General features: G+C 43.1%; 2 protein-coding genes and 1 pseudogene across 3 annotated transcripts; all 3 read left to right on the top strand.

Annotated features, from left to right (window-relative positions):
• Positions 1–2241: 2241 nt before the first annotated feature.
• On the top strand, positions 2242–204499 carry NSMCE2 (NSE2 SUMO ligase component of SMC5/6 complex). 2 transcript variants are annotated; one of them, XM_087825486.1, is made up of 7 exons: positions 2242–2324; positions 7510–7679; positions 42484–42590; positions 69735–69888; positions 196152–196252; positions 196674–196780; positions 204217–204499. In XM_087825486.1, exons 2-7 carry the CDS (start codon positions 7523–7525, stop codon positions 204332–204334), a joined length of 744 nt encoding a protein of 247 aa, XP_087681612.1. In that variant the 5' UTR covers positions 2242–2324; positions 7510–7522; the 3' UTR covers positions 204335–204499. The 2 variants fall into 2 exon arrangements, with proteins under 2 accessions (XP_087681612.1, XP_087681613.1); XM_087825487.1 differs by lacking the exons at positions 196152–196252; positions 196674–196780; positions 204217–204499 and adding an exon at positions 107090–109723.
• Positions 204500–243285: 38786 nt separating this feature from the next.
• TRIB1 (tribbles pseudokinase 1) lies at positions 243286–251495 on the top strand. The gene is made up of 3 exons (XM_087825488.1): positions 243286–244464; positions 246449–246741; positions 249108–251495. Exons 1-3 carry the CDS (start codon positions 244105–244107, stop codon positions 249571–249573), a joined length of 1119 nt encoding a protein of 372 aa, XP_087681614.1. The 5' UTR covers positions 243286–244104; the 3' UTR covers positions 249574–251495.
• Positions 251496–252881: 1386 nt separating this feature from the next.
• LOC107539486 (claudin domain-containing protein 1 pseudogene) lies at positions 252882–255089 on the top strand (annotated as a pseudogene).
• The last annotated feature ends 33269 nt before the right edge of the window (positions 255090–288358 follow it).

Below are 288358 nucleotides of genomic sequence, written 5' to 3' on the forward strand. Positions count from 1 at the left end.
AATAAGTGCAAAGGCCCCAGGGTGGGAATATGCTAGATGAATTTAAGGAATAGCAAATTGGCTGAGGAGACTACTGCAGAGTGAGCAAGGGATAGAAGCAGAGATCAGGGGAGGTAGGTGAGGTTGGGTGAGACAGTGCCTGAGAAGACACTACAGATGTCTAGAACACTCTCTCATGAGGGCATCCTATAATACATATGAAGGTACAAATTATTAACAAGTTCTTTCAGTTTTCTCTGGGCTACTTGCTTGTTAAGCCACTGGTATGGTCTGGCTTAGAAAGTGAGAAATAAAAAGGGGAAAAGTAATGGACAATGGGCAAAAAGTCACCTACTGAGGTTCTCTGAGGACCCCCCAACCAACCCAGGTCTCAAAAGCATGAAACTCTAGGCTTGATTAAGAGGAGGTCAAACTACAATTAACAAGTTTAACTACCAGACTTTGGATACTAAGATAGGAGGGATAATGGGGACACGAAGAAAACAGCATTGCCTGCTTTCTTTTATCCCCCCAAAGATGGACAGGTACACTCAGCACCTGTATGCACAAGGTCAGGTTGGCTTAGACCTGGGATGTCACTTAAGACTTCTGCGTGTGCATCTCTTATTTTAATCCATAAATACTTACCCAAGAGTTACACTGTAGGCAGCATTCAAAATATTATTTGGCTAGAGTATTTGGCAAGTACCCATTATTGGCTAAAAAACTGGCCCTAAAGAACAGAATTTAAGGACCATCATTAAAGATGTCTAACCATGCTGCAGTGATCTCAGAGATAGGTGGCTTCATAGAAAGTGTCAGTTGAGCTTAAAAAAATCGCTGATGTGCAAATAAACATTGTCGCAGAAGCTATATTAAATCTCCCATTTGGTTCTATTGGTGCTAGGAATGAAGAAAATTCCAATTACAGTTGCATTACTCTTTGACATGAAATAAAACTGGAGACCCCACTCAATTTCCTGTCTTTTACAAGGCACCCTGGAAAGTGGTTGTTATTTTATCTTTAAGAATTTGGTATGAAAGTGTGTTTTTCAGTTTGGAAAGTGATCTTAGGCAAAAAGACAACCTGCTTTCAAGAATGCAGCATGACATCATCCTACATGACATCAGCCCAATGAGTACAGGACTGAACTCTGAAGGATATTAAATTGTCTTGGGACAAACCACCCTTGACCCTACTCAGAGGACAAGAAAAGACAAGTCTATTTTTATCCTGCCCTAACACCTCAGTTCCATAGACAGGGAAGTACTGGTCTCCGCCAGTCCACTATCAGGAAAAAATATGATGGTGTCGATCAAGATAAAAGCGAGGGGTATCTCTCCAGGAAAGTTCTGAATAAGCCTGATCACTCTACTCTGATTCCTAAACCCTGGAAAGGACAGGAGAAGGTAACCGGGCAGGTGTTCCTCCCTGTGGGCAGAGGCAGTAAAACCTCCGCCTCCCTCCCACCACCCTCACGCCCGTCACTTATCACGGGGGGGCTCCGTGCACTGGGAATAAGATCCAGTTCCATTATGGGCTCTGCGAGGTCGTTTTGGTTTTGTTTTTTACTGTAAGACCACCCACAAATAAGACTCCTCAGAACATTTTTTTTCGAAATGCAAAGGACTTTGGCACCAGCAGGTCGCAAGGGCGGGAACTGAGGTGCGGAGAGGAACAATGACTCGCCGGAACTCCCGGCCCGTGGCAGAGCGGAATTCACACGTGGGTCCGCGGGCTGCAGAAACGCTCACCGAGCGCTGTTTCCTCGGGACGTCCCCACGGCACTGCTCCTGGAAACGGGCCAAGCGGCGGAGCATCCCGCCCCACGGCCAGGGCGGCGTGGAAAACGACCCCACCTACACCGAGATGACGGGCCTGGGCTGCAGCCCCCGCCCGGGACGCCCCTCCTCCTCCACGCCAGGCTCCCCGTCCCGACGCCGCCCCGCGCCACAGCTGTCCCCACGGCCAGCGCGGCCGGGCGGGGAAGCGGCCGTGAAGGAGGCGCGCGCACCCGCCGGACCTACCTGTCACCCAGGCGGCGCCAGGGCGCAGAGCCGGGCGGCCGGTCGCGCGTGGGGCCGGCCCCGGGGTCCCCCGCCCTGCCTCTCCGCTGGGGTCCTTTCAGCCCTCAGCCCAGGCCCGGGAGCTGGCGGGACCCCGGCTTCCGCCCCTGGCGCCCAGGCGGTCACGTGACCCAAGGGGCGGAGAGTGGGGCGGGGCGTCATGTGACCGCTGGCGGACGACGGTTGATGACGTCGAAGCCCGCGCTCGGTTGAGGAAGGAGTAGGGGTCCCAGTGTAGGAAGTCGGGGTGCAGCCGCCCGGAGCTGGGTCGCCTGCAGGTAAGGCAGACGCGGGGGTGGCGCTAGCGCGGGGCGGGCGGGGCCGCCTCCCCCCGGGCCCCCGGGGCTCCCGAGCTGGGCCGGTCGGCCTGGGCTGCGGTCCTGCCGCCTCTCACCCCGCGGCCGGGGGCTGCGGCGGTTCGCCTCCGTCCCCGAGACCCCAGCCCGCCGCCCCTCTGCCCTGAGTGTGTGGGGAAAAGATCAGCGTTCTTGACCCAGGCGTGTCTGGCTCGAACGCCTTTGCACCGGGGCCGTGGGCAGGTCGTTTAGGTAACTCTGGGCCTCGGGTTCTTTCCTCTCGCGCAAATGTTTGTGAGGATTAGCGATGCTGGGAACGGAGCGCCGCGGCACCAGCTTAGGGGTCCTAGAAACGTGGCGCCTGCTGTAACTGTCTCCAGGTCTTTATCGATCGCCTGTTTTGTGTGAGCTGTTTTATAAGCTGCAGAATATTTGAGAGTGCTCGTTTAAGTTGCTCCCAGGGTGGAGGAGTGCAGGACGTGCGAGCAAACAGTTGTGATGGGTTTTACTGAGTTTTATTGAGTGTGTGTGTGTGTGTGTGTGAGAGAGAGAGAGAGAGAGAGAGAAGAGAGAGGAGAGAGAGATAGGGACAGGGACAGTGGTCACAGGGAGGGGAACAAGCAGTTGCTTGTATGGATAAGGGAAGGCTTCAAAACGGAAGGCATGTCCTTGCATCTTGAGATATATATATATATTTATATGTATATCTGGTTAACCTTATACAGGTCCCTATGGGTTTAAAGGAGGTCAGCACACTGTTTATAAGTTGTTGTTTTGTGTCCACCACTGAGCTATACAGAAACATGAGAGGAGGAAACAGTAGAAAGTTTGTTTTCTAATCCTCACCAGAGGATATGTTTTTATTTATTTATTTATTTGAGAGGAAGGGAAGGAGGAAGAAACATTGATGTGAGAGAGAAACAATGATTGGTTGCCTCCCGTACTCCCAAGGGGATTGAATCTGAAATCTAGGTATGTGCCCTGACTGGGAATCGAACCACAACCATTTGGGGACTATGCACCAACCAACCCTGCCGCTCGGCCAGGGCAAGAAGTATTTTTACAGTAGTTAATAATTGGTCCTGCCTACAGAGAATCTTACAGTCCTGCTGGGGTCTGAATGTTTATGTCCTCTCCCCCATTCATATGTTGAAATCCTAATGCAAGGGTGATGTTATTAGGTAGGGCCTTTGGGAGGTGCTTAGGTCAGGAGGGTGGGGCTCACGGGTGGACTTGATGCCTTTATAAAGGAGGCTTCAGAGAGCTCCCCTGTTCCTTCTACAATGACAAAGAGGTAGAAGGCATGGGCTTTGAGCCAGGAAGAGGGCCTTCACCAGAACTTGACCATGCTGACACCTTGATCTTAGACTTCCAGTCTGAGGAACTGTGAGAAATAAATTTCTGTTGTTTATAAGCTACCCAGTCTGATGTTTTGTTATAGCAGCTGGAATGGCCTAAGACAAGGCCTGTTAGGGGAGGCAAACTAACATGCTGGGGAAAAACTCAGGAAATGCATGACCTTACTTAAACTTTCTTGGAGACCAAAAAGATTGTTACCTGGGCAAGGCTCCAAGAGGAGGTTGATTTAAACCAGGGTTTCTCAACTACTGCACTGTTGACACTGGGGCCAGATAATCCTTTGTTTTGGGGTCTGTGCTGTGACTTATGTACTTAGCTGTACTTCATGGGAGGAATCAAAAAGTGTTTCTACTTCATTTTTCTGCTCCATCTGAATATTTTCCTTTTAAATACTCCAGAATTACAGAAGAACATTTTCCCTAGCTCTCTGCAAGTGTAAAGTTTTATTGGAGTAATGTGAATTTTGCATTCACATAAAAGAACATCTACCATGGGGTAGACACTTTCCATTTATCCTGAATTGTATTAATTCTTATGTACATTGTTTCTTAGTCCTGGGGGCTGCTATTTTAAAATATCATAAACTGGTGACTTAAAAAACAGAAAATTATTTCCCACAGCTTTTGGAGACAAGGTACTGGTATGGTTGAATACTGGTGAGGGCTCTCTTTCCGGCTTATAGCCAGCCTCCTTCCCCCTTCTTGCTGTGTCCTTACGTGTGTGTGTGTGTGTGTGTGTGTATGTGTGTTGGTGGGCTGAGAGAATGAGAATGCACCCGTGTGTCTCTTCCTCTTCTAATAAGGACACTAATCTTATCATGAAGGTTCTACCCTCCTGACCTTATCTAAACCTGATTATCTCCCAAAGGCCTCATCTCCAAATACCATCACATTGTATGCTAGGGCCTCAACATATGAAACTTGGGGAGACACAATTATCTCAGTATTCTCCATACGTGTTTGATCCTAAGAATCATCTAAGGGGCTTCATAAAATTATAGTTTCCTCAGTGTGTCCACTAGAGACTCTGATTTAATGGGTTTGAGATAGTATCCATAAATTTTAATTTTAGTATGTATTCCAACTGATTCTTAAGATCAGAGAAGTTTGAGAAAATTGCAGAATTTAATTCATCTGTAATAATGCTATGAGATAGATGTTATTATCTGCTTTTTACCTCAGACTGCAGGTACAGAAGATAAGCGAATTAACCAGGGCTGTGCAGTTTTAAGTGACATCAACAGGATGGAATTTCCAGGCCTCTGTGTCCAGTGTCCATTCTCTTAAGCACTACTTGGTATTATCCCTCACAGTATTACAATGATGACATTGATGGTAATATCTGGTCTCCTTTTAAAAGATTTCTTTGCTGGGGATTATTCTGAGTGATTTATTATTTATATACATATTAACTCATTCAGTCTTTGCAGTAATCCTTCAGGTAGGGACTGGATCATCCCTATTGTACGGAAAGGAAGAGTGAAGCATTGAGAGGTTAAATAATTTGCCTAATGCTACTTTAGTAAAATCAGACTTTGAACTCCAGCAGTCTGGCTCCTGAGGCTAAATGCTTAACCCCTACTCTGTATTGCCTCTATATTCTACTCCATAATGCAGCTAATGTTTATTTTAATATGAACATGTTTCATGTTATCAGTAAGTAAAATTGATATTCCAGGAAGATATGCGCCGCTTATACTATGGCTTTACCCCCAGATTCACATATGCAGTACACTTTGATAATTGTGTCCTAGAACTGTGCTGTCCAATGCAGTGGCCACTAGACACATGTGGCTGTTTAAAGTTAAATTGATGAAAATTAAACAAAATTAAAAACTCTGTTCCTCAATCACGCTAACCACATTTCAGGTAACCACATGTACCTACTGGCTACCATATTGGACAGTGCAGATTCTGGGATATTTTGTCATGGCTGAAAGTTCTATTGGACAGCACTGCTTTAGAAAATGTAGACCTACACAAGAATCAACACTGACTAGGAACACTTGAAGCATATCATTTTATCCCTGCAGGGTTATATTTTTTGAGTAACAGTTGATGTTATAACAGGCAAACCCCCAAATCTAAGAGGCTTTGCACAATTGAAGTTTTTGTTTCTTTCATGCATTGAGCCTGATTAGTGGGCAGTTTTCCTCCAAACAATGATGTGGGATCCTAGGCTTCTTCCATGTAGTGATTCTCCATCTTCAGTATATAGCTTCTAAGGTCACTGCTTTCCTGTTTCAAGCTAGAAAAATGTGAAGGAGAATGGAGAAAGTACGTGGTTTTTATGGACTGGGCCTGCAAATGGCTCATATATCATTGCCTTGAATTCAGTCATATGACCACACCTAACTGTAAGGAAGACTGTATGACCAGGTTGAAGAGGAAATGGGTTTGGTGGACACCAAGTATGACTCTTATTATCTCATATATGATGATACATGCTGCCTTGATTGCCATGGACAGACTTATTTCCCATGAATTACAGATGTACTTTTTTTTTTTTAATGGAGAAAGAGAACCCTGAAACTCACTTATTATTAAATTTATTGGTGTGACATGGTTAATAAAATTATATAGGTTTCAAGTGTACGCTTTTATAATATATCATCTGTATATTGTATTGTGTGTTCACCACCCCAAGTCATCGTCTGTTACCATTTATTTGCCCTCTTCTACCCCCCACCCCCATTTCCTTCTGGTACCTATCATACTGTTGTCTATGTCTGAGTTTTTGTTTGTCTTATTTGTTCATTTGTTGCTTTCAGTTTTATATGCCACATGTGAATGAAATCATATGGTTCTTGACTTTTTCTGTCTGACCTCGCTTAGCATGATGTTTACAAGTTTCGTCCATGTTGTCGCAAATGGCAGTATTTCATCTTTTCTTACGGCTGGGTAGTATTCCATTGTATATATGTACCACATCTTCTTTATCCAGTTATGGACTGAGGGACTCTTTGGTTTTTCCCTGTCTTGGCCACTGAGTAATGCTGCAATAGGGGTACATATGTCTTTACAAATAAATGCTTTCTGGGTTATATAGTGACTCTATTCTTAATTTTTTGAGGAATCTCCATACTGTTTTCCATAGTGGCTGTATCAATTTATATTCCCACCAGCAGTGAATGAGTGTTTCTGTTTTCCCACAACCTCTCTGACACTTGCTATTTCTTGTCTTGTTGATAATAGCCATTCTAATAGGTGTGAGATGATATCTCATTGTGGTTTTGATTTGCATTTCTCTAATAGGTAGTGAAGTTGAGGATGTTTTCATATATCGGCCATTTGTATGATTGTCAAGATGCTCATAGCCAAATCTGTTTTACAATATAATACTGTGTAGAATCTTAAAGAATCCTAAAGCCTACATGATTGCATTCTAATTTTCTCATATAGTTGGTTTTCCCTTTAATCTGGTTTTTGGTTCTGATTTTTATGAACTTATGTTTTCCTATCTTATTGCATGTGTTTGTATTTATATTGTAGAAGCTGTCTCAACGTGTTTCTTGTAATAAAGTGAGATTGTAAATAACTTTCAGAAAATGCAAATATTCAAAAATCATCATTGGTTATTCATACTCATATTTTCTCTCTCTTTTGGTGTAAAATATTAACACCTCAGAAAGTTCTAGAAAATGACATAACAGGAACCTTTGTTTCATGATTTGAATTTTAGCATCTTGCCCTATGTACTTCAGGTCTTGATTTTTAAGATAAAAAAGATAAAGCTATTTTTCTTTATAAATTTTATAAATTCTTTATAAAAACTCTTAAATTTTGTTTCATTGTGTTTGAAAACTTAGGTAATAATTCAAGATGCCTGGGCGTTCCAGTTCAAATTCAGGTTCAACTGGTTTTATATCCTTCAGCGGTGTGGAATCTGCTCTCTCCTCTTTAAAAAATTTCCAAAACTGCATCAACACTGGAATGGACACAGCTTCTAGTGTTGCTTTGGATCTTGTGGAAACTCAGAGTAAGTAATAATTAAAATGTATTTCTTTTGTGTCTACTTTTGAGGTAACTTGTGTGGAGGCATTACTCTAGGGATGCCAGATACTGATCACCTTGTGTGTATCCTTGGGACAGTCATTTCATCCCTCTCGGCATCTGTTTTTTTCATCTTGTTCTACACAGCAATATACTGAGGGTGAAATGAGACTGACTCATTCATGTGTGTTCAAACAGTTATGTGCCATTAGAAACTGCACTAGAAATTTATGAGCTAAAACATGAAGGTTCCTGACCTCAAGGAACATACAATCAAAAGTATGTGGCATTTTTGAGCTTTACAGTATACAAATTCATTTGATAAATTTGTTTTCCAGTAATTTAACTATATTTTGTTCATGCTGATCACCTTATAGACTGGATAAGCTTTACAAAGGAGACAAGTTCAGCTTTGATGGACTTGACCAAAATTTTTGGATCAGAATATCTAGAAAGATGTTATTTGCTTTCTTTGGGTTAGGGTTGCTTTGTCTTATATATGGAGGCAAGGGAGTAACATTATCTTTTTGTAATTTCTTTTTAATAGTACTGGTTTTTGTACTTTCTATTGTGAAATGCCTTTGTATGATTTTCTTTGTTTATTCTGTCTGGTGTTCTTTGAGCTTTATGGATTTGTGGGCTTACATTCTGATCAAATTTGGGAAAATTTCTGCTACTGTTTTTTCAAATACCTTTTCTGTTCCCTCCTCCCCCCTCTCCTTCTGGGACTCTTAATTACATTTTTATTACATTGCTTGATTATGCCCCATAAATCACTGAGGCTCAGTTGATTTTTTTCCCCTCAATACTTTTTCTCTCTGACTTTAATTTGAATAGTTTCTATTACTATGTCTTCAAGTTCACTACTCTTGTTTTCTGCAGTGTCTAATGTGCTATTAACTCTATTCAGTGAATTTTGAATTTCAGAGGATGGATTTTTTAGCTATAGAGACATAAGAAAGAATTAAATGGAATCTTATTTCTGTCTTGCACTTCTCTCATGTTCATTTTTTCTATATTCTTGAATATGTGGAGCATATTTATATAGCTGTTTTAATATATTTGTGTGCTAATTCTGTCATCTCTATCTATTGCTGCTGCTTAATATGGTCACTGTATGTATTATGTTGTTGAGTATTTCTATTTTGTTGTCTTCCTTTAAAGAGTTTTGATGTTTGTTTTGCTAGGCAGTTATTTGTGGATTGGGCTGATCCTTTCCAGGCTTGTTGTTTAACTTTGTTAGGGTAGGTCTAGTGTAGATTTACTTTAGGGCTAATCTATGCTGTTACAAAGCTTGGACTTTCTGGAGTTCCTCTTGATTGTCCAGAGGGTTCTGTGAGAGCTCTACTCTGATGGGTGGAATCTGAATGTCTTTTTAAAAAAAAGTTTTTATTTTTAGTTTTATTTTATTGATTTTAGAGAGAGAGGAAAGGAGAAGGAGAGAGAGAAAGAGAAACATTGATATGAGAGAGAAACGTCCATCGGTTGCCTCCAGTGTACACACCCCAACCAGGACTGAACCAGCAACCTGGACATGTGCCCTGACCAGGAATGTCTTCCAGTGCTGTGTGAATTCTGGGAATTGTTCACTTTCAGCTCCCAGCACTGTTCCTCAGCAGCTTAGGCTTTAGTCTGAGGCCCAAGGGATCCCCCAGCAGATTCCTAGTGCCTTTCTCTGCATATCTACCTTCCAGGGCTCTGTCTTGCAACTGCTGCCTTAGCCTTCCTGAACACCCACCAGTCTCTGGCTCCTCAGTCCTTCAAGACTTCTTTGCTCTCCTTGGCTTCTTCCTCCCTGATGTAGAGAGGAGGGCACTCACAGGACTTATCTTACTTGTTTTGCAGGAATCATAGTTCTGCTTCACCTGTTGTCCCACTGCCTGAAAGCATTTGTTTATATATTTTGTCCAGCTTTTTAGTTGTTCATGGCTGCAGGGCTAGTTCCATACTAGTTACTCATTCATGGCTGGCTGCAGAAATCACTCATCATCTTTAGTGGGTGGCCTCTAAAGGTCTTAACTCTGCCCAGCCTGATTTGTAGTCTATTTTTGGATATTTGGCTTTGGTAGGTAGCTTTGGATAAAAGTCATAATAAAATCTTAAATCACAGGAGGGAAGAGCTGGAACTAAACTGCCTGTTGGATAGTATCTGTTTATTTTCAGGATTTGCTTTGAAGGCTTCTGAGTATTTTTACTACAAAGTTCCTTGTTTTTAAAAAGTATATTTTGGTGCAAAATACAACATACTCTATGTAATTTAAAAAGAACTGTAAGCATTGTTTTATGAAAGGTTCATGCTCTAAAGTAGGAGTCAGCAAAGTTTTTCTGTAAGGGATTAGATAGCCAATATTTTCAGCTTTGTGGGCTGTGTGGTTTCTGTTGCAGCTCTTACAGTTATTATGAAAATAGTTTTGACTCTGTGGACCTCATGAAAGGTTCTCAGGGACCACAGTTTGAGAACCACTGGTTACAAAAGTGAATTGGACTGCTATGAGCAGGCAGTAGATGACATGAGAAATTCCCTATGGAGAGAATGCCTATGATGACCCCCCCACTGGAGTAATTGAGCAAGAGCTTATTAGAAGAGTAAGTTTAATGTGACACCAGACTGATGTGTTGTCCAAGGACCCAGAGAGTAGAAAAACCCCTAGTATTTAAGGGCATTTGAAGATAATTTAGCTGGTAACAGTAGATGAAAGATTTGTAGGAAACGGAGCCAATATTACCACTCAGTGCAAGGACTTAGAGTCATCCAGCCTTAGTTCTGTAGCTTGCTCAAAGGTTAGGTGATCTCTCTGAACTTGGAATTCCTTATCTGTGAGATAGGGATAAAAATCCCGATTTCATAAGATTGTTGGGATTAAATAAGATAATATATGCTCTTAGCGTAGTGTTTCTTCAGTAGCTATCACAAATGATAACCAGCAAGTCCTACAGTTAAGGTCAGAACTTAGAAAAAGAGCCTGTGGTGTGGAGAGGGAACAAAGTAAAGGAGTTTGGAAGTCTGTTTAAGGCTTTAGGATTCAGCTTAGCTAAATCAGTATTCATCAAACATGTTAGCCAAAACTACAGAGATTAATAAAGGTTTTTTTCAAGTTGTTTACAGTCTGCCTGAGAAGAAAGATGCGTATGTGTTCAGTCATTAAGTGACCATTGAGTGCCTAAAAGGTGATGCTTTGCCAGGGAGTTAGGACTGTATCAATAGAGGAGGAATGTAGTAAAATCCAGTTTTAGAAAGATGACCCTCATGGCAATTCTGAGGAAAAAGAAAAATAAGTTTAACTGAGAGATTACAGTTGAGATGAAGAGGACCTGATTTGTGTGCTTTGTATCTTGTATCCACACTGTCATGTAGGCAGACAGTGCTGGGCTGTGCATACAGAATGCCTGGTTCTCATGCCAGCTCCACACTTACTGTTCTTGGGACCGTGGGCAAGTTCTATAACCTCTGTTTGTCTTAGATTTCTCATTTGTAAAAGGCATTGCTGTGGGTATGAAATGAGATAATACAAATTATGTAGAGCAGTACTTGATGCTTAAGTGCTCAGTAAATGTGTAGTCATTTGGTTTGTATTTGCGTTGACTTTTTGTTGGACAGCAGCGAATGGATCAGGAGAAATTAAATTGCAGAAGAATAGAAGGGAAAGTTCATGAACTACCTTCAAAGCAGAATATTCCCTTTTCCTTTTAACCTTATAAGGTTAGGCACACTTGACCTGTTGAGTTGTCCAATTTCATCTCAAAGTAGAAGGAATGAGCTTTGCGAAAATAGGTGGCAGTGATCACTCAGGTATCATTTTCTCACTTTGCACTGCAGTTCTCTTGCCATCATAATATTGAATTATTGGTGAAGGGGATTGTTGCTCCCAGGAACTTGAGGAGTGTGGATGGGTTCTATTTTGTGTCCTGTTGGTTGCATATTCCTATACCAGGTGATTGTTCCTATCCATTTTTCTAGCTTATTTGAAATGGTCCTTCTCCTGTGTTTTGTCACCACATATGATATCTAGGCAATTGGACTCTTATAGCCACCATGCCTATTAGTCTTTCTTTAAAATTGTTGATTTTCTAGTAATACCTTCCTTTTTTTTTTAATCCTCACCTGGGGATATTTTTTCCATTGCTTTTCAGAGAGAGAGGGAAGGAGGGGGAAGGAGGGGGGGAAGGGAGGGAAGGGAAGGAAACATCTATGTGAGAGAGACATGTTGATTGGTTTCCTCTTGCTTGTGCCTCCCCCTGGGACTAGGGATAGAGCCTACAACCAAGGCATGTGCCCTTGGCCAGAATTGAACCTAGGACCCTTCAGTCTGCAGGCTGACGTTGAGCCAGACTGGCTAGGCTAGTAATCGCTTCTTTATTGGAATTAATTGAGAAATGAAATTTGTTACATTAGGAGATTTTTCAGATAACTGAAGCTTATTTTCAGAGTTTTAAATTTATTATGTACTTCTTTAAAAAAAAAATTAATAGTGCATTTATTAAACCTGGGGACAGTGAAACAGGGAAGGGCCTAGGGTACAAGAAGCAAGAGTAGAGAGACTAGATGGGGCTGCTTTTCTCCCTAGAAATGTTATGGGAAAGAAGTGAGCCAAAGTGGGGCTGCTCTCAGCTCACTGGAGAGTAAAAGGAAAGGGGCCCTGGAGACAGTCAGAGGTTGAGCCCCAGACGAGCTGCTACTGCCCATTGCTCCCTGGTTGCAAGTCTCCTGGCCTCCCTTAGAGTTTAGGAGATGTACGCCTGTGGAGGAAGGAGAGGAGGAAGGGAAAGGCATGGGCTTGCTCCCTGGAGGGAGAGTGAGCTCTTTTCTGCTTTCTTAAACAGAATGTACTGACCTAATTTACCAGAATTGTTATTAACATCATCCTTAAGCAATTGAATTTTTGTAATCTTTTGAGTTTAGTTACACGAATTTGAGGAATGGCCCTTCCCTAAAATGTTAATGTCCCTCAGGGTTGTGTCCTTTCTTTTTGTGCCTCTCTGCCAGGGCCTGTCCATGGATGGACTTCAGAGGTTCACTTAATGCTCTTCTGCGGAAGCTGTTATGCATGAGGATTGAAATTTTTTATCAGATTCTTGCTAAATATTTGTGAGAAGAGGATACATCTTAAATTGCTCAAGGGTCCAGTAGATAACGAGCCTTCTTGGAGGCTTCTCCATTTTTTCTCTCTATATTGCTTTTCTATGGCTTTGTGGAGCCACAGGGCAAAAAGGTATTATGGCCAGACAGGTAATCAGATGTTTGCTGAACTGTGCCAAGGTATGGTGATGATGATGGTGGTCATAATGGTAAAGTTAACCATAGCTGAATTTGTTCATCACTTCCACTGTGTGTAGGCACTGTGCCTTTTTACATATGGTATCTCATTTGGTCCTAACAGGAATCCTGTGTTGGTTATCCCCACTGCATACATGAGCAAACTGAGGCTTGGTGAAATTGAGTACTTCCTAAGGTCCCAGAGTTAATAAGGGGAAGAGTTGAACATAAATGGTGTGACTCCATAGTTTCTGCCCCTCACTCTTACACTTTATTGAAAATTGTTTGTGTTCATCTAGTGGCATTTGCAGCAGTCAGATAACATTGAAGTAACATTTAGCTCAGAAAGTTTTAGTTATTTTGTTGAAGGTAACGTCTGATTTTTCTTTTCCGTTCTGTCCCCTCTTCTCCCCTCCCCGGGTTTCCTTTTCTCTTCTTTTCTTTCCTGAACACCAAAATGAAGTTGCATGTTTTTCAGAAGCAGGCTATCAGCTTCTGTCTTTTCTGCTAGTGAAGTTCTCAACTTCCCTTGGACATTCTTGCCCTCTGAATCCAAAGAGTGCCCTCTCTCAGCTTCAGCCTCTTCTGTTTGTGTGTGTGTGTGTTATGTTTTAGAGATTTGTTACTGATTTTTAGAGAGAGAGGAAGGGAGAGGGAGAAAGAGACAAACATCCATGTGAGAGCCAAACATCAATCAGTTGCCTCCTGTACACCCCCTACCAAGGATCCAGCCCACAACCTGGGCTTGTGCCCTGACTGGTAATCCAACCACAACCTTTTGATGCAGGGGATGATGCCCAGCCAACTGAGCCACACTGGCCAGGGGAGCCTCTTCTGTTTTTTTATTTTTATTTTTATGGAAAATATTACAGATATCCCCCTTTTTTCCCCATTGCCCCCCCACCTCCTCCCAGGACTTTACCATGCTGTTGTCTGTGTCCACGGGTTATGCATATATGCATATAAATTAGAGGCAGAGTTGAATCTGGTCATGGAGGGAAGAAGTCAGGACCTTTAGGGACCACTGTACTCACCCTACTCTGTTTCTCATTGGCAGGAAGAAAATAATGACTGATAGGTTTTCTCTTTCATCCCACCAATTGCAGTTCTGTTGGATGGAAATGATACAGTGAATTGATTGGAATGCTAGTCTGTTCTTTCATATCCAGAATTTGTATTCTGGCTCAGAACCATCACTTTTTAAACCTGATTCCTTTGTGCTCATTTTAGTCTCCACCCAGGCAAGAAACAGTTTTCACTTTGTGGTAGTTACTTCAGAGTTAATGATGAATAAAGAACAGCCATCAAGTTGAAAATTACATTTGTGGCCCTCATGAATAACTGAACTTTCAAATTTGCAAATGTTAGGCCCTTAGTTGGGTGAATAGTTCTGATTCTGGGTGGTTAGTGGATAATATTCTAGTTTTACTCCTGACATAAAATTATGATTACCCATATCACCCATCACTTTATTTTATGAAAAAGGAGTAATCATCTCACCTAAACCTTTTATGTTGAAATTGTTTTGAAAATTGCTTAATGATTTGACAGGCCAGCATATTACCAGCCTGACTGATTTAAGGCTTATTTTCTTAGGAAGAGCCACATTCTGGATTTTCATTACGTTGTAATATATTTCTCTATCTTGAATGTTGTTTCTCGTAGCCAGGGCTATAGTTAACGGGGAAGGTTTCTTTTTTGGCTTTGCTCCTGTTCTTTATTCCATCATTATGTTATTGACTAGAAGCAGGATTAGAAGTTGGTGATTATAGTGGTGGTGGTGGTAACAGTGACACTAACAATAACAATAACCATAAGGAACTAATGTTCACATTTCTTGTATAGCTTTTATAACTGGAACCAATCATAAAAGCAAAATATTATTGTAATGTAAATAAATTAAGGCAATTGAAACTACATAATTATGGTACTTGTAGTGCTAAAAGTATAGAGGCATTGCCTATAGAATATCAAAAATCCAGCTCTCTAGGAAAACTCAGTTATTTTGCTGATGTCACTGTGTTTTCCAGTGACTACCCTACTATTTCTCCTCTACCGCTTGTACCTCTGACACTTCTAGGCAGTTCTCCTCTAAGACCTAAATAGAAAAGAAACAATTTTGCAAGGCTTCATCAGACCTGCTTTTCTCTTGATTCCTTCATAATATGGTTGCACGTACAGTGCACTGTTTGGTGGTGTCTGTTATCATTAGGGTAAGATGACTCTTAGTATAAAAAATCACCAATAATTCTACCTCCTTAGCTTTTCCTGTGTTTTCAGGTGAGTTCCCCTCCCTCTTAAGATACAGCAACATGCCATTCCTGATATCCTGATGCCAGTTAGGCCTTTTCTTTGTTTCATGGGGCTTTTTGCACTTATATCTTATTTTGTTTTGTCAGTGTGTCTGGTCTTCCCTTTGAACTGGGTTTGCTCAGGACAAAGACCTTAGGGAACTCATCTCATATTTCAGAGGCTGGGACTCTTGCTGTTCATCGGTGTTGAAGGTATATAAATGTATTAATAAGTGGCTTTTAAGACTATTCCCTAAGTACAGATATTTGGGCCCAGAATGTAGGGGGGAAAGTTGCTTTCCAAAATTAGAAATTGGGCACTTTTGTTAATTTATGACCTGATTTTATTATAAGACTGTGCACTTAATATTTTTGTAAGGACTGATTAACTCAGTGGTGCATTAGAATCTCTTATAGGGCTTGTTAAAACACTGGCCCGACCACTAGAATTTCAGTAGGTCTTGGATGAGCTCAAGAATTTCATATCTAACAAATCCCCAGGTGATACTGATGCTGTTGCTGGTCCAGGGACCACACTAGAGAACCCTGGTCTAATCATTTATTGTTTCCACTGTGACAGGAAACATACGCCACTAGGTGGCACTAGAACACTTTTTATGAGGTTGTCGTCAGCCCTCTTGACGGTTTGTTGATTGCAGGGTTCAGGATGTGTCAGAAGTATAATCACTAAACTATTGGAATTTAGTAACTTGGGGCCTGAATTATCCCATATAGCTTAAAAATAAAAATGGCAAAAATGTGGACTATACCTCTTCTTTCCGCTGCTTTATTTTCACTTATCAGTTGCCTTTACCAGAGAGAGATATAGGCCTTGTCAAAAAATGGGACTATACATCTCATATTTATTATTCTAAGTTATTAGATCCTGATTTTGTTGTTGATTACATTTCAAAACCACTTTAAAAAGATTTACACCTACTGTTCACATAAATATCATGTCATTTTGCCCTTCTACCAGTGGGCCAGTGGTGCCTGGGACAGTTCTGAGATGAATTTCCTTTCCTATTGGCTTCTTTAGTCAGAAAGTTGAGTAGTTTTCTTTATAAGAGCTCTAGAGAGGAAAGTTTGGGTTGCTGTTTACCTCACCTCACCTCATCTCACCTTATGCTTCCAGGCAGTCTCTTTCCATAAATTTCCAACCATTCCAACACCCCCAGCTTGTCTTTCTTCCACTGACTGTCCCAACCTGAAAGTTGGCATGACCTGTCCACATGATGGAATGTGTGCAAATAATTGCTTCCTCTGCTTTCCTGTTAGCTAAGCTCTCCCATTCACATTGGGGTGTCACTTTTTGAAATAGTAACTGAGTCATATTTTAGGTTTTAAAACAGGAGATGAATAGTATCTGAATACTGCCTGGGTTTTTCTAATTCCCGAGAATGATCTTTGTGTGATTCTACTTTTTTATTTAATCTTTGGAGTAGAGGAATGGGTTAGGTTTCAGTGACCTAATAGAGCATGAAAATGACTGCTGCAGAAAATACTGAATTAGAGTCCCTCAGTCAGATTTTAAAATTAGACAAGCACGTTATCATATATCTTTGGTCACTGGAAAGACTTAAGACTAGGCTAATGCTAGGCAAAGATGTCAACTCATGGCAAATATAGAGCAGACTCAAGGATCATCTTTGAAACATCAGGTTCCTTTTTAAAAGACTAAAATTTTGTCTTGTTATTAAGCAGAAAGGAACTTTTATTAGATTGGTGATCAGAAGTTGAAACCAATGTGATTATTATGGAGAGATTATTTTATTATCCAGACCTATTTCTCCCTCTTCTGTACTTAGACCTGAAATTATATATTTTTGTTCTGAAGTATTATTTGTATAGAGCAGCACTGCCCAATAATCATATGGTGTGAGCCAGGTGTGTAATTTAAAATTTTCTATTAGCCTTATTACAAAGGGTGAGAAGAAGGAGACAAAATTAAAGTATTTTTCAACATGTAATCAATATAAAAATTATTAATGAGCTATTTTTACTTTTTGTTTTGCACTAAGTTCAACATCTTACAGTTCATCTGCATCTGGACCAGCTACATTTCATATGACTGCCACATGTGGCAAATGGCTGTTGTTACAGCAGCAAGAACAGAGGATATTTCATTTTCCAATGACTGTCATAGGAGAATGAGAAATTATAAGGGTAGTTAATTCAGTTAGTTTTGCAGCTTTTTAGCAGTTTGGGTGAGTATTCAAATCAAACCAGTTGTTAAAACAAGATAATACTATCGGTTTTTTTTGCACTTGTCACTTCTCTGCCACTGGTGTGCTTGCTATTTTAGGTTTTTCCCAAAATTGTTTAACCAGCTTAAAATTACTTATTCCTGGGGATCTTATGAATATTTGCTTCTGTTTGAAATGTCATAGGCTGTTTGAATCCACACCTACAGAACTTCATATTTTGTAGCTGATGTGGTAAATTAGTTTCTTATGGTATTGGGCAAGCCAGAGAGGTTCAGCCTCTTCAGCAGCCAGATATACTCTAGTTGCAGTAAACAATTAGGTCTGTCAGCAGTTGACCTTGGAAATGTTCTAATTTGCTGTCCCTGGGCGCTGCTTCAGGCACTGCTTTCTCGGTGGGTGGGAGTTATGAACCCAGTTTGGAGAAGCTTTAGAGGCACTTGGGGCAAGCTCCAAACAGATGTGCTTCTTGCTTCATTTTTGCATGTGACCAAGTTGCAAGAGGCATGTTCCTCGCATGTATTTCTTTGAATTCCTTGTAGAATCAGGCACTTCTGCTCAAATGAGAGGAAACTTCATTTACCTTTAGGTCTACCCTTCCCCTTCCTTACAGCACCGTCTGCCATAATGATGGTTGATTAAAAATAATTTCATGACTGTTTCATTCTATTTCTTAAATTTATTGCAAGAGAACCTAGAAGACCCTTTTATGGTTTTGTCTTTATTACTACTGTCGTAGTGTCAGATCCAGAAGAAGCTAGCTGAGTAAGTGACGGAGAAGGAAATGTTAACTGGAAAAGTTATACACAGTGAGAAGTTAAAGGCAATACTCAGTAGACAGAGAGGAGAAGAGGGTATGTGTAAAATTTAGTTACTCTCTCTAAACTGGTGGTGGCAGCAGTGGTAGCTTTTACTCCAAGGCAAAGGTTTAGGCTTCGTTTTCTTTGGGGCAGTGCTTGGGCAAGGTAATTTTCTCTCTTCTATACACCACTGGTTCAAAACATTTATTTGAGTTTGTTTGGTTTTCACTATTCTTAGGTAATTGCTAATACTTTATATTGATCAATCACTAATATTTACTGGTCCATGCCCTCAAAAAGCTAATAGTTTAGTTAGCTGATAAGATAAATATATTCAAATATAAGGAGAGCTACATTGTAGTAAAGGATGTGTTTCAAATGAAGAGATTATGGGTCTATCTCATTCATGACTTTTTACATTATGACCTAATAGCCAGACTTTCTATCCGGCTGGCACACATCTTTTGTAGACGTGTTTACTAGGCAACCTAACAATGGCAAACATACAGTGCTTTTTGTGTGTTTACCTGCCATGTTCTAAATACCTCATGGGTATTAATTCATTTAACCCTACAACAATGCTGTAAGGGTAGGTAAGTAACATAATTAATTGCTGTTTTACATGTGGGTACACTGAGCCTTTCTCAGCCTATGTCCTTATAAGTGTGACTTTTCCCTTCTTGTTTGCAGTAAGCTCTGAGATCACCTCTTACCCACCCGGTTTTGACTACATCTGTGCTTGTCGTAGAGACAGCCCTTTTGCCGAGCTCTATTATCATTGTACCTGAAGATGAGAGTTCCTCAGGAAAAAAAAAGGAGAGCCCATCCTATGCTAATACTCATTATTGACTTATAAGGTTCCCTTGCTGGGCTTAAAACAAAAGACCAACTTGGAAGGACTTTATTTAAAAATCTTGGTTACCTTGAGTTGTTTCTACTATATACATAGATCATCCTTGTTTGATCATGTCTCTGGCCATGACCAAAGCATCTGGCATTTACTCTCTGAAAAATAGTAGCTATTAATTTCTATACCCATTTTAAACCATTGAGCAGAGTTTACAAGAATGTTCATGATGTCACCTGCTACATTCCTTCTTCCGCTCTGTGTACTCATTAGACTGGGTCGAGTTCCACCGTGTGCTCTCTGAAGCCTCCTTGCCTTTGCTCACATGACTTCTCCCTACAACCTCTTGGAGAGGGCACTTACTCATCTTTCCAGGCGAAGCTTAAGTATTATGTCTTTCTACAGACTTTTTTCTTCCACCCAGACCAAATGGCTCTCTTTAGTTCCTCTGTGCTGGCTCTGCATTCATTCATCAAAATAATAGAGCACTTCTTTGCATTTAATTGTTTGTAAGTGTCTACTCCCACCACTAGATATGAGTTTGAAAAGGCCAGTTAATATCCTGTTACCAAACCAAGTTCTGTCTCTGTCACAACTCCAACACTGCCATAAACAATACATGAACGAATGGGTCTGATTTGACCAGTAGTGGGCTGTACTTTGCTGACTCCTGGTCTAGGTAACAGTCATTCTGTGATAGGCTCTCTTCATATGTATAAAGCTGAGGATGGGTTAAATTTTATAACATCAAAATATAAAGTGATACCTGGGAAGGGATTATAGAGACAATAACAGAAATGTCCTTATAACAGATACATATTCAAGATACAAGACTATTATCAAATGTATGATTTGTGAATACTTTTTCCTGTTTTGTGCATTGTCTTTTTATTTTCTTGATAGTGTTGTTTGAGCATAGAAATTTTTAATTTTGATGAAGTCCAATTATCTATTTTTCTTTTGTTGTTTGTGCTTTTGGTATCATTTCTAAGAATCCACTGCCAAATCTAAGGTTATGAAAAGTTAATCCTATTTTTTCTAAGTGTTTAGAGTTATAACTCTTACATTTAGATCTATTTTGAGGTAATTTTTGTGTATGTTTGAATTTAGGGCCAAATTTCACTTCTTTGCATGTGGCTATCCAGTTGTCCTAGCACTATTCTTTCCCCACTGAATGACCGAGTCTTGGTACTTTGTTGAAAGTAAGTTGGCCACACATGTTTATTTTTGGACTCTCAATTCTATTTCACTGATGGAGTTTTGTATGCCTGTCCTTGTGCCTGTACCACACTGTCTTGTTGCTGTTGTTTTGAAGCAAATTTTGAAATTGGGAAGTATGGTCCTCCAATTTTGTTGTTCTTTTTCAAGGTTGTTTTGGTTGTTCGGTGTCCCTTGTAATTCTCTGTGAATTTTAGAATGAGTTATCCATTTCTACTAAGAAGCCAACTGGGATTCTGATGGGATTGCATGAATCTTGTAGATTAATTTGGAGAGTATTAACCATCTTAACAATACTCAGGCTTCCATTTCCATGTCGGGTTATTTTTACATTTACTTAGATCTTCTAAAATTTCTTTCAGTGATGTTTTCAGAATATCAGTTTTATACTTTTATTGTTACTTTATTCCAAAACATTTTACTTTTTGATGTTGTTATATGTGGGATTGTTTTCTTAATTTCATTTTCAGATTATTCATTGCAAGTGTATAAAAATATAATTGATTTTTATGTTGACCTTATAGCCTGCAACTTTGCTGAACTTGCTTATTTTACACATATCTATCTCTCTATATATATATTTATATATCTTGGGATATATGTGTGTGTGTGTGTGTGTGTATAGTATTCCGTAGAGTATTCTATATACAAGAGCATGTCATCTACGAATAGAGATAGTTTTATTTTTTTCTTTCCAATCTGGTTGTTTTTTGTTTATTTTTCTTGCCTAATTGCCTTGACTAGAACCTGGAGTACAATGTTGAATAGAAGTGGTGAGAACTGACATTCTTATCTTGTTCCTGATCTCCGGGCAAAAGCATCCAGTCTTTCATCATTAAGTCCTGTATAAAGTTAGCTGCAGAACTCCCTCCGGCAGTGTCCTTCCAGCACCCTCTATTGAGAAAGCTTAACATGCTCACTGTAAGAGGAGATGCTTAAAGCAATTCCATTCATTACCCCAGAGTGTGTATTAAAAGATAAATTTCAGCCAGAGGCAATAAATTGATTAAGTGGCACAGCACACAAATAAGCAAGTGGAATAAAAAAGCCTTAAAGGTATGTGATAGAAATCTGTGTTCAGGAAACAACTGGGGTTCATAAGCACTTCTAGCTAAGGGCCTTTAGGAGAAATTATATACAGGAGGTGATGACCAAGAGATGGGTAGGTATTCCCTGGGAGAGGTTACTTCTGAGGGAAGCAAAGGTGAGAAAAGGTTTGAAGGTGGAGGTGTCAGGTTCTGTGAAGAGTCTAAGGTTTTACTCTACACATTAGCTACCAGTTTAGCCACTGTAACAGTTTTCCAAAGCTTTGTTCATGGGTGCTGGCAGAAGACAGGAGACTTCTGGATCAGAGACGAAGGTCTTTATTACTTGTTGCACATCAAACAGTGTGGGTATCATGTTCCCATAGGTTTGCCTTTCTGCGCCCACCCCAAGTCCTTATGGGAGTGATACAGAAAGGCCCAGAGAGATTCACAGTGGGTTTGTGTCACAGCCGAGGAACCTTAAGCTTAAGGAACCAGATTTCTGTAATGTACAGTAAACCTGCCCGACTTTTGCCTTCTGCTTTGAGGGGTGGGGGCGGACACTGTAACAGTCTTCCAAAGCTTTGTTCATTATACAAAGTCCTTGAAAAGATAGTCTGCAACAAAAGGGCCCTTCATGCCCCTGCTTGCAAAATGTGCAGAGATGTGTGAGACCTATTAAGAATTGTTTCTCAACACCTGGCAGATTCAGAGAACTGCAAGTAGTTCAGATTGAAGATTAACTGCAGTTTGGGCCTTTCTCAGATTTTTGCCACGATGTGTTACAGCTTCAGCACTTACATCAGGAAGATGTAATATGTCTCTTAATGTAGGGAGGTCATGGTTGCTGCTGGGTTCTTTTCTCTTCTCCCTTTTTGCCGAATAGGGCAGCACAGTACTTGGTTGGCTAAGCAGAATTACTTAGAACTTTAAGAAGTTCCTGAGTCAAGTAACCTGGGCTCAAACTCAGCTCTGCCAGTTAATAGCATTGTGGCTTTAAGTAGGCTTGTTCTTTTCATCTGTAAAATAGGGGTAGTATTGTAAGATAGCAACTAATACCTAATGAGTATTTAACTGTGTGCTCACAAACACCTCCCTTATTCCCACTTTATTTAGGGTTGATATGAGAATTAAATAATGTATATAAAATGCTCCCCACTGTGCTTGGCACATTGCACTAACATTATTTTGTTTTTGTTAATAATTATATTTGGGCCCTTTGCAGGTGAGAGAGATGGATCCCTTGGAGTTCTTGGCTCAAAATTAGTATTGCACAGAATTAATACTGTACCAATTTAATATTGTACAGATAGCCATGAGTTAACAGACAAGTTCTACTACCTCCTAGCTGTGCGAGTTTGAACCAATTAACTTCACTTCTTTGTGGTTCCTTTTTCTTGAATGTAAAATGTGGACAATATCTCTTTGTCATGGTTGTTCCTAGTTTGAAGCACTTATGCTTTGATATGCAGTATTTACTTCTCGTTGACTGGTCAGACTGAAAACACTTGCTTTACTTATATAAATTGGTGGGAAAACAACTTAAAGTATAGACCTTTATGTTGGGATGGAGAATGGCACCGAGATGTGTGTTGACTGTCAAGTATGTTTGTATGGGCGGATGGAGGATGGGCATTATCTTCTTAATAGGGGGAAAAAAAATATATTTATGATAAGGTTTAAACATAGAAATGTGTTCTGGTTTCAGAAAAATTAGTATGGGATTTAATGTCAAGCAAAAAGGATCATCACTCCTGTGGGACAGACTAAAATAGACATTTAAACCAGTTAACAAAGAAAGGTTATGTAATGTGTTATGCAGAAGATGTAGTTTTTGTGAGTGCTCTATTCTCTTGAAATGAAACCTTCCAGAGTTCTTAGGTAGTTTTGGAGTTTGTTGAATTTGAAGGAATTGCCCTGTATCTGCCTTATCTTTGTTTTCTCAATGCTAAGTTTATGAGTTCATTTGGATCTTGGCTGGAACTTAATAATATTGAAATGGGATAGTGTCATTATCTGCAACTTGTTTCTCATTTTATAATTTTCAGAGTGCACCGTGCACCTGCATTTAGGTACTTAATAATTTGGAAGCAAAATCAAACAGTGTTGCTCTAATGAATCCTAATAAATTCATATACAAAATCCCTGTAATATTCAGAAACATTAGACGTAGATGGATGTCAGAGATGACCATGCCAGGTTTCGGATACTCAGCTGTGAGACAGCTTCTTTCCTTTCCTCTTTTATTTTTTGGTTAACTGATTATATGTTCCAGTCATTTATTTTTCATTCTTGTATTTAATAAATATTTGCATATTTCACCCCAATAATACCGTTTTTGCTTCTCATATCACTTTGGGCCATATCACCAATGGGGGAACCTCTCAAAATATAAGCAAAATCTTTTGCATAATCTGCCCCTCACATTTTATATAGTTATAGCCTGAGTAGCGCAGATAACTGCCATGTGACCAGGGGTTTTAATATCTTTTTGTTCTTTATTTAATGGTTTTGGTTGGCCTTGGTTGAGGACCATGGGAATAGATTTCTCTGAAGGGGAAAGTGTACTTGCCAAAGTATTATTTTATTTGTTAGAGTTTAATAGGTGACTGATTTAACTTCTCATTTTCATTAAGAACACATTTTAAATCTAGATCTGGAAAAGAAGTGAGGTTTAAAAATAGGACAGGTAGTCATATTTATTAGAGGTATTGAGTATTTCTCATGTGCCGCAGTAACTACTGTCCAGCAATGGGCCCCAGCAAATCTTCCCTTCCCTGTGCTTGCAGTCTCTCCTCACCAAGAAATGGAGCTTATTAGGATAATTTTTTACCCCAACTTAGCTATTGCAATAGCAATAGGTGAAATTGGTACCAGGAGTGGGGCTGGAACCCACATTGGTATGTGTCCATATAGCTATGAAACAAACTACCTTAAAACTTAATATTTTAAAACCACAGACTTTATTTTTGTCCTAATGTCTCATGACTCACTGCATTGACTGACCTGGGCTGGGAGGTTCTTTAACTCTACATGATGTCAGTTAAGATGACAGCCATCTCGGGGCTTGACTGGGTGAGAACTTATAAGATGATTCCCTTGCATGGCTGGCAGTGGGTGCTGACTGTTGACTGGGTGTAGCTGGAATTATTTACCAGAGCCTTAGCATTCCCTTTCATATGGCCTCTCTATGCGGTTTGGGTTTCTCCCAGCATGGTAGCTATTCCAAGAGGAAGGAAGCAGAAGCTGCCAGACCTGTTAAGACCTGGACTCAGAAGTTACAGAACATCACTTTCACTGTGTCCAGTTATTCAAAGCAGTCACAAGACCTGCCTCGATTTGTGGGTAAAGAAAATAAGCTCCACTTCTCAACAAGAGGGTAACATTCATGTAAGAACCGAAAGAACTGATGGTGTACATGTTCAGAAACCATTTACTAACTGTGGTAGATTTTGGAACTAAAGCAGTGACTAAAATAGACATGGCCATTGAGCCCTGAGTAGAGGCAGGAGAGAACTAGAAAGGGCCAGAATAGGGGTGGGAGCCTCTTGTAAGTCAAATGAAAGAGTTTGGACTTTATCTTTAGGGCAGTGAGAAGCTATTAAAAGTGTTTAAAAGAGGAATAAGAATAATTTGTATTTTGCTTTAATTCTCTGGCTATAATGTGGGAAATGGTTTTGCAGGAGTGACCCTGGAGGTAGGCCAACCAGTTAGGAGGCTGTTGCAATAATCCCCAAGTATTAGATAATAGTGACTTGGACTCAGAAGGTGGTATGGGGTTGGCGAGAAGTAGACAGATTCCTAAGAGACAAAGGAGGAATAATTGATGAAACTTGATGATTTATTAAATGCGCGAATTAGGGAAAGGCAGACATCAACAGTGATAACTCAGATTTCCAACTTGATCATCCACGTTATGGTCCCATATTCTAACATGGTGTGTTACTGTGCTATTCCCATGGTAATTAGCACAAAGTTAATGGCTTAAAACAACACAGGTTTATTCTCTTATGGAGCTTGAGGTTAGAAATCTGAAATAGGTTGCACTGAGATCAAATCAAGGTGTCCGTAGGGCCGTGTTTCTTTCCCGAGACTCTAGGGGAGAGCCTTTTCCTTGCCTTTTCCAAAGCTGGCAATGGCTAGTTGAGTGAGACGTTATTATCCTGGTCACTCTGACAGTGGCTCTCCTGCTTTTCTTTCACTAACGTGGACCCTTGTAATTGATTATTACAGCTGCACCCAGATAATCCAGGATAATTCATCTCCCCATCTCAGGGCCATCTGATTAGCAACCTTATTTCCACCTGCAACCTTAATTCCCTCTGTAGGGTAACATACTCACAGGTTCTGGGATTAGTATATGGACATCTTTGCGGGGGGCATTATTTCTCCTACCACAGATGGGAACCTAAGGACTGGGATACATTTGGGGGCGGGGTGAATTTAATTTTTTTTCGTGTCTCCAAGTGGGATGACCAGTATGCAGTTGGTCTTTGAGCTCAGGACAAAGGTATAGATTTGGAAATAGCCTGTACATGGGACTGGAAACCATGGAATGAATATTATTTCTTAGGGAGATTATGTGGATTTCTCAAGGCCTGGGTCAGCGTCCTGAGGGGTTGGGTAAAGATGCAGACAGAAGAGATTGAGAAGGAGCTATTGGAGGGTTGGAGGAAATGTAGAAGAATTTGGTTTCAAGGAGGTTGGGAATCACCTTTGTAGATGATTGTATCTTTGACCTGAAAGGATCCTGAAACTTCTTTTTAAACCTTCTTCTGTTACAGATCAGGAAACTGAGGACTAGAGACATGAAGTGACTTGTCTAAGACTGTATAACTAATTAATAAATGTGCTTCTTGATTCCTTCTTCCTTTTATTTGCCAACCTGAGCCCATTTAATCTTTTCATTTTTAAGGTGGTATTGAGGAAAGATTTCGGCTGTGTGTGTGTGTGTGTTTCATTGTCTTTCTGAACTCTGAGAGGGAAAGTTGCTAGAATGATGTTGTCTAACTAGTGCCTTAGTTACATACAAGTCAAGTTCTTTATACCAAATAACAGAGTTAAGATTTATTTTTGTGTGTGTATTTTTCTAAGTACAGTGTCACTTACTTCCTTTTGCAGTCTCTTTCACTTCATTTTGTGTGTATGCTCTCCTTTTTTCAAAGTAAACATTTTATTTCAGAATAATTTTAGATCAATAAAAAGTTGCAGATAGTTTCCATATACCCCCATTTGTCAAAACTAGGTAACAACATTGATACATTACTATTGACTAAACTAAATAGTAAACTCCAGACTTTATTTGGATTTCACTAATGTGAAACATTGTCCAGGATCCAGTCCAGGGCACCACATTGCATTTAGTCATCATCTCCTTGGTTGCTTCATAGTCTGTTTTTATTATTTTAATTAAAAAAAAAAAATCTGACTTTAACCGTTTTGAGGAGTCCTGCTTAGGTATTCTATAGAATGTCCCTCAATTTGGGTTTGTCATGGTTAGATTGGGGTTTTGTTATTTTTGGAAAGAGGATTATAAAGGTCAGGTGCCCTTCTCATCACATCATACCAGGGAGTGCATGACATCAACATGACTTACTGGTGTTGTTGACCTTGATCACCTGGCCCCATCTGTGTTTGTTTGGTTTCTTTACCAAAAAAGTTCCTCCCTCCCTCCCTCCCTCCCTCCCTCCCTCCCTCCCTCCCTCCCTCCCTTCCCTATATCTTTATTTATTTCAGAAAGAGGAAAGGAGAGAGTGAGGTAGAAACATCAATAATAGTCATTGATCGGCTGCCTCCTGCACACCCCCTGCTGGGAATTGAGCCCACAACCCCGGGCATGTGCCCTGACTGCGAATCAAACCACCATGTCCTGGATCCTAGGTCAATGCTCAACTGCTGAGCCCCCCGGGCTGGGCAGGGTGCTTTTCTTTTTCCCCCTCTACATACTGTTTTTTAGAAGCAAGTTACTAACTCCACCCACACTCAAGAGGAAAGAATTAAGCTCCATCTTCTGGAGGGATACACATCTACATACATTGTTTTGAGTTCTCCTTTAAAGAATTGTATTTTCCATGCCCCAGCCCCAGAATTAGCTATTTCTCTAAAGAGCTCTTGTCCCTTATTTTGGAAAATGGGGTTTAGAAATTAAGATCTGAGTTCTGGGTGTGCTTGTCGCTACCAGAATCTCACTGCTTCTAGGCACTTTCAGCATACAGTGTTGGGACAGACATATATATACACCTACCTGTCCTTTTTTTTATCTGTCCATCTATATCTGTAGTGAGGTAGACGTGTTTATACTGATGTCTTCAACTCCAATCTAGTAGTACCATATGGTCAAATTCAATCATCCCTAGTTTATCTGTAACTCCCTCTCCAACATTAAGAAACCGGGTCTCCACTATCCATCGTCCATTTATTTATTTGTTTGACCTCAGTATACATGTAAAGCTCTCTCAGAATTTTTTTGTTTCTCTTTTTTTCAGAATTATTAACTCATACCCCCATAACAAACAGCAGCATCAGCTAGCATACAGTGTTTATGTGTACTGTTCTTTTTGTCTTCAGTCCTACAGTTTTGAGTCGAAAAAACAGTTCAAGGTTAAGTCAGTTCCTTTTTCCCTCTACTCCCTTCAGTGAGGTTCTGTGAAACATTTGTAGTGCAGTTAAATTCCTTTGTCGTCATCCTTACGTTCTATCCCAGGACCCCTGATCCCTGATCATCACTTTGTTGTTTTTCTTGTTGTTTTGTGTATATTAAAAGTTTTGTGAGTTAAGTTTATGTGGGTTTTGACACACTACAATCTCTTTTTGCAAATATATACTATACTGAAGACAGACTGGGATGTTTGCTGGCAGCAGAGTCGGAAGTATTATTCTGAGACCAAGACTGTGAATGAGGCCATGAGGTCAGGTTTATAGGTCAGCAGTCAGGGTTAATGACTTCTGTGTCCAGAGGTCAGGAATATCAGGAACTTTCAGTAGTCCTGGGTTTGGAGGTGTTGGGGTTTAGAGAATTAGGCAAATCTCAAATATAAGGTAAAGAGTTGGGTTATATCATTGCACCAGGACATAGATATTGGAACTTAAAGTGATGACAAATGGAGTTTACATGAAAGGACTATATTAGGTGTACGTGGTGCACAGCCAACAGGAGCAACACTGCAGTAGCTACAGTGAGTTCTGAAATGAAACAGAGGCCTGGCAATTGTAAGTATTTAAAGGGAGGGATTCTGTCTCTTTCAAACCCCTACAGAAATGTTTCTCAGGCTGCAACCCTCATCAGGTGAAACATCCATGATGCTTTTTAAAAAACTGCAGAGTTGGAGCTTCTGGAAGCAGAGCCCAGCAATCTGCATTTGAAACAGACATTCCAAATAATTCTGATACATCCTGAAGTTGGAGAACCCCTGTCCCTAGAGTGAATGGTGAGGCGTCTTGCACAAAGTAGGGTTAGTTTACCCCATGTGTTTACTAATTTGAATTGCAGATAAGTTCTGAAGCCTTCTGATGAGAGAGCGGACTTTGGAAGTAATAGTAAAAAAAAACAATCTGATGCTTATTGAAGGTTTAAAAAGTTTAAGAAACTTGCCCAAGATCACAAAAAGTTCTTAAGTGGGAGATCCAGAACTCAAACCCAGGCAGTTGCCCCCAGAGTCCGTGGTGGTCACAACATTGTGAAAGCTTTGCGGGGCTTATGCCATGCATCCCCATAGTTTCATAGATAAATTCAGCAGTCAAGAAAGAGTAAGAAAGAGACTGTTAAAACCACACTGTCATTTTGGTGCTTAAGCAGCTAAAAGTTTACATGTGTTTATATGTTGTTGTATTCAGCTTTCTAGGAAGCAGTGTTATAGTGACATTCTCGAACCCTAAGAAGAAGCACATGTCTTAAAACAATTTAAAAATTGTTAAAAATAGACACAGTATGAGAAAATGATTTGGCAACATCATGGTAAAAGTACAGTACCATAGAGCATAACAGTACAATCACAGATTTATAGACTCTTAGACCTGAAATGGACTTTACAGGTCAGTTGCCTCAACTCCCTCTTACAAATGAGGGACTTAAGCCTCAGAAAGATTGTTACTAACTCAAGGTCTCTGAGCAAATTACTGACAGCCCTGGATGTCCTGATTCAGTATAATATTTCCACTTTCATTCTGCTTCTATCTTAAGTATCTTTATGAAACAATTAAAAATTTATAACTAGAGTTATTTTTAAAATCCATTCCATTTAGATGAGCCTATTTAAAAATTCCACAGATGTTCTCTGGAGAATGAAAATTTGTATCTGAGATTAGAAGCAAATCTAAGTAAATTTGGAAGGAATGTTGGGTGCAATTGCAAAAATAAATGTGGGTAAATGGCTTAGGATATTGAAGTAGAAAGTTGGTTTTCAAACAAAGGCTTTCGTAGAGTGCATTATTTACAGGCCCTACACTCAGTGGGTAGTTTAGGCTTAGCAAAAGGCCTAAAATAATTCAATAAGTACAGAAATAGGGAGACAGCTAGTTGAGTTCCAGATTTGTTGAAAATGTGGATTTGAAGTAACAGGTCCTTTTTGTCTTAAAATACTTTGAATCTAGAAAAAAATATCAGAGAAAAGGCAATTTGTGCTTTTAACTTGAAAGCATACATTAGAACAGTGGATCTCATTTTTTACCAGGCTTCAGAATTACCTGTTGGACTTGTTCAAATGCATATTGCTGGTCCCCACCCAGAGTTTCAGAATGAATTATCTGGAGTAGGGCCTGAGAGTTTGCATTTCTAACAAGTTCCCAGGAGATGCTGACACTGATGGTTCGGTGACCACACTTTGAGAAACATTGAATTGGAGAAAACAAATTATAATAAAAGACAGTCATACTCTTGTGAGGTCATTTTAGACTAAAAACGCTAGTTTCTTTGATATCTGTTACATAAAATATTTCTGTTAACTCACATTTCCATATTTTACTAGTAAAACTGTAATGATAACACAGAGAGATATATTTGAAGTCCCTTTTGAATCATTTTGATAAGCCTGGTAAAAATTATATTAGCTGTGATTAAGTTATATAGTAAACTGTACTTTTTTAGTAATACTATAGTTGTCTGAAAAGTAGGAATCTTTGTGTGGAATACATTAAGGTAACTCTCTAGTCCACAGCTTCGTCAGCACTCCATACAGGCAGTCTTTTTTTTTTTTAATCCTTACCTGAGGATATTTTTTCCATTGCTTTTCAGAGAGAGTGGAAGGGGCAGAGAGAGAAGCACCAATGTGAGAGAAACACATCGATTGGTTGCCTCCTGCAGACACCCTGACTCAGGCCAGGGTTTGAGCCTGCAACCGTGGTACATGCCCCTAGTAGGAATTGAACCCGGGACCTCAGCCCACCGGCCAACACTCTACCCACTGAACAAAACTGGCTAGGGCAACAGTCTTCTTAATTTTAGCCATTTTAATAAATATGCAGTGGCATCTTACAGTGTTTTAATTGCATTTCCTAATGATCTATAATCTTGAATACCTTTTCATATGTTTATTTGACACTCACCAGTTTGGTGAAGTGTTTATCCAAATCTTGTTCCCCTTTGTTATTGGGCTATTTTTTTAAACTTTTATTGACTTTTGAGAGATCTTTATATATTCTGAATATAGCTCTTTATTTGCTATGTGATTTGTGTTTTCACCCAATCTGTGCTCTTAACAGATTATTTTTAAGAGGCAGAAGTTTTTAATTTTGATGACATCCAGTTAATCTTATGGATGTGCTTTTGGTGTTATATCTAAAAAGCCTTTGCTTAACCTAAGTTCCTTATAATTTTCTCTAGAGGCTTTATAGTTTTAGGTTTTACATTTATGCCTGTGATTTGAGTCTTCCCTCAGTAGCTCATTAGCTGTATGACCTTGGTTCAAAGTAGTTGACCTCTCTGAGCCTTTTTCCTCCCTCAAATGGGGATAGTGATAGTGTCTTTTCCGCAGAGTTATTGTAAGGATTAAATTGATACACGTAAATTGCTTAGCATAGTGTCTGGCACATAGTAAGTGCTCAATAAATGTTAGTTATTATTTAACTAATTGAAAGAAAACTAAGAGAGGCAAGGTTGTCAAACTTATGGATCACAGGAAATAGGGGAAACTAGCTGATAATTGGAAATACTGATATTCAGAAAGACCTTCACCTCCTGAATGAAATGGAATGCCAGATTTCAGGAATGTAGACATCTAACAGTCTTATGTTTTGAATTTTAGATTGGCAAACTCTGTGGTACTTACATAGGAAAGGAGAGGTCTGGTTTAATAGCCTTTTCTATTGAATTTTTTTTATTGACAGGGTCAACCCATGATTTCAGTGGTATACATGTGATAGTATTATCATGGTCTTCATTGGTCAACCCTATGGCTGTAATTCTTGTTTTTTATTCTGGAGTCCATCTTGAAGGCAGGTCAGCCAAGGAATTTGATGATATTATTTATCCTGGTGAAGCAAAGACTCTCAGGGTAGGAGATATTTAATAGTCACCTTCAGATCTTTGAAGGACTGTGATCTGGAAGAGTTGACTCTGGGCCAGCAGGTAGCTTTTCTGTGGCTCTGGAGTTGAGGACCAAGGTTCTTCTGATATTGAGGCATGACTTCAGTGGAATCATTTAACCTCCTGAGCTTCAATTTTTTGAACTATATGAAACAGAGAGTAAAATCACTCTGTGTACAGGTTATTAGGTGTAAAGAAGTTGATGTGTATGAAAGAGCCATTCAGCTTGATTGTTGTCCTTGCCTGGAGCTGGTCTAGGAAGGTGCTAAGTCAATGCTCTTTTTGGAAGGAATCAAATAACTAGCTGTTCAGCAGTGGAACAAGCTTTCGCATCACACCATGAGTCAAACAAAGGCCAGAGAGTCATACTACGACTTTCTTTTTAATTTTTTTTTTTCTTTATTGATTTCAGAGAAAGGAAGGGAAAGGGAGAGAGAGAGAGAGAGAGAGAGAGAGAGAGGAGAGAAACGTCAGTGCTAAGAGAGTCATTGATGGATTGCCTCCTGCACGCCCCCCGCTGGGGATTGAGCCTGTAACCAGGGCATGTGCCCTGACCGGGAATCGAACCCCGATTGCCTGGATTGTAGGTGGATGCTCAGCTGCTGAGCCACGTTGGCAGGGGCATACTAGGACTTTTTAGAAATTTTTACATGAAGTAGAAATTTGTAAAAGCTCTTTGAGAGAAGGTACAGTATTTACCTTGTTTACTGCCCTCTTTAGGACTCCCAAGCACAGTGGGCTGTGCTTGGTGAATACGTGTTATATGAGTGAATGGAAGATCGTTCTCTAACCTTCATACTCCATTCTTTATTTAGCATTACTGTTTTCTTGTTAATATGTTCACATTGTTTTCTCAGATATATTTGTTTGTCTTTTATGTTTTGTTTTAGAATGGACATTTTGACACTAAACTTTCTATTCAGGTGCACTTACTGAAGACTAGGGCACATAATTTTTAATGTGAGGCATTCTGAGAATAGTTTGACCATTTTATATTTCTTATTTCTGCTACTTCTTTAAGTATTTTAATTTCGGTAGTCCTTTTAAAAAGAAGATGCCTTATACGTAGAATGTCTCCATGAGATTACATTCCCAGGACCCTCATAACAATGGTTGCCTCTGAGGAGGAAGTTAGGAGATTGGAGATGCATATTGTTGAACTGTTTGGATTTTTCAACCATATGCTTAACCAGTTTCTTAGCCATGTGCTTTATTAATTTTAAAAAAGCAGGTGAGATGACTCTATAATTCGATACTAGCTTAAGTGAAATAGAAGGTTTGTATTGGGGAATATTGCCAAGTACACTTAAATAGCAAAAGAGGCTCCATTTATTGAGTCTACTGTGTTGGGTGCTTTACTTACGTTTTGATTTAATTTTCTTAATAATCACATGAGGTTTAAGTCTCAGTTCTTTTGATCTTTGCTGCCACAAATTCATGCTGACACTTGGGGTGTTGAACCAGAAATCAAAGCCAGGTTCTGTTCCTTAAGCCTCCTCTTGGGCTGTTAAGCCTCATACTGTAGCTAGAACTTGGGCACAGCTAATAACTTGAAGACCTGAGAGAAATGGCAGTCGTGGAAATTATGTTGGCTGGGAAATGCTGTTGTGAATTTTGCTTGCTGCCTTGAATTCACTACTTCTTTTCAGTCTGCCAGGGATTAGATAGGAAGAAATAGGCAAGAATAGTATAGAAAAAGAATTGCTGTCAAATAAAAGACATTCTTGACCTAAAAGATTAAGGGACCTTTTAACAGGTAGCCAAAGGCCTCTGTGGACATGTTTTGAAATGATGGATGCACATAACCTAGGGTTCATAGTGCTTTTGATAACTGGCAGAGATTAGATTATATCCAGAGATTGATTTCTATGATTTCATGACTTCAACTCTTCTCAGAATTTACTTCAAGCAACACTTTGAGTATAACTTTACCATGGTAGTTTCTTGACTATTAACTACATGCTTTAAGGAAATACCTGCCTGTATAATGAAAAATGGTCTCCATTACTCTGAGAACTGTTTAAGTCAGTCAGTCAGTCTTTTTCACTTTCTCTTTCTTAAAATAAGTTAATGTTTAGGAGAATTCCTTTAGCTAGAGAAGCAATTATTCATTCTTCCATGACTTTTGTGTCAAATGTATTTTTTTTATTTCTGGGTAACAGATCAGACACTATAGCACGTGCCTTCCACGCTAACTTTAAGTCACACATGAGGTCATTCCAAACTCCACCATTTATTAACAGTGTGACCTGGGGCAAATGATTTAGCCTCTTTGAGCATCAGTTTTCTTATCTCGAAATTATGTTTAATGATACCTAATTCACATTGTTGTAACAAAGGCTAGGATGAGTATGTTCAAAGTGCCTGGCACGTAGTCAGTGCTCAGTGAAGATTTAATCTATGTCTCTCTCTTCAGTTCATGCCCAGTATTTTCATTTAAGGCACCCTCTGTGGAGAGGTGTGAGGGCATTTGTTTAGCCTCTACCCCAGTCTGGTGAACATCTGGCACACACTCATCTTCCAAGACACGGTGCAGATTTACCCTCTCCTGTTAAGCCTTTCCTGCCTTCTGTGGGCAGTGTTAGCCACTCCTTCTTGCTTCAAAGCATTTTTACCCTCTGCCTATAATGTATTAAGTGCTCAATAAAGATTTGATAGATGAATGAGTTTCTGGACATTAGTGTGTGTGGCGGGGGGAGTTGTTTACAAAACTTCTCCTTGAGCATTGCAGTCCTGTGAGTTCAGCTCAGTGCTCTTAGCTCAAGTTAGTAAAAATAGCTGAGAGTAAAGGAAATGATGTTCACTTGATACTTTTCAGTTCTAAGGGCAAAATGCTTTTAGCATTAAGATTAATTACATTTGCAGACTAGTTATCCATTCTGTAATAATTTTAATGACAGATAATATTTCGTTAGTACTTGCTGTGTGCCAGGCCCTGTGCCGATCGTTTTACCTACATTTTCTCATTTAGTCCTCATATCAGTTATGAGTTAGATACTGTTATTGTACCCATTATGTAGGAGAGGAAACTGAGATTAATAAAGTGACTTTCTAAAGACTACAGAGCTAGCAAGTAGCGTGGCCTAGATTTGAATTAATCTGACTCTAGAGCTAGCTTTTTGAGTTACTATGTTATACAACTTCCCTTTCTTGTATTATTATAAGCAGATTGTATAGGTGGGTAAAGATGATTATAAAGATCAATATTTCTTGAAGATTTTCCTCATATTTGCTGTTTATAAAAGGATCACTTGCTTATTAGTTTGTGCCATACACTGTTATACTCCACTATTATTTCTGGTGGGAAGCAGTTATAAAATGTAGATTCAGTTTTAATTTTACCACACTAATATCTGTGTAGAGGAATAATTATGACTAAAGTACAGTGTACTGAGAAGTAACCAAGTTTCTATTAAATATTGCTCAAGCAGTGAGTAAGTCATTAAACTCGACTCCTGATGACTAATGATTGCTTAATACTAGGCTGCCAGGAAAAACACACATAGCCACTCATAGTGGTAGGTATATGTGGAAATCTATGCTGCTAGAGTTAGTTGGAGCTCTCTTTTTCAGAGAAAGTGTTGGTTTGTGGAAGGAGGGAAAGATGGTATGGTTTATGCTGCTGTTTATTTGAGTTTCTCCAATAAGAAGACATTTCTTGCTTACAAAATTTAGAAGAATCAGGTTTTAATTTGAAGAGATTAGGAAATACTTATTCTTTGTGTCAGAAAATAAAATCTCTCTACTATATGCATGTCCCATCCACTGTAGGAAATTTATCATACTATCAGGTAATTCCCTGCCTCCTTGCCTTCCGCTTTTCCTCCACAGAATGATATGCACTTTATGGCAATGAGTGTTTATCAGCTCTTCTGACTCTATGATTCATGTTGAATTAGAGTCAGCAACCTCATGAGAACACTAAATGGCTGCTTTGTCTTAGTATGGTATTTCACTAATAAAGTGCACAGAGTTGAATTTAATCAACTATATATAATTGGTATTGTTCCTGTTTAGATATGCTTGTACATGACTTTGTAGAATAAAAGAATACACCTGATTCTGCAAGTTTTATTTGTTTGGGACAAAATTTCAGGAAACATCTTGACCACGGGCAAAACTGTGCAGTTGAATCAGGGGTAAAAAGTTGGAAAAGATACGTTACGTAGGTAAAATGTGTTTTCAGGGTGGGCCTCCCTAACACACATGCACATGTGTCCTGGTTGTAAAGGTAAAGAAGTTTTATGATTTTATAAAGCATGAAGCATTTGGTTCTATTCTGGAGATTAGGGAGGATTCTGGGAAAGGACCTGTGGCTGAGACCATAGGGAACAGTAGAACAAAGCAGAAAGACGTCTGGTAGTTTAGAGAGCTGGCATAGAAGCGTATATGGGCAGGCTCGCGGAAAGAGGAAGGAAGTGTCCTTTTCACTCTCTTTCACTGAAGGCACTTCTGAAGACCTTGGGGATGATAGGGAATGGACTTGGCTCTGGTACCTGTTTCAGCTGTGCTTCCTTGGGCCTCAGGGAAGAGTTGGTTTCTCTGTAGTGCATACCTTAGGCTGCAGCTACAGGACAGCTGTGGCTGCGGGGGGCCTCATTTGGAATAGTTGATCATAAAGCTACACCTCTTAGCTGCATCACTTGCCTTTCCTTGCGGGACTGGTCCCTGGTATAGAACTCACGCTTGATTGTTCTGGTGACCATGCCCACCTGAACTTGGGGAAGCCAAGATAACTGTTCTGCTCCCCCATTTTTAACCTGTGGCCTAGAAAAGGCCATTATATTGAACAAGTAAGATGTGAATAGACCCTGACAACCTTGGAACTCACCCTGTATTAACTCATGTGTCCATGCTCTGCTACATAAGAATTACCATATTGCTACAGCCTTAGTACCTATATCTTACAGTCAGAGGACCTGGAATTTGTCTGCATCTGTAAAAATAGCTAGTTTGTCTCCTCCCTTCCTTTCCTCTCACAGACCAATCTCTTTTCCCTCATTTTGTGCCAGTCTTCCAAGACAACCAGCATTAATTGTTACCACTTTGCTTTCATACTTGTTCCTGCCTCAAGTCATCATCTTACTCTCACAGAATTCTTATGAATTTTGTTTTCAGTTGAATTTGATTGCAACACTAAATCACCCACTTCTGCTTAATGTCTCCTGATCATGTAATTTGAATGCCTGTTCAACACTTCAAAAGGAGAGAGTTAGTAGTAGTTACAATATTGCTCTTAGTGCATTTTGACATTGAGTAACAGATGACGTGTCTAATGAATAGCGTGGCTGCTTAGATTGCATAATTATAGGTTTGTTTGACTTAGGAAAATTATATGCAGACCAGCTTCACCCATTCAGATACTTTTTATATTATATAACTATTAGAGTACTTCAGTCTAAAAAGAAATCTTCCTTTAGTGATTATCATTTCTAGGGTTTGCCACTGAACAGGGAAAAAAAAAAAAAAAAAGAAACAGAAATCATCTTTTAAGAGTGGATTTAATGCTGTGACCCTTCCTGGTCTAAATAACACTTTTAAAGTTCTTCGGGTATTTTTAGCAGTTCATAGTGTTTGGGGTAGTGCTGACCAGGATCACTGGGTACAAACACACAGACCTGTAGGAGGGCAGCCCTGGTACTAGTATTAACAGAAACAGTTATAATTTCATAATGTAAATCAAGGTTTATCTGTGCCCTCTGGACTTTATTTGCTGGGGCAGGAGCAGAGGGATATATTTCAGCTAGTTACTGTACTAACTTCTTAACAGTTTCATAATTAGGTACCAGATGAGTTACACAGGTCTCAGTTACCAAGCTCTCCCCATTAGCCTTGCACATATATTTATTGTCTTATAAATGAATGTTCAAGTATGTCACTTAGGTTCTTATGGTTAACACAAGCAAAGGTTGACTGGAATTAATGCATGCTTATAGAATGGCACATCCAAGAAATAGGAAAATCCCTAGACTCTCCAGACCCTGCTTGGCTGAGGAAGGCAGCCAGCCAAAGGCTTGACAGAAGTGGTTTTGAATTGGGCTCCACTCCGTGTATCCAGGACTCCCCTTCCTCTTGAACATTTCCCTCCTGCTGCCCCTCATTTGCTGTCTGGTAATCAGTCCATGGCTGCTGCCTCCATCTCTGTTGCTGCCATGCTCTTAGCCTAGTACAGGTTTGGCTTCTTAGCAGCTAGAGCTGGCTTAGTTATTCTCCTAGCAGTCAGTGGGTGACTTGGTTGCTTTCACAGCACCTCTAGTTAGCCTTGCTGATGTGGCAGGTCACTCTCTTCACCAGTCTTAAAACTTACAGTTCAATATATATGCACCCCTGTGTTCATTGCAGCGTTATTTACAATGGCCAATATTTGGAAGCAGCCCAAGTGCCCATCAGTAGATGAGTGGGTAAAAAAGCTGTGGGACATTTACACCATGGAATACTATGCAGCTGTAAAAAAGAAGGAAATATTACCTTTTGGACAGCATGAAGGGACCTGGAAAGTACCGTGGTAAGTGGAAAAAGCCAGGCAGAGAAAGACAAGTACCATATGATTTCACTTATATGTGGAATCTAATGAAAATAAACTAACAAACAAAATAGAAACAGACTCATAGTACAGAGGACAGACTGACAGCTGTCAGAGGGGAAGGGGGTTTGGGGGCTGGGTGAAAAAGGTGAAGGAATTAAGCAAAAAAGAAAAAGGAAAAAAAACTCTCAAAAACACAGACAGCAGTGTGGTGATTACTGGAGGGAAAGGTATCAGAGGGTAAAGGGGGAGTAAATGATGGGGCGGTGAGCACACAGTATAATATACAGATGATGGATGTATTACAGAATTGTACATGTGAAATATAATTTTATTAACCAATGTCACTCCAATAAATTCATTAAAAAACACACAACAACTCCCCAGAACTTAACTACTCTTAGCCTACCACTGGCTGGAAGCCTTACCGATAACCTAAACAGTGGATTAACACATATCTTATATGTTACATGTATTACATACTGTATTACAATAAAGTAAGCTAGAGAAAAGAAAATACAGCTGCAGTAATCATTAAAAAAAATCTGCGTATAAGTGGATGTGTGCAGTTCAAACCCATGTTGTTCAGTGATGAACTGTAATCTCCTAAAAAGGGAAAATTATTATTACTTTTTTTTTTTTTATCAGTTTCCTCTTCTTAAGGAATTTGGAAAAGCTTTTCCAGGACCAGGTCTGATAGCATTCTAGTGGCATTACCTGGTGTCATACTTGGAAGGGATCACCAGGGAGCTAAAATGAAGCTCAAGGCCCTGACTTTCTCCCCCCGAGGGTTTGTTCCCTGGATATTCATGGAGGAGTCAGAGGTGCTTGTCCTTGTGTATAATATAAGCACCTTTTAGCATGTGGCAGGTGTACAGACTTTGCAGGAAGGAAGCCTGAGCTGGAGTCCTGCTCTGCCTTGGGCAAATCACTTCAGCTGCTCAGTGCTTCAGTTTCTCATATATAAAGTGGAGATAAACTACCTGTCTCTTAATGTTGATCTGAGGTTTAGTGTAAATCTGGTGTGCTCAGTATAGTCTTGGCACATAATAAAGTGTTTACTAATTGTTAGCTACAGCTACTGTTATTATACCTTTTTCATCGTTGTCATTACTTTCTGTGCTTTATCATCTGCACCAATTTTCTCTAATGCCAGGCTTGCAGAGGTGTGGTGATGAAGTACTTTCCTCTCTGGGACTGTCATTCTGTGAATTGTAACATCTTTTGTGGGATTCTCCTCTTCCCTGCTCCCTTCCCTTGCTGCTCCCCCCCCCCCCCCCCCCCCACTTTCCTGGTGCCAACCTCTTTCCTGTGGAAAAATCTCAATAAAAATATAATAGGCAAATGAATCTATATCACGTCTTCTTTATATATTAATTCAGTTGAATGGCTAAGGGCAGGACAATTTATAGTTGGTGAAATTTTAATTTCCAAATTTATTAAATAATGGCCTTATAAGAATATTGAAAGAAGAGGTGCTGTAATTCTTTGGTGGATCCCAAGAGCACTAAGGCATCATACTTGCCTGTAAATGGATTAAAATCTCTTTGGAGAAATTAGGTGAATGTGTATAAAAAGACAATATTGTTTATGGTTAGAAGTGCTAAAGTATTAAATATAGTTGTGATAAATTAACTGAGATCCTTCTAGGCTGACATAGTTTAAAAGCAGTTAGGGCTTGAGCTCTCCCCTTGAAGGATATGTAGTGTAGAATTGGATTGGTTTGGATTTTTAGGAAGGGCTTTCCCTGTAAGAGAGAGATTTTCGATAGTAGGATTATAGACTTTGGAATAAAGGAGCAGGGAACCTCTGGCTGTTCCACACCCACCCCATCCCCCAGCCACTGTTTATTTATCGCTTTTTGCCTTCCTGAATTTTTGAATTATTTGGGGATTTATTTGGCCTGTTGGCCTTTTTAATGCAATACTGTGCTCTTCTTTTCCTACTTTAATTCTTTAATAGAAAAAGACACCAGTTCTCTGTCTTCCCTAGTTAGAGTTTCTGAAACAGGAACCCAAATAACATTTTTAAAAAGAGGTTGTTATTGCAATAATAAGAGAAATAAAGGTTAACAAGATGACTAAAAAGAATCACAAAAATAATTTTAAAATATCGGCTGTAGGTTGCCGCTTGATATGGACGTTCTCATGGCCTCTCTTGCAGATACCATTATGGGATCTCTGCTAGCTCTTCAGTCTCTGTTCTCCACAGCAGACCAAGACACTGGCTTTAGCCTGAAGTTATCTGACTGGGCATCACTTCCAGGTGTGGTGTGATTCTCAGTTATTTTTAGGACTAGCTTCCTGATCTCCTCTGGTGTTTTCCCTTTGTTGCCTCAGGCTCCACCATTCATCAGGTAGGTTCTTCAACTTGTCCCAACATTCTTGGGCCCTGGAGCTTTAGCTGAGCTGCCTGTAAGCCACAGTTGGCCTCCAGAGAGTCTTCCCTTGGGCGTCCTGCTGTGAAACATTGACTCAGCCACTGCTCACTTTCTCCTTTACAGGGAAGGTCTCCTTGGCCTTGTGTTTGAAATTGCTCTCTGATTCAAATTTTACTATTATCCATGGGACCTGGATAATGAGAACCATGATCCTATTTTATTTTGTAAAACTTTTTATAGTATTTTTCATGTCAAAGGCACATTTCTAAGTGCTCTCAAAAATTAACCCATAATCCCAGTGTGCGGTTGTCAACATTTTACCAAAATCTAGGTATTTTAAGTCAAGAGGTATTCTCTCAGAAGCAGGTTAACTCAGGAGATAGTTTATGGAATGTGTTTATAATTTACTATTGTAAAATTAAAGACTAATCGTAAAGTCTAGGAAAATCATTTTTAAAAGCCAAATGTAAGTGGATTTTACGTTATTTCACGACTTCGGGATGATCTGTGATATTGTTCTTCAGAGCAGACAAGAAATACCAACATTTGAAGAGTCTGAGTATCTGCATTTCCAAATGTGATTTAAGTCAGCTTTATTTCCCTTTCATTCAGCTTTTTAAATGTTAAACTTTTTATTATCCTGTGTTCTCTCTTTTCCTTTGTGTTTAGACCTTAAGAAACAGTTTTAAAACACTTTTAAGAAATTTATCCCACTTTCCAATCTGATGGTCACTTTTTAGTCTCATATTCCTTGAGGGTATTTTAAATTTTTAAACATAATAGGCGTAGTTGTTTCATATTCTGACTGAGACAATCCCAACATCTGACACATTTGTGGATCTGTTTCTGCTGATTCTTACTCTTGGTGGATTGTTTCCTTGTGTTTTTTAGGGTAAGGTACCCCCGACTCCCTGTAATCTGTTCATTATCCTTAACAATTATTTGTTGGGATTATTTGAGGCCCAGGATGAGTGTCTTCTCCAGAGGGGAGTACCTGTGGGTACTCTCACTCTGAGACACCCCTCACCAAGATCGTAAGTTCTTAGGTTCCCGCGGAACCCAGGCTGCAAATCCAGTTTTTCAGAAACAGGTGGTTTTCTCTCCCTCTTTCTTCTGTTCTGGTCAGTGGCCAAGGCCAACCTCCCAGGGTGGAATTACTTCTGGTTCATCTTTATTCTGAGGAAGGGAACCCAGCTGACTATGTAACTTTGTTTGTTGCTCCGCTTTTCTTTTTCATTTTTTCCTAGATTTTGCACTGGTTGTTTCTTACTAACTTGTGACTCTTTTACTTTTAAGATTTCTTTCTTTCCCCAATTGTTTTAGTTGTCCTCAGTAGGAGCATTGGTCTACATAAGCCAAGCTACTGTTACTCAAAGTGAAAAATCTTCCTTATTTGATCTTTAGCAGTCCTGTGAGGCTCATGTGCAGGTAGATGATGGGGTGCTTTAGGGGATGAGGGAGAAGTGTAGTGATTGATTTAAGATCATACAAGGAAGTGGCAGAGCCTGGAACTCCTGAGTCTAATCCCACCTTTCTGCCTTTGAGCCTTTTTCTGCTGGGAATGTTCTTAGAAATTTGAATGAAGTACACATATGTTGAAGTTTTAAAAAACATGTAATACCTTTACAAAATCATTTAGAGCATTGACTGATACACATTATATTGGTGCAACTTTTTCCAGATATGGCATTTTAAATGGGAAATAATAATTGCTTTTTCTTTCTTTCAGCTGAAGTGAGTAGTGAATACAGTATGGATAAGGCGATGGTTGAATTTGCTATGATGGATCGGGAACTAAATCATTATGTAAAGGCTGTTCAGTCAACGATAAATCATGTAAGTTTATACCACACACCTATAAATGTTATAATTATTTGCAACTCTGACCTAGAAATAAAAACACAAAATCAAATCTCTAATCTCTAATATTTCCTTATTCTTACTGTAGCAGCCGTTAATTTCCTCTTAATCAGGAAGTTCATAGAATAGGAATTTTAAATATTTTCCCAGTCAGGCTACCTAGGTTTCATTAGGACATTACACCTATTTTAGATTTTCCTGCATCTTTTGGTCTCAAACTTTTTAGTGTAAGCCTCCTTAGAATGTGAGAAGATTTTTATCAAATGCTAAAAGTTCCAGAGAACTTGTTTTCATTTTTTCTATTTGCTTAAGTATACAGCTTAGACCAGGTGAGTTACTCTTTCTCCAGCTCTAACTAATACGCAGCTGTTGCCAAATTTGTAGAATCAGATAATATGGAAGAGTTTCAGAACAAGTTTTAAAATAAAGAAGCTTGGCATTTTGGTTTTTCCAGAAGCCACACTTATCTTTGTTGACTTCAGCTGTCACAGGAACAACAGATAGGCAGTTAAGGTGGGAACATAGCAACCTCCTTTCAGCAGTACCGGGTTGAGTAAGAAATGAGCAATACGATTGCAGTAATGTTTCTGAGAAGCCTTTTGTCCTCTGAGAAGTGGAAACTCCCCTTTGAACTTATTTCATATACCTGTGTAATAGGATGTCCTGTACTTCTGGTTTCTTTATTTGCCTTTTCTAACTTATATCTATGGGAAAATTCCAAAAATCAAATATTTTACAAGATTGGCTACTAGTCAGTGGAAGATAAATTTTTAATATGGTTTAATACTTAAGCTATGCTTAAATGAGCATTACATAGTTGTATGAAGTTACAAAAACTTTTTTAAAAATTATTTTCTGGTTTAAATTTTGTTGTTGTTAGTATTTGATTAGTATTTATTAAGTGTATTATTTGTGATTAACTTAAGATTATCGCTTATATCCAAGTAATAAACTCATTCAGCTTATAAAATTCTGATGTTTCTAGGCATGGTGGCTGTTAGTCCTGATACTGTGAATATTTCTTTCATAGGAAAATATGGAAATGACATCCTGTTGGGGTATTTGAAACTGGATGACAAAGCACTTAGACCAGAGGTTTTCAATTCTAGCTGACCCCTACAACTTGTGTCTACTCCAAAGAGTAGATTTCATTGGTTTGGTGCAGGATTGGGGGACAGTATTTTTAAAAGCTCATTCTAATATGTATCCAGGGTTGAAAACTGCTGACCTCAAAGAACAAGGCTGACTTTATAAAATAAAGTGTGTTTACTACTGAAGGTCAGAGTTAGCCCTATTATGTAGATCAATCCCACTTTGACCCTTGTATTCTTTGGAGGTTATTTGATAGGCTTTTCTGTCTTTAACTTGGAAGTTATGCAAATGTAACAGCACAGTGTACATTAGAGATAAGAAAACCAGATTTGTGAAGTTAAAGAACTTAATATGGATTCTTTTCCTGTTAAACTCTAGGATGCACACATACTTAAGGTATTTTTTACATAAAGAATTGAACTCTTTCCCCTTCAAAAAACTGAGCCACTCATAAAAAACAAAAGTCAAAGACAAAGAAGCTCTCACCCTCACCTTACCCTCACACATTCAGTAGTTAATAGCCTTTCTTTTATCCCATGGCCTCATCCTGTTACCCCCACTCTGTTAAACAGGAAAGATTATGCTTTGAGGTTTATCCCACTTTTGGATGCTAACCTCACTCACACTAGACTATTGAGCAACTGGATATAGTGATTCTTGTGCTTGTCAGGAAGGTCCCTGGTTTTTCATTAGAAGAGAAAACATATTTATTGTTCTTTTCTGGTGCAAAATTGTGCTCTCTATATAAGCTTGACACAAGACCAAGAATAGTAGACCATAATTTTAGAAGGTTTCTAAGACCTGAAACCATATGAGGACATGATCAGTATTTTGAGGGAAATATTTTACACCTTTTAATATACTATGTAGTCTTTATATATTTGAAGTTATGGGCATCACTGTCTTGTTGCTTGTTTAGGGGAGATATAAAAAATAAACAGTAGCTTGAGAGGGACCAGAATGCTATAGCTCTCAGAAATAGCAATAACCCTCTGGATCAGAAACCCTTCCAACCCTAGTTCTTCCATTTTCTAAGTTATGATCCTGGGTCAAGAAACAAAACCTTTGGAACTTCATGTTCTTCATCTGTAAAATCCTTGGTCTGCCTATTTCACAAGATTATTGTGTGAGTCAGATTAAAGTACTGTGTGTGTATCAAACACTTTGACATTCATAAAATTGGATAGAGATATAAGATATTATGTTACTGCAAACCCAGGTTTCCAAATATGTTACTTAGGAAGATGGAACAAAGTCTTTCTTAAAAACAAGTACTTTGCTCGCTTTATTTCAAGGCTTTAAAACTTTTATTGTCTTTGACCTGTCCTAGCCTAGAATTCCATAATCATAGGATTAGATATAAGCTAGTTACAGTCTGAGGTGTTCAAGAAATTGTTTTAAATTCAGTTACTCAGAAGGAATACAGATAATAGGAACCTATATGAATCCCTATTTAACTTCTGCTGTGTCGTAGACTTTTAAAGAGCTGCAGCACTCCCATTACTATGTCATTTGCCCAGATTCTGATCTATCCTGTGGTCTTACTGTTTATGAATTTTCATATAGTCATGGTACATTAAAAAAAATCATCAAAGAGCTTTAGAGCTTATTATTTAAATAAATGTCTGTCCTACTCTCACCTACACAGAATTCTGGAGGTTATGTACCTCTGAAGAGGTTTTAGAAGTTTACTTTGGAACTTTAGAGGTGTCAGTCAGTTTACCAACAATCCCTGGGAAACCCCTTTCAGCAAAAGCTCCCAGATTGCCTTTCTTTGGCCTTTGAGAAAAGAGCTGCTGTATACTCTCCAATGCTTGAAGAGTTTATTTGGAATCAGTATTCATTTCAGTACTCTGAAATTAAAAAACAAAATAAAACAGCAGAAAACAGGACTTTGTCTCAGGTAGTTTGTAGAGAAAGAATTTTGCAGTGAGCACTAAAAAGGTCCCATGCCCTGGCTGGTTTTGTTCAGTGGGTAGAGCATCGGCCCAAGGATTGAAGGGTCTCTGGTTCAGTTCCCGGTCAAGGGCGCAGACCTCAGTTCCAGTTGGAGCACGTGCAGGAGGCAACCAATTAGTGTGTCTCTTTCATATTGATGTTTCTCACTTTCTCTCTGTCTCCCCCTCCCTTTTACTCTCTCTCAAAAAAATCAATGGAAAAAATATCCTTTAGTGAGGATTAACAACAACAAAAGCCCCAGATATGGTATAAGCCATTTATAAAAACTTTCAAGATAAATAGGTTCTGTGCCTGCCACAGTTCTTTAAAATGTTCATTTTGAACTGCAGAGAGTTCTATAAGAATTCTTCGGCCACTTTCAGTCATGAGACCACATGTGATGGAAGTGTTTTGAAAGCTGTAAAATGGCTCACAGATCGACTATGGTTCAGTTACTTCCTTTCTTGCTGTCCCTGCCAGGGAAAAGCTTTTTTCAATTTCATGTTGAGAACAAAATGAAGTTCTGAACATCAGACTTGATGACCTAATGTTCCTTTACTTCATTTCTAAGCTTTTATTATTTGGGTATACGGAATGGGCAGCATTGGTTGGCTCTTTGTTCTCAAACGGTCATAGAATAAATATTTACTTAACACCGCTGTGTGCCAGGTCCTTCTAGGTCCGGAACATAGGAGGTCACTCAGCAAAGCCCACGTGACCCTGACCCTTCAGGATGTCCCAAGTCTAGAGAGGGAGACAGACGTTCAACACAGAGAATATAGACATCACTTAATGACTTTCGTGGCATGTGCTCAAGGAGAGTTAATAACTAAGGGGCCCAGCGGGGTGGCTCAGTTGGTTGAACATCACCCTGGGCACCAGAAGGTGGCAGGTTCAGTTCCCAGTCAGGGCACATGCTCTGGTTGCAGGTTCCAGCCCTAGTCAGGGCCATACGGGAAGCAACCAATCGATGTTTCACATCGATGTTTCTCTCTGTGTCTCTCATTCTAAAATATCAATAAAAACATATCCTCAGGGGAGGATTAAAAAAGATCTCAAAAGAATATTCAGCTTTTACCTGTATATTATTCTTTTAGTATGTTCTGTTTCAGCATGTTGATGTGTTAGAAGATTCAGAGCATTTGTATTTTTCTTCACTTTCCTCTCTTACTCTCTTTGGTGCTACATGCATATTATAGATTATGTAAGATTTGAAAGCATTGAAATTGGGTTGTTGCCACATATTTGTTTTTTGTTTTTTTTGTAGTCAGTGTTTGATAACAGTTCCCACCAAAAGCCTGGGGAGGGACAGTATTTTTCTTCTTAACCTAACAGGAGCAATTAAGGGCTAAATTGGTCTACTTGTGTTGTTTCTTACAAATCTGTTCATGAATATGCCCCGTGTGCTGTGGTTTTTACATGATAAGCTAACCTGAACATTTAATCTGGTTGAGAGCTAGAAGAGTGGAAATGTACCTCGTGTGAGCTGTTGAAACCAACGCAATCTTAGATATAATAAAAGAACGAGATGGGTCAAAGGTGTAGCTTACCTCAGTCTTGCCATTATGCAACCCATTTAGAATGTTTTTGACAAGTCACTTCCCTGTGCCTCCTCCCCTCACCCTCCATGAACTGGTAAGCTTTACCTTTTGTAAATCTTCCTTTAAAGTGGCCTTAGCATCCACTATTTGAGTGTCAACTCTTATGTATCTTGCAAGTTGTGAGTTACCGTTTTACTTAAACCAGATTTAGGGAGTATTTCTCACTTAGAAAGCCAATAATTTATAGTATCTGAAGAAAGTTCCAGGCCAGACAGTGTTGTTTATTGGATATGACCATTTACCGACTGAATGTGAAATGCAGTCACATCTTGGATCATTTGACAAAAGGGGAAGAAAAGGAAATTAGCGAGGGGGTTATAAAATTTGGGGACAGAGATTCCCGAGCATCAGAGAAATTACTGTTGTCATCAGAATAGCAAGAAGGTTAGAGACGACAGTGGAATTAGTGAAAATCTCTTGGAACCAGATTGGAAGGTACTGAAGATTACCCTCTTTTCTACTCCCTGTCACACACACTTGACACTGCACAGGAGTGTGCTGTCTCTTAACGCCTTTCTTGTCAAAGATTTCCAAGTGCCCTATATATAAGCCTTTTCATCTGTAGGAATATTGTCCACATGTGGAAATTAACTAGGAAAAAAAAGGTGACTTTAGGTATTCATTCTTCAGCCATTTGGCCCCAGGATATGTCTGCTTTGGTTATTACTGGTAATTAATTTCTATTCCAGTGCTTTAGAACTCCCTCTGTAGTTATTTCCAAATTAAGGTTGTGTTTGGTAGCATTTTGTCTAATATGCAAGAGAGTTAGGTCTGGATATAGTATTTCACTGAGTTGCCTTTATAAGAAAGAATCTAGATATATATCTCTCTCTTAGGTTACCAGGTAATGTAGCTGCTAATAGTGAATGTACTGGTTTATGCTAGATTGAGGTTGATCTTTATGGGTAATGTATAGAAATCCATCTTTATGTTTTGTAGGTATTGTTAGATTTTATTCAGAATTCTAAAACCTTTACACTCAACTGGACCTTAATGTGCATCTAGTGCAGCATCTTCAAAACTTGGCTCCATAAGACTAGTTAATCAGGATGTGAATAACTATATGAGGAAAAAAGGATTTTGTAGTCAAATAAGTTTGAGGAATGCTTGATTGAAAGAATCTCCCTCAAGACTCTGAAGCCTTCAGCATGCGTTTATGCATTGCGATTCTCCAAAGGAGAATTAGTAATTTCCTAAACTTGTATCACTGGAAAACCTCTCTCTTTAGGGGAAGGACTGATACTCTACAGAACCCGCTTTGGTCAGTGTCTCAACGCCCTCTCTCCCTTATCTTACAGAGGAAGCTGAGAGATGGGCCCAGCAGTTTGTGTGGGGTTTTCAAGGCATCTAGGGAAGCGGGGGGTGCATCAAACGCCCTTCCTGAAATGGCCTCGGAGGTGTCTCTGTGTAGAAGATCTAGAAAGGGCCAGGCCTTTGAAAAGATTGTTCATTATTTCAGCGGTGAAGAAGAGGAAGGGAAGGTTTTTAAAAACATACGGTCATCCCTTGGCTGTGAGAGCCTCCGTTTGAAGCAAACAGGACCCCTGTGTAGAGTGTTCATTCAGGAGAGCGGAGAAAATACTTTTGAGGAAAGGAAGAGAGGGGTTGCAGAAGAGGCAGAGGGGGACACAGCAGCAATGTGGGCAGGAAAAGTGTACAGACCGCTCCAGTTAGGCACTGGGGTGCCTATGTTATTAAGCACCGTGGCCTCTGTGGCACTAGGCAATCCTGGCAGCTGATTACTCGAATTATTTAAGTGATGTGAGAGTTCTTTAATACAGCAAACTCCTCCTTATTTCTGACATTGAACATAGTTCATATATAGCGTCAAACCCTTATTTTAGGGAGTCACTTTAGCTTCCTTCCATGCCACACTTTTCATCATAATAAGTATTAAAGACCTTGAGATTTAGGCCTTTCCCCATCATCTGGCAGTAGAAAGGAGATGAGGAAATTGAATGGGGAAATGGATCACCAAATGTTAAGGTTCACTGTAAAATGATGCATTTTCAAAGTGTGGAGGTGAAAGTCTTTGCTGGTTTGTTAATCTCATGATTAAGTTGTTCAGTTAGAGCCAATAGTATGCTTAGTCTAGTGAAGACACAGAAGTCTCTTGACATGTGTACACAAAATAGCCGCAAAATGATAGTAACAGTGATGAAATAGATTGACAGAGAGAATAGAAATGTGCTGAAGAAATTCAGAATAAGGAAAACAGCCTTTGTTTAAATTCCGACTTTTCTGCACTTGAACTCTGAGCCTCAGTTTCTTCTTAAAGTGGAGGTCATAGTATGGGTCACAGAGTTCTGGTAACAATGGAAGGTGATAGCATGAAAGCCCCTAAAAAAAAGCCAGAGAATTCTGTTAAGGAGAAGTCATTTTCTATGATCAAATTTAAATAGTATCTGAAAGGGAATTTTGAGTTAAAATTTGGAGAGTAGAGTAGGCAGCAGGAAATAATTGGAAAAGGCCAGAGACTGTTGGTTGGGAGGTTGAAGGAGGTGCCTCTTTCCTTAAAAGGAGTCTTCATAATGAGGGCAGGAGTTGTTGGTGGGAACTTAGTGCTAAGTTTTGAGCAAAATCTGGGGCCCAGGCCAGTGCAGACGCCACTGAGCAGCATGGTATTTGGCCAATTGGATTTGAAGTCCCCTGATCAGTTAGGACTACTTAAGTCTGTTGTGTTGAGAAAGAGATTATGCCCTTTAACATGGGCTAGTTAATGATGATAAGGGGAAAGGGGTGGGCAGAGGGGTCATACTAGAGATAAGAATCAGACAACTAAGTAAAAATGGGTAATTCTGGAGTAACTTTTGCTATTTTCTTAGATAAAGTAAACAAAAATTACTTTAAAAATGTGATTACAATAGTTCAGTAAGTAGTATAATTAATTATACACTCGTTCACAGACAGAAATATTTCTTGAACGACATTTCCATCTTTAAGTAATTTTTGTTTATTAGTAGCACCCAGTTGAAAAACATTAGGAGAGAAAAATGCCCTGGCTTGATTCCTCTGATGTATCATATGCAAGTTGTCGGCTGTATTTTAAAGATGTAGTCTCTGTTAGTAGTTGACAAGTGAAACAATGGAAAGAATATGAATGGGAATATCAGTGGGTTTTACTGTTTCAAGCCCTGTGTGAGTGTGCGATTGTACTGGTAGGAAAAGCTCTTTCATTCTGAAGTGGAGCCAGTGCCCAGGGAGCCGTCATTGAGAGAATGGAGCAGATTTCTTTTTACTCTGTTTCTCTCAAAGCATCAGGCTTCTTGTAAATAGTGACACTTTATCTTTCCTTGTTCTGTGTCATGGCCAACCTGATATTTTAACCACTGGAGTTTTTAAAATTTCATTTCTCTCTCTCTCAGCTTCTCCCCCCGCCCCTACCCCCCAAGGGAAATGTATATCATATAATAAAGCATTTTTAAAAATAGTGAAAATCCTTATGTTCATTTCTCATGGCCTAGAGTAATGCAATTTGTTAGGAACAGTTTTTAATTTAATTATTTCTTCTATCCCTTATTTCATCTTCAAATAATCATTTAATTATCTTCTAATAGAGAGTGATATTTAGAAAGACCAAGTCAGTGTTACTTAAAATTGGAAACAATAACCAGAAATAGTTTGATACGATTACATCACATGATTGATTTCCAGACATCCTGACTTGCCTGCCTTTTACCTTCCTGAGGTCTCACATACTTCATTGCCTGCCTTCCAGTTGCCTCACCTATTTGTGCTTCTTGGAATGTTATTGGTACCAAGGAAACCCTCTCTATACCCATCAGGTTACTCTCTATCACCCAGAGGTTTATTTTCACCCCCAACATGAAACAGAAGCCAAAAATGCCACATGAAATACTAAATAGGAACTCTAAATGGACTAAATCCTGGGTGTGCTCAGAGCATTCCTCTTGCAAAAATCAGATATTAAATTTGATGTGTAAGGTTACACCGTGTCTTTAAAAGTCTCAACACAAACATTATGTGCTTATTTTTTTTAGAAGAAATTCTTAAGACATGACTTAAAGCACCTATAAATAATATAGATGCAATTAGAATATGTTCTACCACCTTTTCTATAATAGTAATGGAATTGGTCTGCCAGATTATGGAACTGAAGTGCTTTGCCTTTGTGATATGAAGTGTGTATGATCCCATTAGAGTTGTAAATTGGTGTCAACGTTCAATTTAATTACTGAGTTTTCTTCTACACCTGTCTACTGAATGGCTCTGTGACCTTAAGCAAGTTTGCAAAATGAACTTAGTTATATCTGCCCCTATCTCTCTCAGGGTGATTTCTTGATTAAAAGATGAGATAATGTATGTGAAAGCACTTGTGAGGTAAAAGTGCTATATAAAGGCAAGGTCTGAGTGTTCTGTCCTGTTAACTTTTAACTTCTTTCTCTTGCCACAAAAAACTCTTCGGTACCACCTAAACTGGGGAAAATGGTAATAGATGACCTGTGTCTTGTTTCCTTGCATTTGTTCTCCCATCCTACACCTTAAACTAGCAGGAAAAATGTGCAAGTTTTACATTCACTTTTTGTCTTTAATTTAGTCATCTTTTTGGTGTTTATTTCTGTCTCCCACCCACCTCCCAAGAGTTTTGCATAGATCTCTTGTAACCGTTCAACAAGTGACTAATGTAGATTGGGCTTGCTTAGTCCCTGAGTCATTTTATTATGAAACACTTAAAGTTGAACATCTATATATAACAATGAGGAAATAATTTAAAACAGTTTATACTTTCTGATCTGAAGGTTTTAGTGACTAACTCATCAGGTGACAATGAAGAAGGAAATTAATGAAAATTCACAAAGCCAGACAAAATTAGTTTAAAAATTAAGTATAAATAAATCACTTCCTTCTATCCCTTTTCCAAGCCTTTGTTGTTTGACTGATAAGAATGTTGGTCTGGGAAATAAAGATCTGGCTTCTGATCCTTGTCCTGCCAGGCTTTGACCTTGGGCAAGTCACTTCACTTTTATACTTCAACTTCCTCATTTCTGAAATGAGTAATAATAGTATTTGTTCTACATACTTCACTGGGCAATTGTAGATAAAATGAAATTATAAATAGGAATGTGACCAAAAAGAAAAAAGTGAAAGATGGTTATATAGTTATTTTATCCTGACAGTCCTCACCTGACATCTCATATCTGAATGGCCATAGGACCAAAGAGTGAAAGCAGCCCAGCCCGGCGTGGCTCAGCAGGTGAGCATTGACCTAGGATCCGGGAGATCGAGGTTCCATTCCCAGTCAGGGCACGTGCCCAATTGCACGCTCAATCCCCAGGCGATCCCCAGGCTGGGGCTTGCAGGAGGCAGCCGATCAATGATGATTGTCTCATCATTGATGTTTCAACTGTCTGTCTCCCTCTCCCTTCCTCTCTGAAATCAATAAAGATATTTAAAAAAAAAAAAAGAGTGAAAGCAACTTCCTGAATCTGCCGAAGAGGATCGGAAGGGAGTCTCTGTGAGCTCATGGACCTGGAAAGAGAAAAGATGTATTCCCAGTGTTTGGAATTCTGAATGGAATTGTAGGGTACAATTTCCCATAGAAATGATGCTCAGTGGCTAGGTTTCCAGGCTAAATTTAAAAATATATTTTAAGAATGATTTAACTGTAAATAATTCATTGTAATCCAATTTCTATAAAACTCTAGCAAAGCCCATGTGTAGTGGTCAGTTTGGTGTTTAGAATGTTCTAGAGGAGTTAGCCTTGATCTGGGCGATAGTGAATTCACTTCTACTGGCTTCCCCAGTGAGCTGATACTTGTCTAGGGTCATTAATCATTTGATTAAACCAGACTTGGAAATGTCATCAGTGTCTACTCCAGTCCCCTGGCCCTTTAAGAACCTGAAACCAACTTCCTTTGTGCCAGGTGAGGTGGAAAGAGCCCTCTTTGGATTCCTGACCTCTTTAATGACCACAGTAACCTTCCAAGTTAGGTAAGGTAGATGTGGAGGACTCTGAGCCTTGGGAAAATGCAGGGACATGCTTAGTCAAGAAGCTTTTTAACATGTAATTCAAGGCTCTTTTCATGACACCTCCATGCCTCAGGACAGACGTAGTTTGTTGAGTCTCTTTTCAGTTGGGAGTAAGAATACTTTCGTCTAGTTTCAGTTGTAAGGTATGCTTTTGATCTTTTACATAGCTTACTGTAACTTTCCCAAAGGTGAAGGTTTGGGACATTGAGTCTAAATGAGAAGTGACTCCTCACACTGATGTGACGTGCATGAGGGAGGGATTCTGTTAGTATTACAGAACTACTTGAGGAAATGCATGTTGTCAAATGGAACTGTTACGTTAGGAGGAGGAAACACTGTAGAGGGGCCAGTATCATTGGCCCTTTGAGAACTTTCTGCTTGTAGTATGTTTTAAAAGTGGCAGTGGTGTGGAACATGAAGGAGTGTTTTTTTTTTCTAGTTTTAATGCAATGCTTTGTGTATATTTGTTAAAATATTTAGTCTTTTCTGTCATAATAGTAACCCTAGCTAACATTTCTCTGGTGCTTGGCCTGTGCTAGGCAGTATTCTAAGTTGAATAACTTTGTCATCTTTCCAGGTTAGCTTTTCAGGGAACATGTAAAGAATATTTCACTGGAGTAGTAGACTACTGCAATTGGAATCAGAAGACCTGGCCTAACTGTGTGACATTGGACTAGTGACTTGTCCTCCTAAAATCTTCAGTTTTCGTGTCTACAAAAAGAGGAGGACACTGTGGCAAGGAGCAAATGAGATGATGTAGGCAAGTACTGCATGACCTTGCAGGAAGTGAGGCTTTATATAATGGGCATTGAGAAAATATGAATTGCCTCTTTTAATCTCCATGCACCAGGTGGTTTGGAAATTAAATCGGAGAACAGAATATGAAAGCTGGTTTTAAACAGTTTTAAAATATCATCCCAACTTAAGATGGTATTTTCCATTGACTGCTGCCTTCTTTAGCACTTCAGAGTAAAATGTATGGGGGAGCTGAGGGATCTAGGTTATGGCTAGAAGATCAGGCTACCAAGTCTGGAAATGTCTTGAATACACAATAGCTGGCTTAATGATATAATATTACAGTGCCTTATGAAATAGTATTAGCTATGCTTTCAGACTTGGTGGCCACCTCAGGGCTCTGTCACCTATTCAGTGTTTGGTTCAAGGAAGTTATTTAATCTCTCCGGGTAACGAGAATCAAGTTATCGAAATTATTCTAAAAGGTGCTCTATAAACTGTGAAGTACCTAACCAGTCTTTGTTTTGTTTATTGTTGTAATTTTCCTGTGGCACATTAGAATTTTGATTAGGTTAGTAGTGGATAGGATTCATTTTCATTTAGTCAGGAACTCTTTCTCAGAGGGAACGAATTGGAAGGTGAAAAGCAATTTGATAGCTTTAGACATGAGAAGTAATTTCAAATATGAGGAAGCCATATTAATTATAGAGAAGGCAACATTAGAAAATTTGATAGGCTGCTAGGCAAGAGTAAATAGAGCAGGTGGGGATAAGAAGTGTTAATAAACTGCTGGAGTATTAGTAATTCCATAGTCTTGATTGTGTTGAGTGAGACGTGATAACTGAGGGAAAGATCTAGCCTCATATCCTTGGCTTCTGTGTCATAGATGTGTGGTATGGTATAAGCATAAGGGATTTGGCTTATTGTTTACCAGAACCCTCAGGGCATCTGTGAGAGTTAGAAATTAACTTACGGATATAGAGAAACATGTAGTATCCCCAGAGTAGATATTTTGCTTATATTTTTTCAGTTTCTTTGGTCATATGAAATAGGTTTTCTGTTTGGTTACAACAGAAATGGTGAATTTGTTCTTTTGGTTATTAGGATGCCGTAGTTCATGGAGGGTGTGACTGGAGGACTCAGGGAAGATGTGGAACATGGGAAAGCAGCTCCTACAGCCCTCATCCCAGCTACCTTGTAGTGGCCGGGCGCTTCCCAGTGGCCCCAGGTGCAGAAGCCTTGTCTTCCTGGACCAGAATGCTTCGAAAGGAAGGGCTCCAGGAAACTCAGCACTGCGCGTGCTCCCCTCAGGCCTTCTGCTTTCTTCAGGCTAGGTAGCACCAGCTATGGATAGCCCTCCTCCACACACACTCACATCTCACACAAAGACTGGAAGGAACACTTCTTTCATTGCTTAGATTCTGAAGCAGGATGCCTTTTTACCACCAGATAAGCTTCAGTATCACCAACCACTGCTAAATTGTGTGGAAAGAAGTTTATCTAAAAGAGTGTAAGAAAATTGAGATCCTCCTAAGTGAAGACTTTTCTGGGACCCTTGACTTTGATGGATGTAACAGAATAAGCAGGTAGGGAAGGGATTATAATACAGGCTTTGTGTATTGAAAGTTGCATTGAAAGAATTGCAAAGCCAATCATAAAGCAAAGAGGCTAGGGAAGTTATGTTAGGATGGGAATAGTTTAGGTTAAATAGGTGAAATTCTTCTATGTAAAACCCATGTTTCTTACATTAGAAAGCAAGCATTGGAGACAGTTTTCCCAGTTCCACCTGACCCCATGTCTTTGAGGAGGTGAGAGCAAGAAAGAGTGGAACCTTAATTCATAGGAAAGTATATGCCATCTGGGAAACTTCTATGTGACTGTCATGTTGCCAGTATCAGAACTAACCTGCAAGTCAATTTGGTTGTCCAGAGGTCTCCTTAATCAGATAGTTAGAATATTTCATTTGATAAACATTACTTGGCCTATTGTTTCAAAAACTGTTGGAAGGACTTTTGAAATCACTAAGTGATAGATTAATTTCTACAGAACATTTATTCATTTATTTGTGGGCTGCTCATGAGTTGAAGCTGCCCTTTTTTAGAATGTGACTACTGTGTCACTAACTTGTGATGACTGTGGTAAATGTCCGCCGAGTTCTTGGTGTAAATACTAAGGTATACATAAAAGGTCCCTTTGGCAGGCTCTTGGGAATTTGTGCATTATAAAATTATAAACTGCACTTAGGAGGGAGGAAGGGGACATTGGGAGAGAGGTGAAAGAAAAGGAAAAGGATTCTAGTTGTTCTCTCCCAGTTGCCCTTTTTCAGACTGCAGTTTTCCTTTACGGTGCCAAGCGGTTCATGCTGTCAACCCCTGTTCTCCTGTTACCCGGACCTGCCTGTCTGGCATACATAAGATAAGTGGTAATAAAAATAGAGCATTGTTTCTGTCTTAACGTGTGCTAGGTACTTTATGCGCTTCACTGTGTAGCCTCATGACAGCCAGGTGCGGAGGTAGTAGGACATTCTTGTGTAGAAGAGGAAACTGAGGCTGACTGCCCGAGGTGACACACCTCGTAACCCAGAGGGTAGTGTTCACTCGTGCTCTTCTTTGATGTCGCTGCTAATAGCTCCCTTCCCGCTAAATTGTGTCCCTAGGCTTTCATGATTACACCCATCTGTGTTTTCTCCTGGCCTCTGGCCACTTCTGCATAGCCTCCTTGGTGGACCCCCCTTCATCTTGGCGTTCCTACCTGTCCTTTGGTTCTTTTCTCACACTGCACTCTTCCTGAGAGGTGACATCTATGCTTATAATTTGACTTACTGTCTTTATGTTGCTCAGTCCCAAATCCTTACTTCCATTCCAGATCAGTTGTCTGTGTGACATCTCTACCCGAGTGTGCTCTTTAAATTCAACACGTCCCAGAGAGAAGTTTTTGCTCCGATTTTCATCTGGGATCCTATTGCTTTGTAAGTGGCTTTACCATCTACCCAGTTTCCCACATCAGAAACGTGGTTATCACCCTTACTACTCCTGGCTCCTCATGCATCATTCCATCACCCAGTGTTACTGATTCTCAAGTCCGTTTACCTCCTTCACCTGCACTTTCACAGTCTCAGATCTCCTATGGAAAGTTTGCTGCCTGCAAATATGTTTTGCCCTCTGCTAATACGCTTTCTCCCTAGTTGTAGTTCAAGAGACCTTTCTAAATTGAAAATTTGATTATTTTGCTCCCTTTTCACAACTTTGCCCTGTGGTAAGGAATAATTACTCTCAGGAATAATTAATTTTAAACTTCCCCTGCTAGACTCTATAGTCTTTACCCCTCTTTCATGCTAGTTCTCGGAATGCTCTCTTGCCTCTGACTGTAGCACAAGTTATTCCTTCTACTGGGAGTGCCCTTCTTTCACTTTCAAATAGCTAACTCTTTCATACCCTTCACACACTTAGAATAGCCTCTTTTTTAATAGCCCTCCCTGACATCACCAAGTCTGTCTTCCAAGTGTATTACTCCACGTGCTCTTATAATACCATATGCTTAATCATTTTTCTTAGTATTTGTACTTAGAACCATATCTTCTCTCCAAGTCTCAGATATATAACTGTCTTCTTTTCATTTCCACTTTATTTCATTCCCTAGGCCTTTCACATTTAACCTTCCCAAACTCAACTCTGCATTTTTTTCCTCCAAAACCAGCTGTTTCTCCCACTTTCCGACCTCAGAAAATGGTAACTGCACCATTTCATTTAGTCAGCGTTGTCCTGAGTTCCTTAATTGTTTCACAGCCCATATCCAGTCCATCAGTAGACTGGTTTCTTGCTTTTGCCCTTTCTTCCCTAAATCTATTCTCATCCTATTACCAATGATCCTTTAAAAAAGAAAATCAGATCTCCTCACTCCTCTGCTCTAACCCTCCCCCTCTCTCTTAGAGTAGAGGCCAAAGGCCACACATGGCCTCCATGGTCTGCCCCACCATCATCCATCTTTACTTCTGACCTCATCTCCTTTCACTCCCCTGCCCTTTAAGTTTTCTTCAGGCGTCATCTTTTTATTGAAGCCTTCCCTGGCTGTCCATCATAGAAGAGCTCACCTACCCCCACCCTGTTTTATTGTTATCCACAGCACTTATTCCTATCTGGCTAATTATATATTTTCTTACTGTTCTTCTAAGCTACAGTATAAGTTCCATGAGGGCAGGGACTTGGTCTGTTTTGTGTCCTTCTGTTTTCCCAGCTCCTAGAGCTGTGCATTACCTCTAGCAGGCACTCAGTAAACATTTGGTGACTTGTAAGTAGCCTTTAAGACATGGACTTACTCGTTTAACAGACCTGCCAATGCAAGTCCCAGCTCCAACACTGATGAGCATTTTGACTACTTGCAGTTAGACCACTTCTTAGTATCAATTTCCTAATCTGTAATATAGGGATGTGTTAGTTCTTACTTACTAGGTTGTTTGTTTAGGGAAGATTAAATAAAATAATCCATGTGAAATGCTTAGTTCAGTAACTTGCCTATAATAAACTAAACTGTACATTGAGAGCAGCTCTTTCTCTTGATACTGCTGCTATTGCTTATCAAACTCCATTTAATTGCTTTTTCCTTGTCTGTCTTCTCCACCAGATGTTTTAATTCAGCTATATCTTAAACTTGCTGTTGTAATAATAATGATAATGTGGTTGCCAGAGGTGAGGGGAGAGGTGAGGTTGGGGAGGAATTGGGTGAAGGTGGTCAAAGGTACAAACTTCTAGATGTAAGATAAATAAGTTCTGATGATATAATGTAAAATAATAATGAAAACAATACTAGTGATAATAATAGCGGCAGTTACCATCTGAGTGCTCACTGAATGCCAGGAAGTGTTCTGAAAGTCAATCCTTTCTTATAGAACTTTCTACAGTAAAGGCAGTGTTCTGGATCTGCACTGTAGGAAGGTAGCCACTGGCTACAGGTGGCATTTGAGCACTTGAAATGTGACAGTGTGACTGAGGAACTGAATCTTTGATTTTATTTAATTTTAATTAATTTAAATTTAAATAACCACATGTGGTTAGTAGCTACTGTATTTGGATTTCAAAGCTCTAAATTCTTTAAATGCTCTAATTTAATATTCATGACAGCCCTGTGATTTGGTTCGAGTTACAGATGAAGAAATGAAATTTCTGAGATGTTAAGTGACTTGCCCAAGATGACACTAACTGCAGCTCTCTCTCCACAAAAGGAGCAAAGATGAACATCCTCTCAGTTCCTGTTTCCAAGTTTAAGATATTGGGGCCATGCTCATTACTTTTGTTACTGTTTCATAATGGCACTTTGTAATGAGCCACCAACTCACTTTTTAAAAAAATGTTTTTTACTGATTTTTGAGTGAGAGGAAGAGAGAGGGAGAGGGAGAGAGAGGAACATTGATATGAGGAACATCAATTGGCTGCCTCCTGCACAGCCCTTACTGGGGACTGAGCCCACAACCCGAGCATGGGCCCTGATCGGGCATCGAACCAGTAACCTTTTGGTGCATGGGACAGCACTCAGCCAACTGAGCCACACTGGCCAGGGCACCAACTCACTTTTTATAAAATATTAGGAGAAAGGGAAAGGGAGAAATTAGTTAGAAATGTAAGTATGTACATGTCAAACCAAGGAAGAAATAAGGGTGGACCCTGAACACATAGTTGGTATTTTTAACTCCCTTTCTCCACTACCCATTTCATGTTCTCTCTGCTCTCAGCCAAACTCTGAGCTGATGTAGGTTTTTATTTGACTATAACACCTGGGCTTCTATTCCTAAGTTATCTGTATTCTTGATGGTCCTGTCTGTATGGAGTTGTTTCTGACTTTCATTATCTTTTACCAGTAGACACGGCAAAAACAAGGAGTTGTCCCTGGTTCAAGACACACTCTGTAGCAGCAGTCCTGTTTACCCTTGATAATGAAGATTCATTGTCCCAACCAGTTCTGTAACTTCACTTTTTGTCTGACTATTGAGTGTCATATGGAGCTCAAAATTACTAGGTTGCAGTTTAAGCTTTCAAATCAGTGGAGGCATTGTTGAGTTGAGTCCCTTAGTGAAATCATTCTCTCTTGAGTGCTGAGACTGTTAAACTGGCAGAACTAGAGTTGCAGCCATGGGGAAAATGCAAGTTGGTCATTAGGTATGATGAGGGAGAAGAGAAGATGTGTAGTTAAATCTCCTTTTATCCCTTGGTTTCTAGGCCCATGTGTTCTCACTGTGAGAGAAACAATGTCATGTATTACTCAGTTACAAGCATCCTATGGGGACATCACTCTAACCTCATGAGGTATTGTTGTCCAGGTAGCCCTGGAACTGAATCTTCAGTAGATGACTTAGCATTCTGAAAGATTCTTTCTGGATTATGGAGTACTTGGTAAGACAGTAAATCCCACTAGCATCAACCCATTGCTGTACTTTCTTCACTGCACAATCTTGAGTGAGATTCCATAATGATAAATAAAGCATTTAGTAATTCTGTGGATGACAGGAAGGGCAATTTCAAATTCAGAATAAGTGTCTTTTCATCTAAGAACTAACAAAAGACCACTAAAGTTTGAGAATATATGCCTGAAATCAAGTATGCTTTCATAAAATTAAGATAGAGTATGAAAGTTCATTCTGAGGTGTTATTTGGAAAGCACATATAAAACAAAATGAAGTTGAAAGGGAGTTTGAATGAGTTTGAAACCATCTGTCACTGACTCAGTATGACTTTGGGCAAGACGCTTAACTGCTGTGAGCTGCCCATTCCTCACATCTGTAAAATTGGGATAATGGTTCTTGTGTACATCAGGCTTTGAACCACTCAGATGAAAGGTGCTGTGCAAGTGCACAGTGTTTGTTAATAACAACAGTAATCAGCCTCGTCCCACCCTCCCTGCAGCATGACCTGTCTTTAAATTGAACATGCTTAGATTGCCTATGAAAATGTCCTCAATATTTATGTTGTGACATGTTCTCCTAGCATCTGATGCATTTTCTTCCCAGCACTCATCACGGGTGGTAGTGTATTTTTTGACTATTTGAATAATATTTGTTTCCTCCACCCGATCCCAAACCCCATGAGAACAAGGGCCCGGTTAGTCTGTTTACATTACATCTCCATTGCCTAGCACAGTGCCTGCGGGTGGTAGGCATTTGGTAAATATTTATTAAATGGATGAATAAATAAATAATGCACATGTCTATAAATTCTGCCAAAACAGAATAAAGAAAAAACTAGGGGCACAATCAACACTTTGTCACTCCCCGCCCCCTTCCCGGCCCCCAGTATGGGAATCTTAATGCTGTATTCTGTGTAAATAGGTGACTCTTATTTGTCACAATCTTATAGTAGGGATGGTGCTGTGAGAAACTTATTAATTTTCAACAGCAAAAATGTTTAGTAACAGATGCACATAGATGGCAGATTGCCTCATTCAACTGCCATCTGTTAGACAACGGCCTGTGCTACAGGATTAGTCCATTAGGACTAAACCAGTAACACTCTCACACATGTTTAAGTTTTTTCATTTTCAACATTTTTCTGAAAGGCTTGAAGGAGGAAAGGTGTTTCCATGTCTGGTGGCCACTGCTCACTAATGGTGTATTACAACACCTTGGCAAACTATGAAGTCCATGGGATGTGTAATAATGCTCAACAAGGAAGTATTCTCTCTTAAGTGTTTTTTCAGAAGTCAAACTAAATAATGGCACTGGGAAACTCACTCAGCTATAAAGAATTGGGTCCAGAGAGTTCAGTGCAGGTTGTGCAATGGACAACAGAAACTGGCATGAGATGAAGGGTATATATAATTCAGGCTGGTCATCATTAGTGTGTGATTTTTTAAATTTTTTTTTTTTTAAAACAGGGCAAAGGCAGTATAGTAAACACCATAGAAAATGAATTGTGTCTCCATATGTACATGCAGTTAGGTACTAGCCACTGAAAGCATAATGATTCTTAGCCCAGGCATGCCTTTCATAAAAACTTTACCAAGACTTTTTGCTATACAAAGGTGGAGACGGTGTTGGCCTATATAAATTTACCCTGTGCCTCACCAGTTGGGTTGGTGGTGTGTCATAAGCCTGGGCCAGCTTCCATAAATGTCTCAGTGCTCAGGATAATGCCTGGTACCCAACTGGAACTCAGTAAATATTTGTTGAATAAATGTTCTAGGACCAACTGAGGCCATTTCTTCTGGATTCCCAGCATGAAAGCTGGTCCCATAGCCTTAGATCAAACTGATTATGACTTAGAACTTGAAATACTTAGTGTACTGAGCAGAACACAAAGCAAATGGCTTATCAGTATTATGTACCCATAATAAGCTTCTAAAGGCTGCATGATTTCTCAAGTGTAAATTATTAGGTATATATTATTTTGGGAGCCGAACGTCTAACAGTGGCTCTTTTGGAGAGAGCAAATCATCTGAGTCTCGGTTCAGTTACAAGAATGACTGATTTTATACTAGATTCTCACATGTTTCAAAAGTGTGTGAATGACTCAGCCCATTAATATCTTTAGCTTCTGTGATCTCCCCTCCCAGTGAGATGGTGGCTATAAGGCAATAAGGATAATTGGAAGAGATCTTGACTTTGCCCTATGGCAGTAAAATGACACACTTTGAGTAATTGCATATGTATACAATCTTGTTTAAAAAGAAATAAGGTATATTGTAATCATATAAATATTTAAAATTTTAGGTTAAAGCATGTTGAAAATATGTAGTTCCACTATGGGTAGGGACTGAGTTCTGCCTTTTGTTTCTACTATTATCTTTTTTTCCTAAAAACAACCAGTCTTTGTTCATAGGGACGGAGCCACCAGAGGCCTGATTGAGTTCTTAACAGTCAGCTCATCGATTACATTCCCCTTGCTGACATAAGAAAAATATTGCAATCACAGGAGAGTTGGGTTCCAATTAAATGTAGCTAAACATTTACAAGTGATTTGGGCCTGAAAATAAGCAGTTGGAGAATTCATGGAACTTTTGGGGTTTTGTGTGTTTTTTCCAATCACTTCTCCATCTTTCTGAAACAGTTCATTAAACAAAGACCTGGAGCCCTAGCCAGTTTGTCTCAGTGGTTAGAGTGTGGCCCGAGGACTGAAGGGGCCCGGGTTCGATTCCGGCCAAGGGCATGTACCTCCTTCGCAGGCTGTCACCATCCCTGGTTGGGGGGGGGTGCAGGAGGCAACCAATCAATGTGTCTCTCTAACATCAATGTTTCTCTCTCTTTCTTTCCAACTCTCTCTGAAAGCAATGGAAAGAATATCCTTGGGTAAGTGTTAAATAAATAAATAATAAACAGAGACCTGGATATTTCAGAGTCAGCACTTTGTACATACCTCTTCTCTTGCTGAAGTCCCTTGTGATTGACACTGAGTCCAATGGATACATCTCATTCCTTATTTAGCTTGACTTCTCTGTAGCATTTGACAGATCGTGACATTTGCCCTAGACTTTTGGACACTTTATTTTGTTTGTCTTTTTCACTCTTGTACTTTTTCTTTTTAGACCCTTCTAGCTGCTTTCTAAATATTGTATTCTTCAGAGTTCTATTTTTTTTAGTTTCTGTGTTTTGTCACCTTGGTAGTACCACTTATTTCCACAGTTTCCATAAAAATCCAAACTAATCCCCTCTACATGGATGTTTCCATGCCGTCTGCTGTGCTGCAGACCTGTATATCCAAGCACCCTGGAGATACATAAAATGATAACAACAATAACAGCTACTCATTATTGAATATTCTCTGTACACGGCAGTGCCTCCCTACTCCATTTCATCTCTTCCTCTCAGCAACACTGTGAGGTGAATACTGTTACTATTTTCTCTTTACAAGTGAAGAAACTAAGGATAGATGCATCAGTAACTTTTCTAAGGTCATTCAGTTAGTAGCAGTGTCTTATTTTTAATCTTAAGTCTAGTGCCCAAGTTTTTGATCATAAATACTTTGGAATAAATGTCAAAATGGAATCCTCTACTTTTCCCCTCTCTCTCCCACACCCATCTTTTCCCATTACTCTCTGGCTTGCTCGAAAGGACCACATTTCATCCCTAAAGTAGAAAGAAGTCTGGGACTTGCACTAGACGCCCCCTCCCCCACCCCCGAAATATTGTGGACGGCAAGAGTACTTTTATTTTTATGTCCAAAACATGTTGTTTGCATTAAGCAGAGGTTTCACATTCATGGCCTGTAGGCTGTGAATTGTTTGGACTATACATTGTTTTAAAAACCAGAAAATATCTCACAACAATCTGGATTTCTAGCTTTTCTTTACAAACAGGGCTTTCTCTCTCACCAGGCAGCAGTCACCCAGAGCTGTGTGGCAGCATACTCTCACCTGGGATTTGTACCGTCCGGTCAACACAGCCCTCACCACTTCCTGTTGTCCTACACTTTTGGGGGGTTTCTCCTTGTGTACCCAGCTCTGGAAGCACTTACAATGCCAGGGAAAGACTGTTGTGCTTTCCCAGTGGGTCACTTTCTTTCTTCTCTAGTTTTTGTCCTAGTATTTGAATGATTTTCTCAACTGAAAACGATTATCTGCTTTCTCTTAGTGTTATGGATTTGTTTCCCCATTGGCGGCTCCTTCTTCACAGTCCAAAAACATGCTAAAGGCTCTGTGCAAAAGTTGGAAGGAAAAGAATACCATTTTCTTAATATTTCTTTGTGCCAGAGTTAAACACAAACATGATTTAATTGAGTCCTCACAGCATTGAAGTGGGCATTCCTGATGAAGAGGTGAGAGAAATCCAAGGTCGAGAAGGACCGTCCTAAGATCCGTGCATGGAGTCAACTGAGATCCGTCTGATCTCGAGGTCCATGTTCTTTCTCCACCACGTCAGCTTCACTTTAAGCTACTGTTACCCTCTATGCAAATAAACAGATCCCTTTAGCTCTCTCTTGGCCATGATCAACTTCCTGTATCTCTTCTTCCGTTGCCACCAAAATGCACTCATTTGTTCACACAGAACTCCCTTTATCTTTTCCTCATCTCAGTGCAGCATAATTGGGCCTCCCAGTGATTCACTTGTTCATCAGCACCATTTGAGCACCTCCTGTTTCCAGGCAGCGGAGTAGACGCCCTGGAATAAGCCTGGCCTGAGAGCAGCTTCACAGCTTGTAGGCTGAGACAGATCAATCGTTTCAGTGCACTGTACCAAGTGCCTGGTATTTAGATCCAGTGGTCTCTCTTTAGACTTTATCTTACTTGAACTCTCTTGTATCATTTTTCCCCAAGAGCAAGCATCACTGTTAAGGAAATTTTCTTTTCCCTTCTTCTGTGGTATTCCTCACTCTTGGCTTTCTTCTTTGCTTGTTGTAGAGTTCCTTTCACATCTCTCTTATTTTTCTTCCCATGTTCTCATTTTAAATGTCTTTCCAGCCACCTACGAGATTTCTCCACTTAGGTGTTAAACAGACATTCAGGACTGCCCCCTTCTTTCCCAATAAAATGTTATTTAGCTAGTTGCCTTTATTAAATATTGACTATCTTAGGGTCATTATCTTCCTCTCACAAAAGGCCTGGTCTTCCTCTCACAAAAAGACTCAGGCATTCTGCTTCAAAAATCACATTTATAATTTGACCAAGTTGCTAGCGCCTCTGGCGTTAGTTGTCGTGCAGCATTAACTTCATTCTCTGTCTGTAGGCATCTTATATACTTTAACAGTGATTTTTTAGAAGTTCTCATGGTATTATTACTTTACTCAATAAAATCATTTAGTGTCTTTTCTGCTGCCTATCAGATCAGGTTCACTTGCATAGCCTGGCTCCCAGAGCTATTCACCATCTGCTCCCGATCAACTTTCCTCACCTTCTTTCCTGTTCAGCTGCGGTGCTTAGCACAGAGAGGACACTCACTGAATACTGGATGGGTGAGTGGTGCATAAAAACTCAACTTTTTCTCTCCCAAGGGTAGTATGAAATCCCTCTTATGTAAGTATGATGTCTGCTAAGTTTACTTCTCAGTAGTTCCCATCATTTTTAAATTATAATGGTCTAAAAATTAATAATCTGTAAGCTGTTTTAAGAACTCTGTTTTAAAAATTCATTAACCCAGTGTATGTGTTGAATTGTCTTCCCCCGAAATTCTTATGTTAAAGTCCTAATCCCCAGTACCTCAGATAGGGTTTTTTAAAGAGTAATTAAGTTTAAATAACGCCATTGGAATGAGCCCTAATCCCATATGACTGGTATCCTTATACGAGGGGGAGATTTGAACAGAGACATGCACAGAAGGACGACCATGTGACAGCGTAAGAGGACAGCCCTCTTCAGGCCAAAGGGAAAGGCCTCAGAAGGAACCAGCCTGCTGTCACCTTGGTCTCAGACAGTTAGCCTCCAAACCTGTGAGAAAATTATTTCTGTTGTTAAAGCCACCCAGTCGGTGGCTTGCTAACAGCCTTAGCAGACTAATACACCCAGTGCTTTTAATTCACTGAGGTGTTAACATCCTGTGTTTAGGGGTTTTATCCTTAGGAAAGTGATGGACTGGGATCTAATAGATCCTCTCCTTCCATCTCAGAATTCTTGGAGGTATTTTAAATTTGTCCTAGGCAGAGGGCCATCCTTCCTTTTTTCAGACTAGATAACACTTATGATCGGCTACCAGTGAATGGCTTTTTCATTGCCCTTTTGGGATTATGTATCTATTTCTCTTGAAGATACAAACAAAGCAAGAAACCATTAAAAATATAGTTAATCACATTTATTGCATTGATTTAAACAGATAATGAATTTGATATTTTCCAGGCTCTTGTTTTAATAGCTAGAGTACAGTAAGTTCTCTTTGCAGTGGGTAGCTCTGCCAACTGTAGCGTTAGATTTCCAGAGAAGATATTTGCTGCTGTGAATTTATGTGCTGCACAGCAGATCTCTTGAGGCTCTGGCTGTGGGGCAAAAAGTACTCTGAATCACTAAATTTGGTTTACTCAGGTTTTCCTAGTCGTATTTCAGATTAGCTTGTAGTCAGCCTCAAAATGCCTTTCCCTCCATCTCCTCCCCATCTTCTGTCCAACTCCTCAGCAGTGGTTGTAGTTGAAGTAGGAAAATTAAGTATGTTGAGTGAGTTAGAGACTATATTAGAAAAGAACATTTACATTTACATTTACATCTGCTCAAACCAGATCTCCCCAGATTAAATAATCATTTGACTCATTAAAAGACCTGGAAAAGGTTGATCTGTATGCTTACCTGGAATATTATCATTAACATCTCAGGTGGATGTGAGTCGATTTTATTTTATAAATCCGGAAAAAGAGACTATAATTCCTTTCTAAGAGCTCATAGCTTATTTTCTATACCTACTGTGGACACTTCATGCTATAATCTTGAACTTGTTTCATCTTGTTCTGTCTAGTGTAAGGGTAGACAGCTAATCACCATGTATAACATCTCCTATTCTTAAGACATAAGGCACTATTAAATTGCTTTTCTACCTTCTCTTTTCCAAACTGAGCTTTATTGGTTCTTTAGCCTTACAGGACTTACTTAACATTTTAAATTACGTATAAGACTTGTCATTAAAGCCACTCCATTTTTTTTACAACTCTGTTTGCTGGTGGGTCCAGCACTGGTTGAGTTTCATCAGTGCAATGAGAACACAATCAGTTCCTTCACTTCATACTATAAATATAAATTTAGGCATTTTGGTTTTATGCTTAATTTTATTTTTTTAGCTAATTAAAATGCATAACAATTAAGCAAAAGAAAATTATATCAATATGGAGAATTTCTTATATCTATCTTATAGTCTTAGCATTGCCTCTAATTGGATGATAGTAGGTAAGTCATTTAACTTTTTTCTATGTCATTCTATTTGTTTATGAAATTGGAGAAGGTAGAAGTCAAGACTAGATGATCTCTAAGTTGTCTTCCAGCTCAGAAATTGTGTTTTATACCTACTGATAACTATTAACAGTTGATAAGTTGTGGATTTTAGTGGATAAGTTTATTTGGAGCAAATCAGATTAATTCCTTTGAAATATATTGAGTACATATATATTGAGTACTACCTACTGTGTGCTGGCAACACAGTGATAAATCAGACATCTTTCAAAGAGTTTACATTTTATTAGGGAAAAGAAACATAAAAATAAGTGCAATTGAATATTACTGGGGCTGTGGAAGAAATCTGCCTAGTGCATATCAGGGCACATGGGAGAGTTTGGTGAATTTTGCTTGGTGGCGGGAGCATCAGGAAAAGGCCGGTGATTCAAGGGGTCCCCAGTATGATGGCCTGAAGAAGAGCCACTGCAGAGAAGTGGGCGGGCAGCAGCCTGATGGGAGCGGGCCAGGCCTGAGGGGGAGGAAGTAGAAGCAGTGGGTACATTGATTTTTTTTTTTTTTCAAGGAGCTGGACATAGAAAATGATGGGAGTGGGCAGGGATTAAAGACGTTGTTTTAAAATATGGATGTAAAGAGCCAGTTTAAGGTTTGGGTGGAAAGCTCTTACAGAGAGGGACATTTTGTTCTGAAGGAGAGGAAGAAGATGGAATCCAGAATGAACTTAAGAACAAGGTTGGGGATCGATAGAGGGCACACAGATGAATAGATATGTGATAAATCATAGCACAGCATTAATTGTGCATCTAGGAAGTAGATGAATGGTAAAATACAGTTCTTTCAAGTTTTCACATGTTTGAGAAATTTATAAAAATATTGGGAGGAAAAATAAGCACATAGATTGAGAGTTCAGCATGAACAGAACGGGGGGCACTTATTCCTGTTGCGGCAGCAGGTGGTGAGGTTCAAGGCGAAGGCCTCGACTTCTCCTGTGAAGTCAGAACCCCTCTCAGCTGCTGAGGCCGAGGGTCAGAGAGGAGCGGGGAGGGCGGAGGGCACCGGGCGGACCTGGGCTGGCGCGCTCCTGGTAAAGTGGAAGACGCGGCCTTGGGCTGGTGCCATTTCTCTCCAGTAGTTGGCAGAGATGGCGAGTTAGCAGGCACAATGGAGCACTGTCAGCCACAGGAAAAGAGGAAATATGTGCTGGCTGCCTTGGCTCAGCGGTCAGAGCACTGGCCTGAGCACTGAAGGGTCTCAGGGTTCATCCCAGTCAGGGTCGCGGACCGCCGTTGCGGGCTTGATCTCGCCCCGGCTGGGGCACGTGCGGGAGGCAGCCAGTCTATGTGCCTCTCACATCGCTGTTCCCCCCCTTCCCCTCTCTCTCTCTCTCCACTCTCAGAAAAACAATGGAAAAATATCCTTGGGGGAGGATTAAAGAAAAAGATGAAATACTGCCGTTTGCAACAACATGGATGGATCTCGAGAGTATGATGCTAAGCAAAATAGGAAAGGGGCAGAGCCATGTGATTTCACTCATGGGGGACGCAAAACATAAAGCGGCAAATGAACAAACAAAAATAAACAAAAACTCGGCGGGTGGGGTAGGTTGAAGAGGGTAAAGGGGTCACATATATGACTATGAAAGGAGACGGAACTTTGGGTGTTGAGGACGAAATGCAATGTGCAGATGATGTATTATCGAGCTGTGCACTCGAAACACACATCATCTTACTAATTAACATCAATGCCGCCCCAATAAATTTTACAAAAGAGGAAGAAAGCAGTGGGCAGGTGGGATGAATGATTCCCTCCCTTGTTTCCCGCGGTCTGTTCTGGTACAAGTCCCAGCCACTTTGGTTCTCTGTTTGGGGGATTCTGTTTCCTACCTCATTATATTTTTATTTGAATGAAGTGAGATTAAAGTAATATTACATACTATGTTATTGTTAACATTTAACTAAGATAATTTTATTGTCTTTGTCAGGTAAAAGAAGAACGTCCAGAAAATATACCAGATCTAAAATTATTAGTGGAGAAGAAATTTTTGGCTTTACAGAATAAGAATTCTGATGCAGACTTTCAAAATAATGAAAAATTTGTGCAGTTTAAACAACAGCTGAAAGAACTAAAGAAGCAATGTAAGTCAGTGTGCTTTGCTTTGCTTTGGCTTTTTGAAATTAGGGAACTGACTTGATGAACAGTCCCAGAAAGCTTATTTAATGAAGTTTGCTTATCTGCTTGGCTTGATCTTTCTAAATAGCTTTTTATTGTTGCTGCGATTATGTGTTTTGTCTAACTTTTGGTTCAAATCAGCCTGTCCGTTTCTGAAAGCCAACAGTTTCCACAAAGTGCTAAGGAAATTCCCCACCAGCTACAGAAATTTACACTGTGTTGTCCCCCTGCTGGGGAGGGGAATTGGGTGAAAAAAAATAAAACTGAAAATTATTTTATTAAAATAACAAGGGTGTTTTTCACATTTTAAACTGCTGTGCCAAGCTTTAGGATAACTAGACTTTGATTCTAGGTTTGTTGCTTTCAAGAAGCAGAAACAATGTTTACTGAGACTTTGTTTTCCTTCTCAAATATGGACCAACTACCCTCGACCCTTTTCTCTGTTGTGGTATAAGTGTCAAGTGATTCGAAATGTGTTGCCTTCCTAACCAACTTTATTGTGCTCAGGCTTTTTAATTAATATAATTTTGATTTTAAAATGAGAATGGGGAAAATGATTTATTATATTAAAAAAATGTGTAGACAGTATTTACCAGAAATAGCACATCTTTTCTACACAGTGAAGTATACATATCCTTGTTTTCTTTTTTCCATGTAATTCCCATACCAGTTTTATGTAATTTAATTGTTTGCACCTTAACATCGATTGTCTTGTTTCTTTTCGGCTTGTATTTTTTATTTTATCGCTTCAAGAGTTGAATAGTGAAGCAAGTCACTTTTAAACCGTGCTTCACATCTCCTTCATTTGCATGCACATGAGCAAGGGGAATGTTGCGATATGACATACACAGTTATTTATGACTGTTTGTACTGAGTATAGGGATTCATATTTTGAAGTAGGCTTTCTTTTAAAATGAGCATTTTCTTTAAATTGATGCTGAGATATCAAAAAATAACTGAGGAAGCTGCTTTACTTTTGTCTATTTTACAAATTAAGTTTCACAATTTGGAATGTTTTGCAATCATGGTTAGACTTTTGCTTTTACTGTAGATTTAGACAGTAAGCATTTCCCCCACATTTTAAGTCTATTTTCTGTTCTTCATTGAACATCACAGCTACCAAAATCTTTCTAATATAATTTGCACTGTTGCCCCAAATGGGTAGTAATCCCCAAACAGGTAATAATTTGCTAGTGGCTTTCTGATCTTAAGGATGCTAGTGAATTTCAGTTTGAGTGTTGTTCAAAATAGCCAAATGTGTTTTATTTTACTAGTTGGAGCCCAAATCACAGATTATGGCAGATTTAGTATCTGATCATAATTCCGGATTTTTTAGATATTTTATAATACAGATTGAAGGATAAATATCTAAAAATATACATTTCTTTCTTTTTCGGTATTTACAAAGTTATTATCCCATAAGAGAAAACTAAAGATTTTTAGAGTCATTTACTCTCATAGGGAAACGCTTTCTAGTTAATATTTAATTCAACAAAATGATAAATGTTGGAAATCGTAGTTATTGTTTAATCCTCTCTAAAATTGGGGGGGAGGGGGCAAGATTCCCCAGGCCAGCAGTACACATCATTTGTATAGACAGTTAAACCTTATGACAAAGTCAATTTATATGGAAAGAAATGCTTCCTTATATAAGGTTTCCCTATATATGGTAACACTGAAAATAAGACAACTTTCCCTTTTATTTCTCCTAAGTATTCTTTTAAAAAGTTTTAAAATCTCATATAACCCTCTCTTTAAGATGTGTATCCCTTAGTTGCAAAATACAATTGACAGTGCATTATTATTGGCACTGCCAATTAAACATGCACCAGTTCTAGTGGATTTTCTTTTTTTAGATTTCATGCTGCTATGAGGATGCTGATTAGCATCAGGCTCCCACAATTTTTGTGGAACCAAGTCAAAGGGACTCTGATTTATAAAGGAGTCGGTGAAATCTGTTTTGAGGTGTGTTCTCATGGAGGCAAGGAATTACAATAATTTCTTAAGATTTGAAAATACAAGCCAAGGAGAGTTCCTTGCATCAAGTTGCCTGTTTTGGCAAAGTAAAGACTGAAGCGTTTTTGTGGGTGGCACATTTCTGAAGGGTTCTTTCATGAAGATAACTACCATGTCTTCACTAACTTCATTATGGAAGAACATAAATTGCATGGGATTAAATTTTATCAAATCAGGATCTAATCAAAGAAATGCCAGGAAGCTTTTAGCGGGGGAGAAGTCAAGATGGAGACTGAAATCAGGTGGTCTGTCTGTTGGGTGGACCTGGGGAAGTGCTGGCAGGAATGAGTCAACCAGCTATAGTCAGCAGTTAGTTCTCAAACTGTCTGCTCTCAAGATCCCTTTATGTTCTTAAAATTACTGAGGGCCCCATACAGCTTTGGTTTATATGGGTTATAGCTATTGACACTTATCATATTAGAAATCAAAACTGAGGAATTTAAAAAACAGTAATCCATTTTTAAAATTGATAATTAACCCATTACATGTTAACATAAGTGGCATTACGAGCATCTGAAATATAGTAATATATTTTCTAAACATAAATGAATTACTGAGAAGAGTGACATTGTTTTACTTTTTTGCAAATCTCAGTTTCTGGCTTAATAGGAGGCAGGTGGATCCTCATATTTGCTTCTATATTTAACCTCCTATAATGCATAATATGAAGAAAATCGGGCCTCACATACAGGGAGTTGGACTTGTTGACAGGATTCTGCAGACCACCAGAAATTCTCACTTTGAAAACCAGAGTTAGGCCAGGGCTCAGTAAACTATGGCCTGTGAGCCAAATCTAGCCTGCCTCCTGTTTTTCTATGGCCTGCAAGCTAAGAATGGCTTTGATAACTTTTAATTGGTGGGGGGAAAATGAAAAGAAGAGCTATTTGTTGTGATATGTGAAAAGGATATAAAATTCAGATTTTAGTGTCCTTAAGTGAAGTTTTATTGGAATACAGACACCTTTATTTACGTATCATCTTTTGGCACCTTACACTGCAATGGCAGAGCTGAGTGATGCGTCAGAGACCATCTGACCCACAAAGCTTCCCCTTTCAGAAGAAAGTTACTTATCGCTGGTCTAAACCATAATTAGAAACAAGGGCAGTTTTTTGTTGTGGGTGTTTTGTGTGTGTTTTTTTTTAACTTAAGATTTTTCCATACATGCCATACATTTGTCTCAGGTACGTTCAGAATACTTAGAGTGCCTACTGTATATGAATCATTGCAGTTGATATTCTGCGACAAATCAAAGGCAGAGTTCCGTACTTGGAGAAGACAATATATAAACACGTGAAATAATGTGAGAATCATTAATAACCAATTATCAAATCAAAAGCAAAGAAAGGATCTCAGAAACAAGTGTAATACAATGTGGGACCTAAATGAAGAGAGTCAGGGTAGGAAATCAGGTTTTATCTGGGTGGCTCATATTGCCGGTCAGTTGATAGGGGCTGCCTGGAGCTGTATGTTCAAGAAGATTCTGAGGGTGGGTTCAGGCCCAGCAGGAAAGAGTGTGGGAAGGATTACAGTGTGAAGAAGGCAGTATAGATACCTAGTATTTACTATCCCTAGAATACAAACAGAGTAGATATACTATACTCATTTGAAGGTATGATTACTCTAAAGGTAATATCCTTCAGTAGCACACAGCATTTTTTTAGTAGTTACTTATGTCTTATGGATATTACCAAGCATTAGATTCAGCTTCTTTGGACAAGTCATTTTACCCCTGGGTACCAAGTGCCCTGTATATTAGAGATATTATGTCTGCCCTAATTACTTCTCAGTGTTATTATCAAGATCTAATGAGATAGTGGATCTTTGCAACCTCTAAAGGCTTACTTTAGATTTAAGTTATTACTGAGAAAGAGCTAGAACAACATAGTGGAAAGAATATGAGCTTAGCAGCGAGAAGACCTTGGTTTGAGTCATTTATTATATAGCCTGGTCTTCCTGTCGATGTCACCCATTTTTCTTAGTTCTGATTCTTTGAGTCATACAGATCAAGATTGACTGAAGATAATTTATATACTTCTAGACAAGATGACTATGGTGGTGGTGGTGGTGGTAATAACTGAGTTAGGGAACAATTTCACAGAAAAGAATTCCATTTTCCTAAATGACAATCATGTTCCTACTAACCCAAGTTGTGAAATAAACAGTATGATTTGGTTTAAGGCAGACATAACCAGACTGTTTTGGATGAAATTATTTTAATTTATCTAAACAGTATGTTCAGTCAATGTTCTCTCTTCCTTGCCTTTTTTACTTAGACTGTCTCCATTATCGCAACTTAAGATTTCCTGCAATTTTAACATCAGGAGAACTTAATTAGAATGTGTTGACACCTCTGTATAGGCACTTTCTCAAGTCATCAAGCAATCTTTCTGGTGTCCTTTATTTATTTTTCTATTATATGATTAGCAGGCATCAGAAGTTTTTTTTGTTTGTTTTTTAAATATATCTTTATTGATTTCAGAGAGAGAAAAGGAGAGGGAGAGAGAGAGATAGAAACATCAGTGATGAGAGAGGCATTGATTGGCCGCCTCCTGCACACCCCCGACTGGGGATCAAGCCCGCAACCCAGGCATGTGCCCTGACCGGGAATTGAACTTCGATCGCCTGGATCCTAGGTCAATGCTCAGCCGCTGAGCCAAGCCCGGTTGGGCGGCATCAGAAGTTTTAGTGCATGTCAGCAAGGCAGAAGTCGAGGGCATTAGACAAGAATTGTTACTTAGAAACCTTCAAAATATAAGGGCTTTGCATTGTGGTCAAAATAGTATTGACTATGAATCAGAGATCTTTAGTATTGAAATAACCTTATATAAAACATAATTTTGTTGGTACTTTTAAATGTTAAGAGTAAAGGAAAGCATATCTTTTTTAATGTAAATTTGCTAATTTGAAGATGTTCACAGATTTAACAGTATACATGTTTAGGTCATATGTGAGAAATGCAGAAAATAAGATATGGAGATATTTGAATCCATGAGTGAAACTTAGAAATCTATTTCAGTGACAATAACATTTGTAGTTGATTTTATATATATATATGAGTTTACACTATAATCTTACAATTATATGGATTCACAGATTAACCGAGTACCTTCCTCTTTAAGCATGCTGTCTAGATCTCAAAACTGATCAAATACGGCGTGGCCATTCACTTCCCTCAAGGATCCCATTAAAGAGGGAGTTCCTTGGGAACATTTGAAATACCTTCACTTTGCTGTTCCTAGTGGGTTGCTTTCCCTTTCCTTCAGCATGTATTCAAAACCACAGTGTACTTCCTCAGTGTCAGGGGCTTTTATGTTTTCCTTACTGCTGTATTCCATGAACTTCAGCGTGAGGTCTAGACACACAGTATCTGTAGCCCAGGTCTTTGGTGGTCACAAGAATTTTCAGAGGACCTTCAGAAACTTGAGATCTTATGCCCTGTCTAAAGGAGACACCGTCACCTGTGCCAGTCTGTTGTTGCTATGCGTGAGGGTGGACCTGGTGTGGCCAGATCTTCAGGTTCTTTTTGAAACCCCAGAAATCTAGCTGATTGATTAGTAGATTTTTAAAACACTGTACAAACAAAACAATCAGTTTGTGACCCTTGATTTAACCTTCTCATAATTCAGTACTTTGTTGTGCACTTAACGAGGGACATTAGCATTAATTTGGCCAATTAACAGTAGATTACCATTTCTTCAGAGAGAGGAATGGTTTTGCTTTCAAGATACTTCAAAGTAAGGCCATAGTGTGCATTTTACGTCATTTGGGAATGTAGAGTGGAAGCCTAGTGGGTTCTGTGGAAAAGCAGATGGAGGTTTTGTGGTGAGGAGACAGGTATGGGAGCCGCTCACCCAGATGCTGATGGACAGTGGGGCAGATTATAGAGAAGATTTGCACCTTTGCAGATTGGGAAGGTGCGTGTGAGTTTTGAAACCTGGAAGAAAAGAGATGAGGGAAGATGTTTGGCTCTGCCTAGAGATACGTTGAGTGCATTTAAACTGGGCAGGTGTTGACCACCCTGATCGCATCCTGATACATCTTCACACCTCTGAATACCTTTGTCCTAAGATACTGTTGTCAATCCAAACACTGTATTGCTGGCTGGCAGTTAACCAACACCCAAGACCCTTTAAGGCAGGAATAAGTTCTTCTTCATCTCTTTGTTCCTTTTGTTCCTCACATAATCAGAGCTCAGGTAATGTTTACAGAACAGAATTATTAACTAGAAAAAAAGGGTCAGAACTTGGTTAAGGCAGCCTGATCCTAAAGCTGCTTTTCCCTTCAGTAATGTATCATCAGTACAGAAGAGGAAGAAAACTAGCATTTATTATAGGGTTGTGATCTAAAATCAGCAACAAAAGTCAACAACTTATTTTGTCTTTGAAAATCCTTTAAATTGCTTGAAAAAGTGCACACACATGATTTTGTGTATATAAGCCTTTACAGTGATATGTTGGTGCAGGTGTATAGTGTATATAGCAACATACACTTTTTAATAACATAGTAGCATCATGCTCAGGAATTGACTATGGCTCACTTTAAATGTGACTGCTTAGAACATTTAACCAAATTTATGAAAAATTAAGCTCTCTGACTCTCCTGTATCCAGCTTTATCATCTCTGTGATCCTCAGTTGGTCTTCATTTGATTCCTTGATATTGATGAAGCCATCACCATTTACTTGCTGGAGGACCGTTCATTATTGGGAAGTGCTAAAAATCATAAATTTCACAATAGAGATTGACCTTTTCAGGCTGGATTGCATCCCTGGCCTGAGGACTTGTGCTCATTGAGTGAAATTCTGTCGTATGCAAATTTCTTATTCTTTGTGTATTTGCTTCTGTCCCCCTTCCTCTTCCCTGAGTTAGTATCTGTCTGACTCTTTTCTGTGTCTTTTTCTTCCCTTCTGCTTTCTTTGTGTTTCTTACCCCATACAGTTTCTCTTTCCTGAATGTCTTTATTTACATCAGTTAAGTTAAGTGGTACTATTTCCTTAATGATGAAGCTGCTTCAAAGAAGTTCAGTGGTATTTCCAAGGTTTTGAAGCTAGGAAGCAGTGGAACAGAAGGCAGGAAGCCAGAGACAGAGGGGCATCTGGGAGAGTTGTGACTACCCTCCTCCTTCTGTCTTATGAAGTCTTTAGTTTCCAGAAATGTTTACATTTTAAAGCAGATTGGGGCACCAAATAAATAATTGAATAAGTGAAGAAAAAAGATTAATGCAAATTAGATTGACTCCGTCATGTTGGAATTTTAGTCAAGTCCTTAAGCTATCAGACAGTTCTTCCATGGTGAGCAGCTAGCTTTTCTGCATGCCCTTTATAATGAGCAATGAGGATATCCGTCTCCTTAGCCTTCGCCTTAGGTTTGCCCTAGTCCTTTTGGAAAGCAGTAATAATGAAAGTAATAGCCAGGCTTTGTATGGTGCCTAGTCCATATGGTACTTAATGACAGCTTGGTGAATTAATAAGTAACTACAGGCAGTGTTTGTTTGAGTGTACATCATACTTAAGAAAATACCCATGCACAGGGTTTAGAACTTGAATTCTTTATGTATGTTATCGTTGATTTCTCACAACCCTACAAGATAACTATACCCATTTTATAGACTAGAAAATATGCAAAGAGAAGTAATATAACTTCCCTAAGACTCAAAGCTCACATTGTTTCCCCTGTATAGTACCCCAACTCTTGAAAACACCTCCATGTGGTCTTCTTTTCTCTCAATTCAAGTATTTCTTTCATCTCTTGAAAAATTGGTTTGTCATAGGACTTCTTGAGTAGAGAACAGTTTGTTTGGGTCTCCCATAGTCTGCACTGATGTACTCTGATGAAGGTGAGAGAATCTCTTGCTTGGTCCCTTCCTTCAGAAGTCAGGGAGTAGGAATCATATCAGACATTATGTAGTAGTTTATTACTGTGTGCTTCATCTTGCCTTCAAAATAGCCCCTAGAAAAAACATGTAGTTGTCTTGTTTTATAGATAAAGGTAAGTGGTTTGCTCAAGATCACAAAATAATTTGAGAGTGACTTAAAACTGGGTCCTTCTTTTCCAAATCCCATGGTTTTGGCAAGGTAGTACCTAAGAATGACACTTCCGGTGTGAATAGTTGCTGTGTTATGCCCGAGACGAGTAGGCTATTTATTGCACTACAAGCTTATAACAAATTTCATGAAATTTATTTCAAGCATAACAACAAAAATCCTATACACATACATCATCTCTCTTAATCTTCGTGACATCCACATGCAGGAGAGGAATGCATGAAAAATACAGGTTCTGTTTTTAGCAGACTGAATCTTGGAGGTGACATATTTACCCTGTGTCTCATAGTCAGGAGATCACAAGGATAACAGATCCGTTCCCGAGGAAAGAGGAAGCTTTAGAATGAGAGATGGCTATAATTAAAGTTATTAGGACAGAAAGGTTCAGTTATCAAGGAAGAAATGAGTCAGCAGCAAGTTTAAACACAAACTGTGATCTATGGATGTTTCATGGTGGCTTATTTTGAGAGAGTGTGATGCCATCCGTGCTAAAAAGCAACCTGAACCTAGAATAGGAAGACCGAATCATAAGTGTCCTGGGGACTATGTATATCATACGTGAGAAAATAAGTATCTTGTCAAGTTGTTAATTTCTGAGCTTGAAAGGATTTAAGTTTCATAATTGTTAGATATATAGTATAGTACCCCAACTCTTGGGGTACTATACTATATATAATGGATGCCCCTTTATAATTGATACCTCCCCCCATTTCCAGCCCCTGGCAACCAGTGTTTTGGTTTTTTCTCCATAGCTGTAACTTTTCCAGAATGTTGCATACATATAATCATACAGTATGTAGACTTTTAAGTGGCTTCTTTCACCGAACAGAACACATTTGAGATTTATCCATAGTGTTGCTAATATCATCGGCTTGTTGCATTGTGTTGCTGAATAGTATCTCATCCTATGGAAGTGCCTTTATATTTACCTAGTCAACAGTTGAGGACATTTCAGTTGTTTCCAGCTTGGGACCATGATGAATAAAGCTGTTATAAACAGTCATATGCAGGTTTTTATGTGAATATAAGTTTTAATTTCTCTTGCATAAATATCCAGGCATAGGATTGCTGGCTTGCATGGTAAGTATGTGTTTAACTTATAAGAAACTGACCAACTGTTTTCCAAAGTGTATTCCCATCAGCAGTGTATGAGAGGGGTAGATGCTGTGCACACCAGCATTTGGGTATTTTGGTTTTGTTTTTCATTTTAGCCGTTCTAATAAGTATGCAATGGCATCTCATTGTGGATTTAATTTAAGTTTTCCTGATAACCAGTGATGTTGAACATGAAGTTCCTTTTTTATATTTAAAATTTTCATATAATGTCATGTTTTCCTATTTGTGTATCTCCTGCATTTATTATTTAATTCATTCAAGAAACATTTAGATGATCTGCAGCATTGGTTCTCAAAGTGTCGTTCCCATGCCAGCAGCAGCAGCATAACCTGGAAACTTGTTGAAAATGGCAGATTTTCATGTGGCACCCCAGACCTACTGATTCTGAAACTGTGGGGGTCAAACTAAATTTTAACAAGCCGTCCAGCTGATTGTCCTGCATCAGAGTTTGAGAACTATAGGTTTACAGTTGTGGCACTCACCCATCACCGGATATCAATCAGTATCAATCATGAACCTTAAACAAAATCAGAGTTCCGTCCTCAGCTCCAGAGATTCAGATTTAGTTGGTGTCTGGTGGGGCTCTGGGCATTTTTTAAGTTCCTCGGGTCATGCTTATATACAGTCAAGGTTGAAAATAATCTACTAAAGGTCGTTTAGCTCGGCATTCTAGAGGATACAAATCTGACTTCTAATTCCAGATCTCATACAGTTGATTATCTCAAAGGGAACATTCATTCATACATAGCATAGTTATAGGCACTCATAAGTTACTCAGTAATTACCTAAAGAATTAAGCTGTACTTGGTATCCTGCATTTCAATACAGGGTGGGGCAAAAGTAGGTTTACAGTTGTTTGTATGGAAAATAATACAATAATTAATAATACACGAATAAACTGTCTTTTGTGTGCTTACAACTGTAAACCTACTTTTGCCCCACTCTGTATAAATTAACACTATTCTTCTATGTCTGATTACCTCTCTTTTATACTTCATGTTGTACTTAGCATTCATTCATTCATTCAACAAGGTGTATTATAGAGTATGCTGGGAATACAGGTGTGAACAAAATAGACAAGTCCCTGTGCTCATGGAGTTTATGTTTTGACCTTTGGCACCCAGTTAGCATCTGCTTATTTTGCCTCACTTGGGTGGAAATATGGTACATTTCTAATAACTCTAAAACAAGTGTCTGTTCATGTGTATAATTGGTAGCCTTAACGATTATCATATTTGTATGTTTGTTATACTCAAGTACTGTCCTTCAGAGTTATTCGCCTTGTGTTTGTTAAAATTTATATTAGTTGTGAAATCTTATTTTCTTGACAGCTTTGTAAACTCATTTATTTAATCTCCTTAGACATGCTGATAACAGTGTTAAGGATGGAGACTGTCCAGGCCATGGAAAGATCCTGGAATTTGGAATCAGGAAATATAAGTTCAGATTCTGGCTCAACCACATAATAGTTTGTGTTTTTTGTTTGTTTGTTTATTAAATCAGTGGAATTTTACTTTTCTGTAAAGTATTTGTAAAATTAATAATAATAATTAATAACTAATCCACAGAGTTGTGTGAGGATTAAATCAGCTAATTAGAAATGAAAAGTGAAAGTGTTTTATAAACTGTAGTATGCTTCCCAAATATTAGTTACCTAATCTTTTCTGCTTCTTAAAGGCATTTCCTTTGATCATTTTTACATCAAGGAATATATATGCTACAAGTTATTAGCAGTTGGCATAAATTCTTTACTGCGAGGAAACCAGCCCAGAGTGTTTTAGTTATTTCGTTAAAGTGTTACAAGGTTTCAGTGAAGGACAGAATACTGCCACTGTCAGGTGGGTAAGAAATGTTCTGTCACGGGCAAGGGTGTGAACTAATGTTGATAAGGTAACAGCTCATTTTTCAGTTCAGTATTGGTTTTGGCAACCTTTTTGTGATAGGGAAGCGGAGAGTAGAGTGTCAAGAACAATACTATTCACATAGTGAACCGTTCTGTGTCTGGTGAAATGTATTTATCATGAGCAAATATAATATCAGATGTAATGGAGCTGCAGCTGTCACTGTGTGCTCTATGGGCCTTCAGTATGTTAGGAATTCTCTTATAAGTGTACACTGGGTTTAATTGGAAAGAATCGGCTCTGCTGTTTGAGCCCAGTTATTTAAGTTAGCGTTTTTTCCTAATTGGCTGATGACTTATTTAAAATAATATTTTTGTAATGAACAGGCACCTCCTATATGCAGAGCACTGTGCTAGGCACAAGGAACATAGACAAGTAGTTAATGTCTTGGGAGTGAGAGAAAGAGAAAACTGGTCACGCGAGATTGATTGCAAGCTCTTAGAACTTGATGTGCAAAATTTGGGGAAGAAATGAGAGTATGGGTGGTGAAAGGTATTGAGTAGCATTTTCTAAGATTAATGGTCAGTTTATTAACAAATAATAAAATAATGAAGTTTTCAGAGTCGGATAAATTAATCAGTTTTCTTTACTATGGGATATCTTTGTCTTCATTATATATATGCATGTGGTTGGAATGTCAGTTCTGTAAGAGCAGGTACTTGTCTGCCTTGATACCCTCTGCAGTGCCTTGAACAGCAGCTGGCATGGAACCAGTCTTCATATGTATTTGGGGAATGAATGAAAGACCACAACAGAGGATTAAAACCTAGCTCATGGAACTTCGTTTCCCCCGTGGCAGGTTCTTTGACACACCTCCGCCCTGGGAATGAGAGGATGGGGTAAGGCATTTTTGTCCCTTCTCAGCCAGGTCGCTTGGGCAGACGTGGGCATCAGCTGTGCTCTGAGTAGCAATGTGGTTGCCACTTGGCTGGAGGTGTTCCCGGACTTTAGTAACCTTCCTTGCCCAGTTTGACCATTGAGTGCTTACTGATGGAAAGTACTTCCTTCTGCTTTCCCTAGGGGGACTCTATTCTTTGATTTCATTTCAGTTGTATAAAGCAAGGAATTTACAAGTCAGACTCCAGAACTTTTAATTCCTGGCCCCAGCCATCAGCCTTAACAACCTCCATCTCCTGTTATGTGGTAGCTTTGATCCCCACCCAAGCTATTAAGTTGACAATGCTTCTCTACATTTGATACGGTTTTAGAGTCAAGAAAATATAGTAGTAGCTTATTTAGGTATATTTTCCCTCTGCATCAGAGCTTTATTTTACATTTGTCAAAAGCAAAAACACTATTCCTAAAAGAGATGAGTAAGAGTTTTCAGCCAGTTAACAAGGTGTGCTATCTAGTCCCCATTCCTAAAAGCCTCTACCAGTCCCTTCCAGGTTTCTTTCTGCTACTGCTGCTCTGTTTGCGATTTTACCCTCAGCCTCCTGCCTGCTTCCTGCTCCAGACTGGCCTCCCACCAGTTTCTGCCAGAGCAATTGAGCATCCTGAAGTGCAGGTCTAGTTCATGCTTGTCCCTCATGTGGCCTTTCGGAGGCTCTCCAGCCCTCCTGGAGTAAAGCCATTCCAGCACTGCACTTCTTTTTCACTTCCTCTCCACTCTCCTCTCTAGCCCTTTCATCTAGACACTTGCAGGTCCCTGAAACTATTGTGTTGCTTTTCACTTTCGGACTTCCACTTGCTGACCTCTTCATGGAATATTCTGCTTACCCCTCCCCCTCTTCACTTGGTTAGACAAGTTCATCCTTCTGCCTTAGCACGGATATCACTGGCTTTGGGGAGTCTTCCCCAAGGTAGAGCAAGTGCACATCGATAATGTGGGGCCTTTAAAGAAGTCTACATTTGGAGAGGCACATCTAATAGCATGTGAGATGCTTCGGCGGCAGCAAAGGAGGAATTTGAGGCAACATTTATGGTACCTTTGAAATAAGCTCATTATTTTCTTTAAATAGTGTGCAAAGTGGAAACCAATACTGACATATCCAATTTATAATCTGATTTTGAACATGTATTAATACTGTCCTTTAAAATAAAATATTCTGTGTCTAATGCTTTTGGTGACAGTGTATGCCAGCACAGACATACTGTCTCAAATATTATTAACTTTCTCATCTTGACTCACTCATTTGACTCAACTACAGGTTCCCCTATGGCCCCACCTCTAAAAATAGAAAGTATATTATTATGTTTTCAGAATTCCAAGCTTTGAGGAGTGGTGAGCTATTCTTTGTTTTTGCTGTGATGTCCATTGTCCTGCAGCTGAATTCTGATAATTGCATAGGCTGGAGACTGGAGGTCATTATTGAGAAAGGAGATGAAGTGGCCCTGAAACAGTAGAGGGTTGGAAGAAGCATGTTAGAATTATAGATTATAAATACCAACCTTATAGTTAGTAAAATGCCCAACTGTACCTGAGGATCAAGCTTAAGCTTTGATAGTACAATGATTTAAGATATCTGTAATCAATTGTATATTACAGATACAGAATGTGTGCCATGACACTAGAAACTTGTAAAAATTATTTATCAAAAAAATTAAATGTTTAGAAATTGCTTTATCACATAATGTTAAAATTTAAAGCTGTGCCAGTATTGCCTATGTATCTGATCACCGTTATTGAGTAAGGAAATATTGTAAGCATGAACAGAAGTAGAAAAAGACACAGGACATGAGGACCAGTGAGTGATCCAGTTAGGTTGTAAGTACATGGCAGATAAGATTACAAGGGGAAGTTGGGACTGATTTGTGGATTTATATGTTGCCTTGAATAGGACGGGTTAATTAGTAAGTTATGGGAGCATTAGGTTTTTCATTAGGTGAGCCATCTGATTAGATTTGAACTCTAAGAAGATAAACCTGGTTGTGGGATATATGGTAAATTGGGATGGAAAGAGGTCTTGTTATTATAGTGGTTTGATCAGGTACTGGTGATACCCTGAATTCCGATGGGGGGACTGGAAGAGAGAATGCATGCAAGCAGTGTCGTGGAGGCTGAGTCTGTGGGACTCGGCAGCCATTTAAAACAGTGGGAGAATAAGGAGTTGAAGGTGGCTCTGAGGCTTCTGGCCGAGTAAAGGGGAAGGTGGTACCATTAGAAGTAGTAAGGTGCCTCGTGGAGGAGCTGCTCTGTGGGTGGGGAGGGTGACTTTTATGGCAGGTGTATTGGATTTAAGGGCCTGGGTTTTGGCCTAGATCTTCAATAAATGGTTGGAAATGAGGAAAGTTTTGGTGTGAGGCCGTGGCTAAAGGGAGGGAGGCTCTTCACATGCCCCCAGGTGGTTGCTGGAGCTGTGGTTGGAGATGACCTTGCAAGGGGAAGAGTGGGGGAGACTTCAGGAGAGGAAGAAGAGGAGGAGCACAAGGACAGCTCGGGAGCCAGGAGGACCAAGGGGCCTCTGGGCCAACAACATGAAAGGGAGTGTCTGTTCTAGTGTTTTCTCCTTATAGTAAATCAAAGACGGTACTTAACTGTTTAAGTGGCATTTTCAATACGTTGTGAATCCCATTATCTAGTTTCTCTCATTGCCTTTCCTGTGAAAACAGTGATGCTTGACTTATATTGTCTAATTTGAATGTTACCATGTGGTGAATTTTTATAGAATTCTTTGAGAGAAGTTTTTCTACTACGTCAGTTATTTTCAGTGATGGAAATTATGAGAATTTATAATCGCTTTTATTATTTTATTTCTTTTAATGGCTGGAATGTGTGTTTGTTTCAAGGAGAATGGGTCACAAGGCTATTGTAAATTGAAAATGATATAACACATGAAAGTATTGTTCAAAGTCCTGTACAGATAAATGTAAGGGGCATAATTATTCTGAGATTGGCACTTCTTTTAGGGTCACTAGTAGGTTATAGATTAGTTCTAGAGCCACCCTTCTTGGGGTCAGGGATGCACACAATTTTGATTCCTAAACTGAAAATTATGCATATTTTTCATATTTCAAAATCCATTACTAAATTCCATAATCTAATGAGATTTCAGGAGGTAGAATTGGCCATTGTTTTATTTTGGGGTTGTTTCTACTCCTTATTAGTAGAATTGGTTTAGGAGTTTGCTTCACCCTTTACTTGGACTCTCCCAGATGTGGATATTTAAAGCAGTGAAGAATGGAAGTCATACCCGACTTCAAGCAAGAAACATTGTGTAGGTAAAAAACCTCTCATGAAGCATAAGGCGATAGCGATGAGGCATAGTCATTTGTTAGATAATAGGTATTTAAAAAATCAAAAAGCTAGCAATTATTTAGAAATTGTGCTTTAATCATAGAATTTTAAGATTATTTAAAATAAATATTACACATTTAGCAATGATTTTCATTGGCTGTCACGTTCAAAACTGCTGTGGAATAGAAATTAGTATCATTACACCATGTAGTGCTCTGTTTTAAATTTAAGTGGTGATGAGTTTCCTGGTCTCCCAGTTAGCTTTTGTGGTGGAACAAACCACCCAGAACTTTAGTGACTTGAAACAACCACCGTTCATTTGGCTCATGCTTCTTTGTGTTGGCCATTGGATTGGGTTTAGCCGGGTGACGCTGGTCCAGCTAGGCTCGCTCACACATTTGCTGTCACACCCTAATTGGCTTGGGGCGTCTTGGTCTAGGGCACCCTCAGCTGGGACATTTTTTTCCCAATCCATGTGGCCCAGTTAAGGTTTATTCACATAATGGCAGAAGGGAGATAAAAACTTCAAGAACAGGAGCACAAGATGATGTCTTGAGGTCTCAGCTTGGAAATTACACATTGTAACTTTTGCCAGACTTTATCAGTCAAAGCCGTGACAAAGCAGCCCAGGTTCATGGGTGGGAAAATAGACTCTGCCTCGTGGTGACTCTGCCTCTTAGAAAGCCTCGTGGCCAGGTTTTTAGTCTACCACATGATCATTTTTCAGCTACTGAGACAGCACTGGCTGGGTATGCGTGTGATTAACTCTCTCGTTATGCAGCCCCCAAAAGCATGGGGTATTTGAAGCAATCTTACTTTTTTGCGTCATCCATTTGATCAGAGACGTGTTTATTCAAATAACCAGAGCAACTGAAGAGATAATTTAACATAAGTGAAACTAAACTGCATCTGGATTACCTATACAGTATTTGCTGAATACCGTTGAGTGGCTGTTCTGTGCATGGCACTGGGCTAGGTGTTCAGGAATAGGGAAAAAAAGAAGTATGGTATATTCTTTTCTCTCAAGAAGTTTACATTTTTATAGGATGAGCAAAACTTTTAAATAACTGTAATTCAAAGCCGAATAATAAGTGCCAGGAGAGAATAGAAACTGTGTGCTACTGAATGAGAAAAAGAACAGGAGGAGACAAATGCTCAACTGCCAGGATATGTGATTTGTATAATTAAACCTGACAAAAGAGAGAGGCCTTTGAAACCAGAGGGTGATGGCTTCATAGAGAAAATGAGTTTTGAATAAGACTTTGAAGAAGTGGTAGAATTTGAGTAAGTGGAGAGGTGAGAATCCTACTGAAATTAGGAGTGAGTTGTGTTTTCCCAAGGAGGTAATGATTTAATTAAAGAGAGAGCCCTTTAAAGTGGCGAGTATTAAAGAACATGAGATAATACTGTAGAAAGACTGTAGAAAACATAATGCATGATGCTGGCAGGATGTCTGGCAAATTTCTTCTGCTCCAGTGGTACCAAGGCCTAATTTTCTTTCATCAGATATTTGTGTACTTTGGTTGGAAGATTGGCATCGAGAATATTTGTTTTACTTTTATAAGGGAAGTGCACATTTCATTTTCACTGAGTAGTACTCTTTTTAGTCATGTATTGATATTTTAAAATAAAAACAGAAATATTGTATGTCTCTGCTGACAAGGAAATCCAAAATTAACAAAAGTAAGGAAACCCCCATTGCGTAATGTCAACTGGTACTTTCTAAAGTATATCTGGATCTATTTAAAAGCTGAGCTAATAGAAAGATACTGGGGAATTTCCTTTCCCAAATTTGACAGGTAAATTTGCTTTTCAAACTTTTTGTTCTAGTTTGTCCTGTTTTAACAATTTAAACTGTTTTGAGAAAGACAAGGACTGATTAAAATTAATTTTATTTAGTGGTAATTGAATAGCACAATATTTTAACACATACTAGCTGCCAAAAGTGCTCAACATAACTGTATAATTAAAAATAGAATATAAGAATCATGGTTTTTATTTTAGTAAATCCAAGACAGTATTTCACTGTTTAAATGGCATTTACAATACATTGTGAACCCCATTATCTGGTTTATCTCATTGCCTTTCCTATGAAAACAGTGACCCTTGACTTATATTGTCTAATTTGAATGTTACCATGTGGTGACTTTTTTAATCCTCACCCGAGGATATGTTTTTTATTGATTTGAGAGAGAGATAGAAGGGGGCGGGGGAACATGGATGTGAAAGAGAATTACTGATCGGTGGCCTCGCTGCACCCTGACCAGGGATCACACCTGCAGCCTGGGGGTGTGCCCTGACCGGGAAAAGAACCCACTACCTTGGCATATTGGGACGGTGGTCTGACCAGTTGAGCTACCCCACCAGGGCTCTTTCAGTTATTTTAATAGCTGGAATGTGTGTTTGTTTCTAAGAGAATGGATCACAAAGCTATTGTAAATTGAAAGTGATATAACACATGAAAGTATTTTGTAGAGTGTTATACAGATAAACGTAAGGAGCATAATTATTCTGAGATTGGCCCTTATTCTTTTAGGGTCACTAGTAGGTCATGTATTAGTTTTAGACCCCTTTTTGGATTCAAGTCTGGATCCAGCCCTTATTAGCTGGGTAACTACCGATTTTAAGTTTTAAAATAAAAATAAAAGTCTCTGTGCCTCAGTTTCTCCATCTGTTAAAATGGTAGATAATAGTATACCTATTTTATAGGGCTGTTGTGAAGGCTTAATGAATTAATATATGAAAGTTACTTAGAACAGTGTCTTGGCACTCAGTAAATGTTATATACGTGTTAGGTTGTCATCACCACTGGCATTCTCATCACATCATGTAGAATGGATAGATAATCACTCTTAGATATTTGCTAGTCAGGCTTTTCTCTGTGGAATCCCTCTCCCGCTCCCCTAGTCTTGCATTTTCCTCAGATAGTGAGCTTGTTGAGAATGAGGACCGGGTCTCACTGGTGTTTATGCCCTCAGCGTCTAGCACAGTTCCCGGCTCACAAGAGACGTTTGGTAAGTGAATGGGTTACATTATATATTCGTACACAGGACTTACTAAGAGAGAAGTCCTATCAGAGAAATGTGGAAAGGGCGTAGCATTCAGTGTCTGCACGTTAGTCTCCCTTCTAATCCACCTTGTCTTTGCCGACAAGGCTTCCCCTTGTTCCTTTCCTCCTCACCAGTCTGCCCCCCAGGACTCCTCAGCCTTCCTTAGCTGCTCCCCCAGGCGGATTTTACTCAGATGCTTTCTGTGGGAAACCTTTGTTAACCCCTCCTGCTCAAGATAGTCTCTTCCTTTCTATAGCATAGATAGGTAGATAGACACATAGATACATAGACAGATCTTTTTGATTAGATGATATATCCACATAGTATAAAATTCATGAAGTACAAAAAACTATGTGGTGAAAAGTAAGGTCTTTGCCTCCCTGGAGGCAGTTACTGCTGCCAATTTCTTATATATTAGAAATGATCTGTGTGTGTGTATACATGTGTATGTGTGTCTTGATGTCACTGTTCTACTTTGCTTTTTCACTTAATGTATTTTGGATATTCTTTTATATCAGTACACATAGGGCTTCCTCATTCTTTTTAATGCTACAGAGTAGCTCATAATTTTTAACCAGTCCCCCAATGATGGGGATAATTATTCTTTGACTGTTATTGACATTGCTGCAATAAATATACTTACACATGGAAAATTCCACACAAGTAGGTCTATATTAGTAAGGTAAGTGATGGTGAAATTGCTGAGTCAAAGCGTATTTGAGTTTTTAGATGTACTGTGGCGGACAGATTGCCCTCCATAAAGATTATATTCACTTAAATTCCCATCAGGAAGGTATAAGAGAGCTCGTTTCCTACATACTGGCCAACTCAAGTGTTATTAAACTTTTTGGCCTTTGCCACTTACATGTCTCAGACAAGCTGCTCTTACTCTGTTTCATATTGTTTGTTACTCTTTAGAATATTTCCATCTCCCTTACACTGTCAGCTCTTTGCAGTTTTGGATAATCTCATATTTTCATTGACTTTATATTCCTTAACTTTAAAGAAGAGTTCTAGTTTCTGATGTTCTACCCTTGGCCTGTGCTTGTCAGACCACGCATCCCAAGTTTTGATGTGAAACAGTCATTCAGTTATGCGTTGTTGTGTTGCTCCCCCATCAGTGACTTACATGTCTTAGTGCTCTGTGAATGTTTATGGAATGATTGTCCTAAGTGAGCAGAATCAGTCTCTATATGTAATTTTAAAGAAGGGAGGATTGTCACTTTCTAAATATTTTATACTAGTTTCTGCCTTTGTGTTAAACATTTTAATTAACATTATTGATATCTGTTACTTTATATATGAATCATTCTCACAGCCCAAACTCGGCCTGTTTGCTACTGACTTTTACATTATCAGAGATGCTAACACAAATTCACTTGAAGATGCCAGTAAGATTCTATGACTTGTTTCCTAGTAGCCCTAGATAAAGCATTTCTGGGTCTACTCTGTAGAGCTGGCTCAGTTAGATGGGTGAGCAAACGCCAGCCTGTGTTCTAGTCACCAAGGCACGCACCCTGTGTGCCTTCTTCAACTCCTTCTGCTAACTCAGGTGCTCAGGGCGGGCAGGCAGAGGCTTTGTTCCATTTACCTCCTGTCATAGACTCAATGTGAAGGACATCTGCTAATCTGTTTAAAAATATCTTAAAATCAATGTGCATAATATTTTCTGATCTAAAAATTGCACTTGGCAATAAATGATAACAGTTGATCATAGTTCAGTTTCCTTTTCTAAAATGAGAATAGAAAAGAAAAACTTTATTTGGCTTTGAAAAAATAGACCCCCTTTATAAAAAAGAAATCTTGAACATTTGTATTCTTTCTTCTTTTTAAGCTTTTATTCTCTGCCCTACGATTTTGCCCTGGAGGACACTGAAAGCAAAGTGAATCTGGCCATACGAAAATGACTTTTTAGCCTTCACAGGGTTATCTGCATCTTAACAGAGCATATGAAACTAGCCATGTTATTAATTGCATTCTCACTTGGCCATAGGGTTATCTATTCTGAAATGTGACTTGAATGTCGTATCATTCATTGGCCTACACTTCTCTCTAGTATTTTAATAAATAAACATGCTTTGGGGGTGATTTAACTCAAATTTAGTGTCATAAATAGTAGAGTCTACGTAAGGCACTGATGCTCCCGCCCACCCCCAAAATCAGTTCTTGCATTTTACATTTAGGACACTGTGTGAACTTAGAATTAAGGCGGGAGGTTAGAAGAGAGAATAAAACTCTGCTCCTAAGAGCCTTTTGTAGACTCATTACACATTGACTAATGAACTTTTTTATCTCTAGTTTTAAGAAATGTTTTTGAATATTATAATTTTGTGCCAATATAAGTCCTCCAAGCTCTCTTCATTTGTAATTACTATCAGGCTGGGCTGGGTCTTACAGCAAGATAAATACAAGGTTGGTAGACAGAATTAGGGAACTGTATCAAGGTTTAGAGTACCAAGGTTCAGTAATAGGCCACTCTCTTCCAGCCTGAGTATACACAAACAGTGAGGTCAAGACAAGTCATAGGTCAAAGCAAGGTAGACAGATGGGATCCCATGCTGTGGGAACAAGAGAATCCAGAATCCAGGCTTCTAGGATTAGAACATCCATGAACATTAAAGAGATGAGGTCAGAATTGGCAGGAGAGGAAGCTGAGTAGCGGGGCTCAGGTCCAGATATAATGTCATGTATCTGCCATGATGATATAGAGAATGGTTTCACTGCCCTAAAAAAACATCATGCTTTAACAATTCATCCCTCACCATCTTTTCCTCTGTTTAGATTTTAATGTTCCTTCTGTGAAGATTTACTGTTTATGCCCACCCCTCTAATCTGAAACTTTCAGGTCAATATGAGTAGGATCCCTGAGCTATGAAGTAGAGTTAGTGAAATAGGAATCAAGGGAGTCAGAAAGCAAGAAATTCTGATAAATTATTTATAGTCCCTTAGGCTTTCAGAGTCTGAAAGTTGCCTATATAATAAACATACAGATAACAAATGCATGGCTTTTAGAATGCATGGGTCTCAAATAAGATGTTTGGTGTGTATACAGTTACATATTCCACCCATTCATTCCACAAAGATTTATTAAGCACCTACTATATATGCCAAGTCCTGTCTAGATTCTTTCCATTAAATTAAAGATTCCACTCAAGCAACTTAAAGACTATTTTAGGAGTTCTCACCTTTTGCACCTCCATGGTACCTCTTTCACAGTTGTTCCCCAGAGCCATGTGTTGTGAAGATGCCTATTCTGTAATTACACTTGTGGTGGGCTTTCCCAGGGCCCTGGGAATAGCTTTTGGACCTCCACTATAATTTTCAGGGAGTCCTGACGGTCTAGGGATCTTGAGAGGAGAACTGGTCAGTTCTTTTATTCAGATCATTCCACTGGGCTGGTCCTGGTGACTGTTGGTGTGCCAGTCCTACATGTGGCTGTTTCCCAGTCTTGCCTTGCTCAGATTACCATTTCTTGATCTTCTCCAGTTGCTTGCTGACCTGGCCTTTTCCACTCTACTTCCTTTGTGCCAGTGACCATTTAAATGTAAAAAACACATTGTACTCGGATAGAACATGAAGAGAAGGCTCTGGTCCTTCCGTCCTTCGGGAGGCTGTGTTCCTTAAAGCACCTTTGACTATTCTTCCCCATGGTGGAGCATATGCCTCTCAATATTTCCTTTGCTCATACTTATACGTGTTTTCCGTAACGTCAGTATGTACATTATTGGCAAAACCTAATTTTTTCGATAAAAGTTAATTATCAATAGAAGTTCTAAGATTTTGCATATCCTCTGAGGTGCATGCATCCTACTTGGAAAACCTCTCCTGGGATATTTAGCTTTAATATTTTTTGCTGAGCAAAATACTTAACCACTGTATATAACTATAGCATAGATTCTATAGATAATGTTGATGATTTTAACAGCTATAAACAGACAGGTGGATTTTAATTACAAAAAAGTCCTACAATCTATTTTAAATTCATTGTGCTACTCAGGTATGCATCTGCAGTAGGAATAGCATATTCTGAAAAATGGAGATGATTTTTCAGATCAGTCTGATTCTAGCTGTTTATCTCCCCCTCATAACCAACATTTTCAAACATCTCCTGAGTGTTCACATTACTGTATTACCAGACTGACCATTCACTGTTTATGATACTGTAGAAGAATTCCATTTGGTATCTGTATTCCACATTTGCTACCAGTTTTGCAAGCTAATTTTTACGCTTTTTAGTTCCCTGTGGCTGCACTGTCAGAGAAATGTGAGTGGCTATGACTCTTAATACAGAGCCACATAAAATCCTGAACAACAACCTACTAGAGCCACTTTAATGGTACAGATTTTTAAATGAATCATTTGTAGTATACACTCTACATATTTGCTATTTGGGTCTGGAGGGGCAGATAGAAGGAGATGGAAGAATGGCCAAAATTGCATTTAGTGTTTCCAGTGTTCCAAAGCCTGGATATAAATGAAAGATGAGCATTTCTATTTAATTTATCTGGCTGTCTTCCTGTGCCTAATGGCTACATATATACCATAAACACCAGGAAGAAGCAACCATGGAAACACTTGTTTTCTTGTTGGGCTAAATTTACTCTGGGTTGAATATTAACACAGTGCCTGGCAGTACTTTAAAAGCAAAAATAGCTTAAGCGTGACTCACTCTGAGTCATTTACTGCTAGTGCTGCTATCCTGCCTAGAGCTTGACATTGAACAAGTTGGCAGCCTGTATTGCTACATTTTTTCTAGGAACTCTGAACATATTTCATTCTTGTGAATTCGCTTGTGCAATGATATTAAATAGAGTAATATGTTTATTTTGTTTCAAAGTCAAATGAATTTGAGAATGGTGAAACCGAAGTATTTTTCTTGGGCTTTCTGGAAAGGCTAGATTCTCAGAATTCTCCTGTGGTTCAAAGACTTACTTTATTTTAGAAAGAATTAATAAAATGTCACAGAGATTTTATTTTAGAGGCTTGGGCTTTTCTGATAGAAAACATCACATGGCCTGAAAATCATTGTCAAAATGAGCCTAGTAATACTACCAAGTGGGATTCATTAATTTCCTGACATAACCTGGACCAGGCCATTCAGAAAGCTTTTTCTTCTTCTTTTTTTAATACAACATACAATAATGCCTGCCTTATACTTAAGTTGGCTGTATGACTTACAAACTCTCTCTTGTTAGTAAAGGTTATATAATGAGAAGTTCATTGGTTTTGAGAGGCAGACCAACCCACCCACAGGATTTCTTATTGGCCCTTTCACTGTACGTACTGCGTGCCTTTCCCTGAGTAACCCATGTGGCTGCGGAGGGAGTGAGTAGCCCGCTGGCTGGCTGTAGGAAAAACCTCGGAAGGATCAGTTGATCTCATCTGGGCTGGGGTCAGAAATGGCTGAGAGTCTAAAACTGTATATATGAGGGTGGTTTTCCCTTGATGTTGCAATCTTTATTTAACATGTTTTTGTGTTTAGTTTTTGGAGTTGCCTAACAATATAATTTCAATTGAGGCTTAGTTTCAGCTCTTTTATTATAAACTGTCTGGAACACAATTTTTTAAAAAAATTACTTAAAGGAGCTATCATTTTGCCTTAAGAGTTCAATGATTTGTATAAAAAGAGTTTTCCTATGACAGCCTAAAACCAAAATGAGCCTAATCCAGTGCTTGATATTATTTTGAAATTGTTTTACCATAAAATTCTTACACTAGAAGATTTAACTCTGGCAGAGAATTTCAACATAGTTGCATAAATTGTGTTTCATATTACGACTTGTTCTCTACTTGACTTCATTGAAATTAATAAAAGGACTCTTTCAGAAGGATCTGGTGAGTTAGCATCATTATTTTAAAAAAAAAAAAAGTAAAGAACTTACTCATAATGTATCCTGTGTTGCTAAGTTTTCAAAGTTAGCTATCTCAACCACACCCAAAGCCCTTTCAGAAGACTGAAATCCACTTACTCATGTACTCTGGTTCAGAATTTTCTTCCCAATAAAGTAAAAAGTAAAAGAGCTGAGATTGATAGGAATTTTTCCTGAGATACATGATGATTTCAGGAAGAACTAACATTTGGAAGTTGACTTGTGGCCAAATCTTGAATGGAATATGTGGTTCTTTATTCTGTGGTTAAAGAGATCCTTTAAACTTGGGCTTTCTGACTTGGGCCCTGTGGGTGCTTAAGAACATCTCCAAGGTACTTTTTATATCCCAAAGGCTACTATCACCCTGCCCCAGATCAAGAGGAGAGAATGTCAGTCCTACTATGGCATTCCCTGTCATACGGTCCCTTACTGCTACATTTTGGAGGCATATGAATGAGTTATTTGTATGGCCTAAAAATTAACTCAAGATTTAGTTAACCACCCCTTTTTAGGTTATAAACCGAGGGGCTGGTCTAGATGAGTCTCAGTGTAGCCCAGTACTGTAGCCAGTGTGTTGTTATTTCGGTTACATAGCTATGTCTTGTCCATAGAAATGTATTAAGATGACATAGAGTCTTCATGCAGGGCCTAGAGTAAAATAGGCACTCAGTGAAAGCTCACGGAATCTGCATTTATTTATAGGACAGTTATTACAACTGCTCACCTTATTTGGTTTGCAAAGCTTTGTTCTTTTTCTTTCAGTTTTCCTTTCAAACATTTATTGAGGTCTTATTATATGCCTGAAACTGAGATGTTTGAGACAAAGGATTAATAAGCCTTCAAGAAGTATGTTCTTAACTTGGAGAGGCAGATGTGCAGATTATTAAATACATTAATCATATGATTTTTAAAAAAGTCTAGGTACAGGGATGTCATGATCTTGCAGTAGTAAATTTTCTTTAAGCAGTAACTGCTGTTGACCTTCTCTGAGCACTTAGTGTGTTCCAGTCCTGCTCCAGGTGTGGGAAGGTAGATGGTGGGACCACCCCTTTTCACAGAGGAGGATATTGAGGCTCACGGTGGTTGAGCAATTCGCCCAACTTCATGTTCATGATTCAGACCCAGGAAATATGGCTGCGGAATCCATGCCCCTAACCATTGCACAAACTGCCTCTCGTTGACTGGCTTTGTTGAGGAACCAGAAAGAACTCTTAGAAGTAGGAGGAAATGGAGACACAGTGACAATGTGATCTCTTTTGTGGGACATTTGATTTTTTTAAAAATGAGTGATTGTTTTTGAGTACCTTTGCTAAAATCCGTGTTGCTAAATCAAATTGTCTTCTTCAGTGGGCTGGTTCTGAGGGTGATTTACCACACCTCCGGCACATCTTTCTCAGGCTTCCTGCGCTGATCCCTAAAAGGAGTGAGCCTGAGAACTCAGGTTTCTCACACATGACCTCAAAGACTAAAATTGGCTCTTAGACCAGTGTGGGGCTCTGCCATTCGGAGAGGCCCGGTGAGCGGGTTGGTGCTGGACACGACTTAGCTCACAGTAGAGCTTGCCTTCCATTGAAGGCAGGTGCCTTCTTTCATCTTGTGGCTTCTTTAAGCTCTCTAACAGCCTCTTTCTGTCCTTTCCATTCACCTCAAACCCAACAATTCTTTTTTTACAGTCAACACTACTACAGTTATTCCGAGCACTGCAGCTCTTGTTTGTTTCTTGGCTTCACCAAGTTTGTGAGAGCTCCAAGTGGAAGAAGTGAAAATGATCATAAGCTCACCCTGTTCCCATATCCTGTAGTTTGCCAGGAGTTCCCCCCCCCCCAAAAAAAAAAGAGCAGGGGCTAAAAGTACAGTGAGCGAATAAGCTTCCAGGAGGTCCCCATTAGTTCATTTGGTTCATATCGTGCTTTGGGGTACGTTTATTTAGCAAGGTACTTCCTATTTATTTCTTGATATATTTTACAAGACTGTTTTCTGTTAACATGGGAGCAAATTTTACTGTTTGCTGAACAAAGTCTGCAAGGACATTTCAGTTTTCACTTTAGGCAGCACAGCTTTTGGCAATTCTCATACTGTTTGGTGAGGTAGAAAATAACACACTTTAGGAAGTGAATGCATTTCCTGGTATACTATTAGCGTTGTCTTATTTTTCAAGTAATGATTCAAAAGGTGAATTAATAAGCTTGTTACAGTTGAATTGAAGTGTATCATGGAGTCTCTGAAGTTGCTCTCACTTTGCACCCACGGATCTAACTCTTAACAATTATTTACACTTTTGATTCAATACAGCCATTGTATTTATTTGTGAAAAAGAATGCATAGAATTTTCTTCATGGAAACCAGAAGCAAGCAGTTAGCCTTGAGCTTTTCTTGGCATATTAAACCGGCATATTGGGATGCACTGTGGAAATAAATGCATTCCCACCCTGAGGACATTATGACTTTTGACTTAATATTCTCGTGGCTCCGTCTTTGTGTGGACTTTCTTTTAAACATGTCTAGTCCTGACGTTTTAAAATAACATTTTATAAATCCACCAGAGAGAAGGTGACCATACAATTATCAGATGGTAAGTTCTAATCATGGGACATTCGCGTGGGTAGTTTGTAATTGAAGACAGTGCATCCTTTGTAATTGAAGATAGTGCAGATGAGGACACGGGGTGGCCGGAACAGAGCAGAGGCTACCAGCTGCTCCCTCTGCTCTGTGCCCCTTGCGTGCATCTGCAGCCGGGATCTGCTCCAGATCTCATCCCTGAGGCTGGGGCCTGGTGGTGGCAGTGACAAGCCGGCTGCACCTTGCAGGCCACTGTAGATACTTCGTTCCTCGGTTTTCACTTTCCAACTCCTGAGGAAGGAATGCCACTTGTCGCAGAGCTAGCGGGAGCAACTCTTGCGAATAAAAATGTGGTTTTGGAAATGAAGAAGTTGGGAGGGGTAGAAAAGAGGGAGAATCAGGGGACTAAGCACAAATGGGGGGCAAAATTTGGGGAGGAAGACAAAGGAGAGGAAAAGACAGCTTTCCCTGTCCCCCTGGCTCCTCCCTGTTTGGCAATCTGGTCATTTCTGCTTTCTCCCGTAGCTTCCCCTTTTCTCTGCCCCCTCCATGGCACTGCCCTTCAAAACTTGTTCTCGCCTCCTTCCCTCACCTTTCTGTGTCGGCCCACACTCTCTCGCCTCCATGACTTTCCTTTCGTGGCCCCATCCCACTAGATTGTGATTAATGTTAAAAAGTAGGAAATCTTTTACTGGGCTATTAAAGCTTTTTTAGTGTTGACAACTATGATTAAATTTTAATTAGAATTTATAGTCAACCTTTTTTAATTAACTTTTTTAGCTATACAAATGTCTATATTATAGAAAATTCAGATAATATAAATGACAAAAAATAAAAACCACCTGTAATTCTCTCTCTCAGAGATAACCACAGATTAACAACTTATGTATTTTCTTAGTCTTTTCTCCTATTAAATGTATACTTGCAAAATTGGGACCACCTTTGTGTACTATTTTATTTAGTATCATGTGACTCATTAAGTATCTGAAAACATGGTTTTAAATTGATGCCTAATGTTCCACTTTACGTATGTACCATGTTTTCCCCTTGTGAATCACTACTCTCCCTTAATACTCACTGGTAGTCTGTCAGTGGATAAGAATTGATATTATAAACTTTAAAGATCAGTTTAATAGATTAAAAATAATATTTTCTGTGCACTCAATCGGAAGTATCAAAATGCACCATTTTTAGTTCATCTCTATGTATGACAAAGACTAAATAATGGTATATTTTTCAGGTAAAAGCTGTTTTCTAAAAATTACTTCATACATTGAGACAAGCGGTTGGTGTTTTGTTCTGGTAAAAATTTACTCCTTTTGAAAATGTTTTGATACACTTATTTATTTATTCAATCAGCAGACATTTATTAAACCCCTTCCAGTGCAAGGTGTTAATTGCTGAGAATAAAAATAAGAAAAGCATGCTTTTTGCCTTCAAGAAGCTTATAATTCATGCAGGTAACATATGTAATTTTATATTCAGTATAAGTATAGTAATATTATAACACAAAGAAATAAAGCAATACTAAGTAAAGCTACAAGCAGTGTGCAGTGAGATCACAAAGGAACAGTAGTTAGTGCTGATCAGTGGAGAAAGGGAAGACTTCCTGGAAGAGTTGACACTTGAGCTGGGCCTTGAGGCATGGGTAGACTTTCACTTGGAAAAGGCAGTAAAGGGCATGTGAGGCTGAGGATATAGTATAATCAGAACCACAGCAGGTTGAGAGTGCATGCCACATTTGAGGAAAGCAAATGTCCCAGAGGGGCTGGTGTGGAATGTGCCAGGATCATGGTGGAGCAGATGTAAGGGGAGGGAGGCAGAGGACATTTAGCAGAGCAAAAAGGGGTCGAAAAATTGATAATCAGTTCGTGTGTGCCTGGCTCTGCACTAAGTTCCTTCTCATGTGTAATCTTATTTGATTTACATAACAGTTTTGTGAGCTATTAATACTACCACTCAGAGGTGGAAATAAAAGCCCAGAAAGCCTAAGTAATTTCCCCCAAAGTCACAAAGCTTGTAAAACTTAAGCCCAGGCCTGAAGTTCATGCCTTTTCCCCACTACTTTCCTAGGTTTAGCTAAGAGTATAGAAAGCCCTGAAAACTACTTTAAGGTGTTTGGATAATTTTGTAGGTAGTGCTGCTATTTGGTAAGTGATATCTGATTGGTGAAGGTATTTCTAGTGGCAGAGTGAAGGATGAGTTGTAAAAAGACACTGCCAGAAGCGAGATGAGATGGACAACTACCACAGAACCCCAAGGCAGACTTGGAGAATCTGCGCTGCTGCACTGCACATGGAGAGGAAAAGCGGGGGAAGAGACTTTGAGGGAATTTAAGTGCTTGGTAGACTGATGATCTGAAGACACTGAAGAAGCCTAGATTAGGTTAGTAGTCTTAACTTTTAAAGAAAAAATCGCACACCCTTAATAGTTAAATACTTTCGAGCGTGTATTTAGTACAAAAGTTTTAATATTCTAACCTCCTTTCCAGTGGATTTTCTTGTGCATGCCCTTTTTAGGGATCACTGGAATTAAGAGTGGGTCTTCGGGGAGACTGGCAAGAGGAAAGGGTAGAAGCAAATTAGAGTTTGGCTTTGGACATGACTGATTTCTAGATGCTTAAAGGAGTGCAGTGATTTGAAGATGCTTCATACAAAGTTGCAACTGAGTGTTCAAGATTATAGAAGGAAAGTGATGCCAGGTTTATGTTCTCCTGGAATTCATCTTTAGCCTCAAAATAGAGTCCAGTGGTTTTTTCCCCCCCAGTTCTACTTTCTGTATGAGAATAATTGTGGATTAAAAAGGAGTCTGTTTTATATTATTTTTAGCTACATATCTTTCGTTGATTGTTTTAGTGTTTTATCATTGGCTTTTCAACTAAATATTTACAGATTTTTGGAAATGTTATCCTTGGTGGTCTAAATTAAAGAGTGAGTATGCTTAAAATAGATCTCTTGTGTAGTCTAAAACAGGAAGATCTTTTTGAAGACCTTGTGGATTGTAGTTCCTTGACCTATTCAGACTTGTTTAGAATATTCAAAGGTATCAAGCCTAAACCTGCCTTCCAGACAAAGAGATTCATCCAAAGAGCAGACTGTCTTTATAAATGGCTTATGCTTTTCAGTAACTTTCTCAAAAGTATAATTCTCATTTCCTTCTGGCCAATCCTTTGTTACTGAATTAATACCTAGAAAGCCTAGCCCAGAAAACTTTCCATTTACTGAGACCCTACAATTATATGATTAAAGGCACAAGTACTAGTTGGTGTTTGGGGGTTGATTTAGTTTGGTTTGATTTTAATTAAGATTGCTATTTTTTCAACCTTCAGCCACAAAATCTTTTATCATTGACATTCAGAGCATGGTTCCCTCTGGGAAAGTAAGGATGAGAAACAGCTGTACTTCCTCCAAACCTCGGGAATTCCAATTAACTTTCTTCCTTTTGTCTATTTTCTATTCAGTGTCTATATCAGTACCCTTTTTTTTTTTTTTTTTTAACCCTCACCTGAGGATATTTTTCCATTGCTTTCAGAGAGGAACATCGATGTGAGAGAGACACACACTGATTGGTTGCCTCCCGAATGCACCCTGACTAGGGCTGGGATCAAGCCTGTAACTGAGGTACGTGCCCTTAGCCAGAACTGAACCCAGGACCCTTTAGTCCGAAGGCCGACGCTCTAACCACTGTGGAGACTGGCCAGGGCATATCAGTATCCTTGATGAATATTTGTTGAATACCCAGTGAATAACAGTACTATTGTAAGCTGATCACATGCTGATGTGGGAAAGCGCTGATACATTTTTATTGCTTAATGGATAAAAGACACAGAATTTGCCAGACTAGATCAGGTTTATAAAATGAGTCTTTGGTGCAATTGGGCAAAATGGATTCTCAAAACAAGTACCTGAAAATGGAAACCTTTCTGTTGAGGGAAATGGCAAAGCAAAATCCAGTAGGTGGGTTTCCCTGATCTTTCCCCTGTCTTCCTTAGACAGCAGGGGGCAGCAATATGAGGTATCAGTACTTGTGGAGTCGTTGGCTTTTGCCAGCTCCTTCCCTCACTGAGTCTGTACATAGCGGGCACAGCTGCCCTGGACAGACAGCAGATTGTTGAGGCAAAGGATTCAGGCACTGAAGAAAGTCCTAATGTGGGTTGGCAGTCGATAAAAAGTACAGTATCTAATTTTACCTCTAACACATTATCCTGTTCTGCTTTTTAAGCCTTTACTCTAAAGGACAAATATTTAGGACTGTGAATCATAGAATAAACCTTATAGTCTCAGGATGTTTATAGTTGTTTTACAGGTAGTAGCAGGATGATCCAATAGACAGGAAGTGCTGTGCCGCATAATGCGGATTTAGTACATGCGAATGAATGAATGAATGAATGAATGAATGCTGACATCCCTTCAAGAAAACAACTTGTTTTCATAGCTTATCAGTGAGTTCACAGTCTATTGCTGTTTTGTGTTTGGACAGCATGCAACAGCACAGCTATTGCAAGAGCAGAGTGATTAGAGCATCATAAGACCTTTGTTCCAGTTCTGCCACTTTAATACTGAAAAGTACTCAGACACTAGCCTCTTTAACGCCTTTCTTATTCCCTGGAACAGAGTTTTTGTTTCCTTTTGTAAACTCTATATCATCAGAACTCTGACCATACCCATCACAGCACTTCTGTGTAATGGAGGTGGCATCCCACTAGTGAGTAATGAAGTCATTGTAAAAGGTGACCAGTATTTTATTAAACAGGAAAAGATCACTGAATGGTGTAGATTGGAAATGCCACAGTGTGCATCCTGCATAGGAAGATGATTGTTTTATAACTTTTGTTTTACTTAAACATACTTTCGTATATATTGGGTGGGAATCTAAAATATATTTCATGGCTAAATTTTTTTTAAAAAAACACTTCATTGTAGCATGAATCACTTCATCATGTAATTATCAGTTTATTAATCTGCTCCCTCTACTAGACTCACACCTCTTGAAAGAAGGAATTGCATTTGTCTCCTAATTCCTAATACCTAGTCAGAACTGACTGACTCATACTAGGTATTCAGTAAATGTATGTGGAATGAGTGAATGAATGAATGAAAGTCACTCTCTGTGGACTTCATATTTCTTTTCCATAAATCAGAATGTTACAGTATTTCACAGTGTTATTGTGAAGATCAGCTGAGCTACTAGATATGAAAGTGCTCTGTATAAACACTATGTTCTTAACAAGGCTTATTGTCTGGCATGATTTTTTTTGTTGTTGTTGGGCACATAAACCTCAGGAACTCTTGAAATCATAGCTCAGTGTTCTAAAAATGACGTGTTTATTGCAGTACTATTAATAGTACTGAGAGGCCCCTTTTTAGGTATTGAGTTAGGAGACAATCCTGAAAAATTAGGTATGTGCCTTTTTAAACTTTATTATGGAACATTTCAACGCACAAAGTAGGCACAGTAGAAGCTGACCTTCTGTGTACTTATCCCCCCTTCAGCGAACAGCAGGTCCCAGCCAGGTTTGTTTCACCTGCATCTTCTCCTGCCTCCCCCTTCCCTGTTACCGGGAAGGTCTGTTTCCTTCTCCTCTTCCTCTTCCTCTCCCTCCCTCTCCACCTTCCCCTCTTTGTTTTTACCTTTGTAAGTATGTATAAATATTCTTAACATTCTTTTAAAATAGAAGCGTAAGTAAAAAGCAATGTAGGTTGGTAGTTTAGACTCAAGCTCCGTTGCAGTGTTGCGTGACTGCGTTCGGAGTTGTGCTTTCACAGAAACTAGCAGGTAACCAAGACGCTGTACTTCCCAAGATTTCATACGATGGTGACCAACTGCATTGCAAAACAGTGGTCACTTTCCGGGCTGTCGCTAGTTCTGGAGTCTCAGTTACACAATTGCCACTCTTTGTCATCTTCTGCAGGGATGTGCCCTTACAGAAAAGTAAGAAGTCTAAAGCATGATAGGTCACTTTTAAGGTTTTTGAATTTTTATTTTCTATTATGTAATATCCCTCAAGCTTTTGACCTCTAGCTAGACAACAGGGTATCCAACTGAGACTTTTGTAATGCTGTAAAGTCTGCTTTAGGACTACAGGATTATAACATGTAACTCAGAAGTCAGAATCCACTTAGGAGAAAAGAAATTTTAAAACAGTGTAAATGAGAATCATTTGTGTGATTAATTCTTGTTGATCTCTCTTGGTTTTCACAATTTTATGTTTTGGGCCTTAATAGGATACAAACAGTTTTTAAAAAAATCTGTCAGGCATTTTATTTATGTAGAATTTTTCTTTCATAAAGTCAAATGTGGAGTTTGTTTTGATTTCTAACAAATTATTGCTAAGTTTTGCCCACTGCAACCATTAAATAGTAACATTGCATGTTCCACTTGTTTTAAGGTTTTTATGCATTCCTGAAAATAGTTTTCTATAATAAAATGAATATAAATACACTTTTGTTTTAAAATATTTTAAGCCATATTTGCACTAATACAAGGAGATTGCCCCATACCCAAATGGGGAGGGTTGTGAGTCAGGAGTAAGAGATGGAGGAGGTGAAACGCACATGGTCAGAGTGTCATGACTCCCGAAAACATGGATCACAGATGTAGTTCAATTTCTAGATGTCAGGACCATCCACAAGCACCCCTGCGGGAACCTAGAGATCTTCATCTTTCCCTCATTCATTCCCTACACCTAATAAATAGATCTTTATTGATCATTTATTTAGAAAAACCTCTTGGTTTTAGCTTTTCCATTCCCATGATCAGGTTATCACTTCTGATCTTTATCAACATACCTCTGGACTATAATTGCAGTTGAGAAGAAATGGACTAATGCGTTTTGACCATGGCATTTTCAGTAAAATTAATCCCTACAACAATCCTGAGAGGTAGGAAGTTATCTACATTTTTCAGATGGTCAAAACTGGTCAAGCTCTTTCAAGTATGTTATATTGCTAAGAAAATCTCCTTGCTCTGAGCCTTTCTTCCCCTGCAATGCATTTTATACGAGAATACCAACATAATCTCCCTAAAATGTAATTGTAATATAATAACTTACTTAATAAAGCCTATAATTATTGATCTGGCACTTTACAAATATCTGGGGGTTTTTTTCATGTTTGAGTGCATTCTGCACAAACTACTCCATGAATTTAATACTATCTCATATTACGACCTTGCACGGTAACCTGGAATGGCTTCTGTTTCCCATCAAACCAATCATAAGCTCTTAATATTGATGACATTCCACATTTTATGCTGTGGCTCTGTTTTGTCCATTTAATCATATCTCTCAACGTCAACTATTGTTAACTTCAGCCAGATGAATTCCTTATGGGCCTTTTCAGGTACCATCCTCACTTCCTCCCTGACATCAGTTCAAAACTAAGCACTCACCCACACCCTTTCCCCACACCTGTTCTCTTACTGAAACTCTTCCAGTCCTGCACTGCCCATTTCAAGTCCTACCTTTTCTAAGAGGCCTTCCCCAGTAATTTCTGTCTTCCTGTCTATATTTTCTTCTTGATTTCCTTTTTCAGGTATGTTTACCCTTGAATATAATGTAAAGTTTCCCTCTGACTGTAACAGTAGTATATGCTTCATGTAAAAATATTACATAGGATATTTGAAAGTGAAAAGATAACTCTGGCTTGCCAATCCTAGTCTGTAGAAGAACCCAATGTTATGTATCTTTAGAGTTTTATTTCTGTGCATAAACAGGAATGTTCGTGGGCACATATATACGGACATACCTATTTACAGACATGGAAGATAAATGTAGATACATGTTTTATACACAGATACCATCCTACCACTTCTTTTTCACTTGATAATATATCTTGGAAATTTTTTCATGTCAGTGATGAATATAAGGGATTTCATTTAAACATCTCTCTTTATTGCCTCAAGTGGTTTCATGTCAAATTATTTCATGCACATACATCTTATCTTCCTTCACAAAAAGAAAATGGAAACTCTTCAAGGGCAGGAGTCCTTAGGTATTCATTCTCTTTTCTATTCCTTTACTCTACTCTTCTGCACTTACTGCATATTTCACATATTTCATATTTGTGCTATGGGAAATCAAAGATGTTTGCCTCTCCTACCCCTAGGGAGTTAGGATCTAGTGGATAAGAATCTAATTTTATACACATAACTGTAAGAGAAGGAAGAAATTGAGAAGTAACATAGATTTCTGTTACTGGAAATATGGCCAATTAGATTATCTGAACAAAGTCCTCTTACTGAAAATAATTGAAACTATTGAATATGTATAAGAAGAAATCTTCAGAGCAACAAAGCACTGAAAAGATAAGGAATTAAAGGCCAAACTCTAGGAAAAGTGAGAGTTCAGAGAGGCTTAGAGATCCAAAGCTATTTTTGCCTTGAGGGTGTCTACCCATCAGGGAAAATTTGAACTTTGTCTCAGAGGTAGTGAAACTCTATAGAAAACTAGGGAGTTATTAACATAAAATTCAGAATTATGGTTTTGGAGGTGGTGGGTTTCTATCTCTGGGGTACTCAGAATTTTCTGTTTATTGACCTAGAGGTTGCTATCTAGGATAATCTATTTTCTAAACTGAGTATATTTATTTTGTGCATTTTTCTATATACATGTTATAATTTACAACAAAGAATTAAAACTAAAAGAACAAGTTATGAGACACTATATATAGTATCATCCCACATGTGTGTGTATGTTATATGCGTGCATGTGTATGTATGTATTGTGAATAGGATATGTAATATATAAATTTTACATGTTGATGTAATAAATATATAAATTCATGTTTATATATAAGTATGTGTGTGTTAGGGAATGCAGAACTGTGTGTGTGTGTTTCATATACAGAGGGAAAAGGTCTGGAAGAGTATTCACAAACTACTGAGGGCAACATTAAGAGGCAGGAGAGGGATGGGAAAGTAGCAAGGAAGGAATTTATTTTGTGCTTCATACTGAACACTGTTGTTCAGTTTTTTAAAGATGAGCATTTTGATTTAGTTATTTTTTTAAAATCTGATTTTCAGAAAGATATGGCTTCTGTCTTGGCCCTGAGGTATAAAAGCACTCTACCATGCTCTGTACCACTTGGCACTGTACCTTTCTAAAAAAACGTGCCTTGTTCCTTTGCTAGATTATAAACTCTTTAAGGGAACAAGACAGTGTCATGTGAATCTTTATATTTCTTGTACCTAGTAAATCCTGGTACACAGTAGAGGGTCTGTAAAAGCTAGAGAAAAAGGAATGAATTAATGTACCTTAAGAAGAACCTAGGCCTGTAGGCATCCAGTAGATATGTTTCCTTAGACGCTCTTGTTATATTTGGGGGGAATTATTTTGTACCCGGCACAGCAGTGGGCATAAAGTTGGCACAGTGAATACAAGTCGATTTGAATTTGACCAACACTTTGTGGAACCTGTAGGCAGATGTGGAGTCTACCATGCAGTACCCCTCTGGATCCCAGAAAACAGGAAAACAAAAATACTCTCAGAAATTAACACCTCACAGATTAAGTCCAAGAGAGGCAATGTGATCTTAGGAGACTTGAAGACTCCTTGGGCAGTAAGACTTGACTGTAACTAATTGAGGGTATTGACATCTTAAAAACCCACACACACAAAATCTCCATAAGAGCATTTGCTCTGCCTCCAAAGCAGAGAAAAAGAAAAGCTATTGTAATTGTAATGATGCCTTACTAAGCACTGTCTGACCAATAGCACCTGCCAGGCTGAGACTGCCTGGCAGGTGGGTAACCCCCTAGCAGAGAGCCCTCTGCACTGGAAGCCTGCGCAACTGACTCCACTACTCAGCCGGCTTGTGCACCCCGTTCCCCTCTGGCAATTTGCCTTCCCATGGAGCTAATTCACTCGGGCTGATACAGATGTTCAGTGTGCCCAATTCTTCTGTTATTCACTGTAAATAATAAAGTCGCTTTCTTTCTTTCTTTAATACATCAGTGTCTTGTGAGTTTTGTTAGCATGAGTCTGCACTCCTGGGTCCAGTCAATGAGGTCGGGTGTCACTCTGCAAGGCTCATCAAGGTGAATGCTACCTTGTGGGCATCTGTTGGAGTGGACTGCCGCATTTTCCAGGTGATGCCCATCTGTGTCATCATGCTCCATGTGTCCTTTCGATTCCACACTTCACGAGAATTCCTCTCAGAAGTAGTGTTAAGAACATTTTAATAATGTGCACGTTTCGGTAGAGAGCACCAAATAACATTATATCAGTGACATTAGAGCCTCTTCCTCTGGTGAGTATTATGTTTGGATTTGCAAATTTCACACCTGTGTGGATAAATGGAAAGTAAACTATAGATACCTCATTACAAGGACCTCCAAAAACTCATTTCCTGTGTGGCTTCATTCTGCCTCTCATCTCATTGTCAGCACTGACCCTGGCCTCATGCTCAGTCACTTCCTAACCTGGCCTCTCTTGCAGCAGGGAGACCTAAAGAAGATGGAGGCATCGACAGGATTAAGATCAAGGATGCAAGTAGCGCAGGCCATGAACGAGGTTATAGATTTTTTTCTTCCATTCTCATCTTCCTTTCCTCAAAACAGCTCCACTTGCATTGGAAAGGGTTTCAGGTCCTACACGCTGCTATGGAAAAAATAAAGCCCATGCTCTCAGTGACGTGTTCACCTCATCTGTGACTGTAACAGGACTTACACAAGAAATCATAAACAACAATTTGTTGCCAAAAAGTGTATTAGAATAGATAACAGGGCAAAAGCCAATACAACTCTTAAGTGAATCCTGGAATTTTTAAAAAATTAACTGTTGCATCGAGTAAGTAGGCTATTCGGTGGGACTTGTAATCAGCAGTTTTTCCCCTTTCTCTTCTGTTCCTCCCCTTTCACTGCGACTTCCAGGCAGAATAACCGATACTCAGTTTCACCGTAAACTTATCAGGAATTTACACAGAGCAATCCTCAGTCGTCACTATGGTTTAAAAGAATATATCTTTTATTGATAGGTTAGGGCCTCTCCAAAATTTCAGTTAGGATAGGTAAATATAAAATCTTCAAAAGACTTATATTTTTTACAGACTTGGTTCCTAAAAACTATTGTTTGAACAGTCACACTTTTGTTCATGTATACAACTAGAGTTCTGCAACAAAATAAGACACTCGGATTATCAGTATGTATAATGAATTGGTGAGGTTTCTATCCCTGTACATCACTACAGACACTCTTCTATATTGATGTTCAGTGACATGGGGCCGAATTGCTATGCAGGTGGTTATGGACCATTCTTGATTATTTAGATGCTAGTTAACCAGTCAATGAATTCTTTAGGCCTTTTAACCAAATTCACCATCCTTTGACTTTCATTTTCCTTGGATGAAGGGTGATGTTAAGGAGGACAGGGTCCAGTTTTCATCCCTGTGTGAGCAAGGCTCGTTTCACAGCCAGAGACGCCTTGGATGTAAGATCAGTAGCTACACTGTTGCCTCTGCAGGGGTGGAAGGTAGGCCGGGTAGCGTCAAAACGCTCGAAATCAAGGCTTTTCCACTTCGGAAGCACTAGTCCTTGCTTAGTGGATTAGTAACAGCCTCTTATGATACAAAAGTTAGCATGTCCTAAAGCAAACCAGGTAGTGTAGTATGTTATGTGCTGATATGAGGAATTACCAAAAGGGAATGCTCATATTCACTTCATTCATTAAATGTTTGATTGGTGGGGAAAGGATAAGCATGGTCATTTTATAAAACATACCCACAGCTCCCAAACTACCTGTGTTTTCAGAACTTCATGCATCTTCTCATATTACATGATACACTGTCAAGATTCCTGCAAATAGGGAGGCCCATAAACTGTACTCTGAATACAGACAGAGGAGAGGGAGCCAGAGAAAGACGGTCACCTGAGAAGCAGCGAGTGCTTGACGGCTCCTCTCCCTGCCCCTCCTTCCTCACAGGCCCGGGCCATGGCCTTCCTTTTGCTTTTTCTCCTTCTGTTGAAGGTCAGAGTCTAGACAGGGGTTCACTGGACAGAACTAAAAAGACAACTAGATTGGTAGAACAGGACTATCCTGAGCTTGGGCGCATGGTGGCAAGTTGAAGTTTACAACTTCCAGAATTGTGCAGAGATCTTCAGACACTGGCGTCCTTCGTGATGAAGCCAGCCTTTCATGTCCTGGCTGCATGAGGGCCCCATGTAAAACGACAGTTCCTTTTCTGTCTCAGTTCTGGCTTCCTAAATTCTTTTTCTGGCATCATCTGTTTTTCTTCAGTCTTCCTACAGCCCTCTAATTCCTCTGATTCTTGTCCCTTTTCAATAAAAAGTTTACCATAAGGGTTGATGTCATTAAATCAATCCCTGTGTGTGTCTCTGTGTTGTATGTATGTATCTACCTTTTGTTTTTCTTAGTGTGTAATATGCTTTAGAATATTCCTTTCTAACCAAATAAGCTCCAACAGTAATATTTCTTAAACTTTTAGTATTGTCACTCTTTAGACAGTCTTAAAATTACCCTCAAAAATGTATATACACATAAAACACTGGTTTCGATTTCATGGTGTTCATGCACTCTTAGTACCTATTTATGGATCCCAACTGGGTTCAGAATTCCTGTCCCGTGATGGAATTCCAAAGTTATGTACTTTCACAGTCACTGGTGATATTTGAAAATGTATTTATTCACCAGATACTCATTGAATTCCTACTGTGTGCCAGGAACTGCAGGGCACTGAGATACAGTGGAAAGGACACTGGCCCACCCATCAAAATTTACAGTGTAGTTGAGGAGACAGACCAGTTTACAGACAGTTACAGTACAGAATAGATGTGATGGTAGGAGAAGTACAGGAAACTTTGGAGAGCACATGAGATGAGTGTTTAATTCCGCTTTGGGGCATCAAGGAATTGTCCCTAGAGTGACACCTGACTTGTACTCCCAAGTAGAGGGAATGCTGTGTACAAAGTTAAGAGAATTTTAGACTGTGTGTTATGCTGAGAAATTTGGATTTGATTTTAAAGGGCCTTAAGTTGAGAGACAAAAAGACTGATCTGTGACTGAAAAAGATAACTGAATGTAGCTTGGAGAATGTCTTGGGGGAAGCAGGACTGGAGTCCGGGAGACTTTGGTAGTAAGCCTGGGGACAGAGTGATTTTACCTAAAGTAACCAACAGTGCATGAAAAGAAGAGGGCGAGTTGAAAGGATGTGTATTGGATTGACTGAATTCATGTCCTCAACAAGTATTTGCTGTGCTGCTACATGTCAGACACTGTGAGATATAGTGGTAACCTGGGAGACACTATCTTTGTCCTCAAGTCTAATGATGAGGACTTCCAGGCTTTTGGAGGGACAGCTCAGTGGACTATGGTGCTGGCCACTGGAGGTGAAATAGACATGTCGAAGACCAAAGGCCCGGGCAGAGAAGTGTTTCTTCAAGCTATAAGTACCCCTCCTGAGATTTCAAGATATCCTTGTAGCTGAATCTAATGAGAGATGTCACTGATGGGGGAGCGTTCCTATGCAAACAGTATTCAGGGAGGGGCTGGAGCTAGGAAGTGCGTGCGACTGCCCCGGGAGAGCATGTAGCATGAGGAGAGGAGGGCTGAGCACTGGACATCACGAAACCATGGAGACAGAAGAGGGACCTGACGGGAAAGGCAGAAACGTGTAGAGAAAGTAAAGCAGGTTCCAAGGGGGAGCCAGTGGAACAGACGGGAGGGGTACAGTGTGCAGCTGCAGTCGGCCTCAGGGTGTATTGGAGGGCCCTCTGGTTCAAGATGATAACCTGGGCTTATGTTATATCAAACTTCACACGCTCACCACCACCTTAGCTAAAGGGAGCTGTGAATCTTCACGTCAAAAAACAATGAAGACATTTTATGCCACGTGAATTATATCTCAATAATGCTGTTGTTAAAGAGAATGATGATGATGAAAAATTCACTCTTAAACTTATTCTAACAAATTGTCATTTCCAAGTGAATAAGCTGTAAGCACCCAGGTGGGTTGGGGTGGGGTGGGGTGGGGGAGCAGTGTACACAAGAGGGTACATTTGTATCCAGTCACTTAGCACTCTGTGGGAAAAGCAAGGGCTCGTCCCATGGACCTGAGAGAAGGAAGGGTCGCACTCAGACTTCACGGCCAGATGAGGCATCTTTTCTTGAAAGGGCAACAGAAACGTCATCTTTGACACTGAATGACAAAATACCCCGCTCTATGCCTGCCCTAAAGGTAAAAATAGGCACAAAGAAGTCCTAGACCAAACAAGTAATTAGTAAGAGTCAAGAACATGGTAAGGGGAAGAGCTGGTTGTTAGTATTAGCAGTAAGCCATATGCTGATGATAAATGGCTTCTCAAAAGAATAGTGTGACAGACATGGTAATGGGGATCTGTGATCATTAAGTATCTCACCAGTTTGGCAGAAGGAAGATGGAAGAGTCCAAAATTCTGGTTTATTAGCAGCGTCAAGAAAGAAAGGCAGGATACAGAAAGGGCAAAGTTAAGCAATGCTAGTGTAGGAATAGGATGAATAACTCCCCAGTCAATTGGCTAAGAGTGGGGGGGGGGGGCATTTTGAATGTATAATAAGCGGAATACTGTATAGCTTAAAATTAAAACAACATATTTAATGCCATACAGTGACTACCCTGTTCTGTTAAAAGACAAGGATTCAAATGGATTTTTTTAATCAACCATAATATGATCCAGAGGCACACCTTTTAAAAAAAGAATATATGACTGTAGATGCAAAGGGAATTCTTTAAAAATATATATTTCAAGCCTAATATTTTAACTCTGTGACAATAAAGTCAATCTGTAAAATCAGTGACCGAAACTCAATTTTAAAAAATAACCAAAATTGACTCAAAATGACTAACACTGTGAATGACATTGACAAAAATAGAATTGAAAGATTTTTTTCTTCCCCCAAAGTGCAAATTCTAGACATACTCATTGTTAATTCTTGTCAAATCTTAAACAGATATTTCCTGTGCTATCTAATCTATTTTAATCATGAAAAAATATGGAAAACCTCCCAGTTTATTTTATGAAGCTAGGATGACTATGGCAAAATTCTGTTTTTTTCTTTTTCTTAAAAGTTGTGAACACTTTCACTTAAAACTACATATGTGAAATTTTAAGTCAAATACTAGTAATGAAACCTGATAGCATATTGAAAGAATCTTAAGTATGATCAGTTCATATTTGTTTCAATAATGTAGCATTTGTTTATCATTGGAAAACCAATATATGGTAATCACACTGAGAGATAAAAAAAGGGAAGCCATTTATTCCTATGAGCCAAGCATCACTCTGGTGATCCAGTGGTGAACCAAAGCAACCAAGCCCCTTTGTGATACTTCAGTTCCAATGGGAGAACATTAGGAAATAGACGGCTAGTGTGATACGCACATACAAGATTTTGTTGTGTGATAGATTTCCAAGTCATTGGGGACCGTTGGTTTATTCAAGAAGTACTTTTTGAACCATTGGTTAATGTTTTAATGACCCTTAAATCCAAAACTTACACATTAAAATACATCCCAGATGAATTAAAGATTTTATTTTTTAAAATTGAAACTGAATATGAGAAGCGGTAATCGGGGAATACTTATTACCTCATGTTCTGTTAGACCTTTTCAGTCATGTCAGAAGGAGAAGTTCGTGGAAAGATTTGAGCTAAAGAGTAATGTCACTCTGTTTCTGAGATAATACGGGCGAAAGCAAGTGCTTCAAACTTGCACACAATCCACAAAGCATAACATGTTTGGAAGATGTATTAGAAGTTACAAAGAACTGAAACTTCAAGGGAGAAAACCCAACATCATTAATACATAAAATTTTGCAGCCAAAGTCCAGCTGTGCTGTTAAGACTCATGGACATTTTTCCAGTTGTTCCTGCAACCTAGATATTGTTTTGATGCTCACCTGACTCATGTAGTACTTAACACAGTCATCTGAAGTGGGTACATATAGTATTTTACTGGTAAAGATACAGAGAACAGAACAGTCTCAGTAGTTTGCCTGAGGGCACCCAGCTAATAATTGGCAGAGCCAAGATCAAACCCAGTCTGATACCCAAGTCCCCTCTCCTAAGCATTATGCTGTACCGAACATGGCCCCGAATTTTCTGACTAGTACCAAAGTTCTCAAGAAGCAGGCTCCTGATGATGAATTCAGAGAGGGGAAATTTTTTACTTAATTTGTCTGAAGAATAAATTTGGATGATAGCTTCTCAACTCACAGCTGGAAAATCCACTTGTTGTTGGTGAGGACTCCTTTTCACACCTACATTCGATCATTGCCAGAAGATCTTCCTTGGGAGTGTCTGGAACTCAGGTTTCGTTCAGTTGCCAAAATAACTACTTCCCGAAAATCACTTTGAGCAAAATAGTTCCCTGTTTACTCCAAAACAAATGAGTGGGCTTTGAGTGCCACTCATGTCATCAGCCTACATTTACAAAGCCGGGTTTTCTCCACTTGTGGCGGAGGGCAAAGCAGTTAGATCAGTACGGCCCCACTAAGTTCTTTCCCCTCCGTGCGGGCTAGAAGGCAAAAGAGCCATCGAGCCAGAATACTCAGAGCTGATGTTGATCAGAGTTTTGAAGCAAAAAAATTTCCCCAAATCTGCCATTGTTTTAATATTTTAAGTTCATAATATTTATTTTTTATTTCAAGCATTAAAGGCAGGCTTGAGATTTTTAAAGTTTATTTCAAGGTGGCATGGACTTTTAAAAACATTGAGCAACACTGTTTTCTATATTTGCTTATTGGTCTGGAAAGATAAAGATGCTCACAATGTGTGTTTTTAAAAAACAAAAACAAAAAAAAACCACATCCTTCATCCTCTTGGATTTTTCTAGCCCTCTAATTTTTTTTAAATCTGGAAAGGACTGAGATGCTGTTACAGTCTGATGATACTATTGAATTTCTATCTATTTATCGTTCTGTTTTAAAAAATGAGTTTGATGCATCTCTACTAACATAGCTATTGCAATATTTACAACCTAAAAGCCTGTTATTTCCATATTGTAAGCAAACATTTATTAGTGAAAAATAATCTACTTTTATTTGTTTTACTTTTATTCTCATGAATTCAGGTTTGTCTGAAGTTATAGCTATGATTTCTTCTGATTCTCATTTATTTTGTCATGTCTTTTCCAACCATTTCTTAGTTTTTATATTTTGAATAATTCTGAATCCTGATCTTTAAATAGTGAGGTTTATGTTGACGGTTGATAACAATGTTACAAGATTAATATTAGCCTACATGTAGTAAATATTTATGTGTACGTATATTATAATAAAACAGCATGCACAGTGTGATCCATTTTTTATAAAATAGATTTAAATCTATGATGCACCATAGAGAAAACTATCTGAAAGGATACATACACAGCTGTTAGTAGTGGTTGCTTACCTTTCATGGTGGGACTTCCATTGACTTAAATTTTTTTTTTATGTGTATACTCAAAGTTTTTTATAGTAAAAATGTATTAGTCCCATAGTGAAACAGTTTAAATAATTATAAAGGGACTAAGATAGTCAGATATAGGACAAAGTCAACAAATGTCAGTAGCAATCTTATTTATATACCAGCCATCCCCATGGACGGTGGGGGGGAGATAAGCAAACAGTTCCATTCTAAATAATAACATGACACAAAATGCCTGGAAGGGAACTTAAGAAATGTGTAGATCTTTTCCAAAAGCAAACACATTTTTCTGAGGTACTTGAAACAGTGAAATATTATGTCACTACCTCAATAGGCAGACTGATTTTTTTTACATGGGAGAGTTGAATATGTTTAAATACTAATACAAAAAAGAGGAAAGTTAACATTTTCACGCAATGGAAGGAATGATATTTCTTCAAGTAGAATCAGTAGCATTTGGTGCCTGAGTAGATAATGGAGCTTGTATAAGAGCCAGGAGATAGTAATATTTCCAAATTTCCAACTTAAGGTCCGGGCAGAAGAGGATCTCCTTAACTAATAATAGCAATATTTAGCAACTATTGCTTGAGGGCCTATTCTGAATTACACAGTGTGAAAATTACTTTCATAAGTTAGCTGATTTGATCTTTCTACCATCTGAAAATTATCTTTATTAATCCCACTTTTTAGATAAAGAAACAGGCCTTTTTTTATAGCAAGAGAGAGAGGAAGGGAGAGAGAAATACCGATTTGTTGTTCCACTTATTTATGCATTCATTGGTTGATTCTTGTATGTGCCCTGACCTGGGATCGAACCCCCAACCTTGGTGTGTCAAGACGATTCTCTAATCAACTGAGCTACCCAGCCAGGGCAAGAAACTGAGGCTTTTTAAGCAATGTTAAATGAGTTGCCCAGTTCTGGCAGACAGTGTCAGAGCTGAGATTTGAACTTGCACCCGTAATCTAAAGACTTTTTCCCTACAGTAGACTGCACTACACTGCCACCACAAGACACCACCCCAAAGGGGAAGCAGGCTTGGGGTTAGGGCAGTGAGTCTGCCTTTTTAACAGAATTTAAGAGACTGATACAATATCAATTTAGAGGTAAACTGTATGGTCAGGAGTCTGGGGAAAGAGCTAAAAACATCCTTGGGGATGCCATCAGGAAATGCTTGTAGCCTTGGAAATAGATGAGATTGTTGGGAGTGGGAGGGTAAGAAATCAGCAAAAAGAGGAGGAACTAATTCCGAGAACACCAACCTTTAGGCAGCAAGTAAAGAGAAACTAATGTGTGGGGCCTGGAAGAGGGTGGTAAATAGAAGAAAGAGGAGCGGTACACAGGCACTGTAAAATAAGCCTGCACTATGTTTCATCAGTTTAAGACAGACATTTTCTCATTTTAGTATCTCTAAAATTGGCATGTGTCTTTTTATCAATGAAGTCTTTTAATGGGCAGCTTCTTTTTTGCTTAGTAATTGTAACTGAAGGAGTATTTTTAATCTGGTAGTTAATGGCTTGAAAAAAATCTGTTGTTTGTATTTACCCATTTCTAAGTTATGTTCTAATGAAAGCATACGTTTTGCTTTATCGTCTGTTTAGCTGTGCATAGATTAGACTGAGTGGACAGCCGCATGTCGAGTGGGCAGTTCAGAAGTTCAGAGCTCAAGTTCTGGAGCAAAGCAGGGCCACTCAAAGCATTGCTGCCCACCAGCTGTGCTCCTTGGGCGAATCTCTTTACCCCCTTAAACCTAGCTTTTCTTACCTATAAAATGAGGATTAAACGAAATAATAGTACATAGAAAGTACTTAACATTGTGCCTGGAAAATGGTAAACTTGCAGCTGTTGTTATTGTTTTCTGTATTGCCTTCTCAGATTAGAAAGAAATAACTGTCCTTCTCCCAATCCAGGGTATCGCCATGTCTAAGTAAAGCTAAGTGACATCTAAATTTGGGGAATATGTAGGGAGCTTGTTTACGCTCTGTGAGCTCCATGTTACCTTGTCTTGAAAAATGTTAACTTGTGTTATCTGATGGAGAATTTGAATTAGCAGGTGTACACAGATTCTGAATTTTTTTGTGCCCAGCCCAAAGCCTTGCTTATAGTAGATACATAGTGAAGTACTGCTTAATAACCATTAACCCCTAGGGGCAGGCCTTTTTTTGGCTCTACACAAAAGAGATGCAGTCTTTGTGGATGAGTGTTTGGGGAATTCCTGCAATATGTCTCAGATAGATCAAATTGGGGTTTTCGTTGTGTTTTTTGTTTTTTTACTTTCCACTTTTATCTCTGATATCAGTTCCAGGGGATTTTGTAGTTTCTCAAATGCTGTGCTCGGTAAGAAGTAGTAATGGCATAAACATTGGGTAGGGAGTGCCGATTGTGTCATAAATACACCTCTTAGTTTTTCTTATAAAACCAGTATCTCTTATGGAATTGCCAGATTAGTATTGAGCCTTCCCTCCAGAAAGTTTATGAGGAAGTCATATAGGCTGTCTGATTTACAAGGTAATTACATATAGGAAATTACATTTTCTAAATGTTACGCCACACAGAAAAAATTCTCAGAAAAACAATCCATTCCTTTGAGGAAAACTGATTTTATTTTCTTGGTAGAAGGCTACCGTGTAGTCAGTTGATTGTCAGTACCCAATGATTGTTTTGTAGTCATAATCATAATTTCTCCTACAAGATTCTGTAGTGTTTTGGAAGCTCCTCAGAAGCCCTAGAAGAGATTAAGTATTTTCAGATCTAAAGTGTGTGTTTCTAAAGCTATAATTAGGTATCTCTGCAAATTAGCAAACTTATTATTTCTTTTATTTAGTCAAAATTCACCTTTTAGAGTTAGGCATTTATTTGATCCTAATTGATGTCAAATTCTTTCATTTCGTTTTCTTTTACTTTAATAATTACCTTTAATAATTCAAATACCTCTGTTGTTCAGAATTGTGTCTCAGTCATGTTTAAAGATGTCTGATAACTAAGGTCTACGCATTCTTTCCTCTTCTATTAAATGACTAGATGCTGCCAGTGCATAGTCTTTAGTCATCATTGTGCCTCAAAACATTTTACCAGGACATGTAGTGCATCATCAGATTGTTGAATTACCATGGTAGCTGTAAATGGGACTCCATTTGCAAAAGTAAATAGTGTCCCCCTTTAAAAGAAAGAAAATTAGCAGTACTCATCACTCACATTCTGAAGTTTAGTTAGCTCTGACTTGCTAAAAGAAACTGAGCAGATAAATAGCATATTCTTCCCACGTGTAGCAAATTCTGAGTCATTGTAATTTTTTATATAACTGACCCATATAGATTCTTTGCTATATCCTTTTATCTATATATCTCAGGGTTTTTGTTTGTTTGTTTTACGGGTTTTGTTTTGTTTTTTGTAAAATAAAGGATTTTAATACGATTATCTCATAAATCCCTCCCATTTCTAAAATGCTATAAGACATTAAGTCTGATTGTCTTTGAGCCTTAATCCTCTTGCCAGTTGATGTGGCGGAGTTGTCTGGAACCTCCTTGGAGCAAGTGACTGATAGACACTGTGAAGGCTGTGTAGGCAGTTTGGTGCAGAAGTGGATTCATTTATTCAGCAGACACATGCCATGTTCATGAGTCCAAAAAGAGCTCATAGTTCAGTAGAGAAGTGTGATGGTTTTATAACATGGCCCCCCAAATTCTTTGACACTCCTCCCATCGAAGGTGGGGCTCCTCCTCCTCCCCTTGAATGTGGGTTCTGTGCCTTCCTGACAATAGACTGGCAGAAGTCTATTCAGTTTCTGGGCCCAGACCTTCAGAAACTAGCAGTTTCCACTTCCTGTCTCTTGGGGACACTCACTCTTAGAACCCAGCTACCATGCTGTGAAGAAGCCTAAACTGGCCGGGGAAAGACCTCAGTGGAGAGGAACCATCAGCCAGCACCCACTTGTCAGCTCCCTGGCTGAGCCATGTTGGAAGCAGCTTCTCCAGCTCTGGGAGGGCCTCCCAGCCGACACTGTGCTGTGTGGAGCAGAGACATGCCATTCTCACCGAGCCCTGCCCAAATTGCAGATTCATGAGCAAATAAGTGACTGTTGTGCTAAGCCACTACATTTTGTTGCCAAAACAAGAAGGTAGACACATAAACAAGCCATTTTGAAGCAATGTCAAAGTACGATGACAGTGATATGTAGAGGGCATCACAGCCACACAGGAGAGACACCTAATCCTTCAGTGTCAAGGAAGACTTCCTCAATGAGATGACAAGGGGACTGAGTCTTGAGTGAGTAAGGGTTAGCCAGGTGTGGGGAGGGAGAAGAGGGTGTTCTGGGCAGGAGGAACAACAGTGATCAGAAGTAAAGGCAGGCTAGAGAATGTTACTCCAGCTTACAGACTAGAGAGTGTGAATCTCGGTACTTGTCATGCTAGCTGTTGGGAAGTGGCTGATGCTACACTACAGTTTGGGAGCTGAAACTAGGTTGGGTTATATAACCCAACCTCCCTTTTATAGATGAAGCAACTGAGGCAGCAGCCTGGTGAAGCGCCTGAGTGGTCCAGGAACCTACTCTGAGGTGGAGATTAGGGAGCAGAAGTTTGTGAGGCATGCTCTTGGGATCAGCACCTGTGGGAGGGAAGGAAAGAGGGCAGGACTGGGCAGAGGGAGAAGTGCAGCTGTGAAGATACAGTCCCAACAGAAGCTTCAGCCAGGCCCTTATACGTCATTGACCAGCCATTGGATGCTGGTCATCCCAGGGAGTGCCAAGATCTTAGGCTCTGTTTAGCTAAAGCAGTATCCAAAGAGGGCTGAGAGCGGAGGGCTTTCTGCCTTCAACACCCCCAGCCATTTCATTCCTGAGGACCATCTGGAAGATACCTTATAGTGTCCACCATGGACTTTGGAGTTATTTAGACATGGGTTTAAATCCTGGCTCTGCCACTTCCTGGCCGCTCAGTAAGTTATGTCAGGGAGAGTCTGGATAAGGCTTCTTTAACCCTCAGAATTCTCTACTATAAATAGGAAAAGTAATGTGGAAGCTAAGCCTTTAGTTTTCTTATTTGTGAAAACTAAAGGCTTCACAAATAAGGAGGAGTAATGGTGCCATCCTTTTGGGAAGATTGTTAGGGGATCCAGTGAGATCATAAAGTTCCCAAAGTACCTACTTTTAAAAAATTAGTTATTATTATATGTCAAGTGCCTAATTCAGTGCCACATACATAATATTTGCCACAAAAGTTCCTCAATAAATATTTCATTAAAAAATGTTCAGTGACTTTCGAGAGGCCAAAGTCAGTGTCAAAGCCAGAGCTGGAACGCATCGTGCTTACACTACTCTTGGGTTTGGGTTTCAGATCAAGGAATATGGGAGATGTGTCTACGGTGAGTCAGTGTGGTGGAAGGGAGTGGGTTCCTGAACGTGACTTCCCTCAGGAGAGTCTGATCCCTTAGGCTAAGTCACTGGTGTCAGCCCAATGTGAAAATGTTTTTCAGAAGAGACTCAAGAAGATAAAATTAAAGACGGAGTCATCTGAGTAGCAGGACTCCACCAAAACAGCACTGTGGCAAAAGGACGGGTACAAGTTACTTTGATTCATTGGGGATGTATACATGTGTGTATACGTACATGTGTATATCCCCAATGTTGTATGTAAAATAAATAACAAATATATTAATTATTGTATTGTTTTCCATGCTAACAGCTGTAAACCTACTTTGCCCACCACTGTATTTACATATATATACACACATCTTCACCAGATCAGATTGTTTCCCCAGCAGACCTAGGTTCTAGTCCTGCTGGCCCCTCACTTAGTGCATGTTGAACCAGGGCTAACTCACGCTCTCTCTGGCCTTGAGTTTCCTCCCCAGAATGCCGATTTGGACCTAGGTGCATTCCTTCATGTCCTATCAGAGCTTGAGTCTTTCGTTCCCAGTGTACCCTACAGCACAGAGTTAAGACAGAACCTGTCTTATGTCCTACAGATAAATGCTCTTATTCACATCGACCAAGGAGTGCGATGTGTTGAATGAAGCCTGCGTAGGAAAGCGTTCGGAGCTCTTGCTAAAAAACCCGGACATTTACCTTTCAGTGAAGCAGAGAAAAATCACTGTTTTGTGAGTCAACCAGCGTACTCCTCAGTCATCACCGAGTCATGTCCTTACCTGCTGTTTTTGTGGAATCATCCAAATTTGTTGTTTGACATTTATTGACAATCACGGTTGTGCTGGACACGGTGCGGGTAATCTTATGCGAGCCGCACCCCAGCTTCACTAACCGGGGGAGACGATGGAAGGGGCAAGGTCACGAGGCTGGAAAGCGACACTTCTTGTTTTCTATCAGAAAACACCAAGGTGCTCAAATTTAGTCTCCACCCAGTGTCTTAAAGCCTTTATTGTTTATAGAAGCATCGTTGTTGTTTTCTGGTGTGTTTTTTTTATTTGGCTTTTTTGCTGTTCTTATGTAATTGGGTTTATGACTTGAGTAGCTTTTGAAATTTCAGCAACTTAAACTCATCAGAGATTCATCTCACTTAAAGCATTTTAATATAACTCTTCTATTAATGTCTTGAATTCTGGGAATTTAATCAGTATACTTACACTTTTAAATTTCTTCTTGCCTGAACCATTATACATTTTCACAGAACAAATATTTAATCCTTATAATTTTGTAACCAAGGGATTTAAAGATTAACTTTGAAAACAGGTCAGGGAAAGACATCTACTTTGATTTACAGCTAATCGGGCAAGGGAGTAAGAAAAGCAATGTAGAAGCTTTTGAAAAGCATTTGTGAAGTTGGTTTTATGTAATTTTCTGACAGCTGCTATCTTTAAAACTGAAGTATGAGTCAAGGCTTCCTTCAGTTTTGCCGCTCCTTCCCTCCATTCATTATTATTCACCCATTCATTGTTCATCCATCCATTCACCAAATATTGCTCCGGACACTGGGGTAACAGAGATGAGTAAGACAGCCAGAGCTTACTGTGTGCCAGTCCTGTGCCAGGAACTTAGAAGCTTGGGAACTCGATGCCCACAGCTCCGCAGTCTGCCGTCACAGGCTGGGCATTGCAGAGGGTGCAGTATTTTTCCTGCACTCACAAGTAAGCTGTGCGGCTTTAGGTGAGACCTGTTCTGTGTCCATTTCCTCATCCCTGAAATGGTGTTGCTCACCCTGTTTACTAATAGCATTGATGAAAGAATCAAATGAAATAGTGGTTTTGAAAGAGCTTTGAAAAGCAGCAGGCATTACACAAAGACAAGTAGTAATCTTGTGACTGGTGAGTGATTTTGACCATTTCGTTGCCTCTGTGGAAACGGTTGAGAAGGAGAGCATCTGTGTTGTTCCCTTGAGCTGGATCTGTACGTTTAGGATGGCCAGTCAGCCTTTCCATTTCTTCCACATGTCCACGGGCAGAGACTTCATAATGAGGTAGCCGGGGCAATGATATCTACAGCTGGCAATACTTATTTAGAAATATTATTCAATCCATATGCTGCATTAAATCAACAAGTATTAAGTGCCCAGACTAAGTGAGCAGCGAGTGGGATAAGGGCTGAGATGACATCTGTCTTCAAGAAGCCCAGACTTTGATTTGAAAATTCGGAGTGACCAAATAAAAGTCCATTATCTTAATTGAAGTTCACAAAGAGTCTGGACAGAGGTGTCCATTTGTCTCTGTAATGTTTCTAGGAGCCCTCTCTCTTTGACATTGGAATACCCATTTATTCCTACTGGATCATAGAACAGATCAGCTTATGAAGAAACTAAAAAATTACTTTTAGCTTCTGCTAGTTTTAGGTCTACCATGCTGGTGCTCTAGAGTGAAATAAGAGGTCTGATCTTTCCTAGAGCAAACCCAGTCCTGGACCAATTCAAGAATCCCTCTAAAATATCAGCTCCAGCCTAAAGAGATTTTTGTGTTTTACTCACTGCTCTCTCCTCAGTGCCTAAGATCCAACACTCGTTGAAAGCGTTTTGAATTAATGAAAGTCTCAGCGAACCGTATAGGGTCTTCTGATACTTTCATACTCCCAGACAGATGGCTTCTTGAAAACGACAGTTCTACTTTATTGGTCTCCGGATTCCAAGTGTCTGGTACATAATTGGTGTTCTGGATGTTTGTCAAATGAACACATGGACAAGCACATCCAAGACTATGATGGGTGGCCCAAGATCAGGACCTCCTGATCTCTCCCCAGAGTAAGCTCTAAAAGCAAGAGAATGACTTACTCCAGGAAGTCTGAGTCATAGCCCAAAGTGGCCTACTACAAATGTGAAATTTCACTGAAGCTTCTTTTCTAATCTTAGCATTTCTGTTTATTTTATATTTTCTCCTCCATCCATGTTCCTTTCAAAAAATACAGGGTAGGTAACATTGATACTCCAAGAAGAAACCTCCTGTATATTCTCTGCTGAGTCCCATTAGAGTTTGTTGCACCCAATGGCACTTGTCCATGCAGCATGGCCCAGGACAGGGCAGGCTGTTCTCGAAGCCACTTCAGAGTCACACAAGAGACCAAAAGGCCCAGAAAGGATTGGCACAGGGTAGGAGAGAGAAGTTGAACAACTAGCCTGACTTACTTTCTGGAGTTTTTATCATGTCATCTTTCAGCCTTATTGCCTCTTCCAATTCTTCCTAAAATAATAATACTAAAAATGTTCTTATCTCTTTTAATACCTCGACATGCGCGTCTGTCTCATTGGATCTTCACAACAATTCTGGGAAGGGGATGTTTCTTTGTTTTCAATGTTACTATTGACACAAATGAGAAATCGCAGACAAGGAGCAGGGCTGGGACTGGGCTGAAACAAGTGAGGCACTTGCCTCGGGCGCAGCATTTAAGAGAATGCCAAAAAAACTCGGGAATCAAGGTAAATACTACTTTATGCAATACTTTTAAAAATTGAAATTTATGCAGAATCTGACAGAATCAGGATTAAGGAAGGTGAGGCGATTGAGCTGAGTTGTTCCAGGCAGGGTCATGATTTTTTTTTTTTTTTTTGGCATTAATTTTTATTTTTAGAACATTGCATTAAAATATTCATTATCTTGATCAGTGAGTTTCTTTGTACCCTCTTAAATTTTGCCCCTGAGGCCAGTGCCTCACTCGCCTCATCCTAATTCCAGCCCCGCCTTAGAGGTTAAGTGCTCCGTCGTAAGGCTTGTTACCTATCAGAGCTTGCATTTGAACCAAGGCTTTCTGACTTCATATCATATTCTCTCTCTGGCATACCACACAGCCACTTCAAATGCCCAAGCTTCTTTGTCTCTGATCATCCATTGATCTTTGTTGTTATTTGAATTTCCTTAAGCCCCATTATTTGAGACTATCTTTCATACTCCCTGATGACCTTCCCATGTATTTCTTTTTGTAAATGTGTATTATGCACCCTCTACTGTTTTAAATTATTTGATTTCTAAGCATTTCTGGATGAATCTTGTCTCAAAGGCACACCACAAAATTACTGCCTTGCTTCAAACTAAATTCTCTAACTCAAATTAAGACCAAATGAATATAGCTAACTGCATGAGCTGGGGCAGAGGAGGTCTATTTTTTAAGCACCGTCACATTGTAGAATGCAATAGTGATTAGAATAGCAACGAGGGAGTCAGCAGCATTTCTTTTTTTAAAATCTAACAATATGTAGCTTGTTTTTTTAATTAACTGCATGTCTTACAAAGTCAAAATTCCTACAGATGCTCTTCAGTGACATTTCTTGAATAATAAAAATAGTCTGCGGAAACCAGGAAAGATACCACCATCCATGTTCCTCTTCTATGGGAGGACTACATGGAGGTGAGGATTTTGTTTTTATAAAGTGCTTTTCAATTGGTCCCGCTGTGTGGTTGGGAAGAACAGAAAACTGTCCCATGATCACTTTCCTTACACTTGGCCTTCTTGAGTAATTTACAGGCATCCTTGAGAATTTCAGGGTGAACAACAACAAAAAGAAAGTACTGGGAACTTGAGATTACAAATAGAAGGTAAAATAAAGGAAAGCAGTAGTAGACTTTCGTTTTTCTTTGCAGTTAAGTCTTAGTCGAGGTAAATGGAGTTGAGGACAAGGAGCTAGGCCTTGGAATTATACTCCAGTGTTATTAAGGAAGCCGAGGAGAGATGGTAGGAGTTACTGTGTCCCTGGGAGGGCAGAAACTCTGATCTATAACAAAGGCATTGAACTTTTGGTTTAAGCACATAGAGAGGAAAAGGGCCCCTTTCCTAAGCCTGTGCTCTTGTATTGCTTTACTTCAGTGAGTATAATTATGTATAGGGGCTTTCATTCATATGGTATTTTTATGGCAGTTTATGAGAAGTGAAACTTGAAGGTCAGGACTAAGCTGCCGAGGGAGTTGACTGCTAGGTTAAGAAATGAGTACTTTATTATCTTATAGGTGATACCGGACTGGAGAAGACTTTTGAGTGGGGGAGGGCCTAACCAAACTAATATTTTTTAAAGTTTTTTTATGCAAAAAAAAAAAGTGTATACTCAAAACAAGTTTATATATTAAAAAAGCTTAATCTGGTGACATTATGAAGGAAAGAAGAAGCTGGTCATAGGAGAGGACTAATTTGTGTGTTAAAACAGTATTTTGAACAGTGTTTTGGTTGGTTAAATTAGAAATGCAAGGAAAGGGTGGCCGTGAGTTATGTGGGAGAGGAAATGGGCCTTCGTCCCTGGGACTCCTATTGGTTGTTAGGAAAAAGAGGTTTAAAAAAGGACCCCAAGGTTTCATCATGAGTGCCCTAGGCAGTGATCGATTCAATACAAAAAAGCTAAAAGAACTGTTTGAGGAGTACGGAAAAGTGGTCTGCTGAAGTTCACGCATTTTCTTGGAGGCCCTGGTGTGATGAGCCTTTGAAATGTCCCCTTAGGCTGCTGAGGATGCAGATCTGGGACCGGGAGAAAGATCGATGCTAAAATGAATGATTTAGAAGTTGCATATCCAGGGGGAATGTTGAAGGTTTAGGAGGAGCAACACAGAAGACTGAGATGGACCCGCGTCCGTTGGCTAGAAAGGGGGGGAACGTCGGAGGAGGCATGGTCCGAGATGGAGGGGTGCAGGTCCCATAGAAGTGTAGGAGCCAGGGGAGGAAGTAATTTCAGGAAGAGCGGTGCGGCCAACAGCGCCAGAGCCTGCTCATCAGAACTGATGAGCAATCACAGGAGTTGTCTTGAGCTTAGAAAACAAAAATTGAGATCCAAGAGGCGGAAGAGTGTCAAAAAGTAGGAAACTAAAGTACGAGGTGATTCTATTGGATGCCCATTCTGTGAGCTTTAAATGAAGCTAACTTGATCAATTATGCTTTTCCTGGATGACTTGTAGACATTTAAATCTCTCGTGTTTTATCAATTTCAAAGACTTTTTAAATTGGCAGATATTGGGGGAGAGATCATGTCTTACTTTTAATGTATTTTTAAGTTCCATAATTCTCTTTTTTATTTCCATAAAATATGAACTTCTTGTACATGGCTGCCTTTGCTCATTCCCCAAAATAAATGAACACATGTGTGCCTCTTTTAATTTGTGTAAGAGAAGTTGGTTTGTACATGGCCAATTAGGTTTTATGTGTCAAATGGCATTCAGAGCAAAGAAGTAAAATGCTAGTTTTCTTTCACTTTTTCTGTTATAGCTATGGAGCCCACAAAACCACATCGCTTTACAATGACCTGCCTCTGTCTTCCACTCACTGCTTGGTTAATTTATTTTCTGTCCCTATCATGACTTTGAGGAAGAGAAGTTTTTTACAGCGGAGGTTATGATAGATGTGTACATTCCACGATCACAGCTTTCTACAAACTTATTAAGACTCTTGTTTTATGCTTCGAGTGTTTGCTTCTTGGCAATAGTTCATGGAATCTGACTAAATCTAAAAATGTAAAAGGCAAACTTGAATTGTTGAATGTATTGCAAAGGATAATTTGGTTCACTTGAGTCTAAATAACAAGACATCCTGTATCAGTCATCATCATCTGTAGCTAAAAACATCCATCAAATTAATTTCCCAAGAGCCTTTACCAAGCAGAGACTGTAGCAAAATAAGTTAACGTAACTGGTTAACATGTCCTCGGGAAGCCTTTGTTCATTTATTCATTCATTCATTTAACATTTATTGAATACATACATATTTTCTGACAGGCTGAAGTCAGAATCAGTCACTGCCTCTAGTGTTCTTCAAGACTAGTATCTTTACAAGTAATGAGAATTTCAACACAGTGTAGTAGATGTTGTAGTATCAGTAAGCTGAGGGAGCTGTAAGGAGAGAGAGTGACTAGAGTATGGTAAGGAGAGAGGGAAAAAGAATTGGAGGCAGTAGATAGAAGACAGTTTATGCAACTCCTTGTCACTTGCTAAAGAATGTGACTTTTGTCCTGACAGCGTGACATGTATTGAATTGTTCTAAACAGAACCAAGTCATGATCACAACATTACGTTCCATTCTGGATAGGGTGACAGATATTTAAGGGGGGTGGGAAAACTGGAGGCAGGACGACTGTTATAAGATTATGGTAGTAATTGTGGTGAGGAGGGTCTTTTTTAAGGTACTATCAAGATGGGTGTGGAGGGGAGGAATTGAATTTGAGAGATAGTTGGGATGTAGCAGTAATGGGTTGAGTGGAAGAGATGGGAGGGAGTAAGAGACAGGTAGAGCCAAGGACAAGTTTGCAGCTTAAATGCCCTGGCCATGGGGGACAAAAACAAGAGGTGTCAGCTTCTGCCTATCTCGACCAGGAGAGAGATTACAGCAGCTGAGTCATCCAAGGCTGATTCAGTCCCTGACGAATCCTACCTGTTCATCTTTGAAACCAAGGATGAAATGGCTTTTGGCCTCTTAAAACCTTTGGAACAGTGCTGAATAGGTATGAATCAGGTTTCATAGGTAGGAAGCCCTGGGTTTCTACAGCAGACCTGGAGGGTGCACGCTTGCTTTTATTGCAGTAGGGTACCCTGTTGATAATGGCTTTCGGTCTTGCTTTTTAATAACTCGTAATCATATGTGTGTTTCACTCTGATAATGACTATTATACTTAGCACTTTGTATCTTCAAAGAACTCAACGACATTAAATAATTAATCTGCATAATATCCCTGTGAGTTAGTAGGTGGAAGTTATTGCCCCATTTTCCAGATGGGAAAACCCAGAGAGATACTCAGTGACCTACCCAAAGCCATAAAGCTTCGCAGTGACAGAAGTGACTTTTGAATATGCAGTTTCTTTTATCTTATCACACCCAAACAAGTTGACGGTCAGTCTTACCTCATTAGACCATGTTTGCCATCTGGCGTATTCAAAAATCTCAGCATTTTTGCCTAGAAAAGGGCAAGCAGGATACAGGGAAGAGTGAAAATGACCAAATGAGAGTGATAGTGTCCCTGCATATGGAGGGACTGGGAATAGTAATATAACCAGGTCTCGACTCCAGTACATCCAGAGAAAGGGACCATTTTCCAGTGGCCCTGTGACATGCTTTCAGCTAACGGACCAGTCAGGCGTCGTGTCAGGGCATTTCGTGTGGCATAACACTACACAGCAGCAAGCAGAGTTGTTATAGAAATTGTCTTTTTTACAGTTCTTATAAGGCTATGTGTTGAGGAAAGAGAACTGACATGGAGCTAGCAGACCTGAGTTGAAGTCTCTCCCAGGAGGAGCCCAATGACATTGGCGGGTCCATATCCTCTAGCAGTGTGGGAAGGACTGGATGTGATGTATGTCAAGTGCCCAGCATGGGATGTAACAATCATTGCTTTATAAACGGTTGCTGTTACTTTTATTCTCATTCAAAGACAGGATGTCATGCTGGAAGGGCCCTTTGCTTGTTTTTTCTCTTTTTTCAGTTGAATTCATTCATTCTCTTTTTTCAGGTAAATTCATTTTGTGAGGAATTACAGCCTATTAAAAGAAGCTGGTGAAACATTTTGATACTGAGTCAACCAGATACAGTATCACCCCCTTATTCACTGACAAATACTAGGAGGTAATTTCAGTAGAGCAGTCATCAGTGTGGGCCTTCCAAAACATTATAGTCATGTTACAGTAAACTTTTTATATTTGTTGCGTCACAAAGATTTATTGAAGTGATAAAAGTTATTATGGAAAACAGTGTGCAGTAACCATGGTAACAGTTATTTGATCTCACAGTAATTAGCTAAGCATTTAGTTGCACAATACTTTCACAATGCCTTCCTGGTAAGTTCATTAAACAAAATTAGCTTTTGTTTGAACTGCCTTCCTACAGCGTCCTGAATTTGATTTTAGTTCAAACAAATTGGAAAGTGTATTTTAAAACTACCTTTCCAGCAGGACAGTTTATGGACATATTTGAGGTTGCGAATGGTTTTTATTTAATTCTTTTTTTATGCCACAATATGATTGTGATTCATCAGGTTGTCCTCTGAAGTGTGTCTTTCAGTTCTGTAGAGTGGGCTAAGACGTGAAGGGTAAACTGGAGATCAGTTTCGTAATTCTGGCCCCATTCCTGGCTTAGAATGCAGACTGGGGCCAACTGGTACCCTTCCCGTGACCTGGGTTCTGTACCTGTGAAGTTGGGTTGCTGTATTATATGTTTAGAATCCTGAGATCTCATGAATGTGGTCATTTCGTGATCATCTCCATGTCTCATGATGGGACCTGGCACTAGCTAGGTGCCCAGGTTTTCTGCAGCACCCGTACCAGGCGCCTCTTCCCTGTTCAGCATAACTCATGCTGTGCTCAGGTACCTCTCCTTTTGCAAGGTGGAATGTCTTGCTGATGATTCACCTCAATGATGATGTCATTCTCAGAGGACTTCCAGAGCTTTTGAGACAAGGGCCTCTCAAACTGTTTAAGAAAGGCATATTTGCTCTACACCCCACTTCCTGCTCACCTCCATAATACAGGTGAAGCTCAACCCATACTGTGTGGCCGATTGGAGGTCCCAAGTGCAAAGGAACGCTTTGTGCCTTCAGGATTTCAAAGCAGAAAAACTTATTGACTAAAAATGAAGGGGCTCCAAAGTAAATTAGCAGAACAGGATTTTTGAGAATTCAGTGAAAGTTCCTTGTGTTAATCTTATTTTAAATACTTGTCTACTTAATGATTGGAAGTTTAGTTTATTCAATTTTTTAAAGGCTTTTAAAAACTAGTTGCTTTCAGAGTTGTGTGTCAAGCTTTTCTTTTCAGTTAGGCAGCTATTTTAGAGCCATAATATTTTCATCTCCTTGCATCTCATCATTTGCATTTTCTCTTTGCTGCCAGGCCCAAGCCATACTGGATATTTACCCTTGAATTCCTCAGATTTTGTATTCCTTTTCTCTAGACCTACAAAATTTTCTGTGTATGGATCTGCAGTTATTCAGGAAAGCAGGAGGAGAAGTACTAGTTTTTGTTTTTAAGTACGATCCAGTATTTTTAATCATTCCCACAATTCTGTGAGGCAAATATTAACATGTATTTTTTACCAAGAGAAACTAAGGTTCAGAAAGATTAGGCAGCGTAAGAAACTAATAATGGAAAAAGGTGGAATTTGAACACAGGGTTCTGTGCCTTCAAAATTCAACCTCTTTCATTTTTCCAATTCATTGGCCTCGTTTTGGTGACTCAGCCCAAAATGAAGTCTGAGCTAAGCCACTTCATTAGCGCAGTTGCCACCACCCTAAATGCCTTTGATCTCTGGGCGCCTGCTGCGCTTCAGCCAGCCCGAGGTCTGCCTCCCCCTCCGGGTCTTCTGTTCTGCTCTAGTGCTCTAGGTCTCTGTTGAAGAAATGACACAGATTCTTCCAGACATGCTTTTCACAAAGGCAGGCTGCTCAACTTCATTTAGACAAAGATTGCCAGATCCCTTATTCATGCCTCCCCCCAGCCCCTCCAGTGCCCAAGGCCGGCACTGACAGACAGCCATGAGTTCATTCTCAGTGCAGCCTTCCAGAAAGCCATCCCCAGTGGTGAGAGTGGAGGTAGTAGGAGAAACCTATTTGCCACTGGGTTCTGGCCCTAACTTGCTGTTGCTGTGCAGTTTTCCCACTCATCTGCGTTACTACAGGAGCAGAGTTAAGAGTAACTCCCTAAAACCCTCTTTCCGAAAACCTGGACAGCTGTTTTCTGCACACACCTTTTCTTTGCTTTTGCTCACATGAATTCTTCTACTTGGCTTCCTTCCCCCATCACACTCTGGAGGGATCACCTCATTCTGTGTGTTCCGTGAAGGCAAACCCGTGCTATTGTTCTTTATCGCACATGCAGTGCCCAGTTGGGTGTCTGACCCAAGGTGGAAGCTCAGTGAACATTCCAATAAAGAAGGAAGGAAGGAGGGGAAGAGGGACTTAGCACAGGTGTTGTACTGCACATACATCTTTTTGTTTCTTCCTAATAACCCAGTGAGGTCAGTGTTGTTTTTCGTATTATAGGCAAGCAAATGGGAGCTCAGAGACGTTGCTCTGTTGGTAAATGGCAGAACAGACCTGTCTCTCACAGACTTGCTCAAACGCCATCTCTTCTAGAAAGACTTTTATTGTCCCTTCAGCCATGACCATGGCACCACACAGCATGGGGCTCCATTCACGTAGACGACAGTGTGAATCACACACACACACACACCCTAACCCCAGTATACAGTTTGGTAGCTCTGGTGACAGCTCTGTGGTCTTTCTTACAACAGTCTTCACACTCTGCCTCACATCCTATATTAAGTCCTATTTCCCCTACTAGGTTATGAATTCCTTGAGGGAAGGGGAAAGTGCTTTCTTTATCTGTGTCCCCTGTTGGACACACACAGTGGGTGTTGAATGGTCAGATATCCTGTCTGCTGTTCTGCTGAGCCTGAACTCAGTGACATGGGTTCTGTCAGCCATCGTCTCCCTCCCCTAGGTTTCCTTCCTGCTGTGCTCACCCCAGGTCTTTTCTGCCAGTTCGTGAGGAAAGCAGCATCTTCTCAAATCGCCTCTCTAGCTATTACAGCCAAAGCCATCGTAGTGTTCATCAGGCACTAGGGGCCCAATGACTAAGTCATATTGTGCTTTTCAAGAACCTCAAAAATGTTGATCTGAAAAGAAAAATTATTGGCTATGATACACAAAGAAGTTCAGGATCAAAAATAAGTGTTAAGCAAACAGATCTAAAACCAAGTATTTTGTCATCTCCATTAAGTGTTAAATTTAGCAATGATTACTGAGAGATCATAGCAAAGTACAAATTAAATGAGTAACTAGTAGCCAAATAAATTCAAAAACAAAAATACAAAAATGCTTTCAAAAATGTTGTGGCCATAAAATTATTTTTATCATTGGTTATGAATACAGCTTTTAATATGTTTGATATGATGTTGGGGAGGGGTACTCCAAAAAAGAAACATACTTGAGTTCTTAAAAATAAATTTCCTGGGCTCCCAATGCTGTGCACATAGCCCAAGAAACATCAGCTTGGATTTTAATTGATTGTAATTAAATGATGGTGCTCTTTGTTATGGAGGAAAGGAAGCATAGATATATGTAGGTATCTTTTTAAAAATTTAATTTAATTTATAAAAAGAGTTAAGGGAATTCTCCCCATTTATGCAGAATGAGTGCCACATTCCTGCCAATATTAAGCAATCTTTGGGGCCTTCGGGGGTACCAGTAAGGGCCACCTAAACTCTCTGTCCTGGCCCTTCTTTCAGGTTTACTTGCCACCCTGTCTGGTTACTTCCAAGGGTAGGAGGTTGAGGGGGCAACATGGAAGCCCTGAGGGCAGAGTGCTCGAGCAGATGAAGCAGAGGGATGCCCCGCCAGGAATGGGAGCACGCACACTGTTTGCTTTTGCCAGGCTCGCTGGAACTGACCTTTCCACTTGCCCTTCACATTCGGGTGACCCGAAGTGCTGAACCATTGTTTTAGGTACTGATTATGCAGTGGCCACGTGGACTGTATGGTCAAGTTATTTCCTCAACCGTGAGTATTGAGTAATTACCAGGTAGATTTTTGGTATGCTTTTGCTTCAGTCAGAAGAGTTTTTCCCTTTTTTTTTTTTTTTTGGATGTTCTTTTGTTTTTCATTCTATAATATAAATTGCAGTCCCTGAAGCTGATATTCACTTTAACCTGTTCAAAAATTGCTGTTGACCTTCATAGCTTTCACTAGCTATATGTAATGTTGGGATGCCATTTCTATTGAAGGTTCATACCTAATCTTGTCTCCCTACTAACCACCTAGGAAGTTCAACTTGAAATGATGGGATTGGAATGGAGGCACACTCAGCTGGAGGGCAGAACCGTAGCCAGAGGTGGAACTGTAAAGCATATTAAATCCATTGTGTGCTTGTAGAGGGATTAAAATGTATCAACTCGAACAACCATGAAGGGAATTTTGGATTTTTTTTAATAAGTAGGTTCATGTGATCTCCTATCTCTAAAAGTTTAAAACTGCCAGTTAAATACATAGGTATTTTTCAAAAGAGATCATCAAAAAGGACATTCCACTCTTATTACAAAGCTATTTTCGGGGTAAATATTTTGATAGATGTGGTTCAGTGCACCTGGGAGCTGAGAGAGACATGGGAGCCCGAGGCAGTCAGCACAGATGGAACATGAGATACGTCAGGGGTTGTTTTCCTTCCCCATATATATCACAAATGGTTGATCGTGGCAGCCGGGACATTAACATTTTCTCTGCCACTGTCGGAAGAGCAACGTCCATGGGAAACCGGTCTTGTTATTTCAGGATGATACTGACCACACTTAAGACCTCTCTCACAGATCAGTTTGTGGTGGAGTATGTTTCAATACAAGCATTGCGCTAAGTGAGAGTACTAATTAATCACATCAGCAGACGGGAGTAAGTAAAGTCTGCTAGAACTTGTTTACTGCATGTTTAGGGTTAGGGCATTTACAGGTCATAAGGCATCTTTTTGATGCATTAAGCTGAGAACATTGCTGCTTTAATTCTTCTTCTTGTTTTGAAACTAAGAATTGAAACACTAAGCAGACTTAAATTGTAACTTATAAATTATTAAAATAATCAAGTACATCACCCGACTTTGTTGTTAGGAAATAAGCATGCACAGTTAAAATGTCAGCTTCTTTGCATGCTTGCCTGTCTTCTCGGTAGGTAGACTACATTTTAAAATTTTAACACTGTTTTTCATCCTTAAAAAGTTTGTCCTTCTGAAGGTGGCATTGTTTATTAGCAGAGAAATGACATAGTAAACCCAGTACAGTCTTTTACACTATCTATAAATTAGCAAGAAATGGCTTGACCTCTATCGCAATGAGTATATGTTTTGTCATTTGTTTTCCTGCTGGAGTATAGGTTCCTTGCAGGTAGGAACCATCTTTATGTCTTCATCTAGTTGCAGTTGAAGGACTTTTTGCTAAGAAAGCAACAGTTTTCTTTAACACCCCAAAAGCTGTCAGCAAACAAATGGTAAAGATGATATTTTTTGAAGAACCCATCAAGATGTCTTTATTAACAACCCAAGCAGGAACACAGGTGATGGGACCCAGTTAAAGAGTTATACTCCTTGCGGCCACCTGTGCTGGAAGTTGGTTCATTGTAAACTTAGTCTTGTGTTTCTCCTAGAGAAAAATAGGCCCAAATATTTCCTCAGAGACAGCCTGCAGAAATTCATCAACTGAATTTGGTTTTCCCAGACTCTTCCAAACTGATGATATGTCCTTTTAAAACCATTTACTTAAAATGTTCTATGATTGCAACATCTGCTAAGCCTATTATGTTCTTTCATTAAACAGTTTTATTGTTCTGTGTGCAAACTGCTTATTTGAAGCAGTAAAGCTGAGTTGACGGCAGACTTTCTAACAAGCAGGAATTTTTTTAACAGTGAAAGAAACTGCGTATTCCCTATCATCATAAACAGCATTAAAACAAAGTAAATCGTGCTTAGAAATGATCCTATTAACCTCATTTTAAATAAGTCTCTATTTGAAGTCTAGCTGAAATAATATAAAGTGATACCAAACGGGTAATTCTAGCAATGTATTTGGTCCCTTCTATGTTTTTTAGTTTTTTGTCTGGGATCCAGACAGAAAAAAAAGCATTTAAATGTGTACAGATTCTTTATTTCAGAAAGTTCAATAGCAATTCACTGACTAATTAAAGAAATATTTTTATTACATTATAAAATCCAAAATTTAGTAAGGGAAATCTCGTTTTATCCTGCTGTGGTTCATCTGGAACTATATTTGGATTGAATAGACCTATTTAATTGAGTAATTTAAGACTCTCTCAAATGCTTATTTGCCTCCCGGGCTGCTGCCCCTCAAACCTCCCGTCTTCCTGAACAGAAGCACAGCTGCAGAGACCACAGGATTTTTCAGGAAGAAAGCCTTGCCCACCTACCCAGAAGGGGTCGATGAATGCAAATGTCAACTTTTGCCTACAACTCTCAGGACAGTTATAAGCAGATTAAAATGGCTTTACAAAAGATTCAGAGTTTTTGCCAGCGACAGCCTTTCTTCCATAAAACGTGTGTGAGATAGAGCAGCTATTTGCCCAAAGTGCACAGAGCACTGCAAAACAGCAGCCTGGGTCATTTGACCTGGAGCCAGTGAAAGGTCACTCGCCCAGTGGTTCATCTTTATAGTAGTGCTTTAATGCTGGAGACATTCTAGTTTCAGAGACAGCAAAGTTGAGAGGGAGCTGTTGGTTTATCTTCTCATCTGAGGCAAAAATGGAAGGAAGCTCAGTGACTGAATGACTAAAATGTCAGTGTGCTGTAGCAAGGCTGGCAGAGGACGCTGTTGGGTTTGTTAAAACTGATTCGAGAATCTCAGAAGGCTCTGAGGCTCTTCCAGATCTTCCTGCACTCTCTCTCCAACTCATAGTTCGCCAATTCACCATCCTGTAGGGGCCAAAGAGGAAAAAATAGGTAAAACTGGTTCTGTTGAAATTGGTGATCTAGAGAGCAGGTGCCCTGTTTAGTATCATATCTTCTAGTTTTTCTTAGAGAAATTGGAAGTTTGGATTTTTTAATGAAATGTCTTAATTTTGAAATACTGGCTATTGATTGAAAATTTAAAAGCCACGTGGAGCTGAGCAAAACCTGTCTGCATGCCCCATGTGGTTGGTGGGGCATGTATTTACCTTGGCTCCACTAACTCCCTTGATTTCCCCTTTGATTTCAGGCTTTTGTCTCCTAATGTTAAAGTACAGACATAACCCTGAGAAAGTCAGTACTTCAGTCTACATCAATGAAGACTCAGTCGTTTCCACTGACTTCCGTTCAGCACAGAATTACTATGCGTTGTCTACGTATAATTCGCTGTGCTGGGCCCGGGGCTGACGCTGTGCAGCCTGTGCCCTCAGTGTTTACATTGGCTGTGTGAGAGCAGGGTGCCCTTACACCAGCAGCCTTTGTTGCACACGGCTAGAAGCTCCAGGGTAGAGCCATGTTAGGCAGCCCTGGACGACTCTTCTTGAAAATACTGTCACCTAAATTGTGGATGGAAACTGTGATGAGAGCAGCTTTGCGCTATAAGAAGGCCGTCTAGCATAATTGTTTTCTAGCAAGTCTAAAAGCAAACTGCCTGAATTTGAATCTTGATTGTGCTTAATAGATATCTGACCTTGGGCATATTAGGTAACCTCTCTGGCCTCACTTTCCACATCTGTAAATGGGAATAGTAATATCTACATCATTGAGTTATAATGGTGATGAAATAAGATAACCTCCTATGTAGAGCTGTTGGCAGAATGCCTGACACAGTAAACACATGTAATTATTAACCACCACTGCTACTGTTGTTTTTAAGAAAGCACTGAACTTAGAATCAAGAGAACTATGTTTAGGCACCATCTTGCCTCTCTTACTAGTTGTGCCCAACTGGAAATTTCTTAGCTCCAGTTTATCAGTAAAATAAGATAATATGAATATGAAAAGTACTGCTCAATGGTGGGGGCGGCTGTCAATATAACAGCATAGGGAGGGGCCATGGCCCTCGAGACACAGCACAATCAACATGTAGACCCAGTTTTGGGTTTTGCTATAATTTTATGATTATACCAATTTTGCCTATCTCTCAGTTTTGACTCAGGCTCCCTGATCCATAGCACACCATTGGAATATTATTGGCTTTAGGATAACTAAAATAAAAATTCAGAGTGTAAAAATTTTACTTTTGGATACTCCCACTTTGTTAAAAAATACCCCATAAACGTGAGATATTTCCTTGACTCTCACAACTCCGTTAGTTGACTTGCATTCAAAGAATTCCATACTGGCTAAGACTTAGAGTGACAAGCAGATGCAAAGCCAAGGCTGTTGTTTACTTCAGGGCATGAGAGAGTCTAGCAGAGTGGCCTGGGATCTTGAGACCAGCTAGTCCATTAGTCCTTGTTTCAGGACTAAGGAAGCAGGACTGGAGAGAGTTCATCTTTATGTAGGACTGTTGAACAGAGATCTCTGCACCATCCCAAGATACTTGGATTCAGTTGTTTTTAGGATTCTTAGCTGTCTCTCTGACTTCTCTCATTTTTGAAGGCCTGTCATTCAGGTTTGCTTTGGTTAACTTTAAATCTCTGGGGGGAAATGACATAGTGGGTATGGAAGCACTTACAGAGCTTCTGCACCATGTCATTGCTACTTGAATCTGAATCTAGACGACTTTCTCCATCACTTTATTCTGTGATAATATTAGAATAACTACTGACAACAACGAAAGTCCATGGAGAACTTATGTTTTATGAAAAAAATAACTTTGTATATCCAAATGTAAGTAGACTAATCAAAACAGTGAAAACCCTGTTCCCATCTTGGAACTTGTGGAAAGGGAGCCTAATTTGTAGATATTCTTTATATAGCTAATGCGCTAATTGACTCAGACAACACCTGTGTAATTTATTTTTAAAAACATTACTAAAATCTTCCTCTCAGTAAGATTCTAGGAAAGAATAGCAACAGCTGTCCCCACATCTGCTTGAATGATGCAGTGTGAAAAGAGTTCTAAATACAGCTGGATTTGAGTCAGAAGTACTTCTATGCTGTACTACAGAGTGTCAGTGGGACTGGATCTGAGGCGCTTATCATTAAATAACCTAAAACTAAAATGGCATGGTTTGCTTTGTAAAGCAACAAATGTTTACCTTAGGCAGTCTTTGTTAGCAAACTTGAAATATAGCTGGTCCATTACCACTTGTCAGATGGAGAGAAAGATTATATCAGAGTGCAGAGGAGTAAATATAAGTCACATCAGCATAAGAAGGTGGCTTTGTACAAGAAGCCTTCATCACATTTAGTAGCTCAGAGATGCCTTGTCTCCATTCTTCTGTTTTGAATTTCATATCACCTGAGTTAGTAGCTCCTAACATCCACCCTCCTTCCCTGTTTTTTCTCTCCTTCACTTTCTTCCTTCAACAGATATTCTTTAAGTAACCACTCTGTGCCAGGTACTTCATACCCTGAGGATCCAGAGAAAAATGGATAGTTTTTACTCTTACAGAGTTTTAAAGTTTAAGTGACATAATATGTTTTTTAAAATATGTTTTTATTGACTTTAGAGAGGAAGTAAGAGGGAGAGAGAGGAACATCGATGAAAGAGAACCATCAATAAGTTGCCCCTTACACATCCCCTACTGGGGAACGTGCCTGCATCCTGGGCATGTGCCTGACTGGGAATGAAACCGGTGACCTCTCGGTGCATAGGATGATGCTCTACCAACTGAGCCACATCAGTCAGGCTAGATTTTATACTTTAAACATACATGTTTAGATAACACTGCACCTGTAAAGCTCTTAATGTCAATAAATAACAGCTATGTGGAAAAACGATACAAGGTTCTGTGAAGCCTGGAACAGAAGACCCGATATAATAGCTACCTTTATTGAGCACTTACAGTATGCCAGGAATTTCACACACATACACACGGACTTACATAAATGTGGTATTCAAACATAACAACATTCTAAGGGTAGATGTTATTATCCCAATTTACAAATGAGGAAACTGAAGCTTGGTGGCGTTGGATTGTTGAAGGGGTTGTGGTTAACAAGTGCCTAAGTCAGGATTTGAACTCGGGTTTGTCTTGACTAAAACACCCTTAACCATTAGGATGTGCATTAGAGTCTTATTTGTACAGTCTCCATTGCTGCACGTTGTCCCCCCGCCGCCCCCCGGTGCCTGTGGTAACTAATTTGTACTTGTCTTTCAACACCCAACCTTCTGGTTCCTTCTCAGGCTCCTAAGCCCACGAGAAAACCCAAAGGAATTAATCATCAGTGAAAGCTGAAGGTCTTTGTTTTAATACTTACTTTTCTTTGTATTGATATGTCTTTACAATGGTAACAACAGCAACAAAAACTAATCAAGGACCAATCTTTTCCAGATTTGTCCAATTTTCAGACTTCAAACAACATTTTTGTATGTGCATCATGCAGCATATATTTGCATTGAGCATTCTGTTTTACAGAGCACTTTCATGCCTGTGAACTTGCTTAAGCCTCGCCGTCTGGCCTATAGTTTTATAGAGGAAGAAACTGAGGCCAAGAGCAAAGTAATTGCCCAAAGCCAATAGTTAATTTCAAGCAAAGCTGAGGCTCAAACTCAGATCTGACTCCTTTGCAGCCTAAGAAAATCACTTTGTGTCGTGACTGCAGTGCCCTGGACTGGGGGCATTTTCACTGCTTATCCCAGAACTGCAGGGGATGCTGAATGAGGGAGTGCGCTTTTTCTAATCTCACTACCTATGTGCCTCCTGTAGGGTTTTATCGAGCATGTAAAAAACCTTCAGGTAAGAACTAGAATTTGTCTTGCACTCTCTGGTGTTGTTCCAAGCCCCGTGTCAATGTTCCGTGCCTGGCACTACTGCTTTGCACAGGTGCCTGACCTGGAAACATATATTGCTTGACAATTAAAAGCTAAAATGTGTTCAGATAGAGTACATAATTAGGACAGCTTTCTCCACCAAGATCTTTCTCTTCAGTTATGTCTTCTTCACTGTATCATTAGTCTCTATCTCTATGGCTTTCCTCTCAGCCTAGAAATCCACTCATGTCTTTCTGTCTTTCCCTTTCAAATGATTGATGGATCTCCCTCTCTCTCTCTCTCTCTCTCTCTCTCTCTCTCTCTCTCTCACACACACACAGAGAGAGAGAGAGAGAGAGAGAGAGAGAGAGAGATTGAGATTGAGATTGTCCGGCATCTAGCAGATGTCCCTTCTCTCGCTTCCCCTTCCTAAGCAGCCTTCTTAAAAGAGTGGTCTGAGTACCCGGGGACACTTCCTCTCTCCCATTCTCTCCTCCCCCAGGGCAGCCTCATCTCTTCCAACACTCCAACAGCACCTCTCCGGAAAATGTCTCCAGCAATCTGCACATCTCAAAATTTTGCAGTTCCTATCTTACTGGGTCTCTGCTTCACTTAAAATTTTTGCCTATTGCCCTCGCCAGTGTGGCTCAGTTGGTTGAGCACCATCTTGTGCACCAAAAGGTCACCAGTTTGATTCCCGATCAGGGCACATGCACAGGTTTCAGACTCTCCCTGATCGGGATGCGTGTGGGAGGCAGATCGACATTTCTCTCACATGGATGTTTCTCTCTCTCTCTCTCTCTCTCTCCCTCCTTCTCCCTTCCTCTCTCTCTAAAAAAAATAATAAAAACATTTAAAAATATTTTTGCCTACTTTATTCTCCCAGAAACCCATTGCTCCCTCCTTCATCTCCTCTGTGAGCTTCTTGACCCTCTACCCACACTATAATATTTTTTAGGATTCTGCGTCTGGCCAGTTGCCCTCCCTTATACTGACTTTTCCTGTGTCATTTCAGTTATTACCGTGGCTTCAGCTCCCACCCCCACTTTATGCTGCTGAGTGAGATCCCTAGACGTAATCTTGTTCTTAATACTCCCCTTTCCACTTGGACGTGGCAGTGCTGCAGCTTCAGCGTGACCCTTTTCTTCCCAAATCAGCTGTTCCTCCTGTATTCCCTGCCACAATGGATCTTCCTCTCAAACCAAAACCTGCAGTCAAAATAGACCAGCTCCCTCCTTCCCTCCCAATAATCACATCTCAATTGTTTTGCCTCCTAGATATTTCTCAGGTTTGTTCTCTCCCCATGCCCTGGTCCTTTTTCCTGGCAATGCCTTTTTAAAAATTTGTTTTTATTTTTCAATTGCAGTTGACGTTCAATATTATATGAGTTTCAGGTGTACAGCATAGTGGTTAGACATGTATGGAACTTACAAAATTGATCCCCCCAGTAAGTCGAGTCCCCCCTGGCACCATACATAGTTATTACAATATTATACTACGTGATTGTCTTTATTTATGTTCTCCCCTGTGTCTGAAATGCTTACTGTTGTTAAGCTGGCTAGTGTGTTCTTACTCATTCTTGAGGACTCGTTTCAGGCTTTTTTGCCCCTTCTGTGCTGTCTTTACTTAGATACCGTGCCTCTGTCTTCCCCACTAGGCTGAGCTTCTTGACAAGTGCTATTCCCCAGTCTTACTCATCTTTGTGGTCCCAGGACCTACAGCAGTCCCTACAACTTACTAAATCCTCAGTAAATATTGTTTGAACTGAATCAAACTTCCTTTCTCCAGAGTAATCAGAACACATGAAAAGCACTGGAAACCATAGCTCTGGAGGAAAATGTAATCAGTTACCCGAAGCATCTTGTTCATGCATCATTACAGGACTCCTGGGGGCTGGCACGTAGACCCTCTTCTCCCTCACGTCTCCACCTTGTACGTGAGCATCACGTGCTCCCATCTCTTAGCAAACCTGTCCCTGCCCCTGCTCTGACGCTGCCTGACTCCTCTTATTCTCTTGGATTCACCTCAAAGGCCTGGCTCAGGATGGAGTAGACGCCGCTCCTCCATGCTGGTATCTCCGGCATGGCACCTATCGGAGGGCATATGGTTTCCTGTTTCCTCATCTTTCTTTCCCAGTAAACTGTGAGCTCATTTAGGACAGAGCTTCCTCCCCTTGCATTCACAGTGCCTGGCATATCTCTGATGAATGATGAAAAGAATGCACTTTAAAAGTAGCAAATGTTTGTGGGTGTGCTGATACTGAAATCTCTAGAGCATACACCCCCTAAAACCATGTATTTTAGGTGTGTTCAGATTCTGGTGTCTCCAGTTAACAGTTGTTAATCAGGCTAGCTGATCAACTGCTGAGCTGAAATCAAAGCATTCATTATCAAAGCCTTTTTGTATATGAGCACAAATACACCATTGATGTTTATAAGAAGAATTATTTTCTCCCCTGAATGTTAACTAGCCACAAATGCTGGTATACACATGTGATAGTGTTTTTCACAGGAGTTTAAAGAATGTTGGGCTTTGATGTTCTGCCCTTGAATGGGAATGGGTCTGTATTATAAAATCACCAGAAAGTGGGAAACCTCTCGGCGAGCACCTGAGAAGCATTGTTAGAATTCCTAAGTATTGAAATCCAACAGAGGCATTATTTATAACATAAGAAAACAGCGACATTTTTTTGGGAAGTAACCCATATATCTTATGCTATAAAAATGAATGAGATTAAATAGAATCTATTAATATTTCATGTTAATATTAGAAATCTCTCAGTTATGAGATGGTTGAAAGCAGAAGAAACTTCACATAAGATAAGTTTAGCAAGAACAACAATGAATAGCTAAAAGAAGTAGGGGTGTCTCATGGAATAAGGGACTAGAACCAGAATGGGAAGTGGGCTCCTTGTCTTTCTCAGCCCATAAGCTCTCTCCTCTCCCCTCCTTTCTATGACTTGCTGCTGTTCTCCCTCTAGACGAACTTTCTCAGCATCCCTGGCCACCGGGCAGAAGACTGTGGCCGATTAGTGCCCTAGGTTATATGTCCTCTTTCAGCTCAACTGGAGACCTCAGGCCGAATTAGACTCTCTCGGTTCCAATTCCACCCTCTCAGAAGAGAGAAGTTGGTTGAGTTAGCATAGGCCAAAAGTCTACTGTAACCTAAGCAACTGTGGCCAAGGGGACCGAGCCATGTGATACAAATATGGTTACTTTGGCACCCATATGAATGCAAAAGAGGCAGTGTTCGGGCAGATGGGCTATCATGAGGTAAATAGGTAGCCCCTACTACCACCAAAAACCAAGGAAGCATGAAGGGAGAAGTATAACATAGCACTCATCCCATATACATATATTACTTATAGGCTTTTTCCTGTTCCCTCCACAAACTATGCACTTTAAGGACAGGTACCATGTCCTAATTTATGTTTAATTCTCTTGTTCCTGGAGCAGTGCCTGATAATAGGCATTCAGTGAATATTTACTAGGTGAACAGAAACAGATATGAGCCCTGCCTTCATGGGAATTACAGTCTGGTAATGAAATCAGGCCATAAAATAGCAAATAAAAACTATAATTGTAGTGAGCACTAAAACCATTAAAGAAAAAGGAGAGAGAAAGGAGGAGCTACCAAGCAAGAATAGAAACTTGCAGAAGGTTGTTGACGGTGTGAAAACCCAAGGTAGCTATACTAACTTGGCTTATTCATCCCAAGAGGCTAGCGACAGTAATCATAAAAGATTCCATTTATGTTTCATTGTGTTTGTGACCAAAAAAAAAAAAATGTGGTTACATTAAACACATGGGCTACTAAAAGATTGCTAGAAGGAGCTATATTAAAATTATAAATAAATGTAATCAATTATAAATAAATGTAATCATTGTTTGCTGATAGCTGTTAATTTTTACCTGACAGTTTTAAATTGGTAAACTCCTTAGAGCTTGAGGTAATTATAAAAGAGTTCTCTGAGATGGTGAATGATTAATTAAGTGCACAATAAGAGAGATACTTTGGCCAGCTCTGCATAGAGATCTGCATTAAGATTTCAAGTAACACAATGCAAAGGACATGACCTCTCAAGAGACATCCAGCAGGATCAGATGATACACCTGGATGTGTTTTGTTGGTATGGTTGAAAGATTGTATCCAGTGATCATGATGATGGTAAAAGAGACTAAAGCAGAAGGGATCTGTGAAATGTGTTTTATTAGTATACATGTTGCCAATATCTAACAGAGAAAGAACTATTCTGGAAGCAAACTTGATCTGCCAAACAATAATTAACAAAGCTTTACCTAGCTGTATTAATTAGAGTAACAGGTCCTTCTATATAAACAACTCCAAAACCCCAGTGGCTTATTACTATGTCTTTTTCCCTTTGTAGAGTTCAGTGCAGATTGGGGGTCTAGGGGCAGTCTGCTTCAGAAAGTTATTCAAGCATCCAGGCTCCTTCCATCTTGTGGCTCCCTCCTCCTGAGTCCTTGCCATTCAAGCTGGTCCATGGGGAAAGAGAGGTTGGGCCAGGTCTGGCCCAGGAAGTGCACATCACTTCCACTCACATTTTGTTGGCCAGGACTGAGTCACATGTACCACACCTACCTACAGGAAGATTGGAAAAATGGATAGTTAGGGACCCAGGAGGAAGTAGAGAATGTTGATATTGGTGAATATTCTCAGTGTCTGCCACCCTAGCAATATGTATATTGGAGAAACTGTGGAAAGGAAAGTAATGCAAAACAGCCCTTTGTATCATCAAAAAGATTTTGTTAAGAAAATTTGAAATTGTTTCAAACAAGTTATTTTTAACCAAAAACAAACAAAAACACTTCCTTAAGTCTAGAGTAGCATTTCCCAACCAGGATTTAGGGAAGAGTGTAATTCCATAGTTTTACTTTGACCTGTCCCAGCTGGCCTGGTTTATATATGATACCGTATGTTCCTCTCTATGATAACAGTAGCTATGCCTGAGTTCTGTTTCAGGGATTCTGCAGATTTGAATTCTCCTGCAGTAGTAGCTCACACTGTTGAGCACTTGTTATATTCCAGGCGCCAGAATTATATTCCAGGCTCCTTTCTAGGTACTCTGTATCTTCACAGAAATCCCGCAGCACGTATTATATTATTCTTGTTTTGCAAATGGTGAAACTGAGGTATAGAATGTCAGATAACGTGCACCAACATTAAACAGCTAGTTTAAGTGGCAGAGCTCAAATTTAAAGCCAAGCTGACTAGCTACAAAGCTCATCCTCTTGAACATCAAACTACAGCGTAGGAGAAAGCAAAACAAACACCCACAATAGACCACCTGGAAATTTCCTGACATTAAATATCAGTGAGGCGGACTATTGCCCCACCTAGTACTCTCAGGGCTCCTGTCTATTAATTCACTTTAGCAGTGACCCCTCTCCAGCACGTTTCAGATTTTATCGAGGGAGATGCAAACGAAGCCATTGAAGAGCATGAATCTTATTGTTATAACCAGGACTGATTAATATTTGAGGGACTTACATTTAAGATGCCCCAGATGGAGTTTGGTAAAGAGCTATAGGGTTGCCGATCAGCTTTCCTCAAACAAGGCAAAATATTCTTGGTTTGATTTTTATTTATGCACCCCAATCGGTTGTTTTTTGAAAGATATTTGAATTCAATTCAAGAAATGATAACTGAGCAGCTACTATGTGAAAAGTTCCATGATGATTAATGCAGGGACTACAGACAGGAGAAAAACTTAATCCTCAGGGTACTGATTAGAAGTAGCAGGATTACTTTAAACATGAGTGAAGTCGCTAAAAATTTTGAAAGCCATTCTTTAGGTCCTGATCTCTTAGCTGATAGGTTGTGAGAGGATGGCCTTGGAATCCTTAAAGAAGCAATTCTTGCTGTAGTTGGTTGATCATATTTCCTTCTATCTGATGTGCTAATACGCCTTTTCATAGCAGCTTTATTGAGATACAATTCACAATTGACCCTAAATTTAAACTGCACAATGCAGTGATTTTTAGTATATTCCCAGAGTTGTGTAACCATCACCACAATCAATTTTAGAACATTTAAAAAAAAGAAACCCTGTATCCATTAGTATTCACTTTCCATTTTCCTCCAAGCCCCCCCAGCTGTAGGCAACCACTAATCTACTTTCTGTCTCTATAGATTTGCCTGTTCTGGACATTTCTTATAAATATGCATATGTGGCCTTTTGTGACTGGCTTCTTTCACTTAGCATCATGCTTTCAAGGTTCATCCATGTTGTGCAAGAACTTCATTCTTCTTAGTGCCAAGTAGCGTTCCATGGTGTGGCTGTACCACATTGTATTTATCCATTCATCAGGAGATGGTCATTTGAGTTGTGTCTGTCTCTTGGCTGTTAAGAGTAATGCTGCTGTCAACATTCGTGTACAAGTGGACATGTGCTTTACTTTCATTGCTGTGGTGTGTGTCTGGGAGCGCAGTTGCTGTGTCATATGGTAACTCTGTGTTTATCCTTTTTAGGAACTGCCAGGCTGTTTCCCAAAGCGACTGCGCCATTTTACATTCCCAGCAGCAGTGTGTGAGGGTTCCAATCTCTGCACGTCCTCGCCGACACTTGTTGTTATCTGTCTCTGATTGTAGCATCTTAGTGGGTGTGAAGTGGTGTCTCATTGTTTTAATATGCGTTTCCCTGATGGATTGATATTGTGATATTTATTTTACCAACCTACGTCAAAAGCTTCAATCTGATACTTTCTTATGTGCATAATGGAAACTGTCTTACATTATGGGATTATTTTCTAAAACAAAACCAGAGTTCTGTTCAAGACAAACGTCATTTTGGGGTTAGAGTTTACCTGACAGAATACAAAGAAAAAAGAGTTAAGATTATGCACTCATCTGGGAAATTTGTTTTGCAGTATGATTTCATTGACCATATTCCGAGGCCTTTATCTAAGGTACTCAAGCATGATTATGTGACATTTACCGGATAATCCAGACAGCACTTTGATTAAACCCACAGTGTGATGTCATCCAGTAAACACTTGAAAGTGGAGATGCGTCTCTGCTAGTTTTATCAGTCAAGATTAGCAGTGGCTCACAGCACAGTGAACTTTCTCTCCTCTGATCCATCAGTCTGTGTGTCTCATTGTGAGCCAATAATCTGCTACCTGAAACTACTTAAAATAGGTTGACTTTCTTGAGTGTCGTGTGGCTGTGATGACATCGGGTTTGGCTGTAGAAGAAGGGAAAGCACCTTTTTATGACTTTGGTTTGCCTCCATATCCCTGGTTTCCACAGAAGCACTGTGATTGTTAGCCTTTTGCTTATATACCTAGACTTGAGTTCCTCCCCCTTGTACCTTCCACCTCTTCACTTTGTGGGAGCTCCTCGTGTGGTTATCTTTGTGTGTCTGTCAAAGAACGAAAGAGAAGTGCCACAGTTTCACCGTCTTGATTTCACCAGCTAGCAGATATGTAAAAAGAGGCTCCACAAAAGCCATTTGGTGAGAAAACCAAAAAATAATTAAAAGTTGGTCAGAGTTCAGAGGATGCTTCCTTCAGAGAAGGCCTCAGTATTTCTCAGAAAGCACCCAATAAAAGAGACACTAAGGGTAGACTAATCATCCTCTCGGACCCACAGAGAGAAGACCTCCCAGGCCTAGATTGTCCTTAGGCTCTGCACTCCTGTCTGCAGTTAGCACGTCCCTGAGATGGTCTGGGAGGGACAAACAAGGGAAAGAGAAAGGACTAAGAGTGGATAATTAATCCCTTCATAATATATCATATATGTTCTGCCTTATTTGCTCCTTGACTTTTAATATGCATTAATGTAGCATAGTTGGCAGGGGTGGGGGAGGTGGCAATCAGCTAGGTTTATGGGCAGAGCTTGAATATTGTCTCCCCAAAGTAAAGGGAAGCAATAACTATATACATTTAAGGAGCTGGGTTTGTCTGTTTGTTTGTTTAGCTCTAGTAAATTCTATTTTGAGCCTTCTATTAACTAAAATATTATTTTGGCTAAGACATAAGCTTATCGTGGCCCAATGAAAATTGTTGCCTCGAACATCCTAAACTACTGTGTAACCCTGACCCGTGTGCCTTTAGAACTATCGAAGAACTAAACACTATTTATTAAAGTATTAGTAGGAATTGTAGTTTAGATTAAGAACTAAATGCTATTTATCAAAGTATTAGTAGGAATTGTAGTTTAGATTCTTAGTTTTGCAAATGATTAGCCGTTGCGTAATAATAAAAATAACAATAACTAGTGCTCATCAAGCATTGACTGTGTGCTGGGTGTTGTAGTAACAGCTTTGCATTGTAGTCTCATTTCATTCTTTTCAGGGCCCTCTGAAGTAGTTACTGTTCTGTGTTGTCCCCGTTTTACAACGTGAGTTTTAATGACATTTAATTCTTGCCTTATTCAGAGATTTCCAACAAACAACTTCCCCATGTACATGGCATTTTAATGAACACCATAGCCCCCCCCTTCCCTGTACCACAGCACATTCTAGAAATGGAGGAGAGTGAAAGAGAATATGTATGAATGAATAAATGAATGAGTGAATGAGCGAATGAATAAGTGAATGAGTGAGTGAATGAGTGAGTGAATGAGCGAATGAATGAAGGAGAGAGCATACCTTGAATACAAGGCAAATTGATGAGTTTTCTTGTGGTGGAGTTTTCTTGTTTTCGGGGGTGGGGGTGTCATGGTAGCTTCTAGCAGAGCTTTTAGGACCTCCTTTCCCCCTTCAAATTTTTGCACATGACATGAGGGAAAGACTGCTGAAGAGAAGCCAACTTGAGGATGGTTATTCTGTTGGAAAATGGCCAAGATGTATCTTTCCTGGAACAAAAATAGATCAGCGATTTTACTTTTTTTCTCTTAAGAAGTTAGAATAAAAAAAGAACATTACTTATGCCAGTTTTCCCTCAGAAAACTAAGGACCTCTGATTACTTTTCTCACATAGAAAATACAGAGTACATTTACAAATTCAGAAAGTATTTGCTTTCTTGTTGTAAACATAGTTATTCATAATCAATTAAATTCTGTTACATTACTATAATCACTTCACGGGGCCATTTACTATAAGAGATCCTAAAATCAAGGAATTAACTAACATCTCACATTCACTCACACCTGAACGCACCCATTTTTAACAGCCTTTATTTCATACCTTTCATGCTTTTTAGTCAAGGTAAGTGTTTGAGTATGATGTAACTAAAGTTACATTCCTATAAAAAGGCTGGCAAAAAGCAGCCCTTTAAGCTAATAATCTTCTCCAGTGGAATCACAGATAAACCCTGGAGCTTATCTCACGCAGTCCTCCCCTCCCCCACAGGGTAGCAGTTCTCATCCGCCCTATGCTGTCTCCACTGGTAGTCACCTTTGATTGAGGCACCTCCTGGGACAAGCAGCTCATTCCGTTTCCAGGCAGTTCTAAGTGGTGGGGATGATTTCCTGTGTTGAGCCAAATTCTGTGCTCTTTGATGCCTGCTTCTCAGTACTAACTATTCCTTCCGGAATGAAACACAGTGAAAACTGGAGTGGGCTATCTTCATGAACTTGCATTTGTTACTTACAATATGCAGAGCAATTATGAAATGTTTCAGAGGATTGGTCTTTGTGCTTCATAACCTTAACCCTGGAAAAGAAGCATGGGCTCTGGAGTCAGAAGTGAAAAGAGTGCTGCCTGTGTGCCACCCACTGGAGCAAGCGCTTCATGGAAGTTAACTCGTTCATCCTGACCACAGCCCTCTGAAGCGTGTGCTCCATTTTACAGATGAGAAGCCTGAGACACAGAGTTAAGAAATGTGCTCAAAATCACCTGGCAGTAAGGGTCAGAGCCAGTATTCGAAATCAGGCAGTCTGGCCGCAGAGACCCTCCTCTCAATCCTTCAGCGATGTTGTCAGCCAGCGCTTCAAATCCCCTGAGTGTACCCTATTAGACGAGACAGGAATTTCCTTAAACTGCCTTCCCCTTAGTTTCCTCATCTGTAGGAATGGACCAGGTTGTTATAAGAATTAAGTGGAATGCCACTCAACATGACCAGTGCTGCTTAATATCTCTGGGTTTAGTTTGGGGGTTTTTTTCCCTGTCTTTTTTTAGTTTGTTTTTTTTAATTTAGGCCCCACCTGGAACTTCTGATTCATTTAAATACTTTGTGGTATGTGGTTTGTTGTCACCGATTTGAGACTCATGTCAACATTGCTTCAGAATAAGCAGGATGTGTGTGTTTTTAATTAATAAGCTTGATACCTTCGGAATGCAGCACAACTTCAGCCAGCATTGATGGGATTAGTTTTGGGTGATATTGAAGAGTCTCACTTCAGAATTTCATAGGGATTGTTCCTCAGATACTTAAAATGTACTTCCTTGCCCTGTTGACTGCTGAAATATTCATCTGGATGCATACTCAAGGCCCCACAGCTTATACATAGCCCGATGCTAGTAAAAAGGAATGTGGTGTTCTTTTTTCCTGCACTTGATGGCTCCTTTGCAGTGACCCAATAAACTACTCTGAAAGTGAGCCCTAGAAAATATTATTAGCATCACCTACAAACATTTTGTATTTAAAATCTGAACATAGTAGAACTCAAGAGCTTATAAATATACTGGTTGATACAGGCTTCTCGTCAGCAAATGTGTTGGCTGAAGCGAGAGGAAATAATTATTTATTTTTGTGCTTCCTTTTGAAGAGAGAAAAGACCCCTAAGGAAAATGTAAATAACTCCTTGAATGCATTTATGTAATGAGAATTGGGGGTAATTAATTTCATCGAGACCAGCTGGAGAACTTTTGAGCGGATGGCAAGAGCATGCCGTGTGTTTGAAGACTGTTCCCCCGACCACATAATTGTGGTTTTCTTAAACTGGAACTGGGTCACGTCAAGGGCTGTGCCATTTGGATCTCAGTCTGAGCCAGATCAAAGGTGACAAGGCAGATTTGGAGATCTCTGAGGTTGTGTATCTTAGCAGGGCAGTACTGTTCCGTTCAACAGTCATTTATGGAATACCTCTGTTTGTGAGGCACTGAGGGTGCGAGCATGTGACCTGTCCCTACACTCCAGTGTGGGAGGACAGGTGGTTTCAGTGCAGATCAGCAAGCGTCATGGTGGAGTGCAGGGTGCTTAGCCTGGGGGAGGGAGGCAGGAGGCCGAGGACAGATTGGTCTGAGGCTGCAGTGGGGACTCATGTGAGTCTTAAAGGATAGATTGGCACTAGAGGGTGTAGGAGCAATGGAAGGACTTTCCAGCTGACCTCTGTATCCTCGAGCAGCTCCAGACAGTACCCAGTCCCACCCACTGACTTCAAATCTTGTCATTATTTGACTGTTGAAGAAAAAATTTCTTTTTCTCAGTGATTGGCTGGTTCTGGAAGTATAAGTTGTAAAAAAACAAAGCAAACATTTGGGCCTTTCTGTCCCTTACTCATTTGGCCTGACCTGCTCCATCATAACCTGAGCAGGCTCAACTAAGGAGTATGCTAGAACCCCAGCAGCTAGGGCTGGTGGCAAGGAGGCACCAAGGAAAATCACCTGCCCATATGGCTGGCATTCAAAGTATTGTAAAATCAGCAAGAGTCAGGCAGTAAATAGTATTCAAAATAGTCATCAGCGCTGAAGGCAACAGGGGCAGTGGCACATGGCATTAGTCTACATCACTACAACAGTTTTGTGACCTTCAGCAAATGACTTAACCTCTCAGAGCTCGGTTTTCCCTAAAATAAGCACTAATAATCATACCTCACTACACGGGGTGAAGGGTAGGCTGAGGAGTCAATGAACTAATTCATGGAAGCACTAGGAATAGTTTCTTGTTAGCTGGTAGGGGACAGAATTCCAGCTCTCTCAGGAGGAGACCCAGACATATCAAGACCTTTGCAGTTAGTGAGGTATTTAGTCCAGAGTGCCAATTCTCCACAGATATTATTAGTTTACTGTAGAAGCCAATTTATTCATTCTTCATTCATTCAATACAGACTTTTTGGATGCCTCTTTTGGTCCAGGCACTGTTCTCAGCACAAGGAAAAAAATTAGAGGAATCAGACCATGCAGGGACCTGGAGCCTGAGTAGGCCTAGCACGCGGGGGGAATGACAGGATGTCCATGTGGAATGAGAGGGGAAGAGAAGCGGGAAATGAGATCAGAGAGGCAGTGAGGACCTCAGAGCCGTTGTAAAGACTCTGACTTTGACTTTGAGGTCAATATGGGGCAAGAACTGAGAGAGTTATTCTAACAAGTGCTACTGATTATGGAGCTTATAGCATATAGCAGGCACTGTGCTAGATGCTTCACCCTCATTGTTTGATTTCATCAGAGAGAAATGTGATGCAAGGCAGATGACATTGTCCCAGAGAGGAAACTGAGACAAGAGGGTTAGGAGCTTGCCTGGGGCAGGAGTCCAGTCGGGGTCTGTGTGACTTCCTGATGTTACACCGGAATTTAGTGAGTGTGTAGGAATGTGCTTCCCACCAGATTTGTTGTAGCAAGACTATGTTAGATTCCGACATCTTCTGTTTGTCCAACAGACACTTTAAATGAGCTCACTCTTTCCACATGTAGACCCCACTGTTACTGAGTGCTTTTTAAGGGCAGGGTAGAATCAAGGCCCAAAATACCAAAGGTTCAGTTTCCTGTTCCTGACCACACTAGACCAGAAAATGAGGCAGCTTTCAGAGCAGCTGTCTCCACCCGTGAACCCGCACTTCAGCTTTGACTCAGAGCAGCCTGTGGGAACTGTCAGACTCCTTACTTTGCAAGATGTTGCTCTCAACTGAATGGATACCTGCAAAGTCAGGTTGAGTGTGCAACACCCAGCTACAGTGCAGAACATGAGGGCAGACAAGTCTTGTTGACCATAGATAATTGTTTTTGCAGGACCAAATGAGGACCTTTCCAATAATCCTCTTAATTCATACTCAACTAATTTGAAACTTGCGATGACTATTGAAGGCACTGAACTATAAGATAAAGAAGAGAGGGTGCTAATTTTTTTCCCACAAGTATATAAGTTAGCTGCCTCTTACATGCACAGTACAATGCTGGGTGCTAAGAATGCAAAGATAAGGGTCTCTGTCCCCTGTAGCTGTTTGGGAGGACCAGGTAATTTGCAGCTACTCCTAGTGCACTCTAAGTGTTCTTTTACCCATCTATTCCAATTACTATGCACAAATTCAACTGTACATACTGAGCAAAAACAGAGAGAAGGAAACTACAGTTAAACAGTATAGGTGATACATGTCAGCTCCTTCATCTTGTGTCAGCCAAAGACACAGCATCTTTTCCAGGCCCAGAGGGAACATTAGCAGTGTTCAACCTTTCTAAGAAATTGTGAGGTCGGCTTTGATTTATATGAGATCTTCATTTTGTGCCTTAACTTTTAGAGTTTATTTCTGTAGATAAGGTGGGAATTCATTGTTCTGAGAGATGTACAGGCTGGAGTCAGACCTGATGTGAATGGACAAATTATTTGACTTCTATTACTGGGTGCTGATTATTAACCTATTTTTTTCATCTATAAGACAAGGATAATTATATTTATTTCATTGGCATTGGTGTGATGATTAAGTGAAAAATATCTAGAAAGATTCTGACAAGTTATTAACATAAGTGATAGTTCCCACCCCATTTCTTAAAAATGTAGATGTGGACTTTGGGAGCCAATGAAAGTTTTTAGGCATAGGAGTGACCTGATCGATGTAGGTGTTAACAAAGATGGCTTGGTGTCACTGTGATGTATGGGGCTTCATTAGAGAGACCTGAAGCCAGGAGACAAACTAGCAAATGGGAAAGTGTTTTAGATTAGCCAACGGCCTGAATGAGGGCAGGAACAGTGGAAATGGAGAGGAAGGAGCCGGGTTTCAGAGTTTGAAGAGTAGAATTGACAGACCTGGAGACTGGATTTAGAGGGAATGGAAGGAACATCAGAAGTAAAAAATGGCTTTGAGTTTTCCAGGTGAAGAGTTTGGATACATGTGGATTGAATGAACTGGTATGGAGACTAATAAAAGGTACTGTTTTACTGCACCCTGAGATTGTGTACCTGGCACTTGAGCTGAGGAATTTAATAGATTATGTGATTTCGTCTCCATGACAACTCTGTGGAGTAAGTAATATCATGGCCATCTTACAGTTGTAGAAATCTAAACTCAGAGAAGCCCGATATTATACAACTAGTCGGTGTCTCCTGAGGATCTGAACTTGCATTTGTCCGACACCAAAGTCTCACGTTAACTACGCCAATAAGCGAGCCCTGACCCTGGAGAAGGGGAAATGGAGTCAGGTTGGGAAGGTGAAGATAGGTCTCAGTTCTGGAAACATTCACTTGAGTTGCTCATGTAAGGCAGAGGTATCTTGAGGCCAGCTGGGCAGTCAGACCTGTAGCTCCAGGGAGGGGTTGAGGGGAGATATAAAAATTTGGGCTTTGTTGACTTATGGTTGCTGTGGGGGAGTAAATGAGATCACTCAGCAAGGGATGTGGAGTTAAAGAAACGGACTCCGAGTACATGGAAGCTAGAACGGGATGTCCGCCTGGTTTCAGAGTTTAACAGCACACACCTATATGGCATGTGATTTTTCTGACCAAAGTAGAGCATTGTACTCTGGTATATAAATTTGCATGGCATTTATTTTTCATTGGTAGGTCTTGAGTGCTCACTGTGTCAGTCATTGTTAGAAGTTGGTTCCTGCCTCCATAGAGCTTATGGTCTAGTGGAGAGCCACAAATAAAAAGGTAACTAAACAGCAATCACAATCCATCATCTACACCACAGGCTTTAGTATCATTATCGGTGCTGCTTTAGGGGCCTATCTAAGATTAGCTCCAAAGCCGGGCTCAGGAGTTAAGATCACAGGTCATAATAGGAAATAAGGTTATATTTTAAAAAACAACTGCTGGGCCTAAAAATAACCATAGATTATATCTTTAGAGAAATGCTTGAGAATGATCACGAGAAAAATTGAGTTAATATATACTAAAATTAACTTGGTTACAGTTTATGCAGGAAGTTGCAGTTTTGAAGTGTGTAAGGCAAAAATTATACTAAAGATTACTTCTGCAAGTTCTTTGGAAAGCTGAGGCACTGTCTCTAAGTTAGTCCCACACGGACTCTTTGTTTCTCAAGTGTTGTAACTTTTGTAACTTTTTTTTCAGTTGAACAGCAGATGAAGTAGTTGGCTTGCCTCGAGGAGCCATGTTACACATTTAACAAAAGAACACTTATCTTTAAATCACAAACTTACACTTCACACAAGACCTGCACAGTAAGGGAAGGGAGGTGTGCACGGGGCTGGGACCACTGGGGAGGTGCTATTTCCACCACCCACCCCATTCATTCCTCCCCCCAATGAATATGCTTGACTATGTGTGTGTGTGTGCGCACAGCTCCACTGTACAAATAGTAGAGTCAAATGTGCATATTGAAATTTCTTAGGTTTTTTTCCTGTATACATAATTGCTCTGAGACCTACATAAAAGGTGCAAGTAGTAAATTTCTTTCCATTAGGACAGAAAATTCCCAAGCTTTGGTGTTATACAGTAAGTAGCCCAGTGTCTAATTAGGCTCTTACCTTGATTCCAGTCTTCATTTTGAGAGGTTATCTAGCTAAATGGTGACGAACATAGCACTGGAGCCAGACTGCCCAGGTGTGAATTTCTGTTCCACCCATCACTAACTGCATGACAAAATACTTAACCTTTTAGGTGAAATACTTAAGTTTCCACATCTGTAAAATGTGGATAATGGTACTACCTACATCCGTGGGGTTGTGTGAGGAATAAATAAGTTAATAAAGCACTTAGAACCACACCTGGCAAATATGTAACAAGCAATCTATAAAGATTAGGTTTTAGTGCCATTACCATATTATGCCAGTGCATTAAATGACATGTTGTGTTTTTTTTAAATATATCTGTATTGATTTCAGAGAGAGGAAAGGAGGGGGAGAGAGAGATAGAAACATCAATGATGAGAGAGTCATTGATCAGCTGCAGCCCGCAACCTGGGCATGTGCCCTGACTGGGAATCGAACCCTGATCGCCTGGATCCTAGGTCGATACTCAACTGCTGAGCCATGCCCGGCTGGGCAGATTAAACGACATGTTAAGATGGTAGCCAGGCCAGTGAGGACACATTTCCCCCAACACATTATAACTCAGTCACAGGTCAGCTCTCCTTTCATTTAGCGTGGAGGGAAGAGTCCCAAATTTGTCCCCTCTTTCTCTTTTAACATGAGGATCATTGGTCCCTGGTAGAACCAGGGTTGTCAATTTCAAGCTGCATAGCCAGAGACAAGGAGCTTTCTCTTCTTTAAAATAGAAAACCCCTTCTTTCCAAACACATGTGCAGTGGCTATGTTTAGCACTCTTCCACGAGCAGTGTGGAAAGAGCTGAAAGCCTGGGGTACTGCACGATGCCTTGCTCATGACGAGGAAGGTAGGCAGCCAGCCAGCTGGCCGTTGTGTGGTCTCCGTTCTGTACGTGTTGTCAGATCAGCAGGGGATTATGGTTCTTTTCTCTCCGGCTGAACTTTCCATCAGCCCCTTTGAGCTGCTAACTGGAAGATGCTGGTTGACACATCTCTTGGGCTCCTGTGTCTCTAGCAGCAGCAAAGAACAGTCTGGTGGTATGAGCCCCAGTTTGGAGTCGGTTGCTCAGACCTCGTATTGTGAGGCCACGGAATGTGTCCCTCACTGAACACCATCCCTAACTTGCCCTACAGGTTTGATACGCCCTCCTTCCAGTGGGAAGCTGCAAAGTTGGAAACTAGACATTGCTAGTAGAATAAACTCATCAATTTCTTGGGCTTATTTCTAAAACTCCATACAGTAGAGTTATAAAGGGCCTTTTGACCAAGCAACGGTATAATTTACGCCCTGGAGGATGTGTTGATCTTGTTTCCTGTTAACTGCGTAAGGGTTAAAAACCATTACTGTGGTCACGTAGGTCAGAACCAGAGTCCGTGAGCTGGATCCAGCCCACAGATGTATTTGGTTTGGCCCACATAGCAGGACATGCATATATCAGTTGCAACATACAAAAATTGAGAGATTTCACATAACACTCTGCATTTCCAACTTCTTATTTTAAAATGTCAAATCTGACAACACGGGGTCCTTCCTCTCTCCCACGTGGAATGGTCTGCCTGAGCCGGGGAGTAGCACCCTCCACTTTGCCCTGGTCCCCACCTGGTGCTCCCTCCCTCGCCCCACAGTCATCAGAGACCAGAGTTTATAATTGTCGTAGAGCCTGGTGCCATGAGGCTTTTTTTAATATGATCCCAAATGAAAAGTGAAAATTCTTCTCATTACTCCCCATGACCTAAATGTAACGGGATGCTAAATACTAAGTCTCAAGCCTTTGCTTTCTGCTTTAAGATGAAAAATCCCAAGTAAAATATTCAAAATATCACACAGTTGAAAATTCTCCTTCCCTGATGTGTTCCCTGAGTGAGAGAACAGCCTCTTTTTTTTGACCTCTTTCATGGTGGCATTTAATGCTGTTCTGGTTGCTACCAGTAATACAGGCTAAACAACAACCCAAAGTTGCACCCTCTGGCCTTATCCTTAGTCATCTGATTTTGGCTGCTGAGACAGTTTGAGGTTATAGGCTATATCTGGGGAAGGGAGCATGGAGACCTAGAGGGGAAATAATGTTTCACTTCTACCAAGCTGAAAACTGAGTCATGGGCCTACATAATACAAAGGTGATTTGTGCAGAAGTATTTCTAAATTACTTCCATTTGGAACGCCATTTGCTTCTTTCTCTCTTTTGAGCTGCATGGCCAGCCCCCTTCCCCAAGTTTTTGCAGCCCCCACCCCCCTGTCAGGCAAGCATGACCTGCCCCAGCTCAAATTCTTCTTCCTTTGTACCATTTCTTTATTCTGTGGGTAGAAGGAGTGTATTTCTGGAACTACCTGCCAGCCCTCTGAGGGCATTTTGAGCATGACACCATGAGGCCAGGCCAGTAGTCCATGAAAGAATTGTGTCATGAGAGTAAAAGGAGAGTTATTACTGTCGTAGAAGTTTAATAAGTTTGCAAAAATTCATTAAACACTTCAGGGGCTTTGCATAAAAAGTCGTGAGTATTAGTGATTCATTCCATTGTCATCTTTGTTTCAGCTTACCATAGAGATGTTTATTAGTTTGTTCAAATTCCCACGACTCCGATTTCACATCAGGTCGCAGACTCCTTCATCAAAACGTTTTTCGTAGCTTCAGTAGGTCTGAAATTTCAGAGTGTTGAGCAAGGCCTGCACTGAGCTAGGACATGATCTAATAAGATTGGACTCTCAAAACAAGAAGCACCAGTCTGTGGTTACAGGTTTTTGAGAAGGAAATGTTAAACTGCTGTGAGAACCTCAGAAAGATAATAACACATTTTAGGTTGGAAGCCGGTTTCTTGTTCTTTTTTACCGTGACAGGTGGGACATTGAGGCAGAGACAGTGGAGTGGAACAAGATGTGCTTAAACAAGCACAATAGATGGTATCTATCTATTGGGAAATGCTAATAGTTTGTGTAATTAGTAGGATGAGACATCAGAAATGCTGAAAATGTTTTGCTAGGACCCCAAAGGGCGCTCGGGAGACTGGCTCCAAGATGCTCAAGTAGAGAAGATACATCTCAGTTAATGCAGACTGGAGTCCAGCAGAAGTGAGTTCCATTCCCAGCCCTCCAACCGTGAGATGGGGGCAAGTTATTTAACTTTCCTGCCTCCTCAATGTCCCTATCCCTAAAATGGGAATTGGAGCATGATAGACTCCATGGGGATGGAGAGACTTCACGGAGAATGTTTGGAGCAGTACCTCGCGTATGAGCAATAGAAGTTGCCACTAGGTTAAGTGAAAATTCATTAGCACTTTATTTTAGCTATTTTATGTAGTTTTTAAAATAAAGACCGATATCATAGTTTTGTTGGTGTTAATCCTCACCCAAGGATTTTTTTTCCATTGATTTTTTTTTTTAGAGAGACTGGAAGAGAGGGGGACAGCGAGAGTGAGGGGAGGGAGGGAGGGAGGGAGGGAGGGAGGGAGGGAGGGAGGGAGGGAGGGAGGGAGGGAGGGAGGGAGGGAGGGAGGGAGATTGGTTGCCTCCATTGGCAAGACTAGGCCAGACTAGGGCTGGGGATCAAGCCTGCAACCAAAGTACATGCCTTTGACCGGACTCGAACCCGAGACCCTTCAGTCTGCGGGCCAACGCTCTAACCACTGAGCCAAACCAGCAAGGGCTGATATCATAGTTTTTATCTTTAAGTTTTCCTCAGTGTTCCGTATACCTCCCAGTATCTCATTCATTCTCCAGTAATCTTTTACTCTTTTAGCCAATCTAATGAGTAATGTAATGACTAGGTTAGCCAACCTCATGAGTAAATGCTTAAGGCCCATCTGAGCAGAGGTTTAGACTGACCCTGGGGCTGAGTCACTGAGATCTGTTTCATGCTCTGGAGCTCTTTTTTGTTGTTTCCTGTTCATTTACTAAAGATCATAAATTTTTCATCATCCTTTCTGCTGAATTACAATGTAACGATTAACAAGATATGTTTATGAAATGCCTTGTGTGTTTGTAATCACTCATAATAAAGCATTAATAAAGCATATAGTGGATTGATGGATTTATGTAGAATACAAGGGGAAAACCCAGTGCTCATGGTGATGTCATTTTTAATATGTTACATAATTACTACCACTGAAACCTAACTGATTTTACCAGATTAATTGGGGGTCAAAGTTACAACCTGGTAGTTACTACCTTCAAACTGCCTTCCTTTTGTAACTGGGAGAGGGTAGGATTTTGTTCTGGGGAGCAGACTGTGGCATTTGCCCTTGCTGCCCCCTGCAGAGAACTTTGATCTATGCGCCCACAGCCAGAGGCAGAAGCAGATCACGCCTTTCCTCTACCAAGTAATAGACACCACGAAGAAAAGTGCTCTCCTCAATTCTGGATGGAATTAGACACCAGATAAGAACTCCCTTCAGTGCAGTTCTTTTCTTCATTTAAAACCCAGAATCTTTGTCCAAGCTTGGGGGGGGGGGGGTGATGGGGGGGTGCACAGATTGTTTGATGTTTCATTTTTCCCACACAACCTCCAAATAAGTAAATCTTATTTTCACCTTGGACTCTCAGAACCATAGACAATAAAAGCAGTTCATGGCTCCAACATAGTTTATGATGTCACTGGGAATTCTTGATAAAATCGTCAGCATGAGTATGCTATTCAATTAATAAACCATGCTTTATTCGTGGTATATTGTGCAATATGTCAGCATTTCCCCTTTCTTTCCTGTAAACTGTAACTTTTCTGGTGATTAGCATTTAAAATCTTTTCCTGATTAAGGAATTGTCAGCTGAAATCATCAGGGATTTCCCCTTAGCTGTTTTGAAAGAAATCTGAAGAACTTAATGTGTTGCTTGGAAATTAAGAAACTTGGAATAATTTTTGTGACTCTAAATCATGAAATAGAATCAAGAGATGGTTGTTTTCCTTGAAAATAAGATAATAATAGAGCCAGAGAAGGAACAATAAGATCTTTAGAAATTATAAAGCCTTTAAAACATTTAATAAGCTTTAATGTCTCTGACCCATGCTTTTCAAAAGATGTACTTGTTACAGTGTAGGGGCCAAACTGAAATATAAACATTAAAATAAAAGTTCAGATGCTTGGAAAATGGTTTCTTAATTTAATTTCCTGATTTCCTTGGAGTTAACAGAAACCTTTTTTGTTTTAAGACCTTGTTAGAAAGCCTTTGAAGTATCAATCATGCATCCATAGTGCCACCAGAACATGGAGGACACACTGGGGTAGTAAAAGCATACTGACCACCAAAGGCTAGAGACCTGTTGTAGGTGCAAGGGTTATGTAATGAGCTCTCTGCCCAGTGGTGGGTGGGCTGGGGGGAGCAGGAGACAGCTGGCTGGTGTGATACAGGGTAGGGGGGGCCTGTTTAAGAAGAGTGGTCAGAGAAAGCCTCTGAGAGGAAGTGGCATTTGAGCTGAATCAGAAGGGACCTGTAGGGATAGAGCACAGGGAGAACTCAACAAGTAGAAAGGAAAGAAAACAGCCTGTACAAAGGGCTGGGGCTGGAATAAATTGTTATTCAAGATCCAGGAGAGGGCAGATGAAGCTGGAGTATAAGGCAAGGGTGATGGAAGAAGACCTGAAAGGTAGGAAGTCCATTATAGAGAGCAAAAGATTTAGCATTTAGCTTCATTTTATGCAGTCTTCCTTCTACTGTCTTTCAGAATCATCCCAATTCTAAAAATGCCATGTGAAAAACACTTTCAAGGAATAGTAAGGGCCTGTATGTCAAGTCTGAAACAGCTGCAAAGTCCAAATTTGTATTCAATGGCAGATAGGCTGTACTGGTAACGGTAAAGAGCAGGATCTCATGACCTGCAAGCTACACGTCTCTTGTCAACTTCCAGTTAAACTAAGGAGACTGACACACATCCTTAAAACTGGTTAACTTGTGACTGCTCCTCTCCATCCAGCCTCAGCCCCAGCCCCAGCATATGTGTTACATGTGCCCCATTGTTCCTCAATGTCCCATGTTCCTCCGTGGACAAGTGTGACTGCTCTGCCTGGTAACAAAGAAAGGAAATAAAGCCCCACCACTTTACTTTCCTCCTCTGGACAGGTAAGAGAACTTGGTTTTTCAGGACAAGATGAGAAAGCAACAGAGCCAGAATGATAGAGGCTCATTCTACCAGCTGTTACAAGACAGTGGCAGAAAGCTACCGATGCTGTCTTCCTCTTATCTCCCAGCCCACCAGGACTTTCTGCACGGCGCCGTGTGGCCAGTTTCAGGCTCTAGAGCATTTCCAGAATGGTCACTTAGAATCATGGAAAGTGAAAACAATTGGCACAAGGTATTCAAAGACTGATACTCAAATAGCGTAGCAAACATGCGGAGATTTGAGTTGGATGGATGCCGGAGATGATTTGTTGAAAATAATTTAGCAACTAGAGGCAAAGTCTTTATTTCCTCAGCGGATATTAAGCCAGCTCGCCAATTCCTCACTGCCATTGAAAGCCTGTACAGATCCTGTAAAGGAATGTACTTTTCTAGCTTTGCAGTTTCCTTTCAAGGAGCCTTGCGTTTTAAACACTTGGTCTCTCCCTGAAAATCACCAAGTTCAGTTGGTGGTTGTCTGCCAGGCATCTTTGTTATTCCTCTGCAAGTGGGGCTGGCATCCTGACAGTAGCTATTTTTCTCAGGATTAAGCGCTGTACAGCAAGTCGATAAGTTCTTGGAATTGCAGTGAAATGATATAAAACAAAACCAACATTACCATGGGCTAATTGGTAGAACCAAGAGTTAAGTTCCTGTGGCATCTTATCAATGTTCTAATGAAATAGGTGTTATCCAAGAACCACCAACATAGCGACCTACAAGCTTTCATTCAAGCTGTTGAGTTCATTCGTGTGCGCTGTGCCTGAGCAGTGTGCCAGAGCTGGTGATACCACGATTAAGTACGCTGCTAGGTAGGGTCTGCATGGGGAAATGGGTGGAGTGTGAAGGGTACTGTACTAGCAGAGGTGTAAAGCAAGGGAATGTAAAGAGTAGAGTGAGAGCAGCTGATTCAAGAGAGAGAGGTGGGCTTCAGGGAGGGCTCAAAGGAGTGAGAGACTCATTGCAGAGGCCAAGGGAAGAAGATGCTTCGGCACAGAGTCACATGAGCCGAGGCGCACAGAAGACCAACCTTGCATAGCATGCTCCTTCATCGCTGACTTCTCTTGTGTGACTTGGCCTTTTTTCTGTTTCCTTTTCATGTGTGTTTTGGGAACAGATGGAAGGACAGTTAACAGGGATAGAGAGGTAGGGACAATTGCAGTAGGAGAGTAGGGACAGGGACTGTGGGGCTCCATGTAGCAAAGCAGTATTACATGAGCTTTTGAGTCAGAAAGACCTGGCCAGTTCCTTTACCTCAGAGCGCCAGTTTCCACATCAACAATGTGGGAGAGCGTGTGTCTGGGCTGCTCTGAGGGTAAGATGAGGTCCACGGTAGCATAGTCAAGGGCCAGGCTATGAGAGTCAGACCTGTGTTCAAATCACACTGCCTGCTTACGTTACCTACATAGTTTTTGCGTGACCCTGAATCTCAGTTTTCTCACCTATAAAATAGGAATAACTATCTCCCTCATGTTTATGAAGATTCAGTTAGCTTATTCCTGAAAAGTGCTTATTAGGACATTGCTGAGTACATGATATGCAGCAAAGATTAGCTCACCTCCATCATCACCTATCATAGACCCTCGCTGAAGGTTCAGTTCCTTGAGCCTAAGGAAATGCGATCGTTTGCCAAACAAACAAAATTGAGACAGAACCTTAGATACAGAGAACATTTTAACGGTTGCCAGAGGGGAAGGGATTGGGGACTGGGTGAAAAAGGTGAAGGGATTGACAAATACAAATTGGCAGTTAAAAATAGTCATGGGGATGTAAAGTACAGCATAGGGAATATAGTCAAAAATATTGCAATAACTGTGTATGGGACCAGGTGGGCACTGGAACACTGTGTAAAGTATATGATTATTGCCCAGCCGGGCGTGGCTCAGCGGTTGAGCGTCGACCTAGGATCTAAGCGATCAGGGTTCGATTCCCGGTCAGGGCACATGCCCAGGTTGTGGGCTCGATCAATGACTCTCTCATCATTGATGTTTCTGTCTCTCTCTCCCTCTCCTTTCCTCTCTCTGAAATCAATAAAGATATTTAAAAAAATTTTTTTTAAAAGTATATGATTATCTAATCACTATGCTGTATACCTGAAACTAATACAAAACAATATTGACTGTAAACTGTAATTGAAAAATAAAGTTTAAAGTTCTTTTTTAAAAAAAAGAAATATGAAGGTTTGCAATTTTAAGTCCTTTGGTAATTTATTCACTGTAACTGTGCTAAGCGAAAGCCTCACCATTTTAGCAGTTTATCATGAAGACATCTTCCATTCAGGCCTCACTGCATTTATTTTCTTTTGTTGGGCAGTAGCCTTATTCTTGTCAAATACCAGATGGTGACAAGTGCCATTCCTGGGCAAGCAAATGAATGAATAGCATACCTTCCTCTTAAAATCAGTTCACCTAATTTGAGTGTAAACATCAGAACAACTCAGTTTAACTATATATATATATATATATATATATATATATATATGCTCAGATTTGTGGAAAGCATTGGCCAAGGCCCTGCTCTCAAATGACTGTCTTGTTGGAAAAATAAAACCTACAGAAAACAATTAGGCAACATTATAAAGTATATAACAAGGTACAAAGTCTATTCTAAGTATGTTTATGACACTAACAGTAAGTACATGGGTCATCCAGGGGAGGGAGAAGTTGCTGGAGTTGTCAGGGGTGGGTCCAGGCTTTAGGAACTATCTTACAGCCAACCAGCATGATGTCTTAGAATAATCATAGCTTTGGGTTTCATATCATCCCTCCACCTTCCCAGCAAACCCTAAAGATGAGTCCATCCTGGGAAAGATGACACATTGATTTAAAGCCAATGGTTCCCTTTTTCTACCTCTCCTCTCCTCCATGCTTTGAAATTCTTCATTACCAAGCTGTATTTACAAATAATTTATATCTTCCATGTTTTATTAATCAAAGATAGTTGCCCTTCAGAGATCTTGATGAACATAACTTACATGAACTTAGTGTAGCAACCCTGTTAATCTAATTTCAGTTTAGAGAAAAAAAGAAGAAACTAAACTCTCACTTATTAATTATAAATTTAGGATATAAACTTAGGATATCATGCATATATTTGCATCCAGAAAATATGCAAAATCCAAAATCCACACAGGAAAGCATTGATAACTTGGACTAAATAAAATTTTAAAAAATTAGATTAATTATGGCTCAAAACACCCTGAGGAAAGTAAAAAAAAAAAACCATTTAACTGAGGAGGGAAATTGTAATTCACATGATAGAGGCTTAATTTCCTGCACAAATTAGAGCAAAGCAATAGGAAAATGACCGATGAATTTTCTAAAAATTCAAAGGACATAAATAAGCAGATCCAGAAAAAAAAAATACCAATTACCAGTAAGCATATAAGATGTTTACTCTTACAAAAGAAATGAAAATAAAATAACTTTTTTACCTATCAAAGTGGTAAAGATGTACACGTTTGGTAATACTCAGTGTTGTAGAAAATATGGGGAAATAGGCATTCTCAAAAATGTTAGTAGGAGTATTGATAGGTAAAGCCTTATTTAGAGGGTGATTTGGCAAAATCATTTGTGTTTAAAATGCATATACCCTTTAACAGTGACACCATAAGTGATTTATTCAACAGATAGATCCACACACTTAACCAAAGGTATGTATGCAGTAATGTTTATTGCAGTATCTATCATATCAGCTAGAAAATAGAAGCAAGACTTCAGCTTCTGATCAAGGTGAAGTAACATGGACCACATTTAAACTCCACTTGAAACTCTTTAAACGAAGGAAAAAATGACAAAATATATGAAACAGTAGCACTTAGGACATTAAACACCACCTATTGGAGGGTACTGATCTTTGAGGAGAGAAAACAAAATGAGCCACATGATTACTTCAGCTTACTGCCTAGAGAAAGTCTCCAGGACACTGTACAGGGAGCTAGAACGTAGGCAGATCCCTGTGGTCTACCTGATTGGAGATGTAGTTAGGAGTCTGGGGAAGCCAAAATGGCTAGACTAGAAGAGGAGCTACACAGAGAGAAATCTAGAGAGCTGAGGAGGTCTCCCTTGAGTACTGAGTTGAATACAGATGAGCACATGCATCTGAGGAAATGCCCCAAGGCCAAGAAAGAACAATCTAAAGGATTAGAGAGAACAGTGCCTGGAACTCACAGAGGATGGGAATAGTGTCGCTTCTCAATACCCAGAAAGGAAAAAATTTCATAATGCAGAGGCATTAAAGTCTTGTCTCAATAATGAGGAAAAATTAACCATAGATTAAATCAACACGACTCTGGTCACCCTGAACAAATCTTAAAAGCAAGACCCAAAAGGATCAAACTGTTTCCAATTAATTTTAACTGCATCCCAGAACAAAACTCAAGAATGTTTATAAGAAAACAAAAATAAACATTACTCCACAATGCCTCACATCCAATAAAAAATTACTAGGCAAGTAGCAGGAAAATATAACCCATGATGGGGGGGAGGGTCAATCTATTGAACTGACTCTGAAATGCTGAAATGACACAGATATAAAAATAAGTAAACGAGCATTAAAACAATTGTTATGACTGCATTCCATATGTTCAGAAAGCTAGAGGTAAGATTGCCCATGTTAAGTAGACATGGAGGATACACACGCACTCACACACACACGAATTAAACTTCTAGAGATGAAATCTACAATGGCTGAGATTTTTTTTTTTAATCTGGATGGTGTCGATAATAGACATTGCATAAGAAGAGATTAGTGAATTGGATGGCACAGCATTAAAAACTCCCTGAAATAAAACACAAAGAAAAGACTTTTTAAAAATGAACAAGGCACCAGTGAATTATGGGACAGTTTCAAAGGGTTAAATATATGTCATTGAAGTTCCCAAAGGAGATGAGAAAAAGGGAGAGACTGAAAAAATATTGAGAAATAATGAGTGAAATTTTTCCAAATTTAATGAAAACTATAAACCCACAGATCCAAATTCAACAAATCTAAGCACAAGAAACATATTGTAATCAAATTGCTTAAAACAAGTGATAAAGAGAAAAATTTTAAAGCAACCAATGGGGAAAAGACATGTTACATACAAAGTAACAAATACAAAAATGGCAGTACATTTCTCATAAATGATGAAGACAGTGGAGCAAAAATTTTGAAATATTGCAAGGAAAAAATTATCAATTTAGAATTCTTTACTCAGAAGAAATATCTTTTTAAAAAAAGATGAGATAAAGACTTTTCAAGACATAGAAAATGTGAAAGAATTTATCGCCAGCAAACCTGAATTATAAGAAATGTTAAAGAAAATTCTTCAAGGAGAAAGAAAATAATACCAAATGTAAAGCTGGATCTACAAGAAGTAAAGAGTACTATAAATGATAACTGTATAGGTATATATGAAGACTTTTTCTTTGTTATTTTAACCTTTTTAGATAATCATGAACTTTTTAAAGCAGAAAGAATAACTTTATATCATGTGTAGAAGTAAAATATATGACAATAGCACAGAGGCTGGGAGAGGAGAAATGGAAGTATATTGTTTGAAGTCTCATAATACACGTGAAGTAGTATAATATCACTTAAAAGTAAACTGTGGTAAGTTAAAGATACATTCTATAATCTAAAGAAATCACTGAAATACCACCACAAATTATTGTACCTAATAAGCAGATAATGTGGAATCAAAAGAAACAATCTAAAAGTTACCAGTCCAAAAAGTAAAAGAGGGAAAAATGGAATAAAGAACAGTTGGAACAAAGAGAAAACAAATATCAAGGTGGTAGATTTGAACCCAGCCATGTCAGTACTCATTAAATGTAAATAATCTAAGCACAGGAGCTAAAAGACAGAGATTATCAGACTGGCTATAAGAGCAAGGTCCAACTATATACTGCCTATAAGAAACCCACTTTAAATATAAAGACATAAATAGACTAAAAGTGAATGGAAGCCCATACACTAATCAAAAGAAAACTGAAGTGACTGTTTATCAGACAAAGTAGATTTCAGAGCAAAGAATATTACTAGGGATAAAGAAGGTCATTACATAATGATAAAAGGATTAATTCATCCAGAGGACATACATTGATAACACCTAATAACAAAGCTTCAAAATTTATGAAACAAAAACTGATGGAACTGCAAGGAAAAATAGATACCCACAGTTACAGTCAGAGATTTCAACAAGCACTCAGAAAATCAGTAGGGATATAGAACACTTGAACAGCACCATCATCCAACTTCACCTAATTGACATTTACAGAACTTTCAACTTAATGAAGCAGGATATGGTTTTTCTTTTCAAGTGCATATGCTGCATTTACTAAAAGAGATCACATTCTGTGCAATAAAATATGTCTCAATAAATTTAAAAGGATTTAAGTCATATAAAGTAGAATTAAATTAGAAATCAATGAAGGAAAGGTATCTGGAAATTTTCCAAATATTTGGAAACTGAATACATACTCTAAGTAACCTGTGGTCATAGAGAAACCAAAATGGAAATTAAAAAGTATTTTGAATTAAATGAAAATGAAAATAACATATCAAAATATATAAAGTACAGCCAAATCAATAAAGAGAAATGTATTTAAGCACTTGCCCATACTAGAAAAGAAGGAAGATCTCAAAGCAGCTGTCTCAGATTCCAGGCTAAGGACTGTAAAAAAAAAAAAGAGCAAATGAAATTTACAGTGCACATATGAAAGGAAAAATAAAGACCAGAGTGGAAACTAATAAAATAGAGATCAGAGAATCAGTAGAAAACCTGAAACTAAAAGCAGATTGTTTGAGAAGATCAGTATAATTGATAAAACTCTAGCCAGACCAATGAGGAAAAAAACAAATGATTATACATATAGGTACTAGTATCTGGAATGAGAGAGATTACATCAGCACTGTTACTACACATATTAAAAGTACAATCAAAATTATGAACAACTTCATGCCAAGTAATCCAACAACATAGATATGAAATGGGCAAATTTCTTTAAAGCCTCAAACTGCCAAAGCTAACTTAAAGAAGAACTAGATAACCTAAATAGTGCTATATCTATTAAAGAAATTGAATTATAGTTTAAAAAAACAAATACATTTCCATAAAGAAAAGTCCCGTATGGCTTCATGATGAATTCTACCACATATTTAAGGAAGAAATAATGCCAGTTCTACACAAACTCTAACAGAAAATTGATGAGAAAGTACTACTGAACACATTCTATGAAGCCAGTATTACCCCAATACCAAAGCCAGACAAAACCACAAACCAATATTCCTCATAAACATAGATAAAAAAATTTTAAACAAATTTTTAGTAAATGGAATCCAAATATATATTAAAAAGATAATACATTATGACCAAATGGGGTTTATTTTAGGAATGCAAGGTTGGTTTAATATTTGAAAATTGATCAGTGTAATTCACTATATTAACAGATCAAAAAGAGACCATGTGATCATTTCAATAGATGCAGAAAAAGCATTTGACAAAGTCCAATATTGATTCTTGATAAAAACTCTCAGCAAACTAAGAATAGAAGGGATCTTCTTAAGCATAATGGGCGTCTATGAAAACCCTATAGCTAATATACTTCATGATAAAAACTGAAAGCTTATTCTTTAATGAAACAAGCAAGAATGTCTGCTCTTACCATGTCTATTTGGCATTGTACTGGGGATTCTAACAAGTTCAGTAAGGCAAGAAAAAGTGTTTAAAGCATCCAGATTGGAGATACATATTTAAAAAAAAAAAAAATTGCTACAAGAAATGTCTGAAATTTTACTGCCTATATTTTCTTCTAGGCTTTTTATGGTTTTGCAACTTACATTTAAGTCTTTAATCCATTTTGAGTTTATTCTTGTGTATGGTGTAAAAAGGTGGTCTAGTTTCTTTTTTTTTTTTTTTTTTTTGTATATCCAATTTTCCCAGCACCACTTATTAAATAGACAATCTTTACCCATTGTATGTTCTTGCCTCCTTTGTCAAATATTAATTGACCATAAAGGCATGGGTTTATTTCTGGGCTCTCTATTCTGTTCCATTCGTCTGTATGTCTGTGTTTATGCCAGTATCATGCTGTTTTGATTACTACGGCTTTGTAGTGTGGTTTGATATAAGATAGTGTGATATCCGACTCTGTTCTTCTTTCTCAAGAAGAGGCTATTCAGGGTCTTTAGTGTTTCCATATAAACTTTTGGAATATTTGTTCTAATTCTGTGAAACATTGTTATTTTAGTAGCAATATTTTTTCTGATATATCTCCTCTGGCACGGGAAACAAAAGAAATAATAGTAATAATCAAATGGGACTACATAAAACTAAAAAGCTTTTGCACGGCAAAGGAAACCATCAACAAAATGAAATGGGAGAACATATTTGTCAAGGATACATCTGATAAGGGGTTAATTTCCAAAATTTATATAAAGAACTTATACAACTCAACACCAAAAAAACAAGCAATCCATTTTAAAAATGGACAAAGGACCTGAATAGGCACTTCTCCAAAGAGGACATATAGATGGCCAATAGATATATGAAAAGATGCTCAACATCACTAATTATCAGAGAAATGCAAATTAAAACCACAGTGATATATCACCTCAGGCCTGTCAGTATCTATCATCAATAAATGAACAAACAGCAGGTGTTGGCAGGAATGTGGAGAAAAGGGAACCCTCATGCACCTTTGGTGGGAATGCAGACTGGTGTAGCCATTGTGGAAAACAGTATCAAGTTTCCTCAAAAAATTAAAAATGCTACTGCCTTATGACCAAGCAATTTCACTTCTGGGAGTATATCCGAAGAACCCCAAAACTAACTGGAGATATATGCACCCCTATGTTCATTGCGGCATTATTTACAATAGCCAAATTTGGAAGCGGCCCAAGTGTCTGTTAGTAGATGAGTGGGTAAAAAAGCTTTGGGACACTTACATAATAGAACACTTCTTGGCTATAAAAAAGAAGGAAATCTTACCTTTTGGAACAGCATGGATGGCCCTGAAGTGAAGTAAGCTAGTCAGAGAAAGACAAGTACCTTATGATTTCACTTATATGTGGAGTCTAATGAACAAAATAAACTAACAAACAAAATAGAAACCGACTGATAGATACAGAGAAGAGACTGACAGCTCTCAGAGGAGAGGGGGTTGGGGATCTGGGTGAAAAAGGTGAAGGGATTAAGCAAAAAAAAAAGCAGGCGCAGACAATGAATGGTGATTGCCAAAGGGGAAGGGGGTAGGGGAGGTTGGAGGAGGACATAGGGGGATAAATGGTGGCGGAAAAAGGCTTGACTTTGGGTGGTGAGCAGACGATGCAGTATACAGATGATGTTTTACAGAGTCGTATACTTGAAACCTGTATGATTTTATTAACCAGCGTCACACTAATAAATTCAGTTTTATAAAAAGCCTCCAGATTGGAAAGAAAGTAGTAAAACCCTTTACTTGAAGTTGGCATGGTCATCTGTACAGAAGACCCATTGGAATCTACAGAAAGAAATACTATAACTAAAAATTGAGTTGAGCAAATTTGCAGGATACAAGATCAGTTTTTAAAAAGCCATATATTTCCATATACTAACAAACCATCATAAATAGAAAATTATTAAATGCCATTTATAATATCAGAACATATTAAATACCTTTGGATATATCTGACAACAGATAGGCAAGAACTGTAATTTGCTGCTGAGAGAAATCAAAGAAGACCTAAATAAATGGAGAGATACATCATGTTACTGAGTTGGAAGACTCAGTATACTTAAGATGTCATTTCTCACCAGACTGATATGTTGATTCAAGCAACCCCAGTAAAAACCCCAACAGATGTTTTTTGTTGACATTGATAAGCTTATTCTGAAATTCATGTGGAAATGCAAAGGACCTAAAGCAGCCAAAATAACTTTCAAAAGAAGTCCAAAGTTAGAGAAGTTATTCTACCTGACTGCAAGACTTATAAAGCCATAGTAATGAAGATAGTGTAGTAAGACAGACACAATTTAACAGATTGCTGGAAGAGAACAGGGTTCAGAAATGGACCCCCACATCGACACCAGTTGATTTTCCACAAATTCGAAAAGATAGCTCTGTGGCTTTCCACAAACATGCAAAAACAGTTCAGCCCTTTTCAACAAATGGTCTTGCAGCAGTTAGCTGTCCATGTGTTAAAAATAAATTTGATGCATACTGCACTTCACATATGAAAATTAACTCAAAATGGTCATAGATCTAAATGAAAAACCTAAAACCATGGAAGTCCTAGAAGAAAACATAGGAGAAACAGTGATCATGGTTTAGGCAAAGATTTCTTAAACACAACACAAAGAAACAGTCTCCTTTTTTAAATCGTAAGTTAACGTCCTCAAAATTAAGAACTGTTCTTTAAAAGAAATTAGCAGAATGAGTAGATGAGTGACAGACTGGGAAATGTTACTTGTACATCACAAATCTAGTAAAGGACTTGTATCCAGAATGCAAAAAGGGCTCTCAAACTCAATTTTTAAAAATCCAATAAAAATGGAAAAAAGATTTTGAAAAGATATTGAAATGGACAAAAAGTATTCAAGTGAACAGACACTTTAAAAAAAATATGTGGGCGACGAAAAAGCACATGTAAAGATACTCAGTGTCTTTAGTCACTGGGGAAATGCAGATTAAAATCATAATGAGATACCACTACACATCTATAAGAGCGCTAAAATTTAAAAAAATAAAGGGATGTGGAGTATCTCATTCTCTTAGATAGCTGGTGGGAATGTAAAATGATACATCAGAAAGCAACTTATCAGTTTCTTTAGAAGTTAAATGTATACCTACCATACAACCCAGTCACCCCATTCCTAGGAGTTATACAGAAAGCACTGGAAGCATATGTCCATACAAAGATTTCTAACAGCTTTATTTATAATTGTTCAAAACTGGAAACAACCCACATGTCAGTCAGTTGCTGAACGGACACATGTTCTATGGCATATCCATGCAATGGAATGCTCCTCAGCAAAAAGGCAGAAACAGACTTCATACATGCAGCAAGGAGCTAAACAAAAAAAGCACATACTATATGATTCTTCATATAAACTTTTTTACAATGCAAATTGACCTAACGTCGCAGAAAAGAGATCAGTTATTGCCTGCAGGCGGTGGGGGTAAGTGGGAAGGTATGGAAGGAAGGGGCTACTCAGGGCTCAAGGAAACCTTTGGGAAAATTGATATGTTCACTATCCTGATCGTGGTGGTTTCACGGATGCATACATGTCAAACATCCAGTTGTACACTTTACATTTTAATTCATTGTATGTATTGCAATTATACCTCAGTAAAGAAGGGGGACAGGAAGCTACTTGAATGTTTATTATTAGGGAATTAATGAAGTGAATTCTGAATGCTGGTAAAATAATATTAAACAGCTATTTTTTAAAATGAAGTCAACCTATATGTGTGAATACGAAATGATACCCCTAAATATTATAGAGTTAAAAGGCAAAGGTGCAAAACATATGATTCCTTTTTGAGTGAAAATAGGCATATGTGTGTATATATGTGTCTCTTTATATAAAGTATGTATATACAGATACATACATTTGGGGGGGGTGATTTCTTGAAGCATGCACAAAAGCTTAACCATGCTTATTTCTGAGGATTGGGATTGTGGGTTTGTGGACAAGGGAGGGAGGCTTGTACTTCTCATTTTATTCACTTGTGTTGAAACTTTTAACCATATGTGTGCACAGTTCTCTTATAAGTTTGAAAAGAAAACTTGGTTTAAAAAGATAGAAAGAAAAGGAAAGACAAAAACAAAAACTGAGAATTGTCGATTGAACTATAATTGCCAATTGAATAATTACCAATTGAAAAATATAAGTAATATATAGTCCATTGGTTTTTATTTTTTTTGAATTGTTATAGAATGCCAACCTTTAGAGGAGACTTTAAAGATTATTCTGGCTTAAGAAACTGATTTTATGGGTTTGTCCCAAATAACTAAAATATTTTGTGCCTCATTTCTTGATCACATTGAATTTAGAGAGCATTATTTTTCAAAAGCCCTTTTAAATTGAGCTAAAGAAAATTAACTTTTAGTAGTGAGAGCTACAGCCTTGTTGCAAGAGGACAAATACAGATCTAAGGAGGTGAGAGGTATTTTCCATGCAAGTATCAGACACAGTGTAAGGAAATAAAATGTGTTGAAAGTAAGAGTTCTTTGGGAATATTGTAGACTCGAGCATTTGACCTGAAAGACCTCATTTCTCCAATGTGGTATATTGTTGAATGATTTAAGGCAAAACCATATTGAGTAATCAGTTGTCATAAGGATATCATGAATGCGTTTACAAAGATTCTCCTGCCTCTAACTGGGTCTGACTAGATTGATGAATAGGTAACCTGGGACTCCCTCTGACTCTTTTGAGATTAGTGTGGATTAAAGAGCTCCTCCTCAAAAAAAGATTGCCGTATTCTAGAACTATCGTAATTATGGGCGAGGTTTTCCCTGCACAAGGAAATACATTTTTTAAAGCTGTTTGCTTTAGTGAGACTAACTTTTGAGGAAATAGCACAGGCCAGTTTTCCAAGTTGGATAGTCACTGTTAAGAGGCAGACACCACCCAAAGACTGACCCTTTTCTATGGATGCTTCTGATTTTTTTTTTCTTTTAAGTTTTATCACATTGAAATTGTCAGAATCATGTCCACAAATAGCATTTTCTAAACCCGATTGTAGGAACCTTTATGATACACCTGTCTGTAGAGGAGATTCCTAAATTATTTACAAGACATGCATTAGTGCAAGGTAAGGTGGAGCTAAGTATAAGAATTATGTTCCCCATTGAAAGGTCAGTTTGGATGCCCTTTGCATTAGCTTCTAGTGAAAATAAATGTGTATAAAAGCACTAGGAGAGCTATGAGCGTGTAAATGACTGAGCACTTTGAGGGCCGGACTGGGTTTTGTGACAGGTACAAGGAGTGTTTCAGTACATGTTTTCACTGGAGAAAATCTGGACACTGAGCCCACTGGTTTGGGAACTTGGTTTGCTGCAAAGCCAGAGGTGGTGGTGAGTAGTTCTCTCGTGAGAGCCCAACTCAGGGATGTTCAAATTGTGGTCTTGAGGATCCTCCGTGTGATTCAGAGGCTGGTGCACAAAATCTGAACCTCACTGTTTGGTTTCTGACATGATTCAGTGATAGCATAGCCTTCCTGGGTGCTTCATCAGAAGTAGTGTCAGCCTTTCCATTAATTCCAGCAGGCTGGGTTTCCATTTTCTGGTGTTTTTCTTTTTAGTGGCAGGGAGTTACAATTTTAAAATGTTATAGTCAAAAATAGTATCCCGGGTCATCTAGTCCCAACCATCTCATAGATGAGGAAATGTCTGGTTACTGCGTCATTGGGACCCAAAGTCAGGTCTCCTGACCCCAGCTCAGTGCCTTCTCTACTACACATCATGCCCATGCCCACAGTCCTCAGACCTAAGAAATGCGAAGGGCGTTGTCCAAACTCACCCAAGATGGAGCTGTGAGCTGTGAATTTAGATCCAGAGAAAACCACTCTTGAGTCGTGTCGCAACATCAAGGAAGGCTTCAGATCTCAGTACCGTCCCACGGGAAGCCAAGTCGGAAGTGTAAGCAAGCCCAGCCTGACCTCAGTCCGCAGCAGCGCATCCTTTCTTGGTAGTCATCTCAGGAAGACAATAATTAAGACCTCGGCAGTGTTTAAACACCTGGTTCAGCCGGCTGCTGTGCCCCAGGTCCATTCAGTCTGGGGAACAGTGGCCATTCCCCACCTTGGGCACCCTCGGCCGTGAGTGGGCTGGCTACGGCAGCCTGGCTCTTCCTTCAGAGCTGCCACAACACCTTTGAGTTGCTGTTGTGTTTTGATAGCTTTGTGTTTCTTTTTAGCTACAAGAACACTTCCTTTTGAACAAATAGCGTGCTTTGTCTATATTTGGAGTTTGGTGTAGGTTGATTTCTGCTTGGGACCCACACCTGCCTTTGCTTATAGACAGCCTCAGCACCAGGTCATCTCATTTTGCAGCAACACACCTGTCTGACTGTTCCAATACCCTGGACAAACTGGGTTCCTGGGGGCCCTTCTTTATCTTGTGGCCCCATCACAGTATAGAGTGGAAACAAGGGTGACCCTGGGACCAGACATACTAGCAGTGGGACATTGGGTGAATTTACCTCTCTGTACCTCGGTTTCCTTGTCTGTAAAATGGGAATGATGTTTGTAACCTGCAGAGTTGTGGTGAGACACCTTGCAGGTTGGGTTAATCCACAGAGTGCTCGCTTAGCATGGGCCCTGGAACACGGTGCCTACTCAGTAAAATGGTGGAGGTGGTGGTGGTGGTGATGGTGGGGATATTAACAGTAAGAGTGGCGGTTGTCCCCACTTCTCTCCAGGCCCCTCCAGCAGAACCAGTACTATGAGAACTGTTGACTTTTGGGCCAGCAAGGTTGGGAGTTAGAGCCGATCGTTGGTGAACTGCAGGGGGAGGGATAACAACGTAGGAAGCTCGGGGGATGGGTATCTAAGTGTTCGGAGCGCGTGTCTTTCAGAGGGATGGAAATAAAGCTGCTCTCTCACTAGAGGGAAACAGAACTAGCTTTTGACCCACCATGAAGAAGTGTGGAGACCTACTCCGCTGCCCTTTGGATCATCTCACACCTCAGGGAGAAGCCAGTCCCAGAGGATCACAGATCCTGCTCTGAAGGTTTGAGGATTCATGGGCCAGATAATCTAACACCTGAAGGAGTCTACATTTAATCCTAAGTCTAACAACATTCCTTTCTTAACCCCTGGATGTATACTTGGTGCTAAAGAAAACAGAAATTAAGTGTAGCCCTTAGAGGTTCACATCCCAATGAAAAGGGACAGTGGAGAACCTCAGGGTCTCGGATGTAGATGAGCGGTGGTCATCTTGACATTGGTTCTAATGAAGGCGAGGCCCTGAGCGCTCACCTCTCTCTAGGTGCCATCTGGAAGGTGCAGGGTTTGGACCAGATGGCCACAGACCTCTTTCAGTTTTAATGTAATCCTGAGTCCACTAAAAGAGAAACCCAGGCCTCATTCCCTTTATGCCCTAGGTTTTTGTATTTGCCTACAGACACTGGGGGAGAGGTGGTAAAATGTCACATATTAAGCATGAAGGTGTCTCATAATTTTGAGAGCCATTCGACTTCTATGACTGTTTCCTCACCTTTAAAATGCTTATCAGGACCCAGGGCCCTCCCTCATAGGGCGTCTATGAACATTAGATAATAAAAAGATTGTAAAATGCTGTGTAAATGTCAAGTGCCATGTGATGGGAAAGAGCAGCCTCGAAGAGGGCAGGAAAGCCCAGCCTGCGAGAGACAAAAATGCTCCTGGCCCTTCTTCCTGAAGCTTAAAAATCACTCATTTCCTTTACTTTGTAACAGAAACAGCCAAGTTCTTTCTATACACTTTTCCATTACTGCTTTATGATAGCAAGTTTGGGGGGCTCTCTTCTAAATCTGACCATGTCCTAACAAGGTTCTCCACCATTTCAGAACCCAAATCCCCTCGCAAGGAATTTAATACAAGCTTACTGTATTTCCGATTCTCATCAACAGTCAAGTTGCAGAGTAAAGCATGGTCTACGTCTCGCAACCACAAATTTATTTGCAGGGGTAAAACTGGGAGTGTTTGGAGAACAAGAGGGAGGAGTCTGGTTTGTAGGGTGCCTCTTGTAAGCCTCAGTCAGTGACAGCCTTTGCAAGGGCAAACAATATTTCTTTAGTTCATGTATTTGGCACCTTTCCCTCAGGAGATCAAAGCTGCTCTGTGGACTTAATCTACTTAATTCTCACAACCTTCTTGCCATGTCAGTAGCACTATCATCCTCAGTCTGCTGATATGGAACCTGCCGCCAGATATGAAAAGTAGCTCTCCAAGGGCACAGGCACAAGCAAACTAGCATGAAGAAAGAGAGTGGGACTCCAGCTTTCTAAATTGCATTCATCACCCTCTTCCCATTTGTCCAGATCCCCCTAAAGTAAAACGAATGTGAGAATTCTGTACCTACTTCTGTCTCTGATTCACAGATCCTTGGAAAGTTGCTGGATTTGCTGCTCCTTCCCCTTCAGTGTTAGGTAGTCTAGAACATTTGACCTTAGGTGCATTAGCCCTTCAGGTCATATTTGAAGTATTGAGTAATTTATGGAGTCATATATCTGTGTTCAGCTTGCTCTGTGAACTTCAGTTTTCAATAAAATGTGATAATAGTGCTTGCATCAGACTGTGTCCGTGGAATGGAGCAATGTGTGTAACATGCTTGCATAGCGCCTGGCTCCCACAGCCAGCCCTCGGTAGATAAAAGCGCACAGGTGACAGAGCCGGTGGTTCTTAGGTTAGCTCTTCCCTTGTCCATAGACTTGCACTGAATCTTTAGGCTTTAGTCAAGCAAGCCCAGAAACATTGCAGGCTCTCTTTTTTTTTTTTTATAACTTTTTATAATTTTTATTTTTGTTTAAAGTATTACAGATGTCCCTTTTTCTCCCCAATGACCCATTCCCCCCCGTTCCTTCCCCCTCCCCAGTCACTCTCCCCACCATTGTCCATGTCCTTGGGTTGTGCGTATATGCACATAAATTCTTTGGTTACTCTCTCCCCCTCCACCCCCCCACCCCCCTCCATCCCTCTGACCTTTGGTCAGTCTCAACTATGCTTCCATGTCATTGAATCTATTCTGCTCGTCAATTTATTAAGTTCTTTAGATTCCACGTATAAGTGAGATCATGTGATACTGTTGGTGGGAATGCAGACTGGTGCAGCCACTATGGAAAACAGTATGGAGGTTCCTCAAAAAATTAAAAATGGAGCTGCCGTTTGACCCAGTGATTCCGCTCCTAGGAATGTATCCTAAGAATCCTGAAACATTCATCAGAAAGGATTTATGCACCCCTGTGTTCATAGCAGCACAGTTTACAATAGCAAAGATCTGGAAACAGCCCAAGTGCCCATCAGTAGATGAGTGGATTAAAAAGCTGTGGGACATTTACACCGTGGAATACTACGCAGCTGTAAAAAAGAAGAAGCTCGTACCCTTTGGGACAGTATGGATGGTCCTGGAGAATATTATGCTAAGTGAAATAAGCCAGGCAGCAAAAGAAAAATATCACAGGCTCTCTTTTAAAAGAAGTGTCGCCTGTTGCTGCAGTGAGCCTGCTGCCTGCTGCCTTCCTCCTCGACGTTCCATGTTGGCTGCAAGAAGCTTGCCCGGGGAAGAGTTCCTGCACTTTAGCTTGGATTTCTGTCAAAACAAGGTTACCTCTTTACTTGCCCTGTGAGTCTTATGAACCAACATTAGGTTTCAGCATTTTTCTGGGTTCTCATAAAAGTGGTAAGCTACCATGCAATCTGCTTGGAAATGGTCCACCAGTTTGGGTTCTCAGAGAGGGGGTGGAAGATGACCTAATGGGTTTTGGAACTTGGAAAAGTTGTCTGAATGGAACACTAAACTGGGACTCCAATGTCATAAGCCTTTATTGCTGCCAGCGACCTTTGCTCCCATGCGGGGGACACGTACAGAAATAAAGTGTCCTAGGCCCCACTCCAGACCTGCGTAATGAGAACCTCCTAGAGTGGACCTGGGAATCTAGATTTATTTCTAACCTTGTTTTCCTCGTAGTTCTGATATCCAGCCAGGCTTGGCAACCATTGCCTAACACCATTTTCCAGCGGTAGATAAGGCCTGGGAAGGGCCTCCTCCAAGATCACACACTCGGTTGGTGGCAGAGGCAGCCTGAAGCTCAGATCTCCGTCCCAGTCAGTGCAGGGTTCTTCCCACTACCCACACCCCCCCGCCCTTGGGCCCACTGGTGACTCTGGAGAAGCCTGCGAAGCCCTCTGTGTCTGTGCCTCCTCACCTGTGTTACAGAGATAAAAACTCCTGACCCTGAAGAGCCACTGTGAGGTTAAATTAAATTAGTTGGAGGGTGTGCAGTTCACCTTGTCTGTTCCTTAGACAACTGAAAGGCTGCTAAATTAAGCCATTTTGCAGAGAGGTCTGAGTCATCTGGTGGCAGCTGTCTGTGCTTCACCCAAGGCTTTGATCACTGTCATCTAAACACATGCACGGAGTCCAATCTGTGGCGCAGCACTGTAGGCTGTGCTAAGTGAGTTACCCAGAGAATGGCCTCTGCCCTTGAATAGCCGCTGAAGCTAAGGGATTTCAAGGTTATTCACAGAGCAACAGAACAGCACTGATAGGCAGAGAAGACAAGGGCCCCAGTATATTGACCTCAGAGAATCTAGCCTTCCAACCCAGACGGAGCTTGGAGACATCCAGTCTGCATCCCTGGCCTAGAGAAGTGAAGGGCGTTAGCCCAGGCCACATAACAAGCTGGACCAGAGCTCTCCTCCTGCCTCCCCAGGCTGGAGCAGAACTGGGTTTCTCAAGGGTCAGAATGCAACAGTGTCCATTCTGTTTAATCAGGAAAAGCTTTCGCTGGGAGTTGGCATTTCAAGGACATCTTGAGGTAAGGCCTCTAGAGCTCAGGATATGGCATAGGGATGCTGGGCAGAGTGTGTTTGAGAAGGATTTTTTTTATAAAAAGGTTATGAAGTATCTTGAAACAACCTAGAAAGAAGTCTTGAAGCAGTGGATGAGGTTCTTGGGGATTTTTTGTCCCACAGGAGGAAGTCAAGATAGGGCCCTGAGTTTTCAGCCAAACCCTCAAAATTGCTGCCAGTTAGAGGAGTGGAACGGGGTGTGATGGAGTGGTTGGGTGGTGGGATGCAGCTCTGGAGGTTTAAGAAAAGTCTTTTCCCCCATTTCGCGACAGCTATCATATGCCAAGCCCAGAGTTTAGCATTTGACCTTAAATGCCTGTATCCTCAGAGCAGTCCTACCAGGCAGGTGTTTTCCCATTTACAGAAGAGAAAATCCTCAGAAAGAGTGGATAACTTGCTCAGGGGGGCTGAGAGAGGCAGTATTTAAGCCCATGTTATCTCCTTTAATGAGGCATCTCCGAGACTGTTGAGAGGAAACTTATAGTAGATAGCCAGGAGGTAACTAATAATTCCATTTTTGTCAATAAACAAAGAAAGGAGCAAAATGGGGGATATTTCACAGGATGGGGGGGGACAATACAAGCTCCTGCAGTACTCTGAATTATGCTGAAAGTCAAGTGGAAAATGACAAGAAGTCGCTTACTTGGCAAATCATTGACATGGTGACGTAACCCAAGGGGAGAAGAGGAAGGATCACAGAAGCAAGATAAGCATATTTCGTACATAATAAAGGTACTGATGATTTAGGGTGTTTAACATCGAGAACTAGGTATTGCTCAACCAAAGGGGAAAGTGCAAAGTGGATAGGTAGTTTCATGTGTCATCTGAACAGATAATATAGTGGCATTGTTTGAGATAGGCCCACAGAAAACATCATTTATGGCCTTGTGTACATATGGCATTAACCAAGGCACTAGAGCAAGAAAGTGAATAGACAGGACTAGGAAAGTGACAGACTAGGAGAGGCCATGTTTCATCACACGGCACCTTGTAACAGGGAGAGAAGAGCGGAGCCCTACTACCAGTAGGAATGGCTATTGAAGTGGTTTTGAAGAAAATATGAAAGACAGAGTTGAAGCAAAAGGCAGAAGTAAACACATCTCCAGTATCCTCGAGGCCAAGGGAAGGGGAAAGAAAGAGAACTGTTGAGTGCTTTATTATGTGCTGAGTACATTAAATAATCAGTCACTTAATTTAATTAAATTAGGTATTCTGTTAAATACTCATTCCTGCCAGTTAAATGTTGCCCATTTTACAGATGAGGAAACTAAGGCTTTGAGAGGTGGTGACTTGCCTGAGGTCAGACAACTAGGGGGGCAGGATTCCCCTAGGCCTGACTCTACCCCTGGGTCCTCCTGCACTGCCACACTGCCTCCTCAGAGTTGGGCAGGGGCAAGGCGGAGTCTGGTTATGTGCAGTCAGAAGCTCTGAAAGTATGGTGGGGATCAGAATGGATTGGGAGAAGTGGTGAGGATGCCGGGGGTCTTGCTGAGTGAAACTGATGCAGAGTAGAAGTGGGAGAAGTTGACCACAGGGAAATTCACATGGTTGGGTTCACAGTTCTGTTTTCCATGTGTGACATTTTACTGTCTGGAACATAGATGATTAAATACTAGCTGCACCCAACTCACTCTTTGGGGAAATGTGAGTTCCTTGTTTGCAGATTCTTTGCAAGGCATGTTTTAGTCTTCATGGAAATGGGTTGGGCTTCCAGGTTGGTGCATCTTCAAATAATAGTTCCAAGAAATACACTGGCTCCAGTATGCGTTTTTTTAATATTTTTAAACTGATGGTCCTGTTGGCAACATAGACCTTCGTACCAGCAAGACCTCTTGGAAGCTGTGGGAATCCTTCCTTCCAATTTACACCATGATTTGTCCATCTCCGTTCAATAATGTCCCCAGGTCTGATCTTCTTGCCCTTTTCCACGACCGATGGGCTACTTGATGTTTGTGAAATTATGAGTTTGTATGAACTAATTGGTAGAAGTCTTTGAAAAAATAATTATGACTTGGGAAAATAGGGTCAGTATATATGAGATGTTTGTCATCTTGAAGCATGAAAAGAATGAGCAAAGGTTTTGTTTTAAAAGTAGGTTAAGTGTCCCAGCCACAGTAAGAAGTCTGCTGCTTCTGGGAAAACATATTCAGCTACTGATTTAATTCCTGTACGGTTGCTGACTTGCAGCCCTACTCCCCTTCTAACTATATGACAGGTCTAAACATAATCCTTTTTTGTAGTCCATTGACTTTTGTAAAATAATGCTGTGATTATAAGGTTTCCCAAATGCAATTTTCAAAGTGTTGGTAATAAGCACATTGCATCTACCTGCTCTGCTTGGGTAACCATCTCTATTGCTCAATTTATGCTTAATATTGGTCACAGTGAAACATGTTTTCATCACTTGAAATTCAAATTTTATTTGCTAAGTTACTAATGGCCATTTATTTCTGTAACATAAACTAGAATGTTATGCAAGTTTGGCTTGCAAATAGGTTGACTTTTGGAGGCAACAGTTTACTTTGAGATCAGTATGAGGAGTCACTTGAGTTGACTCTCTAAATAGTCATAAAAACCTTCTTTGTTTGTTTTTAACACAGTCTGATTCCTCTCAGGGTAAAATTTTGATGTGATTGTAAGGATAAAGGATTTAAAACTGGAATGGGTTTTTGAGACTGTAGAATCTACCCCACTTCGCAGTCGCATCCCTTTTATTCAGGTTGGAGAAAGAACAAGGTCAAGAACAATAGCAGCTATGTGGCCTGTAACATGGTGACAGAGCCGGGAACTCTGTCATTCCAGTGCACTTTCCACCAAAATACTATTTTCTTGTCATTAGCAAATAGTTGACTTGAAGGCATTGTGTTTTTATACCCTCGATATTGGTTGGGGGGGAGGGACCTTTTATATAAAAGCTCTTGAAAATATTTCTCATACAGTCAGATCAACAGGACACAAAAGTGTCTTCCAGCCAGATTTCTCCAAGTCCCCTTTGCTTGAATTTTCTTCTAACCTTTCTTTTGAAAACACATGGTCCTTTTGCATTTAGGAATAACCAGTCATCTTATTTGTTCTGACAGCAGTGTGCAAACATCTCTTGCATCAAAAGTCCCAAGTGGCGTTAAAAACCAGTGGTCCTTTTCTGAATTTCATTATCAGTGGCAACAAACATTTCATCAGAACCTTGGAAGCAATGCAGAGAGGAAAAGAAAAATCGAGTTAGCAATTATATAGTTAATATTGTACAAGATGAAAGCCTGCATTATAAAACCCTGAGCATAGTAAACTCTGCTTTTGAATCTGCCTGCAGGCTCTCTATCCTTTGAAAGCTCAGTGCCTGTTGTCAGTAGCAGGATTTTAAGTGAAACTTAATATGGAGTAATAAACACAGTGTGCACGATGACATTGAGTGTCTATGAGAAAGGTTTTTTGATAAGAACTGAATCAGGCCATTGCAGTGCTGAAGATATCTTCGGATCTGAAATCAGACCAAAGGTTTTTAAAGGCTTCTCTGAAAATGTATTTATAGCTCTTGCCCTGAATTTCCATTTGACATGAAGGGCAGGAATAAGCAGACCAGCTGGGGAGAGCACAGAGTCCCTCTTCACAGCATATGACTTACCTGAGAAATATGTCAAAGTGTTTTATGTTTATAGTTCACATATGGAATAATTTTTAAGTGCCCTGACACCATGTTGCTGTGGAAGGTTCCCTGTTTAGCAGTATCTGGTGTCATCCTGGTCTGCCTTGTATCCCTTCCCCTCCCAACTTCCTCGCCCCCAGTGTTCCTGCCCCAGATACTTGTGAGTTCTCCAAACCTGGATCTCTTGCCTGTAGGCCTAGCAGGAGCTCCCCACTCCCCTGCTTGGACTGGCCTCTCTCCTCTGGAGCCCACGGTTGAAGCTCATAGAATTTATCCCACTGTGTTTTAATGGCACTTCTGTCCCAGCCCTGGACAGTGAGCCCTTTAGGTCAGGGGCTCTGTTTCACCGATCTTGGTGTGCACAGGGCCTACCATGCATGACGGGCCCTCAGTTAGTGGTGGGCCGAGAGGAAGCAAACAGAAAAGCTCCTCTACAGCTTACACTTGAGGTGGCATTTAAATAATAATAATAATACTGGGGAAATATCAAGTAAGACCAGAAAACCTGACTTTAAAATGCTTTTATTGCTTAATTCATTGGGATGGGCACGAAGGCTATTCGTACATGTTGGGGTGTGTGCTTTTAAGCCCCTCTCCTGTGAGTGGAAGCCTGTCAGCGCGCTTTCTCTCGAGTTCTGGCCCTGGCTCACCCCACCTCCTTTTCCTTCAGGATCCCTCCCAGTGTGACTGTCCCTCGTGCGGTCACATTTAGAAGACCCCTGTGAGCTCCCATGGTCCCCCAAGCTCCCGGCTTCTTGGTCGGCACGCCAGGCTGTGGTCGTGGGTTAACTTGTCTGTTTCGACCTTGCGCTTTGCATCCTCTGTGCCCAGGAAACAGTGGTGCTCAGCGGGCGTTTGCTAAATAAAACTCACATGAATCATACTTCGGGCTCCTGAATGGGGAAGAGAAAATAAATTTTCTTTACGTTTTAGTCCTGACCCTAGGAAACCATAAGCCTCCTACACCATCATCTTTTACTACGACATGAAGCTTAACCATACTGAGGGCTCTGAGTTTCAGTTATCCAGCAGCTGTGAGGGTGCTGCCAGACAGTCATTGTGAAACCAGGTTCAAATGGGAAAGCGGGTGCTCTTTTCTACTTGCTGACAAGTTTCAGCTCCATCCTTATATGAATTCTGAAAAATAACGTAACTGAATTGATTCTGGAAAATAAGAGAAGCCCGGTTTTCTTATTCCTTTTTCGTTAGCTCTCACCTCTGAATCTCTTATAAATTGAAGCGTGCCTGACGATTGCATTTCTTTTACTTGTCACTCTGCCACTCTTGAGCTCCGTAGATGTTGAATCATATTTTTGGAATGAAAATAGTCAGAGGCCTTTTTGTCATTAGCTACTTTACAATTGAATTTAGAATAGAGAGCAGAGTGATAAAATTAAACACACAGGGCCTCTGTATGTCATCAAGTAACCTAGACTACTTTGGGTACCAAAAATAAAATTCCCTTTAAATAATTTCTAGCTCATTTTGAACCGGCTTTGTTAGGATGAAGGGCCTTTGGTCTACGTGAAACTGGTCTTTCCCTCATCAGGGGCCCAACAGAGGTTTTCCTGACAATTGAAATTTTCCTTTTCTTAATTTCATTCCATTGCTTCTAATTACGACCCCTATAATTAGTGTACTAATTACCCCCCCCTGCTAATTTCCCTCCCTCCTTGACATTCAGGCTTCGGGTATTTTTAGGCAGCCTCCTCTCTGGGCTCCTAGGCCCCTTACTACCTTTTCCTTCAGGGAGCTTATGGTTGAGAGTTTCATAGTGAGAGAGACAGGCTTCCCCAAACGCCTAACCAGTCACCTCCCCATATTGTTTTCTCTTTGTCTTAAGAGAATTTTTAGCTAAGGAGGAAAATTATCAGAAAAGTGCAGAGCCACAATATAACCTCGTCCTGTGACGTTGGGGGCCGCGTGCTGATTATCGGTGCCTGCTTTTTCGTACCACATCCTCTAGATCTGCTCCACACTCGAGACTGGAGACTGTGGCCCCAACCCAACAGCATCATCCCCATTCTGTGCTCAAAAAGGAAGTCATCCGAGATCTTTTACTTTTCCTCTGGAGTTGGGAAAGCCAGTTCTGAGAGCCTGCTTTCTTCTCTCTTTCTCTCCTCCCTTCCTTCCTTGCGTCGTTTCGCTCCGCGGAACATCTGTTCTTTCACTGACATCATGCTGTCCCTGAGCTTATGGATGTCTGTGGACTGTACACGGGAGTGCTAGGACCTGGCCCCCACAGGCCGAGAAAATGAGGAACAAGATCACCCAGTCACCTGCTTTACCCTTCCAGAAACTGCCTCCAGAGTTCTCCTTACTCACGATGATTTTGTCACTGCCTTGATGTATTTATATTGGATTTGTTCCTCTGATGGAGACAAAACATTTAACTGATCTTCACAGTGTCCTGGTGAAATAGACAGGTACAAAGACTGATGGCGTGCAGGAAAGTTAACACCCAGTTTATGGGAGATCCCATTGGTACCTGGGTCTAGACCTGCCCCACCCTCCCGAAGTCCATGCTTTTCTGGACTCTCCTCCGGGTCTCCCACTGAACCCCTTTTCTGCAGAAGAGCTAGGGAGTGAACAGAACCATTTTTAAGTCACCAAGGACCACTTAAAATGCGATCCCCTGTTCTGATACTGAGCCCCTAGCATGAGCCATGCACTAGGGATACAGAGATGAACAAAAGTTGTCCCTGTCCTTGAGTTGTTTACAGATTAGTGAGGGAGACAGTGGCATAAACAGGTAATTACTGAAGATGTGTTGAGCGCCTGGGGTGGGGTCAGGGGAGCCCTGAGTGGGAGGGTTTCCAGAGGAAGGCCGTGGCCTTGGTAAGTCGCTCTCCTGGGCGGCCCTGCATTCTCTGTCCTTCTGTGTGGCCTACCCGAGGCCCGACTCCCGCTCCTGCCTCCCCTCACGCTGCCTCTTCATTATCACCTGCCCTGAAATCTGTGAGCTTATGGTGAGAAAGGAGATCTGGCCCTCTTGGCATCTTTGGGTGTGGTTTAGGAAAAGAGTAAATGCTTCATGCTAAGCATATTGTCAAGTGCTGTGAATGGCATGAAGGAGGAAGTTTTAAAAGTGTGATTTCTCCATGTTTACAAAATGAACAATGACTCAGACCTATTGTACACATTCACAAGAACTGTGTCCTAAGCTGATCCCGGTTTTGAAGTCATGTGTCTCTTCCTTTGCATGCGCGGAGGCCTCGCCGAGGGTGGAGTGGCCGGCGGTGGGCAGAGGAAGGGAGGCTTCGAGCCGGGGCTGGGTTCTAGAGTATCCCGGCCTTTCCCCGTGGGGCTGAGCTCTTCCCACATCCTCCGGCTCCTTCCTTTCTTCTCCCCCTCCCCCTCCCCCCCATTTTACTTCTTCCTCCCGGTTGGCAGGGGGCTTTTGGGTTGTGTGTTCTGTTATGCTAGCTTCAGACAAGACCCTGAAAGCAGAGCATGACCGGAGCATGGACTCCTGACTCGGAGGTCGGGCACCAGCCCTGCGTGTTGGGTGGCTTTGCTGACGTTGCTGACAGGATAATTAAGCCTCACTAGATTTAGACCCTCACGCTTTGACCTTTTTTAATTTCTTCCATATTGAAGGCACTTTGGGAATTGTTCTTCTTTCTTTCTTTTTTAACATGACTACATTGAGTCACCGTAAAGAACTTTTAAGTGGACCAAAAATGAATCTTGACACTCTGTTAAATGCATGGAAAAATAAGCCTGTTTAATGAATACTTGGATTCTGTGGCATTTTGTAGTGACCATGCTGAGTCAGTCCTGTGGAGTAACCCACCTGATTAAACCTGGGGCCGTGGCAGGGGACGTGTGTCGTCTGACAGCTAGGGGAGCTGACAGATGTGACCGGCCCTGCCCGCCTGCCCTCACTTAACACAAACGCTTCCCCCTTCTCCGCTGTTCATCCCAAACGGATGCCTGCAGGCACGTGTTATCCTTTGAGGATTAAAATTTATCGTTTTAGGATTAAATTGATCATTTATTTTGAGAAGCCTTACAAAACCAAGCATGATATTAGGGCTGGCTTTGTTCTATTATTAGAGCCTCGCAGTACTCATTCTTCTTTTGTCTGGAGCTCAGAAATCAGAGGAGATATTATATAACTTAAATTGTGATGTATTACCTTGTAGGGGGCAGATAAGTTTGAAATATTTTAACTGTTGTTAGGATAATACAGAGAGAAAATATCAGGGATTGAAATGGTGTCTCTCATTAGCCCCTGTCTTAACCTAAAATTGAAACGTTGCAGTTTTCAAGTTGAGCAATTATGATTTTTAAAGTTCCTTTTTTAATAAATGGTCTCTGGGCTTGATTTCATAATGTGTTTCAGTTTGACAGTGTGCATAAACAATTCCATCCATCCGCATGCCATCAGCCCCGCTGCCCTCATGAGTGTTACTTGGTCTCTCAAAGGGTACTAGATGCAAAATGTGCAGGCTAAATAATTATTTTTCAAAAACCTTAGAAATTTCCCTTGATTCCTCTACCACCAGTTCACACATACACCGATGATGTCACCTGGACACAGTGGACTGCATTATTTAATCAGCTTTTCTCTCTGTCTTTTTTCTGCATACCATTGCTAAGGTGAATTAATCAGACTACATAGACAGTTTCGATTTCATTTTTTCACCTCACAACATAAGCATCTCCACTGTTACAGGTTATTTCCAATAATTATCAGATGTTGTGAGTGGCGATGCCACAGTTTAAGTTCACAGTGTGTCAGATACCTGCGTCTCCCCAGTGTGGCTCTGTTATAAAAGCTGCTGTTCCTGAATATAACTGCTTGTGTCCTCTGCCCTCCCCAGTAACTGAACAAACTTAAAACCAGTCACACATTTTTGATAACTGGTTATTATTGTGCTTTCCTATAAACATAGATGGTTTGGAGCAAGGAAATAAAATTAGAAATGATCTACAGACATAGTGCGGTATAGTTTATTTTTTGGAATATGACCTCCATCATCTTGCTAGTCTTCTTCAGTTTTCATCTTATTCTCACAGTCTGTTTATATATAGCAGTATTCAAAGCATTCTCTTGTTTCAGCAACCATTCACTCAGTGAACACTTATTAAGTTCTTGCACCTTGCCTGGCTCCCTGAGAGTCTGAAGATAAGAAAGACGGAGTTCCTTCCCTTCAGGAATTCACGGTGTGGTAGGGGAGGTAGAGAAGTGACCGCATGATTATGGCACGTGCAAAAGATAAGCTGGAGGCGAAGGAGGAATCGTCTGTGTTTCAGGACTTCGTAAAGGAAGCTCTGAGTCTTGAAGGGTGGTCAGAGATTGCTAGGTGAAGGGCTAGCAGAGGCGCAGAAGAGCATGGCCAGTGTGGACGAACTATAATTAGTGTGGTGTGGATGTGGGAGATGAGGTTGGGGGGAGTAGCAATAGGAGATGAAGATGCTCTGGGCCAACTAATGAAGTCTTGTCGCCACGCTTAGGAGGCCATCGTTTTAGAAAGATGACTAGTTGGAGTAGAGAGAATAGGTTGGGGAAGAGACTTGGGCAGAGAGATGAATAAAGAGCCTTTTATAATATTCTAAATCAGAAATTCTGGGAACTTGAGTTAGGGCGGCCGCAGTGAGAATGAAGGGGAGAGTCAAGATAGTTTAAAGATGGAGATTGCAGGTCCTGCCTTAGCTGCCTGGATGGATGGTACTTACACCCTCTAAAATAAAACGTAAGATTAGCTCAGATGGCATTTCTCATCTTCGGATCTGTGCTTGCTTCATGCTCTGCTGTGGATCTAAATAACTGCGAGTTGTAGACCTTCTCAGTGCTGGCTCATCAGTTTTCCTATCATGTGGTTTTTCTACTTAATTGCAGAACAAGAAAATAGAATGTGTGCATTAGATTTCCTGCTTTTGCTTGGTAATCTAGAGATGGTCATTAAACCTTCCCTTACAAGAAGTATTAAATGTATATACTCAGTTTGGGGGTATTTTCAGTATTCGTCAGCTTGAAATGGATATTGTATGACCATCAAAAACTGATTGGTTATTGTCCCAGAAGTAGAATGCACTGGGTTTTGATTATTTTAAAACCCTCATATTTTGGCATATAACATATCATGACAGTATTTAAATAAGTGCAAGCAAATTATTACGTGATGTCAGTTGAGAATGAAGCACATGCCTAAAACAACAGTGGGTAAATTAATTGAGTGCATGACAATGTGAATGGGTACATCTTATTAGGAATGTCAGCTCATTTGGAGGAAATATTTTGAAACTCTCCATTCAGTGTATTTTCGGGATCTTCAGTGGAGTGTGTCGAAAGAGCCATGGAAGTGAAAGCGGCCAGAAATTGAAGATGTTCGCGGTGCTGTGTCAGCTAAACACAACTGAGCTAATTTAGGCCTCACTGTGCCCAGGGGCATGAAAGAGCTCATCCCATTTAGAATCCTGTGTCAGACTATCTTGTCGTTTCTTTTTGGGTGATTCCATAGCATATCACTTATATTGAATTGAGCATACATATCGCAGGCACCCGCTTTATGCTAGGTGTGTGGGTACTCCAGGTAATAATACTAAAAATCATACCAATATTTATTGGTCGCTTGCTATTTGCCAGGCACTATTCTAAGAACTTTTCACACGTTAACTCATTTAATCCTTGTACAGCTGTATGAAGTAGGTACAATTAATTATTAGCTCCATTTTATAGCTGAGGAGATTGAGACAAAGAAAGGTAAAGTAACTGACCCAAGAGCACCCAGCTAAGAAAGGGATGGGACCAGGATTCCAGCCCAGGCAGGCTGTTTCTAGAGCCCATGTTCCAGAGTACTGTAAGTCTGCCTGAAGGCCCTCCCCTCTTCTTATCACACCTCCCTGGAGAGCCTGGCTTAGTCGTCACTTTCTGCAGGAGGTTCATCTGGATTCCTCACCCCACCCACAGAGAGCCTCTGAGTTACTTTTGTACTTGTACAGAACACATACTCATTACTTCATTATTATTATGTCACTCATTGCACAGAATATAAGTATTCTGTCTCCCCTACGAGACCCAGTCTTATTCCTCCTTGTATCCACGCCTGGCACTTGTGTAGTGTTTGGCACAGAGATGTTCAACAAACGCAACTTGTGTTGAGTTGGCTTCACTTCAACACACACAGTGCTTGTCCTCAAAGAGCTTTCGATCTTCCTGGAAAAGAAGTTCCATCCACAGACAACATTTGAATAATGAGGAAGTTAAAGCCAAAAGAGTATGGTGTAGGCAGCAGGTGCTGTGAGATTCCTGAGAAGAGAGATTGGCTGTAGGGACTGGGCTGGGCTGGGCTGGGCTGGGCTGGGCTGGGCTGGGCTGGGCTGGGCTGGGCTGGGTTGGATAGCGATATCTTCTCCACATCCATAGAATCTGAGATGAGTACAGATTATAGGTAAGAGAAGAAAGAAGAACATTGATCAGAATGTTCACGTCAGGTGGCTAAGATATGAAATGCTCACATTTAAGGGGCAGCAGAGTTGCATCAGAAAAGGTAGGTTGAAGGGCCCTTCTTTTTGACACAGATCAGATATCAGCTCTTCAAAGATGCCAACACTGTCTTTTTCTTGGAGCTTTTTTCCATAGTATCTTGTATATGCAAAGCCCTCATTGTATGCTTTGCATTATTTGACTAAGCCAGGCTCTCGGGAGAGGTGTGATAAGAAAAGGGAAGGACCTTCAAGCAATGAAGATTATAGTTAATGGGGAACTTGGGCTCTGAAACCAGCCTGCCTATCTGTTCTGTGTGGCCAGGCTCCCTGAGGGCAAGGATTGTTTTTTGCCTGGGACACATAGTAGTGGTAAAAAAAAATAATAATAATAGCAGTAACAATTTTGTCAGTATATAACACTAATTCAAGTAAAATATATATGATAAATAACATTTATTGGATTCTTATCTTCTAGCCATTCTGATTGAATTGTATTAACTCTATGTTTGTTGAACATCTATGTTGAAACTTGATTTCTGGAATGTTGCCATCCTGTGAAGGTTGTATCATCTAGGAAATCTTTAATTCTGTAGGCCCTCTCTGGACATGATCTGCATCTTCATTCTGTAAAAGCCATCCACACACAGCAGAGTCTTAGGTGCCAGAGAGTACTGGAAATAGGATTCAGTTCCCTCAGTGGCAACTTGGCCCAACCAAACAGCTAGCATTCAGGACAGGCCACCAGTCCCAGGAAGAAACTGACGCAAAGCTGGACACCCAACAGTACCATAGAGTGATCTCAAAGCTACACACACATGCACACACACACACACACACACACACACACACACACACTGCTCTTAATTCTTTTCCCACTTAGAGTCTGAGGTATGTCCAAGTTGATAGGTGGGACCACTCAAAGCCCCAGCTGTAGATTACTGGGGAGGAAAAACAGTCAGAAATTGGCACAGACACATTTGCAGACACTGTAACCATGGAGTTTCAAACTTGGAATCAGTGTTCTTTTGCACATTAAGGAGGTCCCAAAACCTGCTACGTACAGTCAGCCTCTCCAAATAGGCTGTCCTGGAATAGTGCAAGCAAAATAGTCTAGACAGCCCAGTAAGCATCTCAAGCAGGCAACAAATATTTGTAAAGAATTTTCTTTATATGCTACTAACTCTAAGAGAAAGGTGCTTTTAGAAAAATGTCCAGGCTTAATTGAAAAAGCACATAGCAATCAACTTTTATTCCTAGCTGGCATGAAACTGTCTAACTGGTGGCCAATTTTGGGATGCCTGAAGACAGACAAGTGACTAATACTAGGCTGTGTGTGGCCGAGACCAAATGTATTTTCTGGCCACAAGACCATGTCTAGAGTCTCCTTTGTAATTACCACATAGTCTACTGTAATTGTAAAACTTATATTTACTTCCTGCCTTTGACATGTAATTCAGGGTCCAAGGCTGCACCCCAAGCTGAAGTGAAATCCTGTTATTTGCCTAAAACCTATAAAATCATTGTTGTGCGAGGGTGTGTGTGTTTGTGTTGCCACATCTGTTAAGTATGTTAAGTATATCCTTATGAAAAATATGCCCACTCCTGCCTTGTTGGATAAAGCACTTTACTAAATCAGGTGTTTACTGAACACCTATTACTATATGCCAAGAATATTTTAGACTCTAGGAAACACCAGTGAACCAGACAACGAAGACCCCAGAAGAGAACAAGGGAGGGGAAGGGGAGATGGGAAGGAGACAGACAAGGAAGTACCTGTCATAGATAAGTGCTAGGCAAAGAGTGACACAGAGTAATGTGATGGGGAATGCTTAGGTGGCTTCTATAGCTTGGGCATCAGAGAGGCCTCTCCGAAGAGATGACATTGACTTGAGCATGGTGAGTGAGAGGGAGATGGTCAGAGAGGTCCGCTGTGTGGGCCACTCTAAAAAGTGCATGGATTCCAGCTGGGAGCCTATGCCCAGGTCCGGGCAGGAGGCCATAGTAATTTGTATTAAGATGTAGTGGAAATCAAGAGAAGGGTCTAGATTTAGATGAGGAAATGTAGCTTAGAACCAGCCAACAGACCTTGCCAATGGTTTGGATGAGAGGAGTGAAGGGAAAGGGATAATCAGGAATGATTCCAAAGGGTTTGGCTTGAGCAGCAAGGACGACTGAGATGAGAAAGGCTGAGGGCAGAGCTCTTTAGCTCTACGTTACAGTCCTAAACGACCAACAATGAACCCGCATCTTAGAGTCCAATAAATGCTCTCACTACCCTGAGCTTTACATCATGGGGAATATCTGTAGACTTTTGAAATCCTTAACTGTTCACTTCACGCTACTTCCAGCATTTCCATGGTTTCTCCTTCTTTTTGGTGTTCATTTTATGACATCAAATAAATGACAGGTTGCTAACATCCCTCATGGGTCCTCTGTAAACTCCAGTTTCTGCCCAGACTCCCTCAGCACCTCGCTTGGTGCCCTGGGCCCACACCTGGATGGAAGGTGTGCATCTGATCTCTTCCCGAAGGCTCAGAAGTTCACAGCTGGCACAGGCCTCTGACAACATGCCTCAGATATGTTTATGGCAAACAGAGTAGGACTAATTTTCTTGTTTTTCTCTTTATAATCAGAAAAATTTTGAGGTCTCTTCCTTTAAAAACAAACTAATTCAGTCCACATAGTTCTTTATTATAACACTAATATTTTCTACTTTTGCCTTAAAAATATTTTGGGGGGCTTAAGTCTTCTTGTCTATACAATGGGAATAACAATAGAGTGTTTTTCCTGGGCATTTTGTGAGGGTTAAATGAAGTCATGTCTATAAAGTGCTTAGCACGGTAGCTGCTGTGTAGCATTCAGTGAACTTGAGCTACTGTTATTAATAAAATAACTTGGAGGAGCAAGGGTTGGCCCCCAGAACCAATACTCTGGTGTTAGTATTCAGATTAACCAGGCCATGAAGATAGACTCATACATCAATTGACTAAATCCCTGCGTGATTTGATCTGTATTTTTTTCTCCAATTTCCTTTTGCCAGCTTATCAGAAAGTTTTGTCTTCTGGTCAGCTTGATGTAAGTGACCTTTATTGCCAGTTGTGACCTTTGGTTAGCACATTGTAGAGTCCCAATGTTAACATCACTGTCTATAAGTATGGGTTGCCAGTGAGGGAATGTTCTATCTTGAGAGATGCTCGGCCACGGAGAGCCTTTCTCTTTCCAGAGCCCCGGTCCGTGGGCTCGCTCGCCTTTGGCACCGTTCCTCTGGCTCTCTTTGGACACACCTCCTCCTGTGATCATGGGTGTTGGTGGCCACCTACCTCATCAGCTCCCTGCTCTGCCTTCCCTCGTGGTTGGCCTTGCATTTGACTTGGGCTTTCTTGCTTCCTCTGCCTTTTGAAATTTAAAAATAGAAAATAAAAAACAAAGCCGCAATCATTTAGGTTGGCTGAACACTTGTGCATCTGACAGACTTTCCGGTGAATTCCACAGTGTAACATGCAGTCAGAAGCCTGTCGCTGGCTCAGAACAACCCTGTGAGACGTGGGCAGAGAGACGCTCTTTTTGACTGTCAAACACTCAATCAAGTGGGCAGCGGCCGCCCGCAGGAAAGCGGGCCTTGGAAAGTCAACCAGAGCGAACTCTCCTGCTCTGCACCTTGCTCTGCTCCTTACCTGTCCCCTTCCTGAGCCGTTGTCAGGACCCACTGGGTTGGCCAGGACCTCTTTGCAGAGTCTGGCTTTAGTGCTGTGAATACGAAAGGCAGGTCCTGGGGAGCACGAAAGCTTTCCTAAGTCTGAGGAGAATTATTTCAGAGCCCCCAGCCCACCTCATAACAGACGTGCCTAAATATGGCAACCTCCGCATTGAATATCATTTTATTACTGAAGGAATTTTTTGAAAATGTTTTCAATTTTGCTTTGGGAATAGGTTGGCTACAAGTAACTGATTTAACTTACAATTGACTATTAATTTATCAGCAGCTATCTTAGCCTTCTGGGGAATTACTAAGTTAAAACCTAAATGCCGCCTACATATTGCTTCCAAATGAAATATTTTTGATTACCAAACCAATAACTAGCAAAAATAACCTAACATCATATTTTGTTGACCTTTAACATTTATATAGTAATTCAGTTTTGTAGTTGTTCTGTTTGAAGCCAATAAATGGTTTTCTAGTTCCCTGAAAAGCTGGAAGGCCCCAGGCGCTGGAGCGTGACCTAAGGGCCAGCGGTTAAAAAGGCTCTGCCTGGGAAGCCCTAGGCTCTGGGGTTGGCACTCTTGCCTCCTGCACAGACTGGGAGCTGCTTTGAGGGACATTTCTCTTAGAAAATACAGCAAGCTGGCATACAAGTACGACTAATCCGATTAAACACGGTGAAACCCCTACAAAAATCAGTCACTGGGGCAGAGTCCCTGGGTTTCAGCCCTCGGGTCACTGGGTGACCTTGAACAAGTGCTCTGGGGCCCTTTTCCTGCCCCCAGTTGTGCTTTTTTAGCCAGACTCCATCTGGCCAAGGGGAAGGCCAGGGTCATGAGTTCTAGGAACCAAAAGATGTGCAGAACCATCTGAACCTGAGAAACAGTTTCCCTCACATATTAAAAGCAAAGCAGTGTTTAATGTCCGTATTATTTTGCCAATACGAAAGAAGGAAGAGAGGAAAGAAGAGAGGAAGGAGGGAAGGGAGGAAAGGGAGGAAAGGGAGGGAAGGGAGGGAAGGGGGGAAGGGGAAGGGGTGTTGGATTGTACCATCAACAGCTAAAAGGCTATTGATCTTTGATGTCTGTGCAAAATGGCGGCTGCCTTTTCCAGAAAGAAAGGCTTTCCTGTGAGATACTCACTCTCATGATCCCATCCAAGGTCATCCGTCATCTGTCCTCCCGCAGTGAGAGGCAAGTGTGAGGTAATGAAAAGAATGTAGGCTTCAGAATCACATCAGCTGGGTTCAGGCGCGTCCTGCCACTCACTCAGCACTTCTGAGTGGGCCCCGGGGGCCCGTAGGGTCAGGGTGCCCGTGAGATCAAAACTATCTCCTCAATAACACTAAGCCGTCATTTGTCTTTTCCTCTCTCTTTCTTTTCATAAGTGAATTTGTAAGATCGAAGCAGATTGGATGTATACATAGATATCAGAATCCAACAGTCTTCTATTAAGCCAAGCATTAAAAATATTTTCAAAAATATAAAACATTGCCCCTCTTATCACTAACTTATTTTCGTTCTGGAAAATAAAATTGCTTTTAAATTTTTTAAATGTCATCTATTTTAACATGTAATGGGGTTATTGTTAAATAAATAAATACATTTTTAAAATTCCTCAGTCTTAATGTCTAATATGGCAATATTGATAGATATAACCCACACTTTAAAAGTGCTCTGGGCCCTGGCTGGCATGGCTCAGTGGTTAGACCGTCAGCCCAAGCACTGAAGGGTTGTGGTTCGATTCCTGGTCAAAGGCACATACCTGGGTTGCAGGTTCGATCCCTGGCCCCGGTTTGGGCACGTACATTCAGGGGGCAACCAATCAATGTGTCTCTCTCACATTGATGTTTCTCTCTCTCTCTGCCCCTTCCACTCTCTCTGAAAAGCAATGGAAAAAAATATCCTCGGGTGAGGATTTAAAAAAAAAAAAAAATAGTGCTTTGGGTCCTCAGTAATATCTAACAGAATAAAAGGGTTCTGAAACCAAAAAGTTAGAGAAGCCTTGCACGACCTAATGGTCATTACCATTTATTGAATGTGGCCTCATGCCAGGAGCTGTGCAAAGTGCACTAATTGATCTCTTTTCATATTTGCAACAAAGCTGTAAAGTAGAGCTTAAAGGAAAGGCCTTGCTAGCCCCAGGTGTCACAGCTGGAAGTGAGAGATGCCCTGTCCTTCTGACACCAAAGCTACACTCTTGATTACTGGGCAGCACTCCTTCACAAAGAAATCCTCTAACTTTGAAAAAGTGATTTACTGCTCTGAGTCTGTTTCCTTATCAAAAGTGGACAGAATCCTACCTACCCCATGGGATTCTTTCCAGAACAGAAGGGTTAATATGCATCAAAGTGCTTAGCACAGGGGCTAACACAATAGACCCTGCGCAGCTGTTAACCTTCCTTCCATTCCTTCCTGCCCTCGGCGTGGTAGACCCAGGAGGCTCAGCCGTTTCCCTTTTCTCCTCTAGATGGTCTTCAAGCAGACAGAGAGGCTGATGGAAGCGAAGGAGTTGATGAAGACATGATTGTGACCCAAAGTCAGACCAACTTCATCTGCCCCATTACACAGGTATCGTTTCCTCCTTCCTCCCCTGAAAGAAAAAGCAATTCGCTTCGCAGAGGCCAAGGATTCCTGTTTGCTTTCTTATTTGATTTCACGTCCACAGTTAAAGGAGGGGGGAAAGAGAAGTGATAAGGGTCGAAGAGTCTATATGTGGAAGGTCCTTGGGCTGGACAGAGCTTTTGATCAGGCATGCCCATTTAGGAGTAAATTCCTGGCCCACAGGCCAAGTGGCAGTGCTGCCACTGGTCTCCTGCTGTTTCTTCAGCGGCTCTCTGTCCTAATCATTTTTCAAAGCTGCAAGATTGGGAGGTTAAACATAGAAAGCCCAGGGACTAGGAGAAAACAGTTCCAAGTAATCGTGACTTGGAGACATTACTGGAAGTTGATCATTAGCATTCCTGAAAGCCTAATGTCTCCTTGATTGCAGTTGGAAATGAAGAAGCCAGTGAAAAATAAAGTGTGTGGCCACACCTATGAAGAGGAAGCCATTGTTCGAATGATTGAGTCCAAGCACAGAAGGAAGAAAAAGGCCTGGTGAGTAGGCTCAGGAGGGAGCAGCGCCTTCCTAGAGCGGGGAAGTCCGAGGCGCTGTGCTGGTGCTGGAGGAAAAGGTGCTTGACCTGCTCCCCTAAAGTACATTTGCCCCCGAGTAGCGTAAACAGGGGAGCTGGCTTTCTGGGAAACAATGCAGGAGGAAAAGTTAGTAATCTCCTGTGGAGGAAGCCGAGGGAACTTCAACCACACCTTTTTAAAGTAGCCGAGAAAGGAATTGGATTGAATTTTTCATCATTAGATAACAGGAATTTTTATGAATTTGTGCTATAGCTTGAAAAAAATTGAAGGGGAACTGCAATACTAAGAGAAAGATGGAAAATCTTTCATATCTTTAATTACTTCAGTGACTTCCCAAAGGTTTAAGTAAGTCCATGGATAATTGATCAATGAGAAGTGATTATTTTAAATTGGAATGTTTGGAGAATCGTTCATACGGATATTTCTACCCCTTCTCAGATACACCCCACACTCTTACCCCATGACCACGGAGGACATGGCTGTGTTCCTTTAATAACAGAGAACCCTGAGCTGCTAGACTGACATTTTTAGGTATTATGCTCTTATCACAGATGTGGAATTATCACAGGAATGGAATGACAGGTGTGACCAGCTCTCAGGGGACTTCTGATAACAGTCCTTTGATGTGGGCTTTGCTCCTCGGTGGCCCAGAAGTGTGCTGGTCCAGAGCTGGGATTGGAATTCCCCACCACTCCTCCTCGGGTGTGGACGTAGAGACAGGGCATTTGAGACTGCAGGTATCTTGATGGTCATTCAGTCAAGTAATTTACCTTGTTTACTCTAGAACGCCTACTGGTTGCAAAATGGAGACAGTTTGAGAACTTCTTACCTGTTTTGAGTTTCCAACTTAAAGTTGCAATGTCATATTTCCCTAGTGAACCTCCCATTTCACCCCGTGAATATAATTTCCTTTGTTTTTGAACTTCTCAGCCTTTCTTTTCTATGAACTTTTTTCTCTGTTCATTCTCTGAAAAGCAAAATGTTAATTTTTTTTAACATAATTGCTAAGAATAGGTATTACAGAGAGTTTATTTTTCAGCTCTTCTTTCTTAGTTTGTGATCTCCTGGACTCAGATTTGCAAAGGGGAGCTACTGATACAAAGCGTGTTTCTCACAGTCCCAGGGAGGGTGGGGGCAACTCCCAGAACAGGCTTCACGTTTAAATGGATTTTCTTTTTTCTTTTTTTAATATATCTTTATTGATTTCAGAGAGAGGAAGGGAGAGGGAGAGAGAGAGATAGAAACATCAATGATGAGAGAGTCGTTGATCGGCTGCCTCCTGCACCCCCCGACTGGGGATCGAGCCCGCAACCCGCGCATGTGCCCTGACGGGGAATTGAACCGCGATCTCCTGGATCCTAGGTCAATGCTCAACCGCTGAGCCATGCCAGCTGGGCTAAATGGATCTTCTTTCTTACATACTTTGACTTTCTAATGCCCTTGGCCTTTTTTCAATCATACACAATATTTGGAAGCACTTGTGTACCACAAAATTTTTTCTTATACTTCTGTAACTTGAGTTCTGATTCTGAAAACTCTTCAGATTCTCAAAGCTTAATAATAACAATTAAGTCTAAGTGGAAGAAGTCTGGGAGATTTGCAAAGAAGCTAATATTTTTCCTGGGCCTTGGAAAATGGGAATGTTTCAGAGATGGTAAAGAAGAACCGTTCTGGCCAAGAGGCTCAGCCCGCTCAGAGCCTGGTCACTTGGCGGGCAGTAGGCACTGTTCCGGAAGTGTATGTTGGACGGTAACATAGGGCAGCGGTGTAAAGGTCCATCACAGAGGGTGTTAAACGTCATGATTTTGTTAGGTTTCTCATCTGCAGATTGATGCTAATACTTGTAGTTGCCTCATTGATATGTTTGAAATTTGAATAAGACATATATGAAGTGCCCCGGCCAGTGTTTCTCAGTGGTTAGCCCATCACTCCCTCCTCCTCCCCACCAGAGGACCTCTGGTTCGATTCCCTATCAAGGGCAAGTGCCTGGGTTACAGGTTCAATCCCCGGCCCTAGTCAGGGCGCGTGCTGGAGGCAGCCAATCAGTGTGTCCTTCTCACATCAATGTCTCTCTCTCTCTCTCTCTCCCCCCCTCCCCCCACCTCTACCTCTCCCCCTCTCTCCCTCCCTTCCACTCTCGCTAAAAATCAATGGAAAAAATATCCTCGGGTGAAGATTAACAACAACAACAAAAAAAGATATATATAAAGTGTTTAAAGTACCTGGCACATGGTAAGACTCAGTACACATTATCCCATCATCATCATAACCATTGTCGTTGTCATCATTTTTGCCACCAATTATTCTATTTATTTATTTATTTTTAAATATGTTTTTATTGATTTCAGATAGAGGAAGGGGGAGAGAGAGATAGAAACATCAATGATGAGTCATTGGTCAGCTGCCTCCTGCATGCCCCCTACTGGGGATTGAGCCTGAAACCCAGGCATGTGCCCTGACCGGGAATCGAACAGCAACCTCCTGGTTCATAGGCCGATGCTTAACCACTGAGCCACGCCGGCTGGTGAGAGCACATTATTTTGAGGGAGTAAGATAGGCCAACCTAGAGTTTAGGAAGTTACTGCAATAGCCATTCACGGAATGGAGTAAAAAGACATGAGGTGAAATGTCAGTTAGGATGCTTTTGCAGTATATTGAGTTATAAATAACAAGAGCTTAGACTGAGGTAAGAGCCATAGGGACTAAGAAGAGAATGCAGATGAGAGTGACCTCAGAGGAAAAAATGTCAGAATTTGGTAGCCAAGCGCTGAAGAGAAGAGGAGGAGGCCTGACGGTGATAAATGAGTGTCTAGAAGGGTGGAGATGTCATTAGCCAGCAGAGGGGACCTAAGAGAGGAACACATCTAGGCCACGTTAAGTTTGAGGTCACAGCAATACAGCCATTTAGAAGGATCCTGGAGGCGCCTAAATGTGGATTTTTGAACTCGGGAGAGAGCTCTGAGCTGGAGATGTTGGTCGTGAGGTGGTCGGCACAGAGTCAAACCCACTTACCTGCCAGCACAGACGCAGCTCTGGCCTGGACCCGACCACCTCCCGAGGGCCAGCAAGGGCAGGACCGGGGCTGGGCTCTGCCCTGCTCCCCATGCTGCCCCCAGCCCCGGCCCCAGGGCTGGCGGTGGACCCTTACTGATGAGAGGGCAGCGAGAGGAGGAAGGCCCGTGGAGCTAAGACGTCATTAGGAAAGAGGAAGAGAGAAGAGCTGAGCATCAGGCGAGCGAGCGGAGGGGGCGGGGTCTTGAAGACCCTGGCCCCAGGCAGGCGGCCAGAGTTCAGGCTCCTGCGTGGCCCACCTCAGAGATCCCTGGTGAAGCGTGAGGTCGTGTCATTTCCCGTGATGCTCTGCTCTGGGTTCCCTTTGTTTAAGGCGTCTGTGACACATCCAGCTGGAGAAGTCTCAGTTCTTCCTCCTGGATTGTTCTGTTGTGTTTGTTAGGCTGGAGTTCCAGGTACACTGTGTTACTAGGTGCTGACTAAACTTGACTGTCCCTACCTCGGTCTCTGGCAAGACCTCTCTCCATTGGTCTGAGTCAGAATAAAACTGGTGAGACTTTGGCCCTAACTAAACACAGCAGTTAGAATGACTTCCTGAAATATCTTTCTTAATAGTCAGGCTATTTATTATCTTACTAATAAAGCTGTCTTATAATTTTTATATTAATAAGACAGTTCCAGTTTTCCACTGTCATTTCTTTCCTTTTTTGTTTAAGAACCTGCACTATAGTTAACGAAATCACATTTGAGAGCATGTAGAATAAACTTAAGTTGAACACAGATGTGTCGTTGAAAAGCAGAACTCCAACATTGCAGTGTGGTCCCTGTTTCATGGTTTAACCACTCAGAGCCTGTATCTTCATGTGTAAGATGCATTAACATCTCCCGGAATTCAGGATTAAAGAAATGGGGGGAAGGGGGGAAGTACAGCCTAGCTCTGGACCAGCAGACTTCTTGGCAGTGGAGAAGGAAACCAGCCAGGAGGAAGCTGTTTTTGGACAACAGAGCACTAAACAAGTTGCAGTGTGGTAATTGAGGTCGAGCCAGTTAGTGTTATTACTTACCTCACTACTTAGTGACATGTTATTTTAGACTCAGAGGACGTGGGATACAGTTACTCTGTGTTCAGGTATGATAGGAATCCATCTCACTCAGGTTTCCAGAAGGGTCTATAGGCCTTCTTTCTAGAACTTTCTAGAGCTGGGTTGCTCCTTGGAATTCTTGGGACCCAGATCCAGGAGCTCAGAAGACCCAGAGGCCAAGGTTCCCTGCAGCCTTCTAGGGCCCCAGGGCCCCTTTGTTCAGCAGACATTTTCATGCTTGCTTGCTGCTGTCAGGGGAGTCTTCTACCCTGGCAGTGACCTGAGTCCAGGACCCAGCCTCTCCTTTGAGTCCTGTAGGTCTGACTCCTGCACAGCAATGACGCCAGAGCTGGAGAGCTTAAGATTGGCTATTGCCACACCCAGCTTGCTCAGCAGGATGTTGTGGGGATTATGCACCATTGCTCCTATAGAGGGCTGCTTCCCTAGAGGAGGAGTGTCCTGATTCAGCATCATGTCACTATGGCCTTGTCTTCACCTTTGTCGCTTAAAAACTTGTGTTTGTTTACTTGCGATGGTGTGAGAAACCAGGTTCTTCCCCACCTCCTGCATCGCCCCCTCCTCCCGGAAGCCTTCCCTGAACCCATATTCTGGCTGGACAAAGTGCCCCTCCCCAGGCTCCCGAGGCACCGTGTCCATGCGGGCCCAGCACTGCCGGTGGGGCTGGCTCTTCGCCATGCGCCTCTTGGTGCAGATGCTGGACTTGTAGTGCCTGAGTGAGTCCCTTGGCCCTCGCCACATATCACCCTACCCCACACTCTGCCCTCATCTCTACAGAGGAAGAAACTGAGGTGCAGGAATTGAGTCACTTGCCCGAAGTGTCACAGCCAGGAGTTGTGTGCCCAGGTCTTTTTCACCCTTGAGCTTGTGCTTGTGTCATCAGGCTACCTGGCTCCCCCGGGAGGGCCTTTGGTTAATGCTTCTGTCCCCAGAGTTTGCCCCTAAGCGAGCCAGCCGTCTGTGACGCAGGCCACCCTGGGCTCGTCCCCTCAGGTGAGTGTGCCTGTTGTGCAGCTGAGCCGAGTGGTTACTCCTGTCAGACATTCTCAGAATGCCCTCGGCCACTGACTAAGGCCGCTGATGTCATCAGGAAGTCCTCCCCGCCTCGCTCCCCACTTCCCCGAGCACCGCTTACTCACTGTCTGCCCGGTGCGCTGAAGCCTTTGTCTGTGGAGGGGAGAGACCCGGGCCGGCCGCAGCCAGAGTGGCCGCTCTGTGGGTGGACAAGTACTAGGCGAGGGTCGTCTCACGCAGTCATCCCAGCCACCACTTCCAACTGCATTTCCATGTCTCAGAGGTCGACTGATGAAAGATGTCTTTTCTGCAGTCAGGATTTGTCCGTATGCTTTTCATATTTGCAGCTGTTCACTTTCCTCCCTGAAGAAGTAATTCACTTGGCAGCATCGGGGGTTTGGAACTAGTGTAAGGCCTTCCCAGGTCCCTCCGTCCCTGCCCTAACCCACAGCCCAGCCATCAGAATGCGGCAGACCTGGGCCGGTCACCCTGCTCCACCTTCCTAAGGCGCCTTCCTAGAATCTCGTTTAACACATGTATCCAACCACACAGGGCATGTTTCAGTATTTTTAAAATAAATGCTGTTCACATGCATATTGCTCATTACAGTGATGGATGCCCCTCTGCTCTAAAGTCTCCTTGACCCAGAGCTCAGGGCCAAGAGTTCCTCTTGCGAGTTGGACTGTTGGGCTTCCCACTTCTGGACAAATTAGAGCTCCCATGATCAACCGTCGTCCCCCCTGGGTTATATTTTTTGTCTTTCATTTGCTATCTTTGATCTTACTCGACCTGTGCTGTTTGGAGAGCTGACTCAGATCACTAGGCTGGGGCTGCGTGTGGGCAGGAGCCTGTATTTGTGTATTTCTCACTTGGATGTTCAGGACCTAGCACCAGACCAGTCACCAAAGGGCCAAGTGAATGCACGAATGTGTTGGATGTATGAAGACGTAGAGACACCATCAGCTTTAAAATGTGTTAGAGGATCAGTGATCAAAGAACAAATGATAGTCTTAGGAGATCATAAAGGGAGCCAGCGTCACCTGCAGCCCCGAGAAATAGGGATTCTCCCCTCATCTTAAATCAGGTGACGTAGGCTCAGAAAGGCAAAGTGAGTTGCCTGTGGTTTCATAACTAGCAAATAGACGGTGGAGACAGAATTCAGACCTAGGTCAGCTTGACTCCAAACACTGGGCGCTTTGCTCTGCAAAGTCTGGCTCCTGTTGAGAAGAAATCAGGTGACTTCATCCAACCCACTGCCTCCAGAGGAGACCACATCTAAACAGAGCCAGGAGTGTAAGTTCCCCCCACCCCCATGTGGATGAGTCACACGCTGATGTCTTCGGCCACAGCTGAAGTCCCCATCGGCCCACTCAGTCTCTCCACTGGGAGGGCTGGCGGGCATTTCAGAGGGAACATACACCTATTGGGGCTCCTCAGTCCTTCCCAACCTGGTTTTTAGTTGTACCCCTCAGAGATGAGGCACCAGCAGTCACCCATCAGCTCGGGCCGAACTCGGAATGAAGCTCTTCCCTTCCCTTGCGCTCTGAGCCATCAGCCAGTCCTAGAGGTTCTGCGTGGTCCTGGGCCGAAGCTCAGGCTGCCCCACCCTCATCCAGGCCCCTCCCTCCTGGACTGCTGCAGGCCCCCTCTGTCCCTGCGTCCGCTTCCCCAGGGTTCTCACTCAGCAGCCAGAGCCACGTTTTTCTAAATGTCACCCAAATCACAGCCCTCCCTTATTCAAACCCTGCGCTGTTTCTCTTCATATTAAAAACAAGAAAACCCAAAGGCCCGCTCACCCTCCGACCTCGTCTCCAAGTGCCCTTCCTCTTGCTGGTCTTGCTCCCTCTCCAGGCCACCAAGCTGCTGCTTCCTGAGCTCCTGCACATGGCACCTGCTCTAGAGAGGACCTCAGCGAGGCTTGCCCTGACCCCCCTCCCCGGGAGAGCCCCAGCCCGCCCTCTCTGCCTTGACCGGCTTCCTTGCCTTTGTAGCACTTAGCACAAGCTGACCCTCCAGCCGGCCCCTGCGTGGTCACTTGTATGTACCCGTGGCCGCCATTGGAAAGTGAATGCCGGGGCGCGGGGACTGGGTGGGGGTCCCAGCACGGGGCGGCCTGGGGCGGTGGGCATCCGGGCATACATGAATGAGTGCAATCACACCTGGTTTTTAAAACATGCTGCTTTTTGGTAAAGTGTCCTCACCTAAGTACTTATATGTGAGAGAAGTTTATGCATATTCGGTGGCCTAACTTTGTCTTCTGATCCCTCCCAGTTGCCCTAAAATTGGCTGCGGCCACACAGATGTGAGGATGTGCGATCTCGTCCAGGACGAAGCACTGAGAAGGGCCATCGAGAGCCACAACAAGAAGAGGCACCGCCAGTCCGAGTAGGAAAAGCCACCCGCAGGGAAGCCGCAGCCTACCTCCTGCCCCAGCCCTCGTAGAGAGCGTGCTTGTAAAGCACTGACTGGCTGCTTCGCACACTGCGTTTGGGGTAAAACTTGAAGGTTTTCTGTGTAATTGAAAGCATTTTTCAATAAAAAGTCAAAGGAATGTTATTGTTTATTTTTAAGTATTTTATAATTTAAATAAAACTTTGATTATCTACGGTGTATCTTGTCTGTGCTCCGCCCGAGGTGTACGCTGTGTGGATGTTGCAGGCTGCGGGGTGCAGGCCTTTCCGTCTCCCCCACTTCAGACTGTTTTTATTGTAGTTTTAACTAAACGATGGCTTTCAAGGGACATTTGAAATGGAAACACACAGAAACACCCCAGTTGCAAGCATTTTCCGTCAATACAGTAAGCGACAGCGTGAGGTGACAAAGCAAGCCAGTTGACTTACCAGTAAGGGCTGACTTTGTCAACTGATAGTTACAAATATGGAAAAGCTTTTCTCTGTCATTCTGACTGCACGGGATGCTCTGTGGCAGGCTCATCAGCACCCTGGTAACTGTTGCCCTTGACAAGAGCTTGGCTGCGGCCCCTAGGGTCTGAAGAGTCATCCATGGGAAGCCACCACATCCTGGCTGTCCCCTGCCTTGCGTCTTGTGTGGTGGCTCTCTGCAAGTGGCTTCCTCCCCCGGGGCCTTGGTGTCTTCAGCCAGGAACTACAGGTGTTGAGCCAGTTGTTCTCTGATGCCCCTTTAGCCCCTGAAGTTGGGGGACTTATAACCAGCAGGGTCTTTAAATTGAGTGTCATTGATTATATTCTAATTGTGTGAAGGGTGCTAATCTATTAATAGTCTCCATAGCAACCTTTTACCAACTGGAATAGTCAGTGAAGCCAAACACATATCCTGACTACACTAGGAAACCAAAAATAACTTATAATGGCTGACATTTAGTGAGCACTTGCTGTGTACCAGGTGCTATTCCAAGTTACATATATAGTAACTCCTGTAATCCCCTGATGAGGGCACTACGGTTATTCCCACTTTCCAGATAAGTAAAACGAGGCACAGAGGAGTGAAGTGACCTGTGGGAATTCAGAGCTAGTAAGTGCCTGAGCTGGGAGGGGAAGGTAGGCTCTCTGGTCTCAGAGTCAGCATACTTAGCCCAGGTTCTCCTCTCTATTGATTTCTGTAGAATCTTAAAATACATTCAAAGTCCACATTTAAAAACAAAGCCTCTTGCAAATAAGCATATACGTGTGTGTGCAAAAAAAAATCTTGATTAAAACTCGGGGAATAACTGGATTTGACCTCTGAGAGGCAGCGAGGGCCCGGCCATGAAATAATAACATAATTTCCACTGAAAAGCCTAGTCTTAAAATGGCAGGAGTAACGTTGAAAACATTTCGTGGAAGGCAGCATGGCATTCAGCTGCTACAAACTGAGCGAGTCTGAATTTCTTAAGACGCTTTATCTGAATCAGACTTCCTGAGGAAGCGATTCTGTTTAAGCCAGAACAAACATGCTTTTCATGGAATGTGCTTCTTTTGTGAAATACTTTGTTTCCTAAACAGATCGAGGCCAGCACGAAGTGCTCGCCCAAGGTTCAGGCTGCATTTTTCCCAGCTCTTTCTGAAGAGAATGCAAGATATTAGCGCAGACACCAGTCTCAAGTCAGAAAAATGCAAAATGACACCATTCCACGGGGAAGAGGTGCAGCGTTTGTATCCTGTCAGCTGCTTCCCTTTCCAGTCTTCGGAAACTGTATTTTGCATACTTGTCTAGCCAATTAAAGAAGTGGAAGTTTTATATAAAGTTTTTTGCATCTTTGAAGATGCCAACATTTGGTGGTCATTGCCAATCTGGCATATATATTCAGTTTCTATTACAGGAGTTTTCCCAAAAAGTGAAGCCTTTCTTCACATGAAATCATATTTTTTTCTTACTGAGAAGCCCAATAATATAAGACAACTGAAAGGGGAGTCTTTCTAGTCAAGACGAGGTAGGAGCCCCAGCCCCTTCCTCCCAGGGCAGCCCCAGAGTCACCAGCCTGACATTACCCAAGGCCCCATGAGTGACATTTGGAAACCACACTGCACGTTGGAGCTAAACCAGGTTTTCAGATATGACTGTTTTAAGACTTGGACAATTATGTGAACATGGCATTTTTTATATGCTAGTTCCTTTAAGAAACTTCCAATTGGGTAAGTTTGAAACATTACCGCAAACTCCCAAAGATGAGATAATTTATTTCTTGCTTAACATAGAACTTCAGACATGGAGTGTCCAGCTTAGAGGGTCCGGTGGTGAATGTCCAGCTGAACACTCCCAGGCCGAGTGTTATAGGGAGAGATTACAGGACTAAGAGGAACAGAGGTGACCATGAACTGATCGCCGGCTACACACCAGGTTCGGGTCCAAGTGCCTTACATGTGTGACCAAAGTGAATCCGCCCTACAACCCTAGAAGGCAGGGTTGTTCACCCGTTTTATAGATGAGGAAACTGAGGCTCAGATTCAAGTCACTTCCCCAAAGTCCCCGGCTGGCGTGTGATAGAGCCCATACCAAGGCGGAACAGTGAGTGCCGAGCAAGCGATCCGACCTACAGCCTCTTTACCCCAGGACTGTAGAGGACACCAGTGACCAGCCGACGTGCTCTTCTGTCCCATCTCCCTTATTTCTGTTACTGAGTCCATTTCCCAGGCTTGCAGGCCCCAGCTACCCCACCAACTTAGCATAGCCCAGTGCTTCTCTCTTCCCTAGTCCCTCTGCAGACACTCCACCAAGTCCAGGCCCTGCTTCCTGGCTTCGTACTTAAACTATTCACCAGCCTTCCAGCTGGTCCCCCACTGGACCTCTCATCTCCCCCCTCCCGTGTGAACCTGCTGATGGGGTAATTCCACATCCTAGTCAAAAACCGTCCCTTCTACAGAATGAAGTTCAGCCCAGCACTCAGGATTCTACCACAGACCAGTCCCATTCCTGTCTCCCCAGCACTCCCTGTGTACCAAACACTTCAGTTCACCTCCCGTCTATTTGACAGGGTTGCCTCTGTGCTCCTGACGAGCGCATACAGATGACCTTGGGCAGGTCACTTCACTGCTCCAGGCCGCAGATTTTTCCTGTGTACTCAAAGATTTGGACTTCTCCCCAAGATTTCTTTAAACCCTAAGATTCCATCCTATTTTCAATGACGAGAACATTGGGGAAGCATATGGCCCTTTTGAAGGAAAACAGGTTGACATGGAAATCAGTATATATTTGAACCAAATGTGTACATTGCATCTTCAACTATTTATTCAACAAATACTTTTTAAAGCCCACTTTATGCCATGTTCTGTGCTTGTCTCTTTGGATACAGAAATCTCCCCTCTGAAGGGATTCTTCGTCTAGTTGGGGCAGACAGATATGCACAAAACTAAGTTCTGCAGGAGGTTATGTGAGTGCCATGTGTAGAGGACAGTAACACAAAGGAAAGATACAGAAAATTATTGAGAAAGCAACTTGTGTTTCAGTAAAACAGGCAACAAGATTCAAAACAAGTCAAAAAGTCTGTGAAACTTTCTGACTGGGAGATGGGGGTAAATCCTGAGGGCGGAGGGCCCAGCTGCAGTGGAACTCGTCACACTTTGCAAATCTGCCTTCTAGTTTGTATCAAACTTTGTGGCGGGATAACTATTCTAAAAAGAAGGCTGGTGAGGAGGAGGGGGAGCAGGAGCTCTCATGCGCTGCTCATGGAAATGCAAATCGGTGCAGCCACTTGGAAAAGTTTGGCTTTAAAAAAAAAGAAAAGTTTAACAAATTTACCACACAACCTAGCAATTCCACCGCTAGGTATCTACCCAAGAGGAGTGAAATCCTATGTCCACACAAAGAACATACTGTTAGCATCTTTGTGTGTGAATGCTCTTAAGTAGCATGATTTATAATAGCACACAAGTGGAGACAGTCCCTCTGTCCAACTGGTGGCGGGTCACACAGTGAAATACGACTCGGCAATGAAAAGGAACACGGCACGTATTAATACAAGCTGTAACGTGGCTGAACATTATGTGCTTACGTGAAATGTCCAGAAAAGACAGGTCTGTGGGGACAGAGAGTAGATTAGAGGTGGCCTGGGGCTGGAGGCCAGAACCGGGGGTAACTTGCACAAGGGGTCGCTTTGGGGTGAAGGAAATGTTCTAAAACTGGATTATGGTGAAGGTTACACAACTCTGGATTCACTAAAAGTCATTGAACCCGACACTTGAAACAGGTGAATTGGACGGGTCTATGAATGATACAAACAAACAAGCTGAGGGAGGGAAGAGCTCTCCTGGTCTTTAAAAAGAGTGAGCAGCTCTAAGGCCTCTCGGTGCCCAAGATTCAACTGGCAACCAAACCGCTATCAATCTTCTAAGAAGTCTTCGAATCTTAATCGCAAAGATTAGACTGAAATGAGGATTCTATTCACGCCTCAAGAGATCCAGGGTTGAAAGGAGCAATTATTATAAAAAGAAACTTAAGGGTTAATGAGAGGTAAGATTAGTGACTGATACCAATAAGGAACTTAATTTTATTAGTTTCCATTGCTTTATCTCCCAAATGTATATTCTGTTTCTCTGCAGCGATTATGAACAGTAATCAACAGTTCCAATTAGCTACTTTTATTTTTTTAAATATAATGGCATGAAAACCCCAGCCAGTTCTTTTCTCTGTTCACCCTGCCACAGGGAAGGCTGAAATTCAGGCCCTAATGATGACCTGGTAATCATTCAGTGGGTGGCAGAAGGACCCAAGCTTAAAACGGGGTCATAAACCTTTATGACCACAGACAAAACATTTACTGGGAATTTTTTTATGAACAAATACAAAAGTGGTTCGCAAACAAAAACAAAAAGAAAACGCAAGCTATAATTATGAAAGGAAGCAACCCCAGGACTGTCCTTTGTCATAAACAGAATATAAACCAGAAGCGCAGTCTGTTAAGAAAGAAGTCAGACACCCCAGAGGACTGGACGGGAAGGGCTGTCGCTCAGGCAGGGGAGACGGGCCACCGGGCTCTGCGTGCGGTCCCAGGCCCAGCTTTCAGGCTGGTTACGGTCACCACAGTTCAGATGCGTCCAGAGAGCAGTAAAAACAAGGCTGGGGGTGATGAAACAGATGCAGTGTTGAAAGGAACTGGGATGTTTGTGCCCACAGAGGAAAAAACGGAGGCTTCTGTTTTATACAAAACATGGGCCTATGTGAGGAGTGTGCTGCCAGGCAGTTAGCAAGTGTCATCAGAGGGCCAACCGAAGGCGCCTGGATACTCAGAAGGAAAAGCACTGGTCGCATCTTAGCACGAGACCTCTTGTCCGGGGCACCGGGGGCTCCCCGGGAACTGTGGGTGAAGTTGGGGTTGATGAATTGGTATGGGGGGGGAAAATGATTTCTCTGCCTTTACTTACCTCTAACTGGACCTTAGCATTTCCTACAATTATGAATGTAGGTAATGGACTCGGGTAGAGTTAGCAGTACCTATTGACTTGATCGCCAAGAAAAAATGATAAATATTTTTTTATATGTATTCCTGTTGCTGAGAAGATAAATTTACACCCGCCTTTTCTTTTAAAATGCAGTACTGAGTTCGCTTCTGGCAATGATGAATTAACAGAAATTGGATTTACCGACTCCCCTTTAACAGCTAAAAATCAAAAAAAAAAAAAAGAAATAGTGCATTGGGCGACAGCCCTTGCCTACTGCCTGGAAAGTGCCCAGGCCACCCCGGAGGGGGGACTTCGGTGTGCCTGAGTTGAGGAGCAGAAGATTCAGGGGGGCCAAGCAGCTAGAATTTGGAAAGCAGGGGCCTGGAAAGGAGAGAGCTGCTCAGACAGGGTTCTGGAGCCTGGCAAAGGATCCCCCTGGAGTCCTCAGCTGAATCATCCACAGCTCCTGTCTGAGGAAACTACCTGAGGATGGGAAAGAACCTCCTGGAGGATCAGAGGGAACAAAAACCAGAGTCACACGGGCCCCAAAACCTGCTTCCCCCATCGGCCAGAGCGGAGCGAAGTTACCAAAGGATGCGCTCTCACCCTGTTTAACACCGCTCGAGAGAGCCAGGAGCCAGGTGGGCGAAGCCCGGGGCGCAGGCCAGGCAGTAAGTCTCGGCTTTGCTGGACATGCAGCCTGTCGAAGCCACTCAGCTCCGCGGGGAGCAGGGAAGCAGCCCCGGGCAGTCTGGAAATGATTGACTGACAGTGACTGTGCACCAATAAAACTTTATTTACAGACACTGAAATTTTCATTTCATTTTCACATGCCACAAAATAGTCTTCTTTTGGTCTTTTCAACTGTTTAAAAATGTGAGAACCCTTCTTAGTTCGGGAGCCCGACAAAGATAGGGAGCCAGATTTGCCCCCTGGGCTGTCATTCACTGACCTCTGATTAAAAAGGTTAAGCTGCCTCTAATTGACTGTGTCCCAGGACACGGCTACAAAGATATTTCAAAGAATACCCGAAAAGAGAGAGAAATCCAGCACCCAAAATGTCACATTTACAATGTCTGGTACAAGTGAGAAGGTCCCGAGAACTAAAAGGACTGGAAAAATACGATCTGCAGTGAGCAAGAAATCATTCAACAGGAACAGGCCCGGAAATGCCGCTGGCGATAGAATTAGTAGGAAAGGACATTAAAACAGCTACGAACACACGCCCCACGTGCTCAGAAAGGTAAAGGAAAGCTCCGTATGTTATGCAGGGACACGCAAGACATAAAACTGACTCAAATCATTTTTGTTCCTTTCTTTCTTTTTCTTTATTAAAAGTATTTTTATTCCTAGAAATAAAAAGTGTATCCGGAATGAAAAATACATTGCGTGGGGTTAACAGCAGATGAGACACTGCTGTGGAAAAGGTTGGGAAGTTAAAGACACAGCAACTGAAACTGTCCGAGTTGAAACACGAGAAGAAAACGCTCCCCCACGAAAGGGACACAGAATGCAGCAGACGGGCCAGTGGGCTGTGGGGCAGCCAGCGGGAAGACAAAAAAGCCTTTGAAGAGATAAACCTGCGGCCAGACCCTACTTACTGCGTTAAATCTACTGGATCACAAATTCGTTTTTCAAACTGTTTCGGTAACTTTTCACTGTGATTGATAACCTTTGTAATCTTAGCTTCTGGAAGCATTGTTCTGAAGAGGGGCGCGGCACTTCCAGGGCGCAGTGGCGGTCGGAGCCCTGCTGGCACTTGTGCCCCTCAGTTGGGGCCTCTCCCGTGGTCCTGGGCATTCTCTGCAGGGTCTGCTGTGATTCATGAGCCACCGGCACCCAGCACAGAGCCCGGCACCTCCCAGTGGCTGGCTGGCTGGCTGGTAAAAATGTTCTCTGTCCTTGGAAGATTAAACGAGAGACAGGCATAGCTGAGAGCAGATGACGTCCCCCCCAGGCTAACGGTAGTCAGAATCATCTGACACATTTCACATGTATGAGCCCATTCATTCTCCCAGCAGCCCTGGGTGCCGATGAGGAAACTGAGGCCAGTCCCCGCCCTGCAGTCCCCAAGTTCAGGGTCTCTGAGCTTGTGAGCAATGGGACCAAGGCTGAAACCAGACCCCCCACCCAAATCGTGTCCCCATGTGACGGAGCTGAGGCTCGGCAGGAAAGGCTTCTTGGTGAAGGCTGATCCATTCCTGAGCGTGTGAAGTCCTTGAGGAAGCCCGGCCTCGGCAGTTCTGGCCCCTCAGAGGGAGGCCCAGGTTCTTCTAACCCTCGGGTCTAATTCCCTTTCATGAAGGTGAACTCACACCGCGGGCACTGGGGAGAGGCAGTGGGCTGGGGAATCAGGTACGCTCTTGGCCCTGCCTCAGCTACACACAGCCTGTCATCTCTAGCTTCCTCCAAAGGCTCCCTCAGGGCCTCTTTCTTGATTCTGTTGAGAAGCAGTAGAGGGTGGGGTCCCAGGAGGCTGCACCTCATCTTTGCATTTCAGAAGATCCCCAGTTCTTGCTACAGGCACCTGATCTCCAATATCCACAACAAGTTTCCATCCCCCACCAAAATGAAAGATCCTACCTCACTGAAATGGTTTTCCTACTAGAGTAGGAGTAATAATATGTGCAAATTATTCCAGGTTGGTCGAGATACAATACAGCAAAAGTGTGGAACCTTTGGGATCAAGGGGTCAAGTTTCATACTGGACCAGGTGGCACCTTATTTCCTGCTGTCCTACGGCACCGGGTACCTTCTACCTTGTGACTTGTGGTGGGTGTCTGTTCTCCCCCCCTTGGCTGTGTCCCGTGGGTGAAATCACATCTGAATCATACATTCCCTGTGCTTCGAGGTTTCTCAACCTGAGGTCCAGGAACAGCTTTATCAGAAGATCTGAAGAGCCTGTTAAAATGCAGACTCCCGGGAATCTGCATTCTAACAAGTCTACCATCTGATTGTGATTCACACTCCATGTGAGGACTGTGCACCTGGCATATAGGAAAAGCCCAAAAGAATTGACATCGAGTTACGAAAGCCAAACTGAACAACAGAAACACTAGAGGTATAGTTTCGAAACACCACATTCTTCTGTCAAAAGCTCAAAAGCCCTGGCTGGTGTGGCTCAGCTGGTTAGATCATTGGCCTGTGCACTGAAGGGCCTTGGGTTCGATTCCCGATCAAGGGCACATACCTGGGTTGCAGTTTCGATCAATGGAAAAAGTATCCTTGGGTGAAGATTAACAAAAAAGGCCCAACCCCCTGTAGGGGGCACACAGGAGGCAGCCAATGGATGTTTCACTCTCATATCAGTGTTCCTCTCTCCCCCTCTCCCCTCTTCTTTCTCTAAAAAAATCAATTAAAAATCTTAAAACACAAAAAAGACCGTAGGCAAATTCCAAGAATTGTACGTCTTTTTCTTTAAAAAACAAATCTTCTGATGAGTCGAAAGTCCGATGACCCACTCCCCCCCTTCCTGCCATTTTAGACTTTACTACACAGATGCTTTTTAATTGCCCCACTTGGCGGCACCTGCTCATCTCTACCCCCGAGAGCCCCCAGCATGGTAAAGTCTCAATGAAAACAGAACAAAACAACAACACCCCCCCTCACTCTGCTTGCTCCTATCAATCTAAATTCCATACACATCGAAGGCTTGGAAAGGGGCTAACGTGCTTCCGGAGAGAGGGCATCTCTAACCATCCCCTCGGCGCACCCAGGCTCAGTCAACATTTTTGGCGTGAATATTGGATTATCCAAGGAAGTAGTGTTTCCCTCACTCCAGTTGTTCAAGCTCCTCCATCCGAGTTTTGTCACATCCGCATGCGGCCGGTACCATTATCTGTTTAATTTTTTACTTTAACCGAGTCACTTTAAAACGGTTTGGCCTTCTCTTAAAAAAAATGTACATGAAATTACCAGTTTGATGTGCTAAGTATATTTTAAAACATATTAAAGTAAATACGTAATTTTTTAAATAAAAGCAATAGGTGCCTTGAAGTCCCTACGATCACCCTGGGTGACCCTTGGGAAGCTCTAGCACAGAGCAGGGCTAGGGCCCAGGCCAGCGCCCACAGCCTCCCCTCCGCACACCCCAGCCTGGCATAAAGAGGTCCCTTGAGAGTAGGTTGACAGCAGCGTGGAGCTTCGGCTATTAATCATCGGGCACGCCCGCCCACCCTCTGCGGTTGGGCTTGCAGCAGGACTGGCAGACAGGACAGGCCCTGGAGGGTTGTGCCACCCCAGGCATCTGAGTTTCACATGGGAAGTGCATGCGAGGAACATGGCTTCCTGAGCCTCTGGGGCTGTCCTGCTGGAACCATCCACAGAGAGCCAGGCATTCGCATCTCTTCCGAGTCCGTGACCGTGGGCTCACCTGCATATCCCACCTGTCTCCTTGAGGCAGGTGACATCCCCGCCAGCCATGGGGGCTGCACAGGGAGAAGCCAGCTCCTGGCACCCTGGAGTACTTGTATCCTGCAAATCGATTTTTCCTGTGGGCCTGTGTTTGCCTTTGAGGCAATACCTGAATCTAAGCATGTGTCGGGGGTGACTAACACCAGCAAGGGAAAACCAGCCTCACATAGCGCGGAGCTAAATATGAGGCAACAGCTGGCTGGCTGTGGACGACTCACCCAAGTGGACACTGAACCACAGACATGAAGAGGGCTGCCCCTGGGAACACACGTCGAGTCACAGCTGAGAGCCGGGCCTGGCTGCCTGGGGATTGCAACATGCTTTTAGCTAACCTCAGCTCTGCAGAGCTGGGCCCTCGGGAGTCAGGTTTAGGGAACTCGAGCGTCCTTCAGCGTTTTTCCCAGAACAGCTGGGTATGTCAGAAGACCCAAGTTCCAATTTCACTCTCTTTCTTACTAGCTCTGTGACCTGAGGCAGCTCCGTTCACTCATCTGGGCCTCCCTGACCTCACCTGTGACAAAGAGCTATCACCCCTGCTCCGCGCTCCTCCTGGGGCTGTCCAGGTCCAGTGGGAGGTGGCCTGTACCGATGAGCAGAAGAAGCCTGGCTGGAGGCCTGGCGAGCCCAGGATGCGTCAGTTGTGCTACACTGCAGACGGCACATGGTCATGGACATGAAATACTCCCAAGTACCAGCTGAAGTCGTGACGGGTTACCTGGGGCACGGGCATGGGTGGGGAAGGACCAGGTTTATGGGTGCGGTTGTTAATTTTTCTAAAATACGTATTTACATCTTGGCAATACATTTACTCGTTTTCAAAGATAATCCGAGTCGAATTATGTGATCAGATGAATGAGGCAGACATCATCCTTCTTCAGGAGGAGTGAGGAAGCCCCGTGGTCAGAAAAGACTTGACGCACCAGGGACACTTGACTTGAAGTCGGGACCGACTCGGATAGGCCTTCTCCCAGGGGACCAGGGCGAGCAAACGCCCAGAGGTTGGGCCCCAAGGGGGGGGGCGGGAGGCCAGGCAGGTGGAACCCAGGCCCACACTGGGGGCTCGTGCACACAGAGGGGCCCGGTCCATGCCAAGTCAATGTGTACTTAAGGTCCGAGCGCAAACTGTGCAGCGAATACTAGAAATGTTAGCACTTGGTCCATTTGAGAGACAAGGAGAGAAAACCCTCAGGTTTAAAGAGGGGGACAGGCGGCAAACCGTTAGCAAAAAGACCCAGGGAGACTTAGACCACAGAAGCTGTGCTGAGGGATTTAATAAAATTTCCACATCTTCAAAGTGCACTGGGTGGGGCCTGGGAAGTGAAAGATAGAGTCATTTGTATAATCCTTTGCTCCCCCAAGGAAGCCAAGAGCCATCAAAACTCCGAGGAAGCTGTGGGGAGTCGCACCTACAGCTCCTGATGAATTGGGAGCCAGTCCCTGACCTTTGAGCCTGGGCCCAGTCCTTGAGATGAAAGGACACCCTTCATTGGCGGTTGGGGGGATGAAATGAGACCAGGCCTCAGTCAGGGTCCTGCTCCCTATCCGAGTATTTTATTCACAGCACGAACGTGACAATGGCCGTGAGAGTGGGCTGCGAGGGAGAAAGGGCGCCCTCTCTGTCACTTCCCCAGCAGCAGCCTCCGAGCTCTGGGCTCCGAGGTGATGTATGAAACTCTGGGAGGCTGCAGGAGTTAGCAGGCTCCCCAGGCCGGCCGTGACCCACCGGCACAGGCTGTGGAAAGGGTCCCCACTGCCAGGTGTTCCACTCGGCAGCCTTCCTGACACACCCGTGACCTACCTCAGAGAGCTGGAGGCTTATGCCAACCCCTTAGCAAACGCCATCACTTTGCATTTGCAAATCTGTTCTCTGAATTCGAACAGGCTGTTGCTGGAATTTGATTTCTGAAATATGTGCACATGCTCATGGTGGGGAGGGGTGGAGAATTACCTGCCCGTCCTAGCAATCCTCATTCTTGCAGATGCTAACGCAGTTTTCTGGAGGAAACTCACAGCAGCAACCACAGAAACCGAATCTATGGGTTTGAACCCAGCTCTGCTAGTGACTAGATGTGTATTTGAAGCAAGTGTCTTTATGTCCCTCAGCCTCAGTTTGCTCATCTGTAAAATGGGGGTCATAACGAGGGAATATATGTGAGCGGGAAGGCAGAGCCTGGCGCATTCTAAGTGCTCAGTAGAAGGAGCCATGGTTAGCAGTGTCATTCCATAAATCCTTTGTGCATATCTACGATGTGCCCAGCATCTGGGCTCTAGGGATGCAGTCGTGAACGAAAGAGACTGGAAGTGCGTGGAGAGGGAACCCAAGCAGGCAGGTGAGCAAAGTGCTAGGGTGCGGCGGTGACAAGGCCAAGGAGAAACCACAGCCGGGCAGGCGGAGGGTGTAGAGTTGCAAGGGGGTAATTAGGAGGGGCCACCTGAGGACATGCTATTTGGACAAAGACCAGGAAGGGGTGAGGGAGCCCCGGCGATGTGGGGGAGGCGTGGGCCAGGGAGGGAGACCCCCAGTGCTGCTGCTGCTGGCGCTGGGCCTCCATTCCCACTGGCGCGGAGGAGGCGGGCGCTGTTCTGGACTCTTCCCAAGGGGCTAGTGCCAGCTCCTACTTTCCTCCCCTCGCTCTCAGACTCCCGATTCTTCCTGGGGACGCCCCTGGCCTTGGTGCAGCGCCCCCTGTTCCCTTCTCGGGCCCTGCTTGCTGTGTCTGCTCTGTCCCCATTGCTTTCTCCATCACTCTACTTTTGGGCCAGACAGAATGTCCCCCTCCCCCAAAGCTCGGAGGCCCTCACCTGCCTGTGGCTCTGCAGGTGCCCATCTCTTCCTTGTGCCCGCAGCTCCTGGCCTCTGCGGGCCAGCTCCCCCTGCTCCCACAGGCTCAGCTTCCCGCCCTGCTCTCCACTCAGCCTCCACCCTGCATCGAGCACCAGGCCCAGCCTCTGGGGTCCCTCCACCTCCCCCATCACAGCGCTGAACTCGGGGCTCGGTCAGAGCAGGGGCTGGGGCTGCCCTGACACACAGGAGAGGCACCCGGGCCTGTGAGAGGAGCACGTGAAGCAGGAAAATGCCTCCTGCCCGGCACTCCCCTCGGCTGGGGCCTCTGCGTGGGAACCCTCCCGGTCCAGGTTGCACACCCGGCGTTTCCCCTTCCTCCCAGAAGCTCGCTGAGCGTGGGGGCAGAGGGAGAACAACCTTCCTCACGGGGCGTCTCGGGAGGGGTCCTTCCTGGAGGGTCCCTGAGTCAGCCGAGGGATTCTCTCAGTTTCAAAATCATATGTCGTGTGGGTGACAGAAGGAAATCACAAAGTTCTAGAATGATCTGGTTTTTCACTAATATCAAGAGGAGCCCTGGCGTGAGTGAAAATGGAAGCAAAAGCTCAGAAAAAAGGCTAGTGAGAAAAAGAGAGAAAAGAAACTGAGCCGTTGGAGTAGCTCTGGGGGCTGAGAGCAGAGGCCACGCTTCCTCGGGTCGGCAGACCTGTGCCGGGACTGCCTGGTGCCAGCGCCTGCCAGGGTGCCTGGTGCCAGCAAGGCCGAAGCCCGGGTCCGTGCAGGTGGATGGAGGGTGCAGCCCAGGAGGAGAGCTCTGGGGGGTCATTTCGTTGCACCGATGTCATTTCCCTCTGCCCTGCCTGGGGGGCCAGCAATGGGCGCCTGGCCTCCGGAGGGGCCTCTGGAGGTGCGTTCCTGGGGTTCTGAGCTGGAACACCAGCGGCCTCGTTCCATGGAACAGTGGAGAACCGAGAGAGATCTTAGGCCTGCAGTGGCCGTGTGTGCACCGCCCGCCCCCCCCTCCAGGACCAGGCATTGGTTTCGCCTGCTGCCAAAAACATGGGCTGCTGAGCCCTCCCAGCCGCGTCCCTGTGCCTCCCCAGGGCAGCTCGCAGCTAAGGACTGCTCGACGGGCACTGGAAAGGGGCCGGCTCTTGGGGCCACCCCAGCTCCAGAGCTAAAACGGGCTGAGGCCTCTGTTGCCCAATCTGCCTCCTTCACCCCCTCCACCCCTCACAGCTGTTGTTCCCAAGAGCACCCCTGACACACCTCCATGCAAATCTCCAGCTCAGAAACGGATTCCAGGGAACCTGACGCTGAACAGAACCTATCTGCCAGAACTGCAGGGTGTCAGCTCCATCAGGGGCCCCATGGGCGCTGGGCTGGCCGGGAGCCCCTGTGACAGGCATCGTGCAGCCAGGAGAATGCGTTCAGGGGGCCACATGGACACCCCGTGGTCTTTGAGGACAGAGAGAAGAGACCAGGGCTCTTCCCTGGGGATGGGGTGGAGGGGGAGGGGGTAGACTTCAGCATCTCCAGGCCGAGAATGTTCTCATTCTTTCTGGCAATTCTAACCCACGTCTGGCAGCCTCCACCATCTGGAAGTTCTTCCTCGCTTCCGACCGGAATCCCTCCTTCTGTTCTGTATCCTGTTTCCTCTCTCTTTTCCACACGGAGCTGAGTTCTTGCCAAGAAAGAAAGTTAAAAGGGAACAAAGACATATGGTTTTCTGATTAAGATGGAGCCCATGTTTTAGGAGAGTCAGAGGAGAGTGTTCACATGAGGGCGGCGGAAATGCGTTGGCATGGACACCAACATTATAAAAAGGTAACCCTAGCAATAAGTGCACCCTTTTGTCCAGTTTATTTATTTTTAATCTTTATTGACTGATTTTAGAGAGAGAAAGAGGGGGGGAGAGAGAAACATAGATCTATTGTTCCCTGCATTGATGCACTCATTGGATGCCTCTTGTATGTGCCCTGACCCGAGATCAAACCCACAACCTTGGCGTATGCGATGATGCTCCAACCACCTGAGCTACCCGGCCAGGGCCAGGGCCAGGCCCAGTTTATTGAACTTTGGGGCAGTAAGAATATACTGGAGATCCCTACTCAGAGGCGGCATAGACCAAAGAGCCCTGAACTGGGAGTCTGCCATCCTTCATTCAAAACCTGCTCCTGCCACTCTAGCCATGTCACTGTGGGGAAGGCTCTTTAAGGCCTTGGAGCCTCAGTTTCCCTTCTTGTACAACGAGGACACCAGCTACCTGCCTGTGTCAGGGTTATTGAGAGAGTTAGGTTGAGGACATGAAGAGCTCAGAAAACCATGACACCCTATTATAATGTGAATATTTAAGACTAGGGATAGAGCCCCACCACATTTTCTTTTGAGAAACTGACAGAGTAACACTATAATTCATATGGAAATGCAAAGGGCTGGAAGAGCCAAACAATTTTGAAAAAGAGCAAAGTCAGAGGACTAACACTGCCTGGTTTCAAGTCCTATTATAGTTACAGTAGTCAGCGCAGTGTGGCATCTGTTTGTAACAATGAACAAACAGATGGATGCAACAGAAGAGAAAGTCCAGAAACAGACCCACACATTTATGGAAAACTATTTTTTTATAAGGGTGCAGAAGTAGTTCTGTGGACAAAGAATTGTTTTTTTAACAAGTGGCGCTGAGACAATTGGATGTCCACATGCTAAGCAGTGAACTTGGACCCTGCCTGGTGCCACACACAAAATGTAACTCAAAACAGAGCATAGGTCCAAATGCAAAACCTAAAACTATAAAATTTCTAGAATAAAAAAATATAGGAGAAACCTTTTGTGACCTTGGGTTAGGCAAAGATTTCTTAGATGCGGCTTCAAAAGTATAACCCATCAAATAAATGGATAGACTGAACTTCATAAAAATTAAAAGACTTTTGTTTTTTATTTTATTTAATTTATTTATTTTAAATATATCTTTATTGATTTCAGAGAGAGGAAAGGAGAGGGAGAGAGAGAGATAGAAACATCAATGATGAGAGTCATTGATCAGCCGCCTCCCACACTCCCCTGACTGGGAATCGAGCCCTCAACCAGGGCATGAGCCCTGACGGGGAATTGAACCCCGATCGCCTGGATCCTAGGTTGATGCTCAACCGCTGAGCCACGCCCGGCCTGGTGACTTTTGCTCTTTAAAAGACACTAGAAAGAGAATGATAAGCTAAGCTATAGACTTGGAGAAAATATTTGCGAGTCATGTATCTAATAAAGGCTTTGTACCCAGAATATATAAAGAAACCGCAAAACCCCAAAATAAGAAAACAAACAACACAAGTATTTTAACAAATGGGCAAAAGAGTTGAACAGACTTTGCCAAAGAGAATGAACTGATGTCAAATGAGCACACTGGAAGATGCTCACTGCCATTAATTATTAGAGAAATGCAAATTAAAGCCATAGTGAGATACCGTGACACATGTATCAGAATGGCTGGTGTGGGCTTTGGGAGGTAATTGAGGGTAGATGAGGCCATGGAGGTGGAGCCCCGGGATGGAACTGCTGCCTTATCCGGAGATGAAGGGATCAGATCCTCCCAGGTGGGGTCCAGGGATGCTCCGGGCAGGCTGACGCTGACCTTGAGCTGGCCCAGTCCTGCACGCCTGGATGGACCCTCAGAGACTGCCCAGCCCTGGAGCAAAGGTGGGTCCGAAGCCTGGGTCTGAGCCCTGACTGGTACACTGCTTGCCCTCTGACCTGAAGCTAACCCCTGAATCTTTCTGGCACAGTAGAAATATTTCGGTACAGTGGGGGAGGGGAGTGTAGGGCAGGCGGCTAGCCGGTGGCCTCAAGTTCACCCATCTGGTTCATGTGTGGGGTGTGCCACCTGCGCGCCTGGTTGGGTTTCTTGCAGGTTCCCACGGACATCGCCCTTTTCTGGGAGGTATCTGATGTCACCTGTCCTTGCTGACCAGGTGGCAAGTCCACTCATCCTTTGGGAGGCTTCAGCCTTCAGCCGACGAATTACTCACGGGAAGTCAGAGTTCATAATTATTTGACTAATCCTCATGTGGCAACACACTGCAGATTGTTTGTTCAGCAGGAGCTGAGCCCCGGTGAGCTCTTCTCCCTGCAGCCTTGTCCTGTCTGGGTCTGCAGGCGGGGGCAGGGCACCTCCGTCCCTGGGTGGGAAGCAGAGCTGAGAGCCCCTGAGAACCTGCATAACACCCTGTATCAGTTGCCTAAGGCTGCTGAAACCGATTACAACAATCTCGGTGGCTTAAACAACACAACACATTTATTCTCTCACTGTTGGGGAAGCCAGAAGTTCCAAATCAAGGTGTCTGCAGGACTTTAGGGGAGGATCTTCCCCTGGCTCTTCCAGCTTCTGGCGTTCCTTGTCTTATGGCTGCATAGCTCTAATCTCTACTTCCCTCTTCACCTGCCTTCCTCCCTGTGTCTCTTATAAGGACACCACTGATCATCTGATTTTTAGGACCCAGATGTTCTCATCTCGAGATCCTTAACTTAATAACATCTGCAAAGACCCTTTTTCAAATAAGGTCATATTCATGGTTCCCAGAAGATGAAGATTTTTCAGGGGACCACCATTCAACCCACTATATCCCAGAAATTGCATCTGTCAGAGCCAGTCAACAGCTAGATGCCTCTCTCATTTGTCCTTTCCTCCCGACAGCCACTGTCCTATTGAGGCTCTCCTCTTGCTGGGACTGGTGCAGTAGTCTTCCAACCTGCCCCAATCTCCTGCTCCCATTTTCATCTCCTCCTCTCATTGTCTTTGCTGCTCCAGAGGTGTTTTTCTAACTCTCAAATTACCCTGCACAGTTCCTGCTTTAGATACTTCAAAAGAACACGTCCAGATTCCTCTGGGTGGTGTCTGAGGCCCTGACCTGCTGCTCAGCTTCATATCCAGGTCTCTGCCCACAACTTCCTCTTTGACCCACCAACCCTGTGTAAGGCCTTTGAACAGACTGCCCCTGACCTTGACACACCCATTGCTTACCCTCATCTCCTGTGCCCAGCTCAGCTGCTGGGGCCTTTAGGAGGCTCCTCCTGCCCTGTGTCCTGAGCACCTCCCTCGGCCGCTGCACCTGTTACCCACCAGCATTATCCACGGACATGCCCAGGGCATTCTTCAACAGGGTTCACACTCCTTGCTGATCAGGGTGGCACATCCCTTACCTTCGTGGCCACAATCATGCCCAGCACAAAGCTTAGCACATAGTAGGTGCTGGATAAAGTTTGCTGAGTGGCTTAGTAATGGTAGGTCACTCAGAGGCAGGGACCCTGTTTGATCATTGGTTTAATTCTGGCAGCATCTTTTTTCTTTCTTTCAGGTCTTAAAGTTGTGGAATTTTGCTCCTGCAGTGCACAGTGGAATAGGCTGAGAGAGCTTGGCTTTTGAAATCGGTCCTAACTATAGGCAAATCCTCCTCAGCCACTTCTTCTTTGTACAGCTCGGGCAAGTCACTGGTTTTTTTCTGGAATCTCTATTTCCTCATCTGAAAACCGGGACTGATCTCACCTCCCTCAACACACTGGCAATGAGAACATCTGAACCCTGCAATTCAACCCCTAGGTATATGCCCAGGAGAGATATGTCCACAGGGAAACTTGTGCGTGAATGTTCATAGCAGCGTTATTCATAACAGGCAAACGGTGGAAACAATTCAAATGTCCTTCGGTGGATGAATGGATAGACAAATGTGGTCTCTCCATATCAGAGTTGGCAATGAAATGGATGCAATTCTGATGTATGTTACAACACGGACGGACCTTGAAAATGTTGTGCTAAGTAAAAGAAACTGGCCAAGAAAGCTCTCACACCTAATGATTCCATGACAGGTCCAGAAGAGGTAAATCTATAGAGACAGAGAGTAGATTAGGATTTGCCTGGGCTAGAAGGTGATGGAGGGGAGTAGTTAAAGGGTAGCAGCTAAAAGGTATGGAGTTTCTTCATGGGAGTGGTGAAAATGTCCTAAAGTTGACCACTCTGTGAACCGTGGATTATACACACTAAAGGGAGAACTGTAAAGGAAGGTGGGCAGTGCAGCAGAATGGTTGGGCGCTGAGGTTCTGGCCTCCAATAGATCTGAGTTCAAATCCTGGCTCCCCTACTAATGAGCCATCTGAACTTGGGGAAAGTTAATGAACTTTCCACAGCTTCAGTGTTTCATTTGTAAAATGGAGACAGTCCAAATACCTACCTCCCAGGGCTGTTTCAGGATAAATTAGAAGAAACTCCTAAAGCCCTTGGCCCAGGAAGGGAGAGTCCAGCACGGGCTATTATCACCCCATTGTGGGGGGTCTGGGATTTGACAGCATGTGGACAACGGGATGCTTGACTTGTGTGGGATGAGGTGGGCTCAGTGTGCTTGCAGGGAGGGAGCTCTTTGCACAGTTCTAGGCGTGATCTGCACCATCTTGGGAAGCAGAGGTGTGGCTTCTAAGCCAGATTCCCAGCCCCTAGAGTGATACAAACCACTGAGGGGCAGAGGAGAAGCTATGGTTGCTGTCTTCTTTCTCTCCTGTCTCCTTAATTTGGGTGGGTGTCACCCAGGGATAGGTGCCAGGGAGTTGGAGGATGCTTAGGACATAGGGAGTTCATCTCTCACTGTGGCCATCCACATGCTCTGTCTAGGCCACAGGTTGCCAAGTGGCCGAGCTGGTTCTCTTTTCCCTGGCTGACCCTCCAGTGCTTGTCCACAGTGCTGCAGAGCAGGGCCCAGAGCTCCAGCAGAGAGAGGGGTTTTAAAAGGCCCCAAACCAGGGCCTGCCTCTCAAAGCTTCCTTGCATGTTTTCCCCCAAGGTATTAATCAGCCCGCATAAGGGGCTCAGGGTTGGACTTCGGTGGCGGTAATGGAAAGGCTGGGTGACCTTGAGCAGGTCACCTCCCACTTTCTTATTTGTAAAATGCGAGTGACGGTGGCTGCCCTGCCAAGCAGGAATGCGGCAGCTCCATGCATCTGTTTCCTTGTTTCTCCGACTCCCTGTCCAGGCTCCATGGGTACGGACCAGGCCTTGCTGTTCACGAACAAATACTCAATGCCCAGCGCAGCGCCTGGCACACGGGTGGCACTGCACAGATTTGTGGATAACAGAAAGAATGAATGAATATGGAAAGGGGGTGAAAGAAGGAACACAAATGGTCTAGCCTGTCCAGTGGGTGTCTAAACCGCATCCCTCTGAGTCCCCCGCTGCCTGTGGCCTGCGTCCCAGTCTCGCCGCCCCACCCCACTGCTCGGGCAGCTCCTCCTCGGCCTGTCCTGTGAACGCCGGCGTCCTCCCCTTCTTCCTTCAGTCCCAGCTCTGCACTGGGCACCTTCCAGCTGCTGAGTGCTGGGCTTGACGTCAGTAGATGCTGCCCAGTGGTTTTCCAAAGTGGCCGCCCCATTTCCCCTCGCGCCAGCGATGGACCTCATTCCCAGTGTCCCATGTCCTCATCAGCTCCTGATGCTGTTAGCGCACCCTTCCACTTCACTTAAAAATGCTAAAAGGCAACTTGTCAAAGACAGGCATGATGTCCTCTCTGTTTTCCTCATACCCCTGACAACAAATGCATAGATCTTAAAATGGAAATGATCCTTTCAAGCACCATCTCGAATCAGGTGGAGGATTCCCACTGGCCACACAGCCCCATTGGAGCCCTGTTCCTCCCCAGGCTGGCCCTTCTTTTCTTGCTCCACAGGGTCTCTCAGCATCTCTGAGCCCTTCGCCTGGAACTACCTTCCCAGTCGCTGTCCTAAACCTAGAACACAGCTCAGCTCTCACTTCCTCCAGGAAGCCTTCCCTGACTTCACCCCACCTATGCCCATCTTGACTGGATTTATTACTTGGCCCTGCTCTGCTCCTCCACAGTCCTCTGCTTCGGTCCATGCTCTGAACTTCTCTCCTCCCCTGAGAATCTGACCTTAAGTAAGGTCCCAAGGCTATCGTGGCAGGAAACAGGTCTTTACCATTCAGGCTGGCTGGAAAGAGAATGGTTTCCAGGGCGGATGGGACCTTCAAACATCCTTAGCATTGAGTGGAAATGGCTTTGGGAGCATGTGGGAAATATGACTGGTATGCAGGCCCCAGGCCGCTCCCCCACCCCTATCCCCACCCCCACCCCCACCCCCACCCCCACCTCCTGTCTCAGCTTACATAGGCCTGGCTCTGGGGGGCAGGGCTGGACCCCACATTCCCCAACAGACCTCTGAGGGGCAAGAAACCCAATTGTTCATGTTGTCACAGAAATATGTCCACACTGCTTAGAATATTTGTTCGAGGTAACAAACTCCATGTTTCACCCACAGGGGCCACATGGGGATGGCTGGGAGCAAGGCAGGGGGAAGGGGCTTTGAGGCCAGCCCACTGTGAGGGCAGCTTGGCCCCCATGATGCTCTCTGGATGGACACTTTGGGCAAGTGAAACATTAGCAAGAGGGATCCCTCCCCTGAGCATCTCCAGGCCTAACACCTGCCTTTGAACATGGGTTAGACACTCCCCACATTTTCCTCAGTTAATTCCCACAGAGGATCCCTAGGACCAGGACCAGGTGCCCCCGGCCTTATTTCAGGCTCAGGAAACTGAGTCACAGAAAGGTCAAATTAGCTGCCTTGCTGGAAGGCTGCGGGAGGAACAGGGCTTTGGCTCTTCTTTCTGAGTTCTTTCTCATATGCTCTCCAAGTAAACAGTGCCAAGGTAACATTGTTAGAAACAACAGACCAGTGTGCACATGGGAAGGAGAGCGAAAAGCAGCTCTGATTTGGAAGAGCTGGGGAACTTACTTCCTCAGGACCCTGAGAGAACCAGGCAGCCCTCCCCCACCACCCACTCCGGTGGCCAAGCTCACGGCCCCTCAGGGGACCTCCTCTCACAAGTCACTCAGGAAGGGCCTGTCCTCCGGGGACAGCCCTCAGGTGTCACCAGAAGCATCCGTCGTTAGGGTTGTTGGTTGTGCTAGTTACAACCAGATCGCGCCACTAGGGATGGATGTGGGGTCAGGTACCCAGCCCAGCGTGCTTTATCAGAGGACCTGGGCCCCTGGCAGACCTGCCACTAAATGGCCAAGTCATTTTCATCTCAGAGCCTCAGTTTCTGCATCTGTGGAAAGGTGGGTGGAACCATCTGCCTCACTCACCTCATAGAGTGGATGTGGGTCTGGAAGGCAGGAGAGCGTGGGAGAGTCCTTCCTGGCCTGTAAAGTGATCTACGAAAGTGGGGGGTGGGGGTCTGTGAGGTTGTCGTCACCATTGGGAGCCCTGACTTTGCTTCCTGGTCTCGCCTGGCCACCAGCAGTTCCCCTGGGAGCCCAGCAATAGCTCATTGCTGAACTTAAGGAGGGACGAAGTACGGATGTGCTTATAGGGTATTCGAAACACAGTTAATTGGAGAAACGTGTGACCAGTTCAGGGGACGCCTGCCCGCCCCCTGTCACCCTGAATAACTCCCAGGTGGCTGAGCAATGGCTGGGTCTCAGCCACTCGGCCTGGGTGCCCTGCGCTGCGTAGCCACAAACAGCAGGACGGCTTCTCCATCCAGCACACGCGACAGTGCCGAGGGCCCGCGGGACTTACGGGGCCGCAAAAGGGGTTCAGCCTTCATGTCGTAAAGTCAGAAGAAATGAATATAATAATAACGAACACGTGATAATGAATCCAGCCTAGATCACATTGGTCGTCATACCGATGTAGCCACAAAACATAATTTTCACTTCTTTCATTTATTTATTTTACGGGGGCAGAGGCCCTGCGGGCAAAACTGCCTGGGCCCGTGGCAGTATAGTCAGGTCCTGACAAAGGGCAGGATCTGGGAGCAGAGCATATATTTTTCTTTGTTTGGGGTCACTCAGCTGGGACAAATAGATGGCAAAAGTGCCACCGTTCTTTGCAGCACTTCTCACTATGGCAGCATCTGTTCACCCAACCCTCGAACCTCACTCACGTTAGACAGTCGGCGTGGCAGGAGTGACGCTGGGCGAATGCTGAGCCCAGGCCTCCAGAGCACTTGCAGCTTCCATTCTCCTGCTTTTGGGACCTCGGGACCGCCCAGTGAATTATCCTGGGCTGTCCTGATGGATCACGAGGGACCCTGGCCCAGTTTCTCCATCACCCTGGCAACAGCCAGCCACTCCTATGAATCAGAGCTGCCCAGATGACCATGGACACTGAGTGTGACCAGCTGAGATGGCAGAAGAATAGCCCAGCTGAGCCTGGCTCAAACTGCTGACTCAGACTGTCAGCAACATCATGCTTGTCCTGAGCCACGACGTTTTGGGTGGTTTAGGAAGGACTTGTGAACGAGGGGAGCCAGGCTGTCATCTCGTCTTCTGATCCAAGCTCTAGGAATCAAACATGGTCAGGGTTATCCGATGGAAATGTAATGCAAGCCACGGATACTGGCACGTGTGTGATTTTCAATCATCTAGGAGCCACAGTGGGGCAGAGAGAGAGAGGGAGAGAGAGAAACATGGGTGTAAAAGAGACACATCAATTGGTTGTTTCCCTCATGGGCCCTGACCCGGGCCGGGAGTCTAAACCTGCAACCCAGGTATGTGCCCTTGACCGGGAATCGGACGCACTAACTACTGAGCACACCAGCCAGATCCAGGAGACCCATTTTAGTGTTTATTTTTATTTTTAGATTATGTGCATTTTACAATGTAGTCCAACTTGATTCAGAGCAGCCACACTTCCAGAGCTTGAAAGTATTTTGGTAAATGCTCTGGGAAGTAGTGTTTGGCCGCCCCGCAGAGCCATTCCCTCCCTCTGGGGCTTACTCTGAGCTGTGCTGCCCTTGATGCCTGTGTTTTCTGTGCCCACAGGGGTTGCTCAAGTTCCTCCACTCTCAGCAAGTGGCAGCATCTGCATGGGAACCGGGTCGCCTCGTTTGATCCCCGTGGCCGCTCACACACATGTAACACCTTGCGGGAGCAGGCTGGCGGAGAGGGGCCAGCATCCATAAATCTAGAAGCATTCCTTCCTTCCCCAGGTGCAACCCCTCATCTGCCCCTTGGCACTCCTTCGCCCCTCGGGTCTGTGGTCTCCATAGCACCTGTTTCCCAATTCTGCCTGGCAACCTCCTCACTGTCCCAAGTCCCCTCTTCTGCCCACAGAGGCGATTTCAAAGTTCTCCCAGGGCCTGGGCTTTGGAATTGCCTCTGCCGGTTCCCGCTCTTGCTTGTCTCCCTCTGATCTGGCGCAGAGCACTCCTGAGTGCCCAGGGGGCCTTGTGGCTCTGGGAAGGGGCACCTCCTGTTCTCAAGAACCACCCTGTCCCTGCCTCCACCCAGGAACTACCCCCCTCCCAGCTCTTCTGTGCCACAGTTACTCACACTTATTCATGTGCGGGAGAGCCACAATGGTCCACAATCGACCCAGTGTTTCCAGCAGAGAGGATGGCAAAGGGCTTCTCTGAGTCACCCTCAGGGCAGTTCCAGAAAAGGCTCAGCCTCCCCTCTGCCCCGCCCGGGAAGTTCGAGTTCAGACCCCACATCCTGGCTCTGGGCAACAGGGCGCAGTCACCATGAGGGTTGAAGCGGCCAGATGGATACTGATTCCACAGGGCAAGTTCTGACTCTGTCACTCACCAACTGTGCGAACTTGGCGGTTTAGCTTAACCACTCAGACACTGCTCAGGAATGAGCGAGCGGGGAGACTCCTTCCAGGGCCTTGTGAGGTCTGAGTGCCCTCGTGCCCACAGAGAGCCTGCTACTGGCGGGGGCTCAGGACAGGAAGGCTATGCCGACAATGGTGAAGATAATGACAGTGATGATGACGGTGGTGAAGAGAGGTGACCTGCACATGTGGAATGTCACTGGATGGCCCAGGGACTTCTGGGAATGCAATCAATGCCTCCCCCAAATCTGACTACTTCCCAGTGGGGACAATGGCTGCTCTGGGTGAATGACTTAGTCTCCTTGGCACTGCCCAGGTGAGGGATGAACTTTGCCTTAGGGGATGTGAGTTGGCCAGGCCAATGGGCACCATGTGCTGGTGAGAAGGCAAGGGGAAGGGGCCCTTCTTGGGAGGAAATGCTGCTCCAGCCCCTAGAGGTCAGGTGTAGGAGACCCCTCCACCACCTGCCTGGCTGGCCAGTCTCCCCCAAATCCGGCTGAAGCACCCACCAACTGCTGGTCCTGCTGGAGTCACTTATTGTTCTGGGGACACCATCCCTGGGGTGATGACAGTTGGACCTCACATTGGAATGTGTATTTTGGATGAGGGTGGGAGATGCCTTAGTCTACCTCAGGGTTCCCTGCTTCTGAGAGTAGGCTCAGGATGCAGAGAAAGAAAAATATGTTGGCATCAATGTGGGCAAGGTACCATTTTGAGAAGTTCAATAAAAAATGTTTATTGAAAACTTATGTCCATTTCTCATTTCGTCATTTGGACAACTCTGCCACAAACCCATTATACAGAAGAGGAAACGGAGGCTTAGAATTAGGAATCTGCACCAGTGGCTGAACTTGGACTGACCTCTGGTTTTCCCTATTCTAATAGTGGTGGCAAAATTGAGCTGTAGCTTAAATCTCAATTAAATGATAGAAAAACAAAAACAAACCCAAGCCCCAAACCGCTCATAATCATTGAAACTGCCCTTTGGAGTCCTGTACAGCGTAGGCCCTCTTGACATGGGCCTTCTCTGCACTGTCCTCACCTGGAATTCCCCCTCAAGCCTGGCAAGCCCTGCTCAGCCTTCAAGACTGTCCTTAGGTGCCCCCTCCTCCCCAAAGAAGCCTCTGGAAGCAGCAGCAAACGGAATCATCTAGACTTGGAAACTCTCTCCTTCCCAACATAGAGCTGGGGAGGCGGTGGAAGATCTCTGGGTCCATGGGCCCCACAGCTGCCCCCTTGCCCCCATTCTTAAGGGCTGGCACCGTCGTCCTCCGAGCCTGCGTCCTCAGTAGGTACCGCCAAAATCACAGCCATTCCTGTTCCGCTTTGAATTTCTTTTATGTGAGAATATAAACCCCTATTTATTATAATATGTAATTTCAGTTACTTACAAACTGAAGAATGAACTAGTACATGGCAAGTTGCCAGGCCTCGGAGGCAGCTGGGAAAGGGTCACAGAGAGCCGGGAATGGAGGAGACAGAAAGGGTGTTTGATGGGGGAACTGGGACCAGGGCCCTGACAGGTTCCATTTCCTCTTCTGAACCGTGACAGGAGACAGCACAGACATCCAGAGGACCTCAGGCTGGTGGCCGGAGCGGGGAAAGGGCCCGGGGAAGGAAGGCCGGCGGAGGCACAGGTCCGGCCTCGCTGGAAAGGCGGGAGCCCTCGTCCCCTCGCCGTGTGTCCTATATGGAGAAGTGACTCATGGCAGTTATGAAACTCTGAGGCCCGTGCGTATTTACATTTCTGCCCTTTCACTGCCCTGGCCAAGGAGATTGCCAGCTTGAGGTAGTTCTCCCAAGGGAATTGCTGCTGGGAAGGAGTGGCTGGAAGGAAGTGGAGCTTGACTCATGGGGAAGAGGCCACAGAGCACACAGGTGAAGGCCAGGTAGTTGCTGGGGCCCGCCTGAGTCCCCTTCCCCTGCTCTTTCCTCCTTTCCAGAAGATTCCAGTCCAATCTGTGGAGAGCCCTCCTGCACTTCCTCCAAGCACACACACACCACACACACACTCAGCAGAAATGTGCTATCTTCTTTAATCTCCAAAAACTCTTTTTCCCCTACATTTTGCAGATAAGAACAGCTAATATTATTGACTGCTTACCATAACCCAGGCTTGTGCTAAGAACCTTACTTGATTAGCTAAGAAAATCTTCACAGCAAGCCTGTAGGTGGGTTTTTAAATACTTGACAGATAAGGAAACTGAGCACAGAGAGGTTAAGTGACTTGTCCAGAGTCACACAGGCTATAAGTAGTGCAGCCAGGATTTAAATGCAGGCATTCTGACTCCAGACCTCAAACTGGTGACCCTACCCTATCTTACTACAGAAGAGGAAAGTAAGGCTCAGAGAGGTTAAGGGACTTGCCTGGTGCTGCAGAGCCAGGATTTGGACTTGAATCAAGCTGGCTACAGTTTCCTTTCTCTTTTTCCCCTTCCTTCCTCCCTCCCTCCCTCCCTCCCTCCCTCCCTCCCTCCCTCCCTCCCTCCCTCCCTCCCTTCCTTCCTTCCTTCCTTCCTTCCTTCCTTCCTTCCTTCCTTCCTTCCTTCCTTCCTTCCTTCCTCCTTCCTTTCCTTCCTTCTTCCTCCCTTCCTCTCCTTCTCTCCTTCTCTCCCTCTCTCTCTCCCTTCCTTCCTTCCTTCCTTCCTTCCTTCCTTCCTTCCTTCCTTCCTTCCTTCCTTCCTTCCTTCCTTCCTTCCTTCCTTCCTTTCTTTCTTCTTCTTCTTCTTCTTCTTCTTCTTCTTCTTCTTCTTCTTCTTCTTCTTCTTCTTCTTCTTCTTCTTCTTCTTCTTTCTTCTTTCTTTCTTTCTTTCTTTCTTTCTTTCTTTCTTTCTTTCTTTCTTTCTTTCTTTCTTTCTTTCTTTCTTTCTTTCTTTCTTTCTTTCTTTCTTTCTTTCTTTCTTTCTTTCTTTCTTTCTTTCTTTCTTTCTTTCTTTCTTTCTTTTTCTTTCTTCTCTCCCTGACACTTCTGCTGGTCTCTGACCCCTCCCAACAGCATCACCCATTGCCCCCAGTGTGGACCCCACTGTGGAGAAATGAGCCCCAGACCAGGAGTGTGAAGGTCGGGTTTCAGCCCCATCTGCTGCTGTTTACTCTGGGTGACCTTGGGCAAATCAACGTTCTCATCTGTAAACTGAGACTTGGGTTTGCCCCTCCCACCCAAGAGAACTTTGTGGATCAAATGTGATTAGGGGTGTGAAAGAGTTAGAGGCACAGTGCGGGTTGGTAGTGGTGTTTCTGTTGTTTTTCTAGGGCCAGCCTTGGGGTAACTGCTCCTCTGGACCAGCCTTTGACCTGCAGGGCCCTGTTCTGGCGGCTGGGTAAGTTTGGGGTTTCCTGCTGCAGTTCAAAATTACCACCCTCCACAAAATGCTCAGGGATGTGAGGGTTTTGCAATCAGTTATTGCATCAGGAAAGCTCTCTGAATAGCCCCATTCTACCCTCTTCCCCGCCCAGGTGCTGGCTCAGCCAACGAGAGGATGGGCCCGGGGGGGGGGGGGGGGGGTGGTGGTGCAGATACTTCCTCTCCCACGGCCCAGACAGTGCCTGTGGCAGGAACAGGGGACCTCACCATGGATCTATCCCAAACACCCCAGGAAAGTACTAGTTCTCCGGGCAGATATGAAGAGAGCCAAAGCCAGACTGGAGAGTGGGGTGAGGACATGAATGGATTGCCAGCAACCCCCAACCGCACCCCAAGGAGCTCTCAGCCCTGCTAGGAATCAGCTGTCACACGGGGCGAGTTGCATACCCAATCTGTGCCTATGTTCCTCATCTGCAGAGCGGGAGCCGTGGCTTTCCCCCATCTCACGGGGAGGTCAATGTGTGCATGGGCCTCACTTGTAAAGTCAAGCCTTCAGTAAGCACTCACCATGATTGGCGTTGTTGTTACCCTGTGACTCTGTCTGGCCTGCTTGACCCCAGAAGCACCATGGAAAATCCACAGTTTTGGACACCATGACCCTGCAACCATGACCTTGAGACCGTTCCTCTGACCTCTGTGAACCTCATCTTTGAGATGGTGCTACACCCTTCATGTCCATGGGCAGTGGTGTGAATTCGGTGAGAAAATGGATCTGGAGGACCCAGCCCAGTGCCTGGCACAGAGGAAGTGCTCATCAATGGTGGCCTTTATCACAGCTCTTGCTTGGATGGGACCCTGAGGGAAGCAGAGCTCAGGGAACAGAGGAAGCGATTGTGCAGAGGTGAATGGGGGAGGGAGCCTCCCTGGGGACGGGCAGTGAGAGTCCTCGCCCCCCTGGGCCTGGCAGAGTCCTACATCCACTTGATTCTCCAGGGTGGCATTCATCCCTGCAGCTGGGAACAGGGAGGGAGGGGCCCTTCCAGGACCCGGCACCCTCGGGATTTTCCCATGCTCTCTGCTCGCAGGTTCCCACCAGGAGCTCCTAAGACATTTTTAACCCTCTCCTACCCTATAAACAATTTTCCTGCAAACATCTGGGACTCGGACTCTCAGACGATAAGAGGACTGCCCACGGTCACCCCTGAAAGCAGCAGGAGGTGCCTGCTAAGCAGCTGTGTCCTGGCCCCTGCTGTGCACATCTCTTTCAGTGCTGTGCTCCGGGGCCTCATGTGGGTATTTTAGAATGGGCCACGGTGGGAGTATTAATACCACGGAAACTGAAAAATACTACAACCCCAAACAAATTGTTAAACATTTACTGGCACCCTGCTATTCCCCATGAACATGGAAATGAGCCAAAGTAGAACTGGCCTTCAGGGGAGGAGATGGGGGTGGGGTGGAGCGACCATACAGGTGTGAGAGAAGAGCTGGAGGAGCCCCCCAAACTCCCAGCAAGCTGAATTGGAGTAACACCTGGAGAGTGATGGTAATTTGGGGAGCAGAAATCTAATGAAGCAATTGTCTTGATGTTTGGAGAAAGATAGCAAGGGGGCTCGTGTAAACAGAAAGAGAGGTGGTCAGAGGAGAAGTGTCATGGAACTCTATGGGGTGAGCCACGCCTCTGTCACTGTCACCGCGCCTGGCTGTCCAACAGCCATCTATCGACTTCCTTCTGCAGACCCCGGCTTCCCTCTCCCATGCAGCTGTGTGCCACCCTGGCTGCACCCCAGGAGTGGACCAATTGCCAACGGTATCAGTGAGCTCGGGCTGCCATAACAAACACCACAGACTAGGTGGCTTAAACAATAGAAACTCATTTTGTCACAGTCTGGAGGCTAAAATGTGCGTCTTTTCCCAATTGCATGATCTCATGTGAGTACTTCAGATCAAGTCCAAGATCAAGGTGTGGGCAGGTTTGGTTTCTTCTGGGACTTCTTTCCTTGGCCTGTAGATGGCCACCATGTCCTCACATGGTCATCCCTTGCAATGGGTGTTATCTGTGTCCTAATCTCCTCTTATAAAGACACCAGTCATATTGGATTAGGGCCCACCCACAGGACCTCATTTTAACTTAATTGCCTCTTTAAAGGCCCTAACTGCAAACACAGCCTCAGCAGAGCAACTGTGTTCATCTATCTGCTGATACATTCATCCTCTGCCTGCCGACCGCCTGGACCCTCATAACTCTCACTACGTATCAAGTTGCAGGAACCAGTTCAAGTGAATCTGCCGCTGACATGTCTCCACGCTCCACAAGTTCAATGTCAGGTTCCGGAGGCTGGTCATGCAAGGCCTTCTACAGAACTGACCTCTCCTTCTGGAATTTCCCTCGTCCAGTATCTACTTCCTTCTGCTCAGGCTACAGTGCTCCGGGCCGCAGCCTTCCTCCTACTCCACTGGGAGCTTACTGAGGACAGGGCTGCTCTCTGCTTCTGGTGTCCACTGTGATGCTTGGCACATAGTAGGAGCTCAATAAATATGCATTGAATGACCAGTGACTCTGGTCAAGGACAAAGATTCCTTCCAGAGTCCAGTTCAGGTTCATCCCAATGTACAAAACAGGAACACTCCCCAAAGGTCTTAAAGCAAGTTTTGGTTAGTGGCATCATGTTTTGCATGAGCTAAGTAAGCCCTCTCTCTCTCAAACCCACAGATGAGGCCATACACAGTCTCACCCCACAGATTAAGCGGAGACACTTACTCTACAGTTTTCTAAAGAGGAGAAGTGGAGAGAGAGAGAGGGAAAGAGAGAGAAAGAGAGAGAGGCAGAGAAAAAATGAGGGAAGTGACTGAGGTGGGCCAACCTTGGGTTTGAAGCCCAACTCCCAGTCTTTCTAGCTGTGTGACTTTGGGCAAATTACTTAGCTTTCCTGGGCCTCTCTCTCCACAGTCGGCAAAAGGAGAAAATAATACTGATTTGTAGGGCTGTTGCCAGGGTAAACAAGATAAAGTATGCAAAGCACAGTGAGTGACATAGAATGGGTGTTCAGCTGAGATGGGTCCCCTTCCCCAACAAAGGCCAATCGTCTCTGACCAGACATTCTCCCAGGGAAGGAGGTTGACTGAATCTATAGGCTGTGTGGACAACTACCTCAGGTTCTTGTCTACCAGTTTTGTGTAAAGTGGTAGAGCTGGCAGAGCTGCTGCCCCTTGGCCTCTCTGCCATGAGGCCCAGATGGCCTTCCCACCCCCTCTGCAATTCCCATGAAGGGACATGTGGAGACATGCCACAAATAATGGGTGATCCAATGTGATTTGCCCCCAGCCCACTTAAACTTTCAGTTCACGGACTGCAGTGTTCCCCAGAAAAATGGCAGAAGAGCAGACCTAGAGTTTTGTTTCTTTTTTAAAATGAAAATCCCAGAAACCAAATAGTCCCTTGCATGGGGCCAGGCTTCCTTTGAGAACAGAGGGAGGTGTGCTTGGCTGGCTGCCAGCACAGCCTAGCTCAAGCTGAGCGAAGGAAAATGGTATGTTTGAAGAGGCAAGATGAATTCATTCAAAATAGCCTGCAGACGTCAGCTCAGATGGCAGTAGGGTGGGGACTTTTTAATAAGCAAAGGGAAAAGGCGCCTATAGGATATGTGTGTGTGTAAATATATATGTAGATATTTAAATGAATGCTTGTGTCAAGATGACTCATTGATGAGGCAGAGCTAGTAAGGGCTCAGCACTGGGACCTCCCCAAGTCCTGAGACATACTCAAGGAGATTACCAGGCAATTGTATGTGCTTAGAAAATGCCTTCTTCAGGTCTACCCATGCTCTTGCAAAGGGTAAGATTTTCTTTTTTACAGCTGCAGAGTATTCCATTGTGTAAATATCCCACAGCTTTTTTATCCACTCATCTGATGAGCACTTGGGCTGCTTCCAGATCTTGGCTGCTGTAAATAACACTGCTATGAACACAGGGGTGCATAGATTCTTTTGAATTGGTGTTTCTGGTTTGTTCAGAAAAATTCCCAGAAATGGGATCACTGGGTCATAAGGCAGTTTCATTTTTAATATTTTGAGGTAACTCCATACTGCTTTCCACAGTGGCTGCACCAATGTCACCCTAATAACTTCAATAAAAATTTTTTAAAATAATCTTTTTTTAAAAAAAAGAAAAGAAAGAAAATGCCTTCTTTCCTGTCTGCTCAGCTCACACTGGTCTCAGCAGAACAGAAGAAGGTGTCTCTGGTCGGCAGGTCCCCTTTGCACACGGTTGTGAAATCTGGCCTGCTCTCAGCTGGCTGAGCCCCTGCCCCTCTGTGGGATGGTCCGGTCCAGAGGATGGGGCATCCTTTCCTAATTAGCATCTTAAGGTATCCTATGGGCTACCCTGCCTGTCAAACTTCCTAACTTATGAAGAATAGTTCCAGAATGTTCTAGTCATCTATTGCTATGTAACCAATCACCCCCAAAACACAGGGCTAAACAATCCTGTGGGTCGGGAATTCAGAAGTGGCACAGTGGGGATAACTCTTGTCTGCACTGTGATGTCTGGGGCCTCAGTGGGGGGCACAGATGGCTGTCTGGGGTCTGGGCTGGGACAGCTACAAGACAGGCTCCCCTGGTTCTGTCACCTGGAGGGCCTACCTGTGGCCTCTCCAGCATGGTAGACAATAGACGGTGGACGAGGCTCTTACCTGGCCGCACAGGGCTCCATTTGCAAGAGTCCCAGCCAATAAGGCAGGAGCTGCATAGCCTTTTATGACCCAGCCTTGGACATCCCAGAGCAGTGTTTTCATGAGCCTGTGCAGACTCAACAAACTCTGCCTCTCAATAGGAAAAGTGGCAAAGAAGTTGCAGCTATATTTTTAAAACTGCCACAGTCATTTTCTGGACTGGGCAGATAGGAAAAAAGAAGGGCAGCCCTTATACCTAGACCACTGCTCCCCTTAGGTTGGGCGACATCTGTTCCAGCCTAAAGGTCCCTCTCTTTTCTGCCATCCAGCGTGTTTCATGGGAAGAGAGGATATCAGGGGAGCAATTCTGAGGAGGCCAACTGAAAAATCTCTAGGACCCAGGCTGCTAATGCAAATGTGGGGTGGCAGGTATTAGACAACAGGGAGTGGTGGGGACTGTGGTGAACTACAGTGTGTGCCTCACTCCTGAAGGAGCCAGCAACACTGTGGTGGCCTAACAAAACATGGCTGCAGATTGGATTTGGCCTGTTTTGTGACTTGTCTTGTGACTCCTGACATTAAATAAAAGAATCACGTTAGAGATGGATCACCAAGACCAGTAGTTTTCAGGCTTTTTTTTCCTCTAAAGCAATGGAAGCCTGTCTTCAAACAAACTCTTACAGAGAAGCATCATGTAGAACATCTGATAAAAACGGGAATGCATAGCCCAGAATCCCACATCGACTTCCTGCTCTCTTCCCAAGGTGCCAGCCACCACGAAGGCCCAGGGTTCCAAGCAACCCTGTTTAAAAACCACCAGTTTACCATCTTCATGCAAAAAAGGGAAAAAAGCAAAACCCGAAGAGAAAGTGATCTACCCAAATACACGCTGTGAACAAATGGCAGAAGCAGGCATTGCACCCAGGTCTTTTTTGAAATGAAAACCTGTGCCCTTTCTTTTGGTGATGGAAGGAACACTTTACGTGCACAAAGCTTTTCACATAAGACAAAGTGTTTTCACACATATGGCATTTTTGGTAAAGGTAAGAGGAAGCAATGGCCATGTAAAGAGGTGAAACAGTTGCGGTCAAGCTTCCAGGAATCCTCCGTGGGGACAAGTACCTGCCTTGGACCTGGGCAATCCAGTCCTGCCCTGGCCCTTTACCAACCACATCCCTCCCAACATGGCCAAAAACAAGCCTACATAGACCCTGCACCTGTCCACTTAGTCCAAATTCCAGATACCCAAGAACCTTGGAACTCCCTGCCCCAATGTCAAGAACCTCCTTCTAGGGCCCAGCGGTCTCTTTCCTGGGTCCATTTTCCCTAGGTGATCTCCTGGCCCTGCTGCGTGCACCTCTAGGCCTGTGGGTGGTCATGGAAGGGCCAAGGGCTGCACTGCGTATGCAGATAGTTGGATATGTTGGCTGGGATGTCTAGGACATGTCCTGGATGCCCTACAAGGTGAGGGCTAAAACTGGGGAGAGAACAGGAATCAGGTCACAGACTCTAGTTTGTACTCTTGTCCAGGTCCCACAGAGCTTATGGGGAGGCCTGCAAGGATCTAGGGCTTCCTGTGCATGTGCTTCAAATAAAGTAAGAATAGAATTCTCTTCATTGGCAGATTGGACATAGACAGAGCAAGGTTTGGGGTGAGCCTGACCAGGGTTCCAATTCTAACTTTGCCACCTTCCAGCTGTGTGACCTTAGACAAACTAATCAACTTCTCTGAGCCTTCTGGTGGATCCGTAAAAGGATAGTAATAAATATTTTGTGAGATTATTTTGAACATTAAACAAGAGAATAGGCCAGGGTCTAGCACATGGAGGGAACTTAGTAAATTTTCATTTCTTCCCCAGTTCTTGGAACCTTGTCTTAAACACTAATATTGCCTTTCTTAGATATGTCCAATTTTTGGTTGTTGTTCATTTGTTTAGAATTTAGCGTCAGGGAGTGTAAGGCACGTTGTGTGCAGCTGTGAGGCCTCGTGCACCAAGGAGATGAAAACTGGGAGCCCTGGTTGCTCCCTGGTTGAGAATTTCCCAGCATTTAGAGCGGGGAACACTCAGAACTTTCCTAATGGTGCCCCTAGGCACCTACCTGGGTGTGAATGAAAGTGAATGAAGCCCGAGCTCATCAGTAGCCCAACCTTATCCAGAAAAATCAATACAGGTTTCCCCATGTTATGCAATATGTGATTTCCTGAAAAGTTGGAGAGAAATCAATGTTTTCCCCAGTTCAACATGTATCGAACATCAGGTGTGAGCTCAGCATTATGCTGAGGCTACAAAGGACACACACCCACACTCCTACACATGCACAACCAGCTATGATTCTTGCTCCCAAGGTTCCTACATTCTTACCAAGCCACATTGTAAATGCACCAAAGGAGCATGCCAATGGCATCACATAGACCCTTTTATAAAGCAAAGAACCCTTTTAACATGGGAAGAACTACTTCCTGATTAACATCCTATTTACTTATATATTTGTCTTTGTCAACTTGGGTTTTCATAGTAAAGGTCTTTTTTCAATTCAGCATATGCAAGACTATCATGAATATTTGTTGGCTAAATGAACTTACCCAAAATCGAGGCCTGCCCATATCTGATGATCATGTTTGTGTAGGGGTAGATAACCCAAAAGTACTTTTCACGTCTCTGAACCTAGTTGCTTTCGTAAGAACTTCAAAGGGGAGGAAAAGCAGGACTTTATTATGTCCATTTCACAGGTAAGACAACTGAGGCTCATAAAGAGAAATTAACTTCTTCAAATCACTGTCCAAACTTCCTGATGGAAGTTCAGTCCAGACTTTGCCAGCAGGGAAATCCCCAACAAAGAAATCAAGATAATTTTAGCTCACTTATCCCCCTGGCTGACCTGACCTCAGGCCCTGCCAAGAGTACCCATCTATCCTCCCAGGCATCCAGGCTGGAGACCTCCAAAGCTTAAGCCCCGTCTTTCCCCAACAACTCACATCCTACCTTCCCTGGGGGTGACCCTCTGGCCTTGAGTACATTTATTTGGTTGACACTAAGTCTCTCCTTTATGGCAAACACTGGGTTGGGGCCGGGAGATACACAGCTGAATGAGACGCAGCCCCTGACCTCTGTGAACACAGCCGAGTGGAAAGTACCATGACAGAAAGAGCACTCAACAGCACCTGGGAGGACATTTACATCTGACTTCTGTCCTGAGGGAAATCTGGGTGGTGTTTTGAAGGATGAATAGGAGTTCATTAGACTGGCAGGGAAAGGTGAGGGAATTCCAGTCGGAGGGAACAGCACAGGCAAAAGTGGAGCGGTGTGAATTGGCATGATGTGTTTAGTGCCCTGCCAGGAGCCGACATGCGTAGGGTGGAGGTGAGAAGAAAAGAAAGGCGAGGCTGGGAAGGGAAGTGGGGCCTACTTTTCCACACTGTGGTGGCTGAATTTTATCTGAAGGTTTGAGGCCAGAGACTGATGTGAAAAAGTCCAAATTTTAGACAACATGCTCTGACAGCTGTGTGGGGAATGGATTGAGGAGATAAATGACCATTCTGTCTTGTGCACCATTAGACCTCCAGCATCTAGCAGGTGCACGGGCGGATGAGGTGCTCCGTGTATGTTGAAGGGGTGAATGAATGGCCCAGGTAGGAGCTTATGCAGAAACCCAGAAGGTCCTAAGCATGGGAAAGGTACGAAGTTTGTATCGGTCAGGAAAACGGAGCACAGGTCAGGAAGTTCAAGGGGGAGAGTTTAATGTGGGAACTTGTTACAAAGGTGTTGGAAGAGCAGAAACAAAAAAGAACAAAACGACAGTGGCCCAGGGAGCCAACCCAGAATTAGCAACATCAGGAAGCCACTGCCACCCCCGGGCTGGAGGGACAATATTGGTGCCACTTGACTCCAGAAGCCAGAGTGCCTAGAGTGCACCAGGACCCTGAAGAGGGAAGGGGTGCCATGGTTGGATACCCCAGGAAGCTGACTCAGAGATGGAGATTAGCATGGGCAGGGGTTACTAGGGAATGTGGGAAGGGGAGGGGAGAGGGGAGGGGAGGGGAGAGGGGAGGGGAGGGGAGGGGAGGGGAGGGGAGGGGAGGGGAGGGGAGGGGAGGGGAGGGGAGGGGAGGGGAGGGGAGGGAAGGGAAGGGAAGGGAAGGGAAGGGAAGGGAAGGGAAGGGAAGGGAAGGGAAGGGAAGGGAAGGGAAGGGAAGGGAAGGAACAGGGTTGGGCATAGAGAAAAGCGGGCTGGAGGCGACGTCAAGAAAGGCCTCATTGACCCCATAGGCATGGTCTGAAGCTGGGACACCCTTCAGAGTCCACTCAAATTGGGGCAAGGAGGCCAGGCCTTCATAATCCTACAATCACCAGTCATTGGATGCAACCTCCAGGAAAGGGAGTGTGACCATGGACAAGGTAGCTCTTCCCAGTCAAGGCAATTTCCAGAAAAAGCTCCCCAAAGGCACCCCAGCAGTTGGTGGGGGGTGGGGGGGACGACTAAATCCTTTAGTTCTAGAGGGGGGATCTCACACCACATGGCAACAGCCATACAAAGGGGCTTTCTAGGGGGGCTGGAGCCACAGAGGAGCTACAGCCAGTGCCCAAACTGAGAGAGAAAGGAAGAACTAGCCATTACCCTCTCTTCCTCCCACCCTCCCATCTCCCTCCAGGGCTTCCCGCTGGGCAAACTGGGCTGGAAACCAGTGGGTAAGGGAAGTGGGAAACAGTTTGCAAGGGGCAGCCCCAGGGAGCTGAGCAGGGAAGACAGAGATGGCTCTGACAGCAAACAGGTCTAAGATGGACCCAGTGACCCATTGGCTGTGGGGAACAAGAAAAGGGTGGATTCAAGGGAAAATGACTCTCAGGGATTCTGGCCCGGGGTCTGCGGTGGTGATGCCTCTTGCAGAGAGGCAGTGAAGGAGGTGTGCACCTTGGGGGAGGGTGCTGATGAACCATGCTGAGTTTGCAGCTGTGAAGCTGGCAGCTCTGTGATCCTAAATACTGGCACAAAATAAACTTGAAAGACCAAAAATCTCAGGGGGGCTCTCTCCTGGTCATAGCACCAAGCACAACCCCTCAGCATGGCATTGGAGCTTTTTACATTTTCCCAGAGGACTTTTGCAGGCTCAGCTCCCTGCTCCCCTTGCAGCCACCCTGGCCTCTGAGGCAGCCCTTCCCTTCCCCATATCCCTACCTGGCCTAGCCACCCACCATTCATACCCCGCCCCTGAGCAACAATCTCTCCATCCCACACATCTCCCAGGTCAAATGCTTTCTAGACGGAGTCCTTCCTAACTTCTCTTTTCTCCCTACAAATCATAATCTCTCCTTTGAGTCCCCACGAGTGCTTATGAGCTTGAGCACATCACCACTTACTAGTGATTTGACCACAGCAAGTAACTAAGTCTTCGCAGGCTTCTTCCTCTGTGAAATGGGGCAAAAAAAAAAAAAAAAAAGATAAGTAAATAACCCCACAGTGTGGTTGTAACACCCAAGTGAAGTAATATGTGTGAAGTGCTAAGAACAGTGCCTGACACATTAGGGACCTCAGTTAATGTTAGATATTAGCATTATTTTATTTTTCATCTCTTAACCCCAGCTTCTAGATCTTAGTAGATGCTTAATTAGTGTTTATTGAATGAATGGAGACGTAATATGGAAAGGATTTATCCTTGGGTTTGGACCTGGTTTTAGAAAATTGTTCAGCAGAAGCACAGGGACTCTGATACTAAGTTGTCTCCGTTGGGTGTCCAAGGACTCCAAGCTGACCCGGTTCTCTCTCGAAAGAAAAGAACAGATTTTAAGCTTTTTTCCACGGAGCTTTGTGCAGGGTCTGGCACACATTTCGACCACGCGGCACGAAAGCGCGCGCGACCTCGGGGGCCGCCCCGGGTGGGCAGCATCTCTGTGGCCCGAATGCCTGGCTCGCCCTGCCCGCCCCCCGCAGGGCAGGCTGGCGCCGGCCCCGACCCGCTCCGAGGCGGGGGAGGCAGGAATCCGGAGGCGGCCACGTGGGCCTCTTCCGTCCGCTCCCCACATCCTTTGTTTCCCACCGGCCGCGGCTCAGGAAGCTCTTTCTGCGAGTCACCGCGAAGGGGCGGCCGGGGAGCCTGGAGCAGCTATTTCCGTTCAATCCGGGCGGCGGCGGGCGCGGGAGGCCCTGGAGGCGGAGGCAGCGCACCAGCCCAGTGTTTGCTTTTATTTCATGCAACAGAAGGTTCTATTTGTGGAAGCGAACAGACGCTGGGGACTAGAGCTGGGAGGGGGCAGGAAAAGGGAAAAAGCCACATCCACTACCGCGCGCAGGTCATCCCCGGAACTGCCGCGTGGGGGTGAGTGACTGGCTCTGGAACTCATCACCTTCCCCGTCCTCCCTCCCTCCGCCGCACCCCGGCCTCGGCGGCGCCCGCGGCTCCAGCCCGAGGTTCCTAGGCGCGGGGCGGTGGCGGGGATCCCCACAGCGAAAGGCTTAACGGCCCGGCCGGGGGAGCGCCGGGCGCGCAGAGCCGCGCCGCGCGCGCCCGGAACCCATTGTGCTAGGTGTGAATGGGTGGCGCGCGCCAATCAGCAGTCCCTTCGTCCCCCGCGGCCCCGCCCCCCGCCCACTTCCCCGGGAGCCTGACGTCACGGGAACTTTCCCCCCGCCCCCTCCCCGGGCATCCGCGGCAGAGCTCGGGGCCTGCGGGAGGGCGCGCGCCGCCTCCTGCCCAGCCCAGCCCCGGGGGCGTGTGCGCGCGCCCCAGCCGGCCGGGGACGCACCACCTGCGCCCGAGCGCGCGCTGCCCAGAGCATCCCCAGCGCTCCGGCCACCCCGAGCGCCCCCGCGGACCCAGCTCCACCTCTGCTCCCCTCCGCCTCCCCCTCCGCTCTGGTGATTGCTCGCTGGCGGCAAGGCCCGAGTCGTCGCAGCCACCTCATTGCACAACCCGGCTTCCCAACTGTTTACACAGCCCGGCCAGTGAGTGTGTGTATATACAGCGTGAGTCACCGGGAGGCGGAGGAGGTGGAGGAAAGGAGAAGGAGGAGTGCGCCGGCCGGGATCGGAACGGTGCACACACTCAGTGACTCTCTCCGAGCGCGGCTCGTTGCGTACACGCGCCGGGAGCTCCGGGGCGCGCCGGATCCCGAGCGCCGCGGAAAAGTTGCTCGGGCTTTCACTCCGGACTTCTTGCTTTGGGAAGTGCATTTGACCTGCCTTCTGCCGAGCCAGCGGAATCCTGTCCTCGCGGCTCGGGACCTCGGGAACGCCGGCCTCTGAGACTGTAGGCGGCCTCGACAACAATAGCGGCGGCCGACCCCAGCGAGGCGCCCCGAGCCGGTGCCTGCAAGGATCCGGGCACCCGAGCCGGCCCCCGCCCCCGCGACGCGCGGCCGGCGTGGTCCCCGTGTGCAACCGCAGCACCCGGGAGCGGCTCTTGCTTTGCCCCCCGTGGGGGCCGAGCCTAGCTCCGTCTGAAACTCCGTCTCGTGGGCTGGAATAAGTCGCTGCGCCGGCGCCGAGCCCGCAGCGACCTTCCCTCGCGGATCCCGGGACCTACAAAGCCGGGACCGTCCCGTCCTGGGACGGGATGCGGGTCGGTCCCGTGCGCTCTGCGATGAGCGGCGCCTCGCAGCCCCGCGGCCCGACCTTGCTGCTCCCGGCGGCCCGGGGCGCCCCGGCCAAGCGCCTACTGGACTCGGACGACGCCGCGGCCGTGGCGGCCAAATGCCCGCGCCTCTCGGAGTGCTCCAGCCCGCAGGACTACCTCAGCCCCCCTGGCTCTCCCTGCAGTCCGCAGCCTCCTCCCGCCGCGCCGGGCTCTGCGGGCGGCGCTGGGAGCGCGCCGGGGCCCAGCCGCGTCGCCGACTACCTGCTGCTGCCGCTGGCCGAGCGCGAGCATGTGTCTCGGGCGCTGTGCATCCACACGGGCCGCGAGCTGCGCTGCAAGGTAGGAGCCCCGGGGGTTGGCGGGTGAGGGTTGGGGGGGGGCGGCTCGGTGCTTGGGGTCTCGCCTGCCCGCGCCAGTGGGTGTCGAAGGTGCCACCAACGCTTGGAGTTTGTGGCATGGCGGAAAAGTGACTTGAGCCGGGCGAGGCAGCGCTTGACCAGGCTCACCCTTTTGGGGATTGAGGGGTTTCCGATATAATGGGGGCTCGGTGGTCAGGAGGAAGTGCAGGGCTCAGTTGCTTTGTCTCTATAGCGTTTCCTTAGCGCCCAGTGCAGCGCGTGGCGTTCCATATAAGTTATGGAATTGAAATGGATTCCAGGGCCGTGCCATTCCCCTTCTCTCATTCTCGCTCCCCCGCCCCTTGTCCTGGAAGGACGCCCTGCAGGGGGTGCCTCTGCGGAGCCGGGAGCAGCCGGCTGCTCCTCGCCCGGGTTTCAAGGTACCCGGGCTCCGCGGTCGGTGTCCGGCTCGGGTCCTGGGGATTCCAGCTTGAACCCGCGCTGGGGCCAGAGCTCCGTTGTCCCCAGGGGGCAGGCGGAGGGCCTTTCTGCCGGGGCGGGGAAACTTGCCCGGGGTAGAAATATTGGAAAGCTGGCCCGGTCTAGGAATGCTCCCTTCCATTCATGTCTTTATTTTCCGGCCAGCGATTTTTTTTTCTCCCCTGAACATAAGCGATTCCATCCAGGAGGAGATACCCCTAGACGCCGGGTCCTCCGTGCGCTCCTCCAGCGCCCGTAGGCGCAGACCATTCCCACAGTCCCCCCTTTGTGAACGTCAGCCCCCGTCTCAGACATCCTGAGAACCCCTGGGCTTCTCCTTTCCCCCGAAGGATGGGGTCACCCCTGCTGCAGGCGCTCTTGGGCTTTCCGCAGCTCACCTGACCCACCCCTCCCGTCCTCCTGGGCTTGCTGCTGCCACCTACCGTCCAACCGGAGTGAAATTTCACGGTCAAGCCCAGTTAAAAAGGGGGGGAAAATCTTTTCTTCTCATGGCTGGGGGGCTAAGAGCTGCTTTGGGAAGAGTATGTGTGTGCGGTGCGGTGGGGTGGGGTGGGGTGGGGTGGGGCAGAGCGGGAGGAGGGGGCAGCAGAGCGGTTTTAATAGCTGATGCCAGAGCAGCCAGGCCTCAGAGGTGGGGTGAGTCTGGCCATTGTGCAACCTCTTCCAGTTCCTCTGAGCAGATAGATAATAGCTGAATCCAGATGGTGACAACTCGTGTGTCACCGTTTCCAGTTGAGTCCTAGGATATGAGTAACTGAGCCAAACAAAAGGCTCTTAAAGAGACCAGCCAGCTTTTTGGCAGAGATACTACTCATTTCCTGGGTGCAGGTGGAGGTGGGAGTTGGGGCGAGGGGAGATAAACAAACAAAAAAAACTATGGAGAGGATGCCATATCCCGCCTGTGAGAATTTTTACTCAGCTGCTTCTGCCTGAGCCAGACTGTAGGCAGGTTGCTTAAGGCTGCATTGTCACAGTCTTCCCTCTCCAAGTCATCTGTTCCTTCTGACTAATGATAGCTCTGCCAGTTCTCTAGTCAGTGCTGTCTCTGTGCTGAGAACTTTGGGTCTACAGGAGGCTGTGCATTCCCAGGGCCTGGTTTTCAGCTCCTGGACATCCCGGGGGGAGCTTGGTGCAGCACTGCCTACCAACAAGGAAGGGCCACAGAAGATGGGGACTTGGAGGCTCAGCTCTCTGGAGCTGGTGGCTTCATGGAAAGTGGGAACATATATAGAAGACAGTTCTTTCAAACCTTCTGTATGGTAACCTGGTGGATATTTGCTAGACCAGAGCCCTGGATGTTGCTAGTTTGGGATGTTCGGGGTAGCCGGGGTTGCCTAAGGTGGGGTAGCAGAGATAAGGGGAGGTAAATGAATGTACCCTACTGTCAACCAAAGCCTATAGATTGAGAACTGCAGCCCAGCTTGGGATTTTGGAGGTGGCCTCTGCTTTTCTTGCCTCCTAAGTGGGTCACCTTCTCTCTGCAGGTGTTTCCCATTAAACACTACCAGGACAAAATCAGGCCTTACATCCAGCTGCCATCACACAGAAACATCACCGGCATCGTGGAAGTGATCCTTGGGGAAACCAAGGCCTATGTGTTCTTTGAGAAGGACTTTGGGGACATGCACTCCTACGTGCGAAGCCGGAAGAGGCTGCGGGAAGAGGAGGCTTCCCGGCTCTTCAAGCAGATTGTCTCTGCCGTTGCCCACTGTCACCAGTCGGCCATCGTGCTGGGGGACCTGAAGCTTAGGAAATTCGTCTTCTCCACGGAGGAGAGGTGAGCAGCCTCCACAGCCCCTCCTGCGGCCTTCTGGAACCAAAACGAAGGTGCAGGTTGAGTTGTTCCGTGCAGTGTGTTGGTTCAAAATCACACCAATGGCTCTGTTGTCCCAGTTAGTTTTTAGAGGTCCTCTCCTGTGGAGCCATGGCCAGATTGCCTTATTCTGAACTCTTGTGGATGAGGCTTGGGGACACCTTGGTGCTTTTGTGGGATGTCATGTGATGACAGGAAGCCCTCCCCACTTCCAGCCCAAGATCAGGTTTATTCTCCATTGTTGTCAGAAAGGTCAGTTCTTCTGGGGTGCAAATGTCAGCCTGCCCTTCACAGCCTCAACTCCTAGAGGATGTTTTCAATTCCTTGTTTTCACCGAGTGGGGTTCTTTTGTACCTAGAAGGTGTTGCAGATCTAGCTAGACTGTTGTATTTGCAGAATTCTGCCTGCTTCCACACCACATTCCTGTTCTGTCTCAGGCTGGGCCCCCGCTATTTTCCTCACATTCTCCGGTGACTTTTTGGACATCTTCTTTGGCTGTGTCTTCAGTAAATAGCCACACTGAATAATAAATGGAAGTTGGCTGGAATAGGTTGCTAAATATAGATTGCGGCTTACCTCAGGAAGGACAAGATGCGCTTGAGAAAAATATAATGCGACCTTAAGATTCAGAATTGAGGTTTCAGACTGGAGAATTCAGGACGCCACAGGAGATAAAGCTTACCTGATTTCAAGAGGTGGGCCCATCCCCCGTGGAAGGATTAAAAGCAATATTGTAGGACTGTGGAGGGGGCTGTGTGTTATTTAGTTGTAGCTATTCGTGCAAGGCTGACCCCCCACCTGTGCTTTTTCACCCTTAACTCCAAACCCTATGAAAAAGTACCGGGTTGAGTTACCAGAAAGCATGGCTTTGTATCTGACCTTGCAATAATTATTGGAACATACCGATTAGCAAAGAGAAGCAAAGTGTTTGCAATGGAGAAGTTTCCAATTCCTGGCACAGTCTCCTCTGATATGGTGATGTATTTTCTGAAACATGCCTTCCACACCTCCTTACTGGCTTTTGAAATCTGCATTGCACAGGCGAATGTCATGTGCATGAAGTTTGGCAACCCGAGGGTTAAGCAATGGCAGGCTGACGCTAGCGTGTAACCAGCACAGGTGCAGGGTTTTAGTGCAAAAGCAGCCAATCAGGGGCAGACAGTGCGGGTTGAGTCATATTTTCCGTTTACAGAACCAATGGGCATTTTACATAACGCCGGGAGGTCAGGCTGAGGACATACCGAAGTTAGCACACGCATACTACACTCCAGGGAACAGGAAGGCAGGAAGATTAAAAAAAATCCAACCAGACCTTTGAGAGGAAAAGGAATTGACCCATTAGCCAGTACCAAATGTTTGTGTTTAACTTCACAACAAGTGACTTACTGCAACAGGGCTGTTTCTGAGAAGCAGAGAGTGGCACAGGCTGCCGCCAGATAGCAGAGGTTCCCACGTGGATCTGAGAGAGCTGGGTGGCTGGATCTACATAAGGAGGGCCCTGCAGCTTCATAAAAGAGCCTTGGACTAAAGATTTTTAGACTTTAGTTGTTATCTGGACAGATAAGCCCCCGTGTAGGGAACATATGCTCAGGTGTTGCTGTACCATGTACGTAGGTGTTTGGGGGCCCCTGCATCCTTCAGATTCACCAGCTGCTTTTGCTTGTCCATATAACCTCTCTGTCCAGGCGAAGGGTTCTTTGCAGTTAAACACCTCAATAAACGTAATGGACTTTCCTTCCACATTTCCCATCACAGTGATCAGGCCCAGGTGGTCAGAGTTCCCTCTGTGTGTATATATCAAAGTAAGTAGGAGTGTTGACAACCTGTGCGTAATAATAGTGACTTTGGTCTCCATGTTCTGTATTGCAAAGCGTGGGTCCGGTAGCCCTGGCTGTCAGTGATAAAGACAAGATTGGCTTGTAGGATGCTCAGGCCCTCCCAGAAGAACAGAATATACTGCTCTTCGGTAGCTTTTGTAGAAAGCTATCATGTCAGCATTCCCTGGAGACTAGCTCCCACTTCTGCAACACGCACTTTGTAAGTTGTGTAAGCCCCATGAGGAGATTTCTTCTTAGCCCCAGCGTAAAGAACAGTATTTGGGGCTTTGCATCATATGCTCCATCCTCGGCGCTCTCTCCATACTTTGGAAACATCTATTGCAGTTTGTATTGGTCTGTGAAATCCCAAGTCCTGGTGATTGCAGGGCACTGCTTACTGGATGAAGGGGTAAATGGCACCCCTTGGGCCTTGGCAGACAGTGCTGTTGTGGGGAAGGCTTTGTTGTTCATAGCAGCTGATCTGGAAGTAATGGCTTGTTCTCTCTCCTGCAGAACCCAGCTCAGACTGGAGAGTCTGGAAGATACGCACATAATCAAGGGGGAAGACGATGCCCTGTCAGACAAGCACGGCTGCCCGGCCTACGTGAGCCCTGAGATTCTGAACACCACGGGGACCTACTCTGGGAAGGCGGCGGATGTTTGGAGCCTTGGGGTGATGCTGTACACCCTTTTGGTGGGACGATACCCCTTCCATGACTCAGACCCCAGTGCCCTTTTCTCAAAAATCCGCCGTGGACAGTTCTGCATTCCTGACCACATTTCCCCCAAAGCCAGGTGCCTCATTCGCAGCCTCCTGAGGCGGGAGCCTTCTGAGAGACTCACCGCCCCGGAGATCTTACTCCATCCCTGGTTTGAGTCCATCTTGGAACCTGGGTACGTCGACTCAGAAACGGGAACTTCAGACCAGATTGTCCCAGAGTACCAGGAGGACAGTGACGTTAGTTCCTTCTTCTGCTAATCCCAGAAACCTCAGAAACCTCATAATTCTCACACATGGCATTTCCATTTCCAAAGATGGACAGGCCTTTCGACGTGGTGCCAACCAGACACGTGATGGCATAAAGACTGTAGCTGCTGAACTGGACGCGGCGCCCCTCGGACTGGCTGTGACCGTGACTTTACTGGTGTGAGCAGCGTGCACTCTGATGGGCTGCCCTGCAAGCTGTCTCCCTTCTTGACGAGCCGTCGCCACCTATCCCAGTGTCAGATCGGGGGTCCGCCTCTTTTATAGGTGGCACAGAGTGTGGATATCCTACAGCACGTGCTCAAGTGACGTGAACCTCCAAAGGGAGAGGAAGTGGATCTCACAGTGACATTGGGGGCAATAACCTGTTTTAACAGGGTGACAAATCATTTGGGCCAATACACCTGCCATCTTTGAACTTGTCTTTGGTAGCTAGACTCTCGCTATACCAGCTCCTCTGAGTGGAGAGTTCTTTTTTTTTATGGTTTGGTTTAACACTCACCCTTTCTTCACACACGTTTAGCAATGACTGCTCCGTGTCGGGGGCAGACAGTTTCAGGAGCATAGGAGCCTCCTGCACCATGAACCCAGACTCTCTCCTCTATTTCCCGCCAAGACCTCATTTGCACTAATGCCTTCTCTCTGACCTTGAAACGTCTCTCCCCCTTCACTCTAAAAGCACCTACCAGCTGATGGTGAAGTGTCACAAACAATTCGAACTCCTGGCTATTTCAGAACTCTGAGCTCAGACAGAGACTGCAGATTTTTAAAAATAATTTGAGCACTTGGAAACTGGTAGCTTTTTGGGTTCCTCTCAAATATGTTAGCATTTATCTTTTACTTTTTCCCCCAGACCATCTCAGGGTGGAGTGTTTTGTCTAAGAGGAGAAAGATATGGAGTCTCTCCACTCCCCTCTCCCAAGAGCAAATGTTAAACTGTAGAGAAAGTGAATTTTGGATGGTTCTCAGACCAAGTTCCAGAATTATACTTTAATCCCCACCTCCATGGATATGGTCTGCCCTTGGCATTGTGTGTGCGTCTGCAGTTTTGCATGATGGGTTGTTAATATTTCAAATGTGGTGTGGTTTGTGAATACATCTGTATACTCAGCATCTGGAGGAAATAGCAAACCCCAAATCTTAAAAGTCGGAAGAACTTTGAAAGTCATCTGGTCCAACTTCTTTTCTCTTTCTGCCACCTCCCAACGCAGAAATCCACCCCCCTTGAGCTTGTCTTACACCTGGGAATCCGGTCTCTGTTTGAATGCTTCCAGAGACTGGAACTCACTCCCTACAAAAGATAGAGCTTAACGGAGAAACTGCAACTTGCATTAAAAAACAAATACAGATGAAATACCAGTCAATGTCTTGGACAGGACAGAAATTAGGTGGTTAAACGGGTAAACCAAACATACTGTATTTTGAGAAATGGCACAAAAACAGGCAGTCATCTTCAAGGGCTATGCCTAGGCAAACTACTAACATGAATTGTTAAGAATGCCGTGTATACCTCATGTACTGTGTACTTTGTACATATATTTTACCTTTTATACATATGTTCGATATTTTTTGTTGTTTTGGCTCTGAGGCTTGTTCTGTTGTTTGTGTATGTCTGAATAACCTGCGTGTCTAAAACCACGTGAAATGTGAATGATTATTGGCAATATTACCTTGACAGAATCATGGGACTCGGAGAAGAGGGAGGACAGAGGCCTCTGTCGCACTAACGCTCTCGTGGTTGCTCGACTGTTGTATCTGTGATACATTACCCGGCTAAGGACTCTGGCCGGGCTGGCCGGGGCTTCTGCCGGCGAAGCTAGAAACACTAGACCCTTCCTGTACATGTGTATATATGTGAACAGTGAGATGGCCATTTTTGACTTGTAGAGAAATTTTAATAAATCTGGTTTCGTAAATAGGCGCTGTGAATTTCTTTTGAGTCCAGCCTGCCTTTGCCTTGTACAGATCATGCCGGGGGATGCGAAGGTCTGGCCTCAGGGCTCGGAATCTCACGGGGGAAAGGGAAGTAAACAGATGATGATTATTATATATGATGATTATACGTGACTTTTGACAGAGCCCATTCACTTTTTTCATTGAAAGTGGGCACATTCATTTTGATGGGTGAAGCCTGTTTGGTGGAATCAGGTTGGCGAGGGCTGTGGGTTGAATTTAGAGTCGAGAAGCATTCGAAGAAGAACAAACATAAATAAGCCTTGAGCTGTAAGAATCCCCCTGGCTTTTGGTCTTTTTTAAGGTCAGGGACCCTTGAGAGTTTGATGAAAGCTATGGACATTTCTCAGAAAAATATATGTGTATATATGTGTATCCAACAGAATTTTGCTGTAATTTCAGATGTCCACATATATGCCTGGAGGCACCCCAAAGCTTTCTGTTGAGAGAACCATCTTCCCCCCACCTGTGAGACTAAAGTAAATGGCTAATTGAGGCATTTCCTTTTTTTCCCTGTAAGTGTAAAAATGGAAGTAAAAAGCTAAAGACATTTAAATCACAAAGGTAAAGAAAGGATTTGGATTTCATTAGGTTTATAGCTTCACTATTACATCTGAATCTATTCTAAATCAAGTAAATAAGCATCCAGAATGATTAAGAAAAACTTTATGTTGTAAGGTAGCAAATATACAGAAAAAATGCACATGTAAGTGTATAGCTCTGAATTTTCATGAACTGAACACACTGGCGTAACAAGCAGTCAGATTAAGAAGACAAAAGAGCCCTGGCCTGTGTGGCTCAGTGGTTAGAGCACCGGCCTTTGGACTGAAGGGTCGAGGGTTCTGTTCCCTGCAAACATACCTCGGCCACAGGTTCATGCAGGGCGGGGGGCTGGGGCATGTGAGGAAAGCAACCAGCCGATGTCTCTCTCTTCTCCCCCTTTCTCCCCCTCCCTCCCTTCCACTCTCTCTAAAAATCAATGGGAAAAATATCCTTGGGTGATGATTAAAAAAAAAAAAAAGGAAATAAAACCATGCCAGGACCCCAGGAGCCCCTTCTGGTGCTTTTAGTCGCTGCCTGGCACCCCTCCCAAGGATTACCACCATAGGACAGAATTTTCTCTCGTAAGTTTTAACTGTAAAAATTAGAGTAAGGGCTAAGTCATCAACTTGAGGCTTAAATGAAGAGGCCCACAGAAGTTCCCAATGACACAAGTCCTCTTTTCCAAGACTCAGGCTGAGCTCACCCGGGAAAGCAGACCTATGACACCCAAGTAAGTGTAACTCAGGCCTCATGACTCAGGAACCTCAGGAAAGAAGTGGAAAAGGCACATCAGAAGGACGTGGGAAATGGCCGAATGCCTGGGTAAGCTCAGAACCCAGGACACTGGGGTTGGTCTAGGGCAGGGGTGGGGAACCTTTTTTCTGCCAAGGGCCATTTGGGTATTTATAACATCATTCGTGGGCCATACAAAATTATAAACTTAAAAATTAGCTGTGAAAAAAGCTCCTAGATTTATTGACTTCTGAGTCCCGCCTGTGGTTGCCTTGGCAGGGCCAGCCCAAATGATGTCTCACCCCTGGTCTAGGGCAACGATTTTCCCCCTTTTCCATCTCACGGCACACATGAACTAATTATTAAAATTATTAAAATAGTGACACACTAAAAAAATAGATTTTTGCCGATCTGACAAAAAATAGGTATAATTTTGATTAATTAAGACCAGATGACTATTGTGTTGGCTGTTGTCATTTTTTTATTTGGCAATCTAAGGGAAAAGAGGTCAGTGCCCCTGACTTAATAGTCAGGTATTGCATGTTTTAAAAATTCTTGTGGCACACCAGTGTGCAGTGGGTTGATAATTCCTGGTCTAGGGCCATCCCCTGAATAGGGCCCTTAAGCCCCAAAGTGCCTGGGGCAGGCCTCAGTCTCAGAACATTCATTACAAGGTCCCCCTGCTCCAGGCAACCCAGATGAGGTTCAGAATAACTCCTTGGGCATACAGCCCACTAATACGGCTAATACTTTGGACTTCACCTAGCTTTTTAATCTAAGGATTTCAAAACACTTTTCAAGCAATTAAGGTTACAACACCTGTTTGTACTGTTGTTACATGCACCTAATGGAGAGAAATATGGGTCAGGATAGGCTGGAATGACATATGATGCCACAAATCCATAAATTTAATCTCTTTGAAGATTGGAACAAATCTGGGGCAGTCACAATCACTTACATTTAGATTTGGAATGAAAGTGTTGAGCACTGGCTAAAAAGCTGGTCCCTTCTATTTTCCTTGTGTCCTCCATCATTAGAGTAAACCACACAAGTAATATCTCAACCTCTTATTCATGTTGTGCTTTCTAGAAGTTTCCCTCCCCCTTTGCCCCACCCTCACAATGGTAGAGTGAAACAGGCAAGTCAAAGATTATTTGCTCCATTTTACAGATGAGAAAATGGAAGCTCAAGTGTTTTTCAGTAGCCACTCAGGACTAAGGAGCTCAGAACTGGGACATGAACTTGGCTCTTTGGACTCCTTGCCCAATTCTGTTTCCATCTCTGCACAGCACCACATCGAATCTTCTGGCAGGACTGAGGGTTGGGGAGCGGAGCAGGATGGGCGAGCAGTCTGGATGCCAGGATGGATAACTGTTTTGCTACAGCATTTAATTTTTTTCCAAATTTATTGATTTTAGAGAGAGGAACGAAGGGAGGAAGGGAGAGAGGGAGAGAGAAATGTCACTTTGTTTTCCTACCTACCTCTGCAGTCATTGGTTGATTCTTGCATGTTTTCTGACTGAGGATTGAAGCCACACACCAGGAGTATCAGGACGACACTCCAACCAGTGGAGCTGTAGGCCAGGGCTTGCTGCAGAATTTGTAATTGCTTGTGTGCTTAGCCCCACCTCCACCATCCACATGGCAGCCTCAGGTAGCACAGGCTTCTGGTCTGAACATGAAGTCCAGTTCAAGAAAATTCCAGTGACTTGAACAGAAAGCATCTGGAACGACTTTGCTGGTGATGAGGCAGAGGGACAGGTTTATAATGGTGCCCTTTTCACCGTAACGCACACTGGGATTGTGGAGACGGTCTATCACTAAACCCCAGACAGGTACTGGAACAAGCAAGAAAGGGCAGGATCACTTGATGTGGTCACAAGATGCACGAGCTTCACTCTAAATGAGACGCTCAAGGAGAAGTTTGTTGATCCTGGAAACCCCGATAGTGGGATTGATCTGCTCTGGACCTGTCTGTGGCATTTACCTTTCGTTAGTCCAGGTGTGATGCGCTTCAGGCTTCGATTGGGCCTTGTCCTTGTACCTGCCAAAGCTTGGATCCCACCATTGCCACAGGCGTTCTCCGTCTCCTTGCAGGTCCGTGCACACTGGGCTCAGTGAGTTGTTCTGTTGCTGGGATTGAACTACACCCGAAATTAGGGCTGCCTGAGGACGTGGCTGGTCAACCTGGCTGCTCCTTCTGTCTGGCCTGCATCTCAGCTCCCTTACAGCTCTTGCCCCTTGCCTTCTTCATCTGGGCAGCTCCTACCAAAGGGAAATAGCGTGTGGCACGAGTGGGAAGCTGGCTGCTTTACAAAGGCCATTTTTATTATTTTGTAAGAGTAATGTTTTCTCCTGTTTCTCCCCAGCCCAACTTGTGCTTAATTTTTTTTATGGATATATCATTTTATCTTGAAAATCCATTTTATTGACTCACACAGTTGTTTTTTAATACAGCTAACATTTATATACATTACTCTGACTGATTCCATATTTCAAACAAACTAATCCAGGGTCAGAGTCCAGACATAAAGAAATGGGTAGATACTTGGCACAAACTTGTGAAAGATAACTGATAGTGGAAAGTGGACCCAGAGCAAGTGCTGCTGATGTTGGTAGGCTTTTCAGTAAAGTGATTGTATTTACTCAACTGGAAATTTAATTTTCACTGGGAGACCTCATCATTGTCAAAACTTACCTTCACTTTGCTGTTGTAGATAGCCAATCAGCCAGAGCCAGAGTCATTAAGTGCTATTTTCAAAGACTTAAACTACATAACATAGGGCAATTATCTAAGATCTTTTTTCCTAAATACTGGCATATCGCTTCACTGAGATGAAATATAGCAGCTGCTTATTTACATTGTGTCTGTCCACAAGAAAAAGTGAAAAATACAGTATTTTCTTGAAATTTTAACTTTGTAATGACAGGAATTCCAGTTCAGCCAGACAAGAAGACTAACTTTATTTTACTTGAAAAGCACACAAAAAACTCTCCTTAATATGTCAGTAAGATTTTCAGCACCATCAAACCATTTTGGATTTTTGCTCTTTCCCCCTTAACACACCAGGTTTATTAAAACAGTGCTTTTTTTAATACTACATTGGGGTCACAGAGTAAAGTTCTGCCTCTGCTATCTCTTTATTAGAGACCCTCTGGAGTTAGGAAAACTACCACACCCAGGCTGGTTGTTAACTTCCCACTATGGTCTTTATTTCTGGGGGTGAAATGATGTGTCTTTCTTTGCCTAAACCCCTTCCTGGTATGTCTCAACATTATTTATTTATTTTTAAAAGAGCTAATAATTAAAGTTTATTGTAAAGACAGTATCATTTCTAAGAAAAAGCAGCTTCCCATTTCTAGAAAAATCATACCTAAAATAACATTCTAGAGTTTTAGCCTTTAATTTCAAAAATAACTTTTACGTCTGTGTGTGTGTGTTTACAGAGCTCTTTTTTTCATCCATATACAATCACAGAAGGACCTTGATAACTAGTAAGGGGTATCAACATTATTTAATGACACTTTTTAAAATAAATATGTCTATAAACATTAAATTTTAAAAAATCTTATTTATTTATTTTATTACTTTAGCACTTGACAGATTTTTAAAACTGTAACTTTGTTATTTCTTACAATATTCTAAATCTGCCTTCTATAAAAAAATTAAAAATGAGAAAAAAAAGATTGATGATTAGAGAAGGTGGTTTAAGACCAATTCGAATACTGAGACGTTAGGCCCGTTAACGTCTCCAAAACACCCCAGTGCACGAGTTATAAACGTGGGTGCGTTACAGAAGACAAAAGATCCATTATTCAATAAACATTTACTGTGTATCTACCATGTGCCAGGCATTGGGGTGGGCACTTGGGAAAACAGACTCCGTCCTAGCTCACTGAATGGAAAGCCCCATGAGGCCAGGGGCTGTGACAGTCTCCTTCAACCCTGGCTCCCCAGCACCCATCACAGTGCCTGCCACAAGAGGGTGTTCAATGCCAACATGGATGGGTAGGTGAATGGATGGATGGAGGGAGGGATGGATGGATGGATGGATGGATGGATGGATGGGCAAATGGATAGATGAGTTAATGAAGAGATGTGTGGATGAATGGATGAGTGGATGGATGGGTAAGTGGATGGATGAATGGATGAATGGATAGATGGATGGTTGAATGGGTAGGTAGGTGGGTGGATGGATAGATAGATGGGTGGATGGGCAGAAGGACAGATGAGTGAATAGATGGATGGATGGATGGATGGGTGAATGGATGGATGGATGGATGTCCTGCAGCATCTCAGAGCCTAATGGGTCTACAAATCAGACAGCCAAGAACATGGAAGTGGAAATACTCTTGTGAAGCCCTTCTGCTCTATGACCTTGAATGAGCAGATCTGCCGCTCAGGCTCTCGCTTTGTTCATCTTTAAACAGGAGTGATGCTCTGATTTCTTTGGTTCTGTCAGCTGCCATTCTGTGAAAACAGAAGGATCCTATGATTCTGTGAAAACAGGCCCTATAATGCTCTTTGTCAGAGTGACCATAGGAATAGCTTTATGCTTCCTTTTAAAACTAGACAAAGGCAGTATGATTAGGTTCCTTGTTTAATTTCATTTTGGGCAAGAAAAGGCATTGTAGCAACAAAGATTATGGAATTGGCTTTGCAACATGACTTGGCTGGGAAAAGGGGGGTAACTGTTTAGTTAATCATCCATCTCCCCCTAAAATAAAATAAAAAAGGAGAAGCAGCACCTCCACCCAGCCTCTGGGAACTACCCTTATCAGATTTCAGTGGTGCTTTAATGATCCCAGCACAGTCAATAACTCAGTGGATCCCAGAAGAGACATGAGAAGAGAAAAAGGCAGCCAACTATTACCCCTCAGTACTGCTACACGTTTTATGGCACATGTCTCTTTCTATCTTCTAGCAGCCCTGTGAGGCAGGGGATTTGTGTCCATTTAATAGATGTGGATGCTGAGGCCTAGAGGCTAAATAGCTTGGCCAAGGTCACGCAGCTCGTGAGTGGGTGGGTAGGACTCCAGCCCGGGCCTGCATGACCCAGGCTTGTGCTTTCCACACTGGGTCTGATAGGCTAGGCCAGAAACACACGGTTTTCTTTTTCAAGCAGCCATTTTGCTGGGAGATTTTGAGCCAAGACATGTACAGCATGCTGGACTGGTTGATTCAGTCTGTGATTCCTACCAGCTGAGACTGATCTAAGGAGTGCTCATGGTATACTAAGGGCCACGCTAACTGCTTCACATAAATTAGCAAGTGATTACCCAATGGCACCCCTATAAAGCAGTATTGGTATCATCCCTTTTTTACGGAGGAAGAGACTGAAGTTCAGAGAAGGTAAGGGATTTGCTTAAAGTCACACAGCACATAATTCAGTTGCTAATTAACACACCCGGAGCCCTTCACCAAGAAAGCCTACTGCCTCTTTGTTTTTAGAACTGGGAGGAGACTATGGGTGATTTAGTCCTAAATGCAATGTGGTAGCCTGGAACTGGAAAAATGACCTTAGTGGGAAATATCGAGTGAAATCCAAATAAAGTTTGGAGTTTAATTAATAAGAGTGTGCTAGTGTTGGTTTCTTACTTGTGACAAACGTCCACAGGATGTAAAATGATAACATTGGAGGAAGCAGAATGAGGGCTACTTGGGAACCCTTTGTGCTATCTCTGCAACTCTTCTGTATATCTAAAATTATTCCAAAGCAAAAGGTTTATTAAAAGAAAAGATTTAGTCCCCACTTGCCCCATTTTCAGCCAGGGGAAACCAAGGCTGAGACGGAGGAAGTCACAGCCAAGCAGTGGCCCAGCCACTCCTGACCCGGCACCCAGGCCTGACCCCGCAGCCCCCGGGTCCCGGGGTGGGGGTGTTGGCTGGTGTGTTGTGGGCGGCCTTCTGGAGCCGAATGAGGGGAAGGTGAGGCGCTTCCATGGGATGTGTCAGAACCTCTGCTTGACACAGGACGTGGCATTTTGAAAAATGAGTTCCTAGGTCTGGCCTTCGGATCAGCGAGGACAAGAGTGGCTCCTGCTCAGCCTCCAGCCACCGCCAGGCGAGCCGGCCTGAGGGCTGCGCCACTCAGTGCTGAATGTGAATCCCGTGCCTCATGGGGTCGAAGGAGGCAGGGCAAGTGGAGGTCTGAAAACACTGGAGGCTTGGGCTCAGTTTGAAGAGGAAGACGTTGGGGGCCGGGCTCAGGCACACTCCATGCAGATTTCTCACCCAAGTTCTAAGTCAAGGAGAGGCTGGCTGGCCTCTGGGAGGTGAAGAACCGCCTGCCTGCTCGCTGGGGCCTGCAGGAGGGCTCCTCGCCTCTGTCTGAGGTGGGGCTGCTGCCTCCGCCAGGAAGCAGGTAAATCACACCAGCGAGAGGGGTAAGAACAGCCAGTTCGCAGCCTGTTGTATCTGCAATTTCCTTTCCCTGTAGCTGGAGTTAGAGTTGCCTTCCCCGGTGGCTGCTCTCCAGCATCTTTCTCACTTCTTCATTGGGGATGTGAAATTGTGGCTGACATTTCACAGTCGGAGTTTCATCCCGAACACACAGCATGTCTTAGACACACTGCTGATGACCTGTGACTATGAGCCCAGAAAATAAATAGTTAGAACACTGATGATGGGAACCCACAGGCATTGAGTATTGAGTATTTGCCTAACTCTGCATTAGCACTTTACAACATGATCACTTTTAATTCTTACAGTCTATAGGAAGATATTCTTATCTGTCCCATTTTACAGGTGAGTACACGGAAGCCCAGAGAGGTTAAGTAACTCGCTCAAGGCCATACAGCTAATAAATAGCCAAACATGGGGAACCTCACTGTAAAGAATATGCTCTTAACCTGGGTGTGATCTGCTGCCCCGTTTTGGCCCGCATTCACCTTTTATATTTTATTTCCACAACAAAGTCCTAGCATGTCAGTATACCCTGACCTCTCTTGGGGGAAAACACTTTGTGTCTGATGCTTGGCTGACTGGCAGTAAAGAGGAAAGAGCTTGAACTTCAGGTTAGAGAGACCTGGTCTCAAATCCCAGCTTTGTAGTAGCTCTCTAGCCGTATGACCCAGACAAGTCATGAGACCACCCTACCTCCTTGGAATGATAACTGAAATGGTGGTGATAACACCCACCCGGAGGCCGCTGTGAGAGGGTTACGTGAAGCAGTGCGTGCCCAGAGCCCAGCCCAAGCTGCCGTGTACCTGCCCCAAATTCAGGCAAATTCCTGAGTGGAAAGAACCCAGGCTGTCAAGTCAGATTGACTTGGATTGGAGCCCAGTCTAGCTCCTTATTTATTCTGTCACCTTAGGCAAGTGGCACATCTGACCCCTGATGTCTCCTCATTCATGAAATGGGTACATCATGAGAAGGGAGCGCAGGGCTGCCTGTGGTAGGGTTATGGTGCTTTGCAGAGAAGCAGGGCTGCGGGCAGGACTGATGAGAACACCGCGAAGGGCCTGGTCTGGGGTTGCAGTCAGGTTCATGCGCCCGTCATCATTTATGAATTTCCCTCTCCCTCCTTTGTCCCCCCTGTTCTTCCCTTCTTGCTCACGAGCTTGTTGAGGTCAGAGAATTGACTGTTCTGGGGGACAGCTGGGAGGGGAGGGCCAGCGTAGGGAGCTGGCAATTGCTCAGTGTCAGCCTCCCGTCACCTGCTGTGTGGGGTTGTGGTGGGAGTCGGGGCTGCTGACCTTGATCTTAGTCAGTTCAGATGGGCATCCAGCAGTCTGGCTTCTCAGACCTCGTCCAGCTGGCTATCTTCTCCAGTGTCTCAGAAACACTCTAGGGGACAGGGGACTTGAAATTGCCATGTCACAGATACCACCTTGAACCCTTAAGCAGAGAATTCTCTGGGACTCCACAAAGAGAGCAGGGATTTAAAAAATGAACACACAGTTTCTGCTGAGGCCGAGGCAGCTGAGTTCCAACCAGCAGGTGACCAAGTGAGGAGCCTGGGATCACAAAGGCCAGGGTTTGAAGAGTGGCTCCAGTACTTACCGCCAAGGGAACTAACCCCCCTCAGCCTCAGTTGTCTTCTCTGTGAAATGGGCTTAGTAAAGATTCTCACATCCTGAGACTATGCAATTTAAATAAGATCACACCTGTAAAACAATCCCCACATGCCTGCCATGTACAAAATGCTAAACTGTGTGTCTCACAAGTGTGGGGGAGGAGTCTTCTATTTATTTTTTATATTTTATTATTTTTTTAATCTTCACCCAAAGATATTTTTTCCATTGCTTTTTCAGAGAGAGTGGAAGGGAGAGAAAGAGAGAGAGAGAAAAACATCAGTGTGAGAGAGACACATGGATTGGTTGCCTCTCGCATGGGAATCAAGCCTGCAACTGAGGTAAATGCCCTTGGTCGGCATTGAACCTGGGACCCTCCAGTCCTTAGGCTGGCGCTCTAACCACTGAGCCAAACGGGCCAGGGAGGCAGGGGTCTTGTTGAGATGTGAGTTCTATTAATCAGGGTGGGGCCCGGGGCCCGAGAATCTGCATTTTCAATCATTTCCTGGGTGATTCGATGCTGCTGGCCTTTCAACCACAGTTAGAGCAGCATGGGGTTGAAACTCATTTTCAAGCAGAGACCCTCTAAGCCTTGGTTAAGATGAGCTAATTCCTGAAAACAGGCTTACTGTTACATCTAAGAGTGGAGAGGACTTTGTTATTGAGCAGCTGTTTAGTCTGGGGTATGTTGAATGCATTATCTCTTGGGATCCTCACAGCATCTCTGAGGGGTGTTATCAACCCCATTGTACAGATGGGGACCTGAGCCTCATAGGTTAAGTGCTCAAGGTCACAAAGCTTAGTAAAGAGGGGCTGGGATATGCACTTGAGCCTTCTTGCCTCCAGTCCCTGCACCTTCCTGTGTACCTCCCTGGCAACAGCAGGAGCCTGAGAACACAGATGATCCAAACAAGCCACCTCCTCCCTGTAGATCTCAGTTTCCCTGTGGCAAAATGAGTGGCCTGAGTGTAGATGACCTGTAAGCTCCCTCCCCACCCTTGGCTGGAAGAGTTTATCAGTCCGAATGCTCTCCACTCTTACTCAGCATTCACTTGGCTGCTTCCCCACACTGCTTTCTAATTTGGTGTCCACGTCTGGTTGCAGACATATCAATGTCACCCTGTCAGGTTAGGAACACCAGCAGAACTGCTGGACACAGTCATCTTCCCAAAGCAGACCAAGTGGTGTAGTGGTGACCAGAATAAACTCAGTGCCTGGGCCAGAGAGAACATTCTTCCACTCCCCAGAGAGGAGCCTTTCAGCGTCCCTGCAGGTAGAGAAGGCCATTTGCGTCAACTGGAAGTCATGAGGGATCCAGTGTCACCTGAAGCCCGGTCTTGGAGTCTTAACCCCACAGGGCCTAAGTGCTAAAGGGATTGGTGGAAGGACAGGCAGATGGGCCTGCATTTGTAAGGGGGGCTCTCAGGTACTTTCTGGGCTTGCAGACCAGAAGTTCTGAGAACTAGGCAGGATCTCAGAAGAGCATGTTGGCCAGAGCTGGCATCTCTGGGTTCCAATTCCAGCTTTGCAACCTCCTAGAATATGACCTTGGGCAAATTATTTAATCTCCTTGGACCTCAGTTTTCCTTCTGTATAATAAGGCTAATGGTAGTTGCCAGGATAGGGTTGGGGTGAGAATTAAATGAGATAATACATGGAAAGCCCTTAGAACAGTGCCTGGCACATGGTAAGCACTGAGTACATATAGGCCATGCCCGTAAATGTGAGGCTTGTCAGGGCAGGGACTTCTCTGTTTTGTTTATTATTGGGTACCCAGTACCCAAAACAGTGTCTAGCTCATGGTAAATACTCACAGATATTTGTGCAATGATTGAGCCTCTACAGTGGTGATTTTCAAATTGTGTTCCAAGGAACCCTGAGGAACCTGGTGTCTCTATATGGAGGGAGTGTGGGGAGAAACACTTGAGGAGGAGCCAGCATCATTCTGTTCCCTTCCCTTGCCCAGAACCTCTGATTTATATGCTATATATGTGGTTTTCTGGGTAAAATTTTATTTGGAGGAAGATTTTTGCAGCTTCAAAAATAGTTAGAAAATCATCAATATCTACAATTTTGTTCCTGGACCCTAGGTTGCTCTGGGTGAGGGCTTAGAAAGCTGCTTCTGTCACCTTATCTATGATCTACTGAATCAGATTTTCTGGGACAGGGGCATGCATTTTAAACTGATTTCTTAGGGGATTTCTATTCATGCTAACACTTGAAAAGCACGTTGCTAATCATTTTACAAGTGGAGAAACTGAGGTCTTGTTGGTAAGGTGCCTGACTCAGAGCCTCAAGGGGGATGTTGGAAGGGTGGGTGTAAAGGTGTCAACTCCTAGGGTCAACTCCTAGGCAGTGTTCCTTCTGTGCTGGGGCTTCCGTGACTTTTCACACAGGCAAGCTGCTGGAGACCCCTCCTAGGTTCTAAGAGGAGGTTCTATGGAGATGCTGGGGGGTACACAGGCATAATCACCACTCGCAGCCCCATGATCACCACTCTCAGCCTGGTGGCAAATTTCTGGTTTTTGAGCTTTGGCTTTGCCCGTATGTACCCCAGGGTAGGCCCTTGGTGGGTGCTGGCTGAATGACAGGAGTGAATAAAAGAATGATTTTTTTAAAAAAAAAAATCCTCACCTGAGGATATTTTCCCTCCCCTTTGATTTCTAGAGAGTAGGGAGAGTGGGAGAGAGGGAGGAGGGTGTGGGGAGAGAAACACATCGATTGGTTGCCTCCCACATTTGCCCTGACCAGGGAACCTGCAACCAAGGTATGTGCCCTTGACCTTGGAATTGAACCCTCGACCCTTTGGTCCACAGGCCACACCGGCCATGGCAAGAGTGACTTTCTCTTGGAGGGGTATAAACGAACAGCATACAGTATAATGGCAGATGTTACTAAGCTCCTTGAAGAAAATGGAACTAGGTAAGGGAGAGCCATCCTGCGCTTATTTTCTTCTAGAAGTTTCATAGTTTTCGGTTTTACACTTAGGTCAGTGACCCATTTGAGATTTCGAGTTAACTTTTATACCTGATGTGAAGTGAGGGTCAAGTTTTGTTTGTTTGTTTGTTTGTTTATTTGCTTTTAATATTGATCGATTGTTCTAGTTCCCTTTGTTCAAAGATCAGTTTATAGATAATAAGGCAGAAAGGTGTATGGCTTTGCCCACTGCTCTGTGTAGAATAGAATTTCTAGGCCAGTGGGAGGGAGGACAGAGAAGGGGTGAAGGTATAGTTGTGGGGAAGCCTCATGGGAGAAATGGGGCTCCAAGCGTCCCACTAAGTGGCCCTCACGGTAGAGAGCCCTACGACCTCCTGATGAAACCAGCAGCCGGAAAGCAGGGTGCCGGCCAGCCGGGAGGTGCCTGGTGGGATGTTTCTCTCGCTGTTCTCAGAGATTTGCACGGGTCTTGCGTAAAGTGCAGATTAGGAAAGCATTAGGTAACTAGAGAGTGGCCGGAGCGTATTACACACCAGCCTGGCGCGGGGCCACAGAATGCAGCCTGCGGGGATGGCCTCGCCGAGCAAGTCAAATGCGCTGGAACCAGGACAGGGATGGCTTCCTCTCTCCCTCCTGCGGCCAGGAGGGAGATCCTGCCGGATCTGGCTGGTCCCTGGAGCCTCCCTAGTGTCTCCAGGCCTGTGGAGGTGGGACAGAAAGCTGAGAGGCCCTGGGAGCTGCGTAATTTCATGCATGTTGCTGAGCCTTTGCCCAAAGGAAGGTTAGCAGCAAATAAAAATTTATTCTAGTCTTCCTGCCTCCTCCAGCCCCCAGATTGCCAGCCCTCCCCCAGGACCACTTAGATGTTTGACCCCCACTGTGACCCAGGGACCAAGGAGGGACCCCACAGGAAGCTGCTTCTTTCAAGAATAATACTGTTGCCCAGCAGGGCACGGCTCAGCGGGTGAGCATTGGCCTAGGACCTAGGAGATCGAGGTTCGATTCCTGGTCAGCACACATTCCCCAGGCTTCGGGCTCAATCCCCAGCAGGAGGTGTGCAGGAGGCAGCCAACCAATGACCCTCTCTCATCATTGGTGTTTCTGTCTCTCCCTCTCCCTTCCTCTCTCTGAAATCAATAAAGATATATTTTTAAAAAAAAAAAAGAAAGAAAGAAAAAAGAAGAATACTGTCATGGCTCAAATATTTGGTGATCATTTACTCTGGGCTCACAAATTTGTTCATTCATAGGCCTGGACGTGATCCCTGCCCTCTGGGTGTTCACAGTCAAGCTGTGGAGATGTGAGTTCACCTGTATTAAAGGTGAAAAGGGAACTAACCCTCGCCGAGGGCCTCCTCTGTCCAGGCACTGAGTCAGGCATATCTAGACATTGTCAGATTTATTCCCACAGCAACTCTGAGAGCGAAATGGTCGTCTTCGTTCTTAATGTGGAAATTGGGGTTCAGAGAGGTTAAGTAACTTACCCTAGGTTGCACAGCTGCCGAGGTGTGAACTCAACACTGTCAGACTCCAGGGCCTGTGAGCTTTCCCAAATGATTTGCCGTACTCCATACTCAGAGCTCTGCTGGGGGTTGGGGGGCGGGGGAATGAGCCGCAGTGTCTAACAGCAGGATCTTGATGTCTGGTGAGGGGTGAACAGAAATAACCCCGATGGGCAGATAATGCAGTCAGAGCCATGGGCCCCCAGGGGGTCCGGGAAGCACGAGGAGGAGGCAGTGGCGTGTGAGCGTGGTCTTGAAGGACAGAGGCCGGTATTCTGCCGAAATGGGGCTGGGGAGGAGATCCTGGAGGCCGAGAACAGGGGTGGAAATAGTAACAGCAAACCCGGCAGTTTATGTGCCAGGCCCTGATGTGCTTTGCAAATATTAACTCACCTAATCCTTACAACAGTCTAAGAGGTAGATATTATTATTTTCTTTATTCACTGAGGCCCGGAAAGGTTCAATAACTTGATTATGGTGACTAGGCTAGTGGATAATAGAGCCAGGGGTTAAACCCGGGGGTGGCATGTTTGCGGGGCAGCAGAGAAGAAGGTCAGACTGAAAGGGAGGCTGGGGCTAGGCCGAGGCGCCTGTCCTTTGTCCAGTGGCCTTGTGAGCTCTGGGAGGCTCTGGGGTAGAGAAGTGAGGTCAGCAGACCTGTATTTCGGCAGATGACTCTGGTCGGGAAACTGTGGGTGAGGAAGGCAGCTGGGCAGATGGGTGCAGAGATGGAGCGAGTAGCAGTGAGAAGCCGCAAGCCACAGGCTGTACCAAACCTCAGTTAACTATCTCTCTGGTCCAGAGAGGAGTCGGGCCAGAGGCTCCTGACCCCCTATCACTGCCCCTGAGGCGCTCTCGCTCACTGTCACACCCTCACTGGCTCAGCTGTTTATCACACATCCCAGAGTGGAGCTAGAAGCCCAGGAGGAGGGGAGGGAAGGTCTCCGTTTTACTTATGGGTATTTCTCATTGCTTGGCACACAATAAAATCGCAATAGTTTTTTGTTTGAATAAATTGGCAAGTTTGGACACTTAAGATAAGCAAATTATTAGCTTGTGGCTAAAAATATTAGTCATTTTTATTTTTGAAATATTGAAAGGGAGAGCAGCCCAGAAACAAATCATTTCCTATCCCCTCGCAACCACTTTTAAACTTGAATCGTAGTCTAAGATGCTTTGGGGGGAAAGCACAAGAGAGGTGAAATCTCTGATGTGTTAAAGTCTTGATGACCAGGTAAATCTAAAAATAGTTTTAGATTTACAGAGTTTTGCAAAATGGTATAGAGAGTTTCACTATAGTCTGTACCTAGTTTCCCCTATTTGTAACATCATATGGTTAGTATGGTACTTTTCAAAACAATTAAGGAACCAATATTGATATATTATTGACTAATGCCCATAGTTTACTTAGATTCCCTTAGGTTTTATTACTGTCCCTTTCCTGCTCCAGGATCCCATCCAGTGTCGCGTCTCCTTAGGCTCCTCTTGGCAGTGACAATTTCTCAGACTTTTTTTTTTTGATGAACTTAGCAGTTTTGAGGAGTGCTCACCGATGAAGTATTTTGTAGACTTTAATTCTGTAGATTTTAATTGGGGTTTGCCTGATGCTTTTCTCATGATGAGCCTGGAGTTAAGGGTTTTGGGGAGGAAGACCATGGAGGTCAGAGTTGCACTTATTTTTAAGGCCTCAGTTCAGGTAGTTTAGATGAAAATGTGTTGTGGTCAATATAATATGCTTGTGAAATTGCCATGCTGATAAGGGACAACAGGACGGGGACCCCAAAGCGAAGACAAAAATAAATCACACAAGCCTTTTTCCTGCACCTAACGTCACCCTCCTTTCTCCCTCCCCCAAACCATCAGTATTGCAGTTTCTGGGTCGCCCTAACTCTAATTGAACGAGACTGACTCAGAAGGGGCCAGGGAGCTGCTGCACCCCCTGCCTCTTCCCCGCACTTCTTTCTGTGTCAGTTTTCTTCCTGAGTAAATCTTCTTAGGATCAGAAGGGAGACATGTGGTTCTGTTCTCAAGGGTCTGCCCAGCCAGGGAGCTCCTGACTCACTCCTGCATTTATTAAATCCCAGGAGCTCTGCTTGGGGTGAAAAGATGAAAGAGACGGGGCTGCTGCTCCAAGGAGCTGAGGTTTGGAAGGAGAGACACACCACGAACACAAGCTGTCACTTGTCACAGGTCTTGCAAGGGGAGGTCATTCTATTGGGTTTGTAGGAAGCTTGCCAATCAAACGGAATGGGGCAGGAGAGGATGCCGCTAAAATGAGCCTGTTGAGGAGCGGGCCCGCCTGTCCCAGGGCGATGGGAGCAGGATTTATGATGATGGCCTTTTCCCAGGTACGTCAGCCTTTCGGTGAGTGAGCGGTGTCTGCCTGTGCGATGGCAAATGGTTTGCTTTGCACCCGGGCTGGCCAGCGGGAGGTAACCCGTTTTATCCAGAGGCTGTGCCATGTTGTACCAACCCTGATCCTTAAATCCCTGGCTCTTCTCCACAAAGCTTATGTCAAACTAACCGCTAGGGGAGGGCAGGATGGAGCTTTGCAAAGAGCTCTGCATCTCCAGCAAGGAGGTCTGGGCTCACTTGAAGATAAATGAACATTGCCTCTCTTTGGGGGACAGATACGAAAAGCCAGCTTTTATGCTAAATGCCTTATTGCATTGTCTCATCTAATCCTCCAAACAGTAGAAGATAATAATCATCTGAATGAGGATTACCAATTATCGAGGATTTATTATGTGCCAGGGCTGCTTAAAGAGCTCGACATGGATTACCTCAGTGAATTTTCACAACCTCCCTCTTAGTACTCACAGCTTCAGCATGGGGCTTGCGCAGTTTCTACCTCTGTGAGCACCCACCGCGTAGATCCAGGTACAGACCATTTCCCAGGGTCTCCCTCGGGCCTCTCCCAGCCATTGCCAGCCTCCCCCACCCCCAAGGAAACCGCTCTTCTGACTTCCAGCACCGTATGTAAGTTTGGCCCATTAAAATAATTATTTTTATTAAGGTGGACTTCACATAACAAAATTAACCGTTTTAATGTGAACAGTCGAGTGGCGTTTACTGCATTCACAATATTGTGCAACCATCCCCTCAATGTAGTTCCAAACATTTTCATCACCACCAAGGGAACCCCATACTCATTGAGCGGTTGGCCCAGTTTCAAACGTCAAATGAATGAGTGTCGCTGTGTGTGCCCTTCTGGGTTTGCTTTCTTCCTCTCAACAAGCATTTGTGAGTTACCCATGTTGTACGTCAGTGGATCCCACCATCATCCGCATTTTATAGATGAGGAAACTAAGGCACAGGGAGATTAAATAACCTGCTCACGGTCATTCTCCTTGTAGGTGGTCAAGCTGTGGGCCTGAGTGTGTGGCTCCTGGAGTGGGTGCCACACTGCAGAGCAGGAATGAGCTCCAGGGAGTGAGGCGACAAATGAAGTCAGGCAGCCAGGACTTCAGCGCCTTTCCTCTGACCGCCAAGCCCAAGCTGTCGCCCACTAAAGCATCTTCCCTTTGACTAGACATGTGACTTGAGGCCCTTTATTGAGCCTCAGTTTCTCAATCTCAGTAAAGCCTCTGACTCTCCCCTGATGGGCGGTGGGGGGCTTGGTTGAGAGCCCTTGTAAATCTTGGGGTGCCATACAAACACAGCCATTAGGATTTAGTTGACTTGATGATGTCATGGTTCTTTGGGACCCTGGCAGGTCTGGATGGACCCTTGAGGAGGGCTGTCACTGCTTGAGGGCCGGGGCTGGTGGGAGGCCAGCCCCTCCTCTTCTCTCTGAGTGTTCAAACACCTAAAACCTGGGGTCTTTGCATTTGAGGAAGTTTGCCTTCTGAAATCTCCCCTCCTAGCCTGGTGGCGTAGGATACACATTCCCTGGGCAGGCCCTGCTGGAGTCCTGTAGGATGGCTCTGTTACCATTTATGACATTAGTTACCTGTCGGTCCAGAAGTCAGATTAGGAGAAAAAAAGCCCAGTAACCAGACATGGGACAGGCGTGCTCTTGGAGGGGTGGTGCTTTGTTGAAATGAGGTCCCGTTATTTATCCAGTGCTAGAAAACTAGCATATTATCTATCATCTATAAAGCTGACTTTAGGGCTCCTGTCCTATGAATGAATGTAAAACAATGTCACATCATGAAATGGTGTCCCCCTGAATAACAACTGTCATCTGTCAGGCTCTGAGGTTCCTTGACGGTCTCAGGGCGGTGGCCGCTCTGTGTGCTCACCGGGAACAATGACTGTGGGGTGTGGCAGCCTCATAGTCCTGCTCTGCTATCCCCTCAGGCACGGAGTCTCCCACTCTAGCCTTGTTTAGATCCCAGTGCTTCCCTTTCCAAATGGTTTCTGAGGGGAAACATGAAAAGAATGTTCCAGAAGGCTCCCTGACCCAGGGATGATCTGCCAGAGCCGTTTCCTGGATTACGGCCTCTCCCCCCATCAGTAAATCGTGTGAAACAGCCTCCTGTCAGCTGAAAACCCTGACGTGGGAAAAAGAGCTGACATACAGGGCTCGTTTTCATAAAGTTGACATTTCTCATGAATAGCAAATTCCTGAGCGTGGGCAGCTGACCAAGCCCAGGAATTCTCATTAGCTGGTGATAATCAGGCATGACTCTGATGCAGAAGGCAGCTTGGGGGAGAGGTCACCCGTGTGGGCAGGGATGACATGACCCACAGTGGATAACCGAGCATGATCTTGCCAGAGTGGCTGCTAAAATAGTAAAATGCTGTATGGACTAGTAACTCCCTTCACCTCCCCAATAGCTCCAACCTTCACTGGGGACCCCCATGTCCTCCCAACCCAGCAGCCAAAGGGTTAATGCAGACCTGGCAAAGCCAGCTGGGGTCTGACCTTCCTGGGAATGATCTTTGCAAAGTGGTGGGTAAATAAATTGCGTGCCTCTCCTGGATGTGGGGAGACAGTTCCTCCCTCAGGCCCTGCTGAGACCTAGGGCCAGGCCCCCACCTTCTTCCTGTTTCCCGAGAATTTGACCTCTGATCCCATCTCTGTATATTTGAAAGACATCTAGGAAATGAGTTAAACTGATCATTTCCCATCCGGAAGCCCAGTCCCACCCATTTCACATCCCAGCTCCCAAACACTCAGCATTCGCTACTCTCCCCCCAACCCTCATCTCTGTAGCATTTCCTGGTTTTCCCAAACAGAATTAGTCACTTCCTCTTTTGCATTCCCTTAGGTTTAGGAGCCATGATGTCTCTGTGATCTAGTTTTACTTTATGAACACAGCGATTTTCTCTTATGGACATATAAAAGCTGGTGACTGTTTCTTTTTCTCTTTTTTGCGCTGGCTTCTGGGAAGCTCAGAGCCCATGTTGTAGCTCCCCTCCATCAAGTGATGGATGTGTGCTTTGTGCATTAACTTTCTCCCTGGCTTTATTTTACCTTAGCCTTTCTCCTCTCCATTTCTTTCTTTATATATATCTGTATTATATTCATCTATGTGTCCCACTTCAAATTTAAAAAATTTTTTTGCATTATCACTTTAATGAGGTCGAATTTACATAAATAAAATGCATCCACTTTAAGTAGACAGTTGATGAGTTGACAAATGTAGACACACATGTGACCACCACCATAATGATTACCTGGATCACATTTCTATGTGATCCCTTGTCCCCTTTCCACTCCATTTATCACCCCACTCTGGTCCCAAGTACCGCTGATTTGCCTTCAGCCATTTCATATGAGATTTGCCTTTTTTTGGAGTTTCATATAAGTGGAAACATACAGTATGCATGGCTATCTTTGTAGAGTGGTCTTTGTGTCTCGCTTTGTTCACTTGGCATAAAGCTTTGGGATGCACCCATGGTTTTGGATATGCCAGCAATGGTTCCTTTCTATGGCCTAGTCGTAGTCCATTGTGTGGATATATCACAATTTGTTTATTTCCCTTTTGATGGACATGAGCTATTTTCGTTTCTGGGCTACTATGAATAAAGCTACTCTCAGTATTTTTATATAAATTTGAACAGAAAAAAAGAAAAGACAGCTAATGTATTAGTTGGGGTTCTCCAGAGAAACAGAACCAGTAGAATTCATTCATTCATTCATTCATTCATTCATTCTAAGGAGTTGGTTCACATGATTATGGAGGCTGACATGTTCCAAGACCTGCAGTTGGTAAGCCGGAGAACTGGTGAGAACTGATGGTATAGCTCCCATCCAAAGGCCAGCAGGCTCAAGGCCAGGAAGAGCTGATGTTTCATTTTGAGTGTGAGGAATGTTGAAGCCCCAAACTGAAGGCAGGCGGTCAGATGGGACCTCTTACCGAGAGCAAGGTCATACTTTTTGTTCTATTTGGGCTTTCAGCTAATTTGATGAGATGCACCCACATTAAGGACAATCTACTTTACTCAGTTTACTGATTTAATGTTAATCTTACCCCAAAACACCCTCACAGAAACTACCAGAATAATGTTTGACCAAATAACTGTGGCCCAATCAAGCTGACACATCTGGTATCAGTAGATACACAAGTAAATATGTAATCTAATTTGATGATTTTGGCTTCAAGGTTTGCCTTCCTTACTGAGCACACACACTTATTAATTAAAATACATTCATTTGTAGGAAATAGAAAGTCCAATATCAACAGCTGAAGCAAACAGATGCTTTTGCTACTCACATGCAAGAAGTCTGGAGGAGGGTGGCTGTGGCATTGGCTTCAGCTTCTTGGTGATGCCACCAGAGACCTGAGTTCTTTCTCTTTTTTATCTTCCTGGTGCAGTGGCCCCATGACTGCAGGATGCAAGGTCGCCATCCCCAGGTCTCAGGTCACCAGTGAGGCAGGGGAAAGAGGCACAGGGGAGCAGAAGGACTGAGGGAGCCAGCTAAATCTGCCCCTTTTTATCAAGAAAGCAGAATCTTCCCAGAAACCACAGCTGGTAGCTTTCTCCTTCTAGCTTATTGGCAGAAACTGGGTCATTACCACCCCTAAGTTAGATGGACACTGGGTATAGTCCAGTCAAGGAAGGGTGCATTGTTACCCCAAGTGAAATCAAAGTTCTGTAGCAAAAAAGGGGTGTGGAGGGGGTGCTGGGCCGTAACTGACAACGCCCACCACTCATGAAACACATCATTCAGGCCTTCGCATGGTGCCGGACACAAGGGGTGCTTAAGAAAAGTGTTTGGTTGACTGATTTCAGAAGTTCCTGGGGGGGGGAGGAGCCCAGAGTTGGACCATGAATCAGAGAAATAAGGGTCTCAGTCCCAACCCTGCCACTCCTGCATGGATGATCCCTGAAGTTTCAGAAACTCAGTTTCCCAATTCTGTAAAATGGGACCAATTCTTCCTAAATTAGGATAGTGGCAGTGAAAGCTCTTTGCAAAGGATGAGACAGATATTAGTGAAAACCATTATTTCCATGATCCCCCCAAAAGACTGAGCTTTCCCTTGGATCTCAAATGCTCTGCCCTCCGTGATGGCCGGTGAGGGTCCAGATTCCAGGGGAGAACTGAGATGGTGCCCACCTTCCCGACTGGGCTTAATCCCCACACCCCTCTGAGCAGCAGGCAGGCAAACGCTATGATTCTCCACCTTCCTCCTGCCCTGAGCACATGTCTAGACACTGGAGCTGCAGGTGGGACCCCTGTCTGTTCTGCTACTTCTGGGGCCAGCATTGTGTCTCGGGGTTACCGGGGCTCTCTACTTCCCTGACCTTGCCCCCCTTCCCTCATGAGTCAAAGCTGTGCAAATTCAGCCAAGGACCCCGTGGGAAGGGCTTCAACGAACGCCACCGTGGCCGTGACACTGGCTTCCACCACCGTCCCAACGAAACTCCTGGCTCCTGACTTCTCTCTGTCGCTCTCCTCCTTCATCTTCTCCTTCCCTTTCCTGTGAATTTTAATGGGCCATCTTCCCTGTCTTGACATTGTCACTTGACCCCACTGAGAGTTAGCTTTTTAATTATAGTCCCTTTTCGTTCCCTTAATTTTCAACTCATTCACCCACTTACCTGAGTGGTTCCAGCACCCGCATCCCCACCCCTTCCCTGAAATAAATGATCCTCCCAAATGTCAGCCTCCCGGGACATGTGCCAGGCTTTCTCTTTCGGGTTCTCTGTGGCGTCATACTCTCCCTGACACTGCCTTTAGCCAGCCATTCCTTCTAGTCTTTTCAACTATCACCCTCCAGCTGATGCTTGAATGCTGGCGTGTCCATTGTTCTGACCTCACCCTATTTCTTTTCCTGAAACACACTCCACTGAAACAGTTGCTTCCACTACCATTGGGTGGTGCCAAGATCAGTATTTCCAGCTCAGGTCTCTGTCTCCAGAACATTCTTTACCAATATGGAAGCTGACAGCACAGAGGTTAAGCGCTCTGTCCATGCTCCCCAGCTGTTTGTTTTACTGACCTTTGTTAGAGAACTCACCGTGTCCTAGGAACTAGCAGTGCTGGGCCTCTGGTGTCATCTCATGACTCCTTTGTTATTTCAGTTTTCCCTGTTTCATAGATGAGGAAACTGAGGACCAGGGAGGTGCAGTAAACTGTCCTTGGTCATACAGCTAGTAAGTGGGGCCTTAAGCTCAGGCCTTCTGACACCAAAGTTAGGACACTCATCCCACTGTGTATCTCTTTCTTTAAAAATCCAGATTTAGACAGATGGCCTTTTCAAACCAATTAGTCTAGACCATGTGAGCTTTTATGCCATTTTTTTGGGCCAGGGCCCTGATGGGAATAGTTGCAGCTTGGGCCCATGACCGAGCAGCAGGCACGGACGCTGTCTCGAATTAGACTGGGTCAGCAGTAGCTGGCTTGGGTGTTAGCAGCCATGTAATGTCACGCCACGTCAACCCTGAAATACCTTGGGCTGGCTCCAGTGGGACTCAAGGCCAGCTGGACACCGAGGAAGCCATGGAAAATCTGCTCCTCACTGCTGTCCTTTCCTGGTAAGTGGGGACTCAGATTGCTCTGGAATTACTTGGCAGGTTATGACTGCAGGGGGAGGAAGGAGTTAATCTTCTCTGCTGGGCCTCTTGCAAGAAGCCTCGTGCTTTGGTTATTAAAAGTCTGCCCAACGTGGGAGGGAATAAATGGGCCCCTCTGGGCGCCTCGTTAAGCAGCAGAAATATTTTTCTCTTGGTCAAGCACAGGTGGGGGGTTGGAAGCCTGCCCACCTGCCCACAGGTTTAGAATGGCTGGTGCCAGGCCTGTGGGTCTTGTGTGGCGCATTCGTCTGTTCATTTAGCAAGACGCCCTTCTCAGTTGTCTCCTGAATCAGGTTTCTGCCCAGAGTCTTGTGCTCACAAAACTTCTGAACTGCCTTTTCCAATTGCTCTAATTCTTTCTTTCTTCCTTGGTGGCCATTGCCCTAAACAAAGGTTTTAAGAAGTCCCAACACACCAAATGAAAACCCAATTCCCTCCCCACCCCCACACTCCAGGGGAGTAATTTGGATGTGTAAATTTAATCTTCTAACATCACCCGGTTTCCTCCTGCAAAGAAAGCTCTCTGGATGAAGCGGAAACACAATTTTAGATCATTAAAAACAAATGACTGCACAAAAAAACACAAACCACAAGAGAAAAAAAGAGAAAGATCAATTCTGTTTCATCAAAATGAAAACGTATGCTCTTTGAAACACTATTAAGGAAATGAGATGACAAGCCACAGACAGGGAGAAAATATTTACAAGACAACCCAATTAAGAAATGGTCAAAAGATTTTTTTTAATAAACACTTTACCAAGGAATACATACGAAAGACCAAGAAGTCTGTGAAAAGATGCTCAGCATTATCAGTCACCAGGGAAATCTAAATTAAAACCACAGTGAAGTACCAATACTGTACATCCCACTGGAATGAAGGAAATTAGAAAGACTGACAATGCCAACTACTGGTGAGGATCTGGAGCAATGGGAGCTTCTACATTCTGCTGGTGGGAAGACAACACAAGATAACTGTTTTTTATTAAAAAAATATGATAAAAATATTTATTATATTTAGATTAGCCAACTGGACTAGGTTGAGATGATCTCAATTTTTCAACTACACTCCAAAGTACTGTAGTCAGGGATCCAATGCACGCCTTACACTGGCCATGAGATCTTGGTAAGTCCGACAGCTTCCTCATATCCTGTTCGATCTGGTGACTGTTGGCCTTGACATTCATGATGGACACCAGTATGACCTTGATCTTCATGGCCAACTTCATGGCTGAGGGAACTTGGCATATGGTCAAGCCCGTTTCTGCTGGGGATGCTCTTCTGAGGTTACTTGTGCTGCCTTTGGAGCCACAGCATCTTGGGCTGTTGGAAGGAGTTGACACGTGGATGGATCTTCATGGCTTTGGTGGCTTTGGACACCTTTCAGCACTGTCTTCCTAGTCTTTGAAGCCTTTGCTTTAAATGAGATTTCTCTTAGGGATAGGGCTTCCTTTTCACTTTTGGTGCCATCTCCATACAAATCTGGAAATCACTTTGGGAAACAGTTTGGCAGTTTCTTGTGAAGTTGAACATCAGTCCCTAGAGAAATGAAAATGTGTGTCCACACATACACATGTATGTGAATGTTTTCAGCATCTTTATCTGTAACAGCCCCAACCTGGAAACATCGTCAGCTGGTAATCAGATAAACACAGCGGTACCTCCATGCATTGGCAGACTACTCAGTAAAGGAATAAACTATTCATATATGCAATGACATGGGTGAATCTTCAAATCATTATGCTTAGTGAAAGAAACCAGACTTGAACGCTGCATACAATATGATTCTAAAAGTGTAGTGACAGAGAAGAGCTCAGTGGTTGCCAGAGGCTGGGGAAAGGAAAACAAAAGGGAGTTGACTGTGAAAAAGCACAGGAAGCCTTTTGGGGATGACAGAAATGTTCTGTACCTTGTGCTGATGGGTGCATGACTGCATGCCCCAACTCATGTAACTGTACTCTTCAAAAGGGTCAATCTTATTGCATGTACATAAGACGTCAATAAACGTGGCGAAAAAATAAATTGTGAATAAATTATAGAATAAGGGCCCCAAATTCAAATGCATACAGGGGCCAAGAATATGACATAACTGAGAGTCATTTTGAGCCCAAGCTTTGGAATCAGTGGGTCTGGGCTTAAATCCCTGAGTTCCTACATGTTATCTTTGTGACACTGAGCAGATGTCTTGACCTCTCTGTGTGTCCATTCCTACATTTGTGAAATGGACTGTATTGGTTAGGACAGGCTGACTGCTGTCACAGATAGATCCCAAATGTATCATGGTTCAAGAAATGTGTTTTTGTTTCTATAACAGTCCACGGTCGTTCCAAGTTGGTGGTAGCTGTGGTCCATACAGTCATTTGGGAATGCAGGCTTCCAGTGGCTTTGTCATCTTAATTATATAGCTTCTAAGGTCACTGTGTCCTAGGAACTAGCAGTGCTGGTCCCTCTGCTACCAGGTTAACCAGCCACCCAGGCAACCAGAAGTTAAAGACTGAATGGAGGTGTTTATGGGCCAGGCCTGAGTATTACTTTCATTCATATTACTCTGAAGAGAACTGTCACATGGCCACACCCAGCTGCAAGGGAGGCTGGGAAATGTAGTCTAGTTGTGTGTCCAGGAAGAAGAGAAGAACATGGGCTTTGGTGATCAGCAAGCAAATGGGGGTAAAAGAATATGGTACATAGTAGAGTATGATAAATGGCAAGGTAACTGGTATGAATTGCAGTCATAACATCTCAATAATATTATCCCAGCCTCAACAATAATAATTATTATTAATATTATAGAATAAGGGCCCCAAATTCAAATGCTTACAGGGGCCAAGAATATGACATAACTGTGTGATCTTGGCCTGGGTTATAAAAATAAGGAGTAGTGAGCTCCAACTGGAGAGGTCATCAATTTCCTCCAATTGGAAACCCTTGTGTTGGGTGAACAAAATTCATCTGTGGTGTCTTACAACAAAGTCTCATATCCTGTAGATGCTTGATGGCCAGCAGTGAGGTTGATTCTATTTGTGAGTTGGTTATCAAAACTCATTCTTCATTTTTCTTATTATTAGAATTATAGCTGGGCACATGGACAGACAGTTAGACTGCATTTTCCAGCAATCTCAGAGGTTAAGTGTGACCATGTGCCTGAGTTCCTGTCAGGGAAGTTATATGTGCCACCTGTGAGTCTGAGGTTGAAGTCATGGACAAACTACTCCCTTGTTCTGACAACTGGAGCCCAGGTGAGATGGTGACTCAACTTTGGCCATTCTGACAGCAATAAATAATATTTTAGTTGAGAGGGTGATGGGGAAATAAGAAGTGGGAACCTGGGTTCCTGAGTGACCATGTGGAACAGAACCTCATTGCTTACCTGGACAGCTCATCTTGAGACTGTTTCTTCAAAGAAAAACCTAAATATTTGGACTTCTGTGTTATAGTAGCTTAGTCTTCACCTGACTAATGTGGTCAGACTCTCTCACTTGCCAAACAACTTGCCCCTCTCACCAGCTTTATTGCTTCTGCAATTCTAATCCAGGCCTTAGCTAAATTAAAAATCACTTTGTATCAGAGGCCTTCAGAGTTGTTCGTGAATAGTCAAGACTTCTGATTGTGGGAAATAACAAAGATTCCATCAATCATTTGGTCAGTTAAAGAACACGTTTATAAATTGCTTATTTTCATCTTCAGAACAAGGAGAACCACCTCAGGAAGAGGGGAAGGGAAGGAAGCTCCTTTACTGTGCAGGTCTAGTGTGCTAGATCCTGGACTAGGTATTTACAGATACAATCCCAAGTTCATTCTCCTAAGAGCCTGACCACAGAAATGCTGTTACTTTACATGGCGGATGAAGAAATTGTGGTTCAGAGAGATAAAGTTCCTTGGCCAGTACATAGTGTGGAGTCATGGGCTCAGACCATGGTGGTGTAAAGGCAATGGGTCTTGCACTGGCTGAGAGGTGCCCATAGTCTTCTGCAGACTCCCTTTTGGAGATGGAAACCTGGGGAGGCCTAAACTTTATGAGGGCAAATGACCTGAGCTTCCAAACTTATAAATCTGATCATGTCTTTCTCTTGTTTCCAAGCCTTCAATGGGCTTTCATTGCCTTCCAGATAAACTCCCCAATTCTTAAAAGCTTGGCAGTGAAGTGTTTAGTCACCTGTCCGCCATCTTTTAGTTTCACCTGCCATCACATCCTTTTTGTATTGTTTATGGTCTCTTTGTTCCCTTGGCTCTTGCCCTTGCTGTCCCCTCTCCTTCACCCCTGCTCTTTGCTGACTCCTCCTTCATGTTGCAAGATGCAGACATCACTCCTCCAGGAAGTCTTCCCTCCTGACAAACTCTTTGCTCTTGCCCAGTTACACGCTCCTCCTCTGTGCTCCCCTCTCTCAGAGCAGCTGATGAGCTGTGTGACCCTGTGAACATTATGTAACCTATTCGAGGCTCCGTCTGTGCAGCTATAAAATGGCTATGACGATAATGATACTTAACAATATAGAGATGTAGCGAGGTGGAAAGGGATCATCTCTGCAGAGCTCTTTGCATCATGCCTCACTTACTGCATTTACTTGGCCTCCTAGTGTAGTTCTCTGTTTAAGCCTCTGCCTCTTGCAGGAGACTGGGAAGTACTAGAAAGCCCACCGAGCACTGTATCTCCGGCACCTAGCCCAGGGCAGGGCACAGTCCTGATCCATAAATGTTTGTGTAGGGACCAACGCTTGGGAGTTTCTCTGGCTATGTTCTTCGGGGAAGGCCCTGGTGGACTAATTATGTGAATGACTAATTGGTGTAGTGTTTGACCGACAACTGTGGTTTGCAGATATGTAGTGACCTGCCCAAGGCCACACAGACGGTATTTGTCAAAACAAGGACTTTTTTCCTCTGTGCATGAAGGTTACCACATCCACCTGATGGACTAAGGGAAGGAGATATATTGTTTTGGTGTGGGAGGGAGAGAAGATAAAGAAGGCAACAAGACCCACCCCTTTCTTTATTTTGTTTGCTGTGGCTCCTGTCTGAACCCTCAGAGAGCAAGTTCATGTGCTAATAAGAATAATCCTTGCCTCACTGTGCCCCAGCCCCTGCATTCTGATTAACTCTTTAATGGCATTATCTGGCTTATTTGCATAGAAATCCTTCTGGGTAGGAACTATTTTAAACTCCACTTTACAGATGAGGAAACCGAGGTTAAGTTTCCTAACTTGCCATAGTCGCCCTTGGTAAGGAGCAGGGCTGGAATTCGAGCACAGGCTTTCCAAGTCAAGTCCCATCAAGTGCTTAGCACATCTTCCTGGGAACTGCCTGGCAAGGGCATTATGCTAATACAGAGAGTGGGTGATTCCCAGAGGAGGGAAGAAAGGAAGCCTACACGCAGTAATTAGCCATCGCTAACATTGAGGCAGTGCTTACTACTGTTGGGTGCTATTTTAGAGACCGTACATGTATCAGACATTTAATTCTCAAGTGATCCTTTGTGATAGGTACTAGGGTTAATTCCCATTTTACAGATTAGGAAACTGAGGTTAAGAGCTTGCACAAGGGCACATGGTTTTAAAATGGTAGAGCCTGGGTTTAAACCCAGAGCCACTACACCATGCTGCTTTGCAGGGTGTAACAAAGCCAGAGGTAGCATTTAGAATGTGCTTTGAAAGAGAGAAGACCAAAGGGAGATGGGTACAGCTGGGAAAGACACCCAATGAGAGGGTACCCAGGAAACCCTTCCTGAGTCAAACTCAATTTATGTGGTAATCCACAATCCAGGTCTGATATCATCTCTGGGAATGGCCTGGAACACCCATGAGAAACTGAGCATGGTAGTTGAGCAATGCAGCTTCACCTCTTAGGGAATGGAAAATTCTGGAAAAGAAGGTTCTGGGGGTTTGCAGAGACAGAGCCACAGGGCGGAGAGTCCCTCCCACTTTCTCACTCTACCTTAAATTTGCCCTGCCTGTTTCTCCACTTGCCTCTCCAATCCCTGTCTGCACTTCAAGGCCCCTAATTGCATGTGAGAGTGTTATGTCCTCCCTTCCTCCCCAATGCCGAGCAATGTGGCATCGTTATCAGCACTGTTCCTGAAGGGCCAGCTGAACCCGGGTGATATCTGGGCTCTGGGGGCAGACCAGCCTGCACGAAGCTAGGACAATCATTAAGCTACTGACCTAGCTAGCCCTGGACTTCACCAGGATGGAAGGTTCAAAGAGGGAGAGCAGATCTCCCCGGGCCACACAGAGTATTATTAGAGCTTTCTTTTCCTGGTCCTGCTTAAAATAGAGATAGTGATACCTTGCAGGGGCAGGATTTCCCTCCTTGCTCAATCAATGTAGACATTAACCCTGCTTCCCAGCTGGCTCATTTGTCTTTTCAGATACTATATGTGTCTTCTTTTATGAAATGGTAGGAAACTGGAGGTCAGAGTATCTTCCTTAGAGTATTTCATTAACCTCTAGAGGGTCTTGCCTGTAAAAAAAAAAAAAAAAAAGCTCAAAAGATATTGGTTAACAAAATAGCTCTCCAAAAATTGTCCAGAGTCAAAGCCAGGTCCAGAATCCCTGGGGCTGTTTGGGCATTTCAGCTGCAATGTCAAAATGGTGCCCTGTGGCCTTGAGGGATCAGCTTTCTGGATAAACCTGTCATGGGGCAGAGCCTAGCCCAGGAGAGTAGGGGGCTGGCCAGCTGGTCCAAGGGAGATCCCCTTTTTCTCCACTCAGCTTGTTGGAAGGGAGCTGAATAATCATTGACGTGCTCATTGCGACAGGTGCCGGGGCCCCAGGTTGAGACAGGAGGCCCCAGGTGGCATGGGTATTAACGCAGCTAATTAGGTGATTGCTACACAGGGAGATAGGATCTGGCTGGGAGTCCCCGTGGGACCCAGCCCTTGGTGCTGTCTGGGAAAACCGAGGTGCCCCAGCCAGTTCCTGAGATGGCTGGTCCCTCACAGCTGCTCCCTGTGACAGTGTGCCCCTCCTGATGATCTTGGCATGGCTGCAGGGGGAGAGATGGGCCCTCCGGGAAGGAGAAACTCAGCTCAGAGGAGAGGTGCTGACAGATAGCTTGATATTCTTTGAAAGGTACACTGCCCAGGTAAGGAGGGAAATGCCACCCCCTGGAAATAGAGAAAAGAAAAGAAACTACCAAGGACATGTCCTTGTAGAGTATCTGATCCCAGAGAAGGGCAAGTCTGGTTTCACTCTTGCTCTTACCTTGACCTTATTGCCGTCTCTGAAGGGGATCAAGGTTTAGGCTCTATTTCCTGTTCCCTAAGGCGAAAATTGGCTACACTTATCTTATGTTGGGCTTAAAAAAGAAGATAAAACCAAAGATCACTGCCATTCACAAAGCTACTGACTTCACTTTACAGTGACTAAGCAACTACAAATTAGTGAACACAACCCAATCCATTTCCCTGTATCTCCGCCCTCATTGCAGGTGTCAAAGCCCAGAGGGTCTTCCATTCAAAGAGCAGATTTGAGTTCTGATCAAACCCAGCTCAAGAGCAAGTCACTGTGGCTCAGTCAGTGAAGCAGAAATGAGCCAAACTTGGGAAAAAGGTCTTCAAGCACAGCTCTGAGAAAACCAACAGATATATCTCCTACTTATTTTTCAGACTTGTTTTTGGGACCATCTATGACTTTGGGAAACATTTACTGTGTTAATATATGTTAAAAGCTTGCCACACATTCTGGGAAAACACTGAATTTGGTCAGACTGTCACTTTGGTGGTGTTTCTGGGGGATGGGAGTGAGGGTGAGTTGCAAACCAAGATGAACTTGGCTTTTCCTCTATTGCTTTTCAGGAATGAGGACCTGATCCTTTATCATGCTAAGTTGGAAAACTTCCTCTTTTTCTTGCAAATTCTCTCCCTTTCCTGCTGTTTGATGAGACAAAATATGGCCCTTTCAGCAGATTCCTGGTCTACAGTAGATGCTTAATAAATGCTAGATCCTTCCTGCTAGATCTTTTGGTGCCTTTCTTTCCTTGTTGTCATGACAACATACCCCACACACAGATTGATTATAAGATGCTGTATTGATTTAGTAGCAGCCTTTATTTATTTTTATTTATTTATTTATTTATTTATTGACAAGCTTGGTGTGTGTGATGGGGCAAATTTGATTGCATGAGGTATCCTGATTTCCACAATGTTAGAATTTGAAAACAAAAAGCATATCTTAGAATTGAGGGGATGCAGGAGCTTATTTGAATGGACTCGAGAGCAACACTGCTCAGAAAAAGAGGCACAGGCCAAGGCACTCGACAGCATTTGACAAAGCTGGTCACATCTGTTATTTGGACATGTTTTGGTCTCTTGGCTTTAAGGACACACACCTCTTGCTCTTTCTCTCTTCCCTTCAAAAATAATCTCCCCCCCTCCCCCAGCTTTATGGAGATACAATTGACATCAACATTGTGTAAGTTTAAGACAGACAATGTGATGACTTGATACATGTATGTATTGTGAAATGATGACCACGATAAGGTTAGTAACACATCACATCCTTCACCTCACATACTTACCTTTTTTTAGGTAAGAATTAAAAAAAAATTTTTTTATTGATTTTAGAGAGAACAGAAGGGAGAGGGAGAGAAAGAGAGAAACATCAATGTGAGAGAGAAACATCAATTGGCTGCCTCCCATTACCGGGGACCAAACTCTCAACCTGGGCATGTGTCTTGACTGGGAATCAAACCAGTGACCTTTTGGTGCACAGGATGACACTCAACAAACTGAGCCATATTGGCCAGGCCAGGTAAGAACTTTTAAGATCTACTCTCTTAGCAACTTTCAAGTGTACAATACAGTACTTTTCATTGTATTGTGGCGATACAATATAATATAGTCACCATGCCATACACTAGATCCCCAGAACTTATAAATGGAAATTTATACCCTTTGACCAACATTTCCTCATTTCCCCCATGCCCTTGACACCTGGCAAACACTATTCTCCTCTCTGTTTCTATGAGTTTGTATTTTTTAGATTCCACATGTATGTGAGATCATACGATTCTTGTCTTCTTTGACTTATTTTACTTAGCATAATGCCCTCAAGCTTTACCTATGTTGCAAATGGCAGGATTTTATTTTTTATGGGTGAATAATATTCCATTTTATATATATATATATATATATATATATATACACACACACACACACATATGTATATATAATATTCCATTATATATATACATATATATATGTGTGTGTGTGTGTGTGTATCTCTATATATCTCACATCTTCTTTATCCATTCATCTATAGCTGGACACTTAGGTAATTTCTATGTCTTTCCTATTATAAATAATGCTGCGATGAACATGGGTATACAGAGATCTCTTCAAGATAGTGATTTCATTCCCTTTGAAAATATACTTGGAAGTGGAATATCTGGATTATACGGTAGCTCTATTTTTAATTTTTGAGCACATCCATACTGTTTCCACAGTGGAAAAGCAGTTTGCACCCTCAGCAGTCCAGGGTTCCGCTTTCCCGCATCCTCACCAGCGCTTGTCCCCTCCTGTCTCTCTGATGACAGCTCTTCTACCAGCCGAGAGGCGGCATCTCCTCGGGGCTCTGTGTGCCTTTCCCTGATGACTCAGGAGCACTTTTCAACTCACCTGTTAGCTGTCTGTGCGTCTTCTTTGGAAGGACATCTATTTGGGTCCTCTGGCCCTTTCCTCATTGAATTATTTGTTCTTTTTTTCTTATTGTTATTCATTTGGGCACCATTGAGGCTCCTCAAATGAGACATATCCAAAACCGAAGTCTGGATTTCCATCCACAACCCCCTTCTTTCCCAGTGTTCCCCACCAATGGATGGCACTGCCATTCACCAAGTTGCTCAAGCCCCAACCTAGGAGCCATCCAGAGCTTGTCTCCTTTCACATCCCGCAGTAAGCATTAATTATGCACCTATGAAAGACGGGACACAAGTATCCTAAAGTGGCCCAAGGGCTTGGCTAGCCAGGGCACCCACGGGAGGGCCAGGCTGATACTGGCCCAGCTTAGGCGTCTTTCCCTTTGGCCTGGGGGTTCACCATTGTTGGAAGGCAGTAGCTTTCAAAGCTGGGTCTGCTCCCAGTGGTCCCTTACCTGGCAGCTCAGGCAAGTTATTCATTCTTTTCTGGGATCACCCCAAATCTCCCACACTCTATGCACATACCTGATAGGTACTTATCAAGCCTTTGGTGGGGGGACTAAACCTTTCTGTGCCTCAGATTCCTCAACTGCACTGTAGGGAAGATAAAATACCCCCATATAACTCACAGGTTCCTCGTGGGGATAAAATGGGAGAAGCATGACCTCTCAGTGAGGTAAAAGGCTCAGGTGACTATTTGTAAGGTATCGTTAATCCTATGAAGTAGAGAGGGGGCCAGGATTTTACTGCAAGGAAAATGATTCAGAGATGTTTTGTGACTTGCCTAAGGTTGCACAGCAAGATATTTCCTCTGAACTTTGACCTACCCCCCAGTATCCCTCCCCCCCTAATAAATCATGGACAATAAGACTGCTTTCCAGTACCTTCTCCAGGGATTTTCTTTTCTCCACTGGGTTTGGGACTGCTCAGGAACCTCCAGCAATGTGGTTGATACTCTGGAGGCCTGGCCTTGCATCTGATGGCTGGGATGCCCCTCTCCCACACTCCTAGGCTCTTTTTTGAAACACATAGTAAAGGGTCAGGAAAGGTGGTTCTCCTGGGCCACTGATGTTTACAGGGTCAGGCTGACTGATTGCAAAATGAAGATTGGGAAAGGGGACGTGATGGGCAGGGCCTAGGCTCTCAGGGCTGTGGCTGGACAGCAGACCCTTGGGCCACAGCTACGTGTCCAGCCTGCCTCTGTGACAGGTGATCCTCAGGCCCTACCACCTCTGAGGGCAGCTCTGTAGAACCCACAGCCCAGGTGGATGCAGGCTTGTAGCACTTAGAGCCATGCCTGTCGGGTAGTGAGTGCTCAGCCCACGTTGCCTATTGTTATTCTTGATGACTCTGTGGCTGGTGTTGCTGATGCTGGCTCCATTCGAGCATGGCCCCATCCACATTCTGCCTCCTCCTTCAGTGACTGGTTCCCACCACCCTCCCAGGCAGGTGGGGTTGGATCTCTGGACATCTGGAGTCGGGCAGGGGGGGTTCTCAGACCGTAAAATAGCTGCTGGCGAAGACTTAACCTCATCCCGTTGGGACAGAGCATCCACTGGGCCATTTGATGGTTCTAGACTCTAAACTGAGCAGATTTCAGCAGAATCCAGAAGCAGAGACGCTGCAAAGGCTGACAGCAAACACGGGCCCATGGCTGCAGCAGGAGATGGAAGACGACCCACTCACAAGTTAAGAGGCCTAGGCGCCCACTGATGGCCTGACTTTCCACCTTAGTTTTCCTGCAATGGTGGCCACAGCTCTCACTGACTCCCTCTGAGGGACCCTGGAAAGAATCAAATCAAGTGAGAGGCAGAAGCTGAGGCTATAACTTTAAGCTCTGCATTTATTAGCTTTATGGCTTTAAGCAAGTCATTTGTGACCTCTCTGAGCCTCAGTGTTTCCTTCTGAACAATGGGAGCTTATGGTACCAACTGCTGGTTGGCGTGGGTGGTGTTCAGTGCCCTCAGGAAGGAAGGAAGAAGGAGGCAAGGAGGAGTTAGGTCCTAAACTGGGCGTCTGTGTGGACTTACACATGCCACAACAACTCCAGAAAGTGGTTAGGCTTTACATGGTCTCCACCCAGATTTAAGGGCCTTGCACTGTGCTTACAACCTTCCTGGGAAGGAAGGCCAGCACCAGGAACCCAAGCAGATATTGCACAGTAAACCAGAGTACTGGAGATGGATTCTGGAGCTAGGCTGCCTGGGTTCAAGTCCCTGCTCTGCCTCTTCCTAGCTGTGTGCCGTTGAGCAAGCCAGTTAACCTCTCTGTACCTTATTTCCCAGTCTCTGAATGGGATAGTAGTGGTGCCCTCCCCATAAAGTTGTTGTGGGAATTGAATGAGTTCACATTTCAGAGAACTCAGAGTAGCATTATATCAGTGCTTATCAGTAAAACAAATCATCGCCCATCCTGGGCCCCTCCAGAAGGCCCAGCTCCCTATCTTTGGCCACTATCAGGAGGTATGGGCAGGACTTTAATCTCCCTCATTCTCAAATGATTAGATGAGAAGGGAAGATGGTGAAATAGCCTACCTGTTTTGGGTTTCACATAATATTCACAGATATTTGGGGTACCTGTCTGTTGGCAACACGTAACCAGAAATCAGAATTGGTCAAACTGGCCCACCTGCCTTCCCCCGCTTGTCCCCCCACCTGACCTCTGATTATAAGCGACGATGCCCATCTCTCCAGGCATGCGATGCTCATCTTCCACAAAGCACACAGCAGGAGGTCCCAGGCCCAGGCCCCACGTGTGCTGAACACTGGACTCAGAGCCCACAAAGCTGGTTCTGGGTCCCAGTCTAGCGTTGGTCCCAGGAGTAAGTCCCAAAAGCTCTCTGAACTTCAGTCTGCCCTGTGGTAAAATGGGGATTGTCATTAATACACTGTGGTGTGTTCAGAGCAGTGGATAAGGAATTATCACTGAGCAGGGCTCCCAGGGCACCTGGGAACTGACCATCAGGAGATTTCTTCACAGCCTGTCCTCAGGGGTGTCCAGACTTTCAGCTTGTGGTGTCAGGACTCAGAAGAACCTCCCATACTGGCGAAGTTTGGGAGGTAAGAGGCTGGCCTCAGGCATCTGGGGCTACAGCCATCTCTCTGATGTGTAGTCAGGAGACCTGAGATCTTGTCTGATTTCTCCCATGTGTGGCTTTGAGCAGGTCACTCTCCTTTTTTGGGTCCTGTAAAATGAGAGGATGGTGGCAGGAGAGCAGTGTGGCAAGGCATAGACCAACTAGAGGGGGCTACAGCCTGGAAGCAGCACTGGTCAGGGGGCTCTAGTCCTGCCTCTGCAGCAAGCTTGCTGTGTGACCTTGGACAAGTCACTTCTCCTCTCTGAGCTTTATTTTATTTATCTTTAAACTGGGTGTCGAAGGCTGGATCAATAGTTCCCAGACTGAGTTCACATTAGAATCAACTTGAGGGGATGGATATATGAGACACAGATGTCCAACTATCCATGGAGCTATGGAGGTTGAACGAGTTACATGGAAGCCTCCAGAACAGGGCTCGGCCCACAATGAATGTCCACTATAATCTGAGAGCAGGGACTGTGTCTTGTTCCCTCCAGACCCCAGGGTTAGACTGCGTATCCCCAGCAACAGCTTGTTAGGTTGGATTGAGCAGTAGCCTATCTATGGATAGGCACATGCCCATATTTCTAGGTATCCTGCCTTGATCTTATTTCCCACAAAGCCTGTTTGCTAAGCCAGCAGTTCTTAACCCGTGGCCCCGAGGCCTTGGGAGAACCTGGTGCAATCACAAACGAGTTAAATGCTATCTGATCATAAGCCAGAGGGCCTGTTTTCATTTTCAAAACTCCGTGTGTCAGTGACTCTAATGCAATGTCCAGCAATGTCTTGAGCAAGTGACCGGCAGGGGACATAGGATGCTGTTTACTCAAGATAGCCCCATCACGCAAAAGCAGCTTGCTTAACTGGGTTTGTAAGCGATGGTTACGAGACCACCGTTGCAACAGGGGTTGCCCTGGGTGATGGTCCCAGGAAGGGGCTGGTGCCCCCAGGCCAAGTTTGGGGCCAGGTCCCTCTTTCAGAAACCCTTAGGACCCTGGGTCTCTGGTAAAGAGCAGAGAAAAAGCCTAGTTGTGGACTGAGTGGCCTTTCTAAGGATGGGTGTTCTGGGGAGGAAGGCTTTGTGCTGCCCTGGGAAGACACAGACCCTTCTCAGAGGAGGCTGGGGGCTTGCTGGGGCTCATGGGTGTGAGGATGGTTTAGTTTTGTTCAGAGGCCAGTTGCTGAACAAGAACGTGGTGACTTGGGCTTTCAGAAGAGTTGGTTTGGGTAATGGGTCTCTGGGGTTGGGGGGTGTCACTCTCTAGTACCAAAATTGTGGTGAGTGGGTGGCCACATGCCCTGCCTGTCCTCAGGGCTGGTCCTTACGGGTGTCTGCCTGAGGGTCACACTATTAAATTTTTAATTCTTTCTACATTCTTGGCCAGAACCTGAGTTACGACCACCCCCACCCACCACCTTCACCTGAA

Source organism: Miniopterus natalensis, chromosome 16 (genome assembly GCF_054644295.1).
Source record: "Miniopterus natalensis isolate mMinNat1 chromosome 16, mMinNat1.hap1, whole genome shotgun sequence".
Classification (NCBI taxonomy): Eukaryota; Metazoa; Chordata; class Mammalia; order Chiroptera; family Miniopteridae; genus Miniopterus; species Miniopterus natalensis.

Coding starts and splice junctions, on each gene's coding strand:
- NSMCE2 (XM_087825486.1), top strand. CDS start 7,523: ATGCCTGGGCGTTCCAGTTCAAATTCAGGTTCAACTGGTTTTATATCC. Junction 7,680..42,483: donor GGATCTTGTGGAAACTCAGA/GTAAGTAATAAT, acceptor TCTTTCTTTCAG/CTGAAGTGAGTAGTGAATAC. Junction 42,591..69,734: donor TTCAGTCAACGATAAATCAT/GTAAGTTTATAC, acceptor TGTCTTTGTCAG/GTAAAAGAAGAACGTCCAGA.
- TRIB1 (XM_087825488.1), top strand. CDS start 244,105: ATGCGGGTCGGTCCCGTGCGCTCTGCGATGAGCGGCGCCTCGCAGCCC. Junction 244,465..246,448: donor GCCGCGAGCTGCGCTGCAAG/GTAGGAGCCCCG, acceptor TTCTCTCTGCAG/GTGTTTCCCATTAAACACTA. Junction 246,742..249,107: donor GTCTTCTCCACGGAGGAGAG/GTGAGCAGCCTC, acceptor TCTCTCCTGCAG/AACCCAGCTCAGACTGGAGA.